A 225,094-nucleotide genomic window follows, 5' to 3' on the forward strand; every position below is an offset into this window, starting at 1 on the left:
GCAAACCAGTTGAAAGTCAAAGTCAGAATCTTCCACTAAAGCTATATTTGCAACATAAAGGCACTGTCACTAAGTAGATTTTTACTTTATGAGGAAATAAAAATAATGACTTTCTTAAAGATGCTTTTATTAATAGTGCATTAGGCTAAGGACACGTGAATCGTTTTTATTGGTACATACTTTCCTTTTAGTTGGGGACAATGGAGTGGAAAATAAGGTGGACTACGGGAGCATTCAAATCCCACAGCGAAACCCCACTGACACGACAGAGGTAGAGAATTTGACACTCACTTCCCTTTTCCCACTCCTGCTGTGTCCTAGGAAGGCTGACTTCTCCCCCTGTTTTGCTTCATGGTTTGTTCCAACCTAATTCCCCCTTCCGCTTTTCATCCAGTAGTATGAACCAAGAGACTGCTGCGGGTGCTCTTCTGACTTTCTAAGTGGCCATCAGCTTCTCGGAATGGTTCTCGGCTACGTAAGAATAAGTTTAAAGAAACTTCTCCAGTAAGCCTGTTCACAGACCTGTCTCCACCTCTGCCCCCAGTCTCCAGTGGGACACGTCTACACCCCTGCCTCTGCGTTTAGAGGCGTCCTTATTCTCAGTACGGAATGAACACTTTTCCAACATGGCGCATCCCATTGAAAAACGCAACCTAGGCGCGGCCATGTTCCCCGCCTAGCAACACTTCTGTAGGCATCCAAAGCCCCAAATCATCAACTCCATAACAGCTCCTAGTTGTCCGCTGAGAAGCCGCGAAGGTGACTTGCGCGTGCGCAGGACACTTTTGGCCCACCGAAGTGAAGCCCCTAAACACAAGGAGGGGCGGTGCTAGGGTGGTGACCGGAAGCGGCTCAGCGGCGGTTTGATAGTTGTCAAGCTGATTGAACTCGATGCTGGAAGGATGTGGAGGTGATGGGCGACTAGGGAGGGTGAGTGCTGGGGAACCTGTGTAATCAGCAATAGAATCGTTTGTCTAACTTGAGTTGGGTGATTCACCCATTATTTTACAGCCTTTTCTCTTTGCTGATATCAAGATTAAGCGTTTAAAGTTCACTTTAAGACCCGCTGGCTTGGTATTTTATGTTTTAAGTGCTTTTGGGGCGTTAGTAATTTGTCTTTAACCAAGAAGTTATTTAGAAGTGCGTTTTCAATTCTCCAAAGTTTATCTTTTTAACGGATTTCTAAGCTTAGTTTTCTGGGCCACAAAATGTCTTACGTGAAGCTTATTTTTGAAATATGAGGAGACTTAAGGCCTAGTCTGTGGTGAATTTTTAGCAATGTTATCTATATAACACGAAAATAATATTTAATTATTTAGATGTCAGTTATGTCATACAAAATTCGGCTTTTTGTGTGTGCTGCTTTTATTACTGAGAAAGGAGAGATGATGATTTGTTCATTTATCCTTGTCGCTGCTAATAATATGAGTTAATTTTTTATACTGTGAGATTCAGGTTGAGGCACATTTATTCGCTTATAAATGGTCCGGTTACTCAAGCACCATTTGTTGAAAAGATTATCCTGTATCTATTGACTTGTTTTGCAGCTTTGACCATAATTGTGTGAGAGCTCTTTCTGGGTTGTGTATTCTACCCCATTGAGCTTTGCGTCTGTTCCTCTGGCAGGACTTCCACACTGTCTTGCTTACTGTAGATGTATAGCAAGACTTTAAATCGGTTAGTGATTATTTCCACTTTGCTCTTTTTAAACATTATTTAGCTATTTTTCCTTTGCTTTTTCATATGCATCTCACAATAATCTTGTCTGTACCTATAAAACATCTTGCTGGGATTTTGATAGGAATAAAGTTAAAACTGTATGTCAACTTGATAGGAATATACATGTTAAGTATGTGAGGACTTCCGATCCATTTTCACAGTATATCTCTATTTATTTAGATCATCTTTGAGTTATTTAAGTGTATATTGTAATTTGCAGCATCCAAGTTGTGTATTTTGTTAAGTTTATACCGAAGTAGTTGTATATGGCATTGTTTTCTAAATTTTGTTTTTCACATATTTGCTGCTTGTATAGGAGAAAAGTTTTGTGTTGCTCTTGTATCAATTTTAGTTTTACATCTATTTTGGTAGATTTTTTTTTAATAAGTAATCATGTCATTTACAAACAGGAGCAGTTTTCTTTCTTTTCATGCTTTATTATTCTACCTAGAATTTCCAGGTTGAGTTATCCTTATCCAAAGTGCTGGGAATCAGAACTGTTTTCAGATTTTGGATTTATTTAAATTTTGGAATGTTTATATATGCAAAATGAGATATTTGGGGGATTAGACGCAAATCTAAAAATGAAAATTTTCTGTGCTTTCTATCCACTTTTTTGAAACTTTTTTTTTCAATACTAGAGTTTGACTCAGGGCCTTTTCTTGGACATGCTAAGCAATACCCTTTTTTATATTTTATTTGGAGACAGGATTTCTCTGAGTTTCCCAGGATGGCTTCAAACTTGTTATCCTTTTCTGTCCTACTAAGCTGGAATTACAGGCATATACCTAAATGCCGGCTCATATGCATCTTATACACATAACCTAGTTGTAATTTCAAAGAATATTCTCATTGATTTTTCTGTATTTTTTGTTTTCAGTTTCATTGATTTCTGCTCTTTATTACTTGTTTGCTTTAGGTTTACTTTGGTGTTATTTTCCTGGTTTTTTGAAGTTAGTGCTATGAATTTTTGTCAGTGCTGCTCTATCTGAATTCTACAAATTTTAATATATTGTATTTTCATTTTCATTTATTGTTTAATTTTTTTCAACACTTCTTTAATCCGTTGATTATATAGAAATATATTCATTTTCAAGTGTTTGGTGATTTTGTTTTGCAGTATTGATTTCTAGTTTGGTGTAATTACAATCAGAGAAAGTACACCATACAATCAATTTTGGGAGTGTTTTAGAATATTGTTTTAGAACATATGGTCTGTCTTGGAGAATGTTCAGTGGGTGCTTGCAAAGAAAGTGCATCCACTAGTGTTTCGCTGGAGTAGGCTGGTTATTTTTGAAAAAGTTTTTGTGTTCAATAAGATCACCTTTTTCCTGGTGCTTTGGTTAAGGAGAGTAGATTTTCTTGAAGCTTTTATTTTTGTAAGTGCCTGTTGGTTCTTAATTGTAAGCTTCTCCAATACATTTTGTTGATCTATGGAAAGAAAAAAGAAAACCCAGGGAATTCATCACAGTGTTGCTCTCCAGATCCTGAGGTCTTTAAGCTATCCACCTTTGCTTTCTACCTTGCAAAGTCTTCCTATTTGTGTTGTGTAGTATTTTTTCTTGTCTCTTCTACATTCACAGGTATCTTCTGTCTTCCTTTTTTTCTAGTATCAACTTTATTTATTACGTTGCTTAGGAAACATTTGTTTCACATCAGTATTAAAATATGTTACCATATATTATGCATAGTGTTGAATAATAACTGCTTTAAACACTTTCTTAACTGAAAAGGATTTCACATGTCTAATTTCAGTCTTTTACTCCTTTATCTGATTTGCTAAGGGGTTATCATATGACATCAGTCATTTTGAAGGGCTAGCTTTTTGTTTTCTTTAAATCCTATATTGTTATATTTATTCCATTTGTTTAATGTTTTTATTAATTACTGCTTCCTGGGTTTTGTTGTGTAATTTTTTTCCCTATTGATTATGTTTTAGGATAAACACATAAAATTAATTTTTATATTTATTTTTAATTAAAATAAAGCCATTTGAAGCCATAACTTTTGGGGTAAATGTAACTTTGTGTTCCATAGATCCTCCAATTTGATTCTATATTTTTGTCTCTGTGAATATGCCTATTCTGGACATTTGACATAAATGAAATTGTAAAATATGTGGTCTTTTGTGACTGATTTTTTTCACTTAGGATAACAGTTTCAAGGTTCATCCATTTTGTACAAGGTAGTAGGACTTGTTCTTTTTCTTGAGGCAAGGTCTCACTATGTAATTCAGGCTAGTCTGGACTCGCTGTGTAGCCCAGGCTGGCCTTAAACTCATGGCAGTCCTCCTGCCTCAGCCTTCTGAGTGCTGGGATTACAAGTATGTGCCACCACATCCAGCTGGGCTTCTTTTTTATTGCCAAGTAATAGTCCATTATATGAATATACAATTTTTTTTCTATCCAGTTGGTGGACATTTAGATTGTTTCTACTTTTTGGTTGCTATAAGTAATGTTGATGTGCATATTTGTGTACAAATTTTGGAGTGGATATTTTTTTCATTTCTTTTGGGTTGATACTATAATTAGGAGTGGAACTGCTGGGTAATATGATAACATATGGTTATTGTTTAAAGGAGCTACCAAACTTTTTCAGAGTAGCCATACCATTTTATAACCTCACTAACAATGTCTGAGAGCACAAATTCACATCTCACCACACTTTTCTTAGCCATTCTAATGGATGGGAAGTGATATCCTAACAAATTAGAAATTTTGGTTTTGATTTGCTTTCTGTAATGATTAATGATGTTAAATATCTTATGCTATGAATGGAGACTATGCATATATCCTGTCAATTCCCTGTTTAAAATATTTATCACAGCTGGATGAGTGACACTCTTCTGTAATCCCAGCTACTCGGGAGGCTGACCCCAAGGGATTACAAGTTCAAGTTTAACCTGGACACCTCTACAGAATCTGTCTCAAAACAAGAAAGACGGGGAATGTAGCTCAGTGATAGAACAACATTGGATTCAATCCCCAGTACTGCACAAAAGAATGGCTATTGTCAAGAAATCAACCAATAACAAATGATGGTAGGGCTTTGGGGAAAACAAGGAACCCTTCTTCACTGTTCTGTTTGTGGGAGTATAGACTGGTGCAACAACTGTGGAAATCAGTGTGGAGATTCCTCAAAAAAACTAAAACTAGAGGTTGCATTTGACCCAGCTATTCCTTTTACTGGTATCTTCCCAAAAGAGTTAGAAGCATCATACCACAGTGATATGTGCACACCCATGTTTATAATAGCACAGTTTATAATAGCTAAATCTTGGAAACAGCCCATATGCCCTCAATGGATGAATGGATAAGGGAAATGTGGTTTTTATATGTAATGGAGTAATACTCTGCCATAAAGAATGCTAAACTTGAGATATTTATTGATAAATGGATGGACTTTGAGACCATACTCTTAACTGAAATAAATCAGACACACGTGTAAATATTGCAGTGTCTCACTGGCATGAGAAACTGAAAGTGTAAATAAGAACAAAAGTGTATAACAGATAGGGTGAAATGGGAAAAAATTGCTCAAAATGAAATAGAAACTAGGGGGAGGAGGAAGGAAGGAAGGGAAAAGAAAAAAATATGAAAAGAAGGATAAAATGGAAACAAAGCTTTGTAAATAAAGAGAGGAAGAGGAGTTGAAGGGAGAGGAGGGGATTGGGAGGGAAAAATGCAAATCAAAGCATATAATGTACAGGTGTAAATTCCCTATGCTGAATGTGGTCATTGTGTAAACCTAAATTGTACCAATATACTTAATTTTTTTTAAAACCCAAAAATATAAATTAAAAAAAAAGATTCATGAACATAAGGGAGCATAGTCTCCCTTTGATATAATATCCTCTTTATGCTTTTTTTCTTTTTAAAAATTTTTTTTATTTTAAAGAGGGTAAAATGAAACATAATAAAATAGAACAAAACAGATAAAAAGAAAACAATTTAAGAAACACAGATTTCAAAGAAAGACCACCGGAGATCTAGACTGTCTATCATATTGTCTCTTGTTTTCTTCCAAATAGTTGTCCCCATCTTCACACACAGTGAATACGTAACAAACAATATAGTACTAAACTGATCAGAACAGGATGATGAAGGCATTGTAGGTCTTCAGGATGAGACAATAGGGAAGTCAACAATGGCTGCCATAATGCCTCTAGTTCTCTTCAAAATAGCTGTCCATATCTTTACATATGTTGAAATTAAAAGAAAAAAGACTAATGTCACTCTGGACACAGAATAATAGTATTGCTAGATTTTATATCATAACACTACAGAATTAGCACTGGGTATCTTAGTGTCTCTTCTTCAGAGTATCTGTTCATTACATCATGCATTATATAATCTATTCTTGTAAACTGTTTAGAAGTTCTACACATGTGTGAATCTCTACATGTATACCTATCCTTTCTGTTTTATAGGGAAAAACAGATCAAAATAAGACAATGAAACAAATTCCTAGAAAAACATGAAATGAAAAAGACATAAAAACACAATACTAGATGATCTACAGTAGTTACTATGATGTCTCTTGTTATTTTCAATAGAATTGTCTATATCATCAGGTATAATGGAACATAGCAGTACATAGCAATATTAATAAAAATACAACATTGGAGACATTGTAGGACTTCAAAAGCAGTTAATAATCAAACCAGAATGGGTATCCTATTGCATGTTGTCTTCAGAGTAGTTGCCTTTACTCTTAGACTTGATACAATCGAGCATACCAAATTCGAATAAAATCAGTCAAGACAAAACAGCGATCTAACAAACCAGATTTTTTTAAAAACCCAAAAATATAAATTTAAAAAAGATTCATGAACATAAGGGAGCATAGTCTCCCTTTGTTAAGATCAATCATAGTAAGATAGTGTAAGTAATACAGGGCTTCAGGTTAAGTTAATAGGAAATTAAGGATGGTTACCATAGTATATCCTGCTATCTTTGGGATAGCTGTCTGTGCCCTCAAATCTAGTACAAGTAGACAGACTGGAACAGAATAAAAACAAACTAAACAAGGTGATAAGACTAATGTGGATTTTAAATCATGATACACCATTAACAATGTCCTCTGCCTTCTTTTTTTAGACAATCCCTCCACTTTCCCTTTCTCAGAGTGCTTTGTACATTTTGGGTGCCGCTAACTTCTTTAGTTTTTAGATTAGGGGGGCAAACCGCTATCTACCTAATGATATGGGACCTTTTTACCCCAGAGCTTGACTGTGAGCTGTATTCCTTTTCCTATATTTTTGTTTGCTTTTTAATAATTTTATTTTTTTCTAATTTTGTTAATTTCCCATAGCACTTTGGCAATGTTGGAAACATACAAATACAAGGATGTACCCATTTTAACATCTTATGCATGAGCATATGTCATACCATTGGCAGGGCGGGGAACAGTTTTGAAACAGAAACAAACCTAAGCAATGGATAAAATAGAAATCAAATAACTGATTCTGATCCACCACACCCCAACATTTGAGAGGTGTCACTTGAGACACTTGATTCAGATTAAAAAAAAAAAAACAACCAAAACTGATGGTGATATTTTTTCCATATACTAATAAATGTCCTATTGCAAAACTGAAAATAAAACAATTTAATATGCTGCTAGAAATTGGCTAAGTTGTACTTTTAGGAACTATCTAAATTAAAGATTCATAAAAATTTCACCTGAAGTTATCAGGTGAATTTCCAAGGAGAATTTATTCTCAACTTAAAAACTCACTTCTTTAAAATGTCATTTAGCTAACAAAATGGAAATGTGTCTTCTTGAAAGCTCAGACCAGCTATATTAGCATATACCAAAAAGTTAAATTAATGGCCATCAAATTGCTAAGAATATATAAAAATTAGAAAATGTCCCATCATGTATTATATTTAAGAATTTATAAAAAATCCCTCAGAAGGAATACACTACTCTCATTCGAGTTTTATGTTTTCTATTAAAAACAACCTGGTACTTTAAAAAATACGATTGATGTATATTGCCAACACGAATATCAGAGACTTGACCCCAGTGTTGTAGTTTCAAGGTAAAACCGGTGGACATATAAGCCAAGAGACTAATTATTAAGGCATAACTAATGATAGTAAAATGTTCAGTAATTTTTAAATACTATTTTCTGTTTCAACAGTATTATTCTTGTTCTCCTTTACACTAGTGAAGATGCCAACATTCTATCACTAAGCCTTTTTAAAGCAAATCTGGTTATTTTAAAAGAAAAAGGAATGTGAAACATATCCAAACTAGCCTTATTTACCAAAAATAAATTAGGATTCTGCATGTCATTTGATCACCTGCAAATTAAGCATAAATGATGACAAACCCATTTCACTGAAAGATCTTATCTTTCTTCAAAATCCAGTTGAAAAAGAATTTAAATGGATCACAATTTTAAATGACTATATTTGGCAAAACTAAGATTATTAGATTGGAGAAAGATTCTAGATATTGTGAAAACCTTAAAGAAGTGGGGACAGGTTTTACAATGCCTTCTTCTATGTATTTTCTCTTTGAAGTGCAAGGTGATGAGACTGTGTGACTTTTCATGCAGCAATAACTATGGCAGGTCACCGTACCATATAATCAGTATCATTTCTATCTACTTTTAGGCTTCAAGAGCCCAAGAAAATGTTGAGTAGTAAGTGTGAAGAGAAAAATCTGACATTTAAATTCCACCATCTAAAGAATCAATAAAAAGTTGAACTAAAATGAACACTAACCCTGTGACAGTAATGCTGGAAAAGTCAGTAATTTCACATAACTCACAGGCATCTTTTGGATACAAACCTTAAATCTGCTATAATAAAATAAACACTAAATGCAGATTATAAATATATATATTTTACACACACACACACACACACACACACACACTCTTCCCTATATATCATCCCATCATATGGGAACTAAAACATATAATGAGGCAAGTTATATAAAAATACTAAAAGTTTGAACAAACTAAAAACTGGTCATGTATTTAAATTTCTACTTTCAGTAATGTCTAGAGAAAAAGTATATATTTACTTCCTTCACAAAGAAACTCCTTTCTTGTGTTTCAGTTATAATCTTTAGGACCAGGGGTATATATAGTTCACTGGTAGAGCCCTTGGCTAGCTAGCATGTGGTAAGGCCCTGGGTCTGTTTGATCCCGAGCACCACAAACAAAACAAAACCCAAACAGAATCTTTAGAAATTTAGAACTTGGTGGGCTAACAATAAATCACACAAGCATACAAGAAAGTTGAGCCTAACCTGTGATACACTGCAGAAAAAAATTTCATTTCAAATGCAATAATTAAGTTTATAATCTTTACGAGTGATTTTTACAAAAAGTTTATTCTCTTATATCCAATGCATTCACAAGGTGTTAACATTTTAAATGTTTATCATTTCTACCAACTGCAGTATTATCTAAGTAAACCAAAATTGCTTTTATCATAGATGTAGCCAATTATTATTGTTTTTTAAAGGCCTAAACTCCAAAATTTTAGCACAGATAGTTTTATTGTTTCATCTAGTAGACGATTTTTAAAAATAGTGTGTAGAAATGAAGATTTTTCAAACTATGTAAATATATTATGCCATGTTATCAATCCACTAAACCATAAGCAATTGCCAAGCTGAATAAGTTATAAATAACAATTCTGGCTTGAACAGAAATGTGCAGTGTTTTCAAAGCTTTTAACAGTTACCCACTAATAGAAATCTCCAAAGCTGAAACTAGAATTGGAAGATGAATTTCACAGTAATGTAATTTTAACCTCCTTTTACATTTGCTTTAATGTATTACTAAGATGTTTATATTCTATGTCACAATGGTGCTTTCCAGTGTTCACAATTTACAGTTTCAATTTGTACATATGTAAGTCACTAACATAAGGGACAGTTCTTACTATTACAAACTATCCCTAAAAGAAAAAATATAACCACACCCTACACAGAATTCTGAACATGGTATGACTTAAAATAGATTAATATAACATGATTTTTAATATTTTAGTCATTTTCTAAATACCAGCATGTAAACTTGCCTATTTGATATGACAGCTACAATTTTATTCACTGAAAAATTATGCATTAATTTTCTTCAATCATCTATCTTATCTCACAACTTTTTGATTTTTCAGATTCAGTGAATTACAAACTTTTTTTTGACAAGAAACTGAAGGAAGGCAATAAACTGTAAACAGAAAAAAGTTCTCTAATCCTTTAAAAATTTTCTCTTCAATTATTTTTAAGTATGACAACAGAAGGATAAAATACTTCATTCAATTCTGAAATTTACAACAGCTATGATTTGATTAGACTGGTCAAAGCAGTCAGAAATGTATAATCCAAAGGTGATTGGTGATTTTGCTTCTGGGAATGGGCAATCAAGGAATAGAATGACAAATGAAATAATTTTTTTCCCATTTTAAGAGGGGGGGGACGTGAATTTAAATTTATTCTGAGTAACTTTAGTCTTTCCTTGAGTATCAAACTGATTGATAGTCACATCTCCAAGTATAATCAGTGCTTTAACAGCCTGTTGAATGAAATATTAGTAAAGTCAGAAGGACAAATGAAATTTCAAACTAAAACCTACTCAAGTATTACATTCAGTTTTCAAATCATTTACTCTCACAACAGATTTGGCTGAAATCACTCTCCCACGCGCTCCAACCCACAACAGACACCGCAGTCACCCATCTGCTTGGTGACACAAGGCCATGTAGTTGGAGATGGCATTCTTGAAACCAAACTTTAAATAGATTAAAAAAAGTAATTTCTAATTTTTACAAAAATGCTTCTTCAAAAAATATTTTCTCTCATTCCCTCACCTCCTATACTGAAGGATGTACGGTTCTCCCCCAAGTTAAATCTGAACCCTCAAAATTGATTCCAGGCAGAAAAATCTCTGCAAATTAAAATCCAAAACAAAAATAGAAAAATTATATTTTTATGTGTGTATATATATATATATATATATATGTATATTTATACTGATTAGAATCCTCCAGCATTTAAAAATCACTTTAGAGATGAATTTTGGGACCCTACTGCTCATAACTCCAAAATTCATACTGATTTAAGGATACACTTTTCATGTCCTTCCTGGCTACTCCCTTCCCCTTCCAAAGCAGTTCAAACAGCCTTGGCTCAAGTTTAATGGGAAGAGAGAAAGTTTTTGAGTAGTTTTTTTGTTTGTTTGTTTTGTTTTTACTTTGGTGATCTGGGTGGCACGTATTGTTCTTTGCCATTACGTCGAGTCACTCCCTGAGGTAGAGCCCTATGGCTGAACTGGCGTCTCTGTTCCCTGATTTTCCCAGCAGCTCCCCTGGGAATGGTACTGCCTTGGAAGCCAGAATAATCCTTACTAGCTCTTGCTTCTGGCTTTTCCTGCGGTTTCTCAATGGACTTCTCAGGAGCTCCATTCTCTTGGTTCTTGGTGGGAGATACTGTGTTGGAGCGAAGTTCCTGTAGTGGCTGCACAAGAACTGGAGATGGCTCTTTAGGGGGTTTCTGGCATACTGCAGCATAACTTAACTTTCGGGGTTCCTGTAGGGGCACAGCTGTGGGTACATTTATGTTACTATTACACTGTAAAGCTGTATTTGCTCTTGATGGCTTTGTAATACTTGGGGAAGAGACTGGTGTAGTCATCTGAATGAGAATATCCTTCTGAACAGCTGAATCATCTGTTGTATCCTTTTCTTGCTGAGTTGTGCTTAATGCAGGAAGTTCAGCTGCACATGGAGGACTGGTACTCATCCTGAGTTGCTGGGCTGAAGTACAGTCTACCTGTGCATCTTCTTCAGGTACTGGGCCATTAGCTCTCAAATCTTCATTCTCCTTTTCTTTGCAGACACCTTTAATGACATCAGACATTCTGTTCTCCAAAAGGAGTTCCCCTGGCATTCTTGATGAACTCCCAGGTAGAGGAGGAAAATTTGAAGCTAGTAAGTCAAACTTTGGTGTTGGCGACTTTGCATCAGCTAAAGGATGGGGTCTTGGGATTCTTTCATCTTCTCGTCGTCTTCGACCTCTGAAAAGAGCTCTCCTGCCTCTACCATAGTCCCCATTTTGTTCCAGCTGTAAAGCGGAAGTCTCCTTTGGAAGGTAAGTTTGCTCTTGATGACCTGTTACTGTAGGGTTATGCCGTTCAGGTGCAAAATTCCTTGAATTAGATCTGTTCAATGGTCCATCCCCCAATGGCACAGAGCTCTCTGCAGTTTGTTCTGTACCACTGGATGACCTAAAATGAGGCTTCACACGATTTTTTTGGAATGGCCGACCCATATTCAAAGCAGCAGCAGTTGTTCTGTAAGATCCTGGTGAATTAAAGCCGTTCACAAAATTACCATTGGGGAAGGGAGCCAGTGGTGTTTCAAAGTAAGGTGTAGGACTTGGAGACCAAGACTGAGGCACAATACTATAAACTGAGTATTGTTGGTGAGGATTATACACAGGCTGCATAAAGACTGGTGAAGCATACTGTGCTTGCGTTTGAATGGGATGACTGTCCATACAAGAATCTACTAATCGATAACCATTCTTAGCAAAGAATGTATTGATGGCTTTTATCCTTGCCATGATTGGCTTGCCCTGAAATGTTTTAACTTCTTCTCGTAAGTATTTAAATGCCTGTTGTGCATCCGTATCTGACTGGAAAGTGATATACCAATTGCTATTGTGTGCAAACTCACAGCTTATCACTTTGGGGAAGTTTTCATTTTTGAACAAAGCTTTCACCTCCTCTACGGGTGTTGTTTCAGGAATCTCTCTGAGAATCACAATACAACGTTTATGACTCGGCCTCACTTTCTCACCTTTCTCATCAACTTGTACCATTGGAGATGATCTCAACACTTGAAGAATTAAATCAGGATCTGTGGTCAATTTTTTTATTTCTTCCATGTTGGCAACTGTCCATATTGGGACAAACTGGTCACTATCCATTTGAGATATCAAGTAAAGATCCTTTGATAAATTTTCTCATGAAAAACAGAATTCTAACTGTTTCTTCAGACATTCTTTTAGGTCTTCTGTAGAGATTGCCGCACTGTTTTCTCCAGAAATGTCATATATTTTTTTTTTTTGTCTTTTTCCTTTTTATCGGTACCAGGGATCGAACTCACGACTGCCTGCTTGCAAGGCAGGCACTTATGCCGCTGAGCTAAATCCCCAGCCCCTAGAAATGTCATATATTTGGTAACTCATATTTTCGGGTCCTAAAATCATTCCTTCAGTTGGTTCTTCAATGCCAGTAGTATTTCTTGTGGTATCACAAGATGAAGAATACATTATTTCATATTCTTTACACATGTCTTCTGAAAGCTCTGTACTGCCTCCACGAAGAGCAACATGTTTCCCTCCGCTCGGACCAATCGTTCCGCCGCCGTGATTCCAATTGGTTCACAGGCCCGAGCCACCTGTATTCCTTTACCTATTAAAGCCTCAAGGTTTTCCTTATAGCTGAATAGTTCTCCACTGCACAAAAGTGTCATGACTTTCCAACCTGTCTGTGGCTGCTGGATGAGCTATCCCTATTAATCTCTGGTTCCCTGTCACATAGAGCATCTTTGTCTCATCTTTGACTTTCGGTTCATTAACACTGTTTCAGGCTGAGTATATTTCCTATTCAGAGCATCTCGATGGATCCTCTTTCCTGATGTACTCTGCTTGTGTTTCTTTTGGTTAGTGTATTAAGGCCATCTATGTTAGAGATTATATCCAACCTTATCTGCTTCATCTCTGCTATGCTAATTTTCTGCTGTTAATTGTCTACTTTTCTCCTTCATTCCACTGTCTGCCCCATTCATTGAGGCCTCTCTGCCACGGTGCCTGATATCCTGGTGTTTTTTTTTTCTCTCTCTCTAGAATGTCCTGCATTATTTTTTGTAGGGTTGGATTGGTGGTCACGAACTCCCCCAGTTCCTCCTTGTCATGGAAACATCTTGCATCTCCATTAATTTTGAGAGACAGTTTTTCAGGGTACATCAGTCTGGATTGGAGGTTATTTTCTTTGAGGGCTTGGACTACTTCACTCCAAGCTTTTCTTGATTTGATAGTTTGTGTTGAGAAGTCTGCCATGATTTTGATGGGTCTTCCTTTATAGGTGATCTGTTTCTTTTCTCTAAAAGCTTTTAATATTCTGTTCTTCTGATGAATTTTTGGGATCTTGATTATTATATGTCTGGGTGTAGATCTGTTTTGGTTGTAGCTGGCTGGAGTTCTGTATGCCTCATTTATCTGGATATCATTACCTTTTCCTATGCTTGGGAAGTTTTCCTTCATTATGTCTATGAATAGCTTTGGTAATTCATTTGTGTTTGCTTCTGTCCTCTTGTCATCTTCTATCCTTTGTATTGTTACTTCCTGGTTCCATGTTATTTTTAAGAGATCTTGTCTTTCACGATCTTACAGCGCAAATCTATCTACAAGTTTTGAAAGTCTAACTTTAGTTTCTGTTAAGGCATTTTACCAGCTTTCCATGGAGTTTTTAATTTCCTGTTAATTTCCTTGAATGTGTTTCATGTATTCTAAATTTTGTTTGTATTCTTCATCAAGGGTTTCTCTTCTTCTTCTGGGTTCCTCCATTCTTCCATCTATGTCTTCTTGAGAGGTATTTAACATTTCTTTTATTAATCTTTTTATATCTTGCCTCACTTGAATTAGAATTTCAGTTTTTTAAAAAATTTTATTTAAAAGGAAAAAGAGAAAAAACAAAACAAAACAAAGTGGTGTAAGGGTACAAGTAACACAGAATTACAAAAAAAAAAAAAAAAAAAAAACGGTAAGAAATCACCAGTTAATAGATTACATATTATCATCTTAGAGAGACTTGTTCAAATCACAGTATCAAAGCATACAAAGTGGACATTCAAACAGTGAGACTGCAAACAGTTGTGTTCAATGATCCAACCAAAAACATTAATATGGTCAGCTATTAAACACCCCTAAACACACTTGCTGTTGTATCTTTTAGAGCACTTTTTTTCCTTCTCATTTTTACAACAAAATTTACACATTTTGGGTTTTATTACTCCTTAGTTCTTATTACTCTTTTTTTTTGGGAGAGAATGAAGTCAAATATGGCAAAACAAAGCTGTCAGTCAAAACCAAGGATAGACATAGCACATGATGTAAAAACAGTACAAGGTTGTCAACAGTGGTTACCATAATGCCTCTTGTTACCTTAAAAAGAATTGTCTATCTCATTAGGTATTATAAAGTTGAACAAAACAGTAGAGAACAAGACCAATAAAACTTAAGCATTGTAAACATTACAGGACTTCCAAAGGAGACAATAGTCAAACCAGAATGGGCATCTTAGTAAATCTTATTGCCTTCAAAGTAGTTGCCTATACCCTCAAACTTGATACTATCATACAGAATGGAACAGAGTCTAATCAGTCAAAACAAGATAGTGTGAGCATTACAGGACTTCAAAACAAGTTAATAGGAAATCAAAAAAAGTTACTATTATATGTCCTGCTAATTTTTAAAATTTTTCCCCTTAATTAAAAAAACCATAAAAAATAACTAAATAATTTTTTAATGAATAAGGGAGAGATTGAGATAAAAGAGGACATAACAATATAACAATAGAGGTCAAAGCATGACTGTTTCAGCAACCTAGTATTTCACCACCAAATAACCCGACATAATAGTAGTTCCATAGTGTCTGTCTTTTTTCTTGATATATTTGAATAAAACTATACTATAGCTTCAAATATTTCCATATCAAGAAGCCCAGAATAAAGCCTTTCTAATTAATAAGTGAAAACTTTATAAGGATTCAAGGCCACATAATGGGGAATCATGATACCACATATTTTTATATATCTGAACCATTATTTACACTAGGGAAACTATTCGGTATTCACTAATGCGAGATTGATTTATTTCACTTATGAGTATGGTCTCAAGCTGCGCCCATTTATTGATAAATATCTCAATGTGATCCTTCTTTATAGATGAGTAATACTCAATTATATAGAAGTACCACAACTTTTTTTATCCATTCCTCAGTTGATGGGCATGGGTTGTTTCCAAGATCTGGCGATTACAAATTGTGCTGCTATAAACATAGGTGCACATATATCACTGTGGTATGATGCTTTCAGTTCTTCTGGGAATATGCCTAGAAGTAGAATAGCTGGAATAAATGGGACTTCCAATCCCAGCTTTTTGAGAAATCTCCACACTGACCTTCACAAAGGTTGTACCAGTCTACACTCCCACCAACAGTGCAGGAAAGTTCCTTTTTCCCCACAGCCTCTCCAGCATTTGTTGTTGTTGGTTTTCTTGATCCTGGCCATTCTTTCAGGAGTGAGATGGAATCTCAGTGTGGTTTTAATTTGCATTTCTCTAATGACCAATGATGATGAACATTTTTTCATGTATTTATTTGTCATTTGTATTTCTTCATCTGAGAAGTGCATATTCATCTCAGATGCCCATTTTTGGATTGGATCTTTGAATTTTGGGGGTCTGAGTTTTTTTAATTCTTTATATATTTTACATAAGAGTCCCTTGTTGGAGAGAGAGTTCACTAAAATCCTTTCCCAGTTTGTGGGTTTTCTTTTCACTGTGCTGGAGATTTCTTTTGACATGCAGAAACTTTTTAATAAGAAGTGGTCCCAGTTATTGATTATGGGAAATATTTCCCATGCTGTTTGAGTCCTGTTCATGAATTCTCTACCTACTCCTATGTCTTCAAGGTTTCTACCCAGTTTGTCTTCCAATAGATTTAGTGTTTCTGTTTTAATATTCAGATCTTTGACCCATTTAGATTTTAATTTATTACATGGTGATAGACATGGGTCTAGCTTTAGTTTTCGGCAAATGGAGAGCCAGTTTTTTCAGCACCATTTATTAAAGAGACTGTCATTCTTCCAGTGAACCTGCTTGGCTCCTTTATCAAAGATAAGGTAGTTGAGTGTGTTTGTAGTTGTGGTTGTATCTTCTAATCTATTCCATTGATTCAGCTCTGTTTTGATTCCAATGCCATGTTGATTTTACTACTGTTGCTTTGTAGTGTAACTTCAAGTCAGGGATTGTGATGCCTCTTGCCTTGCCTTTGCTGCTTAGAATTGCCTTTGCTATTCTAGGTCTCTTCTGGTTCCGGATGAATTTTAGTAGTGATTTCTCTAGATCTATAAGGTATGTTGATGGTATTTTTATTGGGATTGCATTGAATCTGTATAACAGTTTTGGGAGAATGGCCATTTTCACAATGTTTGTTCTTCCTGTCCATGAGCAAGGGATGTTTTTCCATTTTCTGAGATCATCTTCAATTTCTTTTTCAGGGTATTATAATTTTCCTTGGATAGGTCTTTCACTTCTTTCATAATAGTAATTCCTAAATATTTCATTTTTTTGCTTGCTAATGTGAATAGTCCACTTTCTCTTATTTCCCTCTCTGTGATTTTGTTGTTTGTGTATAGGAATGCTATTGAGTTCTGAGCACTGATTTTGTATCCAGCTACATTACTGAATTTATTTATTGTATCTAAGAGTCTTTTAATAGAGTTTAGGGGGTCTTCTATGTAGAGTATCATGTCATCTGCAAACAATGATAATTTAACTTCTTCTTTTCCTATCTTTAGCCCTTTTGTTTCTCTCTCTTGCCTAATTGCTCTGGCTAGTACTTCCAGTACTATATTAAATAGGAGTGGTGATAAAGGACATCCTTGTCTTGTGCCTGATTTTAAAGTAAAGACTTTCAATTTTTGGCCATTTAGTATCATGCTGGCTATTGGTTTGTCATAAATGTCCTTTATTATATTGAGGTAAAGACTATCTATTCCAATTTTCTGTAAAGTTCTTATCATGAATGAATGTTGCACCTTATCGAAGGCTTTTTCTACATCTATAGAAATGATCATGTGATTCTTACTTTTGGCTTTATTGATATGGTGGATTACATTTATTGATTTACCTATGTTGCACCCTCCTTGCATTCCTGGGATGAATCCCACTTGGTCATGATGTATAATCTTCTTGATGATTTGCTGGATCCTATTTGCCAATATTTTATTGTGGATTTTTGCATCTGTGTTCATTAGGGAGATCGGTATATAGTTCTCTTTTTTAGTTGGGTCTTTCTCAGGTTTTGGTACTAGAGTAATATTTGCTTCCAGGAATGACTTAGGAAGGATTGCTTCCCTTTCAATTTCATTGAATAGTTTGAGGAGTGTCGGCATTAGGTTTTCTTTGTATTTCTTGTAGAATTCTGCAATGAATCCATCTGGGCCTGGCCTCTTCTTTGTAGGTAAGGCCTTAATTACATTTTCAATTTCATTAACAGAGATTGGGTTATTCAACAGTTTTACATCCTCGTGATCTAGCTTTAGTACTTCATATGTTTCTAAGAATCTGTCTATTTCTTCTGTGTTATCAGACCTTTGAGAGTAGAGGTTTTTGAAACAGGTGTTGATGATCTTCTGTATTTCTATTGGGTCTGTAGTGATTTCACCTTTTTCATTTCTTATTGCATGAATTTGAGCTTTTTCTTCCCTTTTTTAAATAAGGTTGGCTAGGGACTTATCGATTTGATTTATTCTTTCAAAGAACCAAACTCTTTGATTTGTTGAATTGTTTGGATTGTTTTCTTAGTCTCTATTGCATTGATTTCTGCTCTGATTTTTATAATTTCTTTCCTTCTTTTGGCTTTGGGCTTGACTTGCTCTTCTTTTTCTAGCTGTTTGAGGTGTAGCATCAAGTTATTTATTTGTATTCGTTCTGATTTCCTGATGTGGGAACTCAGTGCAATAAATTTTCCTCTGAGGATGGCTTTCATTGCATCCCACAAATTCCGGTAAGTTGTATCTGCATTTTCATTTTCCTTTAGGTATTGTTTAATTTCTTCTGTGACCCACTGATTACTCAAGAGTGTGTTATTCAGTTTCCATGTGTTTGAGGGATTTTTGCAGTATCTTTTATCATTAATTTCTAATTTCAGAGCGCTGTGATCCAATAACATGCAAGGGATAATTTCAACTCTTTTGCATTTGTTTAAATATGTTCTGTGAGCTAATATATGGTCTATTTTAGAGAATGATCCATGGACTGCTGAGAAGAATGTGTATTCTGATGCTGTTGGGTGGAACATTCTGTATATGTCTATTAAATCCATTTGTTTGCAGGTGTGATTCAGTTCTGTTATTTCTTTCATCATTTTCTGTCTGGTTGATCTGTCCCTTGGTGTCCATGGCGTATTAAGGTCTCCTGTTACAATTGTGTTACTGATAATTTGAGTTTTCATTTCTGTTAATAGTTGTTTTATATAACTGGGTGCTCTGGAGTTTGGTGCATATATATTTAAGATAGTTATCTCTTCCTCTTGGAGTTTTCCCCTAATGAGTATGTAGTGACCTTCTTTTTCCTTTATGGTCATTGTTGGTTTAAAGTTCACGTTGTCTGCAAACAGAATGGCTACTCCTGCTGTTTTTTTTGGATTCCTGCTGCATGAAGTATTGTTTTCCATCCTTTGACTTTCAGTCTGTGAGTATCTTTCTGGGTTAGATGGGTTTCCTTTAAACAGCATATGGTTGCATTTTATTTCTTGATCCATTCTGCTAGTCTGTTTCTTTTGATTGGTGCATTGAGACCATTTATATTAATGGTTATTACTGTTAAATGCTGGTTTATTGTTGACATATTATCTCTCTGATGTTGCATCTTTATCTTTCTGTTCTGTTTAATTATCTGCTTTGCTTAGTGGTTTTTTTCCTTTGTGTATGTAAACTGTTTTTCAATATTTTTTGCAGGGTTGGTTTGGTGTTCATGAAGTTCTTCAGCTGTTCTTTGTCATGGATGTATCGTGTTTCACCATCAATTTTGAATGATAGTTTTGCAGGATGCATCAGTCTAGGTTAGAAATCATTTTGCTTTAGAATCTGGAATGCTTCACTCCATGCTCTTCTTGACTTTATTGTTTATGCTGAGAAGTCTGCTGTGATTCTGATAGGTTTTCCTTTATAAGTGATCTGTCTTTTCTCTCTGACAGCTTTTAATAATCTATTCTTGTCTTGGATTTCTGGGATGGTGATTATTATATGTCTGGGTGTAGTTTTATTTTGGTCATGACTGTTTGGAGTTCTATATGCTTCACTGATCCTGGTGTCGGTTTCTGATCTCATGCTTGGGAAATTTTCAACTATTAGTTCTCTAAATATCCTCTTGACATCCTTTAGGTTGTCTCCTTCTTTTTCATTAATCCCTATCATTCTTATGTTATTTTTCTTTGCATCATCTTGCAGTTGTTGAATTGTTGTTTCCTGATTCCTTGTTATTTTTAAAAGATCTTTCCTGTCCTGTTCATTAGCTGCAATTCTGTCTTCAAGGTGTGAAATTCTATCTTCACTTTCATTGAGGCATTTTTTACAACTTTCAGTGGAGTTTTTTATTTCCTGTATATCTCTGTGCATCTGCATTATGTATTCTGTTTGTTTCTTATATTGCTCATCTAGGGATTGTATCTTTTTGTTTAGTTCCTCCAATTTTTTAATTGTGTTTTCTTTAGATATATTCAGAATCTCTTTAATTTCTTTTATTATTTCTTCTTTTACCTGGGAGATTATTTCAAGTTTGAAATTCTTTAAAGCTTCCTGGAGTTGCTTGTTAATTTCAGTAGCTATTGTGTCCGATATCTGAGGTGAATGGGATATATTGTCTTCTATATACATGGCTCCTAGGGTTTCTTGAGATGTGCTGGAGGTTTGAGATTGTAATTTGGTCTTTCGTTTTGTCATTTTCCTATATTTCTGTGGTTCAAATATTATTTGAAAGCTTCCTCAAGGTCTGTTGGAAATCCCCTTGTATGTTCGCAGCTCCTGAGCCTCTGGCACCCCGTTACCCCAAGCCACTGGGCCTGTAGAACCAATGGCCCTCTTCTGCCTGATTAGAACTCTGTAGTTCCAGATAAGCTGGGCTTCAGGGACACTGTGCGCCCCCCTGCTTGTTGGAAGCTCCACAGTTCTCCAAGCGCAGTCGGGATGGGGAGGCGGATGTAGATGCCTCAAACCCACCTCTCCATTTCACTGCACCCGTAAGCCCGGAGGGTCCCGAACAGTCTGGGCTTTGGGCAGAGTACGCTGAGCAGTTACCACAGGCTGCGGGGCCTCTGGAACCTGCGATGCTCCCCTGTTTGCTGAGATATCTTCAGTCCTCTAGACACACAAGGAGGCAGATGCAGGTGCCCCAGATCCGCCCAGTCCCTCCTGTCTAGAATTTCAGTTTTAAGTTTGTCTATGAGGTCATGAAAATATTTATTTCTGCTGATGCTGTGGCTGATATTGTGTGATTGCTGCCCTGGATCTCTTCTGTATTTACCTCTCCTGGACTTATTTTCCCTGGGTCATTGGCTGGAGGCTTTTTCTTGTTTCTTTCTCTTGTCATGTTTCTGGTTTCTTTCAGACAGGTGTATGGTGGAGGTCTCAGGCCCTTTCTGTATTGCTTATGATTTTTCTGAAGCATGCTGGCTAGGGGCTTGCTGCTTTCTCCAGTTTACTGTTATCTGAGGTGCAAGCTAGGGGCTAACTGCTCTTCTCTGAGCGCCTTCAAGTGCCTTCAGCACGTTAGTCTGTGCCGTGTGGACATCACAGGTTCGGGACAGTTTCGTCATTGGCTACTGGGTCCTGACCAGGGTCATGATCCAGCCCAAACATATCCCACTAGACCTCTTTGGGTCAGGGGAGGCCCGACTGATACCACTGTGGTTCTGTGTTCAGGCCTGTTCTGCCCAACTGTGATATGTTGTTCAGCCAGTCACCGCCTCAATGGGATCCAATTCTGAGTACTCACCATGCATTAATGAAGCTCTACACGTTGGTTCCGCTCTCCAATGCACTGCATCCTCTGCCCAAGGGCCCTGGGCTCACCTACTCATGATTTGAGTGGCTGAGACTTCAGCATGACCATGAGTCTTGACTCCAAGCCGCACCCAGCATAGCATGGGACTGGCCCCAGTGATAGCGTCTGGTTCCAGCCTTTTGTCCACATTTTTCCTTCAATCCTTTCTTTTTTCTTTCTTTTTCTTTTTCCTCAATTTCTTCTGAGTTGTGAGAATCCCTCTGCTTTTGTCTGGTCTTCTGCATGGTGTTAAATTCCAGCATCTGAGTTGTTTTTCTTGGAGAGGATCTCTACCCTGCTACCTCTCAAACCACCATCTTCAGACAACTCCCTCTCTTTTATTTTTTATTTTTTTTATTTTAAAGAGATTAAGACAAAACAGGACATAACAAAGCAGATCAGAACAGAGTAATGTAAGCAACACAGTATTTCACCAGAAGCCAACCCGTAATTAACAGTACCTACCATAATGTCTCTTTCTTTTAAATAGTTGAGCTTAACTTCATATACAATAGTATCAAACATAACAAAATATTATAAAACCACTAAAGAGAATGAAAGTATTACAGGGCATTCAGAAACAAATAACAGAAAACGAACAATGGCTACTATATTATCTCATATGTGTAGAAAATTTGTTTATCCTCTCACACATAATACAATCCAATAAGACACAATATGATAGAACCAATGGAAACAGAAGAACAAAAGCATGGTAGGACTTCAGAGTAAGATGATATTAAATCAGCACTGGCTATTATAGTGTCTTGTTTTCTTCAAAATAGCTGTTCATACTCTCACAGATAATAAAATCAAACAAATGAGGATAAACCCATTCCAGCTAATGAATGCAAACATTATAAGGCTTCATAGCAATTAATGGGTAATCATGATTACCATAAACTCTTATGTACTCTTACCATTTCTTACACTAGGAAAATTATATGGTATTTATACATGTAGTTTGATTCATTTCACTTATGAGTATGGTCTCAAGTTGCATCCGTTTATTTATAAATATCTCAATATGAGCATTCTTTATAGCTGAGTAGTATTCCATTGTATAAAAATACCACAACTTTTTTATCCATTTCTAAGTTGATGGACACTTAGGTTGTTTCCAAGATCTGGCTTTTACAAATTGTGCTAATATAAACATGGGTGCACATATATCAGTGGGTATGATGTTTTCAGTTCTTCTGGGAATATGCCCAGAGGTGGAATAGCTGGGTCGAATGGGACTTCCAATCCCAGCTTTCTGAGGAATTTTCAGACTGACCTCCACAGTGGTTGCAACAGTCTATACTCCCACCAACAGTGCAGGAGAGTTCCTTTTTCCCCACAGTCTCTCCAGCATTTGTTGTTGGTAGTTTTCTTGATCCTTGCCGTTTTTTCTGGAGTGAGATGGAATCTCAGAGTGGTTTTAATTTGCATTTCTATAATGAGTAATGATTATGAACATTTTTTCATGTATGTATTTGCCATTTGTATTTCTTCATCTGAGAACTGTGTGTTCATCTCAGATGCTCTTTTTGGATTGGGTCCTTGAATTTCGAGAATCTGATTTTTTAAAATTCTTTATGTTTTAGACCAAAGTCCTTTGTCTAAGGGACAGTTCACTAAGATTTTTTCCCAGTTTGTGGGTTTCACTATGCTGGAGTTTTCTTTTGACATGCAGAAACTTTTTAATAAGACATGATCCCATTTGTTGATTCTGGGAAGTATTTCCTGTGTGGTTTGATTCCTATTCATCAATTCTCTACCTACCCCTATCTCTTCAAGATTTTTACCTACTTTGTCTTCTAACACATTTAGTGTGTCTGTTTTCATCATTTGCAATGTTGGCTTGGTGGTCATGAAGTTCTTCAGCTGTTCTTTGTCATGGAAGTATCTTATTTCTCCATGCATTTTGAAGGACACTTTTGCAGGGTACATCAGTCTAGGTTGCAAATCATTTTCCTTTGGGATCTGAAATACTTCACTCCCTGCTCTTCTTGACTTCATTGTTTTTGTTGAGAAGTCTGCTGTGATTCTGATAGATTTTCCTTTATAGGTAATCTGTCCCTTTAACAGCTTTTAATATTCTATTTTTATGTTGGATTTCTGGAATGATGATTATTATATGTCTGGGTGTAGTTTTATTTTTGTTATGGCTATTTGGAGTTCTATATGCTTCACTAATCTGTATGTCAGTTTCCATTCTCATGTTTGGGAAATTTTCAGCTATTCTGTAAATAGTCTCTTGATATCATGTGTGTTATCCTCTTCTTTTTCATTTTTCCCTAACAATTTTATATTGTTTTTCTTTGCATAATCTTGCAGCTGTTGAATTATTTCCTGATTCCTTGTTATTTTTAAGAGATCTTTCCTGTCCACTAGCTGCAATCTTGTCTTCAATATCTGAAATTCTATCTTCACTTTCATTGAGGTGGTTTTGACAACTTTCAATGGAATTTTTGATTTCCTTTATATCTCTTTGAATCTGCATTATGTACTGTTTGTGTCTTATATTGCTCATCCAAGGATTCTATCTTTTTGTTTTGTTTCTCTAATTTTTTAACTGTGTCTTCTTTAGATGTGTTCGGTATCTCATTCATTCCTTTTATCATTTCTTCTTTTACTTGGGAGATTATTTCTAATTTGAATCCTTTAAAGCTTCCTGGAGTTGCTTCTTTATTTTAGTTACTATTATTTCCAGTATTTCAGGTGTATGGCACATATTTTATTCTAAGTACATGGCTCCTAGGCTTTCTTGGGTTGGGCTGGTCGTTTGAGATTGCATTTTGGTCTTTTGTTTTGTCATTTTCCTATATTTCTGTGTTTCAAGTGTTGTTCCAAGGCTTCCCCTGGGCATGTTCGAAATTGTCTCCTGTGTCCTGGGCTCCTGCGACTCCTGTGGCAGTGCAGCTCCCTCCTTGGGCAGCGAAGCCCCCAGATTAAAAGAAAGTTACTGGATGCGGCCCAGATAGGCCCAAAGCTTCCTCCAGCAGCGCAGCTCCCCCTCCAGCAGTGAAGCTCCCCAGACCGAAAGAAGGACATTGGGCACGGCCCAGGGAGGCCTGACATCTGCCTAGCCTAGTTCAGCATGGTTGCAAGCCGGGCGGGTCCCCAACCACCCAGAGCAAGAATCCTAAACTCTTCCAGGGCTCAGATGGTATGCAGGAACCCACCTCCTTGGGTAGGAAGCTCCCTGGACTGAAAGAAGGTCACCAGGTGCAGTCTAGGCAGGCCCTAAACCTTATCCGGCAGCGCAGCTCTCTCCGCCTGTGGCAGTGGAGGTGAAGCTCCCTGCACTGCCCTCTTTATGCTTTTAAAATTCAACTTAATGCCTTTTATTTTATTACTTATTTATTTTACTTTCTCATTTCTTTTTCATCCCATTTCTTAAATCTATTGTCATAACTATTTATCTCCATTTTAATTAGACATTTCCCCTTTCTAAGAAGTTCTAAATCTGTAGTGCCTCTAGTAGTTGATCAGTATAAAATTGTACTTATACTTTGACATAGAGACACTCTTTTTTTCCCTCGTTCACTCAATAGGAGAAATAGTATTACTTGTGCATATTTTTGCGATAATTAAACAATTTTAGTCTCAAGCTACTCATATTTTATGGCATTTCAAGAAACTTAAGTGTTTTTTAATCACAATTTCTGCCATATTTTCTTTTTTTTATTTAAAGAGAGAAAACAAAACAAAGCAGGAAAAGGGTACAAGTAATACAGAATTTCAAGAAAAAAATATACAGTAAGAAATCACTAGTTAATAGATTACATATTGTCATCTTAGAAACAGTTGTCCAAATTACAAAATTAAAGCATACAAAGTGGACATTCATACAGTGAGATTGCAGACGGTTCTGTTTAATGATTCAACAAAAACTCGGTAATATGGTCTTCTATCCTACACACTTAAATATGCATGCAGTTATATCCTTCAAATTACTTTCTTTTCCTCTCTTTTTTACAATAACAATTACACTTTTGGGTTTTATTACTCCCACAGTTCTTATAACTTTTTTTTTGAAGAGGAAAAAAAAAACCAAATGTGACAAAGCAAAACAGAGTCAGAACAGAAGGATGGATACAGTACATGATGCAAAAACAGAATACCAGGTGATCAACAATGGTTACCATAATGCCTCTTGCTATCTTAAAAAGAGTTGCCTATATCATCAGGTATAGTAGAACTGAACAAAACAGTACAGAACAAGACCAATACAACCTACATTGGAGACCTTACAGGACTTCAAAAGAAGATAATAGTCAAACCATAATGGGCATCATAGTAAATCTTATTGCCTTCAAAGTGGTTGCTTATACCCTCAAACTTGGTACTATCAAACAAAACAGAATATAATAAAATCAGTCAGAACAAGATGGGGAGAGCATTACAGGGGTTCAAATCAGGTTAATAGGAAAACAAAAAAATTACTATAATATATCCCACTATTTTTAAATTTAGTTTTCCCTTAGTTAAAAAAATAAGAAAAAATAATTTTTTTTAAAAAAAAAGGAAAAAAGGGAGAGATTGAGATGAAAGAGGACATAGCAACAGAACAACACAGGTCAGAACTGAACAATTTAAACATCATTGTGTTTCACCACCAGATAACCTGACATAACAGTAGTCACCATACTGTCTCTTTCCTTGAAATATTTGAGTATAACTTCGTATACTGTAGCATCAAACATATCAAGACATTGTGAAGCCATTCAAGAGAATGAAAGTATTACAGGGTATTTAGAACCAGCTAACAGAAGACGAACAATGGTTTCTATATTATCTCTTTGCCTATAAAAATTTTTGTTTATACTATGGCATATAGTAAAATATAAGAAGATACAACATGTTAAAACCAGTGGAAACAGATGAACAACAGCTTCATGGGACTTCAAAACAAGATGATATTAAATCAGCACTAGCAATTATGTCTTGTTTTCTTCAAAATAGCTATTTGTACTATCACAGACAATAAAATAGAACAACCCAGATTAAAACCATTCCAATTAATGAGTGAAAACATTATATGGCTTCAAACCAATATGTTTGGGAATCATGATTACCATTTACTTTTATGTATTCTTATCATTTCTTACACTAGGGAAACTGTTTGGTATTTATACATGTGAGTTTGATTTATTTCACTTATGAATATGGTCTCAAGCTGCATCCATTGATTTATAAATATCTCATTGTGATCATTCTTTATAGCTGAGTAGTACTCCATTGTATAAAAATACCACAACTTTTTTATCCATTCCTCAGATGATGGACATTTAGGTTGTTTCCAAGATCTGGCTATTACAAATTGTGCTGCTATAAACATGGGTGCACATATATCACTGTGGTATGATGCGTTCAGTTCTTCTGGGAATATGCCTATAAGTGGAATAGCTGGGTCAAATGGGGCTTCTAATCCCAGCTTTCTGAGAAATCTCCAGACTGACCTCCACAATGGTTGCACCAATCTACACTCCCACTGACAGTGCAGGAGAGTTTCTTTTTCCACACAGCCTTTCCAGCATTTGTTGTTGGCGGTTTTCCTGATCTTGATTCAGCCATATTTTCAACACCTGTTAAGCAGAACAACATTTATTTAGGGCCTACCTTGTAACTTTGAAGCCAGGTAAATTGGGTTTGACTATTAATACCCCATTCTTGTATGCACAAAATTAAATAATAATAATTACAGCAAGATATATGTCACAGGATTTTTGTGCAAATTGTATAAAGTACTTGCATCTGCACATTGTATAGTTCCTTTTACAGGTCATATATCCCTTATCTAAAATGCTTTAGAGTCGACATGTTTTAGATTTTGCATTTCTTGTGGAATTTTATATATATATATATATATATATGGAGAGAGAGAGACAGAGAGAGGGAGAGAGAGAGACAGAGAGAGACAGAGACAGAGATGGAGATCCTGGAATGGAATTCAAGCCTATATTCAATATTCGTATGTAATTCATATACAACTTATATGCACAGCCTGAAAGTAATTTTATATAATACTTTACTACACCTGTTTCCTCCCCGTATCTTCTCAATGTTTTATTTCATTTTACTTCTTAACACATTAATTGTACAAATCACTGGGATTCGCTGTGACATTTCCATACATGCATATATCATATACTGACCAGGTCTATCCCCCCAGTAGTCCAGCCTTTACTTTCAGGTCAGCATTTTTTATTTTCTACTTGTTTTTAGTTTCAACATATGAGAGAAAACACGCAATACTTATCTTGTTGTGTGTAGCTTATTTTGCTTAAGATGATGACCTTTAGTTCTATCCATTTTTCCTGCAAATGACAGGATTTAGTTGTTTATGACTGAAAACTATTTCATTATACAGGTACCATACTTTCTTTATTGGTTCATCTGTTGACCGCACCTAGGCTGATTCTATTTCTTGGCTATAATGAGTAGTGCAACAAGTAACACGGATGTGCAAATATCTCTTTTGTATACTGACGTAATTTCTTGCAGATACATATATAGGAGTGGGTTAGCTGGACTATACATTAGTTCTATTTTTAGTGTTTTGAGAAATCTCCATACTGTTATCCATAGTGGCTATATTAATTTACATTCCCACCAACAGTGTGTGAAGGTGCCTTTTTCTGCACTTCTGTCTGGTTTGTTGTTTTCAGTTTTGCACCTGCATTTTAACTGCTGTTTATTACATGATGTCAGATATACAAATTTCCATTTGTGGCATCTTGTCAGTACTCAAAAAGCTGTGGATTCTGGAGTTCAGGTTTTTGGATTTTGGATGCTCAACCTGTATAACAGTACTTGTTGATGTGTGTTAAGTGTTTATATTGTGCCAGTCTCATGCTGAGTCCCTTATAAACAGCATCTCATTTAATTTTCACAGCCAATTGAGATAGTTTCAATTCATTTTAAAAAATAAAACAGAAAAACATTTTTATAGTTTCACAGCTAAAAGATGAGACAGCTAGAACTTAAACCTTTATTAATTTTAGCCCAAATCTCATGCTTATATTCCATGTTGATTAATAAGTGTTATAGGTGTTTCTAGGACTCTGTCTATTATTTAGTATCCAGTGCAGTGAACTGTACTTTGCTGCTACCAGAAAAATATTTGTGTGGTGATGCCAATGCGTATGATTCTGACCATGAGAATACTGTCTTTCCAGATTTCTTGGAGTGTCTGCAGAATCCCTGGGCTGCACCCCTTAGTGAAAGCTGCAGGATCTTCTGTCTGACCCCAGCAGCTCCAGTTGAATACACAGACCCCACCAGATCTGGGAACCTGGGAAGAACAAGTCAGCAGGAAAGCACTAGATTTGAGATCAAGTGTGAATATGGCAGCCAGTAGGAACTCTGTCCAGCCAGAGGGATGTGGCAACACCTGTGAGGTAAGGAGGAAGCGATCTATTGGCTCAGGAATTCATCCAGAACTTCAGAGCCTGAAAAAGGAAGGATACTACTGTGTCTTGTTTTCATTTACAAGATTTTTTGCATGATCATATACCTACACATTTTTTTTTTACAATCTTGGGCTTATAAGCCTAGGACCTTCTGCATGCCAGGCAGGTGCTCTACTACTGAGCTGCGTTCTCAGTCTCTCCACATTTTTATTGGTCATTTATTTATTTATTTATTTATTTTATTGGTCATTTATTTACCTCTTGTGAATTTTCATGTTCATTGCTAATTAATTTACTGAAGTTCATGGGTTTAAAATTTTTTAATATTAAGGTTAATAACATTTACCATTCTTACACATTTTATTAATTTTTTGTACCAGGAATCAAACTCATGACCTTATGCTTGCCAAGCAGGCACTTGTGCCACAGAGCTATATCCTCGGCCCCTTTTTTTTTTTTTGTCTTTTTGAGACAGGGTCTCTCTATACAGTTCAGGCTGGCCTTGAGCTCACTTTGTATCCTAGGCTGGTCTTGAACTCTCAACAATCCTCCTACCTTAGCCTCCTGAGTGCTGAGGTTACAGGCATGAGCCACCACGCCCGGCACTGGCCCCTATTTTTGTTAATATTTTTACCATGGTATAATTCACAATTAACTTGTAGTTTTTAGTTACATGTGGTAAAAGTAGTTCTCTAATAGTTCTCTAGCACCTTGTTTGAAAAATGGCCATTTTCTGTTCCCCCAGATTCCATCTTCTAAAGGCAAATAGTTTTAATCTTTTCAATAAAATTTTTAAAGTTTAGGGCATCTTCTGTTAATTTCCTATCGTCTTCTATTAACTTCCTATTATGAAATATCGAGATTTAACTTTTCTGTACACCCTCCGCTCACATACTCATTTTCTGTAACAATTTCATTGTTTTGGTGAGGTCTACCATCATTGTTTATTATTGTGATAATTTATAGTTGAGTCATATAGTATATATCTTGTGATAACCATTTCTATACAACAACTGTTCCCTGAAGTTAACAATTCTCTAGTTTAGATATTTGTTCATTTTACTATGTATATATCACTAATTCAACTCCAGAGCTGAAAGTGTGGCTCAGTGATAGAATATTTTCCTAGAATGTGCAAGGCCTGGCTTTATCTGTAGGATAGCAAATAAGTAAATAAAATAAATAAAAATAAATAATTAAATTCAGAATTCTTCCAATTCATTTAAATCTCCACTGCATATATTGAAATGTGTAGGTACTAATCATAGTGATAATAATACTTTTCTATTTACTTATTGACAAGTCATAATTATATAAATTATGCATGGAGTATTTGATATATATTTGTGTGTATATGTAAAATATGGCATGACTAAATCAAGCTAATTAACATCTCCATCACCATAGTTGCCTATTATTTTTCCTTATGAAATCTTTGAAATTATTCTCACTTTGAAATACATTAATACATTATTATTGACCATAGTTACCCTGCTGTGCAATTCACAGTGATAGTAATTACAAGTACTTGTTCGGGTTTACCATATGTCCAATACTATTGTATGTACTCTATATATATTAACGCCTTATGAAATAGGAGCCATTTTTATCCTCATTTTATGTTTACTTTTAATTAATATTTATTGGTACATGTTTACATGCATAATGATCACATTCATCATAGGGAATTTGTACCTAAACATAATATATCTTAATTTTTTTTCTTCATATTCTCCTCCTCTCCCTTTAACCCTTCTTCCCCTATTTTCAAAACTTTTTTTCTATCCTTCAAATCAAAGATTGTGATGGCCCTGCCTTGACCTCATTCTCCAGAATTGCTTTTGCTATTCTAGATCTCTTTTGGTTCTGTATGAATTTTAGATGTTTTGATACAAATTATAAACCATGATGCTGCTATAAACATTCTTATTCATGTCTCCTTACAAATATGTGTGCACTGTCTCTTAAAACATACCTATATGGATGGACTTAATGAGTCATAGGCTAAATCTATTTTTTTAAATATATTTTTATTGTGAAGTACATATACCAGGCCATCACACAAAATATGTATGTACCTGAATGACTTACCATTCTATAGCTCTAGAAGGAGCATAGTCAGCTTTCCAGAATCCTCTCAAAAATAACTATACTCTGACTTTTCATTAAAAAGAAAATCACTGTCCACAAGGAGAAAGATAATACTAAAAATACAGAGGACTTGCCGAGTGTTGTGGCATACACTTGTCATCCCACCACTTGGTAGGCTAAGGCAGCAGGATTCCCTTGAATTCAAGGCCAGCCTGGGCTACATAGTGAGTTCAAGGCCAGCCTTGCATCAAGTGAGACCCTGTCTGAAAAAAAAAAAAATGAGTAACAGAGGACTTATATGCAAAATATATGAAGAGCAACAAAGCAGTAAGAAATATCAGACTTCCTGGTAGCTATAGGCCTGGTTTAGCAGTTGTTTAATAAGTAAAAGTACCCTAATAGTTAATAAACACCTAAGACAGTTCTCAGTCCTATCAGTCACCAAGGAAATGCAAGTTTAAACCACAGTGTGGTATCATTAGACACTCTCCACTACCAAAATGGCTAATATCAAGAAGAGTAACAAATGTCAGTACAACGAGAAATCATAGCAAAGTTGGAAAGCAGCATAAGCTCTCATATATACTGTTGATGGGAGTGTAAATTGGAACAATCTGTAAAACATTTAGCCTTACTTATCCAAGTGTATGTGTAACATATGAGGATGCAGTTCTATTCCTAGGAAAAGATCCAGCAGAACTCCTTTGCTCAGGTACCAGAGCACATGTATGTATGTTATACTGTAGCATGACTTGTTTGGTTTTTTGTTTATTTGTTTTTTTGTTTGGTTTTTTGAGACAGATCTCACTATATAGTTCAGGCAGGCCTTGAACTCCCAGCGATCCTCGTGCCTGAGCCTTCTGAGTACTGGGATTACAGGCATGTGCCACCATGTCCAGCTATAGCATTACCTGTAATAGCCAGTAACTGGAAGTGATAAAATGTATAAAAATAATAAAATGCATAAACCAATTGAACATAATATTGAGTGAAAGAAATCAGGCATGAAAAAATGTGTCATGTTTATTATTTCAATTTATATAAAGTTTTAATATAAAGGAAAAATAAAATCATATTGTACAGAGGTACCTGTGTCAGTGGTAAAACTGATTGCAAAGCAAGGAAGTGCTCACCACCCCTGACAGGGCAGCTGTTTCCTTGTTGAGTGGCAAGGTGGGGAAGAAAGCTCATAGAAGGCTTCTGAGCAAGGAGCTGGCAAGGTTCTGTTTCTAGATGAGGTAATAAGTAGGGAGATATTTGTCTGGAAGAATGTTTTGTATTGTTTTGTTTTTTGAGACAAGGTCAAGGCTGGCCTTGAACTCACAGTGTTCCTTTTGCTGGAATTACAGGTGTGGGTCACCATGCCCAGCATACCTTGAATAGTTAAACTAAATATTTATGTTTTAAGTATTTTTCTGCATGGATGTTCTATTTCATGACAAGTCTTTTATAAAATGAGAGAAAATTTTGACCCCACTGGCCCATATGTACTTTCCAAAACCTGCTGGCTTGTTTGAACAAACCCACATATGTGCACAGCCACACACACATATATACATACCTGTTACACCAAAATTTTAGCATACAAAACTTCCAGGCTGAGAGCATAGCTCAGTGGTAGAGTACTTGCTTGGCATATGCAAGGCTCTAGATTTAATCTTCAACAGCAAAAAGTAAAATAAAATATAACTTTCACACTTGTTTTTCTTAATAATAAATATTGGTGATAATTCAGGGCTAGTGTATTTAGTGTCTAATTCCTTTTAAAAGATGAGTCATATTGCATTATACAGCTATATCAAAATGTACCAACTACCCTCAATGAATGTAATCTTTTTTTTTGAGGCCAGGTCTCATTATGTAGTACAGGCTGGCTTTAAACTCACTAAGTAGCCCAGTCTGGCCTCAAACTCACAGCAGTCCTCCTGCCTCAGAATGTAATCTTTATATGGTACAAACATGGACTGATAATATAATAATAATGAAAATGGGAAAAGGAGATTTAAAGATAGAAGAAGGGAAATAGGAAAGGGGTGTAAAATAATCAAGATGTTAAGTACATATACCCATTCCCTAAGATGAATGTAAAGGTCATGTACTCCAAACATGTACTGATAAAATACACACACACAAGCACACTTATATTGGGCATGATGGTGCATACCGATAATCCCAGCACTTGGGAGACTGATGCAGGTGGATTGCTAGGAATTTGAGGCCAGTCTGGGCTATATTGTGAGTTTCAAGCCAGCCTGAATTACACAGTAAAACCTTGTATCAAGAAAAGGTGATGTATCAGTCAGGCCACCACGCCTATAATCCCAGCATTTGGGAAGCTGACGCAGGAGGATTGGATGTGAGTTCAAGGCCAGCCTGAACTTCATAGTGAAACCCTGTCTCACAAAGACAATAAATAAATAAATAAGGTGATGTATTGAAATGCATATATACTAATCTGTCCTCCACTAGTAAACATTTAATGTATTTCCAGTCATTTGCAATTATACACAATGTCACAGTGAATATAATTATACATATCTCAGTTCACACAAGGAAGAGTATGCTTCAAAAGAAATTTCTACAAGTGAAATCCCAGGACAAATTACATACACATTTTTAATTTTTTATTAGTACATGTTTGTAGTACATGCAGTTTACAGTCATCTTGGGGAGTGGATACAGGTACATAATACAACTGGTTTCTTCTTTTAATCCCCATCGCTCCTCCTCCATCTCTTCTCCTCTAATTCCTCTTTCCTCATTTTCATTCTTGTTGGTATTATTAATTAATCTTAGCTCATGTTATGGCATGTGATGTTTACATTAATGAGGTTATGAGGTTTCTGTACATGGTTTATCTTTATTCTTATCTCTCCCCCGCCACCAGCCTCATCCTTGGTCTGTTGGACCCCTTCCCATTTACCAGAGATCCATGTCCTTTATATCCTTCTATCTAACCTCTGTTGATCTCTTTGTTTGTACTTTGCCTCACTCAAATGAGACATACTTAATGATATTAAAGCTTGTGTGTCTAATTAGGTTTTTATTTTTGATAAATACAGTCACTTGCCTGCCTAATGGGTTGTATCAGTTTTATAAATGAGTGCCTGTTTTCACTGTATCCAGGACAACACAGTGTCTTGTCATACTTTTTCTTTAGCCAATCTGATACATTAGCACCTGGTATTTCAGTACAGGGTTTTTTTTGGGGGGGGGCTTTTTTGTTTTTATTGGTACCAGGAATCGAACTCACGACTGCCTGCTTGCAAGGCAGGCGCTTATGCCGCTGAGCTAAATCCCCAGCCCCTATTTCAGTACAGGTTTAACTTAAAGAACTTTTTATATTATTTTTTCTTAACTTGAAATTTTTATTTGCTGATTTTTTTGTTAGGTTATTGCTACTTATGTATTAAGGGCATTGTTCTTGGTTTTTGTGTGTGCATCCCAAGCATCTTTTCCCCCAGCCTCTCATTTGTCTTTTTCTGTTTGTTCTGGGGAGCCTTCACATGCTATACTGCTAAGCTATATACCCAGCCCCTCATTTATCTTTTAAATGAAGTTTTTGGTATTTTTTCATGCATTTCGTCTACTTGAGTTTATCAACCTTTTAATTAATTAATTAATTTTGTCTTTTTGAGACAAGATTTCACTGTGGAGTTCAGGCTGGCCTTGAACTCACATTGTAGCCCAGGCTTGCCTCATGGTGATCCTCCTGCCTCAGCCTCTTGAGTGCTGGGATTATAGGCATATGCCACTACACTGAACTATTAACCTTTTTAGAAAGGCACTCCTCATCACTTAGCTATATTTGGGGAAAAAACCCACTCTTGCAGTTTTGTTTGAGTACTTTTATGGTTTTATTAATCTTTATTGATTGTAATACTGGGGATTAAACCCAGGGCCTCATGTATAGTAGTCAAGTAGTCTACCACTGAATTACATTTCCAGTTGTTTATATGTCAAGATAAAAAATAACAATGACTGGAAATTTTGACAAGTTGCCATTAATTTTCCAAGGCTAGCTTCAAACTTGTAATTCTTTTGCCTCAGTCTCCTGAGTAGCTTGGATTGTAGGCATGCACCACTAACCCCAGGTAATTTTTTTTTTACTTTTTTACTTTTACTTCTGTGACTATCTGAATTTTGTTGTTGCTTTAGCCTTGATCTATTTTTTTAATGTTTTAATTTTATTTAAATTTATTTTAACTGACATATATGTGTCTGTGGGATACCATGGGATGCCATATGATATTTTGATACATATATACATTGTGTAATGTTGAAGTAAGGATAAAGCAATCCTCAAATATTTATCATTCCTTTATATTGAAAATATTCCATATTCTTTCCTTAGCTTTTTGCAATAATGGTACATTATCATTACTTCTAGACACCCTACTGTCTACTGTACTTCACACCGATTTGTTACTCCTAACCAACTAGTTTAGTACTTACTGATCGCTTTCTCTTTAGTTAAGTTACCATATTAATTATCATCAGAGAAGGGGGTGCTGGGATTTTTTTTGTTCTAATATTATGTCTTTGACCCAAGTTCTTGACACAAAGCTCCTAAGCAGTTGAAGTTTCCCGGGTGATAGGGATGCCTTTTGTTCTAAGGAGGTGACTCTGAATGGGCTGTTATATAGCTTCAGGTTGGGGACTGGTTACCAGCAAATGAAATTGTGATTGGAAGGTTGGAATTTTCTATCCTTTTGGGAGATGAGAGGAGGTGGAGACTTGAGTAAATAATTGTGTTTATGTGATAAAGCCTCCATAGACATCCCTGAAAGACAGGGCTCAGAGAGCTTCTGAGTTGGTACACAGGTGGAGGTTATGCCCCTTCCCGCGTATCTTGTTCTATAGATGTCTTCATTTGGCTGCTCATCAGTATCCTTTGTAATACCCTTTGTAATAAACCAATAAATATAAGTGTTTCCCTGAGTTCCATGAGCTCTTCTAACCAATTATTAAATCTGGTGAGGGGCTGTGGAAATTCCTAATTTATAGTCAACTTGTCAGAAGAATGGGAGGCCTGGACATGTGATTGGGAAGACAGCTTTGGGGGACTGAGCCTTAATATGTGAAGTTATGTACTAATTTTAGGTATGTGGTCAGAATTAAATTGCAGGGCAGCTGTTCAAGTCCACAGAAAATTGTTTTATGTGGAAAACCCACACATTTGGTGTCAAAAATGTTCTGAGTGGAATTAAAAACATTTATTTCTTTTTTAGACAGTTACTTCTTATACTTACAAGACACACAGAAATGTGGAAGACCTGTGGAAAATTGTCTCCCTAATATCCACGCTTGCTTCTCTAAGTGTGTTGGTTTCTGTACATTTTCTCATGAGAATACTACTTCATCTGTTTCTCTGGTGAATCTGACAGAAGCTATGACCAAATCTGTTCCATATGTCTCATGTAGTAGACACATGGAACATGTGGGCTGGAAGTATAGCTCAGCAGCACAGTGTTTGCCTGACAAGCGTGAGGTTGTGAGTTCAATTCCCAGTACAAAAAAAAAAAAAAAAAAAAAAAACCCAAAATAAAAACAAGAGTCATGTAGTACTTACTGTTACCACCAGTACTGTTAGTTGCAGAATAAGGACAATCCCTAGTACATGTTTTCTTCAACTATGGCTCTCAGGGTCCTGTACCCATTGAACAGTCCCTATGACCCATAGAGCCAGGTATTCTTTTCTTTATTTTCGATATTGACACTAATTCAATTATATCAATGTATTCGTAGATTTACAGATTTTGCTTTAGTCCCAAAGGGCAATTTCATCTGTAACAATTTTGGATAGTAAGTTGAGGCCAACTGAAAACCTTTCAAAGTGCCAAGGTAGTATCACTGATCACCTTAGCTGAAGTCAAGGATAAATTTCCTACCACCTTGTCTAATTGATTGATTCCTATCCTAGAAATAACTGCCTGTTGTGTGCACATAAATAAAGAGCCCGTTATCCCTCTAGAACGTTACTCCTAGAAGCCAAATATAGTTTTAAGACTCTGAGCAGGATCCATTCCCAACTTCAAAGCATAAGATTATAAACAGGAGTAGGATTAGTAATCCTTGCAATATACCTCAAGGTCAGCATCCTATATTTAAGGCTCTTCCATTTGTGATAGGGCTACATCCCACTAAATCTATTGTTAAGTTGAAAATACGAGAAATTGAAAATGCATTGAATATACCTAATTACTGAACATCATTGCTTAGCAACACAATACATTGGTGAGTATCTTGTTTGCCCTCATCGTTGTATGGTTAACAGGGAGCTGTAACTCACTGCTTCTGCTCAGCATCATCTCTAGCCCCCGACATGATCAAAATTCAAAATTTGATGTTTGTTACATGAATGTGTTTTCCCTTCACACCATTGTAAAGTCAAAAGATTCCTGTCAGAAACCATCTGTATTTCCAAATTTTAGCCAGGAGAACATTCTTTTTTTATTTTTAAAATTTATTTTAAAGAGGATTAAAACAGTATAAAATCCATCAAAACAAACAAGTGTAAGTGACACAGGACTTCAACATATTATGAAATCAACAATAGTTACCCTAATGCCTTTTATTGTCTTTAAAATAGCTATAGATACCTTCAGACATCATAAAAATTAAACAAAACAGAACAGAATAGAACCAGTAAAACAAAACAGTGAATGCAATAAAGGACTTCACAACAAGATAAGAGTAAATCCAAAATTGCTACCATAATATATTTTGCTGTCTTTGAAATAGCTGCTCATGACAACAGATTTACCATAAAACGAAAGAAAATAAAACCTAGCCCAACAAAACAATGGAAACTAGCACTTCAAAACAAGGCCATAGGGAATCAGCAATGGCTACAATGGGGTGGAGAGATTGGTACTTCTTGCTTGCCAGCCTGCATGCCTGTGTACCAGAAGGGGCTTGGATTTGGCTGTCCCCCATCCTGTGGTGGCCTATGCATGATGCTGGTTCCCAAGCAGGGCTTGCTTCCTGGAGTGACCTTGTTCTGTCTCACCCCAGTCCATGAATGGTGCTGACTCACAGCGAGAGGCTTGGGGCTAGCTGTCCCCTGTCCTTTGGTGGTCTGCACATGGTGCTGGTTCCCAGGTGGGGCTTGCTTCCTGGTGTGGCATTGTTTTCTCTCTCCTCAGTCCATGAATGGTGCTGACTCGGGGAGACACTTGGGTCTGGCTGTTCCCCATCCTGTGACGGCCCCCACACATGACACTGGTCCCCATAAGACATTCATATCAACCCTGGAGAGGAAAGAAGTCTTTCTGTTGAGTTTAGTGATTGTTCACATGGCCTGTGGTATTCAACCAAGTATATTCGCCCAGGTGTTTGCTATGATGCACGTTCCTCTGGTGAGGTAGGAGAAAGTTGAGAGCTACTGATTATACTAATTTGAGCCCTTGAATTTAAACTTACTTGCTGTTCTTCTAGGACAGGAGTGATATCATTTATTACTTATGCAAAGGTTCAGGAAAAATTCTGAACTTTTTCTTTCTTCCATTTTTTTTGAGACAAAGTCTTGCTAAATTGCCCAGATTGACCTTGAACAGGTGATCCTCCTGCCTCAGCTTCTCAAATAACTGGAATTACAGACGTATACCACTATGTATAAACCTGTTTTTCTGACTGTATAATTCCCTAATACGGTACCTAAAGTGAGGGCTGCTTATTCCTGTGAACATTTCTCCTGAATATGCTAGAGTTGCCTGGTTTTAGAGAGAACAGTAGTTTTCAATATTTGGAGGTACTAGACAACTACTCCCAAGGCATGGGAAAGGTTAAGGTGGGGAAGGCAGGTATAGGTTGGCTGGTGACATAAAAATAATATCATAGGGGCTGTAGACAGTGTTTGTGACATAAACATTATTCCCAATAAATGCAATTAAACATGAGGTAGACCTTTCAAGGGCCCAGAATTTGTGTGAAATTGGACAGTCTATGAAGCTGGCTAAAGAGTGCTGAAAGATGAAGTGATGATTATAAGGGATGAAGGCACTGCTGTGTTTTTCCCTATGCGTGGTCCAGAGGCAGTGGAGTAATAAAGTTTGGAGGTTTCAAACTTCATATGTCAGGAGATAGGGTCTCATTAGTATGTGCTGAAAGACTGGGGCTGCTAGCCCAGCCTGTTTAGCTGCCGCGCCTGGCCATAGGTCTGCAGAGGAGGAGCTGGGCAGATCTGGGGTGCCCTCACTGGCCTCTCTGCGTGTCTGGAGGACTCTGGATTTCTGCGCCCAGACTGCTGGAGTTCCCTCAGGCTTCCAGGTGCAGTGAAGGAGAGAGGTGGGTTTGAGGCTTCCACATCAGCCTCCCCATTCCCGGCTTCATTTGGAGACCTGCTGAGCTCCTGATAGGTGGGCTGGCCCACACTACCAGCCTAGCCCAGCCTGTTTAGCTGCCGCGCCTGGCCATAGGTCTGCAGAGGAGGAGCTGGGCAGATCTGGGGTGCCCTCACTGGCCTCTCTGCGTGTCTGGAGGACTCTGGATATCTCTGCAACCAGGGAGGGTCCACAGGTTCCTGAAGCACTGCGGCCTGTGGTGAGTACCCTAACCCGGCTGCGATTGAAGAACTGTGGAGCTTCCAAGGGGCAGGTGGGCGCACAGTGTCCCTGAGGCCCAGCTTGTCTGGAACTGCGGAGTTCTGAGCTGGCAGAGGAGGGCCACTGGTTCTGTAGGCCTAATGGCTTGGAGTAGCGCGGCGCCAGAGTCCCAGTAGCTCCAATAATAGAAGGGGATTTTCAACAGATCCTGAGGAAGCTTTCAAATAACACTTGAAACACAGAAATATAGGAAAATGACAAAACGAAAGACCAAATTACAACCTCAAACCTCCAGCCCATCTCAAGAAACCCTAGGAGCGATGTATATAGAAGAAAATATATCCCATCCACCTCATATATCGGACACAATAGCCACTGAAATTGACAAGCAACTCCAGGAAGCTTTAAAGAAATTCAAACTCGAAATAATCTCCCAGATAAAAGAAGAAATGATAAAAGAAATGAAAGAGATTCTAAATATATCTAAAGAAAACACAGATAAAAAATTGGAGGAACTAAACAAAAAGATAGAATCCCTAGACGAGCAATATAAGAAACAAACAGAATACATAATGCAGATGCACAGAGATATACAGGAAATAAAAAACTCCACTGAAAGTTGTAAAAACCGCCTTAATGAAAGTGAAGATAGAATTTCAGACCTTGAAGACAGGATTGCAGCTAGTGAACAGGAAAGGAAAGATCTTTTGAAAATAACAAGGAACCAGGAAACAACAATTCAACAACTGCAAGACGATGCAAAGAAGAATAACATAAGAATGATAGGGATTAATGAAAGAGAGGGAGACAACATGAAGGATGTCAGGAGGATATTTAGAGAAGTAATAGCTGAAAATTTCCCAAGCATGAGATCAGAAACTGACATCAGGATCAGTGAAGCATATAGAACTCCAAACAGTCATAACCAAAATAAAACTACACCCAGACATATAATAGTCACCATCCCAGAAATCCAACACAAGAATAGATTATTAAAAGCTGTCAGAGAGAAAAGACAAATCACTTATAAAGGAAAACCTATCAGAATCACAGCAGACTTCTCAGCACAAACGATAAAGTCAAGAAGAGCATGGAGTGAAGTATTCCAGATCCTAAAGCAAAATGATTTCCAACCAAGACTGATATATCCTGCAAAACTATCATTCAAAATAGATGGTGCAATACGATACTTCCATGACAAAGAACAGCTGAAGAACTTCATGAACACCAAACCAACCCTGCAAAAAATATTGAAAGACAGTTTAGATACACAAAGGAAAAAACCACTAAGCAAAGCAAATAATTAAACAGAACCGAAAGATAAAGATGCAACAGCAGAGAGATAACATTCCTACAATTAACCAGCATTTAACAGTAATAACCATTAATGTAAATGGTCTCAATGCACCAATCAAAAGAAACAGACTAGCAGAATGGATCAAGAAACAAAATCCAACCATATGCTGTTTACAGGAAACCCATCTAACCCAGAAAGATACTCACAGACTGAAAGTCAAAGGATGGAAAACAATTCTTCATGCAGCAGGAATCCAAAAAAAGGCAGGATAGCCATTCTGTTTGCAGACAACGTGAACTTTAAACCAACAATGACCATAAAGGACAAAGAAGGTCACTACATACTCGTAAGGGGAAAACTCCAAGAGGAAGAGATAACTATCTTAAATATATACGCACCAAACTCCAGAGCACCCAGTTATATAAAACAATTATTAACAGAAATGAAAACTCAAATTATCAGTAACACAATTGTAACAGGAGACCTTAATACACCACTGACACCAAGGGACAGATCAACCAGACAGAAAATGAGCAAAGAAATAACAGAACTGAATCACACCTGTGAACAAATGGGTTTGATAGACACATACAGAATGTTCCACCCAACAACATCAGAATACACATTCTTCTCAGCAGTACATGGATCATTTTATAAAATAGACCATATATTAGCTCACAGAACATATTTAAGCAAATGCAAAAGAGTTGAAATCATCCCTTGCATATTATTGGATCATAGCGCTCTGAAATTAGAAATTAATGACAAAGGATACTGCAAAAATTCCGCAAACACATGGAAACTAAATAACACACTCTTGAGTAATCAGTGGGTCACAGAAGAAATTAAAGAAGAAATTAAACAATACCTAAAAGAAAATGAAAATGCAGATACAACTTACCGGAATCTGTGGGATGCAATGAAAGCCGTTCTGAGAGGAAAATTTATTGCACTGAGTTCCCACATCAGGAAAACAGAACGAATACAAATAAATAACTTGATGCTACACCTCAAACAGCTAGAAAAAGAAGAGCAAGTCAAGCCCAAAGCCAAAAGAAGAGAGGAAATTATAAAAATCAGAGCAGAAATCAATGCAATAGAGACTAAGAAAACAATCCAAAGAATCAACGAATCAAAGAGTTTGGTTCTTTGAAAGAATAAATAAAATCAATAAGCCCCTAGCCAACCTTATTAAAAAAAGGAAAGAAAAAGCTCAAATTCATGCAATAAGAAATGAAAAAGGAGAAATCACTACAGACCCAATAGAAATACAGAGGATCATCAATACCTATTTCGAAAACCTCTACTCTCAAAAGTTTGATAACACAGAAGAAATAGACAGATTCTTAGAAGCATATGAAGTACCAAAGCTAGATCAAGAGGATATAAAACTGTTGAATAACCCAATCTCTGCTAATGAAATTGAGAATGTAATTGGGTCCTTGCCCACCAAGAAGAGCCCAGGCCCAGATGGATTCACTGCAGAATTCTACAAGAAATATAAAGAAGACCTAATGCCGACACTCCTCAAACTATTCAATGTAATTGAAAGGGAAGCAATCCTTCCTAAGTCATTCCTGGAAGCAAATATTACTCTAGTACCAAAACCTGAGAAAGACCCAACTATAAAAGAGAACTATAGACCGATCTCCCTAATGAACACAGATGCAAAAATCCTCAATAAAATATTGGCAAATAGGATCCAGCAAATCATCAAGAAGATTATACACCATGACCAGGTGGGATTCATCCCAGGAATGCAAGGATGGTTCAACATACGCAAATCAATAAATGTAATCCACCATATCAATAAAGCCAAAAATAAGAATCACATGATCATCTGTATAGATGCAGAAAAAGCCTTCGATAAGGTCCAACATTTATTCATGATAAGAACTTTACAGAAAATTGGAATAAATGGTCTTTACCTCAATATAATAAAGGCCATTTATGACAAACCAACAGCCAGCATCATACTAAATGGCCAAAAATTGAAAGCCTTTACTTTAAAATCGGGTACAAGACAAGGATGTCCTTTATCACCACTCCTATTTAATATAGTACTGGAAGTACTAGCCAGAGCAATTAGGCAAGAAAGAGAAATAAAAGGGGTAAAGATAGGAAAAGAAGAAGTTAAATTATCATTGTTTGCAGATGACATGATACTCTACATAGAAGACCCCCTAAACTCCATTGAAATACTCTTAGATACAATAAATAAATTCAGTAATGTGGCTGGATACAAAATCAATACTCAGAAATCAATAGCATTCCTATACACGAACAACAAAATTACAGAGAGGGAAATAAGAGAAACTGGACTATTCACATTAGCAAGCAAAAAAATGAAATATTTAGGAATTACTCTTACGAAAGAAGTGAAAGACTTATACAGTGAAAATTATATTACACTGAAAAAGGAAATTGAAGATGATCTCAGAAAATGGAAAGACATCCCTTGCTCATGGATAGGAAGAACAAACATTGTGAAAATGGCCATTCTCCCAAAACTGTTATACAGATTCAATGCAATCCCAATAGAAATACCATCAACATACCTTATAGATCTAGAGAAATCACTCCTAAATTTCATCTGGAACCAGAAGAGACCTAGAATCGCAAAGGCAATTCTAAGCAGCAAAGACAAAGCAGGAGGCATCACAATCCCTGACTTGAAGTTATACTACAAAGCAACAGTAGTAAAATCAACATGGTATTGGAATCAAAACAGAGCTGAAGATCAGTGGAATAGATTAGAAGATACAACCACAACTACGAACACACTCAGCCACCTTATTTTTGATAAAGGAGCCAAGCAGGTTCACTGGAAGAACGACAGTCTCTTTAATAAATGGTGCTGGAAAAACTGGCTCTCCATTTGCCGAAAACTAAAGCTAGACCCATGTCTATCACCATGTACTAAATTAAAATCTAAATGGGTCAAGGATCTGAATATTAAAACAGAAACACTAAATCTATTGGAAGACAAAATAGGTAGAAACCTTGGAGACATAGGAGTAGGTAAAGAATTCATGAACAGGACTCAAACCGCACGGGAAATACTTCCCAGAATCAATAACTGGGACCACTTCTTATTAAAAAGTTTCTGCATATCAAAAGAAATCTCCAGCATAGTGAAAAGAAAACCCACAAACTGGGAAAAGATTTTAATGAACTCTCTCTCAGACAAGGGCCTCTTGTCTAAAACATATAAAGAATTAAAGAAACTCAGACCTCCAAAATTCAAAGATCCAATCCAAAAATGGGCATCTGAGATGAATATGCAATTCTCAGATGAAGAAATGCAAATGGCAAATAAATACATGAAAAAATGCTCATCATCATTGGTCATTAGAGAAATGCAAATTAAAACCACACTGAGATACCATCTCACTCCTGAAAGAATGGCCAGGATCAAGAAAACCGACAACAAATGCTGGAGAGGCTGTGGGGAAAAAGGAACTCTCCTGCACTGCTGGTGGGAGTGTAGACTGGTACAGCCTTTGTGGAGATCTGTCTGGAGATTTCTCAAAAAGTTGGGACTGGAAATCCCATTTATTCCAGCTATTCCACTTCTAGGCATATTCCCAGAAGAACTGAAAGCATCATACCACAGTGATATATGTGCACCTATGTTTATAGCAGCACAATTTGTAATCGCCAGATCTTGGAAACAACCCAAGTGCCCATCAACTGAGGAATGGATAAAAAAGTTGTGGTATTTCTATACAATGGAGTATTATTCAGCTATAAAGAAGGATCACATTGAGATATTTATCAATAAATGGGCGCAGCTTGAGACCATACTCATAAGTGAAATAAATCAATCTCGCATGTGTGAATACCGAATAGTTTCCCTAATGTAAGTAATGATTCAAATATATAAAAATATGTGGTAATCATGATTCCCCATTAGGTGGCCTTGAAGCCTTATAAAGTTTTCACTCATTAATTAGAAAGGCTTTATTCTGGGCTTCTTGATATGAAAATATTTGAAGCTAGAGTATATGAAGTTTTACCCAAATATTTCAAGGAAAAAGACACTATGGTAACTACTATTAAGTCAGGTTATATAGTGGTGAAGTACTAGGTTATTGAAACAGTCATGCTGTGACCTCTATTGTTATATTGTTATGTCCTGTTTTATCTCAATCTCCCCCTTATTGTTTCAAAAAAAATTATTTAGTCATTTCTTATGTTTGTCTTAATTAAAGAAAAAATTCAAAAAAATTAGGATATATAAATAGTAACTCTTTTCGATTTCCTATTAACTTGTTTTGAAGTCCTGTAGTACTCCCACGATCTTGTTTTGACTGATTAGACTCTGTTCCATTCTATATGATAGTATCAAGTTTGAAGACATAGGCAACTACTTTGAAGACAATAAGATTCACTAAGATACCCATTCTGGTTTGACTATTGTCTCCTTTGGAAATCCTGTAATGTTTACAATGCCTAAGTTTTATTGGTCTTGTTCTCTACTGTTTTGTCCAACTTTATAATATCTAATAAGATAGACAATTCTTTTTAAGGAAACAAGGGACAACGTTGATAACCATTGTTGATAAACTTGTACTCTGTTCTACACCATGTGCTATGTCTATCCTTGGTACTGACTGACAGCTTTGTTTTGCCATATTTGACTGTATTCTTCCCCCCCCCCAAAGAAAGTAATAAGCACTAAGGAGTAATAAAATCCAAGATGTGTAAATTTTGTTGTAAAAAAGAGAGGGAAAAAAAAAAGAAAAAGAGCTCTAATGGATATAACAGCAAGTGTGTTTGGGGGTGTTAAATAGCTGACTTTATCAACGTTTTTGGAACATTGAACACAGCTGTTTGTAGTCTCCCTGTTTGAATGTCCACCTTGTGTTCTTTGATACTGTGATTTGAGGAACTATTTTCAAGAAAATAGTGTGTAATCTACTAGCAGGTAATTTCTTACTGTTATGGTTTTTTGTTTCGTTTTGTTTTGTTTTGTTTTGTAGTTCTGTATTGCGTGTACCCTTACGCCGCTTTGGTTTGTTTTGTGTTTTTCTCTTTTTCCTCTTAAATAAAAAAAAAAAAAGACTGGGGCTGATAATATGTAGTTGCTTAAATACTCATAAGGACCACAAAAGGGGAATTGCAGTTAGATGTCAGTTCTGGGAGTCAGGTAGAGGATGACACATCCAACAACCAGTTAGCTAGAGAATAGTAGCTGCAGTTGAACACTAAACAAGGGAATTTGGTATCGACTTTGTTTGTACAATGGGGATATGAAGGAAGAAAAAGAGCACTGTGAGGGGCAAATCCATCTCAGAATTCTGGTTTATAAGGAGATGGTTGGACCCCCAAGGGGTTCAAAGATCAATGACACAATTCCAACTAGGATAAGAATGTATGGTTCTATCCATTCTCAGTTTTTGAAGTAGAAAATCATCTGAAAGAGTATTCTTAGATCACTTCTACATTTCGTATTTTTTATCTGTAGTCATGTCCACTCCTACCAGGAATAATCACAAATTGGTTGGCCTGCTTGGGTAACCTAGTGATTGTTGCTAATTTGGAATGAAAAGGGAGGTGGTTATTTTGAAGCACTGATGTAGCATAATGCTCCCCCAATAAGGCAGCTTGATGGACAGATAAAGATGTTCACTTTGTAGGTTTCAACTAGATATTCTGGATTTTTCAAGCAAATATTTCATCAAATTAAAAATTAGAAACATTGCAGTAGTAGTTACTGAGTTCCACCACAGGTGTGACCTTGTATTCTGAGGGAGGGTGGTGGGATAATTAAAGGTGTTAATGACAGAAGTGTTAACATGTGTCTACTAGGAAGGTGGTGGGGTATTCATGGCTGAGGATAACTATTTTGCCAATTTATGTTGTATTTTTGAATAATGTCTCCAATTTGTTTATAAGCTATAGATGAACTTACTAACCAAGACAGATGTGCTTTGATCTTCAAGAGAAAATTGAAGTAGCCCATCCATTTTCTAATCTCTAGAGTTAGAGATCAATTGGTCTTGGTTGCTTACTCCTCTGCCCTATGGTTTTAAATTGATCATAAGCTTTGGGGTGTTCTAATTTCTTTGAATGTCCATGTCTGGGTCCCTACTAGCAGTTGTACAAGTTGATATAAATCAGGAAGCCCAGGTGAATATGCCCCAAGGACCAGTCTGAATCTATTACTAAATTCCTCTTCATTCTTACAGGGATTTGGGAAATCTTTAAGAATAGCATATAAATCTGAGCAAAGCGAAGGCATAAAGAATACTTGTTCTGACACTTGATCAGAGCATTGACCCTCTTTCCATTGCCAGTGGAGAAAGACCGACAATACAGGTTAGGATGGGGATTTGGGAGCAGGATAATTTAATGGACGCAGAGAATAGAAAACCAAAGAAGAATAGAGAATGAAGGAGTGAAAGGCCTAGGATAGCACACATGGAGGAGTCTATACGAGAAAAGGGCTATGTAGTTTAGTTGAGGGTTAAGGAAGAGATGGAAGAGTAAATTGGTAGTGGAAGAGTTTTTAAGGGGCGAGACAGATTGGAGACATTTTCTCAATTTTCCCCCTTGCACCAAAAACAACAGCAGCAACAACAACAGCAACAAGAATCCAAAATTGAGCAGTGACAAGAAGAGATCACAGTACCTCAGGCTTTAGAATGCTTCACAAATTAATATATTTAGGAAAATCTCAAGTGCTGCAAAAGGACCATTGTATTTCTAAGTGGTGCTTAGTAAAATTATGCCAATTTTGGAGTTAATCAACTGAAATGTCAGCGTAGCATATAGTGTAATTAGCAAGAATATTTTTGAAGGAATTGTGAATTGCATTGAGAGTTTCCAGTGAGTATCAAGGTTAAACAAAAGCCAGCAACAAAACCGAACCAAAAGAGTATTCAAAGAATGAAAATCATAGCCTTACTTTGCTATTTGAACAACATGTAGAGCAGTATTGGCAAACCTTTCAGAGCTTGCAGAGATACAACAAGCCTGTTGCAGTATTTGTGCCATAGGTTCGCCACCACTAATTTAGAGCATAGATATCAGAGATTGAATGCCCCAAATTACTGATCAGGGAGGAAACAAGATGGGCTGGAGAGCCTTCAGTAGCTGGGTAGAGAAAAGGGACCTGGAAATAGACTCCTTGTCCTATTCAAGGCATGGCAACAAGCTGTCCAAGATAAAACATGAACGAGTAAGGTAATGCTTTTGTTCAGGCAATAGAGTATTGCAGATTCAAACAGTGCAATCATGGCAGAGTGATTTTTTAAGATACTTTTTTTAGGAATGAGTAAGCAAGTTATAAGTGGAGGGATATACAAGGGAGAGTGTTTTTACAGTCAGTGGAAGGCTGAGTGAGCAGCGGACAAGGAAGTGTTTACCTCTTTGTCTAGCTAGTTTCAAGAGGACAACAGTTTGGTTATTATTCATGAGACCAAAAAAAAAAAGAATTGGGGGGCTGGGGATTTAGTTCAGTGGCAAAAGCACCTGCCTTGCAAGCAGGTGGTCATGAGTTCAATCCCCGGTACCGATAAAAAAAAAAAAAAAAGAATTGAAGGGTCTGTTTCAGGCATTGTCTGCAGTTTTTGGCAAAAAGGAAAAAGTCTATATCAACCCTTCTTACAGGTAGATGGTGGAGTCATCAAAGAGTCTTAGGGAAGTCAAGACAGAGGGCAGACAGGAAGCCTTAGCTAAGTACTGTGGAGAAAGTTGGTTCTTTGCAGTAAATCATTTCTCAAGAAGGATCACATATTTTTGTACAATGGGGTACTACTCAGCCATAAAGAAGGAAAAACTGGAGACATTTATAGGTAAATGGATGCAACTTGAGACCATACTCATTAGTGAAATAAATCAGACACACATGTAAACATAGTGTTGTCTCATTGAGAAGCTGCAAGAAACAGCATATGTATATAAAAAATAAAAGTAGTTATACTACAGATTTCTCTGAGTTCATTGAAGAGAAAGATTTGTGCTGGTTTTGTTCAGACAATTGAATGCGGATGTTTTGTGCTCTGGGTGAATGATTTGGGGAAGACAATGTGCAATGTATGTACCATTCTTGCCCCCAATTGACATGTTTTGATTTTTTTCTCTTTGAAATAAAATGAATTTGAATAAAATCCAAGGACCACAAAGTATGAGGATTTCTTAACTTACTATTTACAGGGTTCAGGTAAACCTCAGTATCATCAGTGGATTTCAGTTCTGCTTAAAAACTTGAGTCTAGTTCTTGTTATTGGAGAGACTGTTGAACAGCAGTCATCCCATCTGGCCATACGTGTCCACACCACCAACCACGTGGTTTTCTTCTGCCCCACAGAGTGGCTCACCAAGACAGAGAGAAGGTGTTGGAGAAACCATTTTGAAGTGTTAACAAGTGCTTCTGCATGTGAGATGCAGACTGGGATCTTCCTTAAGAAGGAAGAAACTTGGCAGAATTATGAGGGACTGTGTTTTGGTTTTTGCAGGCTCAGCCTTGTGGCTAAAAGAGAGGAGATTTTCACTCAGGACACACTGAGAAAATTTCTTATCTGTGCCTGGAGATGGAATGTTTCTTTCACAAGTTATTCAGAGAGGCTAAGACTAACCATCCAGCATAATTATATTTCCTATCTGCCAAAGATATTCAAAGTTTTCATGTACAGGGTCACTAAATTCTTGACACCTCACAAGTGGTAAATTAGGATAATCAAAGGAATCTGTGCAGTATATTAAACAGTTCACACCAAAGATTACCAGAGTACCCCACAGAAGTAGAAGGGGAGACCTTAGTGTCTTTAGGTCTCACCAAATTGTACAGCCAACTCTAGGAAACCTTAACGCTATTAAAAATGCCATTATTATAATTATTATAATCCAGGACCACTCCTGGCACCAAAATCTGTATTAGTCAGAGTTTTACTAGAGAAAACAGATACAATATGACATATACAAATGTATAAGAAATTACAAGAATGGTTACAATGGTCAGCCACAGAGTCAGATGAGGAAATGTGCGGAGGATGTTTGCACAATGGAAGCCGAAGTATTCAATCCAAGGTCTGGAGTTCACCTCAATGTCCCATGCAAGTTCACACCAGCAGGCTGATGGGTCTACATTGGAAAGCTGAAGAGTCTATACTAGAACGTTGAAGAGACTACACTGGAAGGTAGGAGACGGCATCTCAGCTAAAAGTGAAGGCTGGAGCCCCTCCAAAGAATGGAATTCATCTGTCCTTCCTCCTTCCCTTTTATACTGTCAGAGTGATGAGCCAGCCTAGGGTGGGTCTTCTACACCCTAGGGTGTAGAGTTGTTAAGCCCATTTAGTTTAGCTTCTAAATGTCTCAAGTTGACACAGTCAACCACTACATACTGTCTCCAGTACTCAAAGAGTCCAGTATGCTTATTTTGTGGATTTCTTTTGTGTGAAGTTCAAACAGATTTTTCCTTGATGGCAAGAAGAATAGAACGTTAGGGGCTGGGGATTTAGCTCAGCAGCATAAGCACCTGCCTTGCAAGCAGGCGGTCGAGAGTTCGATCCCTGGTACTGATAAAAAGTTAAAAAAAAAAGCTAAAAAAAAAAAAAAAAAAAAAAGAAGAAGAAGAGTAGAATGTTGATATTTCACCCGGAAGTTCCAGACACTACTTGGTGACCGGGCCCCTGTATTTTGTCAGGGTTTACCAACTGTGATAGCAAAGGCATATTAATGCCACAGACAGAGCCATTATGGATGTCACCTCTGACTTGCCAATTACTATGGTTTGAATATGGTTTATACCCATCAAAGTTCATGTTAATGCTTAATTCCTCAATGCAAGGGTGTTGGGAGGTGTTTGGGTCACAGGGGTGGGCCCCTCATGAATGGATTAATGTTTTCTTAAAGGAATGAGTTCTTACTTTCACTGGATCGTAATGAGTGTAAATGGTAGCAATATAAGGATGATAAGTATAAAGCCCTAAGAGGCCTTTTTGGGCCAAATCTAACCTCAAGGACCTTATTTGTTAGAAAGCCCATTAGGCAGAATCATTCATCAAGACAGACTGGTAGCTCAAAGGGTCATTTAGGCTTTGGGGCCCCAAGGTGGATAGCAGAGGATGTGCTATAGCTTTAACAATAGCATTTTACTGTCTTGTATGTTTGGGCCCCATTCAAACTTGGGCCAGTGCTAGTTGTTGTAAAGCAAGTTATCTGCTTTTTAGAATATTTTATTTTATTAGTACATGTTTCCAATTCATACAGTTTACAGTCATCTTGGAGAGTGACTATATGTACATATTACAACTTGTTTATTTTTTAAAGCCCTTTCTCCTTCCCTCCCCTTTTCTCTTGTCCTCTTCCCCTATCCACTTTTTTTTTGGACTTGATAATGTTGTCTTAGCTCATGTTATGGCATATAGTGTTTAAAATTAATTGGGGTTTTTAGGATTTTATGCAAGGCACATCTTTATTTCTCTTATTCTCCGCCCCCCCCTTCAAGCCTCATTGCTGCTCCCTTGGACCACTTCCCTATTGCAAGAGATCTGTCCCCTTGTCCCTTTCTATTCATACTTTATAATTTTCATTTGTACTTTGCCTCACTCAAATGAGAGATGATATTATATGATAAGTTAGGCTTATGTGTCTGGCTTATTTCATGCAACATTATATTTTCCAGATGCATATATTTTCCTACAAATGCCTCATTGTGTCATTCTTTATGGATACATAGTATTCTATTATATATAGATACCACATTTTATTTCTCCATTTGTCTATTGATGAGTATATAAACTGCTTTCAGAATTTAGCTATTACAAATTGTGCTGCTTTAACATTGGTATGTGTATATCACTGTAGTCTGATAACTTAAGCTCTTTGGGGAAAATTCTTTCTTGGTTACTTTTCTCTCATTGCTGAGAAAAAGTACCTGACACTCAAAATTAAGGAAGGAAGGGGCTGGGGCTTTAGCTCAGCGGCATAAGCTCCTGCCTTGCAAGTGTGCATTCGTGAGTTTGATCCCTGGTACCAAAAAAAAAAATTAAGGAAGGAAAGGTTTATTTAGCTCACAGTTTATGGTGATTTCAGTCCAAAATCAGCTGACTCCAAGGCAGGCTGGTGTGGCAGAGAGGCAACAGTTCATGATGGCAGAAATCAGCAAAAGCAACAAAAGACAAAAGGAAAGGAAAGACAGAGCAAGCCCTCTTTCCCTCCTTATATTGTGTGCAGGCTACTTGTCCCACAGTGGAATAATACACCCCTAATTCCAACATTGGACCATGAATCAATTCCAAACGGTAGAAGCCTGCATCCATGACTGCATGAGGCTTTTGGGGGACATCTAGACATAAATCATAATAGATATTAGCAGGGGGATACACAGGTTGTATTGAACTTCTAATTTCAGTTCTTTAAGAAGTTTCCATTCTACTTTCCATAATGGTTATACTAGTTCACATTCCCAGCAATGATGGAAGAGGGTTCTTTTTTCACCACAGCCACACCACTTCTTTTTCTTTCTTTTTTTTTTGTTTTTTATCTTTAAGAGAATAAAACCAAGCAAAATAAAATAGAATAAAGCTAATCAAAACAAAATAGTGAAAATAATACAGGATTTCAAAACAAGATAATCAAATATCAACATTGCCCTCGATAGTACCTCTTGTTATCTTCAAAGTAGCTGCCCAAACCATCAGACAAAAAAAAAAAAAAAAAAAAAAAAAAAACAAAGCAGACTAAAAGCAATCAAAACAAAACAAAGTGATACAGAACTTCAAAACAAAATAATAGAAAATCAATGATGGCTACCATAATATAGCTTGTTATCATTGAACTAGCTGCCCATACCATCAGATATAATAAAATCAAACAAGACAAAACAGAATAAAACCAAACAAAACAATGGAAACAATACAGACAATACAGGACATTAAAACAAGATAATGGGGAATTAACAGTGGCTGCCATCTTCAGAAGGAAATTCCTCATAGTTGCTATATTGAATATTGTTATCCTCTAAATAGATGCTCAGACTACTGGCTTAAGGCCTGCAGAGTCAAACACTAAACACTGCGATCATTAAGCTGTTTTTTTCTTAATTCACTAGCTATTATCTCTGCCTGTGTTTCTCCAGATCACCCAGTTGCTTGGGGCAGGGTGGGATGAGGGGGTGGACTCAACTCTTCTTGTCTCCCAGCCATCATACTGGATTACTTAAAGGAAGGGCATGGCTTCTTGTTTTTCCTCCTGGCAGCCCATGACTGCCACTGGCTTGCAGGAAGGAGGTGGCTTCTTGTTTCTCCTGCAAGCCCACAATTGCCACAGGCTCACAGGAAGGGGCTGGCTTCTTGTATTTCATCCTGGTGGCCCGCATGGCTGCTACTGGCTCATAGGAAGGGGCTGTTTTCTTGTTTCTCCTCCTGGTGGCCTTCATGTCTGCTTCTGGCTCACAGGAAGGAGATGACTTCTTGGTTCTGCTCCTGGAAGCCCAAGACTGCCACTGGCCCATAGGAAGGGGCTGACTTTTTGTTTTTCCTCCTTGTGATCCATGACTATACTGCTGCTGGCTCACAGGAAAGAGCTGGCTTTTTTTCTTACTAGAAGCCTGCATACACCACTTCATTTTTATTTCAAAGAGGAAAAAACAAAACCAAACAAATGGAAGAAGATCAAGAAACAAAAGAGATAAACATCAATAACAAAAAACTTAAAATAATAACAATACAAACTTTCAAAACAAGGTGGTAGGAACTTAACAAAGATTGTTATTTTGCATAGTTATCTTCAAAAGAGTTATTCATATTACCAGATACAGACATGTAAAATTAATCTAATCCTATGAATGTTAACTGTTTTGTTCCAACAACTAATAGAATTAGTAGTACAATCTTCTTAGCTATCTGAAATGTATATATTAAAATTTATATCCTTTTTCTTTTCCCTTCCTTCTTTTCTTCTTTTCCCTATGCAAGTTATTTTCCTCCTTGAGCAGTTTCTTACCCTTTCACACTATTTAGTGAAGATTTTAGAACTTATTTAGTCTTTCAGTTTCTTACACTAGGGAGACAATATGATATTTACACATGTGAGTTTGATTTATTTCATTTATGAGTATGGTCTCAAGTTGCATCCATTTATTTATAAAAGCCTCAATACAATTCTTCTTTATAGCTGAGTAGTACTCCGTTCTATAAAAATACCACATCTTTTTATCCATTCCTCATTTGATGGGCATTTGTGTTGTTTCCAAGATTTGGCTATTACAAATTGTGTTGCTGTAAACATGGGTACACCTATATCACTGTGGTATGATGTTTTAATTTTTCTGGGAATATGTCTAGAAGCAGGATAGCTGAGTCAAATGGCACCTCCAATCCCAGCTTTTTGAGGAACTTCCAGACTGACCTCCACAGTGGTTGCACAAGTCTGCACTCCCACCAAGAGTGCAGATAATTTCCTTTTTCCTTGCAGCCTCTCTGGCATTTGTTATTGGTTGTTTTCTTAATATTGACCATTCTCTGGAGTGAGATGGAATCTCAGTGTAGTTTCAATTTGCATTTCTCTAATGACCAGTGATGCTGAACATTTTTTCATATATTTATTTGTAATTTGTATTTCTTCATCTGAGAAGTGTATTTTTATCTCACATGCCCATTTTTGGATTCCGTCTTTGAATTTTGGGGGCCTGATTCTTTTGAATTCTTTATATATTCTAGATAGAAGTCCTTTGTCTAAGGAAGAATTGGTAAAGATTTTTTCTCAATTCATGGATTTTCTTTTCACTCTGTTGGAGGTTTTCTTGACGTGCAATAACTTTTCAATAAGACGAGAACCCAGTTATTGATTCTGGGAAGTATTTCCTGTGAAGTTTGATTTTTTTCATGAATTGTTTGCCTATCTCTATGTCTTCAATTTTTCTACCTATGTTGTCTTCCAGAAGATTTAGATGTTTGATCCATAATGACTTTAGTTTAGTGCTTGGTGATAGACATGGCTCTAGTTTTCATATTTGGCATATGGAAAGCCAGTTTTTCTAGCACCACTTATTAAAGAGGCTATCATTGTTCCAGTGAACATGTTTGGCCCATTTGTCAAAAACAAAGTAGCTGAGTATGTTTGTAGTTGTGGTTTTGTCTTCTAATTTATTTCATTGATCTTCAGGTCTATTTTTATTCAAGTATCATACTGATTTTATGACAGTAGCTTTCTAGTATAACTTCAAGTCAGGGGTTGGGATACTTCCTTCCTTGCCTTTGTTGCCCACAATTGCCTTTGCTATTTTAGGTCTCCTTCTAGTTCCAGATGAATTTTAGGAATGATTTTCTAGATCAGTGAGGTATGCTAATGGTATTTTAATTGGAATTGCATTAAATCTGTATAATAACAAATTTGGAAAAACAACCATTTTACAATGTTTGTTCTTCCTATCCATGAACAAGGAATGTCTTTCCATTTTTGGAGATCGTCTTTTCCTTTTTCAAAGTAATATAATTTTCACTACATAGAACCTTTACTTCCTTTGTGAGATTTATTCCTAAGTATTCCTTTTTTTTGAATGCTATTGTTAAGGATGTAGTTTCTCTTATTTTTCTGTCAGTGAGTTTGTAGTTTGTGTACAGGAATGCTATTGCTTTCCAAGTGTTGACTTTGTATCCAGTTACATTACTAAATTTGGTTATTATACCAAGAAGTCTTTCCATGGAGTTTTGGAGGTCTTCTATGTAGAGTATCATAGCATCTGCAAATAGTGATAATTTAGTTTCCTGTCCTATCTTTATTCTATTTCTTTCTCTCTCTTGTCTAATTGCTCTGGCTAATGTTTCCAGCACTATAGTGAATAGGAATGGTGGTGGTGGACAGCCTTGTGTTGTTCCTGATTTTAATGTGAAAGCTTTCAGTGTTTGACCATTTAATATGATGCTGGCTGTTGGTTTCTCTTAAATGGCTTTTATCAGATTAAGATAAAGACCATCTATCGCAGTTTCCTGTAAGGTTCTTATCATGAATGAGTGTTGTACTTTATCAAAAGCTTTTTCTGCACCCATTGAGGTGATCATGTCATTCTTATCTTTGGCTCTATCGATGCGGTGTATTATGTTTATTGATTTGTATATGTTGAAAAATCTCTGTATTCCTGGGATGAATCCCACTTGGTCATGGTGTATAATCTTCTTGATGACTTGCTGCATTCCTTTTGCTAGTATTTTGTTTATGATTTTACATCAATGTTCATTAGGGAGATTGGCCTGTAGTTCTCTTTTTTTGGTCGGGTATTTCTCTGTTTTTTTTTTTTTTTTATTATGGTAATACTTGCTTTCAGGAATGAGTTAGGGTGACTTGCTTCACTTTCAGTTTTGTTGAAGAGTTTGAGGGGTGTTGGCATTAAATCTTACTTGAATTTCTTGTAGAATTGAGCAGTGAATCCATCAGGACCTGGGCTTTTCTTTGTTGTCAAGTTTCTAATTATATTTTCAATTTCATTAACAGAAATTACGTTATTCAGCAGTTTTACATCTTTTTATTTTAAAGATAGAGAAATAGAACAAAACAAAACAGGACAAAGCCAATCAAAACAAAGCCGTAAAATTGGTACAGAACTTCAAAGCAGTATACTAAGAAAACAGCAATAGCTAACATAGTATATTTTTTTTGTTTACAATACTTTCCATCCCGTCAGCATTAGCAAAATCAAACCAAAACCAAAATAGTAAAACCAATTAAAACAGAATATTGAATAAAGCAAAACAATCAGAATAAAGCAAAACAGTGAGAACAATATTGGATTTCAAAGATAAGTTAGAAGGAAATCCTTCATATTTGCTATATTGCATACTGTCATTCTCCCAAGAGATATTCAGGCCACTGGTCTCAGGTCTTCAAAATCAACCAGAGAATACAAGCATTTAGTTACTTTTTGTACCATAGTTGCTATCAACTCAGCCTGTCCTCTGAACCAGCAGGTTGCTTACAGGGTGAAGGAACGTTGATTTTCAGCTGGTGTGCCATGTGCCAGTAAGCTCACGAGAGATTCTGAGTGTTCTCTTCCTGGAAGCTGCACAGCTTGCATGGCGTACCAAAAAGTCTGGCTAGTTTGGCTTCTTGCTGGGTCCTCTTAGTCTTGGCATGTCCAGTTGTTGGGATGCGCTGACTTTGTCTCCCTGGAAGCCATGCAGCTTGCACAGCTTATTAGAAAGGCTGGCTGGTTGACTTCTTGTTGGATCCTCCCAGTCCCAGCATCCAGTTTTACATCTTCTTGATCAAGCTTTGGTAATTTATATGTTTCCAGGAATCTGTCCACTTCTTCTGTGTTACTAAACCTAGAGAGTGTAGTTTTCAAAGTAGGTATTAATGATTTTATGTATTTTCACAGAGTCTGTAGTGATTTCACCCCTTGCATTCCTTATTGCATCAATTTTGAGTTTTTTCTTTCCTTTTTAAAATAAGGTTGCCTAGAGGCTTATCAATTTTATTTATTCTTCATAGAACCAAGTTTTTGATTTGTTAATTCTTTGTATTGTTTTCTTAGTCTCTATTGCATTCATTTCTGTTCTGATCTTTATAATTTCCTCCTTTCTTTTGGCTTTCGACTTGGCTTGCTCTTCTTTTTCTAGATGTTTGAGGTGTAGCATCAGGTTGTTTATTTGTATTCATTCTGCTTTCCTGATGTGGGAATTCACTGTAATAAACTTCCCTCTGATGACTGTTTCATTGCATCCTATAGGTTCTGATAAGTTGTATTTGTATTTTTGTTTGTGTATATTGTTTAATTTCTTCTTTAATTTCCTCTGTGACCTATTGATTGTTTAGGAGTGTATTATTTAATTTTCATGTGTTTATGGAGCTTTTGCAGTTTCTTTGGTCATTAATTTCTAGTTTCATGGCACTATGATCAGATACTATGTATAGGATAATCGACTTTTTTGCATTAACGTATGCATGTTCTATGGGCTAGTATATGGTTTATTTTAGAGAATGTCCCGTGTTCAGCTGAGAAGAAGGTATATTCTGATGTTGTTGGATGGAACACTCTGCACATGTTTACTAAATGTATTTTTTTACAAGTTTGATTGAGTTCTGTTATTTCTTTATTGAGTTTCTGTCTAGTTGATCTGTCTCTTTGTGTCAATGACGTATTAAGGTCTCCTGTTATAATTGTGTTATTGCTTATTTGAGTTTTCATTTGTATAAATATTTGTTTTATATAGCTGAGTGCTCCTGTGTTTGGTGCATATATATTTAAGATTGTTCTCTCTTTCTCTAGTGTGTAGTGTCCTTCTTTTTCTTTTTTGATTATTCTTCATTTGAAGTTCACATTGTCTGCAAGCAGAATAGCTACCTCTGCTTTTTTTGGTTCCTGTTGCATAAGGTATTGTTTTTCATCCTTTGGCTTTCGGTCTATGAATTTCCTTTTGAGTTAGATGGGTTTCTGATATACAGCATGTTGTTGGATCCTGTTTCTTGAACCATTCTGCCAGTCTGTTTCTTTTAATTGGTGAGTTGCAGTCATTTCCGTTAATGGTTATAAGTGACATATTAGCTTATTTTGTCATGTTATCTTTCTGCTGTTGGTTATTTACCTTTCATCTCTGTTTAATTGTTTGCCCTGCTTGGTGGTTTTTTTTCTTTTGGTGTTCTTCAAGTCATAGTTATTTTTATGTCTACCTAGAATGTCTTTCAGTGTTCTTTGTGGGGTTGGTTGGTAGTCTTGAAATGATCTTATTTCTCCATCTATTTTGGACAGTTTTTCAGAGTACTTTAATTTGGGTTGGAAATCATTATCCTTTAGTATTTGAAATACTTCATTCCATGCTCTTTTTGACTTGCCTGTTTGTGTTGAGAAGTCTCTTATGATTCTGATGGGCTTTCCTTTGTAGGTGATTTGTTTCTTTTCTCTAACAGCTTTTAATATTCTGTTGAATGTTTAATATTCTATTGAATGCTGAATTTCTGGGATGTTATTATTTGTGTGGGTATAGATTTATTTTGGTTATGGCTAATTGAAATTGTATATGCTTCACTTATCTGTATATCAGTTTCTTTTCCCATGTTTGGGAAGTTTTCTGCTATTCTCTCTGTAAATAATTTCTTTATCATTTGTGTTACCTTCTTTTTCGTTTACACCTATTATTATTATATTGTTTTTCTTTGCATTATCTTTCAACTGTTGAATTGTAATTTACTGATTCTTTCCTTTCCTGGTTACTAGATGCAATCTTGTTTTGGGGTCTGAAAGTCTATCTTCACATTCATTCAGGTGGTTTTGCCAGCTTTCAATGGAATTTTTGATTTCCTGGATATCTCTCTGAATTTGTTTCATGCATTCTGTTTCTTTCTTATATTGTTAATTGAAGGTTTTCATCCTTTTGCAGTGCTCTTCTTAAAAACTGTCTTCTTTATGTGGTGGAGTATGCTGTGCAGGCCTTAATGTGCTCAGCATTTCTTTCATTACATTTATCATTTCTTGTTTTACCTGGAAGATTTTTCTGATTTGCTTTCCTTTATAGCTTTGTGGAATTGTTTCTTTACTTCAGTTGCTATCATTTCAGAAGTTCCAGGTGTGCGACTTACACTTTGTTCTATGTCCATGTCTCCTATGTTTTTTTGCAATGAGCTGGAGGTCTGAGATCGCATTTTTTTCTTTCCTTTTGTCATTTCCCTGTATTCCCCTAGGGCTGCCTCATGCAAAGTCTCAGTTGCTTCCTGGGTTGAGGATTGCTGTCTGTACTGGAGAAGGTTTCCCTGGCTGAATGGGGGCCACTAGGCAGTCCTTACCATGTCCCAAGTGGCACTCAGTGTCTCCTCAAATGGGTAGGATATGCTTTGCAGACCTTCAGCATGCCCCACACAGTACGCTGAGGCTCCCTGGCTGATTGGGGTCTCTGAGTGGGGCCCTACAAGTTCCTGAGTGGCCACCAAGGCTGCATAGCTAGGTGTGGAATGCTGTGTAGGCCTTCAGTTTGTGCCTTGTGGCACTTGGGGTCACTGGACGAGGTCCTACCAGGACCTAAGTGGTGCACTGAAGCTCCCTGGCTGCTTAGGTTCCCTGAGCCCTACCAGGTCCAGAGTGGCACACCAAGGCTCCCTGGCTTCTTGGAGTCACTGGATTAGGCCCTACCAGGTTCTGAGTGACGCACCAAGGCTGCACGCCTAGGTGGAGTATGCTGTGCAGGCCTTAAGCTCATGCTACATTGCACACTGAAGTTCCCAGGCTGCTTGGGGTCACTGGGCAGGTCCTTACCAGGTTCCAAGCCACATGCCAAGGCTTCATGGCTATGTGGAATATGTGGTGCAGGGTTTCAGCTCATGCCAAGTGGTGTACTAATGCTCCCTGGCTGCTTGGGGCCACTGTGCAGGACCCTACCAGGTTCTGAGCTGCACACCAAGGCTGCACAGCTAGGTGGCGTATGCTGTGCAGGCCTTCAGCTCACACCATGCAGCACATCCCATACACTACTTCTTGCCATGCTTTCTAGTACAAGGTGAAATTTTAGTGTTGTTTTAAATGGCATTTGTTTATTGACCAGACATGTTGAACATTTTTTCATTCGTTGACCATGTGTATTTCTTCCTCTGTGAATTGTCTGTTCATTTCTGTAGCCCGTTTCTTGACTAGGTCATTAATTTCAGGTTGTTTAATTTCTTTGAGTTCTTTATATACTCTAGTTATTTGTTGTTTGAGGAGTAGCTGGTAAAAATTTTTTCCCATTCCTTAGGTTGTCTCTTCACTGTACAGATGGATTCATTTACTATACTGGTGTTTTAAAGTTAAGTCTGATATAATCTCATTTTTGATTCTCATTGTTATTTTTTGTGCAATTGAGATTTTGTTTAGAAAAGCCTTTCCTACACCCATGCTTTCAAGTACTTCACCTATTTTATCTTCCAGAAGGTATAATATTTCTGTTTTAATATTTAGATCTTTAATGTATTTGGATTTTAGGTGCATGGTAAGAGAAAGGTGTCCAGTTTCATTCTTCTGCAAACAGATAACCAGTTTTCCAAACACTAGTTGTTGAATAGGCTATTTTCCTCCAACCTATGCTTTTAGTCCCTTTGTCAAAGATCAAATAGTTGGGCAGTAGATTTAGCTCAGTGGCACAAGTGCCTGCCTGTCAAGCGCAGGGTCATGAGTTCAATCTCCAGCACCCCCCCCCATAAAAAAGAATCAAATAGTTGAATATCTCTGGGAAGGTTTCTTTATCCTCTGTTTTTGTTCTAGCTCCATGGTGTTTTTATCACTATTGCATTGTATTATAGTTTGAAGTCAGGAGTTACTGTGCACAACTTGAAGTCAGGTATTGCTGCCACCTGTTTTGCTTTTTATTACCCAAAATTACTTTTGCTAGTCTGGGTCTCTTCTAATTTGATAAAAAAAAAACCTTTGGACTGTTTTCTCTAGATCTGTAAATTATGCTGTTGGTATTTTGATTGGGACTGTATTGAATCAACATAACAGTTTCGGAAGTGTGGCTATTTTGACAATATTGGTTTCGCATATCTAGGAGCAAGGGATAGCTTTTCATTTTCTGATGTGCTTGCCAGTCTCTATCTTCAGAGTACTGTAGTTTTCTTTTAGAGGTCTTTCACTTCCTTGTCTAGGTTAATTCTGAGGTCTTTAATTTTTCTTGAAGCTACTGTGAATGGTATTGTTTTTCTAATTTCCTTCTCATCCCATTGTTGGTATACACAAATACTAATGATTTTCATGTGTTGTTCTTATATCCTGATGCTTTGTTGAAGTTGTTCATTAATTCTAAGAGCTTTTTGGTGGAGTTCTTTGAGTCCTCTATGTAGAGTATCATGTCATCTTCAAATAATGATAATTTGCATTTTTCTTTTCCTATGTGTATACCCTTTATTTCTTTTTTTGGCCCAATTGCTCTGGCTAATGTTTCAAGCACTATTTGAATAGAAGAGACGATAGTGGGCATCCTTGTCTTGTTCCTAATTTAGGGGAGGAATGCTTTTAGTTTTTTACCACTTAGTAGGATGCAGGTTATTTGTCATAAATAGTATTTATTACATTTAGGTATGGTCCTTTTATACTTGTTTTGTTCTTTTTTTTTTAATCATGAAACGGACTTGGCTTTTGTTGAAAGCCTTTCCTGAAACTGTTGGTATTATCGTGTGTTTTTGGTTTTATTTGATACAAGGTCTTGCTAAGTAGTGCAGGCTGGCTTTGAACTCATTTATGTATCCAGGCTGGCCTCGAGCTCATGACAGTCTTCCTGCCTCAGTTTCCTGTGTGCTGGGATTACGGACGTGTGCTACCATGCATGGAAATTGAGTAGTTTATGACCTTGCTCCTGTTTATGTGACTATTACATTTACTGACTTAAATATGTGGAACCATCCTTGCATCTTTGGAATGAAACCTACTTGATCATGATGTATGAGGTTTTTGATAACATGCTGCATTCTATTTGCTAATATCTTGTTGAGTATTTTTGCATCTGTGTTCATTAAGGAGATTGGCTGATAGTTTTCATTTTCAGTTGGGTCTTTTTTTCAGTTGTATCTGTCTGGTTTTGGGATCAGGTGATGCTGGCTTCTGTAAATGAATTTTAATTTCTTGGAAGAATTTGAGCAGTATTCATAATGTAGCATCCTTAAAAGTTTGTAGAATCTAGCAGCAGACCAGGTCTTGGGCTTTTTTAAATTGGTAAATTATTGTTTTTGTTTTTGTTGTTGTTGTTGAGACAGGGTCTCACTGTGTACTTCAGGAAGAACTTGTAGTACAGACTGGCCTCAAACTCACATGATCCTTCTGTCTTAGCCTCCCAAGTGCTAGGATTTCAGGCATGCACCACTATGCTCAGTTGGTAGATTCTTTATTAGTGTGTCAATTTCATTGTTTGTTATTGGGTTATTAAGCATATTTATGTCTTCTTAGGTTATTTTTGGTAGTTTGTATGGATCTAGGAATCTGTTTCTTCAAAATTTGTGAATTTGTTGGAATATAATTTTTTGGAATATAATTTTTCAGAGCAGTCACTATCTCTGGATTTCTACAGTGTCTGTTGTGATTTATCTTTTTCATTTCTAATTGCATTAATGTGAATCTTCTGTCTCTATCCATGAGTCTAGAGAAGGGCTTATCTATTTTATTTGTTCTTTCGAAGAACTGGCTTTTTGTTGATTTTTTTTACAGTTTTTTTTTTTTTTTTTTAGTTTCAATTCATTGATTTCCATTCTTTATAATTTCCCTCCTGAATTTTGGTTTGGGGTTGGTTTGTTGTTGTTTCTCAAGGGGTTTTTTTTGGTACTTAGAATTGAACTCATGACCTCACACTTGCCAGGAAGATGCTGTGCCACTGAGATATCTCCCTGGCCCCTCATATAACTGCCTTCATAGAGTTCCACATGTTATGTTGAGTTGTAACAGTCATTATCATTAACTTCCAGAAATTTTTAAATTTCTTCTTTCATTTCTTCTGTGACTCATTGATTATTTAGGAGTACATTAATTTTCTAGGAGCTGTTGCCTTTTCTGTTGTTGATTTCTATTTTCATTGCATAGTGGTCTTATAGTATGCATGGAATGATTTCAGTTCTTTCATAGTTCCTGGAGCAGGCTTTGTAGATTAGTGTTGTGTTGATACATTGTATCAACTTGAGAGGTTTAGAAGTTTAATTAAGAGAACTCAGTAGGGAGCCAGGATACTTACTTTGTAAATATCCTCATCCTGTGCAAGAGAAGGGCACAGAGATTTTGTGAGTGCTACACCCCTCCTGGAGGGGTGGTGGCCTGTGTACAACATAAAGGAGCAGAAGAGGCTTGCTCTTGCCCACTGTTATTCTGACTGCTGCCTTGAAATGTTGCCACCTAGCTATGGCACCCTGCCTTGGAGCCAGCTGATTATGGACCCAAACCTCCACAAACAGTGAGCTAAATAAACCTTTCCTTTCTTCATTTTGGGTATGAGGTATTTTGTCCCAGAAATAGAGAAAAGTAACCAAGACAACTAGTATGTGATCTGTTTGGGAAAAATTACCATGTGCTGCTGACAAGAACGTATACTCTGTTGTACAGGGGTAGAATACTCCGTGTATCTATGAGGTTCGTATTTTCAAGGGTGTGGTTCAGCTCTGAAATTTCTTTATTGGATCTTTGTGAAAGTGGGGTGTTAAAATCCCTACTAATGTTTATTTAATCTTTTAATTCCAGCAGTTTTTGTTTTATGAAACAAGTGTTCCTGTATTTGGTGCATATGTGTTTATCAATGTTATCTCTTCCTGTTGGATTGTTCCCTTAACTAGTATGTAGTGACCTTCTGTCTCCCCTAATAGGTTTTAACTTGAAGTTTACCATATCTAATACGAGAATTGCTACCCCTGCTTGTTTTTGGGTACCTGGTGCATGAAATGTTGTTTTTTTATCCTTTAATTTTTAGTTTATGAATATCTCTTAGGATTAGATGAGTTTCTTGAATGCAACAGATTGTTGGATTCTATTTTTTGATCCAGTCTGCCAGTCTGTCTTTTGATTAGAGAGTTGAGGCTGTTAACATTGAGAGATGTTACTGAGATGTGTTCGTTATTTATTGTCATTGCTTTCTTTATCTGTTGGTGTTATTTTTTTCTGATTTTTTTTATTGATGTTTATCCACTGACCTCACTGCTTTCCTCTGTACTTTTAGCTGGGTTGGTTTCATTGTTTCTGTTGAGAATATCCATGAGTATTTTTTCTAGACCTGGCTTAGCACTCATATATCTTCTGAGCTAGTCGTTTTTTTATTATTTCTCCATCTATCTGAAAGGATAGCTTTTCTGGGTAAATTAGTCTGGGTTAGAATTTATTTGCTTTTCAGGCTTGAAATACTTCAAGCTCTTCTGGCTTTAAGGGTTTGTGTTGAAAAGTTTACTGTGATTCTAATTGGTCTGCCTTTGTTTGTGGTTTTTTGTTTTTTCTGCCTGAAGTCCTTAAAGTCTTTTTTTTTTGGCTGAATATCTGAATTTAATGAGCATGTGCCATGATGAACTTCTCATCAAAATTGTTTGATGTCCTATAATCATTGCTTATTTGTATTTTAAATTCTTTTGTATTATTTGGGAAATTTCCATAATTTCTTTAAGCATGTTCATGAATCTATCTGTGCTATTCCTAGTTTTTTGCTAACTCTAGCAAACCTTTGATAACCTTAGATTGGTCTTCTTGTCATCTGTCAGTTACAGGAATCTCTTTTCTCTTGTTCTCTTATTTTCTTTTTGGATTCTTTGAGTGCTTTATTGTAATTCACTAGTTTTTTCTCAATATCGGGCACTCTGTCTTCACGTTAACCATGTCTTTAATATATGAATTCTAGACTGATTTTTTTATTTCCAGTATTTCTATCTGACATTTTTTGTGAATCCCAGATTTTTGTTGAATCTGTTCAAATTTTGAACTGTTTTAGTTAGCTCGTGTAGTTTTTACCTTCTTTCCAAAATTCACTGTGAGCATATTGAGTGTAATTGCTGTGAACTTTTGAGCTATTATCTTTATTCCAAGCACTTTTTATAGCTTTCTGCTACTGGCATTTCTTTTCTTCTCCCTTTGTGACCTATTGCTCTGCCTTGGGAGATTGGGAGAGGTTCAGAAATCTTGTATTTCCTTGTTTCCCCATTCTCTTAGTTTAATCTGTGTTTGCTTCTTTATATATACTTTATATATACTTTTTTGAAATTATATATGGCCCCTTCTTTTTTGTCTTTGTTTTTTGAGGGGGTGCTATAGATTTGAACTAGAGAAATGAGGAGTTTGTGGCTTATATGGAGATTTTTAGTAGGATGTTGCCTTCCCTTAAATAATTCTCAGCTTTGTATGTATTTAGTACTGAATTTAGTACCTCTGATATTTATTTCAAGTGATTTCATTTCCATCCCTATGTTTTGCTGAAAAATTGCTTCTATGTATAACAGTTTGCACAGATTCAGTCTTAGTAAATTTCCATATGATACTCCTTACATTTACGTCCCTCTTTGTCTATTCTCTATGCATACTGTGATAGTTTATTATTTGTGGTTACTCTGCAGTGAGGTAGGTGAGGTGAGGTGAGGAGAATGGGAGGTGGTTGAGTAGTGTTAGGTACTAAGTGGGAAGTTTGAAGGGGAAACTATTGATAGATGAGAAGTTTGATATGGGGTCTGATTTTATTAGAGTAGTTTTAGTTGAGTTGAAATTCAGAGTTTTCAGGATATTTTTGTGGGGACAAGGCTAAGATATGGGGAAAGGGTGATTCACTTTGTAAATGAGGTAAGCTATGTGATTACCAGGACTTATAAAGGAGGAAAATAAGGTACGTAAGATATGGAAGACCCAAAGGCTTAGGATGGGAAGGATTGAGGAATTATACTAGTGAAGATAAGAGCTACTGTGAGGGAGCTAAGTATGGTGAATTAAAAATCTTGGGAGAAGGAGTTTACATTTTTGGAAAAAGAATAAATAAATTTGTTAATAATATTGTCTTGGGGGTTTGAAGTGAAGAAACTAAATAAGAGCTGAGATGATTGAAAGAAGCTAAACACCTATTAAATCAGAACCAATGAAAGAATAAATATAGAAAATAAACACATGAAATCATAAAAATAAATTAATCCCATGTTACTCAATAATCAAGAAACATACAAACATTTAAATTAATAAGCTATCCAATGGGAATATGGATTAGATAGTCTGGATGAGAGATTGCACATGCGATTCCCAATAGCTTCTTTGCCAGAGAGTCTGAGTGCTCACACTCCAGTAATTCCTTTGATCCTCCTACTCCAATACTGAAGTTAACTCAGACTCAGGGTCTCTTGCTGCCAGGCAATCTTTCAGAGTCTGATCCAGTCAGGAACTCTTATTGTCCCTCTTTCTAGGTGGTGGATTTGGCAGACAAGTTTATTAGACTAACTTGTCAACTGAGTCTGTGTTATTCCTATGCAATCAACTCAACTACAGCAGTACCAGGCTAAACTATTATGGTGGTATGAGAGCTGGTTAAGAAATTACATACCAAAGACTCTGTTTTAGCAGTAGAAACATGATTCCACTCACATGACCCCAAAGTGAGTTTCAAATTCTGTGTAACTAAGGCTGAAACTGACTTCCGACCACAGGAACTGAGTCCATGATCACCTGTCCCTGACAGTGCGACTCCCTACAGTCTGCTTTTCAGTTGCCAGCAGTCTCCCGTCACTGTCCTTCCATCATCCGCTTGGGGAACTTGGCAATGTGAAGCAGCCAAGGGACTGTTCTGGAACTCAGGTTCAAACACCCAACCCTTCCCTACAGTGGCATCTTTGCCAGCTTCTGCTCTGTGTGACTGTGTCCTTGGGCACTTGTACCACAGTCCCTCACGAACTGTTGACTCTGGAGGACTGATCAGGAAGCAGTGTCTTGCTTTCTTCCTGTGGTCTCCAACTGTATAAGCTTCCCTTGGTCCAGGTGCAACTCTCTAGGTCTCTGTCAACAGAAAACTTAGCTACATTTCGCCCCCAAGCTGACAGTTAAACAGCCACCATTGTTGGTGCTGGGAATCTCCTCTGCTGCGTGGTCCACCTTTTCTGGATCAGTTAATCCTGTTTCCTTCTCATGGTTTCTGTGTATTCTCCTTTCACTTCAGTTCCTTTCCATTCTGTTGTTTCCCATACTACAGGTAGTTTGTGCTAGAGAAGCTGAGTTGTTGGTACTTGCTGCTCCACATTTTGTCTGGCCACCCCTTTGGTTTGTCTCTTCACATATATACCATTGGCCTTCTACTTTCAATCATGAAGTAGCATGAAGCTGGGCAGATGACAGCAGCGTACGTCTGTAATCTCAAATAAACCTCTTTCCTTTATAAATTACCTAGTCCCCAGGGTTCTGTTATAGCAGTAGAAAACGGGCTAAGATACTAACAAAGAAGACTGATTTATATAGTGACAATTCTGGCCATCAGAGGATAAAGCAAAATCCACTCACTGTTGTTAAATGACAAGAAACTGAACACCCTTGGGAGGGAGCTGAAAATCTATATTGCAGGCCTTGCCACATGAATACAAATTTGCCTTGGCCCTTGGTATAAAGAACTGTAAAGTCTGAGACTTGATCCTTGTTTAGATACTAACTGCCGGGCTTGCCACAATTTCAAGTGAGCTGGCAGAAGTCACAGGACTCTTGAGTCCGTAATGAAAGGCTTTTACAGAAAAAGGCAGTAGTCAGAGTCAGCTTGGTTGCATATTGGGGAAGAATTAAGAATGAGACCTATCAACTCCAAAAATTCTCGCCACGCAATAAAAATTGGAAGAAAAGTTTTATCCTTGAATAACCATTGAAACAGATTGCAGTGCTCATCCCAAGCAATCTGTTCATGAGAGTCTGTTTCCTTTCACTTAGAATGATGGCTTCAAGTTTTATTCATTTTCCTGCTAATGATTCAACCTTGTTTTTCTCTGATTGAATAATATTAAATTATATATGATGTGTGTAACTTTTCTTTATTCAACTGTCTACAGGCATTTAGGCTTTTCCAGAGATTAGCTATTGTGAATTGCACATTATAAACATGGTTATGTAGCACTATAATGTGATATCTTGAAGTTTTTTAGGAAAGGTATAGCTGGGTACTGAGATATAATTCTTGATGCTGATTTCCATAGCGGTTGTACTACTTTATGCTCCCAACAATGATGTATGGAAGTTTGTTTTTCCTGCATCAGGAGCACTGATTTTTTTCTGTTCTTCATGATAACCATTTTGACTGAGATAAAATAGAATCTCAAAGTTGTTTTGATTTTCACTTCCTTAATTGATAAATATATTGAACATTTTTCATATACTTGTAATTCTTTTGAGAAATGTCTATTCAGTTTACTTGCACACATTTCAGTTGGGGCATTTGTGCTTTTAAAATTTTTTTGTTCTTTATATATCATAGTTTCAAGTCCTCTATCAGATTCCCCATTCTGTATCTCTCTGTTGTTTACTTTGCTGTGCAGAAACCATTTGTTGATTCTTGGTATTATTTTCTGTGCTATTTGATTTCTATTCAGAAAGGCTTTGTCTGTGTTTATGGCTATATAATATTTCAAAGGGACAAAGGAAAGGTTTACATAGACAAAATTTTCAAGGTCGTGCTCCAAGACAAAGAAATGGTCTCCTTCCCTTTAGGCAACAGGAAAAATTCAGTTTTCCCCTTGTGAGAATCTCTTCTTTTATACTAACAGTGCAAATTTCTAATTTTCTTCATTCCCTATCATTTTCTACCTTACTCAGTGTAGTTTGAAGCCACCTAAAGATCAGCAAATTCAAAGCAAAGCAATTATGAAATTATCATGGGGGAATTTTAAAAGTCAGAATAACTTTTGCCATAGGGGATAAACCTTGAACTATATTTTTACCAGTGATGAATGATTAAAGCACATTCTTCATTAGCAGTGTGCAAAACCTCTCATTTTGTTGTACATTGCTTTGACAGATTCTCATATTGTCCTTATTCTTTACTCTTTCAAATGGTTACATGTTATTTTGTAGTTCCTTATAAAGTCTTACTCAATCTATGTCTAACAATAACTCTCCAGAGGCCTGATATTCTAATTTTAATTAAGAGATTTTTTTTCTTATGAGGCCTAAATTTTTCTCTTCAATTCCTTTCAATCAATATATAACATCACATTTCCAAAATTTAACCTTATATCTTTCCAAGTAATATTTCTACAATATAAAACACAAAGATACCGTGGTCATTGTATTAGTCTTGTTTTCTATTGCTATAGCAGAACATCTGAGAGTAGTGGATAGTTTATATAAAGAAAACAGGTTTATCTGAAGCTATGGTTTTGAAGACCAAGAGCGTGACACCAACATCTGCATAGCTTCTGGTGAGGGTGTTTCAGTGATGGAAAGTGAAAGGCAAGCAGGTGTGTGTAGAAGAGAAAAAGCATGAAGAGTCACCTTGCTTTATAACAACCTGTTCTCATAGTAACTAATCCAGTCCTGTAGGAAGGAGAACTCATTTACTCCCCCAAGATATCATTAATCTATCATAGAGGGTCTGCCCTCGTGACTCAAAAACCTTCCACTAGGCCTGACTCTCCAAAACTGCCACATTACGCTACTTGACAAAAATGTTGGTATAGATGAATCATGTTCAATTCATACCAATCATTGTCTGTTACATTATTATGTACTCTTTGAAGGTGTTATAGGTATTTTCTTGTTACTGGAACAAAATACCTTACTCCCACAAGTTAAAGTTTTTTCTGCTTAAATTTACAGAGTTTTCAGTTTATATTTGGCTGGCTCCAAGGCAGGGCAGCATGGCAGAGGAGAAACAGTCCATGACAAGGCAGGTCAGAAGCAGCAAGCAGAAGTAAGCAGCAGCAAGCCTGCCTTCTTTTTGTCCCTTTATAGTCCATCCAGCCTACATGTTTATTGATTGGTACCACCCAAATTCTTGTCTCCCAGCCCCTACACCAGCCAGCCCACAGCAAAGGTTGGCCCAGCCCACGACTGCTACTGGCTCACAGGAAGGGGTTGGCATGGCCCACTACTACTGCTGGCTCATAGGAAGGGATACTATCCTTTCCCAGGATGGGACTTCCCATTACCTGTACCCAGAACAATCCTAAACAAATCAATGGACTGATCCAATTATCACAATTTAATCCATATTCACACACCTTTAATTCCAGTATTGCATACCCTAGATCCAGCCACCTCAAAAGCCCCACACATGAGTGTATTAGGCCAGGCCTGAAAACACCATGAAAAACAGGCATCAGCTTTTGTTTAGCCATACTGGGACTGGCTAGCACTTAATCTCTAAATTAATCCAGTTACCATTAAACCTACTTTTGTAGTCTCTATCTATAAATGACAGATTTGTCTATTGTTTTTAAACACCATTCTTTTATCTGTTGTAATGTCATCACAATCCAATACCATATGCCCCTTAAATATGAACAGTCCTGTAATTCTGAACTAGTGATGGTGTCTTGGAACTAGTTCATAGGTAATGGTACTGCACTACAGAAGTGGATACATCTGACATTTTTCAGTGCCTTTTTGTTCCATCATTAAATTATTCCAATTCCAAATTTTTCTCCATTGTCATTCTAATTGAGCTCCCATTTCTTGCAAAAAATCTTTCATGATATAGTCATGAAAGTCACCCACTTTTCATTTTGTGGTTTTGTGATTGTCCCAAAAATTTATGTATGGTATTCTAAGTCTCAAAATCAAAAGAGTTAGATATGCCTGTGTCTGTTCCTATTCCTGCTAGGATTGTACTGTGGTATTTCTCTTTGCCCAAACAACCCACTGTGGCACACATGACATAGGTTTGCCTCATTGTGGAAGAATCAATCTCTCTGTTTGTATTTCTCTGCGTCTCTCTCAAATATTTCCAGTAGTTTGTATGCAATTTATCATCACTACCTTTACACAGTAGTCGTCAATAGTTTCATTAAAGCAAAGCACTGCCATAGGAAAGGTGAGAGAATAAATTACTAGTGGGCTTTGTCCACTAGTTGTCCATTTGTTAAATGATTTTATTTTATTATAGTTAACAGATTTCCATGTTCTCTAAGGATCATTCTAACCAAGCCTATTAAAACATTTTATATGAAATTTATGGCTTGGCTTATCTGGATGTGTCAATTATTTCAGTATTTTTAAAACATTACTAACAAAGGCGGTTTTACCACCACTGTGCCAATAATTGGACTGTTGGATTCAAAAGCTCAGATCATGTATATTGTGGTAATACAGTATAATGTGGAATTCATAGGATGTTTTAGTCATTTTCCTCATCCTTGGTATAAAATGCCCAATAACTGAAACTAAAAGGTGGAAAGGTTTCCTTTTTCTTTTTTCAAATTTTATTAGAGAATCCTGAATGTAGAATTGAAGTACCTTTCTTTCTGTCTGTCTGTCTTTCTTTCTTTCTTTTTACTTTTATTAGTATGCTTGTAATACTCAATGATTACATTCACTGTAGAAAATCGGTACATGTACATAACACGTTTCAATTCTGTTTTCCCTCTACTCCCCTGTTATTTTTGCAGCATTAGATTTATTTATTTATCTTAGGAGAGGATTATTTTGGATCACATTTCAGTCCATGTCAGCTAACTCCAAGGCAGTACAGCATGACAGAGGGGCGTGGCAGACAGCAAGCAGAGATCAACGGGAGGAGCTGAGAAGGGAGATACACCCTGCTGATCACACCCACCTTTTTGGATCAAACCCTTGCAGCAAGTCAGCTATATTGTCCTCATAATCCAGTCACTTTTTCAAACAGTTTCTCCCAATTTTACAATGTCTTTTATAAAGTTCGGTTCTCATTTACACTTTCAGTTTCTCACACCAGAGAGACAATGTGATATTTACAAATGTGTGCCCAATTTATTTCACTTAAGACTATTGTCTCAGGGTCCATCTATTTAGCTATCAAAGTCTCATTTATCCTTCTTTATGGATGAGTAGTACTACATTTTACAAAAAATTATTTTTTTTGAGACAGGGGCTTACTGTGAACTGCAGGCCAGCCTTATCATCACTTGTATAGGCCAGGCTAGCCTCAAACTCCTGATGATTCTCCTGCCTCAGCTTCCTGAGTGCTAGAATTACAGGTGTGCATTAACATACCTGGCCAAACCACATCTTTTTTAATTACTTCTTGGTTGATGAGCACTTGGGTTATTTCCAGGATTTAGCTATTATAAACTGGTGCTATAAACATGGATGCACATATCACTGTGGTTTGATGCTTTTAATTCTTTAGGGAAGACACCAAGAAGTTGAATTATTAGGTCAAATGGGACCTCTAGTCTCAGTTTTTTGTGGAATCTCCACACTGATTTCCTTGGTGGTTGTACCAGTCTACACTCACAACAATAGTGAAAAAGGCTTCCTTTTTCCCCACATCCCCACCAGCGTTTGTTATTGGTTGACTTCTTGATAATAGCCATTCTTTCTGGAGTGAGTGGGAATGTCACCCTTGCTTTCACTTGCATCTCTTGAATGACCAGGAAAGTTGAGTATTTTTTCACGTATTTATTTGCCATTTGTACTTCATCTGAAAAGTGTGTATTCATCTCCAATGCCCATTTTTTAATTGGGTCTTTAAATTTGAGAGGTCTGATTTTTTTCAATTCTTTATATGCCTTAGGTATTAGTCCTTTTTCTGAGGAACAGACGGCTAAAATTGTTTCCCACTCTATGGGTTGTCTTTTTCACACTGTTGGTGATTTATTTTGCTATGCAAAAGCTTTTTAATGAGTTCCCAGTTGTTGATTCTTCGTAGAATTTCCTGTGCAATTGAGGTATTTTTCATGAAGTCTTTGTCTATGTTATACCTATGTCTTCAAGAGGTCTACACAGATTTTTCCAGCAGATTTAGTGTTTCTGTTTTAATATTTCTATCTTTGATCCATTTTGACTTTAGTTTAGTGCATTATGATAGACATAAATCTAGTTTTTGTGTTCAGCATATGGAAAATCAGTTTTTATGGCACCATATATTAAAGAAGCTATCTTTCTTTTAGCGAACTTTTGACACCTTTGTCAAAGATCAAGTAGCTGGATGTGCATGAAGATATTTTTGCATCTTCTAATCTGTTACATTGAGTCTCATGTGTACTTTTGTATCAGTACCATGCTGAGGTGTTTTTTTTTCCAAAGTAGCTCTGTAGTATAATTTCAAATTGGGTATTGTGGTGCTTCCTGCTTCACCTTTATTGCCTAGGATTGCCTTTGCTATTCTAGGTCTCTTCTGCTTCCAGATGAATTTTAGGAATGTTTTCTCTAGTTCTGTGAGGTATGCTAATGGTATTTTGATTAGTATTACTTAAATCGGTAAAAATTTTGGAAATATGGCCATTTCACTATGTTGGTTCTTCCTATCCATGAGCAAAGGATATCTCTCCGTTTTCTGATATCCTTTTGATCTCCTTTTCCAGAGTACTGTAGTTTTCAATGTAGAGATGTTTTACTTCCTTTGTTAGATTGATTCCTATTTTATAGATGCTATTGTTAAAGTTGTTGTTTCCCTAACTTCTCTCCAACAGAGTTTATTTGTGTACAGGAATGCTATTGATTGTGGTGTTGACATTGTATTCAGCTATGCTACTGAATCTGGTTATTAAATCTAGATGTTTTCTGGTGGAGTTTTTGGGATTGCTGTGTAGAAGATAATTCCACAAATAATGATACTTTAATTTCTTTTTTTATTTTAAAGAGGGTAAAATTAAACAGAACAAAACAGATCATAAGGAAACAATTTTAAGAAACAGATTTTGAAGCAAGTCCACTGGAGATCTTCACTGTCTATCATATTGTCTTTTGTTTTCTTTCAAATAGTTGTCCACATCTTCACTCCCAGTGAATAAATACTGAACATTATAGTACTAAACTAATCAGAACAGGATGATGAAGGCTTTTTAGGTCTTCAAAACCAGACAATAGGGAAGTCAACGATGGCTGCCATAGTGTATCATGTTCTCTCCGAAATAGCTGTCCATATCTTTATGTATGTAGAAATTAAACAGAAGAGACTAGACTAGTATCACTCTGAACAGTGAATAATAGTATTGCTAGATTTTATATCATAATGCTACAGAATTAGCACTGGGTATCTTAGTGTCTCTTCTTCAGAGTATCTGTTCATTACATCATGCATTATATAATCTGTTTGCATAAACTGTTTAGAAATTCTACACATGTATGAATCTCTACATGTATACCTTTCTTTTCTGTAATATAGGGAAAAACAGATCAAAACAAGACAATGAAACAAATTCCTAGAAAAACATGAAACGAAAAAGACATACAAAGCCACAATACTAGGTGATCTACAGTAGTTACTATGATGTCTCTTGTTATTTTCAATAGAATTGTCTATGTCATCAGGCATAATATAATTGAACATAGCATTACATAGCAATTTTAATAACACAACTTTGGAGATATTGTAGGACTTCAAAAGCAGTTAATAATCAAACTGGAATGGGTATCTTATTGAATCTTGTCATCTTCAGAGTAGTTGCCTCTACTCTTAGACTTGATACTATCAAGCATAGCAAATTCGAATAAAATCAGTCAAGACAAAACAGTGGTTTAACAAACCAGATTCAAATAAGATCAGTCATAGTAAGACAATGTAAGTAATACAGGGCTTCAGTTTAAGTTAATAGGAAAAGGATAGTTACCATACTATATACTGCTATTTTGGGGATAATTGTCTGTGCCCTCAAATCTAGTATGAGTAGACAGACTGGAACAGAATAAAATCAAACTAAACAAAGCGATAAGACTAATGTGGCTTTTAAATCCTGATACACTATTAACAATGTCCTCTGCCTTCCTGTTTTAGACAGTTCCTCCCCTTTCCCTTTCTTAGGGTGCTTTGTATATTTTGGGTCCTACTAACTCCTTTAGTTTTTAGATTAGGGGGGCAACCTGTTATCTGTCTGAGTGGTTGTGAACCTTTTTACCCCTAAGGTTGATCTTGAGCTGTATTCCTTTACCTACTAAAGCCTCAGTGTTTTCCTTCATTATAGCTGAGTAGTTCTCCACTACACAAAAGTGTCATGACTTTCCAACCTATCTTCAGCTGCTGGACAAGTTGTCTCTATTTCTTTCTGGGTCCCTGTCACATTAAGCATTGTTTTCTCTTTTTTTTTTTTTATTTAAGAGGAAAAAGAGAAAAACACAAAACAAACCAAAGCGGCGTAAGGGTACACGCAATACAGAACTACAGAACAAAACAAAACAAAACAAAACAAAAAAACATAACAATAAGAAATTACCTGCTAGTAGATTACACACTATCTTCTTGAAAATAGTTCCTCAAATCACAGTATCAAAGAACACAAGGTGGACATTCAAACAGGGAGACTGCAAACAGCTGTGTTCAATGTTCCAAAAACATTGATAAAGTCAGCTATTTAACACCCCCAAACACGCTGTTATATCCGTTAGAGCTCTTTTTCTTTTTTTTCCCTCTCTTTTTTACAACAAAATTTACACATCTTGGATTTTATTACTCCTTAGTGCTTATTACTTTCTTTGGGGGGGGGGAGAATACAGTCAAATATGGCAAAACAAAGCTGTCAGTCAATACCAAGGATAGACATAGCACATGATGTAGAACAGAGTACAAGTTTATCAACAATGGTTATCAACGTTGTCCCTTGTTTCCTTAAAAAGAATTGTCTATCTTGTTAGATATTATAAAGTTGGACAAAACAGTAGAGAACAAGACCAATAAAACTTAGGCATTGTAAACATTACAGGACTTCCAAAGGAGACAATAGTCAAACCAGAATGGGTATCTTAGTGAATCTTATTGTCTTCAAAGTAGTTGCCTATGTCTTCAAACTTGATACTATCATATAGAATGGAACAGAGTCTAATCAGTCAAAACAAGATCGTGGGAGTACTACAGGACTTCAAAACAAGTTAATAGGAAATCGAAAAGAGTTACTATTTATATATCCTAATTTTTTTGAATTTTTTCTTTAATTAAGACAAACATAAGAAATGACTAAATAATTTTTTTTGAAACAATAAGGGGGAGATTGAGATAAAACAGGACATAACAATATAACAATAGAGGTCACAGCATGACTGTTTCAACAACCTAGTACTTCACCACCTTATAACCTGACTTAATAGTAGTTACCATAGTGTCTTTTTCCTTGAAATATTTGGATAAAACTTCATATACTCTAGCTTCAAATATTTTCATATCAAGAAGCCCAGAATAAAGCCTTTCTAATTAATGAGTGAAAACTTTATAAGGCTTCAAGGCCACCTAATGGGGAATCATGATTACCACATATTTTTATATATTTGAATCATTATTTACATTAGGGAAACTATTCGGTATTCACACATGCGAGATTGATTTATTTCACTAATGAGTATGGTCTCAAGCTGCGCCCATTTATTGATAAATATCTCAATGTGATCCTTCTTTATAGCTGAGTAATACTCCATTGTATAGAAATACCACAACTTTTTTATCCATTCCTCAGTTGATGGGCACTTGGGTTGTTTCCAAGATCTGGCGATTACAAACTGTGCTGCTATAAACATAGGTGCACATATATCACTGTGGTATGATGCTTTCAGTTCTTCTGGGAATATGCCTAGAAGTGGAATAGCTGGAATAAATGGGATTTCCAGTCCCAACTTTTTGAGAAATCTCCAGACAGATCTCCACAAAGGCTGTACCAGTCTACACTCCCACCAGCAGTGCAGGAGAGTTCCTTTTTCCCCACAGCCTCTCCAGCATTTGTTGTCGGTTTTCTTGATCCTGGCCATTCTTTCAGGAGTGAGATGGTATCTCAGTGTGGTTTTAATTTGCATTTCTCTAATGACCAATGATGATGAGCATTTTTTCATGTATTTATTTGCCATTTGCATTTCTTCATCTGAGAATTGCATATTCATCTCAGATGCCCATTTTTGGATTGGATCTTTGAATTTCGGAGGTCTGAGTTTCTTTAATTCTTTATATGTTTTAGACAAGAGTCCCTTGTCTGAGAGAGAGTTCACTAAAATCTTTTCCCAGTTTGTGGGTTTTCTTTTCACTATGCTGGAGATTTCTTTTGACATGCAGAAACTTTGTAATAAGAAGTGGTCCCAGTTATTGATTCTGGGAAGTATTTCCCGTGCGGTTTGAGTCCTGTTCATGAATTCTTTACCTACTCCTATGTCTCCAAGGTTTCTACCTATTTTGTCTTCCAATAGATTTAGTGTTTCTGTTTTAATATTCAGATCCTTGACCCATTTAGATTTTAATTTAGTACATGGTGATAGACATGGGTCTAGCTTTAGTTTTCGGCAAATGGAGAGCCAGTTTTTCCAGCACCATTTATTAAAGAGACTGTCGTTCTTCCAGTGAACCTGCTTGGCTCCTTTATCAAAAATAAGGTGGCTGAGTGTGTTCGTAGTTGTGGTTGTATCTTCTAATCTATTCCACTGATCTTCAGCTCTGTTTTGATTCCAATACCATGTTGATTTTACTACTGTTGCTTTGTAGTATAACTTCAAGTCAGGGATTGTGATGCCTCCTGCTTTGTCTTTGCTGCTTAGAATTGCCTTTGCGATTCTAGGTCTCTTCTGGTTCCAGATGAAATTTAGGAGTGATTTCTCTAGATCTATAAGGTATGTTGATGGTATTTCTATTGGGATTGCATTGAATCTGTATAACAGTTTTGGGAGAATGGCCATTTTCACAATGTTTGTTCTTCCTGTCCATGAGCAAGGGATGTTTTTCCATTTTCTGAGATCATCTTCAATTTCTTTTTCAGGGTATTATAATTTTCCTTGGATAGGTCTTTCACTTCTTTCATAATAGTAATTCCTAAATATTTCATTTTTTTGCTTGCTAATGTGAATAGTCCACTTTCTCTTATTTCCCTCTCTGTGATTTTGTTGTTCGTGTATAGGAATGCTATTGAGTTCTGAGCACTGATTTTGTATCCAGCTACATTACTGAATTTATTTATTGTATCTAAGAGTCTTTTAATAGAGTTTAGGGGGTCTTCTATGTAGAGTATCATGTCATCTGCAAACAATGATAATTTAACTTCTTCTTTTCCTATCTTTACCCCTTTTATTTCTCTTTCTTGCCTAATTGCTCTGGCTAGTACTTCCAGTACTATATTAAATAGGAGTGGTGATAAAGGACATCCTTGTCTTGTACCCGATTTTAAAGTAAAGGCTTTCAATTTTTGGCCATTTATTATGATGCTGGCTGATGGTTTGTCATAAATGGCCTTTATTATATTGAGGTAAAGACCATTTATTCCAATTTTCTGTAAAGTTCTTATCATGAATAAATGTTGGACCTTATCGAAGGCTTTTTCTGCATCTATAGAGATGATCATGTGATTCTTATTTTTGGCTTTATTGATATGGTGGATTACATTTATTGATTTGCGTATGTTGAACCATCCTTGCATTCCTGGGATGAATCCCACTTGGTCATGGTGTATAATCTTCTTGATGATTCGCTGGATCCTATTTGCCAATATTTTATTGAGGATTTTTGCATCTGTGTTCATTAGGGAGATCGGTCTATAGTTCTCTTTTATAGTTGGGTCTTTCTCAGGTTTTGGTACTAGAGTAATATTTGCTTCCAGGAATGACTTAGGAAGGATTGCTTCCCTTTCAATTTCATTGAATAGTTTGAGGAGTGTCGGCATTAGGTCGTCTTTATATTTCTTGTAGAATTCTGCAGTGAATCCATCTGGGCCTGGGCTCTTCTTGGTGGGCAAGGACCCAATTACATTCTCAATTTCATTAGCAGAGATTGGGTTATTCAACAGTTTTATATCCTCTTGATCTAGCTTTGGTACTTCATATGCTTCTAAGAATCTGTCTATTTCTTCTGTGTTATCAAACTTTTGAGAGTAGAGGTTTTCGAAATAGGTGTTGATGATCCTCTGTATTTCTATTGGGTCTGTAGTGATTTCTCCTTTTTCATTTCTTATTGCATGAATTTGAGCTTTTTCTTTCCTTTTTTTAATAAGGTTGGCTAGGGGCTTATCGATTTTATTTATTCTTTCAAAGAACCAACTCTTTGATTCGTTGATTCTTTGGATTGTTTTCTTAGTCTCTATTGCATTGATTTCTGCTCTGATTCTTATAATTTCCTCTCTTCTTTTGGCTTTGGGCTTGACTTGCTCTTCTTTTTCTAGCTGTTTGAGGTGTAGCATCAAGTTATTTATTTGTTTTTGTTCTGTTTTCCTGATGTGGGAACTCAGTGCAATAAATTTTCCTCTCAGAACGGCTTTCATTGCATCCCACAGATTCCGGTAAGTTGTATCTGCATTTTCATTCTCTTTTAGGTATTGTTTAATTTCTTCTTTAATTTCTTCTGTGACCCACTGATTACTCAAGAGTGTGTTATTTAGTTTCCATGTGTTTGCGGAATTTTTGCAGTATCCTTTGTCATTAATTTCTAATTTCAGAGCGCTATGATCCGATAATATGCAAGGGATGATTTCAACTCTTTTGCATTTGCTTAAATATGTTCTGTGAGCTAATATATGGTCTATTTTAGAAAATGATCCATGTACTGCTGAGAAGAATGTGTATTCTGATGTTGTTGGATGGAACATTCTGTATATGTCTATCAAACCCATTTGTTCACAGGTGTGATTCAGTTCTGTTATTTCTTTGCTCATTTTCTGTCTGGTTGATCTGTCCCTTGGTGTCAGTGGTGTATTAAGGTCTCCTGTTACAATTGTGTTACTGATAATTTGAGTTTTCATTTCTGTTAATAATTGTTTTATATAACTGGGTGCTCTGGAGTTTGGTGCGTATATATTTAAGATAGTTATCTCTTCCTCTTGGAGTTTTCCCCTTACGAGTATGTAGTGACCTTCTTTGTCCTTTATGGTCATTGTTGTTTTAAAGTTCACGTTGTCTGCAAACAGAATGGCTACTCCTGCCTTTTTTTGGATTCCTGCTGCATGAAGAATTGTTCTCCATCCTTTGACTTTCAGTCTGTGAGTATCTTTCTGGATTAGATGGGTTTCCTGTAAACAGCATATGGTTGGATTTTGTTTCTTGATCCATTCTGCTAGTCTGTTTCTTTTGATTGGTGCATTGAGACAAGCATTGTTTTCTCATCTTTGACTTTCGGTTTATTAACCCTCTTTCAGGCTGAGTATATTTCCTATTCAGAGCATCTTGATGGATCCTATCTCCTGATTTACTCTGCCTGTGTTTCTTTTGGTTAGTGTATCAAGGACATCTATATTAGAGATTATAGCCCACCTTTTCTGACTCATCTCTGTTATTCTATTTTTCTGCTATTATTTGTCCACCTTTCTCCTTCATTCCACTGTCTGCCCTGTACATTGAGGCCTCTCTGCCACTGTTTTCTATCTCTCTCTAGAATGTCCTGCAGTATTTTTTGTAGGGTAGGATTGGTGGTCATGAACTCCCACAGTTCCTTCTTGTCATGGAAACATCTTGTTTCTCCATTAATTTTGAGAGACAGTTGTGGTTGGAGGGTTTCGTTTAGGGCTTGGACTGGGTTTCTTTCAGGGCTTGGACTACTTCACTTCAAGCTCTTTTTGATTTGATAGTTTGTGTTGAGAAGTCTGTCGTTATTTTGATGGATTTCCTTTATAGATAAATCAGTTTTTTTTTCTCTGATCACTTTTAATATTCTGTTCTTTTGGTGAATTTCTGGCATCTTGATTATTATATGTATGGGTGTAGATCTGTTTTGGTTGTAGTTGGCTGGAGTTCTGTATGCCTCATTTATCTGGATACCATTTCTTTTTCCTATGCTTGGGAAGTTTTCCTTAATTATTTCTATGAATAGCCTTTGTAATTCATTTGTGCTTACTCCTACGTCTTCACTCACATTTTTTATTCTTAAGTTATAGATCCTCTTGTCACCTTCTAGCCTTTGTATTGTTACTTCCTGGTTCCTTGTTATTTTTAAGAAGTCTTTTCTTTCACAATCACACATTACATATCTATCTTCAAATTTTGAAAGGCTAACTTTAGTTTCTTTTTTTATTTAAGGAAAGAAAGAAAAACAGAAAAAGGGTACAATTTATATAGAATTTCAGAAAAAATAATAGGAAATCACTAGTTAATAGATTACATATTGTTATCTTAGGAATAGTTGTTCAGGTTACAAAGTTAAAGCATATAAAGTGGACTTTCAAACAGTGAGCCTGGAAACAGTTTTGTTCAATGATCCAACAAAACTCAGTAATATGGTTATCTATCTTATACACTTAAATATGTATGCAGTTATATTCTTTAGAACACTTCTTTTCCTTTCTTTTATACAATGACAATTGCACATTTTGGGTTTTATTACTACCACAATTCTTATTACTTTTTTTGAAGAGAGTAAAACCAAATGTGACATAACAAAACAGAGTCAGTCAAATCAAAAGGATGGACATAATATATACTGTAAAAACAAAATACTAGGTGATCAACAATGGTTACCATATTGCCTCTTGCTATCTTAAAAAGAATTGCCTATATCATCAGTTATAATAAAATTGAACAAAACAGTAAAGAATAAAACCAAAACATTGGAGACATTACAGGACTTTAAAAGAAGATAATAGTCAACTGGAATGGACGTCATAATGAATCTTATTGTCTTTACAGTTGTTGCCTATACTTTCGAACTTGATACTATCAAGCAAAGCAGAATAGAGGAAAATCAGTCAAAGCAAGATGGTGAGGGCTATACAGGGTTTCAAATCAAGTTAATAGGAAATCAAAGTGGGTTACTATAATGTATCCTGCTTTTTTTTATTTTTCCCTTAATTAAAAAGATAAAAATAAAAAGTTAATAAATTTAAAAAAGGAGATTGAGATAAAAGAGGGCATAATAACAAAACAGCGCAGGTCAAAACATAACCATTTAAGCAAAATAGTGTTTCACCACAAGATATCCTGACATAAAAGTAGTTACCATAGTGTCTCTTTCCTTGAAATCTTTGAGTATAACTTCGTATACTGTGGCATCAAACATATCCAGAAAATGTAAAACCATTCAAGGGAATGACAGTATTACAGGAAATTTAGAACCAACAGTTAGAAAATGAACAATGGTTTCTGTGTAATCTCCTTGTCTATAAAATTTTTTGCTTATATTATCACATATAATAAAATACCATAAGATACAACCTGTTAAGACTGATGGAGACAGAAGAATAAAAGCTTGATGGGACTTCAAAGCAAGATGATACTAAATCAGCACTAGCTATTATGATGTCTTGTTTTCTCCAAAATAGCTATTCCTACCATCCAATCTTCTCTGCCTCATTTCTGTTGAGCTCTTTTTCTGTCATTTGTTGTCAGTTTGTCTTCTTCATTTCGCTTTCTGCTCCATTCATTGTGGCCTTTCTGCCACTGTTTCTGAAGTCTTGATATTTTCCTTTTTTAGAATATCCTGCAGTATTCTCTGTAGAGTTGAATTGGTGGTTGCAAATTTCCCTAGTTCCTCTTTATCCTGGAATCACCTTGTTTTTCCATCAATTTCTAGGGACAGTTGTGCAGGATATATCAATCTTGGCTGGAGGTTGTTATCTTTCAAAGCTTGAATTATTTCCCCCCACGCTCTTCATGATTTGATTGTTTGTGCCAAGAAGTCTGCTGTAATTCTGATGGGTGTTCCCTTGTAAGTGATCTGTTTCTTGTCTCTGATGGCTTTTAATATTCTGTTCTTATATTGGATTTCTGGAATTTTGATTATTATATGCCTGGTTGTAGCTCTGTTTGGGTTGTAGGTGGCTAGAGTCCTGTATGCCTCATACATTTGAGTCCCTTTACCTTTTGCTAAATTAGGGAAATTCTCTTCGATTATTTCTGTGAATAGCTTTTGTAGTCCATTTGTTTGTGTCCCTACTTCTTCTTTTACGTTCTTAATTCTTAAGTTATAGATCCTGTTATCATCTTCTAGCCTTTGTATTATTGCTGTTTGTTTTCTTGTTATTTTTAAGAAGTTTTTCATTTCATGCTCCCATATTACAAATCTGCCCTTCAGTTCAGATAATCTATTCTTAGTTTCTTTCAAGCTGTTATGCCAGTTTTCAATAGAGTTTTTGGTTTCCTCGTAATGTCACGTATTCTATGTTTTCGCTATTTTCTCCATCAAACAATTCTCCCCTGTTTTTCTGTTCTTCCACTCTACCATCTGTTTTTTCTTGGGCAGTGCTTAGCATTTCTCTAACTATTCTACTTATATCTTGCTTTATTTCATTAAATACTTCATTTTTAAAGTCGTCTATGAGGCTCTGGAGATACCGCTTTATGTCTATTGGTCCCGTGTCTGATAATGCATGTTTTCTGTCTTCCTTTGTGTTTCCCTTTCCTGGATCAGTGTTCTCAGGATTGGGGGGGACTAAGGACCTTTTCTTGTTGCTTCCTCTTCCCATATTTTTTGTTCCTTCCATACAAGTGAATGTAGGAGGCCCAATTTTTTTCTCTTGGTTGGTTACAGTTTGTTTGAATTGCACCGGCTAGGTGTTCCCACCCACTGCAGCGTACTATGGAGACAGACCTGGGCAGTGTCTGCTGGGCCCACCCCTCTAGGTCAATCTACCGAAGGCTTCACCGCTAGGGTACACCTCCAGGTGCTGGGACCTGGTTTGGGCTAGCCTACTGGGTCTTAATCAGCGGCGTCACAGAGGCCAGGCACTCCCCACCAATCCCGCTTGAGAGGGGAGTATGTGACTAATGTCACTGCAGCGCCCTGTTCCAGCAAGTGTGCCTGGTCCCAGTATGTCCTTTGCTGGAGCCTCCTACTCTATGAAAGGGTCCCTGTTGTGCTCACTCACCACAAGTTGAAGTAGGGCTCCCTGCTAGTCCCGCTTTCAACTCCGTTTGCAGATTCCTGCTCTCAGAGCTTTTGCACATCTCTCTCCCTGCCCTGCAGATTTGGACGCAGCAGCGACAGCAAGAAGTGATAATCACAGCTTCCAGTGGCGTGGGTTCTAGCTTCCGCGCTGAGATTTTATCTGTTCCTGTTATAGCACCAGGATTGGATTTCCAGTTGGTTTCTCTTAGCTTAGTTCCTTCCTGGGTTGGCAGGGTGTATCTCCTCTTGCTTAGGACTCCTCGTACCGCACCATTCCTGGGTTTTAAGCAGGCTATCTCAGAGAGCCTCTGTATCTGCTGCTATCTTTCCACCATGTTCTGATCTCTAGCTCCATATGAGTTCAAGATTTAGCTATTATAAATTATGCTGCTATAAACATAGGTGTGGCCATTTATGGTGGCACATGCCTATAATCCCAGCACTTGGGAGGCTGAGGTAGGACAATTACTGTGAGTTTGAGGCCATCCTGGGAAACACAGTGAGTTCAAGGCCAGCCTGAATTAGGATGGGCCTAACTTTAGTTTCTGTCAAGGCATTTTGCCAGCTTTCAATGGAGTTTTTAATTTCCTGGTAATCTCTTTGGATCTGTTTCATGTATTCTAGATTTTATTTGTATTTTTCATCAAAGGTTTCTCTCCTTTTTCTATGTTCCTCCACTCTTCCATCTGTGTCTTCTTGAGAGGTGTTTAACATTTCTTTTTTAATCTTTTTATGTCTTGCTTCACTTGAATTAGAATTTCAGTTTTAAATTCATCTATGAGATCACAGCAATATTTGTTTATTTCTGCTGATGCTGTGGCTGATATTGCATGATTGCTGCTCTCAATCTCTTCTGTATTTACCTCTCCTGGACTTATTTTCCCTGGGTCATTGGCTGGAGGCTTTTTCTTGTTTCTTTCTCTTGTCATGTTTCTGGTTTCTTCCAGACAGGTGTATGGTGAAAATCTCAGGACCTTTCCATATTGTTTACAGTTTTTCTAAAGCGTGCTGGGTGGGAGCTTGCTGACTTCTCCAGTTTACTGTTATCTGAGGTGCACGCAGGGGCGATGTGAGCTGGCCCCTCTCCTCTGAGCCAGTCAACCAGTGAGTGTGTTTAACACATTAGTCTGTGCTGTGCGGACATCACAGGTTTGGGACAGTTTTGTCCCTGGCTATTGGGTCCTGACCAGGGTGATGAGCTAGCCCACGTGGGTCCCACCAGTCCTCTTTGGGCCAGGGGCAGCTGACTGACTGCAGTTCAGGGTCAGGGCTGTCCTGCCCAACTCCAATATGTCCTCCAGCCGGTCACATCTGCCTCGGGACCCAATTTTCAGCACTCACTGCAAATTAATGCAGCTCTCCACCTTGACTCCACTGTACGCTGTGCCGTGTCCTCCCATCAAGGGCCCCAGACTCACCAACTCCCAGTTTCGGCAGCCACGGCTTCAGTGCAACCATGAATCGTCCAACTCTACAGTGTGCCCAGCACAGTGTGGGACCAGTCCCAATGAGCACATCTGGTTCCAGCCTTTCATCCACATTTTTCCTTCCTTTATTTTTTTCTTTTTCCTCAGTTTCTTCCTGGGTCATGAGAATCCCTCTCCTTTCATCTAGTCTTCTCCATGGTGTTAAATTCTAGCATCTGTGTTGTTTTTCTCAGAGAAGCTCTCTATCCTGCTACCTATCAAGCTGCCATCTTCCTAGCTCCCTCAGATACTTTAATTTCTTCATTTCCTATGTTTATTCCTTTTATTTCTTTCTCTTGTCCAATTGGTCTGGCTAATGTTTCTAGAACCATATTTAATAGGAGTGGTGATAGTGGACATCCTTGTGTTGTTCATGATTTTAGAATGAAAGCTTTTAGTTTTTGACCATTTAGTATAATGTTGGCTATAGTTTTGTCATAGACGGTTTTTATCAGATTGAGATAAAGACACTCTATTCTGATTTTCTTTTGGGTGTTTCTCATGAGTGCATTTTGGGCTTTCTTAAATGCGTTTTCTGCATCTATGGAGATGATCCTAGTATTTTTGTCCTTGGTTCTGTTGATATAGTGTATTACACTTATTGATTTACATATATAAAAGAATCTCTGCATTCCGGGGATGAATCCTAGTTGGTCATGGTATTATAATCTTTTTGAGAATTTGCTGCATTCTGTTTGCCAGTTTCTTAATTGAGGATTTTTGCATCTCTGTTCATTAGGGAGATTGGCCTATAGTTCTGTTTTTTTTTTCTTGGTTGAGTCCTTCTCTGGTTTTGGTATCAGAGTAATACTTGCTTCCAAGATTTTCTTTATTGCTTCCCTTTCAATTTTATCAAGGAGTTTGAGGAGTAATGTTATTAGATCTTCTCTAAATTTCTTGTGGAATTCAGGAGTGAAGCCATCAGGACCTGGGATTTTCTTTGTTGGTAAGTTTTTATTATGTTTTCAATGTCATTAACTGATATTGGTTTATTTAGAATTTTTATATCTTCTTGTTCAGCTTTAGTGGTTTATATGTATCTTGGAAACTCCATTTTTTCTTTTTTTTATTATCGGTACCGGGGATCAAACTCACTACCGCCTATTTGCAAGGCAGGTGCTTATGCCGCTGAGCTAAATCCCCAGCCCCGGAAACTCCATTTTTTCTGTTTTCCATCTTCTTAGAATAAAGATTCTCAAAGTAAGTACCAGTGATCTTTTGGATTTCTGCAGTATCTGTTGTGATTTTACCCTTTTCATTCCTAATTGTATGAATTTGACTTTTATTTCTTTTTAAATAAGGTCAGCTAAGGTTTTGTCTGGTTTATTTAATCTTTCAAAGAATGAGCTCTTTGATTCATTGCTTCTCTATTGTTTTGTTTGTTTCAATTGCAGTAATTTCTACTGTGGTCCTTACATTTTCTTCCCTCATATGAGCTTTGGGCTTGACTTGTTCTTTTTTTTTTTTTTTTTTTTCTCGAAGTCTGAGGCTCAGCATTAATTTGAGCTCATTCTTTTTATCTGATAAGAGAATTCACCACTATAAATTTCACTCTTAGGACCACTTTTATTGTATTCCATAAGTTTCAGTATGTTGTATCAGAAATAGCACTTAATTGTAGATACTATTTAATTTCTCCTTTAATTTCATCTGTGACCCATTGATTGTTCAGGAGGATGTTATTCAATTTCCATGTCTTTATAGAATTTTTGTGATTTCATTAACCATTGATTTCTAATTTCATTGAACTTGATCTTCTATCAGTCTATTTCTTTTGATTGATAAATTGAGACCATTTACATTGATGGTTATAACTAATAAGTATTACCTGATACTTGTCATATTATTTTTTGAGTCTGTGATGCTATTTTCTCTTGAACCTCTTTCTTTCCATACTTTTCTGTTTGTTAAGTTATTTTGATTTATATTATAGTTGTTATGAAACATATGTAGTAGAGATGTTTAATTTTGTTTAATTCTTCTGAATATTTGCTAATTATTTATTTTGTTTTGTGTACTGAGTACTTAATTTGGACTCAAGTTAGAAACATTCTCCAGTATGGTATGCATAGCCTCAAATTTCACTTCATTTAAGTGACCAAGCAGAGATCTTGGCAAAGTTAATTCACAAAATTTAGGCACCCTTTTCATTCCTAGATTCTCCCTTAGTTTTCCCACTGTAGTGATAACTGTAAAACACTCCGTTGATTTTCTCAAGTCAGTAAGACTCATGCTTTTTTCCACTGGAATTTTAGTTACCCTAAAGTGGCACCAACTGGGCTTTTTTCACAAGCTAAGGTCCATCTCTTTGTTCAGTGTCAACTTCCCTCTAGGAGAGATGCCTGATATTGACAGATCTTCAGATTTTTTATGAGGTATTGGGGGTGGAGTTCAGGGTTACTCTACCACTGAGCTACATGCCTAGCCTTTGAAAAAAAATTTTAATTTTTATTTTGAAATAGAGTTTCACTAATTTCCCTAGACTGGTCTTGAACTTGTGATCTTTGTCCCTCGGGAGCCTCCTGAGTAGTTGGCATTACGGGCATATGCCACTGTGCCCAGCTCGTTTGAAGATTATTTTTTATATTTTATTCAGTTTATAATTGTTTTATCTATATGAGGATTGGTCTGATAAAAGCAGTGTAATAATCATACTGAAACATTTTTGTTTTTTTTTTGGGGGGGTGACGTTGTTTGTTGTTTTGAGATAGGGTCTCACTATGTAGTACAGGCTGGCCTTAAACTCATAGCAATCTTCTTGCCTTGGCCTCTAAATGCTGAAATTACAAGTGTGTATCACCATGCCCAGCCTTGAAACTTATTTTTGTTAATTTTTTGTTTGTTTGTTCAGGCTGTCCTTGAACTCACAGCAGTCTTCCTGCTTCAGCCTGCTGAGTGCCAGGAATATAGTCATGTGCTACCATGCCCCACTATTTTTTGTTAGTTTTTATATATGTTTTGAAGTATGGGTTCAAGATTTGTTTTTCTCCAATACTTTTATCCATTTCTTCCAGCATAATTTGTTGAAAAGATTTTCTTGTTTTTTATTTTAAAGATAGTAAAATACAACAAAACAAGACAGAACAAAGCCAATCAAGACAATGCAGTGAAATTGGTACAGAACTTCAGAGCAGGATACCGGGATAACAGTCATAGCTGCCATAGTATATATTGTTGTCTTCACAATAGTTGTGCATTCAATCAGGTATAGCAAAATGAAACCAAAAACAGAACACTGTAAAACCTATTAAAACAGAATATTGAATAGAGCAAAAACAATCAGAACAAAGCAAAACAAAAGAGTATTGGACTTCAAATACAAGACAGAAGGAAATCAATCCCCCATATTTGCTATACTGCATACTGTCATCCTCCCAAGAAATTCTCAGATCACTGGCTCCAGGTCTGCATAATCAACCAAACAATACAAGCATTTAGTTACTTTATTCACCTTAGTTGCTATCAACTCAGGTGCACCTCAAATCCATTTGCCAAGGAGAGGGGCATGGGGTGGGGGGCTTGATGGGACATTTCATTCCCTGCAGTAGGCTTATGGAAGATGCTGACTTTTAGCTCCCTGGTGCACCTATGACTCAATGCTGCTTACCAGGAAGGCTGGCTTGTTGCTTTCCTGGTTGGTCCCCCAAGTCCCAGCATGGATGAAAAAAAAAAGACTTTTCCCCCCCTAGAATCACATTGGCACCTTTCTCAAAAGACAGTTGCCCATATAGATGTGGGTCTGTTTCTGGACACTGTTCTGTTTCAATTATATATTTGTCTAACCTTACATCAGTATCATACTGCCAGAATTTCTGTAGCTTTATAGTAAGTCTTAACATTGGGTAATATAAATCTTCTGTACTTTTTTTCTTGCTTTGGCTATGCTAGGTTCTTTATATAGCCATATAAGCTTTAACATTTCCTGTCAATTTTGACCAAAATAGAAAAGTTATTGATTGAACAAGCAGAAGACAAATTAGTAAGATGATAGAGAATTTGAATAACATTTAATCAACTTGATTTATATGTGATAGAACCCCATAGCCATCAGTAGCTAAATATAACAGTTTTTTTGAGACAAAGTTTCACTATGTTGCTCAGACTGGCCTTGAACTAAGTATGCATTCCGGGCTGGCCTCAAACTCATGGCAAGCCTCCTATCTCTGCCTCATGAGTGCCTGTGCTACAGATATGTGCCACTACACCCAGTCTATGCATTCTTTTTTTAGGGAAGGATGGAACAGACTCTTAGGTAGACTATATATTGAGATTATACATAGCATATTTTCTGACTAAAATTGAATTATAATAGAAATGTATGATAAAAAGACATTAAGAGACAATGGTCATATTTTTGAAACATAAATAAAAGCAACTGTAGTAGGAGCTATGTCAAGTTAAAAAAATGAGGATGAGTGAAATACAGGCTTCCCCTAGGAGTTGTAGAATATAAATTCCCCATAAAAATGGGTAACAAAATAGAAGGTCAAATTCCTTAAAAATTGTTTTAAAAATAAAAGATTGACTTAATGTCATATATAATGAATATCAGAGATTTATGATTACATATATGTCTTCTGTACAATATTATATATGTGTGCTTAATAGCTATATCATATGGCATATTATGATGAAAAATAATTGAAAATAACTTCGTATCGTCTCCCCATCCCCTAGTGTTTTTTGCGTTGCCTTGAACAGCATTGTGTTTTACAGGTACTAGTGTCATTTGAGGATGTGACTGTGGACTTCAGTAGGGAGGAGTGGCAGCAACTGGACTCTACTCAAAGATGCCTATACCATGATGTAATGCTGGAGAACTACAGCCACCTGCTCTCTGTGGGTAAGCACAGCCATCCCCCGAAACTATGAGTTTATTTAATTTAAATTATGTCCCACAAGTAAAATTTGTTACAGTCCTAACTCTCACTACTATAGAATGTGAACTTTTTTGGAATAGAATATAGAAGTGATCAAGCTACACTGAGGCCATTATGGTGAGTCCTAATCCAGTATAACTGATGTCCTTGTAAAAGGGGAAATCTGGACTCAGAAACACACAGAGAGAGAGAGGGAGAGAGAGGACAATGTGAAGACACACAGGAATAAGATGGCTTGGGATTTGATGATCCATCCAGAAACCAAGAAACTCCTGAAGCTCCCAGAAGACATGAAGGAGGCATGGGGTGGTTCCTTTCCTAATGCCTTCAGTGAGAGCACAGTTGCACTGACACCTTGACTTTGGACTTCTAGTATTCACATTTGTGAGGTGATAAATTTCAGTTGTTTCAAGACCCCTCCCCAGGTTTTTGGTACTTTGTTACATCAGCCCTAGAAAAACTAATACTTATTTTTTATACTTGGAAATAGGATACTTTTGTGACAAATAGCTAAAAATAGAGATGTAGCTTTGAAATTGGGTAATGGATAGAGGCTGGAAAACTTTTGAGGTGTTTCAATTAAAAGTCTAGATTTTTTAAACTAAAAAATTGTTTAGTATGTGTTTGCAGTACATGGAATTTACAGTCATTTTGGGAAATGGGTGCATTGTACATAGTACAGCTTGTTTTTCATTCAGTCCTCTTCCTCTTCCGTCCCTCTCCCTCTAATCGCTTCATCTTGATTTTTATCCTGTTGGTATTATTAATCTTAACTCATGTTATGGTATATATTATTTATATTCATTTACATTACTAGGTTCTTACAAATAGTTAATATTTATTCTACTTATTTCTCTCTACCTTCCTCTTCACTCTTTGCCTTTGGACCACTTCCCTCTTGCAAGAGATTAATTCCCTGGCCCCTTCTAACCATGCTTTTTTTTTTTTTTTTTTGAGACATTTTTGCTGTGTAGTTTAGGCTGGCCTTGAACTCACTATATAGCCAAGGCTGGCCTCAAACTCATTGCAATTCTCCTGCCTTAGCCTCCCGAGTGCTGGGATTACCGGAGTGCACCACCACACCTGGCCTATCCATCCTTTATTATTCTCTTTGTGCTTTGCCTCACTCAAATAAGAGATAATACTATATGGTAGTTAAGCTTGTATGTCTGGCTTATTTTGCTCAATATGATATTTTCCAGATATATCCATTTTTCTATAGATGTCTAATATGTGTCATTCTTTATAGCTGTATACTATTCCATTATATACAGATACATTTTCGTTATTCGCTCTTCTATCGATGGATGTACAGGCTGCCTCTGGGATTTAGCTATTACAAATTGTGCTACATAAACATTGATATTCATGTATCTCTGTAGTATGAGGACTTAAACTCTTTGGGGAAGATAGCAAGGGGATAGCTGGATTGTATAGAATTTCTAATTTCAGTTCTTTGAGAAATCCCTATACTAGTTGACATTCCTAGCAACAATGGAGGAGGGTTCCTTTTTCACTACAGCCACACCAGCATTTGTTATTTTGATTTTCTAATTGTTATTCTTTCGGGAGTAAGATGGAACCTTAGTGTTGTTTTAATTTCTGTTTCTATAATGGGCACAGATGTTAAGGATTTTTCACTTTTGTTGAGCATTTGTATTTCTTCCTCTGTGAAGTGTCTGTTCATTTCTCTAGCCTATTCCTTCACTAGGTCTTTAATTTCACGTGTTTTAGTTTTTTAAAATTTTATATATGCTAAATATTAGTCCTCTGTCTGAGGAGTAGGGGACAAAATGTTTTTCCTATTTTGTAGATTGTCTCTTTACTCTACTTATGGATTCATTTGCTGTAAAGAAGCTTTTTAGTCTGATATAATCTCATTTGTTGATTCTTACCATTATTTCTTACAAAAGTATAGATTTTTTAGAAAATGAATTTCCTTGAAGAGACTATTGGTAGTACTATGTTAAAGGTGTTTTAGGTTAGACCTAAGAAGGAAGTGGGTAACAAGTTAAGGCAAACTTGAGGAAAGGCAATCTTTGTTGTAAAGTGGCAGAGATCTTGGAAGATTTATGTTTTCTTGGATGAAAAGGGAACTTAGAAGTGATGAACTTTAGTATTTAAATGAAATTTCTAAAGAAAGTATAGAAAGCGTAGCCTGGGGGCTGGGAATTTAGCTCAGTGGCATAAGCACCTGCCTTGTAAGCGTGTGGTTGTGAGTTCAATCCCTGGTACCGGTAAAAATACAAAAAAAAAAAAAAAAAAAAAAAAAAAAGCATAGCCTGGTTTCTCCTTGCTACTTATAGTAAGATATGAGATAAAAAAAAGATAAAATCAAAAAAGGATTTTTTAGGAAAAAGATAACAACTTAAAGATTCTGAAAATTCTCAGCCTAACCACATTACAAAATTTGAGAAAATATACCTGGAAAGAACACAAATGTTATGGCTGAAAAACCAGTTTCTAAAGAGTGTGATCAGTAGGTTCACTCAACCATGTCAGTAGAAATTCTGCATTCTTACAGAAACAGCCTAGATATCAACAGATGAATGGATGAAGAAATGTGGTATGTATGTGCACTGAAATATTATTTGGCTATGAAGAAAAATAAAATCATGCCATTTGCAGGAAAATGAATGGAAGTAAAGACTATCATGTTAAGTGAAATAAGCCAGACTCATACAGTTAATTTGTGCATGGTTTCCTTACATGAAAAATCTAATGAGTAAGTAAATAAAATAAAATAGAGGTGACAGAAACTAGGAAGTAGACTTTTGGACACAGGGATCAGAGGGAGGGGAGGAAATAGAACAGGTAAAGTTGTGTTAAATGCATGTACCAATTTATCAAAACCAACCTTATCATTCTGTATTACCAACATACACTAATACATAAATTAACAAACAAGAAATTCCACTGCTTGAGCTAAAGGGGACAAAGATGGTAGAAAATCAAGGAAAACTTGTCAGACTTCTGGGATTGTCCAGGCAGGAAATGGGGACCAGGCAGTAAAGCTGTTTGGATGTCAACATGTGTTATCCTTCACAAAAGGAAATAAATTCAACAGTGGTTCAGAAACCATCAGGACTGCAACTGCCATGACAGACCCTAGGTGTACAGGCTATGGAGATGTGAGGGCACCAGATCATTGGTATCACAGGGTAGGGTCAGCTACTTGCTTCCAGGGCTGAGGGAGCAGAGCCACTACCCATGGTCAAGGGTTGCCAAGTCTCATCTGAGGTCATACAACTCTTAACAATTTCACATGCTCTTGAACTCTTTCTTTAATGTTCTCTCCAGTTTTCCATTATGGTACTTGGCAAATACTGATTTTTGTGCTAGGTTTCAGTTTCTAGATGGAATTTACCATATACTTTGGACTACATTCTTAGGCAACATGTCTTAGTTACATTTCACTCCTCGCTGAGACAAAATACTTGACGCCCAAAATTAGGAAAGGAAAGGTTTATTTCTTACAGTTCTTGGGGGTTTCATTCCATAATCAGCTGACTGCAAGGTAGGATGGCATGGCAGGGAGTCCTTTATGGCCTCTGCAAACAGCAAAAGTGAATCAAAAGCATGAGAGGAAGACTCACCTTCTGCTCCACCCCTGGGCTGGTGAAACACTCACAATACCAATCTGAACGCTAGATGACAACGAACCCATCATAAATGCTAGATTCAGTCGCTCCATGACTGAATGAGGCTTTGGTGGGGGACATTTAAATAAACTACAACACAACACGAGCCCAATAATATCCAAGCCTAGTGCTCCAGAGGCTGCTACTGTACTCACACCATCCACAGGCCGAGCCTCAGTCAGAGGCGTTTGGGTCCTCTGTGAGCAATACTGGGGAATGGTTCTTCGGTATACCACATTTCCAGCATGCCACTGTGGAGCAGGAATTCTATACTGGGGCTTTTCTGTGTTCATTTGCCATTACTGATGGAATCTTTGCTAAATTTCTTCTCCACTAACTAATATGCTTAAATTAAATTGGTGAGTAAACTTAGGCCCAAAGCAAACAAAAAAAAGGTGTTTCTCAAAATGACAGTAGCTAGCCAGGATGTTGGCACATTCCTATAAGTGAGAGGCTGAGACAGAAGGATTACAAGTTAGAGCCCAATGTGGGCACTTTAGTTACTTAACAAGACACTCTCTCAAAAATAGTGGGAATATATCTCATTGTGAAGGCCCTGGTTATAGCCCAGTACCATGCATTTTAAAAAAAGTTGTTATCCACAGATGATGGCAGGCTTTACTACACAGTCCTAAGGCTTTGTGAAGTAATTTACCTGTAGGGGACCTACTAAAGGGTTGAAACAGCATTTCCATCTGTCACTGGTACATCAAGTACTATTGGATCTGCTGGATCATATGACTCAAGTGGTACAGCAGGCTGATCCTGCTGCAGAGCCTTCTGTTATTGTGAACCCCATTTAAAACATGAAGCTTTTTGAATTACTTGGGAAATGGGCCAGAGCAGTGCACGCAAATTAAGTGTTGTTGCTGCCAAAGTCCCAAGAAGCCTCTTAGTGTGATATGTCTTTTTTACTTTTAGGAGGGGCCAGAAACAACAAGGTATTACTCAAAAACAACCCTACATCACTAAACCCCTAGAATTTTCCATGAAGTGGAAGGTCCTTAAGTTTTTGTCAGCTTTACTTTCCTTCCCGTATGTTTTTTACCAGTTTATTTCCCATACTCTGATATACAAATGTCTTGCCTATAAGTCATTGCTGCTTCTTGCTCACTAGGTTCAATAAGCTTAATGTTACAGTACATTGGATCAGCATATTTATCTTGTGGAAGGAACAGGTGGACAAGATCCCTGTGACGTATATTATGACACATGAGTGGAGGAGAGATGATGTACCTCTGAGATAAAACACTAAAGTTTTATTGCTGGCCTTGCCAAAAGAAAACTACTTCTAGTAGTCTTTACTGACAGATTTTACATACACAAAAGCATTTGACACATTAGTAGCTGTATATTGGGTACCAAGGAATATGTTTATTTTTTCAAGTCATGAAACTACAACTGGAAGAACAGCTACAATTTGCGTTACCACTTGGTTGAGTTTATGATTATCTGCTGTCATTCTCCAATTTCCACTTGCTTTCTGCGTAGGCCAGATAAGTAAGTTGAATGGGGACATGATGGAAATCCCCATCCGTGCATGCTTCATTTCTCTGATGGTAGCACTAAACTCTGCGATACGTCCTAGAATGTGGCATTACTTATGATTTACTATTTTCCTAGGTTCAGTAGTTCTAGTGGTGTTCCTTTGGTCTTTTCCACTATTCTAGCCCTAACTCTACAGCTCAGGAAACCAGTATAGCAATTCTGCTGTGGGGATTCCAGTTGTCACTTTTTAACTGTGGAAATAGCCACAGGATCGGCTCAGGGGCCCAAAAAGCCCACTGCGAGAGGGACTTAAATTGAAAGTCCATTAATACCTTCACTTCTACTTTAGCCCATACTCTGATTGGGGGAGTACAGTGGTGTTTTGGGTCTCCTAGAATTAGTGTCAGCTCAGAACAAGTGTCCAGTAATCCTCAAAATGTCTAATTATTTCTTTTTCTTCAGTGCATGTACTGATAAAAGGCTATATGTCTCTTTGGGGAAGACTTCAAGAAAGATTAATAAAATAAGCTTTTCTGTAGTATACATTGGACTGCCCTCACTGAAGATTGGCCTCCGTTTCATTCAAGGGGTTCTAGGTCTGTACACAGACTCAAGACTGAGAATCGATTAACCATAACTCTCTTTATGATTCAAGTTAGACTTTTGTTCACTTGGCCTAGAGCTCTTGTTGTACAGACCACCTAAGATTTAATAGACTGCTTATCTAATTCTTTTCTAGGGCATATCATTATCAATTAGGTAATACCATAGGTCTCTGTGAATCATACTATTCTGATTATTGCTTTGATTCTCCTGTCCACAGTCATAATGGCTTGCTTTTGCCTTGCCTTTGGCAATTAAAGTACATCCATTTGACCAATGCCATGCTGGGATCCATTGCATTTAGGTTCTCCTGTCGAATGGCAGCAGTTTACACTGTGATTTAACACAGCTCTTCAAGGATGCTGGGGCTGCTCTTAACAAAGCTGTCACAGTTGTGGCGATGTGTGTCCTTTGCATCCCAGAGTGGAAGAATGTCTTGCATGATAAATCTGCTCTAGCATTCTGATTTCCCTAAGCCTTTGAATACCTTTCTCTCCAATAGACTAAGGTATTTCAACTTTATTTAGTAAGGCCATCTTTTGGACCCTGCTTCACCCAAACAACTAAACTGTTAGAAACTATTCTAACCCCTAAAACAGTGGTATTAAATTTACAATCTCCACTTAGTGGGTCTATATCAATCAATCAAATGTGGTCCAGTGTTTCATTCTTCTTTTCACCATTATACTACTTGATTTTTTTTTTTTTGGTCGTATCAAGGATTGAGCACAGAGCCTTTGGACTGAGCTACATCTCCAGCCTTTTCCACATTTTTAAAATTTTGAGACAGGTTCTTGTTCAATCACTAAATTGCCAAGGCTGGAATCAGACTCTCAATCCTAGGGTGTTAGCCTCCCAAGGTGTTGAGATTACAGGCATGCATTACCATACTTGGCTTGCCACTATCCCACTCTTGATATACACTGCCACATGCATCCCCAGATCTCCGTATATGTTGGATAGATTATTCAGTTACTTTGGTGTACATACATCCTCTTAGGCCATTCTGTGTAGTTGGTCTTTTGGGGCCTGCTTGGATTCGACTCTAGTTATAGGTGCAGAAGAAAAGAAGGACGGTAGATGTAGGTTCTTGGGGGAATCAGCAGGGACTGACAAGGCAAGTACTTCAGGGTATGTGGTAGTTGGCTTTCTGTTACAATAATGGAATACATGAGGCAATTCAAAAAGAGAAAAAGTTTATTTTGGTTCATAATTCTAGAGGTTCTATTCTAAGAATGGCCTGATTGCTTTGGGCCTCTGATGAAGGCAATACATCTTGGTAGGAATTAGTGGCACAGAAAATTGCCACATGAGCCAGGAGAAACGAGAAAGAAGAGACCAGAACCCAAGTTCACCCCAAAGTTATACCCTCATTAGCCTAAAGACCTCCCACTAGACCCAATTCCTAAAGATTCTACCACCTCCTAAGATTATTGGAGGATCATGCCTTGGGGGGAAGTACAGCTAAACCACAGCAGGAGAGGTCATTGTAAGTTCCTCAGGCCATTCTTCTCAGTTGCTATTGTTTGAATAAAGGCACCAAAATTCATGTTGAAATTCATGTTGAAATTTAATTGTTGTGATACTAAAAGGGACCTTTAAGAGGTGGTCAGGTCACAAGGTTTTTGCCCTCATGATTGGACTGATGTCCTTATGAGAGTGGGTTAGTTATCACGTCAGTGGGTTTGTTATGAATTTGGCCTCTCTTACCATCTCATTTTGTGTCTTACACAGGTTCACTTGCTCTTTCACCCTGTTAGGATGCACTGTGAAGGCCCTCACCAGATGCTTGGGCCATGCTCATGGACTTTTCAAGCTCCAGAATTGCAAGCCAAAGAAATACCTGTTGCATATAAATTATCCAGTCTGTGCTGTTCTATTATGGGCAGTAACAAGTTGACTAACACAGGGGTGGAAGAGTGGCTTCTTTTGGTAAAGGAGATTAATAAGAATTAAAAGATTCAGGGGCTGGTGATTTAGCTCAGTGGTGTAAGTGCCTGTCTGGCAAGCGTGAAGTTATGTGTTTGATGCCTGCTACCTCCCCTCTGTACCCCAATAAAGAATTAAAAGGTTCAGTTTTTCATTTCAATGGTCAAGATCTTATACCTTCCCAATAAATGCCTCTACTTTAACAGCAGGAATCCTGTGAGGTTGGAAATTCAACTTGTTTTGTAATTTAACCACTTGCAGAATAAGACTGCATTTAGTTTTCATCCATCTCAGCTATGTAACTCTGGGAATTAACTAAGGATTTATTGCATGGAATCTGTAAACATTTTCATGTCATTTATTTGGAACATGAGATGGGAAATTGAATCTGTGAGCACATCCTTTTCTTCCTCACTTTATCTGGTGTAATTTGTAGTAACAGGACTATTTTATTGTGCAGAAATGTATAATATCAAATCCATCATTGCCCAGAATATTGTCCCTTTTTTGAAAAGGGTAAAACTAAACAGAACAAAATAGAACAAAGCAGATGAGAAGAAAACAATGTAAGTAACACAGATTTCAAAGCAAGACAACAGGTGATCTACAGTTGCTACCATAATGTCTCTTGTTTTCTTCTAAATGGTGGCTATATCTTCACACATAATGAATTCATACAAAACAAAATAGTACAAAACTGATCAGTACAGAGTAATATAGGCATTACAGGCCTTCAAAACCAGACAATAGGGAAATTAACAATGGCTGCCATACTTTCTTTTGTTCTCTTCAAAATAGCTGTCTATACCTTCATGTATGTTGAAATTAAACAATGCAAAACAGACTAAAACCACTCTGAACAAAGAATAGAAACATTACTGGATTTCATAGCGTGATGATATGGATTGAGCAGTGGATACCATAATGTCTGTTTTTCTTCAAAGTAGCTGTTCATTTTGTCACACATAATAGATTCGCATAAACTGTTTAGGAGATGTTCTAGGCATGTATAAGCCTCTACATGTATACCTATCCTTTCTGCGTTAGAGGGAAAAACAAAACAAACAAGAGTACTAGAAAAATAAGATACAAAAAGACAAATAAATTCCCCGAAGAATTGAAAGCATCGTATCACAGTGATATATGTGCAGCCATGTTTATAGCAACACAATTTTTAATAGCCAGATCTTGGAAACAACCTAAAAGCCCATCAACTGAGGAGTGGATGAAAAAAGATGTGGTATTTTTATACAGTGGAGTACTACTCAGCTATAAAGAATGATCACATTGAGATATTTACAAGTAAGTGGATGCAACGTGGGACCATATTCATAAATGAAATAAATCAAACTCACATGAGTAAATACCATATATATAATCTCCCTAGGGTAAGAAATGGTGAGAGTACATAAGAAACAAAATGCTCAGGAAATACAGTGAAAGGGTAAGAATCTGTTCAAAGTGGAAAATAATATCTCAGGGAAAAGGAGGAAAAAGAAAAAGGAGGGGAAAAGAAAAACATATTCAAATTTATACAAACACACAGGATAGCTAAGATGATTGTACAAATTCTATAATTTCGTAGAACAAAGCAGTTAATATTCGTAGGATTGGAACTATTTTGCATGTTCATGTCAGGTGACCTGAGGAACTCTTGAAGATCACTATGTAAAATATCAGCCCTAGTTCTTCCTACCACCGTGTTTTGAAAGCTTATATCATTATTGTTTTGGGCTCCTTAGAAGTATTTGATTAGGAGTATTCAATGTTGATATTTTGCTTATCTGTGTCACCACATCATGCCATGAATTGTGTTTGTTTTGACTACTAGAAATAGTTATTATTGCCTTTAAATCTAGTCAGATTGGAGGACTAATTTCAGAAATCCCAGAACTAATTCAGAAAAACCCATCCTGAAGATTCTGTTCCTCTAGAAATACTGAGTACCTGTTATGGTTTGTGTCTAGATGTCCTCCCAAAGCCTCTTGTGATCATAGGTGGGGCTTCTTGGAAGTGGCTGGATCTAGGATGTGTGATGCTGGATCAAGGATATGATCCTGGGATTGATTCATAGTGCAATGCTAGGATTAAGGCTGCCACATTCTAAGTGTGAATGCTGCTTGCCCTAATGCTGGGTAGTCTGGATAAAATAAAAGGTACAGAAAGAGGGTTGTTACTTGTTGCTTGCTGCCTTGCTGCCTGCCATGAGTTGTTTCTCCTGTGTGATGCATGCCACTCTGTCTTGGAGCCAGTCAAATATGAGCTGAAACCTCTACAAACTGTGAGCCAAATAAACCTTTTCTCCTTTAATTTTGGGTGTTGAGTATTTTATCTCAAGATACTGCTTAACTGTTCAATACTGCTTAACTGAGATAAGCAGTTAAGACAGTACCAAAATGTGTAAAAGCTTTCTCCAGAGAAATGGAACGAGTAGCTCTGTGAGGGAAGGGACTGGCAAGTTTAAAATTCATAAAACAGGACTGAAGGCTGTAGATTTAGGTAAGAAATGATATTGTAGACCTAATTCCAACATCTACAAGGCAGGCCAGTAGATTAAAAACTGAGGCAACGTTTCTATAGTGCAGTCTTGAGGCAGAATTTCTTCTGCTACTGTCTTATATCTAATCCTTTGCCCTCAAGAATCCAAACCTTCATTCCCATGTTAGAGAAAACAAGAACTAGAAAGTAGTTAAAGCTGAACACAAAATCTTTCAGAACTGTTACAGTAAAGAAAAAGAACCTCAATATTGAACTGGGCTTGGCTCCAAATACAGTAGTAAGAAATGGAGATTTATAGCTCAGGAGGAAGGAGTGGGACCAATGGATAGAAAATTACTAACATGAAACATCTAAGGTGAGAAAGTATTCTGGCTAAAGCAACCTAACAGGATCTTTACTGAGGACAGGATACAGTGTTCAAGGATCACCTGGGAGATTTGATTAGATATCAAGGATGATTAGATATTAAGGTTGGGAGATTCTGGCTAAACTGACTTAACAGGATTCTTGTTAAAATCAGATAATGAAAAGATAGACATGAAAGTACAAAAGTCAGGGCCTACTTAAGAAGTTAATTCAGAATAGTCTGACTAAAATTTGGTGAAGGAGAGATTTGTCATCCCAAAGGTCTGCCCTATTAGCAGTGCTACTTTGAGCTATAGTTTTTCATTGACTTTAATCACTGGGTATAAATTCACTAAGAGATCTCCTGTATTCCAGACATGCTCTTCCTTACCTCCACAGCCTCCACAGTGGCTATCCAAATCTCCATGTTATTTGGAATCAGTCAACTGAGTCATAACCATAACACTTTTCTTTTACCTATTGATTTCAAGTGGCCAGGTGACAGCCTTAACTTCCTGTTTATAGATTTATTGTATCTCTTGGTGGAAGCATTTCTTCCTTGGAGATTAAGACATATCAAACAGTAGAGCATATAGTCACAGGCACAGGAGAAAAACTTTTCCTACTTTATTACTAGGAGTAACAATAAGGGATGTGATTCCTGGCCTACAGCTGAGAGGAAGGACTGCCACTCCAGTTGGCTTAGAGGATAGACCATGAAGCCAATGAGTATTATTTATAAGCCTAACAACCTATAATGGAATTTGCTTCACTGTTTTGAACTTACTTGAACCCATGATCCCTTTTTCCATTCCAATTTTTTTTTCCATTTTTGAATGCTAACATATATCCTATATCCTGTGTCACCATTCATTTGGAAGTTGGCTTTGTGAATTCAAATACGGACAGGAACTTTATCACAGGATAAATCATATCCCAAAGCTGACCCATAAGTGATTTGGATGGTTCAGTTTATGAGATTTAGAGTTAATGAGATCAAGATGAAATTTTTAATTTAAGAGTTAATGCTGGAATGATTAAGACTTCTGAGAATGTGGGGATGGGGTGACTATTTTGCACATGACAAGGACGTGAATTTTGGGGGGCTCTTCAGGTTTACATTATCACCTCTCAAAATATTATGTGGAAGTCATAAATCCCAACACTCAGAGAGTTACCTTCATTGAAAATAGTCTTTACAGTGATTGGCAAATTAAAGCCATTAGTGTCGACCCTAATCTAATATGACTGGTGTCCTTAAGGAGAAATTTGAGCACAGAGATGTGCAAGCAGGGAGAAAGCCATGTGAAGATGAAGGCAGAGTCCAGGGTCATTCTTCTACAAGCATATATAGAGGGAAGAAAGTGAGAAGACAGCCATGTCACTGGAGTAGTGTACTTAAAATTAAGGAACGCTAAGGTTTTCCAGAGAATATTGGAAGGAGAAGATGCAAGCAAGAGCTTTCTCCTAGATCCATCAGCAAAAGCATGACCCTAACTAGCAAGTTAATTTCAGACTCTAGCCTCTATAGACATGAGACAAAAATTTCTGTTACATTAAACACCATTGTTGATACTTTGTTACAGCAGCCCTAGACTGAGATGGAGCCTCTGTGAGGTATTTTATTTCTCAGCTGTTGAGACATCTGAAGTGTATGATGATGTCATCCTTGATGTATCTAATATTCTTCAGTCTTTTTTACCTCTGTTATTATTATTCTATTCCCAATGAAATGTGGTTTTCTGAAGAACATAAGGACAACAATTATCTGGATCCAATTCTCTATCATTGTCTGCTAACAGGGTTTGAAGTTCCCAAACCAGAGGTCATCTTCAAGTTAGAACATGGAGAAGAACCTTGGACGTGGGAGAAGGAAACCCCACATCATAGTTGTTCAGGTGAGTATGAATCAACCTGAAGAGAAATGCAGAAGTCATTTCTTCCCCAAGAAATGCCAATGCTTTTTTAAAAAAATTTATTTTCATTACTACATATTTATAGTACATAATGATTATATTCATTGTGGAGAGTTGGTGCATGAACATAACACATCTTTATTATTTTTATCTCCCCTTCCCTTTCCTCCACCCCTTTTTCAGCCAATGCTTTTAGAATGGTACCACTATTACTCTTCTTAAAGGTTCTAAATTTAGAAACTGCTTGAGGATAGATAGCTTTGTCTTCTTAGTTACCATTGTTCTCTCCCTTTGTTTTCATTACTCATACAAACTATCTTCTTTCCTAGGCTTTCCTGAATTGCCCCAATTCCTCTAAAACTCTGCATCCTATGGTAGGCTTCTCCACTATGTTCCTTACTTTCTTGGATATTCTTTCCTTCTATCACATTTTAATTCTATATTACTTAAACCACACCCACTATTTTATCTTTGTTTGTACATATTTGCCATGCATAATGATCACATTCATCATAGGGAATTTTCACCTATACATAATACATCGTAATTCTTCTTTTCCCATTTCCCTCCCCATTATTCAGTCTTCTTTCCCTTCCACTTACAAAGGATTGTTTGTAGTTTTTTAATTACATTCTCCTTATTTTAATCCCTTTTCCTTTCCTTCCTTCCCTTCTTATTATCCCCTCATTTCTTCCCTGTCTTAGTTACTTTTACTCCTTGCTGAGACAAAATACCTGAAGCCCAAGTTGGGAAAGGAAAGGTTTATTTCTTACAGTTTTTGGAGGTTTCAGTCCACACTAGGTTGGCTCCAAGGTAGGCGGGCATAGCTGGGCCGCAGTTCATGGCGGCCACAAAACAGCAAGCAGGAACCAGCAAAGAGCAAGACACACCTTCTTCCTGCCATTACATCACATCCTGGCTCCACTCCTTTGTGGGTGGAGCACTGACACCATCAATCCAAGCACTAGACAATGAACGAATAACAAATGCACAATTCAAACTCGTGAGGCCTGGGGGCCACAGACATAAACCATGACATTCCCCTTCTCTTTTTTTTGTTTGGTACCAGGGATTAAACTTAGAACCTTGTGCTTACCAGGCAAGCACTTGAGCCACTAAGCTAAATCCTCAGCCCTTTTCCCCTTCCCATTTGAACATGTTCTTCTTACTTCCAAGTATATATCCTCTAATTTGCTTCTTATTCACCATTTGACTATCTCACATAAGAGAAGCAATGCAATATTTAAACTTGTGTAACACTTAAATCAGTTCTTTATATATTCTGATCTATTTCACTTAAAATTTTGCGCTCGAGGTACATCCATTTCCCTAAAATTGACTCAAATGTATCATTCTTTATGGCACTTTACTACATCATATATAGAAACTCATTATTTATTCATTCATCTGTTGATAGGCATATGAGCTATTTCTAAGATTTAGCTATATTTGCTACTACAGACATAAATGTGCATATATCACTATTTGATGATTCTTTTAACTCAGGAAGATACCTAACAGGAGAACAGCTACGTCAAATCAAACCTCTAGTTTTAGATTTTTGAGGAGTCTCCATACTGATTTCCATAGTGGTTGTGCCCTTTTATACTCCCACAGCAATGAAGAAGGGTTCCTTTTTCCCTACAGCCTTGTCAGCATTTGTTAAGGGTTGATTTCTTTATAATAGCCATTCTATCTGGAATGAGATGCAATGTCAGTGTTGTTTTTATGTGTATTTATTGAATGACCAGTGATGTTGAATATTTTTTCATACATTTATTTGCAGTTTGTACTACTTCTTCTGAGAAGTGTGCAATTACCATTTTTGGACTGGGTCTTCGAGTTTTTTTCATTGCTCTACGTATTCTAGATATTAATCCTTTGTCTGAGGAGTAGCTGGCTAAAATTTTTTCCCACTCTATGGGTTGTCTCTGCATTGCTATGCAAAAGCTTTTTAATAAGATGAGATCCCACTTGTTGATTCTTTTTGATAAATCCTGTGTGATCAGGGTTTGTTCATAAAGTCTTTGCCTACACATATGACTCTCTGTTCTATCTTCCAACAGATTTAACATTTCTGTTTCAGTATTTAAATCTTTGATCCATTTTGATTTTCATTTACTGCATGACAATAAACATGAGTCAGCATGTAGAAAGCCAGTTTTTCCAGCACCATTTATTAAAGAGGCTATCTTTCTTCCAGGGAATGAGTTTCGCCCATTTGTCAAATATAAAGTGACTAAGTATGTCTGGAGTTATTATGTGTCTTCTGGTTTGTTCCACTGATCCTCAGGTCTGTGTTTTTGAGACTACCATGCTGAATTTACAATAGCTCTGTAGTAAAATTTCAAGTCAGGGTTTGTGATGCTGCCTGCCCTGCCTTTGTTGCCCAGAATTGTTTTTGCTATTCTAGGTTTCTACTGACTCCAAGTGAATTTTAGGACTGTTTTCTCTAGTTTTGAGATATATGTTAATGGTATTTTGATTGGAATTGAATTAATTTGTATAGAAATTGTGGGAGTATGGCCATTTTTACTATGTTTGGGTCTTCCTGCCCAAGAGCAAGGGATATCTTTCCATTTTCTGATATCCTTTTGATCTCCTTTTCCAGAGTACTGTAGTTTTTAATGTAGAGATGTTGTACTTCCTTTGTTAGATTGATTCCTAAGTATTCCATATTTTTGTGCTATTGTAAAAGGTGTTATTTCCCTAATTTCTCTTGTTAGTGAGGTTTTTTGTACACAACAATACTGTGGTGCTGACTTTGTGCTCAGCTATGCTACTGAATCTGGTTATTAAATCTAGAAGTCTTCTGGTAGAGTTTTTGGGATCTTCTGTGTAGAAGATAATTCCATAAATAATGATACTTTAATTTCTTTATTTCCTATGTTTATTCCTTTTATTTCTTTCTCTTGTCCAATTGGTCTGGCTAATGTTTCCAGAACTGTATTGAATATTAGTGGTGATAGTGGACATCCTTGTCTTGTTCCTGATTTTAGAGTAAAAGGTTTTAGTTTTTGACCATTTAGTATGATGTTAGCTATTGTTTTGTTATAGATGGCTTTATCAGATTGAGATAAAGATCATCTCTTCCAATTTTCTGTACAGTTTTTACCATGAATGGATGTTGGACTTTGTCAGAACCTTTATCCACATATATGAGATGATCATGTGATTTTTGTCTTTGTCTTTGTTGATATGGTGTATTACACTCATTGATTTGCATATATTGAGTCATCTATGCATCCCTGAGATGAATCCTATATAACCATGGTGTATAATATTTTTGAGAAATTGCTGCATTCTGTTTGTCAGTATCTTATTGAGGAGTTTTGCATCCATATTCATTAGGGAGACTGGCCTGTAGTTCTGTTTTTTGCTTGGGTCTTTCTCTGGTTTTTGTATCAGGGTAATACTTGCTTCAAGGAATGACTTTGGGAATAGTGATTCCCTTTCAATTTCATTAAAGAGTTTGAGAATAATAGTATTAGATCTCTAAATTTCTTGTAGAATTCAGCAGTTAATCCATTAGGACCTGGAGTTTTCTTCATTGGTGGGTTTTTATTACATTTTCAATGTCATTGACTGATATTGGTTTACTTAAAATTTTTATGTCTTCTTGATATCAGTGGTATGTAGTTCATATGTATCTAGGAATCTGTCAATTTCTTCTTTGTTTTCCATATTATGAGAATAAACATTCTCAAAGTAGAGATTGGATTTGATGATCCTCTGGATTTTTTTTCCCTAAGACTGGGTTTCACAACCATTCAACCTGGCCTTGTATCCCAGGCTGGCCTCCAGCTCACAGCAATCTTCCTGCCTCAATCTCCTGAATGCTGGGATTACAGGCGTGGTTGATTGTCTGGATTTCTGCAGTATCTCTTGTGATTTCATCCTTTTCATTCCTAATTGTATGAATTTGACTTTTATTTTCCTTTTTTGCTAAGGTTGGTTAAAGGTTTGTCTGGTTTATTTAATCTTTCAAGAAATGAACTCTTCAGTTCATTGATTCATTGTATTGTTTTCTTAGTTTCAATTGCAGTAACTTCTACTGTGATCCTTATAATTTCTTCCTTCTTACAAGCTTTAGGCTTGACTTGATCTTCTTTTTTAGAAGTTTAAGATTTAATATTAGCTTGTTTGTTTGAGCTCATTCTGGTTTCCTAATATGAGAATCCACCACTATAAATTTCACTCTTAGGATTGTTTCATTGTATCCCGTAAGTTACAGTTTATTGTATCAGGATTATCATTTAGTTGTAGATACTGTGTAATTTCTTCCTTTATTTCATCTATGACCCTTCCAGTAGGGCGTTTTTCAATTTCCATGTATTTATAATTTTGTGGTTCCGTTTGTCATTGAGTTCCAGTTTTCAATTTCATTACACTGTGTTCAGATAATATGCGTGAGATAATTTCAAATCCTTTGCAAAAACTTAAGCATGTTCTGTGGGCTAGTATGTGATCTATTTTTGAGAATGTCCTCAGTTGTCCCACAACTGAGAAGAATTTGCATTCTGATGTTGTGGAGTGGAACATTCTATAGACATCTACTAAGTTCATGTTTTCACAAGTCTGTTTCAGTTCTGATATTGCTTTGTTGATTTTTATTGTCTAGTTGATCTATTTGTCACAGTGGAATGTTAAGGTCCTCCGTTACAATTGTGGTAGTTCTTGGTTGATTTTCATGTCCATTAATATTTGTTTTATATAGCTAGGTGCTCCTGTATTTGGTGCATATATATTTATGAGTATTATCTATTCCTCTTGGAGTTTTCCCTTAAGAATATAGTGACCTTCTGTATCTCTTTTGATCAGTCTTGACTTGATGTTCACACTGTCTGCAAATAGAATAGTTACTCCTGTGTTTTTTCAGGTTCCTGTTGCATAAAGTATTGTCTTACATCCTTTCACTTTCAGTCTATGAATTTCTTTTTGAGTGAAATGTGTTACTTGTACACAAAATTGTTGGATCTTGCTTCTTGATCCGTTTTACCAGTCTGTTTCTTTTGATTGGTAAATTGAGACCATTTACATTGTTGGTTATAAGTGATACATATTGCCTTATCCTTGTCATATTATTTTCTGCTGTTGTTTCTTTGTATTTCCCTTCTGTTTAATTTCTTGCCCTCCCTGGTGACTTCTTTCTGTTGGTGTTCTTGAATTGTGCACATCATTATCTCTTTCTAAAATATCTTCAGAACACTCTGTAGAGCTTATTTGGTGGTCATGAATTTTTTCAGTTTTCCTTTTCATGGAAATATCTTATTTCTCCATTAATTGTGAAAGATAATTTTAAAAAAATTTTTTTATTATTTTGAAGATAGTAAAATACAACAGAACAAGATGGAACAAGGCCAGTTGAGACAGTGTAGTGAAATTGGTACAAAACTTCACAGCAGATTACTGGGATAACAATATTAGGTACCATAGTGTATCTTGTTATCTTCACAATAGTTGTTTCAATCAGGCACAGAAAAACCAAACAAAATACAGAACATTGTAGAACTTACCAAAACAGAATATTGAATAGAGCAGTACCATTAATCAGAACAAAGCAAAACAATGATAAAAATATTTGCCTTCAAAGAGATGGTAGAGGGGCTGGGGATTTAGCTCAGCGGCATAAGCGCCTGCCTTGCAAGCAGGCAGTCGTGAGTTCGATCCTCGGTACCGGTAAAAAGGAAAAAGACAAAAAAAAAAAAGTTATTTCTATCAAAGAGATGGTAGAATGAGATCCCCTTTATTTGCTATATAAGTGATGCTTAGATCTCTGACTCCCTTTTGCTAATGGGGACTGGGAGGGAAATGGGATATTTCATTCTCAGCCCATGTACTGGTAGGCCCACAGCCGCTTACCTGGGAGGCAAGCTGGTTGCTTGGTTTCCCAGCGCCCTAAGTTCCAACATGGCACAGATCTCGGGAGATGATGGTGGTTCTGGCCCTGGGGCAGCGGCAGCTTGCCCTAGCCACAGCCACGTGCCAGGGAGGCGAGATGGTTGCTTGGTTTCCCAGCACCCTAAGTTCCAACATGGCACGGATCTCTGGAGATGCTAGTGATTCTCCCCATGAAAGATAGTTTTGCAGGATACATTGTAATGTAGAGATGGGAAGTTACTTTCTTTCATGATTTGGAATACTTCACTAGAAGCTGCCCTTAACGTATGGATTTGTGTTGAGAAGTTTGCTGTGATTCTGATGGGCTTTCCTTTTTAGGTGATTTGTTTCTTTTCTCTAAGAGCTTTTAATATTCTGTTCTTTTGCTGAATCTCTGGAATCTTGATTATTATATGCCTTAGTGTAGATTTATTTTGGTCAAGGCTAATTGGAGTTCTATATGTTTCACTCATTTGTATGTCAAATTTCTTTTCCATGCTTGGGAAGTTTTCTACCATTACTTCTTTGAACAGAATTTTTATGTTATTTATTCTGACTCCTGCTTTGTCATTGAGTCTGATCAACATTATTATGTTGTTCTTCTTTGTATCATCTTGCAGCTGTTGGATTTTTTTATGCTTCCTTGCTATCTTTAAGAAACCATTCTTTTCATGATTGCTAGCCACAATCCTGTCTTCTGGGTCTGATATTGTGTCTTCACTTTCATTTATGTAGTTTTTGAGACTTAAAATGAAATTTTTAATTTCCTGCATTTCTGTTTGAATCTGTTTCATGGATTTCATTCCTTTCCTGTGTTGGACATTGTGGTTTCCATCATTTTCCTATGGTCCTCCATTTTTTGAAATCTGTGTCTACTCCACTTTTGGTAAGTCCTTCATTATGGTCATCATCTCTTTTTTTACCTGGGAGATTATTTCTGATCTGACTTCCTCTATAATCCCATGCACCTGTTTGTGAACTTTTGCTGTTGTCATTTCAGATATTTCAAATGGGCTTCTCCTTCATTGTCTCCTGGTTTTGTGCTAGGTGGGCGGGAGGTCTGGGGTTGGATTTTGCTTCTTCATCTTTCCATTTGCTGTTTTTTTTTTCATTTGATTTTGTTTTCTGTATTAATGCTTGAAAATTCCTCATAGGAGATAGTTTTGTCACTAGTACCAAGACCTCCCTAGGAAATATCTGTTCTTTAGAGATGTGGTCTAGGTGTAGGAGGTTTTTGGTTTTTGTATGTGTCCGAAGATCCTACCTTCCCAATTTATTAAGGATGAAATGTTGCTGTTTGACTCAGCACCCTGTATTTTGGTATTGGATTCTAGTGATATTTGTGACCCCACACAATCAGTGTTTTTATAGAAGGAAGAACAACTGATTATAATAAGTATGACATCCTGGATAAACTAGTATAAATAGCATCAACAAGAGCATCAAACATAGCTTAGGAACTGTCACATTGTGGTAACTATTAATTTGGGCCCTTGAACTGTGGTGGGAAGATCTACAGTTATATAACAAAATCCAGTAGTAATCAGGAACTTGTATGCAAAGTTTCCCCTTAGTAGAATGCCTTTACCCTGTAGTGTGTAAATTTAAGATGGATAAAGAACAAAACAGATAGATAAATGAAAATAAATATATTAGAAACAATTCTAGAGAACAAAAGATAATCATACAAGCTATGGCAAACTAGAGCAAAGGCAAGATAGAAAGATTGCAGGAGTAAGCAAAGGATTATCAAAGTGAACCAGGAAGACTAGAGACAATGTTCACTCACATGAAAATATAAAATCAAGAGAGACAGTTGAGAAAAGGGAGAAAGAAAATAAATAGAACAAAAATAAAGATAACAACCTAACAAAACAAAGTAAAATGAAAGAAAGAAAAAAAAAAAGAAAGAAAGAAAATTCCTCTGATATCCACAGTTCTATGACAGCATCCAAATCAGAGAATGCAAAACTGCAGGCTGTAGTAGAATTAGTGCTTGGTACAAGGATGATCTTGGACTCTGAATGTGGAATACTAGGGCCAGGTTCTTCAGCCAGTAAATATCTGTATGTGCCTTGGCATCCTGCACACTCTTTATCCTTTTTGTCTCTCCCTCTCTCCTAGTTGCTGTGGTACTCTCAGATTGAGGCAGATCAAGACTGCTCCCAGTCCTATGTATATTTGGCTCCTCCTGGTCCTTCTACAGTTTCCCCTTTTTCATTTCCACTGGCATATCTGTTGCTTGTTGCAGGGCGTTATGGAGTAGGGTGCTAAGGGCTGACTTTCTCTTCCTGCCATGGTCACCCAAGGCTGGTTGGTCCCACTTTGATGCCCCCTCCTATGAGAGAAATGCCAACTATCGACTCTCTGCTGTTCTGTGATGCAAGGCTGCTTAAATCGCTCGTCTCTCAAGGCAGTGGTGGTGGGATGGGAAGGTGCTGTTTCCTCAACCACCACCATGTCCTCCACTGACTCCTTGCTTCTGCCCACTGCTTGTTGCATGGAGGAGTGGGATATGGTGCTGTGGGCTGACTCTGTTCCTGTTGCTTCCAGGGAGACAGCCCAGGGCTGCTTGGTCCCACTTTGATCTTGAGTAGAGTTCCAGTCTTCCCACTCACCAAAGCTTAGAACTGCTTAAATCCCCTATAGTTCCAGCCACTGGTCTCAGGGAAGGAGGAATAATGCTCTTTGTTCATTTCATGCCCCTGAAGTCACTTTGTTATCCCTAGACAGTCCAGTTAGCCGTAAACAACCCAAAACACCAACAACAAAAACAAACCCTGGTGGCTCATTGAGGAGGGAGCAGTTCACTTACTCGCTTTGTGTGTCAGTGGAATTTGCTGCCAAGCTGAAGCTTCCTTTGTTTGGAGGAAGTCAAATGAGGTAGAGGAGTTTATTTCCAAAGTCTATCCCATGTGGCTTGAGTTAGCTGCACTGTTTTAGTCTATCCATTTTTTTTCTTCTTTTAAACTTCCTAGTATGACAGTCCATTCTTCCCACTGCTGGGTGACCCACAGGCAGCCTTGTGAGCTGGGTCAGTCCTATATCCATGTTTGTTTGATCTACAAGTCTCTTATTTCAAATTTATTTTGGTAACAGGATGTATGTCTCTCCCTTCCTTCCAATTACCTGTGCTTTTAGTTCATCTACTATGAGTAGTTCCAATGTAGCTCCTCCTCTATTCAGCCATTTTGAGTCCTCTAAGAATGGATTTAATTAATATCACATTAATTTCCATGTGTTTGTATAGATTTTTACTGTTTCTTTTGCCATTTATATCCAATTTCACTGTACTAAGATGTGATAAAATGCATGGGATAATTTCAGTTCCTTTGCATTTACTTAATCATGATTTATGAGCAATTATGTGGTCTATACTGATAAAGTTACATGTGCCACTGAGAAAAATATGTATTCTGTTGTCATTGTGTGGAACATGGTAAATGTCTACTAAGTCCATTTGTTCAAAGTTTTGATTCAGCTCTGCTATTTCTCTGTTGATTTTTTTCTAGTTGGTCTATTTGTGACCATGGGCTATTGAGGTCCTCCATTACAATTCTAGTAGTATGTATCTGATTTTTCATCTCCATTAGCACTTGTTATAGTTGGGTGCACCAGTGTTTGGGGAATATATATTTGTGATTGTTATCTATTGCTCTTGGGTCATTCCCTTAACAAGTATATAGTGATCTTATCTCTTCTCATCAGTCTAGGCATGAAATTGATGTTGTCTGCCAGTAGTCTAGCTACCCCTGCATTTTTCTGAGTCCCTGTTGCATGTAATATTGTTTTCCATCCTTTGACTTTCCATCTATGCATCTCCTTTTGGGTTTAATGTTTTTCATGTATGCACCATAGTTGGATCTTGTTTCTTTTTTTTAAATTTTATTTTGAAAGTAGTAAAAATGCAACAGCACAAGACAGAACAAAGCCAATTGAGACAGAGTGAAATTGGTACAGGATTTCACAGTAGGATACTGGGATAGTAGTAATAGGTTCTATGGTATATCTCTTTAACTTCACAATAGTTGTCCAGTCAATTAGGTATAGAAAAATCAAACCAAAAATAGAACATTATAAAACCAATAGAGAATACTGAATAGAGCAAAAGAAACATATCAAAACAAGACAGTGAAAACAACCTTTGCCTTCAAACAAGGGATAGAAGGAAATCCCCCATATTTGCTATATTGCATATGGTTATCCTCCCAAGAGATGCTGAGACATCTATCTCCAGTAGCTATGGGGAGAAGGGGCGGGCAGGGGAAGGGTGCTTGATTTTCAGCCCATGTGGCAGTAGGCTCACAAGTAATGGTTCTCCTGCTGGCCCTCACTGGGGCGCTTACCAAGAGGGCAGGTGAATAAGCTGCTTGAATCCCACCATGTCCAGATCTCAGGATCACTGGTTCTTCTCCTGGCCCTCACCGTAGACACTTACCAAGAAGGCGGGTGAATAAGCTGCCTGAGTCCCATTGTGGCTGGGTCTCAAGAGTTCTGGTTCTCCTCCTAGCCCATACTGCAGGCTCTTACCAAGAGGGTGCGTGAATAAGCTGCCTGAGTCCCACCATGGCCAAATCTCGGGAGTTCTGGTTCTCCTCCTGGTCCATGCCAGAGGCGCTTACCAAGAGGGTGGTTGAATAAGCTGCCTGAGTTGCACGATGGCCAGATCTTGGGAGTTCTGGTTCTCCTCCTGGCCCTCACCACAGGTGCTTACCAAGAGGGCGGGTGAATAAGCTGCCTGAGTCCCACCATGGCCGAATCTCAGGAGTTCTGGTTTCCTCCTGGCCCTCGCCACAGGCACTTACCAAGAGGGCGGGTGAATAAGCTGCCTGAGTTACACAATGGCCGCATCTCGGGAGTTCTAGTTCTCCTCCTGGCCCATGCCGCAGGCGCTTACCAAGAGGGCAAGTGAATGAACTGCTTGAGTCCCACCATGGCCGGATCTCGGGAATTCTCTGGATCTGGTTTCTTGATTCACTCTGCCAGTCTGTTTCTTTTGATTGGTGAATTAAGACAATTCATGGTGCTTCCTCCCGAGAAAATGGCGGCGTGCTAGGGGATCGAGCGAAGAATCTCTCCAGAGAATTCAAACTCAAAGCTAAAAAAAAAAAAAAAAAAAAAGACAGCATGGAGAGGACCAGACAAATCCATAGCGATTCTTATCAACCAAGACAGTACAGCTGGAGGATTTAAAGTCGTGCTGAGACCGGAGGCTGCAAATCCCGCGCCCTTAAATCAACGAACAGACTCGTGGACCCAACACGAAAAGCTGAGTTGCTTTTGGGGACTGCGGAAACTGAGACCCAGATCGAGACTCCAGGCGGCAGCCAGTTCTGCACTGCTGTACCAGAGCAGATGTACAGAGCTCTGGCGTTTCGAATCTAAACGGTGCACAGAAATCTGACCAGTCAGCGCTGAGCCGCGAGGTGGGGAAAAGTGGACGGCTTGGTGTGTGGCGGTCCCGGAGCTGGGACTTGCACCGGACTCTGGTGAGTATAGAAAACCCCGCGGCAGCTGGGTTTGGCCAGAGAACAGCTGGCCCGCCACCACGGGGAAATCAATAACACAGAATCTGGTGCAGACATATTAGCCTGGCGGCTGAAACCGCAGCTTGGTGACATCACCAGGACCCCCTGTAGGGAGGGCTGGTGGAAGACATCTTGAGTCCTGGCAGAGTCTGATTGCTTGCTGGCTTCAGCTCCGCACGGAGAACTTAGTGGGAGCCATCTTGGTTTTGGGCAGATCTGCTTTTCTAGAGCTCCTATCACAGAGAGGTTTGGAAGAGAACGGCTGGGACCTGGGCAGAATCCTGTGCCATTACCCAGCTGCTTCTGATTCAGGGAGAACTGGCAGGAGCTGTTGGGGCTAGATCAGGCCTCTGCTTGGGGCCCAATGGGCGGATGCAGAATGGTCACAACTCAGTGACAACCAGAAAGTACAGCCTAATTTATGAACTAACTGACACAGAGGCTAGAGACTAGACTGTACCGCCCCTGCATCCCAGCCTACCCCAGATAACAGCAAATTGGGGAGGACAGCAAAAACTCAAGCCAGCACGCTTCTGAAAGGCCCTAAGCAATTCGGAGAGGGCCAGAGAACTCCAGGACAGTCTGAAAGAAACCAGAAACATGACAAGAGATAAAAATAAAAAAAAATCTCCAGCTGTTCAACAGGAGAAATTAAACCCAAGAGAACTAAACACTGAAGAGAACAAGCACAGTAACCATCCATTGCTCGACTCAGCATCAGCCGAAATTAAAAAGTATTTACATGATCTCATAGAGGAATTTAAAGATGTACTCCTGATCCAAGTGAGGCAAGATATAAAGAGATTAATTAAAGAAATGACAAGCCCTGCCCAAGAGAACACAGATGGAAGAACTGAGGAAATCAGAAAAGAAAGAGAAGCATCTGAAGAATTTAAGCATAACTTAGAATACATGAAACAGATCCAAAGAGAAAATCAGGAAACTAAAAACTCCATTGAATATTGGCAAAATGCCTTGACAGAAACTAAAGACAACCTTCTGAAACTTGAAGAGAGATTTAGGGCTTATGAACGTGAAAGAAAAAGCCTCTTAAAAATAACAAGGAACCAGAAAGAAGCAATTCTAAAACTGGAAGATGATAAAAAGATGCATAACCTAAGAATAAAGAATGTGAGTGAGGAAGCAGGAACATCCAAAAATGAAATACAAAAAATATTCACAGAGATATTAAAGCAAAATTTCCCATGTATAGCAAAAAGAAATGATATCCAGATAAAAGAAGCATACAGAACGCCAGCTACCTACAACCAAAACAGATCTACGCCTAGGCATATAATAATCGAGATCCCAGAAATCCACCAAAAAAACAGAATATTAAAAGCAGCCAGAGAAAAGATGCAGGTTACCTATAATGGGAAATCTATCAAAATAACGGCAGACTTATCAACACAAACTCTTAAGTCAAGAAGGGAGTGGGGAGAAATATTCCAAGTCCTGAAGGAAAAAAATATGCAACCTAAGTTCATATATCCATCAAAACTCTCTCTAAAAATTAATGAAGAAATAAGATACTTTCAAGACAAGGAGGAACTGTGGGAGTTCGTGGCCACCAATCCAACCCTACAGAGAGCGCTGAAGGACATTACAGAGAAAGAGAGGAAGAGATATCAGGATTACAGCTACAGTGGCAGAGAGGCCTCAGTGTACGGGGCAGACCATGGAATGAGGGAATAAGGTGGACAAATTATAGCAGAAAAGTGGAGTAGCAGACATGAGGCAGAGACGGTAAGCTAGTCTTTGGTAGAGACAGCTCTGAAACTATATTTAAAAAAAAAAGCAGAGGTCATTGCTAATGGTGTATAACGATTTAAAAGACACAGTAGTCCTAGTGCCATATTTAGATTGAATTAAATTTGTTCTGGTCTGTCCACTCATATCAGATTTGAGGACACAGACCTCTAGAACCAAAAATAGCAGGTTATACCATGGTAACCATCCTTACTTTCCTATTGACTTAAGCTGAAATCCTGTATTACTTACATTGTCTTACTATGACTGATCTTAATTGTATCTGAATCATAAGACTATTGGTTGGCCTTGACTGATCCTATTTGAAATCCGTATGCGTGTTAGAATCAACCCTAAAAGTAGAGGAAACTACTCTGAGCATGACAGGATGTAAAGGATATCCATACTGGTATGAATCAGTAACAGCTCTCAAATACTACAATGCAGTCAAAGATAAGTTTTTATAAAAATAGGTGATAGTATATTTAACTATAATAAGCCAGTGTTGTCGACAAATCTATTGAAAATAACAAGAGAAAACATAGTAGCTACGGAAGATCATTTATATTATAGTTTTGTAAGTCTTATCCATTGCATGTTTATCTAGGAAATTGTTTCGCTGTCTTGTTATGACTTGGTTTTCCCTATAATACAGAGAGGATAGGAACAAATACTCTGAGGAAGAGACCTGAAAAACCCGAGGCTTATTTTGTAGCATTATAATATAAATTCTAGCAATCTATTGCTTGCTGATTAAAATGACTCTGGACTGGTTTCTTCAGCTCAACTTCAGCATATGCAGAGATGGGGACGGCTATCACAAAGAGAATGAGAGATGCGATGGTAGTTGGAAATGTCTTCCCTAATTTGGAACTTGAGGACCCAAAGAGACTCCATCATCCTGTAATGATTTGATTAGTTCTATAATATGCAATAAGTATAGAAAGTGGGTGAAGTTAGGGACAACTATTTGTAAGAAGCTAGAGACAGTTGGATAAGGTAGATCTCCAGTGGACTTGCTTTGAAATCTGTGTTTCTTTAAATTGTTTTTTATTTTTTTTTAAATGTTCTGTTCTGTTTTGATATGGTTAACCTTATCCTCTTAGAGATGTAAAACAAATAGGTGGGACTGGTAATCATATTACGGAGCTTTTGTTCGGCCATAGAGCAGAATGGTTTGTAGGGTCACTTTTTTGAATGTCATTCTAAATACTTTAATTCTATAACCTAAACAGCCATTTCGAAGAAGACAATTTGTAACTTATCAACTGGCAATTTCTTACCTTTTGTTTGTCTGTAATTTAGTATTATTTTTCTACCCTTTTTTTCTTTAATCTCCATGTATTTTTTTTTTCGTTTCCTTTTCTTTAAATAAAAAAAAAAAAAGACAATTCACGGTGATAGCGGTGAATTCACGGTTATAAAGGATAGGCATTTAGCCAGATATGATGGCACATATCTGTAATCCTGACACTCAGGAAGCTGAGGCAGGAACATTTCCTTGAATTTGAGGCCAGCCTGTCCTACACAGTGAGTTGAAGACCAGCCTCAACTATATTATAAGACCCTTTTTCAAAAAACCTAAATAAATAGGGAAACTGGGGCTGCCCAAGGTGAGTTCCAGCACACGGGCTCTGGCCCTGGGGGAGTTTAAGATCATTGCTCCGGCAGGTTAAGGACCTGCCCAGCTTCCAGCCATGGCCATACTAGAGTGGGCTCTGCAGGTTTCCAGCCTGGGTAGGCCACGCCCAGTGACCTTCTATCAATCCTGGGAACTGGGGCTTCGAGACATGAGTTCCAGCACACCAGTGCACACCCAGAGAGAGTATAAGATCATCGCTCCAAGGGGTTAAGTGCCCACCCAGCTTCCAGCCACACTAAACTAGGCTTGGGAGGTTTCTAGGACTGGACTAGACCATGCCCAGTGACTTTCAATCAGGGGAGCTGAGGGCAAGTGAGCTGAGTTCCACAACATCAGTGGTATCCCAGAGAGAGCTTTGGACCATCACCCACAGTGGTTAGAGGGCCCGGCCAGCTTCTTGGAACACCAGAGGTGGCACAGGAGGTCCTGTGGGTCTGGCTGGACCATGCTCAGCAACCTCCATTCAGTCCCAGGAGCCAAGGGCTTAGGAGGCAATTTCTGACACGCCCAGGGGAAGCTTTGGAACATCACTTGAAACACGGAAATATAGAAAAATGACAAGACGAAAGACCAACATGCAACCTTAAACCTCCAGCCCTTCCCAAGAAAGCCTAGGAACCATGTACATAGAAGAAAATATATGAAATACACCTGAAATACCTGAAATAATAGCAACTGAAATAAAGAAGCAAATCTGGGAAACTTTAAGGGAATTCAAATTAAAATAATCTCCCAGGTATAAGAAGAAACGATAAAATAAATGAAAGAAATGCTAAGTACATCTAAAGAAGACACAGGTAAAAAATTAGAGGAACAAAGCAAAAAGAAAGAATCCATGAATGAACAATATAAGAAACAAACAGAATACATGAAACGGATTCAAAGAAATATACAAGAAATCAAAAATTCCATTGAAAGTTGTCAAAAACACATCAACAAAAGTGAAGATAGAATTTCAGACCTCAAAGAAAAGATTGCAGCTAGTGAACAGGAAAGGAAAGATCTCTTAAAAATAACAAGGAATTAGGAAATAACAATTCAACAGCTGCAAGGTGATGCAAAGAAAAACAACATAAGATTGATAGGGATAAATGAAAAAGAAGGGGACAACATAAAGGACGTCAAGAGGATATTTAGAGAAGTAATAGCTGAAAATTTCCCAAACATGAGAATGAAAACTGACCTATGGATTAGTGAAGCATGTAGAACTCCCAATAGTCATAACCAAAACAAAAATACACCCAGACATATACTAGTCACCATCCCAGAAATCTAACATAAGAACAGAATATTCAAATTTATTAGAGAGAAAAGACAAATCACCTATAAAGGGAAATCATCAGAATTACAGCAGACTTCCAAACACAAACAGTGAAGTCAAGAAGAGCATGGAGTGAAGTATTTCATATCCTAAAGGAAAACAACTTCCAACCTAGACTGATTGCCCTTCAAAATGGATGGAGAAATAAGATACTTCCATGACAAAGAACACCTCAAGAACTTCATGATCACCAAACCACCCCTGCAAAGAATATTGAAAGACATTCTAGATAGACATAGGAAAAAAACCACTAAGCAGGGCAGACGATTAAACAGAATGGAAAGGTAAAGATGCAACAGTAGCAAGATAACATGTCAATAATAAATCAGTATATAACAGTTTTATCCATTAATATAAGTGGACTCATTTCACCAATTAAAAGAAACAGATTGGCAGAATGGATCAAGAAACAACATCCAACTATATGCTCTCTACACGAAACCCATCTAACCCAAAGGGAAACTTATAGACTGAAAGTCAAACAATGATAAACAATACTTCATGCAACAGGAACCAAAAAAAAAAGGAGGGGTAGCTATTCTGTGTACAGACAATGTGAACTTCAAACCAAGAATGATCTGAAGAGATAAAGAAAGTCACTACATACTAGTTAGGGGAAAACTTCAACAGAAAGAGATAACAACCTTAAATATATATGCACAAATTCCATAGCAACTAGCTATACAAAGCAAGTATTAACAGAAATGAAAAATCAAATCAGCAATAGCGCAGTTATAACAGGAGACCTTAACACACCATTGACAGGAAGGGACAGATCAACCAGACAGAAAATCAGCAAAGAATAAACAGAACTGAATCACACCTGTGAACAAATGGACTTGATAGACATATACAGAGTGTTCCATCCAACAACATCAGAATATACATTCTTCTCAGCAGTACATGGTACATTCTCTAAAGTAGACCATATACTAGTCCACAGAACATATTTAAATAAATACAAAAACATCCCATGCATGTTATCAGATCACAGTGCCCTGAACCTCAAAATTAAAAATAAAAGAAACTGCAAAAAACCCACAAACACATGGAAATTGAATAAAACACTCTTGGGCAATCAGTGGGTCACAGGGGAAATTAACGAAGAAATTAAAATATACCTACAAGCAAACTAAAATACAAATACAGCTTACCAGAATATGTGGGATGCAATGAAAGTAGTCCTCAGAGGAAAATTCGCTGCACTGAGTTCGCGCATTGGGAAAACAGAACAAACACAAATAAACAACCTGATGCTATACCTCAAACACATAAAAAAAGAAGAGCAAATCAAGCCCAAAGCCAAAAGAAGAGAGGAAATTATAAAAATAAGGGCAGAAATTAATGCCAGAGACTAAAAAATAATCCAATGAATCAAAGAGTTGGTTCTTTGAAAGAATAAATAAAGTTGATAAGCCCCTAGCCAACCTTATTTTAAAAAGGAAAGAAGATGCTCAAATTCATGCAAAAAGGAATGAAAAAGATGAAATCACTACAGAATCTGTAGAAATACAGAAAATCATCATGTATTTCAAAAACCTCTATTCTCATAGCTTCGATAACAGAGGAAATGGAAAGATCCCTAGAAACATATGAAGTGCCAAAGCTGGATCAATAAGGTGTAAAACTGTGGAATAACCCAATTTCTATTAATGAAATTGAAAATGTAATTAAGTCCTTACCTACGAAGAAGAGCCCAGGCCCAGACAGATTCACTGCAGATTTCTACAAGAAATACAAAGAAGAATTAATGCGGACACTCCTCAAACTCTTTAATGAAATTTAAAGGGAAGCAATCCTTCCTAAGTCATTCCTGGAAGCAAATATTACTCTAGTACCAAAACCTGAGAAAGACCCAACTAAAAAAGAGAACTACAGGCCAATCTCCCTAATGAACACAGATGCAAAAATCCTCCATAAAATATTGTCAAACATGATGCAGCAAATCATCAATAATTTTATACACCATTACCAAGGGGGATCTATCCCAGGCATGCATGGATGGCTCAATATGTGTAAATCAATAAATGTAATCCACCAAGTAAGAATCACATGATCATTTCTATAGATGCAGAAAAAGCTTTTGATAAGGTCCAAAACTCATTCATGATAAGAACCCTACAGAGAATTGGAATAGAATGGTCTTTACCTCAATATGATAAAGGCCATCTATGACAGCCAACATCATATTAAATGGTCGCAAACTGAAGGCCTTTACCTTAAAATCATGCACAAGAAATGGATTTCCCTTATCACCATTCCTATTTAATATAGTACTGGAAATACTAGCCAGAGCAATTAGAGAAGAGAGAGAAAACAAAGGGGTAAAGATAGGAAAAGAGGAAGTTAAATTATCATTATTTGCAGATGACATGATACTCTACATAGAAGACCCCCAAAACTCCATTGAAAGACACCTAGATATAATAAATAAATATAATAAATAAATTCAGCAATGTAGACTTTGTATCCACAAAGTCAGTACTCAAAAATCAATAGCATTTCTATACACTAACAACAAAATTGAGAGAGAAATAAGAGAAGCCACACCCTTCACACTGGCATCCCAAAAATGAAATACTTAGGAATTAATCTCACGAAAGAAGTAAAAGTTCTGTACAGGGAAAATTGTAATACCCTGAAAAAGAAATTGAAGAGGATCTCAGAAAATGGAAAGACATTACTTTTTAATGGATAGGAAGAATAAATATTGTGAAAATGGCCATTCTCCCAAAACTTATACAGATTCAATGCAATCCCAATGAAAATACCATCAACATACCTCATAGTTTTAGAGAAAACACTCCTAAAATTCATCTGGAACCAGAAGAGATCTAGAATAGCAAAGGCAATTCTAAGAAGCAAAGGCAAGGCAGGAAGCATTACAATTCCTGACTTGAAGTTATACTACAAAGCTACTGTAATAACATTGACATGGTACTGGAATAAAAACAGAGCTGGAGATCAGTGGAGTAGATTAGAAGTTACAACCACAACTACAAACACACTCAACAACCTTATCTTTGATAAAGGGGCCAAACATGTCACTGGAAGAATGACAGTCTCTTTAATAAGTGGTGCTGGAAAAACTGGCTTTCCACATGCCAAAAACTAAAAATTGACCCATGCCTATCACCATGTACTACTCAAATCTAAATGAATCAACAATCTGAATATTAAAACAGAAACACTAAATATGTTGTAAGATAAATTAGGTAAAAATCTTGAAGACATAGGGGTAGGTAGAGAATTCATGAACAGGAATCAAACTGCATGGGAAATACTTCCCAGAATCAATAACTGGGATCACATCTTGTTAAAAAGTTTCAGTATGTCAGAAGATATCTCCAGCAAAGTGAAAAGAAAACCCACAAACTGAGAAAAAAATCTAAGTGAACTGTCCCTCACACAAAGAACTTCTGTCTAAAACATGTAAATAATTTTAAAAAATCAGACCCTTGAAATTCAAACACTCAATCCAAAAATGGGCATCTGAGATGAATACCCAGTTCTCAGTTGAAAAAATATAAATGGGAAATAAATACATTAAAAAATGTTCACCATCATTAGTCATTAGAGAAATCCAAATTAAAACAACACTGAGATTCCATCTCCAGAAAGAATGGCCAGGAACAAGAAAACTACCAACAACAAATGCTGGAGAGGCTGTGGGGAAAAAGGAACTCTCCTGCACTGTTGGTGGGAGTGTAGACTGGTGCAACCACTGTAGAGGTCAGTCTAGAGATTCCTCAAAAAGCTGGGATTGGAAGTCCCATTTGACCCAGGTATTTCACTTCTAGGCATATTCCCAGAAATGAGAACATCATACCACAGTGATATATGTGCACCCATATTTGCAGCAGCACAATTTGTAATAGACAGATCTTGGAAAAAACTAAGTGTCCATCAACTGAGGAATGGATAAAAAGCTGTGGTATTTTTATACAATGAGTACTACTCAGTTATAAAGAATGATCACATTGAGATATTTATAAATAAATGAACACAGCTTGAGACCATACTCATAAGTGAAATAAACTCACATGTTTAAATACCGAATAGTTTCCCTAGTATAAGAATTGGTTAGAATGCATAAGGTTTTATGGTAATCATGATTCCTTATTACATTGCTTTGAAGCCTTATAATGTTTTCATTCATTAGTTGGGATGCTTTTACTCTTGTTTTGTTTAATTTTTTAATCTGTGATGGTATGAACAGCTATTTTGAAGAAAACAAGACATTATGATAGCCATTGATGATTTAATATCATCTTGCTTTGAAGTCTTACCAGGCTTTTGTTCAGTTTCCTGTGGTTCTATCATGTTGTGTCTTATTGGATTTTACTATGTGTGAAAATATAAGCAAATTTTTATGGAAAATGAGATAATATAGTAGTCATTGTTCATTTTCTGTTATTTGCTTCTGAATGAGCTATAGTACTTTCATTCTCTTGAGTAGTTTTATACTATTTTGCTATGTTTGATACTATTGTATGTGAAGGTATGCTCAACTATTTCAAACAAAGAGACATTATGGTAGCTACTGTTAATATTGGGTTGTCTTGTGGTGAAATACTGTGTTGCTTACATTGTTTTGTTCTAATCTGCTTTTTTCTGTCCTCATTTGTCTTAATTTCTTTAAAATAAAATAAAACGAAAAACCTAAATAAACAAAAAACCTCAGAAGTATTGTCTTATCTTTATCATTGTATTAGGTTCTTATTGTTAATTCCCTTTCTTTTCCTTCTGTTTGGATGCTTGGCTCTCCTGCTGGCTCATTCTTCTGAGATTCTTGGAAGTGTTGTCTTCATTGTATCTTTATAGAATATCCATCAGAACTTTTTGTGTGCCAGTTTGTTTTTGTTTGTTTGTTTTTTTAATTAAGCAGTGCTTTATTTAAAGTGTTGGACTGTTGTAGCACTCTCTGAATTCACACAAAAATTAAAATAGGTACATTGTAAGAAGTTTTTAAAAAACAAGTGAAAATAAAGTTTGAGATTCAAAATGATGTAACACATACGTCACTGTCCTCTTCCATCTTATAGCACTTGGATCTAGGAGTATTATGTTTTTGTCATGTAACACAGTATAATCTTGTGAGCCACCCACCACCAAATCTATCCCCATAAAAACAGTTGTTAGCAGTTCTACAGAAGAGTGAGGTAGCTGAGGGTTCCTAAATGTTTTATCTATTTAAAATATAATAGTGTTACCAATTTTAAAACATATTCTCCCCCATTTTTGTGTGTGCACGAGTATACACACACATACACACGTACCCAGAGATTAAGTTCCCAAGGGTGTGCCGGTCACTCTGCCGTAGTGAAGCCTGCGTTTTAGCCACACTCTGAGGGTACACTTGTTCTCTGAGTGCAGGGGGATGTTACAACTAGCGGTATCTCGCTTGTACCTGGCTTCAGTGGGGGGTGGCATTTGGCAGACCATACAGAACCCTGGCCCAGGAGATCAGGGGACCAGGAGGGCAAGTCATTGCAGCCTAGGCAGTGAGAGTGGGTTGTGGTCTGAGGGTATCATCTACCAGCCATCTCTCTCGACTCAGCCTGTACCCAGAAACCCTAACATCACTAGGATACTTCTGAATTTGGCTCTTTGGTTGTGGGAGGCCAGCTCCAATCTTGGGGAACACTCACTCTACCTGGTGCTGTGAAAGCGACTGGGTGCAGACGCACATTGGGGATACTACCTCTCTTTTGAATCTGATTTCCAACATGCAACTTTTCCCTCTAGCCCAAGGGAGGTCCAAAGCACAGGGAAATAAAATAATTTATCTTTATTTTGGAAGCAATTGTTCAAAATGCGTAACTGATATATGCATGTTTAGATACAGTGTTTATAAAAAGTTGACTGTTAATGAAAACCAAGTTTACACTGGCTGAAAAAGCCTGGTTTGACTTTATGCCAAAAAATGACAGCACTACTTGTAGAAACACTGCCCCCTAGTGTTAAAATTATTTCATTAGTTTTATAAAGCTGACAGTTCCCGTTCTTAACAATTTAAAACGACACAAAAAGACCACGTTCTTATCATATGGTCTCTTAAATTTTAGTTTGATAGCAATTCAATAGAAATCATGCAATGAAATATCACTGAATTCACAGATTAACTCCGCTTATAGTAAAATGGCAGCCAACATTACCTATGTGCAGTTTAGTAGGACCTAAATTAAAAACAAAACCTAATAGACATCAGTATTTTATATCCTGCAAGGATACTGCAGAGACAATAAGACATGATTGCTTAACAACTTGGTAGTTACTGAATCAGTATTTCTCACTCAGTAATAATAATGAGACAACTTTTCATTAGATACTTTGGCACAGATAATCCAAAATCATAGATAATAAAATAAATTTATTTGGTTATGGAATATTATATTAAATAAAATGTGACTGCCTGCTATTCTGTAAATTACAACTTTAAACAAAATAATACACAGTGAATTAGAAACTCATCAAGCTTTCTCAATATGTGAAATTATTTCTTAATCTTTATTGTTACCATTAAACAAAACAGTATTTTGCATGAATCTGAAATTTCTGTATTATATGTGATCAATGCCATCCCTGAATTGTAAGAAATGAAGTATTTTACTTATTTCAAATTTCTCACTGGGCTATCAGATGCACAGAGGAATTAAATTAAACAAGACACCAAGCTATGGCAAATTCACAACACATACTACAATATTCTGGCTTATTAACTTTCACTTTACTAAACATCTTGATGTCTATAAATCTGTTTAACCTATCCCAGTACCTCAACAAAAATTTTAAATGATTTATGAAGAAAGAATATTAAAGTTATAAATAAAATTTAGGTAGCCTTAACAGTAAAACCTGAGAATTTTTTTTTGTGTGTCTTTTTCATTTTTATCGTGCTCGAACTCACGGGATCGAACTCACAACTGCCTGCTTGCAAGGTAGGCACTTATGCCGCTGAGCTAAATCCCCAGCCCCAATCTGAGAAATTTAAATCAGAAAATATATGTTCCAGTCTTATCACAAATTACATGACTTTAAACTTCACCTGTAGGAGGCTCAGTTTCTCAGCTAAGTATAAAGGACAACACCCAACCTATATATTTCATATAGTACAAAGGTAATCTTGGTAACTACCTAAGCAGAAATTATGGAATCATCAATGACTTGCCTAATCTTCCTCACCTCTCAATTCTATTATCTGTTGATTCCATCTCTCCAATAGTCTCTCTAATCCATCTACTCTCCATTTTATTTTCTACTGCTTTAAAGAGTAGAGACTTCATCCTTTTCTGAAATATTTTTACTGACTCCTATTTAATCTCTCTGCTTTGTCTCACAATATAAATTCATCATATTAGATAACAAGGAAATAAAAACACTCCTCTGCTTTTGATGCCTACCAATTGCCTGGAAAAGAAACTCCAGACTTTTGAAATGGCATTTGAGACTCTTACCAATCTATTTCTAACCTGTTTGTCCAGTCTTCATTCTGCCCACACTGTTCTGTGTCTAGGACATGGTGTAAATTTCCAGAGTTCCATTCTCTGGTTCATGATGTTCCTTCACTGTTATGGTTGTTCTTAATTTGTTAAAAATCTGTATATACTCTGGCCCGCGTGTCATTTTTGCTATAATACATTTTCTATCCTGCCTCTTGGGTAAAATTAACCCTTCTTCTTTCTGTACTGTCTATTGTTATTAAAATTAAACTTTAGTTGTAAGACTTGTTTTCTGCAGTGCATTGGACTCAAAGGAAAAAAGTCTTAGCCATTTTAGTTAATTTATGCATATCTGACAAATAAATGTTCAAAAAAATCTATTCCTGATTTATATAATAATGAGAACATTTTATAATCATCTTCATCTATAAATCATATATTTGTAGTCAATTATCATTAAATAAAAATCATTTGGATTTGGTAATAATAGTGAAAATATACCCTAAAAATGAATTGTCCATTGTAGTCCTCTAAGTCTTACACAAATCAATCAATTGTTCCCTTGCCATCAGTTTGGAAGGAGGATGAAAAGTTATATAAAAATCCAGTCAAGTATCTCAGTCTCTAATTGATATGAAGCCAATCTGTGTACCAAAGTTAAGACCATCTCACACGAAGGAGAAAAGATTTTCAGGATGGCAGGATGTACAGAGGTCGAGATCTTGGTTCTGGTCCTGAATATTCTGTGGTAGAATTCTTTCTTGTTCTAGAAGAATCCTAGCAGCTTTACGGAGGTCGATGTAGGGATCTGGTGAGTCAAACAGTCGTACACATGCAGGATGAAGATTATGAAATGCATCTGCTGATTCTTTGGGAAAAGTAAAACAGCAAGGTCCTACTGAAGGTCCCAATACAGCAATAATGTCTTCCAAACGACAGTCATATTCTGATATCATTGCCTTTACTGTTGCCATAGCAACACCTAACAAAGTACCTTTCCATCCAGAATGAGCAACTCCACATGCTTTTTTAACAGGATCTGCAAAAACTGTAGGTATACAGTCAGCACCAAGAGCTGCTATTGTGACTCCTTTCTGATTTGTGGTTATTCCATCATAAAATTCAGGCTCTTTTTTCCCCATAATCCAGACTTCATTGGCGTGATCAGTCTTTACTCGGTAAAATTTCTCTGCGTTAAATCCTGCAGTACTTGCCAACCTACGCAGGTTTTCTTGAACAACCATTTTGGGATCTCTCCGTTTGGAACTACTGAAGAGATTTAATGAGCTAAGAGTTGATATGTAAGATATCCCACCTGCTCTTGTAGTAAATCCATGTATGAAAATGTCTGGGATCAGAGAAGATGTAATAACAGTTAATTTTCCATTCAGGGATGGCAGACTTCTCAAATACATTTTTATTTCATCTTGGATTTTTCTAGTTCAGGAGCTGCGATCACTTCAGTGGACTGCTTCAAAGGGCCATCCTTTACCTGTAAATCTTCAAACTCAAAACTGTAAACCTCAGTAAAGTGTTGATCAATAAAAGCTTTCATTAGTGTTGTCCTGTGTACCGGTACAATCACCTTAATACTGCTCACATTTTTTTCATTAATTTTTTGCTTAACGGTGTACAAAGAGGCAGCCAGGCTTGGATTACTAACAATCTCAAAGTCATTCAAGAAGGCTGAAAATTCATTGCTTGTTTCCAGTTCACAATTATTATGTTCACTATCCCACTCGCAGCTCATGTTACTGCAACATATTATACACAGGAACTGAGCCTTGCCAGCATGGTGGTATTGGACTGTATTTAGTGTCTTCAGTAATGTCTGATGGCAGTTTTCCTGAGAGTCCAATTCCAGGCCAAACAGATCAATGAAAACTGCTTCTGCCATCTTCCACAGTTCTTCAAAGAATACTTCAGTGACAAACAAATAATTTCCAAACAAAAATAACCACAAGCAAGAATTCACTTCCTTCACTTTCGCAGAGTGCGTTGTACCATTTTGGGTCCCACTAAGTCCTTTAGTTTTTAGGTTAAGGGGGCAACTTGCTATTTACCTAAGTGGTTCTGAACCATTTTACCCCCGGGCTTGATCTTAATTTGTATTCTTTTACCTACAAAAGTCTCCAGGTTTTCCTTCATTATAGCTGGGTTGTTCTCCACTACACAAAAGTGCCGTCTTTCCAATCTTTCTGCAGCTCCTGGATGAGCTGCACCTATTTCTTTCTGGTTCCCTGCCACATAGAGCATTGCTTTCTCATATTTGACTTTCAGTCCATAAACCCTCTTTCAGGTTAATTATATTTCCTATACAGACCTTCTCGATGGCCTCTATCTCCTGATCTACTCTGCCTGTGTTTCTTTTTGTTAGTGTATCAAGGCCATCTATGTTAAGAGATTATAGCCAACGTTCTCTGCCTCATTTCTGCTATGTTATTTTTCTGACATTGGTTTTCTACTTTTCTCCTGCATTCCACTTCCTGCCCCATTCATTGAGACCTCTCTGCCACTGTTCCTGAAACCATGGTATTTTTCTCTATCTCTAGAATATCCTTCAGTATTTTTTATAGGGTCCGATATTGTATGTTTGCTTCCCTTGATCTGTTCTGTATTTACCTCTCCTGGACCCATTTTCTCTGGGTTGGTGGCTAGTGGCTTTTTTATTTCTTTCTCTTGTCATATTTCTGGTTTCTTCCCCCTCCTCTCCCAGCCAGTGAACTAGCAAGGGCCTTCACCACGTTAGTGTGTGCCATGCAGACAGAACCAGTTAGGGACAACTTCCAGGACAATTTCATTCTTGGCTATTAGGATAATGGCCAGGGGCATAATCCAGCCCAAGCATATTCCACCAATCTGCTCTGGGCAGGTGCCTGCCCACTGAAGTCACTGCTGTTCCTTGTTCAGGCCTATCCTGCCCAATTCCAATATGTTGTCCAGTCAGTCACCCCTTTCTCCCAGGAGGACCAAATTCTGAGCACTTGCTGCAGATTAGTGCAGGTCTCCACACCAGCTCTGTTCTTCGTTGGGCTTGCCAACCCCTGACTTCAGTGCAGTTGCAGCTCTAGTGAGAGCTCTGCAATTCTGATCCACTCCAATGATAGCACCATGACCGTGAATCTGACCAGCTCCAGTGAGAGTGCTGTGACCACAAGTTGGACCTGCCCTGGTCAGAGCACGTCTGGTTCCAGCCTTGAGTCCACATTTTTCTTTTCTTTCCTTTTTCCTTTCTGTTGTTTTTTTTTTCCCTTAGTTTCTTCCTGGGTTGTGAGAATCCTGCTCCCTTCATCCAGTATTCTCCATGGTCGTAAATTCTGGCATCTGAGCTGTTTCTGTCAGAGAGGTTCCCTACCTTGCTACTTTTCAATCTGCCATCTTCTCCAATCTCAAAAATCAGTAAATTTCTAGACATGTTTATGGTAAGTGAAGAGCCTTCGTAAGTAGTTTATATTGTCGAGACCCAAGATAAGCTGCAAACACACTCACTCACTGCAGGAATGAATCTCCTGAATTTCTATTTGAGTTTGTTTTATGGAATCCAGTTCATTGCAGTTCTCTTGTATGTTGGGCATTCATGGTTTTCATTTCTTACCTAAAACTCCTATATTTTTTATCTGCATCTACATAGATTAACCATTTCCTTCCCATTTCCTATGGTCTTCATCTCTTTAATTATCTGTGTATTTATTTATGTTTTGGCTTTGTTAACAGACTTACTTTTGTTACTTCTGCTGCTACTATTTCAGAAAGTTCAGCTGGGTGGCATTTGATTTTTTTTCCACCTCAGTGCCTTCCTTGGATCCGTTGAGTTTCTTGGGTTGCATCTTGCCTGCATGTTTTCTCATTTTCTTTTCTTTGCTTGTTTTCTGCATTTATGCTTGTAAATTGCTTATGAAAAGTAGCTTTATTATGAATCTCAAGACTTCTTTAGAAAATAACCATTTTTAGAGATGTCTTCTAGGTATAGCTGACTTTTGGTCTTTGAGTCTGTCTCAGGATCCTGCCTCTTCTGTTTATTAGGAATGAAAGGCTGCATCTTGTTTGATATAGCACCTAAATTTTTTGGTACTGAACCATAGTATTTGTTATAACCCCCAGACAGTCTGGATATTGGCAAAAAAGAAAGATTAATTGATCACAACAACTATGTCACCTTGGCTAAAGTTGTATAATCAGTAATAACAGTAGCGTCAAGCACAGACTGGAAAACAACAAACTTAGATAACTAATAATTTGTTACCTTTATAGGTTCAAGATTTATAGTTATATAATTAAATCTAAGACAAATCAAAAGATTATATACAGTAAATATCCACTTAATAGAATGGTTTTACCCTAAGTGGAGAAAATTTAAAAAGTACAAGAGGAAAAAATGGAGAAATAAAGGAAGTAAAGGTAATTATAAACAAAGCTTAAGGACATAAGATGATGGCCCAAGCCTCAGGAAACTGATGAAGAAGATGAAAAGGAAAGAAAGAAGGAAAAATTAAAAGAACAAAATAAAACAAAACAATGTTCACATACCACACACGCGCAAGAGCACACACACATACCAACTAACTGAAAGAAAAAAAAAACAGAAGCAGAGAGAAAAGCATTATCTGTGATATCAAGCCTATTGTTATCTTCTGGGGTTTACAGTTTTGTGATTGTGTCTAATTCAAGGTATAACTCCCCTTACTGGTCGACAACAGAGGGTATCAAAGCCCAGATCCATGCTGAGTAGTCACTAGCAAGTTAACAGTAGGATAAAAGCAGGTTTCCAGTTCTGGAACTTTAAAATCCACAGAAATTCAGGTTGTATCTGATCTTTGGTTATGGGAATGGGGTCTCAGTCACTTAATAGTCTGGATGTTTCTTGCTGGCTTGACACTTGCTTCCTGACCATAGACGTTTCCTTTGGCTGTCCCTCACCCTGTCCATGTGTATTTTTAATAGAGTGAGCCCTGAGATGAAGACATCCTGTGGCTACTCTGGGTCCTACGATCAGTTGGCCTTTCCCTAAAATGGTATCTGACCAACCACTCTCTCCACTGGATAGGGTAAACACTTGATCTGGAGTCACTCACTAGCTGTTGTAGCACACAGCATCCACTGCTCTATTTCACTGGTGTGTTTTTCCTAAAAGCTTCTGGAGTCACTTGCTTTCACAGTGTCTCTGTAGATTCAATCTTCCTTAACTCACTCACCAGCCACACACCAGGAGCCAGGGAAAAAGTGCAGATTGCCCCTTCCTCCCTCTCCATTGATGTCTGTCTCTTCAATTTCTCTATAGGCGCCAATTTTCCCTTCAGATCCTTCCTGGGTCCCAGGGACCCACGTCCCTCCTTCTTTTCTTCACCAAATTGCTGTTTTCCAATATCCAATTTCTGAATCTTAAGAGAGGCAGATTTGTTGCTGCTTATCACTCTATCATCTTTCCAGAATTTCCAGTACTTTATATAGTTTAGATATTAGTCCTCTGTCAATGGGATAGCTGACAAAATATTTTCTCATTTTGTAATTGTCTTCTCACTCTGTTTGTTGTTTCCTTTGCAGAAACTTTTAAATTGATATAATCCCATTTGATGATTCTTGATGTTATTTCTGGTGCAATTAGTGTTCTGTTCAGAAAGTCCTTGTCTTTGCCTGTGTCTTTAAGAGTATAACTCATTTTATTTTCTAACAAGTTAAGCATTTTTGTTTTAAAATTTAAGTCTTTGATCTATTTTCTTTTAATTTTATTACATGTTAATTGATGTGGGTCTAGAGTCAGTCTTCTGCATGTGCATTGCCAATTTTCCCAGCACCATTTGATAAAGAGGGTCTTTCCTCTAATATATGTTTTGGGCCCTTCTGTCAAAGATTAGATTGCTCAATTGCCTGAGGTTGTTTCTGCTTCCTATTTACTGTCCCGCTGTTCCATATATCTGTTTTTGTTCTAGTACCCTACTGTTTTTATTACTGTAGCTTTGTAACATAACTTAAAATCTAGGATTGTGATGCTCTTGCTGCCCAGGATTGTTTTAGCTATGCTAGTTCTATGTTCTGTTTCCATATGAATTTTAGAATTGGTTTTTCTAATTCTGTGAGGAATGCTATTAATATTTGATTGCAATGGTATTAAATTTATCTATCAGTTTTCAGAGCATAACTATTTTTACAATATTCATTCTACCTATCTAGGAACAAGGAATATCTTTCCATTTTTGGATATACTTTTGATCTCCTTTTTCTTCTTGCTTTTTTTTTGTTGTTGTTGTTGTCTTTTTGAGATGGGGTCTCGCTATGCAGTTTAGGCTGGCCTTGATCTCACTTTGTAGCCCAGACTGGTCTCGAACTCACAACGATCCTCCTGCCTCAGCCGCCTGAGTGCTGGGATTACAGGTGTGAGCACACAGCAAACAACTGTGACAGTGTCCAGCAGACTTGTGGAACTGCTGTGATTTATTTGCATCTATGAATGTTCATAATGCAACGTCTGTTTGTATATGTGAAAGTTTGCAACTAAAATGTTCATAAGTCAGGGACTTAGTATTTCTTAGAACAGTGCCTAGAATATTATAAGTATCATGTAAGAATTTGGCATGTAATAAGTGCTACATATATTTTTCATTCTTAGTGTTCACAATATATAACAGTTATATTTGTATCAGGAAATGGGCAAGTGTATATATAAGCATATCATGATTATTTTCTGTCATTTTACCCACAAATATATATATTCCATGTCATCATCATGAGATTTACTAATTTACATGTGTTCAATTTGGATTAGTTTATGTTTGCCTTTTAATTTGCTATTTATTCTTTATGTCAATTTCACTTTCTTTTTCCATTTAGGTTGGACATTTGGGATGAGGAACTCGGAAGCAAGATTTTCTGGAAAAACTACATTTCATAGGGAATTTGAGGGTGATGATACAAGGGACAATTCATTGTATTCCATTTTAGAAGAACTGAGCCCACATGCCGAGCAGATAAAAAAATGTCAACAAAAACAGGACAACTCTCTGAGTCGCGCTGCTTTTGTTAATAAGAAATTATTGAATACAGAATGGGATTATGACTCTACAGACATTGATAAATGCACTTATCCAAGCTCAAATCTTATTCCTTCACAGAAAAGACTCCATATATATGAATCATTTGGAAAGCATTTTAAGCATCATTTAGATTTACATATTCATAATAAAAACAATGCAGTGAAAAACTTTGACAAAAGTGTTAGCCATGGTCAAGGTTTTGCCCAGAGTTCTTCTTATACTTCCCATGAAAATGTGTACAGGGAAGCAAACTCCTGCAAGAGTGATCAGTGTGGAGAAGTCCTCAGCTTCAAACATGAACTCAGTCAAAATCTGAAATTTCCTGTCAGAGAAAAAGCAAACACATGTACTGAATTTGGGAAGATCTTGACTCAAAAGTCACACCTCTTTGCACCTCCAAGAATTCATCCTGTGGAAAAACCTCATGAGATTAACAAATGTGTAAATGTTTTAACACAGAAACCACTACTCAGTATATATCTACGAGTTCATAGAGAAGAAAAACTATATGTATGTACTAAATGTGGGAAGGCCTTCATTCAGAATTCAGAGTTATTGACTCATGAGAAAACTCATACTAGAGAGAAACCATATAAATGCAGTGAATGTGGAAAATCATTTTTCCAGCTGTCATCTCTACTTAGGCATCAAACAACTCATAATGGAGAAAAACTCTATGAATGCAGTGAATGTGGGAAAGCCTTCTCCTTGAACTCAGCTCTCAATATACATCAGAAAATCCATACTGGAGAGAGACATCACAAATGTAATGAGTGTGGGAAAGCCTTTACCCAAAAGTCAACACTCAGGATGCATCAGCGAATTCACACAGGAGAGAGATCCTATATATGTACTGAATGTGGGCAGGCCTTCATCCAAAAGGCACATCTGATTGCCCATCAAAGAATTCATACTGGAGAGAAGCCTTATGAATGCAGTGACTGTGGGAAATCTTTTCCTTCTAAGTCCCAACTCCAGATGCATAAGCGAATTCACACAGGGGAGAAACCCTATATATGCACTGAATGTGGGAAGGCCTTCACTAACAGGTCAAATCTCAATACTCACCAGAAGTCTCATACTGGAGAGAAGTCTTATATCTGTGCTGAATGTGGGAAGGCCTTCACCGACAGATCAAATTTCAATAAACACCAGACCATTCATACTGGAGAGAAACCCTATGTCTGTACAGATTGTGGCAGGGCCTTCATCCAGAAGTCAGAGTTAATTACACATCAGAGAATTCATACTACAGAGAAGCCTTACAAATGTCCTGACTGTGATAAATCCTTCTCTAAGAAACCACATCTCAAAGTACATCAGCGAATTCACACAGGAGAAAAGCCATATATATGTGCAGAGTGTGGGAAGGCCTTCACTGACAGGTCAAATTTCAATAAACACCAAACCATTCATACTGGAGATAAACCCTATAAATGCAGTGACTGTGGGAAGGGCTTCACCCAGAAATCAGTTCTTAGTATGCATCGTAATATTCATACATGAAAGAACCCTGTTTCTTAGAAATGAGAGAATTTTATCACAAAAGTCAAGTCTAAGTGTGTATTACACAATCTATCCAAGACAGATACTAGATGAATACAGTATATGAGAAGAAGCAATAATCAGGCTGTATTATCTGAGATGAGAACATTTATTTAGAAAAGACCCTCTTAATAATGCATTGAAGGAGACAGAATCTCCATATTTATACAGTCTCATAAAATATAGTAGAACTCATACTTGAAAAAAATGTCATTTTGATGCATTGAAATAGGCCTTTCTTTATGAAGTGTAGTAAAGCAAGTTGTTACCAAATTTTTTATAGGAAGGAGGGTGCAAAATTATGTAAGTGACAGTCATGTTTACTATGTTATAATAAATATTTCAAAGTAATAAAATGAAAAGTTAGACAAGAAAATATATCTGATGCATACCCCTACTGTGAGTTCTATAGGGTGTCTGTGGCAGAACACATTGCATAGCAGGAGGAATAATTGAATTGAAAGGTTTTCTTCAAATCTAGAATGCTTGGGCCCATCAAATATGTCTATTACATGTTTCTATTGCGTGATTCTTCAAATTAAGTCAGTTTTATATATGCACACATCTGCAAGTATAATTACACATGAATATGTAAATATCCTTTCATTCATACTAATGTCTATGACATAGTATTTCTGTCTTCTTTCATTGTACAAAGCAAAATGGCCACAGGATCCTTCCATAATTTTATGCATGCCCCTTTGCAATGTTCCTTTGCTTTTATGAAGAGTAGCATCTCTTTCTCTACTCTTTGGCTTTAAACTTGACCATATCATTTGTTTTGGCCAATGGACAATAGCAAAGATATTGAAGAAGAGGCTTGAGAAGTGTGAAAGCCTGCCTTGAGACTTACCTTTTCTTGCTGCTCTTTGGAATCCTGAAACCTCTGTGTGATGAAGCTCAGAATGCCCTACTAGGGGGAAAAAACAGGATACAGAATAGAGGCAAGCCAGACCATCCAAGGCCTCAGAAACCCCCAAGTAGCCTCCAACTATCAGACATGGGAGTGAGGCCTTCTTAGACCTCTAGCCCTAGCAAAGCCAGCTTAGCCCAGAATAGTTATTCTAGTTATCCCAATCACTGTGAAAAATTACGACAAATAAAATGATCACTGTTGTAAGCAGGAAGTTTTGGGGATAGTTTGTCACATACAAATTCTAAATATATTTAAAAGTATGTATGTGTGGAGTATATTATACCCAAACATGTGTGATTGGCTTTGGGCCTGGGCAGCAGGTAAAGACTTGAAAATCAGGAAAACTGTTGGCAAAGGCTGGAAAAGATGGCAGCCCACATCATTTAGTAAGAAAAAATTGCAAAACAGTTACCATTCTCTGTAGGAAGATAGAGAGTGAGTCATATGACCTTCTGGATCTGATTAAGAAGATTTTCAGAAGAATATGGGAAGTGTCAGTTTGCTTCTTTTTAACTCTATATAACGGGACAAGAAAGACAGAAATAACAAAGTAACTGTCCTACTGGCAAGTAGAATCAGAAGAAATACAGAAAAAGCCAGAGCTGAATTGGGAAATAGTTGTTTCACATAGTTTGTTTCTCCAGCCATCAAAATAGTCTCAAAGTAGAAAATGGCCTCGGTAAATATCAAATCATGGATGTGTCTATAAGACCCTGTATTGCCGTGTGAAAGACATTGTATTGTATTGGTGCTTGTGAGAGTCTCTCAGCTAAACTAATGGGCATCTAAAAATCTTTGTGACATTATCTTACTATAGCTTGACCTACTGCTCTGAGAAAAGCATATCTTAAGAATTGGTGTGGCATTTGGGTTATGATGTTGATCCAATCAGATCCATAGGAAACCAATAAAGCTTGTGGTAGAGTTTTATGAGTGAAACTACCTCTAGATTGAACTGAAAGGGTCTGAACCAATTAAAAATGAAAAACGGGCTCTCGACTTCCCTTCTAAGTTCTACAAAAGGATATAAGCCGAGAAAGTTACTCATCTGCAAACATGGACTGTTTTTCATGAGAAACGAAAGATTTTTCAGAGGGAAGACCCAAGGACGATGTATTAAAATGGACTGTGGAGCCATCGCCAGGGACACCTGTGCCGTGATCAAGAAGCCCTATCTGCCTTTGGAGCAAGGGGTCCTACTAGCATCTGCTCTATGGGATTTCAAAACTGCTATGAAAAGGTGACTGATAACGTGCCTCTTGCTCCTCCTCTTTTTTAATGGGAGTATTTCAGTTATTCTGTCACTATACAACCATTTATATATGGGAGGTGATGTCATATAGCTCACAGGTGTCTGGACCAAGAAACTGAAAAACTCTGGCCAAAGAGCCTCAGTCCCAGTTCAACCTAGGACAAAAGACCAAAACCCTAGATGGGAGCCTGATACCATAATCTTAGATATTTGAAGGTCCTGGAATAGAAGTAAACATACTTTGCATGGGATGGTATTGTGAATAATCTGTAACCAAAAGAGGTACTGTGTTAGAAAAATGCTACAAAATTTTCTGTGTATGTAGCTTTTAGCCTTTATCTTTGTATTTCTGTTGGTTATCTTCAAGTGCACTGATCTCTACTCCTACCCTGGCTCTTTCAGAACTACTGACCCATTGACATCATTTTCATCTCAGCTGTTTTATCTTTTACTTTAGTATTTCCATTTGATTTTTACAGTTTGTATTTTTCTGCCAAATTTCCCATCTGTTTATGTATGTTGTTCCTGTTTTCTATTATTTCCTTTGACTTAATTTGGACTGTGCTAAGAAAACACCATAGAGTGGATGGCTTACAAACAATAGAAATGTATTTCTCATAGTTCTGGAGGCTGGAAGTCTGAAATCATGGTGTCAGTATAATTTTGGTTCTGCCAAGGATCCACTTCTGGCTTGCAAAGTACCAGTTTCTCAATGTATCCTCCTTTGGCAGAAAGAGGTAGAGAGCCTTCCGAGGTCCCTTTTATAAGGGCATTAGTCGCATTGATAAGGGTTTTATCCTCACAACATAACTACTTCCCAAAGACCTACCTCCTGATGCCATCCCAATGGGGACTACATTTCAGCCTACAAAATTTGAGAGGACACAAACATCTAGTCTATAGTAACTTTTACATATTAATCATAGTTATCTTAAGTTCCACGTATGATAGTTCCAGTAATTGGCCCATAGTCTGGGTCTTTTGATTGCTTTATCTCTTGATAGTGGATTGCTTTCTATTGCTGTTTTACATATAATAATTTGTGACTGAATGCTGGACATTGTATATAGGCTAGTATAAATTGAGGTAAATAATATTTATTCCTGGAAATAGGCATGATTACTCTTATAATAGGCCATTGACATGGTGGGATTGAGTCCATCTGGTCAGCAGTTGGGCTGGTTTTCTGTTTTGTTAGTATTGTGACCTTCAGTGTATCATAGACTTCTAACTCCTCTAATGTTACCCTGTGTATATAACAGACACTAGTTTCTCAGAGAATTTTCTCAATGATCCTAGACCACACTTGCCTTAAGGCTTTTCCTGTGTGTCTGCATTTCAGGGAGGGTCTCTTTCCATACTCTTGTCTCATCCTTAGCAGTAATTGGCTGTTCTTACTTGGTTCTTGCTGACCTGGTGTGGAAGGAGGAGCAAGAGTTGCTCTATATCCCTGGGTCTTCAAGAGTAGGTTTTTTCCATTGATCCTGCCCCTTGTGGTCTGAGCCGAGGATAGTTTCCTCCCATTCCATCATGGGTAGATTTATTTTTGTTTTCCGTTCCTCCCATCACAGTGAAACTTCACCTGTGATCTAAGGGCAACAGTTTGATGTACTGTCCCCTGTGCTTAAGGATTTTGTTCCATAGGAAAGTAGGGTCCCATTGGGGCTTTGGGTCATTTCTATATCGACAGCTTTCCCCTTGTAGGTCTATACCATTGGAGAGAGGCTTTCTCCTGTTTCTCATCCTCCTCCCAGTGTTTGTAAGCACCCAGCAGAGGTTTGTGGGGGGGAAAAGCCTGCAAGTATGTAGACCTTTAGGTCTAAAGTCCTTAGGGAGTCTGTATCCACACTCCCTCCCACATTCAACCTTTAAGTCATAAAAATTCTTGAGTTTTACTGTTCATATGGTGGCCCCCATCATCCTGCTCTGCCACAGGCAATCCTGTGATAATTGCCTGCCTCCTGCAAAGCACTTATCTTTTCTTATATTTTGAGCTAGTTGGTTCCTCTGTGACATTAGCTTTCTGGTGGGTTCACGAAAACTTCTGAGTTTGTAGACTCAGCTTTTTTTCTTATTATAAGGATAGAATGATGCTGTTTCCAGATATCTACATCCTAGGCAGAAGCTAGAAGCATAGAGTCTCCTTTGACCACCGTGATTGAATTAAGTTTCTTTTTAATATGACTTTGCCATTTCACCCATCAAAATATAGTCTGTTTCTGAAACCCTTGAAACTGGGCTTGGTTGTCTCTTTGGCCAATAGGACATTAGCAGATATGAAACAAGCAGAGGCTTGAGAAGTACATGTACATTGAGTTTTCCCCAATCTTGCTGCTTTTTGGAACCCTGGGCCCATGTGTAAAGAGGCCTGGATTGGACTGTTGGAAGATGAGAGACCTCATGGAACAGTGATGGAGCAGACACAAACTGTCCGAGATGAGGCACTGTAGACCAGCTGGATTGTTAACTGCCCGACAGCCTAGCTATCCAATCCTGGATAAGGCAGGTGGGCAGCTGTCTCAATTCAGAATCCTCTGAATTTACCATGAGTGACTGCTCCCTCCTAGTATTCCTGCTCTTCCCCTTGAATTTGGACTGGATCTAGAACTTTGGTTCTAGTGAACAGAAATGAGACACAACTAAGATCAGGTTACAAAAAGACTGGCTTGTATTTTCAATGTTGATTTCTCAGAGAATTCTGAGGAGAACCCTAGGGGAAGTAGCCTGTCATCTCAGCCCTGTGGAAGGACACTTTGGAGTGAACATATGTCCTCTCCTAGTCCAGTCTTCAGATAAAACCATAGCTAGGTAGCTTGACTATAACGTTAGACCTTCAGCCAGGGTCACCCTTCTGAGCCATACCTGAATTCTGGACCCACAGAAAATGTGAGATGATAAATGTTTGTTTTAAGCTGCTAAGTTTTAGAGTAATTCCACAATAAGAGATTTATAATATGCTGGCCCAAATTAGGAAAGCTCTGCTGTACAATCTACTCATCCCAGAAAACAGAATCATGGATTAAAATGTTTATTGTTTCAAGTCTAAGTTTTGGTAGACTTACTACCCAGGAAAAACTGATAAATGCATTATTTACTGAATTTCCTCCATTATTCTCCAACAGATAATCAGCACTATTCAACTTCTATGGGCACTTTTATGTTTTAATCTGTGCTTATAAATAAATATATATGTATATATGTCATGCTTGTAATCAGAAGTTTTATTCAGATTGTTTGATTTTCAAAAATAGCATCATCACATACAACCATCTCTATATCTTGCTTTATTATTCAGCAATAACTTAATGGTTGCATATATGTAGTAACTTCAGTCATTTACATATTAAAATTTATTCATCAACATTTTCACCTTTTTTGGTCACTGGGAACAATGCAGTTAAAACTGTTAGGAGATAAGCTGTGCAAGAGGATGCATACTTATAGTCCTAGCTACTTGAGAGGCTGAGATGGAAAGAACACTTGAGCCCATGAGTACAAAGCAGCATAGCGAGACCTTATCTCAAAAATGTTAAGAGGTAGTGTGCATAACGGTTAGGCAGGTAGACCCATTAACTGGAGGTAGACCCATTAACTGGCCTACTAGATAGAGTTCTGTCCTGGCTCTACCAGTTACTATGGATGTAACATTAGGCAGGTTAGTTACATCTCTGTCCTGACATTTGTAGCTATAAAAGATGCTCACACTAGTACCTATCTCAGATTTGACTGAGATGTGTGTTTATTTCTCAGGAGTGCTTTATAAAGTACCACTCATTAGGTGATTTAAAGCTACATAAATTTATTTTTTAATTTTTTTTATTTTTTGAGGCAGGGTCTCACTATGCAGTTCAGGCTAGCCTTGAACTACAGTGATTTTCCTGTGTCATCCTCCTGAGTGCTGGGATTATAGGTGTGTGCCACCACGTCCAGCAAAGATACAGAAACTTATTGTCTCATAGTTCTGGAGGTTACAATTTCAAAATCAAAGTGTTATTCAGGACTCCCTCTCAAGATGCTGGTGGAGGAAATATTTCATGCCCTTCTTTGGGTTTTGGTAGACTGGGGTGTTACTTGGCTAGGAGATGCAACACTCCAGTGACATGGGCATTTTTTCTGAGTTTTCACATTGTGTTCCTCTGTGTGTCTGTCTGATGTTTAAATTTCCCCTTTTGTAAGGTTATATCACATTCACAGCCGCCTAATGACTTCATTTTAACTTGCTAACTTCTGCAAAGATTCTAAATAAGGTTACATTTGGAGGTCTTGAGGTTAAAATGTCCACACACCTTTTTAAGAGGATACGATTCAACCCCTATCAAGAAGTTCATGCACTTATGTGTGAAGCTCATAGTTCTTCATGAAAATAAGATACATACGACTTACTGAAGCTCTTTAGGTCCCGCTGTGATTCTCTGTTTGAGATGAGGTGAGATTTGAGAGCTTATCTGTGGCATATAAGTCTTATCAGACTGACACCGCAAGAATTAACAGAAAAAGCAAGTCCAGGACTTGGAGTTTGTGCTACCAGCATTTGAAGACAGTGTCAAGGATTCATTTAGAGAGGACATGAAAAGGAGCAGCTAGAAAAGTAAAAGCAAGAAGAGGGCTCACTGATGTATATTTCCAAGGGATGTTTCAGTGGAAAACCTGTTTCAAACTGAAGTTCCATTCATATGCAAATGGAAACATTCTTGAATTTGTGACCAGGAGGTTATTGTTGACTTTGATACATGTTATTTTGGAAATGGATTTAAAAACAACTGAGCATATCTAAAGAAATTTCTGAATTCAAATGATGTTATTTAACCATAAAGTAAATTTTCTGTCAGAAAAATATTAGGTCATGAGGCTGGATTGCTTTGTTGTTAACTGGTTTAAACTGAAAAATGAGAGTTGGTCAAGGGTAGAAATTATGCCTGTCATGGTGGCACATGCCTGTAATCCCAGCACTCAGAAGGCTGAGGCAGGAGGATAACCGTGAATTTGAGGCCAGCCTGGTCTACATCTTAAGTTCAAGGCCAGTTTGAACTATGTAGAAAAACCATGTCTCAAAAAGAAGGGGGAGAAATTATATGAGATTTGGGAGGTCAAAGGGAAGGAACAAACTTCCTTCTTAAGTTCTTTGAGACTAGAGACAGTGAAGGACAGAGACAGAGTTACTGAGCAGATACCATTTTTTCTGCACTTTCTACTCTCTATACGCAGACTGTCTGTCCACTCCCAGCCTTGCTGACAAGCACTGGCCCCAGGCTGACAGAGGGAATGGCTTTTCATAGACTTGGTTAGCTCCCCTTCAGAGTTCCACTTTAGCAGCTGGATTTTCCTGGTTTAGATTTTCTTGAAAGGTCTGATTAATCTACCAATACCAATGACTTCTCTAATCTTTCAGCTCTTCCTTTTATACCTTTATGTCCCCATATCTTACTATAAATTATGCATGGTTTTATTAATATTTAAAATCCCTTATTTTATAATATGCAGTGATTATGCTTTCCTGATTTATACTGAGATCTTGATAAATATCCTAATGGTAATGTTGAGTGATGCCACTGAGAAATCTTAAACTTGTTCTCTTTTATTCTTGTATATAATGTGCCTTTCTGCCATATGATTCAGTTTTATTCTTGAAATTTAAGGATCTAATAGAAGCATATGACTTGGTCCTGATCTTTGTGCATTATTTTATCTTAGGTATAGTGAGTCATTCGAATCATTCATTTCAGGGAAGTTTTATTTTAACTGTTTTCAGATCCATTCCTTCTTCTTCAGGGACATCACTTATGTAAGATATTTTTGTCTTCTACGTTCATTTCGTATCATTTTTGTTTTGTGTTATGCCTATTAAGCCAATTTAAGCTTCCTATTAACTCAATTTCCTTGAAACTGTCATGTTTATTCATTAACAACTCATTTTCTCAGATTTTTTTATATTCCAGAATAGTAAAGATAGAGAATGTCTCCCTCTCTGGAGACATTCCCAAAGGAGATTTGGTTGCACTCTAGGGTAATAAAATATCTGAAAAGGAGAATGGGCAATAAAACAGTTTTCCTCCACATTTTAATGACTATATTTTCTTTTTCACTGGTATATGTTTATAGTACATAATGATTACTTTCATTGTGGGAAGTTGGTACATTATGTAACATTTCTTAATTCATTTTAACCCCCTCCCTCTTGCTCCCTTCCTCTCCCTGTATCCCTTGGACCCTTTCATATATGTAATTTTTACATAAGTAATTCTTTTTATGTTTGTACTACATAATGATCACATTTCTCGTATGTACTTGGTGCATGATAATTAGTACATTTTCAATCATAGGCAGAGGGATCACTGGAAATTTGAGGCCAGCCTGGACTACACAGTTCAAGAGCAGCCTGAACTACATACGAGACCCTGTCTCCTAACGTGTTGAAAGAACCATAGAGTACACATATGTTTCATTTTTGCCTTGATTTAACACTGTATTTTTAAAGTTTTCCCCGAAATAGTGACAGTAAGTTACAGACACTATATCATGATATCCTAAAATAATTGAGCATCTTGTTTCCCCACATAATTGGAATGTCATTATCAATCTAACTCATATGCAGACCACTTTCAAATTTCTCCCATTGTCCTCAAAACATATTTTACAAGTTTATTGTATAATTCACATGTGATAAGCGGAACTTGTTTGTAAGTGTATCATTTGATGAGTTTTGACCTGAGTATACAGCTTTCAAACCACAGAACAGTGAACATATCCATCACCCCTGGAAAGTTCCCTTATGCCTCCTCGTCATCCAGTCCTCCTTCCCTACACTTTCCATGATTCACAGTCAACCACTAATGTGTTTTCTGCTGTTGTAGATTGGTTTGCATTTTCAAAAACTTTATATAAATGGAATGACCCCAGGGGCACCTGTTTGGCTTTTTTCATTAGGTATAATTATTTTGAAATCCATTTGTGTTATTACATGTATTTTCATTTCTTTTTGTTGCTAAATGGTATTTCATTGTATGGATACACCAAAATTTATCATTTCGTGTATTAATGGACATTTGTGTTTCTAATTTTTGACTATTACAAATAAAACTGATAAAAACATTGGTATACAAGTCTTTGTGTGGACACAGTTTTCATTTGTCTTTGATAAATGCCTAGGAACAAATGTGATAGGTATATACTTAAGATACTGCCAAACTGCATCTCAAAATGGATGTAGCATTTTACATTTCTACCAGCAGTGTGTAAGTTCTGCTGTTATTTCCTGTCTTTACTCTCACTGCACATGATATTCTTAACTTTTGACATTTTAGTGGGAGTATAGTATATCTAACTGGTTTTAATTTATTTATTCTCCAATAACTAATGCTGTTGAGCATCTTTTCACGTGCTTGACATCTATATATCATCTTTGTTAATGTATTTTTTGGCATATTTGGCCTTTTTTTTTGAAATGGGGTCTATGTTACCCAGGCTGGTTCTGAACTAGTGGGCTCCAGTGATTTTCCTGCCTCATCCTCCTGAGTACCTGAGACTACAGGTATGAACCATCATGCCCAGCTGTCTTTCCATTTTTAAGGTGGGTTATCTTACAAGCATTTTTGTAAACCCTACATTTAATTTCTTTGTTGGATGTATTTTACAAATATTTTCTCCCAGGTTTTCTATTCATGTAAATAACAAAATTATTTTAATTTTAGTCTGATTTATTTTTGACAGATAATAACTATACAGTACATCTTTATGGGTGCAGTGTGATGTTTTGGTATATTTACATCTTTCGGTATTGATCAAGATATTTGGGTTTTTCATCATCTCAATCATCATTTCTTTCTAAGTACATTCAAAACCTTCTCTTCTAGGTTTTTGAAGCTATATGATACACTGTTGTTAACTTTAATTACCCTTCTGTGTAATACAACACCAGAATTTATTCTTACCTATAACTTTTACCCATCATTACCAATCTCTCCCCATTGTCGCTTCTCCCATAGACTCTCAAATCTCTGTTAAACGCTATTCTGCTTTTTTTAAAATTTTGAAACCAGGTGTCTTTAAATCGCTAAATCCTCCAGGCTGGGTGGGAAAACCTCCTACCTGAACCTCCCAGGGTGCTGGGATTACAGGCTTGTGCCACCATGGCCCAGCTTATAGTTTTCTAGTGTCAAAGACTTAGACCTAAATAGCAGCTAGCATTTATTGACCACCTCTTATATGCCAAGCCCTGGGCTTGGTAGGCTTCAAATTTCATAATAGTCCTGCGGGTAAGTATTTTATCTCCATTTTATAGGCATGAAAATGGATTTGGAGAGAAATATTCCTTCCCAAGGCAATATAGCTAGTAAGTGGTAGAGTCAGGATTCATAGTGCAGCCCCACACAGCCATGTCTAACCTGTGGCCCACAGGCATGATAGACTAAAAAAGCTAAAAAAAAAAAAGACTTAGACCTATTTTGCCAAATCAATCTCGAAACATTTTGTATGTCAATGCTATGTTAAATGGTATTACTTTTTATTTCAATTTCCACTACTTTATTAATAGAGCTATATCTAACTTCTGTATATTGACTATCCCATAACCTTGCAAAACTCATTTGTTACTTCCACTAGCTTTTGATAGATTTTATAAGCATTTCTATAAACCATGTTATCTGTGAAACATGATAGTTTCACTTATTTTTTGCCAATATACGTACATTTCTTTCTTGTCTTATTGCTCCAACTAAAACCTATAATACAATGTTGAACAGAAATGGTCAGAATAGTTACCATTGTATTTTAATATTTTAATGTTGAACTACATTGGTTACACCGATTTCTGATATTTAAATCTAACATTACTAGAATCAAAATTCTCTTAGTTATGATGTGTTTCCATATCTATATGGCGCAGAATTCAATTTGTTTAAAATTTGGTTAAGAATTTGTATATCTGGGTATGGTGCCCTGTAATCCCAGCATATGAGAGGCTGACACACGAGAATCACCATGAGTTTGAGGCCAGCCTGGGCTATACAGTGAGTTCAAGTTCAGCCCAAACTACATAATGAGACACTCAAAAAAATGTGTATATTTATTATTTCCTTTTCTGCTTATTTTGTGTTAAAATTTCTCTTTTGATAGTCTTATGGTTGCAGTTAAGGATATTGATTTGAGATTTTTCTTTCTTTGCAGTGTAAAGTTTTAATGATATAAATAATCCTCTAAATAATCAATATCATTTCATATATTTTGCTATGTTGTTTTTACATTTTCATCTGGTTCAAAATACTTTTAAACTTACCTTGGGATTTCTCTTTTGTCCCATACATTATTTACATGTGTCTTATTCAAGATCCAAATAGTTTATTTCACACATTTATTGCTTTATGGTTTATAATTTAATTCCATCATGGTCAGAAAACATACTTTGTGTGACTTCAAAACTTATAAAATGAGAATTCCTTTATATTCCAAAATATGGTCTATACTGATAGCTTCAAGCATACCTGTAAATAGTGTATATTCTGCTATTGTTTTCTGGCATAATGTATAAATGCAAATTAAGATTTTTGACAATGTGTTTCAGTCTTTTATAGACATTGATTTTATGTCTATTCATTTTATTCATCACTGGGGATATACTAAAATCTCTAAAATTGTGTTTTTTCTATTTTTCCTTTCAATTATGCAAGTTTATCCTTTTCTGTTTTGAAGTTCTTTTAGTGACTACAAGAGCAATAGGACTGCTATGTCCTCTTGTTGAGTAGATACTTTTATCAATATGGAATGATTCTCTTCTAGAATTCTATTATTATATTCACTTCATTTTTCTTTTGTTTTAGCAAATATATATTTCTTCACTATATAAGTATTTATATAAAGTGATTTTACACTTATGAAATAATTATAAAGATAATACCGTTCCTATACACCTATCACTCATCTTCCCCTGATGTTAATACTACATATAATCCTAGTAGGCTTTATAAAAATTAACAATAGGGTTGGGGGATATAGCTCAGTGGCACAGTACCTGCCTGACAAGCATGAGGTCCCGAGTTTGATTCTTGGTACAAAACAAAATTAACAATATTAATGATGCTAAAGGATTTATTCTGGTTTATAGGGGGGTGCTTGCTCCTTGGTGAATCCTTGTTATCTCCCCCCACAATCCATGAATGGCACTGATTCATGGGGAAAGGCTAGGATCTGGCTGTCCCCCCACCAGTGGCAGCCTACACATGTGCTGGTTTCCAGGGAGGGCTTGCTTTTTGGTGAATCAAATGTGTTTCTTGTATAAAGAATATTGATGGATCTTCTTGATCCACTCTCCTTGTGTTTCTTTTTATTGGTGAATTGAGGCCTTCTATATTAATAGTTACAATCCACATGCATCAGCTCATCTCTACCATGCTATCCTCCTACTGTTGCCCCCCACCATTTTTCCCTTTTATTCAATTGCCTGTCCTGCTCAGCAACCCCCCTCTGCTGCTGTTCCAGGGTTCTCTCTCTCTCTCTCTCTCTCTCTCTCTCTCTCTCTCTCTCTCTCTCTCTTTCCTTTCAGCACTCGTTGCAGGATTGGTCTGATGGTCATGAATTCTTTCAGTTGTTCTTTATCATGGAAGTATTTTATTTTTCCATTAATTATGAAAGATACTTTTCATGGTACATCAATCTGGTTTGGAAGCTGTTTTCTTTCAGGATTTGAAACACTTCAACCTCTTCTTGACTTGATGGTTTGTGTTGAGAAGTCTGCTGCAATTCTAATGTGTTTTCCTTTATAGATGATCTGTTTCTTTTCTCTCACAGCTTTTAATATCCTGTTCTTGTGCTGAATTTCTGTCATATTATTATATGTCTAGATGTAGATTTATTTTGGTTATGGCTAGTTGGAGTCCTATATGCCTTGCTTATCTGTATGTCAGGTTGTTTTCCAATGTTTGGGAAGTTTTCTGCTATTTATTTTACCTGAGATATAATTTATGATCTGATTACTTTTACAACCTCATGAAGTTGTTTCTTTACTTCAGTTGCTATCCTCTCAGAGATTTCAGGTGTGTGATTTGCATTTTTTTCCCATGTCTATATCTCCCGGGCTTATTCTGTGTGGGCTGGAGGCTTGAGATTGCCTTTTGCTCTTTCATACGGACATTTTCCTGGGTTCCTCCTGACAAGCCAGTTGCAGGGTCCCAGGCACTTCCTGCATTGGCTGTGCTTCCATGGTGTAGAGCAATGGGATGGGCACCTGGGATTATCTTAATCCAGGTTCCTGGGGAGACAGTGGGATATGGAGTGGGCTTCTCCAGATCTGTGTGGCTACACCAAGGCACTGATGGCCATGGGCGCAAGGTGGTGGGGTTGCTTCTTCTCTTGGTCTGTGTGGCTACACCAGGACTCCCCCAATGGTGGTAGGCACACAGAGGCATGTTTTTCAGGTTCTCTTGGCCAGTGCTGGCTGCCCACAGGAAGTAAACATCTCCAATGGCTCCCTGCAGGCACATGGGGCATATCTGGCTGTTTTTCCCTGCCCAGGCTGGTTGCATGAGGGAAGCAAGCACCCCAACGATGGCAGGCATGCAAGGGCCACTCTGGCTATTTCTCCTTGTCCTTGCTGGTTACCTGAAGAAGGCAAACACTTGGATGGCAACAGGCATTCAGGGGAAGGTCTGGCTGTTTGTCCTTGTGCATGCTGGTTGCCTGTAGGAGGTAAGCATCCTGATGGCAGCATGCACACAAGGGCGGGTCTGGCTGTTTCTCCTTGCCTGCACTGGCTGCCCACAGGAGGCAAGTACCCTGGTGGCCTTTATTTTTATTTTCTGTAGTGCTAGCCAGGATTTTGCAAATGCTGAGATATAGCCCAGCTCTTCTTTCCATACTTTTCATGGGAAATAAGTACTATTCATACCCAAAAGAAAAAGAAGATTCAGCTTTTAGATGAAAAGGTATCAAACAGTTTATAATCATATGTTAAAACTACCACAGGGGAGCTGTGTGAAGTGGCATGTCTTTATAGTCTCAGCTACTCAGGAGGCTGAGGCAAGAGGATTGACAGAGTGCATGAATTTGAAGTCAGCCTGGACAACATAGCAAGATCCTTTCTCAAAAAACTATAATACGGAAATTACTTTGAATTTGTGCAGGTAAACTGTTCCTCCTTAAAGATTTTCACAGTAGTTCTAACATTCTTCAGTGGAGCTTGCCTTCAGCAACTATTGTTGTTTTATTCAAATACTGATTTTTTAAATTTTACTTATTGGTTTCACATTTGTTAATTGTAATTATTCTGTAAGGAATATTTGTCTCTTTCACATGTCTCCATCATTTTACTGGAAAAAGAAATGCTTCCTTAGCTTCTGGAACTATAAAGTAGTCCAGGCTTATCTTGCATTCCCCTGTCCCAGACCTACAATCAACTATTTCCCCAAAGGGCTACCATTCCCTTTGCTGGAAAATGGCTTAAAGCCTAGTTTCTAAATGCCAAGTGTGGGGGTGTAATGTCTGTAACCCCACCTCTCTGGGAGGCTGAGACGAAAGATTCCAAGTTCAAATCCAGCTTGGGCAGTTTGGTGACTTAGCAAGACCCTGTCTCAAAATAAAAAAATAAAAGAAGGCCTGGAGATGTGGCTCAGTGAAAAACAAACAACAATAACAAAAACCAACCTGTTCAATCCTCAGTGAAAAAAACCCCAACAAACTGTGGCATTAAATGTGTTCATTGCTAATGGGGTATCACTGTTACAAATGTCACACAGCTAGGAAATGCATGCACATACGCTAACCCATGTGAACATTATTTTTATTTTTTTAGGTAGCAATCTGCATCGATTTAAAAGTGAACATGTGTCAATATTAATATCTCTGACTCAAATCCAGCACCACAGGATTCCTTTGAGCCAGCTCCCTGCCTTTTCTTACTGTACTTTGACAATTAGGGAAGAAAAATCAAATATATTGCTCACAGTTGTGTTGACCTACTTGGAGTTCTCTATTCTGTTCCACTGACCTATGTCTTTAGGTCTTAGTCATAACCATGTTGTCCTGATTACTTTTACTCTACAGTGAGTCTTAAAATTGAGTAATATGAATTTTATCTTTCAGAGTTGTTTTGACTACTTACTTCTTTACTGTATCAATTTTAGAATCATCTTGGTGTATCTGTTAGGGATACCTAGAGAGACAGAACTAATATGATAGATATAGTTATATAGAAGTTTGACAAGAGTCTTATTAGGGGAGTTAGTTCATATAATTTTGGAGGCTGAGAGGACCATAAGAAACTATCTGAAAGCTGGAGACTCTTGGGAGCTGCTAGCATGCCTCAATCCAAATTTAGAGAACTGAGAACCCAAGATGAGAGGCAAAGTTTAAAGTCCCAGAATCCACAATCCAGGGAACTGGGGTTGTTGGAGGCAAGTTCCAGCACACCAGAATGGGCCTGGGGAGAGTTTAAGATCATCGCTCCTGAACTGGGCAACTGGAAGTGATTGTCTGTGCAGCATCCTGAGCCCCGGGAGTTTAAGATCATCACTCCCAGTGGTCAAGGAACCTCCCGGCTTTCCACCACACTCAACCAGCTCGAGCTCCGGCTCCATAAGTTTTCAGCCTATCTGGGCCACCCCCAGTGAATCTCTCTCAATCTGGGAAACTGGGCGGCCAGAGGTGAGTGTCTGTGCATCATCCTGAGCCCTGAGAGTTTAAGATCATTGCTCCCAGTGGTCAAGGGGCCTCCCAGCTTCCCACCACACTGGACCAGCTCCACAGCTCTTGGGCCTGCTTGGGCCAACCCCAGTGACCCTCTCTCAATCCGGGGAACTAGGAGGCCAGAGGTGAGTGTCTGTGCACCATCCTGAGGCCCAGGACTTTAAGATCATCACTCCCAGTGGTCAAGGAATCTTCCAGCTTCCCACCATACTCTACTGGCTCTGGCTCCATAGGTTTTCAGGCTGCCTGGGCCATCCCCAGTGACCCTCACTCAATCTGGGGAACTGGGCAGCCAGAGTCCCAGGACCCGAAGTCATAGAAGATCATTTCCAACAGGGCCAGGGGAAGCCTTGGAACAACACTTGAAACAGGGAAATACAGGAAAATGACAAAAGGAAAGACCAAAATGCAATTTCAAACCTCTAGCCCATCCCAAGAAAACTAAGGAGTTATGCACATAGAAGAAAATATATGCCATACACCTGAAATAAAGAAGCAACTCTGTGAAGCTTTAAAGGAATTCAAACTAGAAATAATGTCCCAGGTAAAAGAAGAAATAATAAAAGTAATGAAAGAGATGCCCAACACATCAAAGAAGACACAGTTAAAAAATTAGAGGAACAAAACAAAAAAGAAAGAGTCCCTGAATGAGCAATATAAAAAAACAAACAGAATATATGAAGCAGATTCAAAGAGATATACAGGAAATCAAAAATTCCATTGAAAGTTGTCAAAACCACCTTAACAAAAGGGAAGACAGAATTTCAGATCTCCAAGACAAGATGGTAGCTAGTGAACAGGAAAGGAAAGATCTCTTAAAAATAACAAGGAATCAGGAAATAACAATTCAACAGGTGCAAGATGATGCAAAGAAAAACAACATAAGATTGATAGGGATAAATGAAAAAGAAAGGGACAACATAAATGATATCAAGAGACTATTTACAGAAGTAATAGCTGAAAATTTCCCAAACATGAGAATGGAAACTGACATTAGGATCAGTGAAGCATATAGAACTCCAAATAGCCATAACCAAAACAAAACTACACCCAGACATACAATAATCACCATCCCAGAAATCCAAAATAAGAATAGAATATTAAAAGCTGTCAGAGAGAAAAGACAGATCACATATAAAGGAAAACCTATCAGAATTACAGCAGACTTCTCAGCACAAACAATGAAGTCAAGAAGAGCATGGAGTAAAGTATTTCAGATTCCAAAAGAAAATGATTTCCAACCTAGACTGACGTAAACTGTAAAACTGTTCTTCAAATTGGAATGAGAAATAAGATACTTCCATGACAAAGAACAGCTGAAGAACTTCATGCTCACCAAGCCAACCCTGCAAAGAATACTGAAAGACAGTTTATATACACTTGGGAAAAAAACCACTAAGCAAAGCAGACAATTAAACAGAATGGAAAGATAAAGATGCAACAGCAGAAAGATAACATGTCAACAACAAACCAATATGTAAAAGTTATAACCATTAATGTAAATGGTCTCAATTCGCCAATTGAAAGAAACAGACTGGTAGAATGGCTCAATAAACAACATCCAACCATACGCTATCTACAAGATACTCATCTAAACTCACAGACTGAAACTCACAGACTGAAAGTCAAAGATGGAATACAATACTTCATGCAATAGGAACGCTAAAAAGAAGAAGGAGTAGCTATTCTGTGTACAGACAATGTGAACTTCAAACCAAGAATGACCTAAAGAGATAAAGAAGGTCACTACATACTAGTTAGGGGAAAACTTCAACAGAAGGAGATAACAATCTTAAATATATATGCACCAGATTCCACAGTGCCCAGCTATACAAAGCAAGTATTAACAGAAATGAAAAATCAAATCAGCAATAGCACAGTTATAACAGGAGACCTTAACATACCATTGACAGCAAGGGACAGATCAACCAGACAGAAAATCAGCAAAGAAAAACAGAACTGAATCACACCTGTGAACAAATGGACTTGAAAGACGTATAAAGAGTGTTCCATCCAACAACATCAGAATATACATTCTTCTCAGCAGTACATGGGAAATTCTGTAAAAAAAAAGACCATATACTAGTCCACAGAACATATTTAAATAAATGCAAAAGAGTTGAAATTATCCCATGCATGTTATCAGATCACAGTGCCATGAACCTAGAAATTAAAGATAAAAGAAACTGCAAAAACCCCACAAACACATGGAAATTGACTTTTGAGTAATCAACGAGTCACAGCGGTAATTAAAGAAGAAATTAAAAAATACCTACAAGCAAACCAAAATAGAAATACAAATTTCCAGAATCTATGGGATGCAATGCAAGCAGTCCTCAGAGGAAAATTTATTGCACTGAGTTCCCACATCAGGAAAACAGAACAAATACAAATAAATAACCGGATGCTACACCTAAAACATCTAGAAAAAGAAGAGCAAGTCAAGCCCAAAGCCAAAAGAAGAGAGGAAATTATAAAAATCACAGCAGAAATTAATGCAATAGTAAGAAAACAATACAAATAATCAATGAATCAAAGAATTGGTTCTTTGAAAGGATAAATAAAATTGATAAGCCCCTATCCAACCTTATTTTAAAAAGGGAAGAAAAGGGGCTGGGGATTTAGCTCAGCGGCATAAACACCTGCCTTGCAAGCAGGCAGTCGTGGGTTCGATCCCTGGTACCGATAAAAACGAAAAAGACAAAAAAAAAAAAAAAAAAAAGGGGAAGAAAAAGCTCAAATTCACGCAGTAAGAATGAAAAGGCAAAATCACTACAGACTCTTTAGAAATACAGAAGATCATCAATACCTATTTTGAAAATCTCTACTCTCATAGGTTCGATAACACAGAAGAAATGGACAGATTCCTGGAAGCATATGAAGTACCAAAGCTAGGTCAAGAAGATGTAAAACTGCTGAATAACCCAATCTCTATTAATGAAATTAAAAATGTAATTAAGTCCTTACCTACAAAGAAGAGCCTGGGCCCAGACAGATTCACTATGGAATTCTACCAAAAATACAAAGAATACTTAATGCGGACATTCCTCAAACTCTTCAATGAAATTGAAAGGGAAGCAATCCTTCCTAAGTCATTCCTGGAAGCAAATATTACCCTAGCACCAAAACCTGGAAAAGACCCAACTAAAAAAGAGAACTACAGGCCAATCTCCCTAATGAACACAGATGCAAAAATCCTCAATAAAATATTGGCAAATAGGATGCAGCAAATCATCAGGAAGATTATACACCATGGCCACATGTGATTCATCCCAGGTATGCAGGGATGGTTCAACATACGTAAATAAATAAATGTAATACATCATATCAGTAGAGCCAAAAGGAAGAATCACATGATCATTTCAATAGATGCAGCAAAAGATTTTGATAAGGTCCAACACTCATGATAAGAACCTTACAGAAAATTGGAGTAGATGGTCTTTACCTCAATCTGATAAAAGACCATTTGTGACAAACCAAAAGCCAGCATCATATTAAATGGCCAAAAACTGAAGGCCTTTACCTGAAAATCAGGCACAAGACAAGGATATCCCTTATCACGGCTCCTATTCAATATAGTACTGGAAATAGTAGCCAGAGCAATTAGACAAGAGAGAGAAACAAAAAGGGTAAAGATAGGAAAAGAGGAAGTTAAATTATCATTATTTGCAGATGACATGATACATAGAAGACCCCCAAAACTCCATTGAAAACTCCTAGATATAATAAATAAATTCAGCAGTGTAGCTGGATACCAAATCAGTACTCAAAAATCAATAACATTCCTATATACTAACAACAAAATCACTGAGATAGAAATAAGAGAAACCACACCCTTCACATTAGCATCCAGAAAAATGAAATACTTAGGAATTATTCTCATGAAAGAAATGAAAGATCTCTATAGGAAAACTATAATACACTGAAAAAAGAAATTGAAGAGTACCTCAGAAAATAGAAAGTCATCCCTTGCTCATGGATAGGAAGAATAAATATTGTGAAAATGACCATTCTCCCAAAATTGTTATACAGATTCAATGCAATCTCAATAAAAATAACTTCAACATACCTCATAGATCTAGAGAAATCACTCCTAAAATTCATCTGGAACCAGAAGATACCTAGAATAGCAAAGACAATTCTAAGCAGCAAAGGCAAGACAGGAGACATCACAATCCCTGACTTGAAGTTATACTACAAAGCTGCTGTAATAAAATCAACATGGTACTGTAATAAAAACAGAGCTGAAGATCAATGCAATAGATTATAAGATACAACCACAACTACAAACACACTCAACCACCTTATTTTTGATAAAGGGACCAAACATGTTCACTGGAAGAATGACAGTCTCTTTAATAAATGGTGTTGGAAAAACTGGCTCTCCATATGCCGAAAACTAAAACTAGACCCATGCCTATCATGATACACTAAAATAAAATCTAAATGGATCAAAGATCTGAATATTAAAACAGAAACACTAAATCTTTTGGAAGACAAAGTAGGTAAAAATCTTAAAGACATAGGGGTAGGTAGAGAATTCATAAACAGGAATCAAAGCACACAGCAAATACTTCCCAGAATCAATAACTGGAATCACGTCTTATTAAAAAGTTTCTGCATGTCAAAAGAAATCTCCAGCATAGTGAAAAGAAAACCCACAAACTGGGAAAAAATCTTAGTGAACTGTCCCTCAGACAAAGTACTTCTGTCTAAAACACATAAAGAATTTTAAAAAATCAGACCCCGAAATTCAAGGACCCAATCCAAAAATGGGCATCTGAGATGAGTACACAGTTCTCAGATGAAGAAATACAAATGGCAAATAGATGCATGAAAAAATGTTCATCATCATTACTCATTAGAGAAATGCAAATTAAAACCACACTGAGATTTCATCTCACTCCTGAAAGAATGGCCAGGATCAAGAAAACCAACAACAACAAATGCTGGAGAGGCTGTGGGGAAAAAAGAACTCTCCTGCACTGTAAGTGGGAGTGTAGACTGCTACAACCACTGTGGAAGTTAGTCTGCAGATTCCTCAAAAACCTGGGATTGGAAGTCCCATTTGACCCAGCTATTCCACTTCTAGGCATATTCCCAGAATAACTGAAGTAATCATACCACAGTGATATATATGCACCCATGTTTATAGCACCACAATTTGTAGACACAGTCAAAATAAAGCTTTACCAGTTCCCTAGGTATTCCTTATTCTAGTCAAGTTGACACCTGAAATTAACCATCAAACTACAAATTTAAAAAAAAGAGAAAAAACTTCCTGGGAATTTGATCTAAATTACATTGTATCTATATATAAAACTTGGGGGAACTGATATCTTAACTATATTGTATCCTATGATCCATGAGCATAATATGTCTTTCTGTTACATCATCTTTGATTTCCTTCAACAGGTTTTACTTTTCAGCATACAAATCTTGTGTGTGTTAAACATTCATTTTTCATGACACTATATTTTTAATTTTAAATCTCATTTTTCACAGATGGAACTTAATGTATAATTGGCATTTCATATGACAGTGTATGCTGAAAACTTGCTAGTTCTAGGAAATATTTTATAGTTTTTAAAAAATATTTTTACATAGACTATAATATTGTCTAGAAATATTTTTTCCTTTCTGGTTTGGTTGTCTTTTATTTCTTGTTGTCTTACTTCCTTGTCTAGGATTTCCAATGTAATGTTGAATAGGACTGGACAGAGAGCACATCCTGACCTGTTTCTGATCATAGGAACAAAGCCTGCAATTCCTCGCCATTTAGTATGATGCAACCTGTGGGGGTTTTGTAGATGCCATTTATTAGCTTAAGGGATCTCCATTCTATTTCTAGTTTAGAGAGGGGTATTTTAAAACCATAAACATATATTTGGTTTTGTCAAATATTTTCTTTATAAATATTGAGAAAATTATAGTTAGAGTCCACCAAAAATATGTACACACTTCAGGAAAATAAAATTGTATGATGTTTTTTCAACAGATTGTGTTACCCTTGTATGGGGGACCCCAGAGGATGTTGTATATTGCAGAAAACCTACTACACTGCTGGCCCTTAGAGAAGAAATTGAAAATGCACATATAGCAATTTTCATGACCGAGGTGACCCAAGCAGCAGTTCTCCATACTAATAAATGTCTGGAAGCTAATGGCTACCATTTTTAGAACCTCTTGTAACTGTATAGGCCAAAGGTAATTTGTATTAATTTCATGATGTCTCAATAAATTTAGTATTATTTATAAAATTTTTCTTCTCCTGAAGTGTGTACACATTTGTTTTTTACTTTGAAGGTAGTGAAATACAACAGAACAAGACAGAACAAAGCCAGTTGAGACAATACAGTGAAATTGGTACAGAACGTCACAGCAGGTTACCAGGATAACAGTAATAGGTACCATAGTATATCTCATTATCTTCACGGTAGTTGTTCTTTCTGTCAGGTATAGCAAAATCAAACCAAATATAGAACATTTAGAACTTATTAAAACAGATTATTGGAATAGAGCAATACAATTAATAAGAACAAATCAAAACAGTGATAACAATATTTGCCTTCAAAGAGATGGTAGAAGGAAATGCCCCCTATTTGCTATATTGCATATGATCAGCCTCCCAAGAGATGCTCAGACCTCTGGCTCCCATTTGCTAATGGTGGGGGGAATGGGATGTTTGATTGTCAGCCTGCACACTGGTAGGTTCACAGCTGCTTACCAGGGAGGCGAGCTGGTTGCTGGATTTCCCAGTACCCTAAGTTCCAACATGGCGTGGATCTCAGGAGATGTTGGTTGGTTATTTCCCTTGGGCACCCACTGCTCACTCAAGCCATGGCTGCTTACCAGGGAGGTGAGCTGGTTGCCTGGTTTCCCAGTGCTCTAAGTTGCAACATGGTGCATATCTTGGGAGATGATGGCTGGTTCTTTCCCTGGGGAGGCCATCGCTTGCCTGAGCCACAGTTGCTTACTAGGGAGGCGAGTGGGTTGCTTTGTTTCCCAGTGCCCAAAGTTCCAACATGGCGTGGATTTCCGTGATGCTGGCTGGTTCTCTCCCTGGGGCATCCGCTGCTTGCTGGAGTCATGGCTGCTTACCCAGGAGGCAAGCAGTTTGCTTTGTTTCCCCTTATTTTTCTTTTCTGTGTTTTTTTCTCTTAACGATTAAAAAGTAAGAACTCTCCTCCTTTAAGTTGTAGAAAGTCAAGCATTGTGTCCAAACTACAGGAAAGCTGACAAATACAGATGGTGTTAGGAGGTTCGATCTTGGAGGTGATTAAGTCATGAGGGCACAACTTTCATAAGCAGAACTAGTGGACTTATAATAGAAGCCTCATAGAGGCCCACACCCCTTTCACCATGTGAGAATGCAGCTAGAATGCATCGTGAGTCAGAAAGCAGCCCTTCACCAAACACAGACTCTGCCGGCACCTTGATCTTAGGATTTCTCAATCTTTAGGACTCTGAGCAGTGAATTTCTATTGCGTATGAGACTATGATGTTTTGTTTTTCACATTTCTAGACCAAGATTCTGGATTCCAAAGTAGCTAAACCATTTGACACCCATACTAGAAAGACAATAAATTTCCAGTCATTCCACAACCTCTCCGGCACTCAGCAGTAGACCATTTCTTTTTTGTCCCAATGTTAGACCTCTTTAACATGTGCTTTAGGCCTAACTCTGCATTTAAAATTCTTTTATTTTTATTAGCACATACTAATTGCACATTTTAATGGAGTTCAGTGTGGTATTTCCACACATGCATACATCATACACTGATCAAATCCAAACCCCCTGTTATTCACACCACCACCCCACATACCTTTCCCAGTCTCTAGCAATTAGTACTACACTTTCTTTTTTTAAATTTATTTTAAAGAGAGTAAAATTAAACAGAACAAAAATAAACATAACAAAGCAATGTAAGAGACATAAATTTCAAAACAAGACAATCAGAGATCTTCACTATCTATTATATTATCTCTTGTTTTTTTTTCAAATAGTTGTCCATATCTTCATATACAGAGAATTCACATGAAACAACATAGTATAGAACTGATCTGATCAAGATGAGGAAGGTATTTTAGGTCTTCAAGATCAGACAGTAGAGACATCAACAATGGCTGTCATAGTGTCTCTCATTTTCTTCAAAATAGCTGTCCATACTTTCATGTATGTTGAAATTAAACAAAACCAAATAGGCTAAAATCACTCTGAACAAAGAATAATAGTATTGCTGGACTTCACATCATGATGCTACGGAATCAGCACTGGGTTCCTTAGTGTCTCTTTTTCTTTAAAGTAGTTGTTCATGTCATCATGCATTATATAGTCAGTTCTCATAAATTGTTTATAGGTTCTATGGATGCATGAGTCTTTACATGTATTTGTATCCTTTCTGTATTAGAGGAAAAAAACAAAGCAAGACAAAACAAAACAAATTCCTATAAAAACATGAAACAAAAAAGTCATATAAAACCACAGTACAGGGTGATCTACAATGGTTACTGTGTTGTCTCTTGTTATCTTTGATAGAATTGTCTATACCATCAAGCATAGTATAATTGAATATAGCAGTACATAACAATATTGATAAAAACAAAACATTGTAGACAGTGTAAAACTTCAAAGGCAGGTAACAATCAAACCAGAGTGGGTATCCTAGTTAATCTTGTCATCTTCAGTGTAGTTGCCTATACTCTCAGACTTGGTACTATCAATCATAACAGATTTGAATAAAATCTGTCAGTACAAAACAAATCTAACAAACCAGATTCAAATAAGATCAGTCATGATAAGACAGTGTAAGTTATACAGGGCTTCAGATTAAGTTACTAGTAAATTAAGAATGATTACTGTACTATATCCTGCTATTTTCAGGATAGCTGTCTGTGCCGTCAAATCTAGTACAAGTAGACAAACTGGAACAGAATATAATCCATCTAAACAGAGCAGTGTGAGTAGTATGGATTTTAAATCCTGATACACTATTAACAATATCCTCTGCCTTCTTGTTTTAGACTATTCCTTCCCTTTTAATCCCACAGGGTGCACTGTGCATTTTGGGTCCCACCAACTCCCTCCGTTTTTAGATTTGGGGGGCAACCTGCTATTTACCTAAGTGGTTCCGAACTTTCTCACTCCTGGACTTGATCTCAAGTTGTATTCCTTTGCCTGCAAAAGCATCAAGGTGTTCCTTCGTTATAGCTAAGTAGTTCTCTATTGCACCTAAGTATCCTGTCTTTCCAAACTACTTGCAGGTGCTGGTCGAGTTGACCCTATTTCTCTCTTGTTCCCTGTCACATAGAGCATTGTTTTTCTCATATTTGATTTTCGGTTCATAAACCCTTTTTTGGGTTAATTATATTTCCTATACAGAGCATTTTGGTGGACCCTACCTCCTGATCTACTCTGCCTGTTTCTTTTTTTCTTTTTTTTGTTAGTGTATCAAGGCCATCTATATTAGAGATTATAGCCAACCTTCTCTGCCTAAATTCTGCTATGCTATTTTTCTGCCATTGGTTGTCTACTTTTGTCCTTCATTCCACTTTCTGCCCCATTCATTGAGGCCTCTCTGCCACTGTTCCTGATATCCTGGTATTTTTTTTCTCTCTCTAGAATGTCCTTCAGTATTCTGTGTAGGGTTGGATTGGTGGTCATGAATTCCCCCAGTTCCTCTTTGTCATGATAGCATTTTGTTTCTCCATTAATTTCGAGAGACAGTTTTTCAGGGTACATCAATCTGGGTTAGAGGTTATTTTCTTTCAGGGCTTGGAATACTTTGCTTCAAGCTCTTCTTGATTTGATGGTATGTGTCAAGAAGTCCGCTGTGGTTTTGATGGGATTTCGTTTGTAGATGATCTGTTTCTTTTCTATAATGGCTTTTAATATTCTGTTCTTATATTGAATTTCTGGGATCTTGAGTATTATATGTCTGGGTGTAGCTCTGTTTTGGTTGTGGGTGGCTGGAGTTCTGTATGCCTCATACATCTGAATATCTTTTCCTTTTCCTATATTTGGGAAGTTTTCCTCAAGTATTTCTGTGAATAGCCTTTGTATTTCCTTTGTTTTTACCCCTGCTTTTTCATTCACATTCTTTATTCTCAAGTTTTAGATCCTCCTGTCATCTTCTAGCCTTTGTATTATTACTGCCTGTTTCCTTCTTATTTTTAAGAGCTCTTTCCTTTCATGATCCCACATTGCAAACCTGTCCTCCAGTTTGGATAATCTATCCTTAGTTTCTTTCAAGCAGTTTTGACAGCTTTCAATGGAGTTCTTAATTTCCTGGTACTCTCTTTGAATCTGCTTTGTGTATTCTAGGTTTCCTTTGTGTTCTTCATCAAATGTTTCATTTTTTTGTGTTCCTCCATTCTTCCATCTGTGTTTTCTTGAGAGGTGCATAGAATTTCTTTTATTAATCTACTTATATCTTGCTTTACTTGATTAAATATTACGCTTTTGAGCTCATCTGTGAGGTTCCAAAGATAACTCTTTATGTCCACTGATGCCATGTCTGATATTGCATGTTTGCTGCCCTCAATCTCTTTTGTATTTACCTCTTCTTGATCATTATTCTCAGGGTTGGGGGCTGGAGGCTTTTCTTATTTCTTTCTCTTGTTGTGTTTTTGGTTTCTTCCATATAGGTGTATAGAGGAGGTCCCAGCCCCTTTCCTTGTTGGTTATGGTTCTTCTGAAGTGCTCTGGCTAGGGATTTCTGCCCTCTCCAGTTTGTTTTTGGTCACTGAGGTGCAAGCAGAGACAGCATATGCTGGCCCCTCCCCTCCAGGCCAGTCAACCTGCTGGGGCCTTCACCACATTAGTGTGTGCCACATATCAGAATTTGTTTGAATGTCTAATTGGGTCCCAGCCAGGGGCATGACCCAGGCCAAGCAGATCCCACCAATCTGCTCTGGGAAAAGGGCAACCAACTGAAGTTACTGCTGTTCCTTGTTCCTGCCCCTCCTACCTGATTCCAATATTTCATCCAGTTGGTTGCCCCTTTCCTGTGGGAAGGTCGTATTCCCTGCACTCACCACAGGTTAATGCAGGTCTCCATGCTGGCTCTGTTCTCCATTGGGCTCACCAACCTCTGACTTCAGTGTGACCACAGATCTGGTGGGTCATAGCAGTGCAAGTTTGGGCAGCTCTGGCAAGTCGCAGTGGCATGAGTGCTGGTGGCTCCAGCAAGAGGGCTCTGGCTGCTAATCTTAGCTGCTCCAATGATCCAGCCCGCGGACCAGTCCGTGGATCTTGCCTAGAGAGAGAACGGGGATGGGGGGCAGGGCAAGAGGAAAGAGAGATGGAGACAAGATGAGATTCCAATCAAGTCTCATTTATTCAGGAAGTGTACATGGCTTATATAAAGTCCAAGGGAATGTGGCTTTATAGGATAGGTTAGTTTAGATCTCACATGACATGGACTTATCAGATTAGCAGGAAACCATGTGTAAGCAACTAGGTAAGCGGAAGTGAAAGTATGTGAGCAGGAGAGAATTATGGGTAATGTAAGCAGACGTGAAGATCATGGGAAGTGTAGGCGGACGCATCAGAGGCCCACAGGAGGGCGAGATAAGGTGGCAGCAGTGAGATATGCTGCTCCCTACACTCCAATGGTAGCCCTGGGACTGCAAGTTTGACCAGCTCTTTTCCCTTTAGTTTCTTCCTGGGTCAAGAAGATCCATCGCCCTTTGTCCAGACCTCTCCAAGATGTTTTATTCCAGTATCTGAGTTATTTCACTCAGGGAACCTCTGTATCTAGTACTCTACTTTCAAGTCAGCTTTCCCCCCACATATAAGAGTGAACATGCAAGTCTTGTCTTTCTGTGTCTGGCTTACTCCACTTAACATTATAGCCTCCAGTTTCATCCATTTTCCTGCAGATGACAGGACTGTTGAGTGTTTCATTATGGCTGAGTAATACTGTTATGTATAAATGCCACATTTGCTTTATCCTTTCATCTGCTGAAGAATACCTAAGCTAGTTCGGTACCTTGGCTATTGTGAGTAGTGCTGAAATAAACATGGGTGTGCAGTTATCTCTTTAACATGACTATTTCATTATATATATATATATATATATATATATATATATATATCCAAGTGGAATTGCTGGGTTATGTGGTAGACCTGGTTTTAGATTTTTGAGGAACATCTACAACTGTTTCCTTAGTGGCCATACTGATTTACTTACCTACCGACAATATATATAATATGTCCTTTCTCCACATCCTTACCAGCATTTGTTATTTTTTGGTTTTGGTTTGTACTAGCCATTGTAACTATAGTGAGATGATATCTCACTGTGCTTTTGATTTGCATCTCCCTGATGCCTAAAGACATTGGCATATTTTTATGTTTCCTGGCTATTTGCATTTCCTTTGTAAGAAATGTCTGTTGAGATATTTGCCCATTTTTCTATTGGATTACTTTGGTTCTGTTAAATTTTTTTGAGTTACTTATATTTTCTAGATATTAACCCTTTATCAGACGATTAGATGGAACATATATCCTCCTACTCTGTAGGTTGTCTCCACTCCGTTATTGATTGTTTCTTTTACAGTGGAACCTTGGATCATGAACTAAATTCTTTCCATGAATCTATCAGAGTTGTGGAAAGTATTAAGTGACACAAGGTATCACTGTAGGAATTTCTGGTTGTGTGTAATTCTACTTGTCAGGTTTTGCTTTTGTTTCCTGTGCTTTGGGATTCTATCTAGAGAATAATTCCCTGTACCAATGTCTTCATTCTCTTTCTTTTCCATTCATTTTGCTCTTTAAATTCTAAAGTCTTGATATTTTCTATTGTCTTCCTATTGGCTAATCTAGTTCTCACCTTTTTCCAATTGCTACTAAAGTAGTGTTGATTCCTTGCTTTTAGTTACTTGGGGGAGCCTTTATTTTAAATTTTTTATTTTAAAGAGATTAAGACAAAAGAGGACATAACAAAGCAGATCAGATCAGAACAATGCAAGTAACACAGCATTTTACCACAAGACAACCCATAATTAACAGTAACTACCATAATGTCTCTTTCTTTGAAATAGTTGAGCATAACTTCATATACGATAGTATCAAACATAACAAAACAGTATAAAACCATTCAAGAGAATGAATGCATGACAGAGCTGTCAGAACCAAATAGCAGAGAACAAACAGTGGCTACTGTATTATCTCATTTTCCATAGAAAATTTGTTTATAGTATCGCATATAATAATATCCAATAAGATATAACAGGATAGAACCAAAGGAAACAGAAAAACAAAAGCATAGTAGGACTTCAGAGTAAGATGATACTAAATCAGCTCTGGCTATTCTAATGTTTTCTTTAAGATAGCTGTGTATACTATCACAGATAATAAAATAAAACAAACTAGAATAAAACCATTCCAACTAATGAATGCAGATATTATAAGGTTTCAGAGCAATGTAATGGGGAATCATGATTACTATAAACTCTTATGTACTCTTACCATTTCTTACACTAGGGAGGCTATACAGTATTTATACATGTGAGTTTATTTCACTTATGTGTATGGTCTCAAGTTGTGTCCATTTATTTATAAATATCTCAATGTGATCATTCTTTATAGCTGAGTAGTACTCCATTGTATAAAAATACCACAGCTTTTATCCATTTTTCAGTTGATGGACACTTAAGTTGTTTCCAAGATCTGGCAATTACAAATTGTGCTGCTATAAACCTGGGTGCACATATATCACTGTGGTATGATTTTTTCAGTTCTTCTGGGGGGGGGGCCTTTTTTTTGAGAGTGTATCTCGCTGTATTGCTCATGCTGCCCTGAAACATGGACTTCTCCTACCTTAGCCTCCCAAGCAGCTAGTATTACAGGAACATGCCACCACAGGCTTATTTTCTGTCTGATTTTTTTAAAATACAGATTTCTATTGTCTAGTGACACTCTCCATTTTCCATATATTAACTTGAACATACTAACTTCCTATTATCATAAATTCAATGTCTAATAATAGAAAATCTTGGCCAGTAGTGAGAACTGATATCTATTGGGCTTATTTCTTATGGCCCAGGATTTTGATTTGCATGGTGTTGTTGTTGTTGTTGATGATGATGATGATTTTGGTACTAGGGATTAAACCCAGAGCCTTCACGCAGAGCTACATTTTCAGCCCTTTTTTGTAATTTTTATTTTGAGGCAGGATTGCACTAAGTCACTAAATTGCTTAGGCTGGGTTCAAACTTGCAGTCCTCCTGCTTCAGCCTCCCAGAGTGCAGTGGTTAGAGGCATTTGCCTGGCTATGCATAGTATTTCTAATTAAATGTTGGAGATTATATCTGGTAAATTTTAGAGGTTTTGAAAGTTAGGCTCTTTCTGCATAGAGGACTGACTCTAATCTCTGTCAGGCAACCAAAATAGGAACAGATTATGTCAAGTAGTATGTTAGATTTCTGTTAGTCTAAGAAGTCTGAGGACTACCTAAGATAAGCAACTTACAAGGAGCAAAAGTTTGTTTTGGCTCATGATTTTGGAGTTTTCGGTTGATGTTTCTTTTGGGAGAAGCAGCACATCATGGTGGGAGCACACAGTAGAAAAAAACCACTCACCTCAGGAGCCAGGGAGCAGAGGCAGAGGAAGAGACAAGAGTCCCACAGTAATCTGGAGGGCACAATTAGAGACCCACAACTGCCCACAGTTCCCTACTCCTACAGCTCTGGCACTGTCTAGTAGCGCCACCCTGCGGCCAAGCTTTGGACACTTGTCCCAACACTAGTAGCCAGTCAGGGACTGAGCCAGTTCAAGGTGCTTATAGGGTCTTGGAGGTGTGTTCAGTTTCTGAATTGACTTTGTCCCAGGATGAAGTCTTCCAAGGGACCCAGTTTGAACTTGCAGATGTTTAACTTAGCGACTGTGAATTCCCTGGTGAATTCCTCTTAAAGTTGCCGTATTTTGTACAGTAGTACTTTGTACCATATTTTGTTCAGTGACAGTACTGTGCCTCATGTCATAGGAAGTGGTTTATCTGGTCAGTGGAATATTCTGGTTACAGAATGGGTAGGTAGTGTCGTGGCATAGAGTATTATAAAACATAGACAGGAGAGATGGCGCTTACCTGCAGTCCTGGCTAGCACTGGAAAGAATGAAGCAGGAGGACTGCTGTGAGTTCAGTCTCACTCTGAGTTACATAGAAAGTTCCTGTTTCAGAATGCCAACAAGAAAAGTGTTGAAATGTGTACCTCACAATGGACCTGTCTGGTGGATGCTGTTGTATTATGGAATTAGAAGTTTGTGGGTGACTGTGAGAGCTAGTTCGCTGTTTTGTTATTTTTTTGAGGTAATGCACTTTGAAAATGTCACAGTGTACTAGTGTTTGTTTTGAGTGATGCTCACTGTGATCCCATAAACACTTAGAAATGTTATTTTCTACCCTTTTGTTATAAAATCTTTCATCCCTATAGTTCTGTGTGTTTACATTTTCCATCTGCAGACATCAAAGTGCCGAAGTGTATGTTGAAAGGAAATTCACCTCATAAATACCTCATTCATGGCCTGGAAAGCAGCTGCTCAGCAAATGTTGCTTCTCTCCCTTCTGGTTCTTTTGTGGGTGAGCATTATTCCAGACCCACGTCACAAAGGTCCACTGAGCCACCACTACATGTGAGGGACTCCGGGGAACTGTGGGGATCTGGAGATCAGTAGGACTCCTGGTTTCCAGGCTGTTTGGAGTTGCATGCAGCAGGAAGTGCAGCAGAAATCGAGGAGGGCACAGATTTCCCCTGAAGGCCTGGTGCCCTCTGCCCAAGGTGGAGAGCATGAGGCTGGCAAGTCACCGTGTGAAAGCACAGTGGGCTCTTGGAAGCTGCAGTCGCAGGGATAAGAGGCAGCCAGTGTGAGGACGGAGGGCTGCTGATCAGGTGCTGGGCAGGGAAGGGGAGGCATGCTTGGAGGTCAAGCTTAGAAGCTGTGCAGTGAGGCCATGAGCAGTGGTGATGGAACAGGCTGCTTAGGTAGTGATCTCAAGCTTCAGCGTGGTTGCACTTCAAATTCCCTTGAGTTCTTTGAGCTGGAGTTTGATTCAGTGTCATCTGCAGAGAAGAGATGCAGATACTGTGCAGGCCATCTCACACTGAAGTGCTCAGAGTGAAGGACAGAGGTGGTGCCATTTCTCTCCTCCTTGCACACAGTGCCCATTGCTTTCTCAATGCTTGTGTGTGAACACACATGTACACACACACTTATAAAAGTGCTTATTGTAGCCCAGCATGGTGGCGCATGACCGTGATCTCAACACACTAGAAGGGCAGAGGCAGGAGGACTACAAATTCAAGCCTAGCCTGGACAACTCGGTGAAACCCTGTCTCAAAATAAAAACAATGTTTTTCAATTTTTATTTTTTATTAGTACATTTTTATAATACATAAGAGCTGCATGTCTCATGGGACTTGGTACATGTGTATAATAAGTGTTAATTCTTTTTCACCCCGTTCCTCTTCTTTACTTTTCTTGATCTCACTTCCTTTGCAGCTCAGTGTGTAGGCTTTGGTTTCAAGCTCTGACACAAGAAAGAAAGGAGAGAGGGAGAAAAAGAAATAAGGAAGGAGGGAGACAGGAAGAAATAGAGAGAAAGAAGCTTATTGTACTAGACTCAGTATCCCTTCACAGAGTCTACTCTGCTTTGTCAGCCAGAATTCTCTTAGGGTGCCAGTGGGCATTGGGGTGGCTAACTTTGAGCTCTATTTGCTTTGAGACATGACACACTCCAGTTATTTCTATGGTATTAGAAAGGGGGTAATTTCAAAGTTAACTGGATTTTCTCACCCTCATTGATTCAAACTGACCTGCGCAGCTCCAATGAAACAGGAGACAGGAGACGCTTTTGTGGACGACAGTTAACTGCTAGTTTATTTACGCGGGCTCTGGTTTATATATTTGGCCGTGACCAATCACAGGCTGCCACAAGGAAGCAGGGCGGGAATGGGATGCAGGCTCTGGCTACTATATCCAGCTGTGGCCAATCAGGAGTTGCCACAGAGTACGGAGTGAGCGCGGGGTGCGCACGGGTTGGCTAATTTAAAGAGGGACGTAGCGCGTTGCAGAAGCTGGCGTGGTCCTTAGTCCCGGCTGGGGTATGGTATGTTGAGCGCCTGCGCCCAACATCTCCCCCTTTCTTTATAACTGACGCAGGGTCTCCAGAGGTCGGTGCCCCTCGTGAGGCGTCATGCTGCGCAGTCATGACAGTGCCTCACTACTTGTTGGTGCTCTTTTGGAGGGGGCGGGAGTATTGTTTTATGAGCCCAACCCGCATGCTCACCAACATGGGGACCGGGGTGTCTCCTGGCCAAGGACAACACCCCCTGCGATGCTTTGCTCCACACCTGTGTCACAGCATGGCGAGCCATGCTGCCGGGCTTTGACCAGATTCCATGATCAGCAATGCTTGTTTGATACTTTGTCCCTATTCCTTTGTCTGCGAATCCGACAGAGCAGAAGTAGACTGCCGAATGCGGCAAGTGTAGTCATGGTAGCCAGAGCCCCTGTTCTTGCCCATTCCTTTATGAAAGCCAATTGGAGAGTTGGCCCGAGCTGGATCACAGGAAACTCGTCTGAGACCGCCATAACTGGAACCGGTGCGAACTGGAGTACCTGCATAACAACAGCTGAAAGTGCACTGTTATCCCAACATTGTAACATATAACAGGTTGCGGTGGAGTAATTTAGAAAAGTCATTGGCTGCAAGGACCGTACGAGATGCAAGAAGGAAGGGAAAAGGAGGCTACTAACCAGGGGAGTTGGCCAAGGTGCCATGGTTAATGGGAGTTGTGGGTGTACTTGCTTGGTCTGGCTTGTGAGGCTCCTGTTGGCTCCCCTGTTCTGTGGTTGACGTTTCCTCTGGGTCGGGGTCTGGTGGTTTGCAGGGACGTATCAGGCGTTCTGGGACCCAGACAGGTTTGCTGCCTTCTTTCTGCGGGAAGATACAGACCGCCCCTCTCGCCCAACTAAGTACTGGGCTGGGGCCTCTCCACACCCCATGCAGGAGGTCTTTCCAGCGTACCCAACCATGTTTGGGTGCAACAGGGTTGGCATGTAGCTGTGCTGGCGTGGATCCTTGTGGGTTGATGTTTACAAAATTGTAAGTGAAGAGGGCGAGATTTAGTCTGGCCCTAGATGTCATGCCCTGGGCAATACCCTCCTTTTGTTTAAACAGAATAGACTTGAGGGTTTGATATGGCCTAACTTTAATTGCTCTTGAATAAGTTTGGATGTGGCTTTTGCTTTGTCTTGTGGTAGGGCCGTCAACAATGGCAAGCCCCGACTCCTGCCAAGTTAACCAACTACACCTGGTGCTGACCCAGAGCAGCTGTGAGCTGCTTAATGAGCAGCATGGCTGTCTCAGCGTCCCTAAAAATTCTCCCTGCCGCCTCCAGCATGTGGGCCACAAAATCTGAAAAAGGCTCGCTCGGGCCCTGCAAAATTTTTGTCAAGTGGCCTGAGACTTCTCCCCTAGCCGAGACCCATTTCCATACTTGTATGGCTATTTTATTTATCTGTGCATATACCTCTTGTGGAAATATCAGCTGGTTATTGAGATACTGTCCTTGTCCTAATAACATAGCCGCGTTCCAGGTGGCCTGATTGTTCTGGGCATTAGCTTGGGCCTGTTCTGTGGCAAGTTCAACATTCCAAGCTTTCCAATCAAGATATTGGCCTGGGCTGAGCACTGCCTTGCACAAACTGGCCCAATCAGCAGGTGTCATGGAGTTTCCTGCCATGGCTTCTACTAGGGACAGGGTATATGCCCCGTTAACACCGTACATGGTGCTGGCCTCTTTAAGATGCTTTATCACCTTTATATCTATAGGCAGGTGGGCTCTGTTTTCCTGAGCATCTACAGCAACCGGAAAAGCCTGGAGAAAACGGCCCAGGCCTCCTGGGTCCTCTCTTTTGACTTGATGCCAAAGGTCTTCCTGGAATGTCCCAGGGGACGTCTGGACCCGTTGTGGACAGCTACATAGCTGATGGCAGGGTCTCTGGTGGGCATGATAATCTGGATGGGTCGGGAGGTAGAGCCATAGGTCTTATATGGGGTGGCCCTGGGATCTCATACTCGCTTTTATTGACCCATTTACTCTGAGAAATCCTGCGTTGCAGCTCATTTATGGCCTCAGAGTAGGGCCCTCTCGAATGCGTGTGTGTGAGACTTCCCCTCTTTCGGTGGTGTCTGCATCCGCCATTTTGTATACTTCTCCTTCCTCCCCCTCATTATCTGACGAGTCTGGGTTGGGTGGGGTCACCTCGCCTGCGGCACTGGACTCGCGAGATTGCTCGCGGGAGGATTCTGCCTGATGGTAATCAAGCGCCATGGCGCCAGCCCTTATATGGTCACGACAAGAGGTGTCTGTGAGGCAGCTTCTCACTACGGCCCAAAGGGGTCTGACTCCTGGCTCCAAGAGGCCATTTTTTGCTGCAAAGTCAAGATCTCTCCCTAATTTATCCCAGCTGGGGATGGTAACGGACCCCGTGGGACCAAACCAAGGTGTTACCTTATTGACCTGATTGAGGAAGTTTTGAATTTGTTCTCGTTTCATTTGTAATCCCTTTTCTCTCAGTAAGTCGCTTACGGCGACTGACAGTGGCTGAGTAGCTGTGTTACCCATGTTAACCGGAATTTCAAGAGTTTCTTTTTATTTTTTTTCTTTTTCTTTTTCTTTCTTTCTTTTTTTTTTTTTTTATACAGGGACAGCTTAGTCCCCGCGCCCCTTTACGGCGCCCCCAAAACCAGCCTCTTTACGGCCCCCGGAACTCTCTTTACGAGTTCCTGACCCTTGTGATGCATCCGCCCAAGGTTGCCCGATAGCCCCCGCTATCCGGCCCTGTTGCGTAGCACCCGCTACCAACGTTGAGCAGTTTAACCTGTCAGCCCCGCCCGCCAAGTAGCCCCCGCTATTGGCGCTTGACGGTTTTACCTGTTAACGTCTCTGTTCCGTCGGAGAGAGAGGTTCGTTCCCCGTACTGTCGGAGAGAGGGTCTCAGCGTTCCGGGCTCCCCGTACGGGCCACCAGTTGACCGGCACAGCTCCAATGAAACAGGAGACAGGAGACGCTTTTGTGGACGACAGTTAACTGCTAGTTTATTTACGCGGGCTCTGGTTTATATATTTGGCCGTGACCAATCACAGGCTGCCACAAGGAAGCAGGGCGGGAATGGGATGCAGGCTCTGGCTACTATATCCAGCTGTGGCCAATCAGGAGTTGCCACAGAGTACGGAGTGAGCGCGGGGTGCGCACGGGTTGGCTAATTTAAAGAGGGACGTAGCGCATTGCAGAAGTTGGCGTGGTCCTTAGTCCCAGCTGGGGTATGGTATGTTGAGCGCCTGCGCCCAACACAAACAATATTTCTTGGTTTGGTTTTGTTTTGTTTGAAACAAAGTCTCACTATGTTGTTCAAGTTGGCCTTGAACTCACTGTGTAACCCAGGCTGTCCTTGAAGTCAATTCTCCTGCTTCTGTGTCTTACATACTGAGATTGCAGGCCTGTGGCACCACACACAACCACAGATAGTATTTCTTAAGTAATTTTTATATACCAAGTGCTAATCTGTGGCTAAGGATACAGATTTAGTAGGGGAAAAAACCCTGTTCACATGACGTGCTACTGGGGCTTGCATGGGGCAGGAACAGGCCACAATCAACAATTCAAATACATACATAGGGCCTAAAGAGTTGGTGATTGTTATGGAGATAAGCAGGCATAGGAGCCACATAAATGCTAGGTGTAGGCCTCATGGGAAATGACACATTAGGTAACACAGAAGGAGAGGGATGAGTAGGCAGATATCTGAGCGACAAGATACTGGGCAGTGGCAAGAGCAAGTGCAGAGTCCCCAAGGTAGGAATTTGGTTATCCAAGGGCAGCGAAGCTAGAGCAGATAGCAGAAAGGGGAATTCAGGCTTTCTGACATCTATACACATATACCCTATTTTATCACATACATACACATATACCTGTACACACAGACCCTTGAAGAGATGAAAACCATAGCAGAGTTGTGCTGATTTTAGGCTGGTTTCCAGGAAGCAGAGTCATTAGCAAGCACAAACAGTTGGAAAGAGGAATGGAGGAGTCAGGGCAGTGTGGGGACACAACAGGGAACCTAGCAAGTTTGTACTTTTGGGGCAGATGTGGTCTTAGCCTGATCCATGTGACACCTTGAGCATGAAGGATGCCATGGGATGGATGCAGCCTAGGGCTAGGGGGTGGGCCTGTTGTCCCCACTATTAGTCCTTATGCCATTAATATCCTTGCCCCTGGGATAAAGGTAGAGGGGCGGCCTTCTTGTCCAGGAAACTCCTGTTTACCAAGAGCAGCCCTCGGGAGAAAGGAGAGTGGGCCAAGTGCAGTCTTCAGGAGGGAGAGGGTGGTTGCTTCATAGCAACGCTCAAGAGGAAGGACAGATGACCAAGAACAGTCTTTAGGAGGAAAGGCAGTTGGCCAAGGGCAGCCCTTGAGCAAAGGACAGTTAGCTAGGGCAGACTTCAGGTGGAAGACCAGAGGCCGAGGACAGGCCTCAGGAGGAGGACAGTTGTCCTAGGTAGTCTTTAGGAGTAAGGACAGTTGGCCAGGGAAGCCCTCCAGAGGAAAGAAAGTTGGCTAAGGGCAATCACCAGAAAAAAAGGCAGTTGGCCAAGGGCACTCTTCAGGAGAAGAGAGTTGGCCAAGGGCAGCCTTCAGGAGGAAAGACAATCCCCAGGATCAAGGGCACTTGGCCGAAGGCAGTCTCAGGAAGGAGAGTTGGCCAAGTGTAGCCCTAAAACAAGGACAGCTGCCTGAGGGTAGACCTAACAAGAAAGGGCAGTTGGCTAAGGGTGGCACTCAGGAGGAAGGTCAGATGACTGACAGTAGTTCTCAGGGGGAAGGGCAGCTGGCCAAGATCAGCCCACAGGAGGACAGCTGGGCAAGCGGAACCCTCAGGAGAAAGGACAGTTGGATGAGGGCCAACCTTGGAATGAAGGAGAGTTGGCTGGGGGCATCCTCTGGAAAAGGACGGCTAGCCAAGGGCAGCCTTCAGGAGGAAAGACAGTTGGCTGAGGGCAGTCCTCTAGAGCAAGGACAGTTAGAGGCAGTCCTTAGGAGAGAGACAGTTGGCCATGGACAGTCCCTAGGAGGAAGGACAGTTGGCTAAAGGCAGTACACAGGGAAGGGACATGTGGCCAAGGGAAGGCTTCAAGAGAAAAACAGTTGATGATAGACCATCCTCAGGAGGAAGGACATTTGACTGAGGACAGTGCTCAGGAGGAAAAACTGTTGTCCTGGATCATCTTCAGGAAAAAGGACAGTTGGCTGGTGGCAGCCATCAGGAGGAAGGACAGTGGGCTACCTGCAGGCCTTAGGAAGAAATGCAGTTAGCCAGTGGCAGCCCTCAGAGGAAGGGCAGTTTGCAAAGGGCAGTCCTCAGGAGGAAAGACATTGTCCCAGGGTAGCCCTCTGGAAGGAGGACAGTTGACTAAGGGCAGCCCTCAACAGGAAGGACAGTTGCCCAAGGGCTGTCCTCAGAAAGAAAGACAATTAGGCAATGGCAGTCTTCTCATACAGAAGGACACTTAGCCAAGGGTAGTCCCTAAGAACAACGACAGTTAGCCAAGACCCAACTTTGAAGGAAACATATCTGACCAAGCACAGCCCATATGGCTTGTGTATAGCTGTGGTAATCTGTGGCGCTTTTTTGGAGGTGGCTGGATCTAGACTGTGTGATTGATTCATGGTTCAATGTTAGGATTAAGGGTGGGTGATTCCTAATCAGTCTCCTGATTGGTTTGGCACCCCCTAATCCCAGTAACCTGCATACATTATAGAGGACAGGAAGATGCTGTTAAACTCCCTTGTTGGTTTGCTATCTTCTGTTCACCATGAATGGTTGCTCCTCCGCCATGGAGCCAGCCAATTATGGACTGAAGCCTCCACAAATTGGGCTAAATAAACTTTCCCTCCCGTAACTTTGGATGTCAGATATTTTGTCTCAGCAACAAGAGAAAAGTAGCTAAGACATGGCCCTTAAGAACAAGGACAGCTCTGGGACCTGAGCAGGCTACATTAGTCATAGGTGTGGGTAGGGCACTGACCTATAAAGGAGACCTGAGCAGAGCTTCAGTGATGACCACTTCACTTACAGAAGGAAGTATAGAAGAGAAGAAAAACTAAATTTTTAAAAAAATTTTTTTTCCAAATCCATTTTGTTTCAAGGAGAAAAAGAAAAAAAAAAGAAAACTAAAACAAAATTTCAAAACATGTTAATTGGGAGCAACAATGGTACATACCTTGCTCACTGTAATCTCCAAGTCATTTGCCCAGAGCTCAAGACATCTACATTCAATTGTCTGAACAATACCAGCACAAATCTTTCTCTTCAGTGAAAGACAAATCAGTAGTCTAGCTATTTTTTATATACGTATACATACAGATATATTGTTTCTTTCAGATTCTCACACTAATGAGACAATACAATGTTTACACATGTGTCTTATTTCACTAATGATTACGGTCTCAAGTTGCATCTATTTACCTATAAAAGTCTCCACTTTATCCTTATTTATGGCTGAGTAGTACTCCATTGTATAAAAATACTACATCTTTTTATCCATTCCTCAGTTGATGGGCATTTAGGTTGTTTCCAAGATCTGTAAAGCCAGGTTCTTGAACTACACATGAGAACTTTTCATATTCCACAAGGAGCATGTTTTGTCTCTTTCCAGACCAGAAAGTTCCACACTTCCTTTTATGGTTTGGAGCCTGGTATTGCCCACTTTCTGTCATGTGCCCCTGGCACAGTAGTGGGAGAAGACAGGGACCATATCATTCCCATGATTTGAATGTGTGTCCCTCCAAAATTTTTTTCTTTTTCTTTTGAGACACAGTGTCATGAAGTTGCGATCCTTCTGCCCCAACTTCTTAAACAGCTGGGCTTTCAGGCATGTGCCACGATTCCTCGCTCCAGAATTTATTTTGCTGGTTTGTTGGTTTGTGTTTTGTTTTGTTTTATTTGCTGGTACTGGGGAATGAACCCAAGGCCTTGTCACCAAACTACATCAGCAGCTATTTTTTTTAATTTTTTATTTTGAGACAAGGTCTTGCTAAGTCACTAAGTTGTCCTTATTTGGCTCAAACTTACAATCTTCCAGATTTCGCCTCCCACAAAATTCTTACATTTGAATCTTAATCTCCCAATGATGCTTTTAGAAGATGAAACCTAGAGAAGTGATTAATGCCCTTATAAAAAGGATTAAGGAGAAAAATGTGTCTATCCCTTTTGCTGTTTTTGTCCCTTTGCCCATGAAAGGACATAGCATTTGCAAGTTGTATTCTTATGTGCATCTCTTCTTGGACTTTCCATCCTCCAGAGCTGTGAGCAGAAGCTTTCTCCTATTTTTATTTATTTTCAATTTGGTAATTTTTTTATAGACAGGGACGCACTATGTAGTTCAAGCTGCTCTGGACTCACTGTGTAGCCCAAACTGGCCTAAAAATCACAGTGATATTCTTGACTCAGCCTCAAGAGTGCTGGGATTGTAGGTGTGAGCTACCATGCCCAGCTTTTTCTTCTATTTTAAAAGAGCCAGTCTGTAATTGTGTTATAGCAGCTTGAACGGATTTAAAATGCCTCCCTCCCTCTTCTTCACATAGGCCAGTCTTCCATCTAGGTTGTCATTTGGGAAGGGAAATTCCTGGGTGAGGCCACATGGTCAAGGAAGAGCCTTGAAGCCTTCGCTAGTGGCCCCTGTCTGATGTGCTTGTGCAGTTAGCACTGCAAGGGACGTGGAGCAGCCCCTGGCTCCTTCATTCTCCAGTCATGTTGCCCTCTGGGCAGACTCATGGGCCTGCTGCCAGCCTGACACAAGGAGCAGCGAGCGCTAAACGATAGAAAGCAGGTGCTGGACTTCTTAGCTGCTGTGTGTGCACTAGTAGACACTGGCTGTTCTTTTTTGCTTGTTTTTGGCAGTGCTTGGATAGAACCCAGGGCCTTGGACATGCTGGGCAAGCCCTTTGCCACTAAGCTACAGCCCCAGCCCCACTGGCTTTTCTCCATGCAAGTCACTTGAGAACAGCAGACAAACCATTGGGCAGATCCCTGAGAGATGAGTCCATAGTGTCATCTCAGCCCTCAGACCTTGGTCTTAGGAGAGAGACGGCAGGAGAGAAAAGGGCAAAAAAAAAAAAAAAAAAAAACAACAACAACAAAAAAAAAAACCAAAGGAAGAAATATGTTGTTACAAAGTGGGATATGGCCAGTGCATGATGGAGGTTAGCATAATATTGGGGCAGCTCAGGCCATGTGATTTTGAGCTTATTTTTAAAGAGTGGGAAGCCTCCAGGAGACTGACCCCAGAGAGGAGGACATTCCTGGATGAGGTTCTAGATGTGGACAAGGTCCAGGGCATGGGAAAGTGTGGGATGTTTGGAGAGGAGAGGCCCATGGACGCTGACTCATGAGAGGTAAGGCAGGAAACCCCATGCAGGGCTCCTTCACGTGCAGAGATTGGACCTTGGAACATGCTGGAGAGTCGTTGAAGGTGGAGTGTACGTGCAGCTGTTCCACTTGAGGGATGGAAAGTAGCCACAGATACAAGAAGTGACCAGAAAATTCTGAGACCCTGATAAGAAATTCCCTTCCTCTTCTGCACATTCTGAAACACAAATTTCTGGAACCCTGCTGTGTTATGCTAAGTGTAGGGATGCCAGCAAGTATAAAGTAGTCAGCTCTCAAGGTGCTTTCAGGTCTGAGGGACAGGACATCCCCTTGAAAAGGCAGACTCAGCAAGCCAGACTTCATGGAGACGATGCACTTGTCAGGCAGGCCATGCAACCTGGGCTGCTCGCACTGGGCCAAAACGAAAAGCCCTCAATGTACTTTGGCCCAAACAAGATGGAAAATCCCTCTCCTTCCAGGACCCGTGGCTGCTGGTTGTGGAAGGGGGATGATATAGGATATGCTTGGCAAATCTGGCTGGGGAAATAAGTAGAACCTGTCAATTACAAGATAGTATCAGATAATTCCCAGGGCCTCATATGTGGAACTTCTCTTGAGATCCCACAAAGTGTGGGTGACATATAAGGACACAGTGCCATGAGGAGCCCACTATTGTGTCTTCAAAATAGCTCACTCTCTCTTCTAGACCAGGAGGTACTTTTATTTTTGCTTTTACTCTCTTATTTGGCCCAAGCTTGTTCTCCAGAGTCAGTTTTCCCCTTACACCTTTACCCCTTTTTAAATAAACTTTTGGTACCATTTTTGGCTTGTCTCTTCCAATTCTTAGTTCAAGGCAAGAAAGACCTGGAATAAGTTTAATTGATGAGCCATAAGGGAACTACCCAATAAGGATGGGACAGTGTTGCTTTCCCCCAGTGTCACCCTCATCTGCATGGTGAACCTATACCACCATGGTTCCAGACTACTAGGGGAAGAGCGGAGGACCCACAGGCCAGGGAATGGCTGGACTGATGCCTGAGCAGTCCGAGGGAAGTGTGTCATCCAGGCCCTCACCCAGTGTAAACCCTCAGTGCACTGACGGCTGAGTCTGAACCCCACTCCCCAAAGAACAAAACAGGAGACAGCACTTGGCAGGCTGATGACTGACTCTTAAGAACAAATATACAACGTTTCCCCCAATGGAATGTGTGCCTTTACTGCATTGTTTTGTTTTTATTGGTTCTATTCTGTTCTGTTTAGTTTTATTTTTACTGTGTCTGAATGTATGGGAAACTATTTTGAAGACAACAAGAGGCATTATGATAACCATTGTTGATTTCCTATCATCTTGTTTTGAAGTCCTACGTCACACTGTTTTGTGTTGATTGGCTTTATTCTGTTTTATTTTGCTTGGTTTTATTCTCTTGAAAATAAAAATTACCAAAAAATGTGTGCCTACCCCTTGGTATTGCAGGGATGTGGTCCTAAGGCTGTAAGTCACTGAGAAAAGGAGGCAGGGGGCAGGGAAGGGCTCAGGGGATGGGAATCTCAGCCACAATCTGAGGGTATGAATATCACTACAGAAGGACAGAAATGACAGTGAACAGGAAGGGCCACAGCAGGTCTGCTCTAGGGCTGGTTGGGGGTCACTTTTGAAAAGAGATTTGGAGTGATAGGAGATGGCCACAGGGCTGGATGAGCCCTTGAGCAGTGGCCTCAGGGAACAGAACACGGTGCTCCTCTGGTTTTTCTGATAACATGCAGGCCAGGGACATGCAGCTAACCTCACTGAGACAAGTCCCAAGGGTGCCCCATGTCCCTAGCCAACTCTGCTAGGCAGCCACAAAAAGGACAGAGTATGACACGTAGGGGCTGAGGAGGGTTTTGAACTTTGTGTGTGGGTGGAACGGAGGGAAGAGGTGATAGAAAGAAGTGTTCTGAGTCGTTGTCATGTTCAGGGTGAGTGTTTCTCCGGCTTTGCTCTCTATCACATAAAGAAGAGAGGCATCATTCAGTTCTTCAGGAAAGAGAGAAGTCATTTCAAGCACCTTGGATGCAGCTGCACTCCTCATAGTCTGGGTGGTGAAGATGCCTCTCAGGATGTTGAAGAACTGAAAGACTGCAGAGAGTGAAGGGAGATGGGAACCACAGTGCTACGGAAACAAGGGACCAGTGTTGTGCTTGTGTAAAGACACAGCCTTTGACACCACAAGCCTAATCACAGATAGAAATGGGTCCATACATATTGGTGTAAAATACTTTTCTAGTGCCTAACATCAATTTCATAGCCTGAAGGAACAAACAAGATGAGGAAATTATATAAACCTTTTTCTTAAAAGTAATTTCAAACTTAGAGGTAATTTTCATGAACAATACAGAGATTATTTATACCCTTCAATTTGACTTAACTTTTTGGATTTTTTGAGACAAGGTTTTGTCATGTAGTTCAGACTGGCCTTGAATTCACTATGTAGCCCAGACTGGCCTCAAATTTACAGCTATCTTCTTGCCTAAGCCTCCCAAGTGCTGGAATTAAGGTGTGTGTCACTATACTTGGCCTCAATTTGATTTAGCAATTAATGTTTTGCCACATTTGCTTGTGATTCTGCTTCCCTCTTCTCTCTGCATAGTACATTTATAAAAAATTTACACTGAGCATGGTGGCACATGTTTATAGTCCCAGCACTTGGAAGGCTGAGGCAGGAGGTTCTCCATAGGTTTGAGAGCAGCCTGGCTACATAATGAATTCAAGGCTAGCCTGAGCTGCATAGTGTGACTGTCTTAAACAAATAAATTTTATATGTATTTGTATTATATCACATATTATAGGTTGAGGAGCCCTTATGCAAAATATTTGAGATGCAGATGTTTCAAGTTCAAGTTATTTTGGATTTTGGAATGTTTGTGTAGACTCCATTGATTGAGAATTCTTAATCTGAAAATTTAAAATCAAAATATTCCAAAGTCTGCAACCTTTTTTTTTTTTGGTGCTGGGGATCAAATGCAGAGTCTAACATATGCGAAGCACATACTCTCTACCATTGAATTATACCTCCAAATTCTAAACTTTTGAGTGTTAAATTGGTGCTCAAAGAGTTACAGATTTTGGGTTATTTTACATTTGAGTTGCTCAACCTGTATTCTTTTTTTTTGAACCCTATGAGAATTGGTTGCAAACATGTGCTCTCTTTGCTCCTAGGCATTTCAGTATGCATTTCCAAAGGACAAAGCATTCTCCCACATAACCACTATCTGGCCTGTTCAGGCCACCATAACAAGATGCAGTAGACTGGTGACTTAAGGAACACTTTTTTTTCATGCTTTCCTTATTTGCTCTTGAAGTTTACAGGCCTTTAGACCAGCCCTGAGTTTGGGGCTCTCTGATGTGCTCTCATGATCAGGTTCAGATCAGATATCCATGGCAGGAATCCCATAGCAGTGACTTTCTATCAAGTGATTTGTTTCTCCCACAAGGAGTGACACTATAAGGGGGAGAGGAATTGTACAAAACGCACCACAGAGAACTGTGAGTGAGAAAGGAATATGGTGTCCTGCTTGTGTTTTCCATGTCACCCAGTTGTGATCTCCTCGGTAGTAGCAGAATGTGCTGTTCTAAGGCTTGTCATCTGAGGCTGTGGCCAAGGACTTCATCAGCGCATGCTCAGTGGTGGACAGGCGCAGCCACCTGGTCCCCATGGGGAGAGACAGCCACTCTGTATATTGGGTGTTTGAGGTTAGGCTATGAAAGCTAGGAGACCTCTTAGGCAACCCATATATTTGACCTATAAAATAGGAGTGATGTAAATATTTACCTGCTAGAGTTCTGGGGAGGATTAGATGAGTGTATTGACAGAAACCCCTACTCACCTAGTGCTGAACATAATGAAAGCTCTGTATTAGCTCTTATTGTTTCTGTTCTCACAGACTCATCACATTCTATTCCTAATCTGAATTCACTGATTTCTGTCTTGGAAGCCAGAACCCCACAGGATATTCACACCCTAGCTCTCAACCCACTCACCACTATGTTATAGTCATTATCTTCCCAAGAGTGTGGTCACCCTTTCCTTCCCTTCTTATGAAGTGAAAACTGAGTCACAGGCCTAGGGATAAGGATTCTTAAGTTTCTGTATGCCTCACATCTGAGGCAGGGTTCATACTGAGTCACTGTTCCACGAGAACATGGCAGATAGATAACAGCAGCTATGGAGGCTCTCTGAGTTAGCCAGCTTAGAATTCAGGAATGGTGCGGTGTGAGGAGTCCTAAGCAAGGGGAGATATACCCTGCCAACCCAGGAATGAACTAAGCAGAGAGAAATCAACTGGAAATGTAATCCCAGTGCTATAACTGGAACAGATAAAATCTCAGCACAGAACCTGGAACCTGCACCTCTGGAAGCCATGATTTGAATTTCCTGCCTTGCTGCGTCTGAATCTGCACAGCAGGGACAGAGAGGCGAAACCTCTGAGAGCGGGAATCGGCAAATGGAGTTGAGAGTGGGACTGGTGGGGAGCCCTGCATCGACCTGTGGTGAATGAGAGGAACGAGGACTCTTCCATAGACTAGGAGGCTCCAGGAGAGGATATTCTGGGACCGGGCAGACTAGCCAGAACAGGATGCTGCAGTGACTTCAGTCACATATTCCCCTCTCAAGCAGGATTGGTGGGGAGCACTTGGCCTGGATGAAGCTGCGGACTAAGACCCAGTAGGCTAGCCCAAACCAGGTCCCAGTGCCTGGCAGTGCACCCTAGTAGTGAAGCCTTCAGCAGGTTGACTGACCTGGAGGGGCAGGTCCAGCAGAGGCTGCCCAGGTCTGTGTCTCCCTAGTACACTGCAGTGGATGGGAACACCTAGCCAGTGCAATTCAAACTGTAACCGACAAAGAAAGAAACTGAGCCTCCTATATATGCTTGTATGGAAGGAACAAAAAGTATGGGAAGAGGTACCAACAAGAAAGGGTCCTCGGCCCCCAATCCTGAGAACACTGATCCAGGAAAGGTAAATGCAAAGGAGAATGAGGACAGAAAACATGCAATATCAGACACAGTGCCAGTGGACATAAAAAGATATCTTTGGGACCTCATAGACAAGTTCAAAACTGAAATATTTAACCAAGTAAAGCAAGATATAAGAAGAATAGTTAGAGAAATGCTAAGCACCGCCCAAGAAAAAACAGATGGTGGAATGGAAGAACAGAAAAAAGGGGAGAATTGTTTGATGGAGAAAATAGGGAAAACATAGAATACATGAAGCAGGTTCAAAGAGATTACCAGGAAACTAAAAACTCTATTGAAATCTGGCAAAACAGCTTGAAAGAAACTAAGGATAGATTATCTGAACTGGAGGACAGATTTGTAATGTGGGAGCATGAAATGAAAAACTTCTTAAAAATAACAAGAAAACAAACAGCAATAATAACAAAGGCTAGAAGATGATAAGAGGATCTATAACTTAAGAATTAAGAACATAAAACAAGAAATAGGGACACAAACAAATGAACTACAAAAGCTATTCACAGAAATAATCCAGGAGAATTTCCCTAATTTAGTAAAAGGTAAAGATACTCAGATGTATGAGGCATACAGGACCCCAGCCACCTACAACCCAAACAGAACAACACCCAGGCATATAATAATCAAAATTTCAGAAATCCAATATAAGAACAGAATATTAAAAGCCATCAGAGACAAGAAACAGATCACTTACAAGGGAACACCCATCAAAATTACAGCAGACTTCTCGGCACAAACCATCAAATCATAAAGAGCATGGGGGGAATAATTCAAGCTTTGAAAGATAATAACCTCCAGCCAAGATTGATATATCCTGCACAACTGTCCCTAGAAATTGATGGAAAAATAAGGTGCTTCCCGGATAAAGAGGAACTAGAGGAATTTGCAACCACCAATTCAACTCTACAGGGAGTACTGCAGGATATTCTAAAAAAGGAAAATATCAAGATTTCAGAAACAGTAGCAGAGAGGCCACAATGAATGGAGCAGAAAGCAAGATGAAGAAGACAAACTGACAACTAATGACAGAAAAAGAGCTCAACAGAAATGAGGCAGAGAAGGTTGGATGGTAGGAACAGCTATTTTAGAGAAAACAAGACATCATAATAGCTAGTGCTGATTTAGTATCATCTTGTTTTGAAGTCCCATCAAGCTTTTATTCTTCTGTCTCCATCGGTCTTAACAGGTTGTATCTTATTGGATTTTATTATATGTGATAATATAAGCAAAAAGTTTTATAGACAAGGAGATTACACAGAAACCATTGTTCATTTTCTTTTAGTTGGTTCTAAATACCCTGTAATAATGTCATTCTCTTGAATGGTTTTACATTGTCTGGATATGTTTGGTGCTACAGTATACGAAGTTATACTCAAAGATTTCATGGAAAAAGACACTGTGGTAACTACTTTTATGTCAGGATATCTGGTGGTGAAACACTATTTTGCTTAAATGGTTATGTTTTGACCTGTGCTGTTTTGTTGTTATTCCCTCTTTTATCTCAATCTCCTTTTTTATTATTTACTTTTTTAATTTTTATCAAGGGAAAAATAAAAAAAATAGCAGGATATATTATAGTAACCCACTTTGATTTCCTATTAACTTGATTTGAAACCCTGTATTGCACTCACCATCTTGTTTTGACTGATTTTCCTCTGTTCTGTCTTGCTTGATACTACCAAGTTCGAGAATATAGGCAACAACTGTGAAGACAGTAAGATTCATTATGAGGCCCATTCTGGTTTGACTATTATCTTCTTTTGAAGTCCTGTAATGTCTCCAATGTTTTGGTTTTATATTGTTTTGTTCTTTACTCTTTTGTTCAATTTTATTATAACTGATGATATAGGCAATTCTTTTTAAGATAGCAAGAGGCATTATGGTAACGATTGTTGATCACCTTGTATTTTGTTTTTACAGTATGTATTATGTCCATCCTTTTGATTTGACTGACTCTGTTTTGTTATGTCACATTTGGTTTTATTTCCTTCAAAAAAAGTAATAAGAACTGTGGGAGTAATAAAACCCAAAATGTGTAATTGTCATTGTACAAATGAGAGGAAAAGAAAGTGCTCTAAAGAATATAACTGCATGTATATTTAAGTGTATGAGATAGATAACCATATTACTGAGTTTTTTTGGATCATTGAACAGAACTGTTTGCAGTCTCACTGTTTGAATGTCCACTTTATATGCTTTAATTTTGTAACTTGAACAACTATTTCTAAGATGACAATATGTAATCTATTGTCTAGTGATTTCCTATTGTTTATTTTTTCTGAAATTCTGTATAACTTGTACCCTTTTTCTGTTTTTTTTCTTTTCCTCCTTAAATAAAATAAAAAAGGAAAACATACTGAGTCACTGATCCCCAAAGCCAGACCTCTTGGTAGCCCATAGTGTGGCCTCACCCTTTCTGTGAGTTAATCTCATCTTGTCAAGCTTTCAGCTTTGGTTTTCTGAATGGAGAGCAGAATGACAGAAGTGGGCAGTTCTCCAAATACTCTATCCTCAAGTCAGCTTGCACAAGAACATAATATCCCCTAGGACAAAGGTTGGGGGTAAGCTGGGCATGATAATACACACCAGTGATCCCAACACTCTGGGAGGCTGAGGCAGGAGGATTGCAAGTTCAAGCATAGCCTGGGCAACATAGTGAATTAACAAGACCCTGTCTCAAAATAAAAAAGGGCTGGATATATAGCTCAGTGGAAAGACCACAAGTTTGATTTCCAGTAGTGCAAAAAAGGTGAAAAAATCAGGTAGCACACACCTGTAATCTCAGTGCTCAGGAGGCTGAGGCAGGAGGGGTGTCGTGTCGTGAGTTCAAGGCCAGCCTGGACTAAATAGCAGGATGCTGTTTTAAAAAAAATTAGGAGTGATTCAGTCTAGATGGTGTGATGGACAGCCCTGAGAATGGGATCATTGCTGAGACCCTCCTGGCCTGAGCCCAGCAAATGATGCTGTCTTTCTCAGTTTGGCTGCTGTTACAAATTACCACAGACTTGGTGACTTAAACAGCAAGTATTTATTTCTAGTAGTTCTGGAGGCTGGAAAGCCCAAGATTCACTTTCCAAGCAATTTGGTTCCTGGTGGGAACTTTCTGGGTTGCCACAGCCACCATGCTGTGTCCTTACATGGCAGCTGAGAGGGGTAGCAAGTGCCTATCTCTTCTTCCAAGGACACTCAACCCATTTTTGAAGGCTCTGTCTTCATGTCCTAGAGACCTCCGGAGCTCTGCCTTCACACACCAATACATTAATGGTTAGGGATTCAATATCTGAGTTGCCAGGAGCAGGGAACGAACATTAAGTCCATTACAGATGGAGAAGCAGGACAGCTGACCGGCCTGGGCTAAGCAGAGGCAGCCTGACTCAGGTGTGATAGGTAGGGTGAGGCACTATGAAGTCAGGTGGTCACACAAGAATGCAGTGCTGGGGATCAGGGAGGACAGGTATGGTGGGCTGTCAGAGACAAGGATGTGAGGACATGTAGAACCCAGGGGAGCATGCAGTGCTCAGTGCAGCAAGTGCTGTGCAGGGTGGGATATGCACAAGGGTGTTGGTAAGGGCAGGATGGGATATTCACCTCATTCAGGACAGGGCCTTGGTGCCTGACCCCAGGATTTCTCCATCTTGGCTATGTTGACATCTAGACTAGGTCATTCTTTGTCTGAGGTGCTGACCTGATCTTTGCAGGATGCTTCTCAGCAGTGCCCCTGGCCACAGCCCCCTAGGTACAGGATCACCCTGCCTAGCTTAGGCCCCCAGAGTCTCAGCTGAGAACTGCCAAGCCATTGCAGGGGGAAAGCAGTCATGGATGATTTATAAACAAATGAGTCATTGTGAGAAACCAAAAGGTTAAATAAGGACTACAATGGATAATAAATACTGGAAAATGGGAAGAAAATGTTCAAATGAGAAAAGGAACAAGGGAGGGGAGAGGAGGAAAGGACAGACAGGGCAAGAAAAAAGTAGAAGGAAAAATATAAGCAAAGCCTTTGTAAATAAGGAGGGAAAGAGGGTTGAAGTAGGAGAGGGGATTGATATATTATGCGTGATAGGATTATTTCCAAAAGATGAAAAGTGCTAGGATTATTTCTAAAAGATGAAAAATATTTCCAAAAGATGAGAAGTATAAAATAAAAAGCAGCCTTTATTCTGAGAACACGGAGAGAGATGACTGGCACCCCCACCGCTGGCGTCCAGCGATCTCTCCGGCGGACACGTGGCATGGGGGCATGTAAATAGCCTCGGTTTGGGGTGGAACCTAAGGCGGGCATTAGGGATGTACTAGTAGCCCATTGGTCCTAGATTTGGCGCCATATGCAAATTTCCTAAGGGCAGGAAGATGGTGTCACAGGTAACTTCCTAGGGGCAGAGGAGATAGGGGCTTCCTGCTTCCAGTTGAGGTTTTCCTGGCTACAGTGTCCTGTCTGGGCCAAAACCCTTTCATATCCCGTCTTATGATTATTATTATGAAAAGGGGCGAAGATTTCTCTCTTTAACTACTTCCTGCTGGCAGAGGGTGCTGTACTGGAGCCTAGGGGAGTCGACGGGATGAAGATTGATGCCCAGGTAAATGCTGGTGCCAGGGGTTTTGGCCAGGACAACTTCACTGGTGAATGCATGTATGTTAGACTGGAAAAACAAAGAGACAAGATGTTATGAGGAGACATGGCACTGTCATATTTAAGGACCCAGGTGAGGTAGAAGGAAAGGTGCCTTTGATTTAGACATGTCATTCTATCAGGACCATGTTGAGGTAAAAACATTTCCACAGTAAGGCAGAATTCTGAAAATTAAACGTGGGGTTAGGAGGAGTGGAGTTATGAGAGGTGATTACTCCCCCATCTGAAAGCATAAAAGTTAAGAGGGTAGGTGTATAATACTTGTCTCCGGTCCAGGAGTTGAACTGTAAAAAATAGGGGGAGCAGGGAAGGTGGTGGCTGTACCAGTATAGGGAAGGTAAGGGCTTAGGCTTTCAGGGATGTCACATTTAACGAGACAGCTGAGGGTAGAAAGAACTGCAACTGTTATCATATAGAACATTATGAAGATTATCTTATGCATGATGTGGGAGTCTTTAGGAAAGACTGTCAAGAGTCCTGCTGTAAAAATGATCATTAATAGAATGTAAGAAATTAGGAACCCAAGTGGATAACAAAACATGACTTAGCCTGTTAACTGTGGCTGTGAGGCCTTTGTGAGACGGAGACAGGTAGGCGACAGAAGATGAGATGACCACTCAGAATGATCAGATTTAGGGCTGGGAGGGCACCTCTTAGCCTGAGTGATGTGAAACCAGGATGGGAGTCCAGCAATTTTGATTTAGGCATGGGTCGCTGTAACCTGGGTATATTAGCAGTTTACCTGGTTGTGGGAAAGGCTTTTATGTATCCTGAAAAAGTGTAAACAAAGTGAGAAGACAAAAATGTATCCATCAGTCTTGACCAGGGTTGTCTGACAAATTGGTGAACAAGAAAGGAAAGGGGTGGCCTTATATCACTGAGGAAGGGTCCACCAGCAACACCAGGTGGAAGCTGTTGAGGCCTCAGTGTGTCTAAGTCAGCCTGTATAAAAGGCATTTTAAGATTTAGGACTGGGACCTGCACAAAATAGGCCCTGTTTGTAAATGGCATAGGTTGACCATCAATACCCTGTCATAAAGATTGAGGACTTAATATAGCAGCCTGAATACTCAGGAAGAACTATGTATATATGGCCTCTATGTCCACAAATATAAAGAATGTCTTACCTGAGACTTTAGTGTGACTTGGAATCTGAGACGGACACCTTAAAGGGGGCTGTTGTTGCCCTGAACCCCCTCAGTCTTCAGCAGCAATTTTCTGTCAGTGACGAATCTGGCAGTGTCAACATTTCCTGTGAGGGCTAGAACTTAGGATGACTTACCCACTCTCTGGTGGCTAGGACAGTCCAGCAGCCCTGAAGTAAGGTCTCAAAGAATGCCAGGATGGGGCATTTTGTGGTCCAATGTCTTCTGCTGCATTTGAGCGTGGTCCATGGGGGGTCAGGCAGCTCCACCTTGTGTAGGTTTACCTGCCTCAGAACTCCAAGTGTCACAAGTGTTAAAAATATAAAAAACCATATTAAGATCTCTCTAAGGTTTGAGGTCAAGTTTTGCCTTTTTGTTTGGGATTTGGACTATAGTAGAATTAAGTAAGTATGCAGGAATTTAATATTGGCATTTTAGATCAGAGAGCAGGCTTTATCTGGATAGCATATCGCTTTTTTATAGGGTGACATGTAGAATTAACAAAAAAGCTTTAGTCTGCCCAAAAAGGCTTTAATGGAAACGTTTTGCAGTAAAGGTTTAGCAATATTATGAATAAATCTATCAAAACTGATCTAATACTGTCAAATTCTGAACACATTTACTTTTAAAGTTGTTATTTGCAGTAGTATGAACCAAGACAAATAAAATAAAACTTTGAAGAAAACCCTTGTCTTGAAATAGAGCTAGTGGTTCCCAGCAAAAAGGAATTTATAACCTTAATTGTTAAACAAGAGATTGGTGAAGGCTTTGATTGATAAAGAAGGCTGGTAAAATTATCAGGTGGCCAATAACCTTGATTAAATGGTTTGAGAATTGTGATTTAAAAAATAGCATCTCTTGAGTGGAGCCGAATTGTAAAAAAAGCATGCCTGAGCACAGCCACTGAGCTGCTGTTTTGCAGCACGCTGGCAGAGCATGCCCAGCATGGGGGTGGGGCAAGTGCCGGACGTAGCGTGCAGGGGTGGGCTGGGACTGCCCCCAGAAACACGTAAGGTGGCAGCGACGACGGCGCATGGGGGAGGGAGGGGCTGGGATGGCGTATGGGGTAGGGGCTGGGAGGCGGCCCAACACAGCACGCAAAGCTGGAACTGCTTGCGGGGCACGAGGATTAGAAAGCCAATTTAGGAACACAGCTGGGTTTTGATTAGCCTCCTGGACCTGTTTTAAAAGTTTGTTATAGTTAGTATGCTTGTCCTGCTCTGGCACAGTTATAGGCCCAGAGTCATTATCAGTGGTGTTTACCTTATGTCTGTGATCAGCTTTTTCTCGAACTGCTTGCCACAGCTGATTCTGCTCTTGTGAGCTAAGGGTAGTATTTAAAATCACATAAACATCCTTAAAATGTAAATCATAACAATTATTAATGAATTCAAATTGCCTGATATAATTCTGTGGGTCAACAGAGAGGCTACCTAATTTATGGGTAATCTGAGATAGATCAGAAAGGGAAAAAGGCACATGGATGTTAACAAGTTCCTTGGGTCCAGCTTGCTCCCGAAGCGGTAGCAGAGCCTGAGGAGAAGATTCCGGAGCAGAGGGCCATTGGGCAGCCATCTGTCCAGTAGGCGCTTGTGAGCAATCATCTGTAGAGGGCCTACAGAGCTGCTGCTGGTCACCCTGGGAAACACAGGCAGATAGCGCCTCACTGTGTGCCTTGCAGTGAGAGGATTGCTGTCGGCAGCACAATGAAGCATCATGTGCACTGCAACAGGGCGGCTGTTGCAGTTCACAAGAGGAGCCACAAGGGGGCGCCTGTTGACAGTGAGGGTCCTGGGAACATGGCAGCACCCTGTTGCCATGTGACCCTCCTGAACATGGTGGCGCCATGCCACGTGGCAGAGGGTTGCAACATGGCGACTGTTCCCAGCACAAGCTGGAACAATCACGCGGCCTGCTGGCAGGACATAGCGACTAAGACCTAGTATGGTGGGCAGGCGGTGAGAATGCTGTAGGGGATAGAGAACTCTCAGGAGAAGTCGCAGACTACGAGGAAGCGCTAACAGAGGGATTAGAGCTGCTGGGAGAGTTATGGGTCCCGGAAGGCAGAGAGGGAGACGATCGCACAGCGGGAGGTATCTGCGATGGAGAAGAATTAGAGCTGCTGAGAGAATCAGGCATAGGGGGAGGGGAGAGCGGTCTGGCAGGAGGTAATGACAGGGAATGAGTTTGGTGGTAGGCAGGTGGCGGCCGTGAAAACACCGGAGGAATGTCCTCAAGCGAATCCTGAGGGCAGGATGGAAAAGTTTATGGCACGGTAGAGTTAGCTAAAAGTATCTCAGCAAGAGCACAAGACTTAATGAGAGACTGGCATGTTCTCAGAACAAGAAAGGCCTGGACATAAGGGAGTTCTAATAACTTGTTGCCAGCTTGACAAAAATCATACAAGTTTCTGAGAATTCAGGGGTCAAATGTTCCTTGTTTGTGCCAACACTTGCCAATAAGTGGGTAGGTTGGCCAGACCTCCCGGCAGTAAAAAGTTAGTTGTTTAGTTTTTATGGTAGTTTTCATTTTTAGAGTATGTAAATTGGAAATTAGGCATTGTAAAGGCATCTTTTGGGAGTTAGAAAATACGTTCCCCATGACTGATTCAGGCAAGAAAAAAGCCGGAGGTCCAGAACAAGTTGTCACTTGTTTATGGCACCACATGGCGGCTACGGTTCCAAAAACTCGTAAATTCCAGTTGTCACTGAGAGATTTACGAGTGGAGCCCACGTGGGGTCAGTAATAGTTTTGCCCGTGAAAGCGCAAGGCTTTAAGGGAAGTGAGGTGTTCTTTCAGTGTGGGTGGTCCCAAAAATCTCTGCTTTGGGCTATCTGAACCCAAAGAACGTGAGAGATTTTGTGGACACAGGTTTGCCCAGAAAGAACCCTGCCCAAAATGCACAGACCCACGCAGACAGGGAGAACAGTCGACTGAGGCTGCCCAGTGCCAAAAGTTCCCCAGGGAGTGCTCACCTGAAATCAATCTGGCCGATGCTGAGTGCAGGCGGCTGGTGACAGGGACATCTCAGGAGAGGAAAGAGCTCGGGATTAATCCAGGATGTTATCTGGTTATTGGCTAGGGGACTCAACTGGGTGTGTCCCAGGAATCAATTGCCTGTCGATTGAGTCACGGATTATTTCCAAAAGATGAAAAATATTTCCAAAAGATGAGAAGTATAAAATAAAAAGCGGCCTTTATTCTGAGAACACGGAGAGAGATGACCGGCACCCCTACCGCTGGCGTCTGGCGATCTCTCCAGTGGACACGTGGCATGGGGGCATGTAAATAGCCTCGCTTTGGGGTGGAACCTAAGGCGGGCATTAGGGATGTACTGGTAGCCCATTGGTCCTAGGTTTGGCGCCATATGTAAATTTCCTAAGGGCAGGAAGATGGTGTCACAGGTAACTTCCTAGGGGCAGGGGAGATAGGGGCTTCCTGCTTCCAGTTGAGGTTTTCCTGGCTACAGTGTCCTGTCTGGGCCAAAACCCTTTCAAAAAGTATTTGCAAAAGGTGAGAAATATAAAATAAAAAGAGGCCTTTATTCTGAGAACACGGAGAGAGATGAACGGCACCCCCCCCCCACTGCTGGAGTACAGTGATCTCTCTGGCGGACACGTGGCGTGGGGGGTATGTAAGTAGCCTTGATTTGGGGTGGAACCTAAGGGGGCATCCGGGATGCACGGGTAGCCCATTGGTCCTAGGTTTGGCACCATAGGCAAATTCCCAGGAACAGGGAAGACAGCGTCACAGGTAAATTCCTAGGGGTGGGGGAGATAGGAGCTTTCTAGTTCCAGTTGAGGCTTTCCTGGCTACAGAGTCCTGTCTAGGCCAAAACCCTTTCAATGTGCAGGTACAAATTCCCATGATGAATGTTATCATTATGTATACCTAAAATGTACCAATAAAATTAATTTTAAAACAAATTAAGTGAAGCTGTGTAATAATTTTTAAAAGTATGTATCTTATTGATAGACACTGAAATTTGACTCCCATGTAATTGTCATGTGTCATAAGATATTCTCTTGACATTTTTTCAATCATTTGACAATGAAATGAGTTCTTAACTTGCAAACCATATAAAAATAGGCAGGATTGGACTGAGAGACCAGGGTTTTCCTACTGTGGGGGGCAATTTCTGTTTCTTCACACGAGCTTCCCTGGATCAGGTCCTCATATGGAATCTGTGAGGACTTACATACAATGATTTTTGGGGTAGAGGGGTTGATTTTTTGTGCAGGGGGAGGCAGCAGCACGAATGTCATGGAGTCTTGCTATGTTGTCCAGGTTTCCCTGTCCTGCCTCAGCCTCCTAAGTATTTGGGATTACCGGTGTGCACCACCCACCCTTCTTTCATAAACTGATTTATCAAGGTGGGTTTCTAAAATTTATCTTTGCTATATCTCTTCTGTTTTGTGTCATTAACTTGGGTCAAAGCATACATTAAGCACAATCTGATTTCCTGAATTCTGATTCAATAGATGAAGTAACTGTGGGTTGTAAAAAGCTTCCACACAAAATAAAAGATTTTCAAATAGTTTTCTTAAAATTTATTTCAATGCTACAGAAAAAAAAGAAATAATAGCGCAGAAAAGTCCCACAGAACCTTTTTTGGGAGCCGTGGAAGCTGGAAATTGACCTAGGGCATGACCCAGACATGACCTTACCAGAAAACATACAGTGCCAGGGTCAGCCACGTTGAGAAGTTGCTACAGCCCAGAAAAACACCAAGCTCCTGGACAAGCAAGCATGGGATTGCTAGGCAGAGGGGCTGAAATTGATAACATCTTTCCCAGTATATAAATAAACATGCTGCATTAGTTGAGCGGTAACCTTTTCTCCCATCAGGAGGATAAGGACTCCATTTGACCCTAGCTTTGTCTTTTCTTTATTTTTCTCATCCTCTCGCAATCCTTAACCTCAAGAACTTCAGGAGCCTCTGGGTCATGGCAAACCTTTATCCACATTCACCAATTTTGAACTTTTTGTCCTATTTGCTTTATTCTGTCTCCCTCACAATCTCCAGATGAATATTTTTTAACCTTAAAGAGTAACTTGCAGACATTGTGAACCTTTATCTTTAAAAACTTACTGTGAATCTCTTAAATTTTTAAAAAACATTTACTAGCATCTGTCTGTGATATGTATTAAATGCATTTGTTTTGGGGTAATCCTCCCCTCCCCTCACTCCAATCTCTTCCCATTCCCAAATCTCCTTTCCCAGCTCCACAAAGTCTATCTCCCTGTTTCCTATTATCGTTCATTATGCTTTTAAAATTATTTATACTTTGTGTTTCTCATATAAAATAAAGCAAATGATATTTAACATTCTGTGTCTGATTTATTTCATTTTGCATTATGAACTCAAGGTGCATCCATTTTCCCAAAAATGATTCAAATTTATCCTTTTACGGTTGAGTAATACTCCACATACACCACATTTTCTTTATCCATTCATGTAGTGTGAATCTCTTTAGAGTTGGGTCATCTACTTGCACAACCATAGTGCAGTTTTGAAAATCAAAAAAAGTGTTCGATCTTCTTGAATATAAAGTTCGTATACTACACAATTCACCCATTGTAAGGAAGTGGAACTCCAAGTGGACGAGCACAAAGGAAGTTCCAGAGTGAGGATGAAGAGAGGACTTCATTCTCTTTGACAGTGGAATGTATTCTTAGCAGCAGGGTAGAGAATCTCCATATCAGAGATCTCCAAAGGGCAACATTGGTTTAGGATGATATATAGACCAGTTTATCTTACCTGTGGTTAACAAATATTACATGTGGTTTTCACGGGGTATATACAAATCAGGCAGGCTCTAATGGGCTAAAAATTAACTTACTTGGGCCATACTTAAAATACCTTGATGTGTTAGTTAATAAATTTGAATTTGGTAAGATAACTTTGGAACTAACAATCATAGTATGCTATGAGAAGTCGAAAGATGTATGTTCGTTATACAGGGACAACCATCTTTAGCTTCAGCTCAGTTTAAACCCTACATTGCCCATCACTTTTTAATGCCCAAGTATGGAGCCAGCAATAATTCTCAAGACCCAGAATCCAGGCTGAGGGTATAACTAAGTAGTAAAGCACATGCTTAGCAGGTCTAAAGGACTGAGCTCAATCACCTGAAAGTTGAAAAGAAAAATAATCCTATAAAGGCATGAACTAGGGTTGCAAAGTCCCTAGGTAAGCCATCTACCAAGTTAGTGGGAAAAGGCAGAAGAATGGATCACAAAGGGGGATTTTGATTTGTTCAGAGCGTTCGGTCAGTACAGTGACATGATAGCCTCTATGATGCATGTCCTTGGCTATCTGAAAACCTTGATGACTGTTAAGCTACCCTCATCCACCAAGATGTGTTGGCAGGCACACAGCATTCCCCAGACATAGCCTGGAAGTAATTGAGGGCTACATGGTGACTGGATACCATGGCCCCCCAAATACAGTGATATTTGGTCACAAGTTCCAGTCATTGCACTGTGTAATTTGAATGGTTATGATAACGTTTCTTTTCATTGTTATATGACATCTGGCCTATACACTGTTCCTATATTATCCTCCCAAATTAGTGACTGTATAGTGGTTGGTATAGGGAAAGATCATATGTGGTAGAGGAGATTGTGGCTAGTATGGTTGTAGGGGCCAATTCTTGGGAGGCAGGGATCTGTTGCTAAGTAACAATCAGTAGATTGGCTAAACTCAAGGACAGGAAGTAATGCAGGATGAGATGACACTAATGCTTGGAGGAAGCCCTTACAGTCTCACCAATCACCTCTATGCTCCTGCTGTCTGAGGTCCAAGGAAGTAAACTGGTGTGGTTAAGTGCAATCCCAGGTGATGTGAATAAGGAAGTTAGAAGGTTGTAATGCAACAAGCTGTGTATATTGCACCTTGCGTTCAGCGCTTGGGTCAACACAGTTTATTACAGTCTCAGCTCACCAACTGGCCACACATTTGTGTTAGCCCAGTTATTGAGAACCTTTTAGAGCTTTCAGTGGTACAAACAGCTCACTGAAGCATGTGTGTCATAGGTTCGCCACCACTGCATTAGCCTCTGCATATAGGTAGTTGTTGGATGTCAGCAATTACAAGATATGCTCATCTTGATAAGTGAGGTTTATAGAGAACTTGGACAAAGGGAAAGAGATATGATGCTATGTCCATTAAAATCAAGTTGGCAGAAGCCACCGGAGCATGTAGTGAAGTTTGTCATTTGCATGAGGCTGTGGTTAAGGCTGTATCAGGTCAGTTAGACAATTGTACATTCCTCCTTTTCAGTAACTGTGCATTGATGTTTTAGTTTCCTGCCAATTGTCAATAGCTAATTGCTAATAACATGAGATGAGCTTTGCAGGTTTTTTTCTGCAAAGAAACAATAGATTGTGAACTACGGGATACTTCAATATGGGATACATGTGAGATTCTGTGAGAGTTAATTGAGTGTGTTAACTCGAGTCATAAATGCCCAACTAAATTTGCTTAGCAGAGTTTTGGGTGTGGGAGACCCACCCTAAGGAGTTATGTCTCCAGGATGGCATACAAAGGAAATGAAGAAGAGAGGCTCATTCCTGTTTCTTTGGAGGAGCTCATCTTTGCCTTCACCTTGCACATCATCTCTTAGCATTCAGCACTGATACTTCAGTCCTCTGGCACAGACCCTTCAGACTCATGGGACACTGCAGTGGGCTCCAGGCGTTTGACTGGATCCTTTGGGTTCCCAGAGCACAGAAAAGCTTTTTGCACTATTCCACACCTGACCTTGTGACCATTGTAAGCCAATTTTGTACATTCTTATATATTGGTATATCTTGTATTAAATTTGTTTCTCCAGGAAGCACTGACTAATACAGATTTTAGTACTCTAAGAGAAACAGAATTGTAAAGTGACCGGAGCCGCGGGAGACAGGAGACCAAACTCGAGCAGGATCAGCTCTCAAACTTTATTGCGTACAGCGAACCGGACCTAACAAGGTCCGCCACCCTCAGTGTTGGTTCCTCTTCTGCCCGTTGGGGGCAGGAACAACCTCTTATAAGGGGAAGCAGTATCCAATCACAGAGAAGCGCGTCTAACAAGCTGATAGGCTAGCGTCACGGGTAACTGGGCAGACATGACAATTTGGCGGGCTTGTTCAGGCCGGGAAGAACCCGGAAGCAGGAAATGGGCGCCATCATAGGCGGCTTCCCACATCTCCCCCTTTTTTATTTATTAAAATAGGATGGTCTGTGGGTCCCTCCAAGGTGTCTATGACCTTGTTGCTGTTAGACACCTAGGAGTGGGCCTACCTTGTAGGCCGAGGCATGAGAGAATGTAGAGGTCTATACCCTGCTGTGCATCACCCTGTTTTGTGCATATCCTTGCGCCAGGACCATGCTCAAGGTGAGTGGTTCATTTTTTCGCAGGGCCAGGCTTTTGTGAACTGAACCTGGATGCATATAGACATTCATTCCTGCCTTCCCCCCAACCTTTGGGGCGGATGGCACTGCAGTACCCTTGGTCTCGCATCTCAATGCCAATAATTTGACTCCGGGAGGGACCCCTGGCCTTATAGGCCATGTATATCTGAGTGGAGCCTGTCTTAGGTTGACCGGGAGGGCTTTTCCCGTCTTACCCGTCATTGGCTTGCCCACTCAGCTTTTATAACTGATGTTCTGCGACATGAAGGAGATATGCGGCGGCCTGTCGACCCGATGGGCCGCCCGCTGCCATTTGCATGGCTGCCATAGCCGTGACCTTGACCTGTTGCTGGGTTTGCATAAGGCGGTCTAACAAGCATTTGATAACCACAAGCCCCACTAGGATGGCCACGGCAATCAGGATCCAAGTAGTCAGGTTGGGCCAGGAGAACCAGGAGGTGACGCGTTCCCACAAACTGGCTATAACACTGCCTAAAGTTGATAAATCGAACCTGACTGGACCTAGTTGGATACCGTCCATATTGTCAAGTTCCTGACCGACTATGAGGGACAAATTGTGAAACTTAGGTAGGTAGGTGTCTTGCAGCCAAGCTGTCATATTTTTAACAGTGTTGGTCAAATTTGTAAAAGGCTCCAAACCAGACATTTTAGTTTGTAGATGGTCTTGGGCGCTGAGCGTCGGTCCCAGAAGGGTCGAGTTGACTTGTGTCCGCGGGCTTATCCTCCTGTGCTTTATCAGGAACTGGTGGGGAGTTTACTGCTCGCGTCAATCTTTCCGGGACCCACAGCGGCTCGCGACCTGGTTCCTGTGGGAAGACACAAACCGCACCTCGGGTCCAACTAACCACTGGATCCGGGCCCATCCATTGTCCTGTAAGGACATCTTTCCATCTAACCAGCCCTTTGTCGGTTGGGGACGGATTGCTATGTTCCATGGCAGGGGAATGATTATTGTGGTTTAAATTGAGAAAATTTATGGTAAAGAGTGCCAATGATATTCTTCCTTTGGGCGTTAGGCCATGGCCTATTCCCTCCTTTTGTTTTTGTAAGACACCCTTGAGTGTCTGATGGGATTGCTCAATGATGCCTTGTCCTTGGGGGTTGTAAGGAATGCCATGTTTAAGAGTGACCTCCATTTGTTGACAAAATGTCATAAAAATTTTGCTGGTATAGGCAGGACCATTGTCTGTTTTTAGTATATTGGGCTTTCCCCACGCAGCCCAGGCTGCCAGGCAATGATTAATAGCGTGGGTGGCCCTTTCTCCGGGTTCTGCTGAGGCAAACATAACCTGGGAGGCGGTATCTACCGAAACATGAACATATTTAAGTTTTCCGAATTCTGGGATGTGTGTAACATCCATTTGCCAAATATGATTTGGGCGAAGTCCTCTTGGGTTAATGCCAATAGATTGTTGGGGTGAAGAGATCACACAAGCTGGGCAATACCGTACAATCTCTCGTGCTTGTGCTCTCGTGATGTTGAAGCGCGCCGTGAGGGTGCGGGCATTAACATGGAACTGAGAGTGGAATTTTTGGGCTGCTTCCAGAGGGTTGGGAAAGGTGAAGACCCATATCGGGCGCGTGGCCGAGTCTGCCAAGGCATTGCCCTCCGCCAAGGGCCCAGGTAAATTAGTATGGGCTCTGATATGTGAGATGAACACTTTTGAGGTTCTATTCCATAACTGATGTTGAATACCTAGGAACATGGAGGCTACCGTTGAAGAGGGTTTAATGGGACCCGCCGTCTCCAGAACTTGGAGAGCATTTACCACATACGGAAGGAACGTCCTCCTCCTCCCCCAGAAGGGGGCGCAGGAGGTAATCCGGGAAGTAGCTCTCCCTCTAACCAGGGCGGTGCCATAGGTTGTGGGCGCCCTCTGGCGGCCACGGGTGGAGGTGGCAGCCCAGGGAGCAACTCCTCTTCCGGCCACGGCGGTGCAGTAGGGCCTGGCGCCCTGAAGGGGGCGACCATGGGTTGCGAGCTTCGGAGCCCTTGTGTTTCTCTGGAGGCCCAAAGTCAGGTGTGACTTCGGGCTCCTCCGAGCACTCGGATCGAGCTTTGTCAAGAGCCTGTCGGGCTGAGCAAAGCCCGGGGGTTTGTTCGTCCGTCAGACAAGCCCTAATCAGTTCCCACAGGGGTAAAACCATGGGATCCAAGCGTCCCTCTTCTCGGGCGCATCTAAGATCCCCTCCTAACTTCTCCCATGACGGGAGGGTTAGAGAGCCCGTGGGCCAAAACCAGGGGGCAATTTCATTAACACGATCCAGAAATCTCGAAAGGGTGACCCGGTTTATGTAGATGCCTCGGGTCCGCAGCAGGACTCTTAGGGAGTCAGCGAGGGGTTTGCGAGCAGCATTGCCCACAATGGCGAAACGAAAGCGAAACAAATGCAAGGGAAAAAAAAAAAAGACCGGTGTCCACCCGTGTGGCGCTCAAAATCTGTTAGGTGCGTCCACCCAACCCAGGCGATCCAGTACTCACCTGTCCCGGGAACCGCTGTATCTCACGTAGCTGATCAGGGTGAAGAGAAGAGGTGCTCGGGGCCTTCCATTGTTATTGAGCCAGGTCCTCCGTCGTACCGCAGGCGACAGCAATCGCACCTCCCGGCCGAAGAGGCACGTCGCTGAGTCTTTTACCTTTTTCCCCGTACGGGCCACCAGATGACCGGAGCCGCGGGAGACAGGAGACCAAACTCGAGCAGAATCAGCTCTCAAACTTTATTGCGTACAGCGAACCGGACCTAACAAGGTCTGCCACCCTCAGTGTTGGTTCCTCTTCTGCCCGTTGGGGGCAGGAACAACCTCTTATAAGGGGAAGCAGTATCCAATCACAGAGAAGCGCGTCTAACAAGCTGATAGGCTAGCGTCACGGGTAACTGGGCAGACATGACAATTTGGCGGGCTTGTTCAGGCCGGGAAGAACCCGGAAGCAGGAAATGGGCGCCATCATAGGCGGCTTCCCACAGTAAAGATAAATTCTTTAGAGGTTTTAGGGATTCCTGGAGTTAACTCTCTAATTTGATGAGCTATGGTACCTTTAGATACCATAGTCTTTGTTGGCACTGGGGGGAATACTGATAGGCATTGGCATGAACTATGTAAAATAATACATGATGTGGATGTATTTGATTATCCTAATTCACCATTTGTGAGCTGTAAGGAATTTATTGACTCCATATATGAAACTTGTGGATATGTTTGGCAGAGTGGGAAGCATAATGATGCTGGCTAGCTGCTCTTAGCATTTTTGGGCAAACTAGTGAAGGAAAATAAGGAGCTCAAAGATTCATATTTCCAGCTCTAGACCCACATAAAATATTTTTAAAAGTTTCTAAGTGTGTCCTGAAAGAAAATATCTTTTCCTTTACCTGAAGGCTAAGATTTCAGAAACCCAAACACAGTCTCATAATTTGATTGACTGAAGTGCTGTGTAAATTTAATGCTCAGCCTCGAAGAGTATCTGAAGTAAAGGTGAGGTGCTGGTCAGAAAAGAATGGGATCCCATAAACTGGATGGAGATGTTTAGGAGGACCCTGATAAGTCTGAGGGTGTTGAGCTCCTAAACTCTAATGAGATTATTTTGCCAGAGGAAGAGATTTCCCCACCCATGGTGGCAGAAGCAACCCCACACCCACCATCTTCAGTGTTGGCCTGTCCTGGTATACCTGAAGAAACTAATCCTGTGTTGACCAAGCAAGATGATACTCCTCAGGACCCACCCTCAACACCTACTTTTTCCTTCTGGCTTATGACCAGGCTCAAATCACAGAAGACTCCTGAAGGTGAGGTACATGTGACTCACAAGAAGGTCTGCTATTCTCCCAAGAACTTCTTGAGCTTTCCCTTTTAAGCAGAAGCCTGATGAGCAGGTGTGGGAATGGATTTTATAAGTGTGGGATAATGGTGGCAAAAATATACACCTGGATCAGGGTGAATTTGTTGACATAGGCCCATTAATAAGGGATTCTGAATTTAATGTTGCAGCTCATGGAGTAAAAAAAAAGTGTTAATTTGATTGGTTGGCAGAAGTATGGCTCAAAAGACAGCCCATTGGGAATGAGTTAGAGATGCCTGATATTCCATAGTTTACTGCTAATGAGAGGATTCAGAGGTTTAGGGAAATAGGGATGCTGAAGTCGATTTGTCATGTTAAACGTAATGTGCCATACTGGGATTATCCAGAAAATTAACTAACACCTTGAGAAACAGAGCATCAGCATCCCTGAAGAGCCCTGTCATTGCTCATCTCTGTATGCCAGACCTTACATTGGGGACTGTGATTATTCATGTGGGGAACTTAAGGGAAAGGGGTTTGATTGGATCCTGGAGTGGTAGAGGTCAAGTAGCAGCACTGAATCACCAAAGGCAGGGTCCCCTTATTTATCGTAATGGACAGCCCAAGCAGAACGGTGATCAGAATCGTCTGACACATGTAGAATGGGTGTCAGACCATTCTGACAAATTTTTTTGGCTAATGAGCCATGGTATTCCTCAAAGTGAAATAGGAAGCCTGCAAAATTTTTACTAGATTTATATGATCAAAAAAATTTAAGGGCAAATGAATAGAAATCTACTTCAAATCATAATATAACAGGGAATCATGGCTCCTCAATCAATTCCTGTATTTGAACCAGTTTACAGACCCAGGCACCCTTGTATGAAGAGGAAGCCCCCCCCCCCTTTGGGGAAGGGCCCTGGTGCACCAACAATTTATATGGTCAATCTTTATCTGACCCAAGGCCTTTTGCCCAAGTGACTATAAATTGGGAGAAGGGAAACAATAGGATATTTTGGGCACTACTGGACACTGGCCCTGAATTAACACTGATTCCAGGGCATATACAATATAACTGTGGCCCTTTGGTATGAGTAAGGGCCTGTGGAGTTAGAGGATCAATGGAGTTTCAGCAAAGGTACAACTCACAATGAGTCTAATAGTTCCTCGAATCGATCCTGCAGTCATCTCTCTTGTTCCAAGTGCATAATTGGGATAGATCTACTTAGCACTTGGCACAATCCTCATATTGGTTACCTAACCTGTAGTGCAAGGGCTATTATGGCTGGAAATACCAAATGGAAGCCATTAGATTTATCTTTACCTGGTAAATTAGCAAACCAAAACCAGTAGTCCATCCCTGAAAGTATTACAGAGATGAGTGCCATTATCAAGGACTTGAAGGATGTGGGTGGTGGTCCCCACCATATCTCCGTTTAATTGCCCCACTTAGCCTATGCAGAAATGGATAGGTCTTGGAGAATTATGGTAGATTACTGTAAACTGAATCAAGTGGTTACTTTGATTGCAGTTACTATATAAGATGTGGTTTCCTTGCTTGAGCAGAGTAACACAAATCCTGGTAATTGGTACACAATATTGATTTGGTAAATGCCTTCTTCTCCATATCTATCCCATAGGCACATCAGAAACAATTTTCTTTCTGCTGGCAAGGCCAACAATACAACTTCACTGTCCTAACTTCAGGTTGTCACAACTTAGTTCATAGGAATATTGATTGCCTTTTTCCTCTCACAAAATATCACACTGGTCCATTATATTGATGATAGTATGCTGACTGGCTTAAGTGAGCAGGAGGTAACAACCACTGTGGATTTCTTAGTAGAGTACTCGAGAGCCAGAGGTGGGAAATAAATCCAACTAAAATTCAAGGTCCTTCTACCTCAGTGAAGTTTCTAGGAGTCCAGGGGTGTAGGGCAAGTAGAGAAAAGATAAATTGTTGTATCTGGATCCTAAAACAAAAAAAGGCACAGTGCCTAGTGGTCCTATTTGGATTTTGGAGGCAACACATTCCTCACTTAGTTGTTTTATTCTGGTCCATTTACCAAGTGACTCAGAGAGTTGCAAGTTTTGAGTGGGGCCCAGAACAAGAGGACGCTCTGCAACAGTTCCAGGCTGCTGTGCAGGCTGCTCTGCCACTAGAGCCATATGATCTAGCAGATCCAGTGGTATTTGAAGTGTTGGTGTCAAGTAGGAATGCTGTTTGGAGTCTCTGGCAGACCCCCGTAGGTGAATTGCAGCAGAGGCCTGTAGGCTTTTGGAACAAGGCTCTGCCGTCATCAATAGACTACTACCCTCCCTTTGAAAAATAGCTCGTGGCCTACTACTGGGGCTTAGTAAATATAGAACGTTTGACTGTGGAAGACCATTTACCATGTGACCTGAATTGCTTATCATGATCTGGGTATCATCTGATCCATGGAGTCATAAGGTTGGGCATGCACAGCAACAGTCTATCATATATACCATGGAAATGGTATATATGTGATCAAGCTAGAACAAGTCTAGATGGTACAACTAAGTTATATGAAGAAGTGGCCCAGATGACTATGGCTCCTACTCCTGCTCCATTGTCTTCTGTTTCCCAGCAAGCATCGATGGCCTCATGAGGTGTACCATATGACTAAGTCTCAGAGGAACAGAAGGGTAGGGCCTCATTTACCAATGGTTCTATACATTATGCAGGCACCATTTTCAAGTGGACAGCTACAGCATTTCAACCCCTTTCCAGGAAATATCTAAAGGGAAATCTTCACAGTAGGAAGAACTTCAGGCAGTACACCTGGTAGTACATTTTGCCTGGAAGGAGAAAGGAGATGTGTGACTATATATTGATTCATAGGCTGCAGCAAGTGGTCTGGATGGATGATAGGAACTTGGAAGGAACATGACTGGAAAATTGGTGACAAAGATATTTGGGAAGGAGGTGTATGGATAGACCTCTCCATATGGGTGAAGGATGTAAAAATATTTGTATCCCATGTAAACACTCACCAAAAAATGACCTCAGCAGAAGACTTTCACAATCAAATGGAGAAGATGACCTGTTCTGTAGATAGCTGTCAAGCTATTTTTGTCAGCCACCCTTGTCATTGCCCAATGGGCTCATGAACAGAGTGCCAAGGTGGCAGGGATGGAGGTTATGCATGGGCTCAGCAACATGTACTCACACTCACCAAGGCTGATCTGGTTGCAGCCACTGCTGAATGCCCAATATGACAACAGCAGAGACTAACACTGATACCCTGTTACCCCAGTAACACACCATTCCCCAGAGTGATTGTTGTACTCAGGAGTTTCACAGAAAACAATTACATACAGGACACATAATTTATAGTATTATTTATACTAGTCACCCAGGAAATCTGTACATAACACTAAAGATCTAGAAAATCCAATCAAGGGCCTGGATCCCATGGTAATAACCTTCGTGAGTTCAGGTGAAAACCTAGAGCCCATAACAATGACTCATGCAAGTCTGTTTCTTGAATCTGCACTGGGTAGGCCCAAAGGTCAGGGGTGAAAGCTAGAAAGTCTATGCCAGTGGAATAAGGATCTGTGCCAGTAGGTTGAGGGTTCTGCAGTAGAGTCAAGAAGTGACACTCAAAATAAGGTCCAGGGTTCCCCTAAAAAGTACCACAATTATCCTTAGTGACAATGAGGTCCTGAGCTCCTCTGACGATGGGGACAGCCAGCTACATATCAGGAAGCCAGCACGACAAACTTCTCCTGAAGATTAAACAGCACACGTCTTCCCCTTCAGAGCCTGGAAGTGATGCTTAAAGTAAGGACCAGAGCTCTCCCAAAGTGAACTGCAGCTGTCTTCAGCAGCAAGGTCCTGAGCTCCTTCAATGATAATAGCTGAGTTTATATCAGGGAAGCCAGCATGACAAGCCTCCAGGAGAACCAATAGCTCCAAACAACAACAACAACACTTAGAAGTACCCACAATACTACTCTTCCTCTCCAGGTCTCCTTTTTTATGCTGGCAACTGTCCTCAGGTGGGCCATCCATGCTCAGCACCACACTGATCCAGTTCAGCTGATGTTTAAGTTGACCACCAGTTACCAATACACTACAGTGATCAACATGTGACTTGCTGGCAGATTGATTAGATTGGACCACTTCCATCATGGAAAGGACAGCACTTTGTCCTTACTGGCATAGACACGTTCTGCGTATGGATTTGCCTTCCCTGCATGTACTGCTTCTGCTAAAACTACCATCCATGGACTCACAGAATACCTTATCCACCATCATGGAATTCCACATAACATTACCTCTGGTCAAGGAGCACATTTAATGTCCAAAGAAGTGAGGCAATGGGTTCATGCTCATGGAATTCTCTAGTTTTACCATGTTCCTCATCATCCAGAAGTGACTGGATTGATAGAAAGGTGGAATGGCTTTTATGGACAATAGTTACAGTGCCAACTAGATGGCAATAGTTTGTAGGACTGGGACAAGGTTCTTCAAATGGCTGTATATTCTTTGGATTAGGATCCACTATATGGTACTATGTCTTCCATAGCCAGAATTCACAGGTTGAGAAATCCAGGGGTAGAAGTGAGAATGGTACCACTCACTGTTATCCCTGGTGGTTCACTAGCAAAATTTTTGCTTCCTGTTCCTTTGACTTGTGCTCTGCTGCCTTAGAAGTCTCCTCCAGAAAGGGAAAGGCTTATACCAGGAAGCACAACAATGATAGCACTGAACTGGAATCTAAGACTTCCCTTACTCATTTTGAACTTTCATTCTTCTGAGGAAACAAGCAAAAATGGGAGTAACAATGTTGGCAGGGGTAATTGATCCAGACTGTCACAGGAAAAATAGACTATTATTCCACAGTGGAGGAAAGAAAGAATAAACTTGGAGTGCAAAGAGATCTCTCGAATTGCCTTGCTGCATTATTAAAGTCAATGGGAAACTATAACAGCCCAACCCAAGGAGAATGACAAATGGTCTAGAACTTTTAGGGTGTGGCAGACTCATTTTAGGGATGATTATTATCAGGGTAGTATAAAAGGGAAATGAAAAAAGAAGGCTTGCTTCTGTTTCTTCAGAGAAACTCAGTCTCCACCTCCACCTTGGACAGTATCTCCTGGATTCCAGTGTACACTCCTTGGCCTCCTGCTATAGATTTGCACTGGACACTACCTTCAGCTGGATCCAGCAGGCCCCCAGAGCACAGACAGTTTTGCACTCTCTCACACCTGACCTTGTGGCTACTGTAAGCCAATCTTGTGAATTCTTATATGTTTGTGTATCTTGCATTAAATCTGTTTCTCTAAGTACTGACCGACTCAGAGCCTCATGGGAAAGTGCAAGTTATTTCAAAAATAGATAGCAGTTGTTTCATGTCCGAGCTATTTCTGCTTTTGATAAGGACATATCTGGGTTTCAGTGGGACCCAACTGCTCATTGCTTCTGATCTATGGCAGCCATTTGTATACTCTGAGTAGTTTCAGGGCTGGCCTCACAGGAGCAAGTAGCATAAGGAAGTAGATGTCTATTTGAGTACAGAAACTCCCATGCAGAGCATGGTTGGGCTTCTCCATGAGATCAAACATTGTTTAGATAAAAGTTGTTTTTGTAGTATCACCTAAAATCTTCGCTACCAGGGAGCACACAGTATTGTAGAGCTCACTTCCAGGGAGTGTGATGTAAAAGTTGCTCTTGATATGTGTTATGATTTAGACATAAAATGTCCCTGAAAAGTCTCATGTGTTCAGAGATGGGGCCTTGTGGGAAGATGTAAGTCACTGGGGGTGTAACCTAAAAGGGTATATTCTTGTCCCTGGCTTCTTCCTGGGGTCTCTGTTTCCTGATGGCCATGGGATAAGTTTCTGGCTTCCACCAAACCCTCCATCATGCTATTTTTGCACTGGAACTACCAACTATGCATAGACTAAACCCTCTGTTACCACTTATATCTAGATGTCCTCCCCAAAGCCTAAGTGAGATTTGTACTAGAAGGACGGCAGTGCAATAAATAAGAATACAATCATTTTACAGGTGTACATGGTTGGCAAGGTGCACACTGATCACCACTGTTGGCATTTGTAAGAGCTAGACTGTGACCTTTAATGTTTGTTGGAATGGGTTTAGGCTTATAGAGGTTTTAATGTGATTGTTTCAGCCACAGGATCACGGTTGTAATGCTGGGTGCATACTACCTGTAGGTATGTCTTACATGGTTCTGCATAGGTACATCCCATTGCTCAGTTTGATGGCACTAGTGAATAGTTTCATCTGATTTTTGGTTATACTTGGTCCACATTTGGAAGGTATCTGTGAATTGTGGAGTATATCTTAGAGATAGAGGGAGCTGGGATGAGTGCTGGCTGCGGGAACAGAGGCAGGAAGAAGAGGGCAGGGCTTTATGTGGGTCTCTAGTCACATTAGTAGGAATGACCATCATGTTTCTCATTGTCCCCAGCCCGCTCCATGCAGTGTGTGTCCCCACATTGTATGCAAATGGTGTTCCCAGAGAGACTCTGTAAGCAGTTGGATGTAGATCACCAGGGTTGAATGGCCACCAATGAATGTACAGTTGCCACTGGCAAGGGAAGGAACTTCTCAAGTGCATAACCACAGAGAAAGAATTAAAATTCACAGGTTGTCTGCACTGGGCAATAGGGGATCTGAATGTTCCTGGGGTATCATCCAAACGGTATCTCCTGGTCAAGGGGTGATAGGACTACCTGCTAGTGTTGGGAACAAGTTCAGCTTTGTTTCACCAAGCCTTTAGTGGAGCACAGTCCATGGGTGCCAGGGAGGATGCCTCTCTGCCGATGAGAGTATGTGGTTTGCTTGGCCTACATGGAATGACATATGGACACAAGCAGGGTATAGTCTCAGGGCTGGTGGCCCACGTCAGGTCTAGACCAGGATCAAGGGGAAGTGGCTAGGCTCTAGATCCTCTGCGAGGGAGGAGGGAACTGTGTGAATCACAGGTTCTTTCCCATAGATGGTAATGTCAAGGTTCCCGTGAGTGTGAAAAGTGCTAATTATGTGTGCCTGGTATGGGTGTGCAAACCACCAGGTCACATCATCTCCATCCATCCTCCCCATTTGTTGAGAATTTCAGCATGGTATACTCATGGTACCATGCTGTGAATTACCATAGTCAGGATCATGAAAAGTATTTTTTTCCACTTGGGAGACCATTGCTCTACAAATTTCTCAGTGGTCCTTATTTTGGAAATCTATTACTGTAAGACACCTACATGGCTGGAGGACAACCGAGTAAGGGGAAACCCAAGCACAGAGTTTTTAATGTCCACTACTATTTTTGCTTGCGGTGAAGTGGGTGCTTGGATCTGATGATCCCTTGTTGTACATGCAAAGACCATAAAAGCTGCCACGGGAATCCTTGGTAACACTGGCAGAGGGTAAGTTGCCTGCATGGGAATCTACCACAACTAAGGCATGTTTAGTATTACTGTGGCTGCAGGGAAAGACCCAGTAAAACTGACTTGCCATTTTTAAGGTAGTCCTTTTTCCACTGTCTTCTTCCTGTGTAGTACCCTGGTGTCTAAATGTCTGGTACCTGATGCAGTCTTCTAATGGCTTTGCTTAAATGTCTCTCTTCTGGATCTGCTCCTCCAACAACAATCCATTTTAATGCATCCCAATAATGCCCAAATGCCCTGACCTCTTATACGCCCATTAATAGAAGGGATAGAGTAGCTTGTTCCGAGGGTCTAGTGACTCCCTCACTCTCAGACGTTTACCTGTTTTGGTGATTTGCTTAGCTCTTCTTTAGCACTGCAGTGTTCCTGCTCTGTGTTTTGCTTGATCTGTGTGGAGGAACAGTGTACCAGGAAAGGCAGAGAAGAGGTTAGTTTGGCAGCTCCCCCTGCCACATCTCTTTGTTCCAAATGTCTCAGCCTTGTATTTCCAGCCCTTACCTGACCCAATCCTTGGCTTAACCAATAGTAGCAGGAGTCAAGAAAATCCATACCAGTATGACGACTACTTTCTTTTCCTATTTATTATACTGTACAAACTCCACTTAGTGAGGAAGAAATAAATGAATGTCACAAACATACTACCTTGCTAGGAGGATTGCACACAGTTGGGTCCATTGGGCACTTTAGTCTGTCCTCCATATGGACATGGGAACATTCAAATAGGGGTTACAGGCTACATGGTCCAGGCTATCTGGCTTCCTTGGGCCCCATGGTCATTCTGCAAAGAAAGACCATGGCTTTGCTGGCATGGAGGAAGCCAGAGCATCTTCCCTTTGTTTCCATTGCCCGAGGATAAAAGAATTTCTGAAGTTCTTGATGAGTTTGTACCACACAGGGTATTTGCATATTTCATTGTAAATTTGTGGCACCCCAGTAGAGCCAATTGGAGCTGGATCCTGTGGGTACCATTTCTTTCTTTTTTTTTTTTAAATTTTATTTAAGGAGAAAAGAAAAAAAAGCAGAGAAAGGGTACAAGTTATACAGATTTACAGAAAAAAACAGTAGGAAATCACTAGTTAATGGATTACATATTGTCATCTTAGAAATAATTGTTCAAGTCACAAAATTAAAGCTTGTAAAGTGGACATTCCAATAATGATACTGCAAACAGATCTGTTCAATGATCTAATAAAACTCTGTGATATCATTTCCTATCTTATACACTTAAATATACATGCAGTTATATAGTTTAGAGCATTTTCTTTTCCTCTCTTTTGTACAATGACTGTTACACATTTTGGGTTTCATTGCTCCCACGGTTCTTATTACTTTTTTGGAAGATAGTAGAGCCAAATGTGGCATAACAGAACAGAATCGGTCAAGTCAAAAGGGTGGACATAATAGATAATGTAAAAACATAATATAAGGTGATCAACAGTGGTTACCATAATGCCTCCCACTATCTCTAATAGAATTGCCTATATCATTAGTTATAATACGATTGAACAAAACAGTAAAGAATAAAACCGACAAAACCAAAGCATTGGAGACATTGTAGGTCTTCAAAAGTAGATAAAAGTCAATGAGAATGGGCGTTATAATGAATCTCATTATCTTCACAGCTGTTGCTTAAACTTTCAAACCTGATACTATCCAGCAAAACAGAATAGGGGAACATCAGTCAAAAATAAGATGGTGAGAGTAATACAGGGCTTTAAATTGAGATAATGAAAGTCAAAGTGGGTTACTATAATATATCCTGCTATTTTTTTCCTTTAATTAAAAGGATAAAAATAAAAAAGTAAATAATGGAGTGGAGATTGAGATAAAAGAGGGCATAACAGCGAAACAGTGCAGATCAAAACATAACCATTTAAGCAGAATAGTGTTTCACCACCAGATAATCCTGACCTAAAAGTAGTTACCATATTGTCTCTTTCCTTGAAATCCTTGAGTACAACTTTGTATACTGTAGCATTAAGTATATCAAAACAATGTAAAACCATTTAAGAGATTGAAAGCATTACAGAGTATTTAGAATCGACTAACAGAAAATGAACAATGGTTTCTGTATAATCTCCTTGTCTTTAAAAGGTTTTTGCTTATACTATCGTACATAATAAAATCCAATAAGATACAACCTATTTAGACCATTGGAGACAGAAGAACAAAAGCTAGATGAGACTTCAAAACAAGATGATACTAAATCAGTTTTACCTATTAAGATGTCATTTTCTCCAAATTAGTTGTTCCTATCATCCAATCTTCTCTGCCTCATTTCTGTTGAGCTCTTTTTCTGTCAGTGGCTATCAGTTTGTCTTCTTCATTTTGTTCTCTGCTCCATTCATTGTGGCTTCCCCGCCACTATTTCTGGATTCTTTGTATTTTTCTTTTTTTAGAACATCCTGCAAAACTCTCTGTAGAGTTGAATTGGTGGTTGCAAATTCCCTCAGTTCCTCTTTATCCTGGAAGCACCTTGTTTTTCCATCAATTTCCAGGGACAGTTGTGCAGGATATCTCACTCTTGGCTGGAGGTTATTATCTTTCAAAGCTTGAATTATTTCCCCCCACGCTCTTTGTGATTTGATGGTTTGTGCAGAGAAATCTGCTGTAATTCTGATGGGTGTTCCCTTGTAAGTGGTCTGTTTCTTGTCTCTGACAGCTTTCAATATTCTGTTCTTGTATTGAATTTCTATTATTATATGCCTGGGTGTTTCTCTGTTAGGGTTGTAGGTAGCTGGAGTCCTGTATGCCTCATACATCTGAGTATCTTTACCTTTTGCTAAATTAGGAAAATTCTCCTGGATTATTTCTGTGAATAGCTTTTGTAGTTCACTTGTTTGTTTCCCTACTTCTTCTTTTATGTTCTTAATCCTTAAGTTATGGATCCTCTTATCATCTTCTTGTCTTTGTATTATTGCTGTTTGTTTCTTTGTTATTTTTAAGAAATTTTTCTTTTCATTCTTCCATATTGCAAATCTGCCCTCCAGTTCAGATAGTCTGCCCTTAGTTTCTTTCAAGCTGTTATGCCAGCCTTCGATAGACTTCTTAGTTTCTTGGTAGTCCCTTTGAACCTGCTTCACGTATTCTATGCATTCTCTGTTTTCTCCATCAAACAATTCTCCCCTCTTTTTCTGTTCTTCCATTCCACCATCTGTTTTTTCTTGGGTGGTGCTTAGCTTTCTCTAACTATTCTGCATACTTCTAGCTTCAGGTCATTGATAACTTCATTCCTGCCACCAATAGCAGATGCCTCATGTTTGTTCCACAAGGCAACCTGCTGACTGAGAGGGTCCAAAAGGATGGTTTGGGGCAACAACTAGGGTAGAAGTACCTCTTTATCAGCACTGGGGCAATTTTATAGTTAGGTCAAGAGTTCTCAATTAATCCTCCTTAGATGCCAGTCACCTGCTGAGTCACCATTAATACAAGGATATTTCCTGGGTAAGGAAATTTGTGCACCCATGACCAACAGAACCAAACCACCTCTAAAATGGAAAAGGATGGCTGTCTGCAGACGGACTGGCTTATGTGACTTCTGGACCTTTCTATGCGGCTGATCCCTGTCACTAAGAGAGGGCAGGAGCAGGAGCTAGAGATGAGAGTACCTGCCAGGGTGAGATTAGCCCCAGGAAGTACTGTCATCCCAGTGAGTCAGTGGAGAGACTCCAGTCTGGGATTCTCTTGTCCTCAGGTTCTGTGTAACCCTCAAGGGTTAATTTTATGAGCCAGATGGACTGGAACCAGGACACCCAGACACTTGCCAGACCTTTTTGGGGGTGTGCCTGCAAGGGTGTTTCTGCATGACAGGGGCATGTGAATGGAAAGACTGAGTAAAGCAGGGGGACCTCCCCAGTGTGGGTGCCCCATGGGTCAGTTGAAGATCTGACCCTGCCTTGAGCAGAGGGTTTCCCTCTTGTGTGACCACCTGGGCTGCGACTTTGCTGTTTTCTGGCCTGGGAACTTGGCCAGGAGCTCTTCCTGGGGCCCAGGCCTGCTGTCTTTCAGATTGGAGTGGTGCCACCTGCTGTCCTGGTCTCCAGCTTGCCCCTTACATGACTTGGAAATTGCCAGCCTCTGTGTCCAGGTGAGCCAGTTTTCTGTGGGAACTTACACACACCCGTGTGTCCATGCATGTTTCCTGTTGGCCTTTTCTCTGGAGAGCGCTGCCTACGCCATAATCTCCCCTGTTCCTCCCAGGGCTCCCGCTGAAGCAGGGCCAGGCCATGGTGCTTTGTTGGGACAGGAGATGGTGGTCCCTCTGTTGATAGCGATTTTGATATGGGTCCCAGAGAGAGTTATTGGGACCTTGGGCTGTGTGTTTGTCTTTCTGACTTTCTGGGATACCAGGGCAGCTCTGGCCTCTTAGGTACCTGAACATCAGCTGCTATGGACAAATACCAAGTCCCATGCTGGCAGGCACCCTCAAGAAGTCACTGTGTGGACTCTGCACTCAGACTGGCCAAGTCATCTTGCCCTGAGCCATCTGTGCCCTTCGAAGCCCACTCTGCCATCCCCACTGAGGCAGGCCATCAATGATGTCATCTGGCCTTTTCTGTTGACAGTGTGCCCTGGAGGTGTATGGCCTCCTGTAATGCAGGCAGCGATCCATACCAGGGTGTCCATGCCAACCAGGTAGCTGGAAACTGTGGTGAAAAGTTCTCTCTCTCTCTCTCTCTCTCTCTCTCTGTCTGTGTGTGTGTGTGTGTGTGTGTGTGTGTGTGTGTGTGTGTGATTCTCAGCTTCCAGGCTGATTGTCACAGCACTTGAGTAGGGATGCCACTGTCCCTTCCCGTGCTGTGACAGCCAAGTGTGTAACTTCTACCCTGTTTTTGGTGTCCAGGGAGGTTAGGATGCTTCTCCTCCAGCAGCTTCCTGGTCAAACACCTTCCTACATAGAGCCCAGAATAAGGCTAGATTCAACAGGACAGCCACCACTTCCAGAGTCCCCTAGTGGGTAAGGATAGCAACTTTGCTATCTTCAAGTAACTTTTTAACTATATTATCCTGTGTAAATATCTCAATTCTCCTTTGGGGAAGAGCTAAAACAATGACATCTGTAACAGCATCACTGAATGTCACAACACATGTGTCAGGCTAGCTGCTTGTAAAGGCATCTTTTCCAACAGTGTGTAGGCCTTACCCTAACCTTCCTGTCTTTTCAGCTTGTTTAGATGCCATAGTAGTCACCAATGATAGGGATGTCCTCTCTTCTCCTCTCAGAGTACCCAAAATCAGCAGCCCATAGATGGAGCTTCTCCCCCTTAACCCATTGTGGGGTCAGGGTTGCTCACCCTTAGTCCAGAGAAGCACACTGTTCTGCTCTTTGTGTTTAGTCCCACAGGCCTCATTTGCCTAAGGGGGACCCTGGTAGACAGCTGGCTTCTTTTCCAGGTAACTCGGACTCCCAAAAGTCAGTTCTAGTGAAGCAGATTTACTCAGAGACTCATGTTACTGTTTGACCAGGCAAGTGAGTCTCTTGGTTGACCACAAGAAATAAGATGTTGCACAGTATAGAGCAGTGCTATTTCAACACGTCACAATGGTATTCCAAGTTCTAAGGCCCTATGGCTTGGGGTCTTCCCAGATTGATTTTCCAATTGTCCTACTGACTATATAGACATGATACCAGTCCCTGATCATCACCAAAATCCTTCATTTATCAGACTGCATAGGGACCATGAAGGCTTGTGATTGATCAAAGAAAAGACAAGGAAAATGTGCCCTGGTACCCAGGAAGCACTAAGAGAAGGGAAGAGCCGGGGACAAGATTCAGCAGATTGCTTGACAGGGTAAGCACTTAAGCCTTCATGGTAGAGGCATCCTAGGACGGGGTTGTGGTGCTGTCACCCATTAAGGGAAGGGATAATGGAACTCCCAGTAAAGAGTGGAATTGGTAAAGGAATCACATTCTAGGAAATGTGATGATGGCCAATCTCTGGCAGCTGGTTGGGGTCTTGTATTTGGCAGCACTGGAGCTTGAATATAGGACTTTCACACTGTGCTCCATCCCCAGCCCTTTTTATTTTTTGAGACCGGGTCTTACTAAATTGCCTAGTCTGGGCTTGAACTTGTAGCTCTCCTGCACTGCAAGACTGCACTCATCTTGCACTGAGTTATAGTCTCCAGTCCATTTTTATTTTTGAGACAAGATCTCATTAATTTACCCAGGTTGGGCTCCAACTTGCAATCCTCCTTGCAATCTCAGAGTTCTGGGATTACAGGTGTGTACCACAGTGGTTGGGTGCATATTCCTTTCAGCTGCTTTGGCCATATCCTATGAATTTTGATATTTAATATGTACTCATTGTTCATGATTTGATTGTTTTCTTTAATGCAAAGAATAATTTTGTGGGGTATGGTGGCATACACTTGTAATCCCAGCATGTCAGGGGCAGAGGCAGGAGGATCACTGTGAGTTCGAGGCCAGCCTAGGCTACATAATGAGTTCAAGACCAACTTGAACTACACAGTGAGACCCTGTCTCAAAAAATATAATAATAAGCTATGAGGGCACAGTTTTTCCATTTCTAATTTGATTGAGTTGCATCTACATAAAATGTCTCTAGGTGTTCCTATTTTCTTTGTGATCTTCTATTTAGTCATCATTTTTCCCCCTCACTACTGGGGATGGAAACCTGGGTGTTCACACTAGGCAATACACATATTTTTAAATGTTTTGCCTATGTATTCACCAATGGATTTAAAAATGTGGGTTTACTCCTCTGTGTATCATTTATACAGCAAGCTTAATAACTGTGTTATTCAAGTATATGCCAAAGCATCACTGAAAGCTCTAAAAGGCTCGCCATCACTGCTCTAAGAGATGTTCATTAATATCTCTCTGTAATTGAAGATATACTGCTATTATTTATTTTTTAACAGCTATGTAGACTTTAAAGCCATAGTGTTAGGTACATAAATATGCATTACCATCATGTCCTTGGATTACTATCTTTTATTAATATATAATTTGGAAAAAATATCATTTGACTGCTTAATATTTTTCTCAAAACTTTGCTACCTTTTGCCTAATTTATTTTTGAAATGATTTTTTCAATACTGTGAAATATTTTGAATCAAAAGGTACAGAGAGAAATACTTGGGTATTTCTGTGGACTGCATGCTTATGTCCCCACTCATTTAACCCTGAACCTATTGTGGGTTGGGACTCTTTTATTTATTTATTTTTATTTATTTATTTACCTTTTGTTTTTTGAGACAGAGTCTTGCTATGTAGTTCAGGTTGGCCTCATTATATAGCTCAGGCTGGCCTCAAACTCCAGGCAATCCTCTTGTCTCAACCTCCTGAGTGTTGGGATTATAGGCTTGTGGCACCACGCCTGGCTGAGGGTTGGGAATCTTAACCCCCAATTGATGTTAGTAAGAATAGGTCATGATGAGGGAACTCCCATGGTGATACAGTATTGATTTCATTATAAGAAAGGAGATATTAGAGCTGGTTCTCTCAGCTATGTGAAGACACAGCACGAAGAGATCATCTGCAAACCAAGAAGGTAGCCCTCACCAGCTATTAAATGCTTCTGTGTCTTGAGCTTGGCCTTGCCAGTCCCCATGACTAGAAGCAACATATGTTTGTTGGTTAAATTACCCAATCTGTGATATGGTAAAACCTCTTATCTGCTAATGGACAAGTCTAAGATCCCTAGTGCATGCCTAAAACCACAGAAAGTATTTAACCTTATAATTTAATACCTTTTTCATCATAACTAAACAGCACACATCATGGCCATTAACTTTTGCTGAGTTTGAGGTATGATAGCAAAACTGGTGCATAGCCGTTTTGCTTTTCACAATTTCAGAGAGAAGATTCCTGCTTACTATTGATCTCAGCAACCTCTGCACATGATTTGTTTTTATTAAAGGAAATGTTTCTGTCACTTCAGATAGAGCCATCATATGTGCTGCAGGATCAGTGGTGTTGGAGGATGAGGAAGGAAGGTGGCTTTCCAAACCTAGGCACAGGAATCAGAAATCCCCGATTCCCTGGATGACCCTGCCTTGGCTCAAGACCAGATGGTTGTGGTCTCCACCACACCTCACACTCAGTTCAGCAGGGTCCAAGTGCTGCCACTCTTCCAAGTCAAGTCCTCAGTCTCATCCTCCAGCATCACTCATCCCTACATGTGATGCAGCCACCTGCTATAGTCAGGATGGGTGCTGAGGAAAGGGCACATGAGAATCACTTGCCTGCAAAGTGCTGGCAGTACTCAGGGGTAAGATGCTTCTCTGTAGACTGAGGGAAAGGCATTTACTCTCTCGCATCCCCAGCACAATGGCTAGGTGTAGCCAACACCTATGTTGTAATACAACAGCTATATTGTAATACCGCAGTCTCAGCCATGAGAGGCCCCCAAAAGGCTACACTGGTGGTCAGGAATTCTGGCCTCTTACAGAAAGTCAAGTTTCCCAACCAGAGAAAGGAGGACCTTTGGTGGCAGGAGCAAAATCTCAAGTTGCACATGCAAGTGAACACTAGGAAAACTGGGAGTGGCAGCAGTGCATGGAAGGAAGGTCAACCTCATTGCCATGATGTCTTCCTTAAATGACATGGGTCTCTGATGGTCACAGCACATGGATGCAACCTACTCCAGTAAAGGGGCATTTTCATAGGTTCCCCCAATTCTTTGGTTTGAAGACAAGCCCTGATTACCTTCCTCATCCTCAGGGTTTGATTACTGCCTTCTTCAACTGTAATGAGCCTTTCTAGGACATTTTCTCCCTCTGTGGCCTTTTTACCCTGTCCCCCAGTTGTCATCAGCTCCTTCCCTAACACATTTAGATATTTATTGATTCACCCTTTTTAACCACTGTAGTTTTTGTTTCTTTTAGGTCCTCTTATCCTTGAGAAAAGCCTCAAGGTGGTTTCTCCTTGTCTTTTTCAATCCCATTCCATCCTACCCGAATTTCAGTTCTTCCTTTCAAAGGCCACCATTAAACGGCACACATCATTTGTTTCTTTCTGTTCTCCCAATTCGATTGATGGGGTCTACTTGTTTTGGTTATTGCTGGTACAAGACAAAACAATTTCTGTGGTCTGATCTTATAGTTATCAACCTTGCTAAATTCACTTACTACCTCCAATAATTTGTGTATAGTAGATTTTCTATGTATGTATGTGTTATCTTCAGAAATTCAAAGTTTTGTTTATTCATTGCCAGTCATTCTTCCCTTTCCTTTTATTGCTTCATCAATGCTGCCTCACATTCCCAGTCTGGTGCTGAGCAGACCTGGGCACATCAGGCATCCTTACCTCATTCTTGATCTCAGGAGGAAAGTTTCCCCTGTCACCACTAAATGGACTACTTTTTTTTGTACCAGGGGTTGAACTCACAACCTAACACTTGCCAAGCTGGTGCTTATGCCACTGAGCTAAATTCCCAGGAGATTATGTTTTTTAAAAACATCCCCTTTGACTTCCGGGAGAACATGGCGGACATATAACAGCAGCCACAGAGGCTCTCTGAGATTACCAGCTTAGAATCCAGGAGCGGTGCCACGTGAGGAGGCCTAAGTGAGGGGAGATGTACCCTGCCGACCCAGGAATGAACTAAACTGACAGAAACCAACTGGAAATGCAATCCTGATGCTATAACAGGAACAGATAAAATCTCAGCACGGAAGCTGGAGCCCGCCCCACTGGAAGCTGCGATTTGAATTTCCTGCTGCCACTACTGCGTCCCAATCGGCACGGCAGGGAGAGAGCCGTGCGAAAGCTCTGAGAGTGGGAATTGGCGAACCAAACGGCATTGAGAGTGGGACTGGCAGGGAGCCCTGCATCGACCTGCAGTGGGTGAGAGAAATGGGGACCCTTTCATAGACTAGGAGGCTCCAACAGAGGACATTCTGGGAACAGGCAGACTAGCTGGAACAGGGCCCTGCAGTGACTTTAGTCGCATATTCCAATCTCAAGCAGGATTGGTGGGGAGTGCTTGGCCTGGTGACACCTCGGACTAAGATCCAGTAGGCTAGCCCAAATCAGGTCCCTGCGCCTGGCAGTGCACCCTAGCAGTGAAGCCTTCACTAGGTTGATCTGGAGGGACGGGCCCAGCAGAGGCTTCCCAGGTCTGTGTCTCCCTAGTACACTGCAGTGGGTGGGAACACCTAGCTGGCGAATTCAAACAAACTGTAACAGACAAAGAGAAAAAAAAAACTGGGCCTCCTACATATGCTTGTACGGAAGGAACAAAAAGTATGGGGGAAGGGAGCAACAAGAAAGGGTCTTCAGTCCCCAATCCTGAGAACACTGATCCAGGAAAGAAAGGTAAATGCAAAAGAGAATGAAGACAGAAAACATGCAATATCAGACACGGCACCTATAGATATAAAGCGGTATCTCCGGAGCCTCATAGACGAGTTCAGAAATGAAGTATTTAATGAAATAAAGCAAGAAATAAGTAGAATAGCTAGAGAAATGCTAAGCACCACCCAAGAAAAAACAGATGGTGGACTAGAAGAACAGAAAAAAAGGGGAGAATTGTTTGATGGAGAAAATAGGGAAAACATAGAATACGTGAAGCAGGTTCAAAGAGATTACCAGAAAACTAAAAACTCTATTGAAAGCTGGCATAACAGCTTGAAAGAAACTAAGGATAGATTATCTGAACTGGAGGAAAGATGTGTAAGGTGGGAGCATGAAATGAAAAACTTCTTTAAAATAACAAGAAAACAAACAGCAATAATACAAAGGCTAGAAGATGATAACAGGATCTACAACTTAAGAATTAAGAATATAAAAGAAGTAGGGACTTACCCAAATGAACTACAAAAGCTATTTACAGAAATAATCCAGGAAAATTTCCCTAATTTAGCAAAAGGTAAAGAGACTCAGATGTATGAGGCATACAGGACCCCAGCCACCTACAACCCCAACAGAGCTACACCCAGGCATATAATAATCAAAATTCCAGAAATCCAATATAAAAACAGAATATTAAAAGCCATCAGAGACAAGAAACAGATCACTTTCAAGGGAACACCCATCAGAATTACAGCAGACTTCTCAGCACAAACCATCAAATCACGAAGAGCGTGGGGGAAATAATTCAAGCTTTGAAAGATAATAACCTCCAGCCAAGATTGATATATCCTGTACAACTGTCCCTAGAAATTGATGGAAAAACAAGGTGCTTCCAGGATAAAGAGGAACTAGGGGAATTTACAACCACCAATTCAACTCTAAAGAGATTACTGCAGGATATTCTAAAAATGAAAAATACCAAGATTCCAGAAACAGTGGCAGAGAGGCCACAATGAATGGAGCAGAATGCAAAATGAAGAAGACAAACTGACAACTAATGACAGAAAAAGAGCTCAACAGAAATGAGGCATAGAAGGTTGGATGGTAGGAACAGCCATTTTGGAGAAAACAAGACATCATAATAGCTAGTGCTGATTTAGTATCATCTTGTTTTGAAGTCCCATCAAGCTTTTGTTCTTCTGTCTCCATCGGTTTTAACCTTTTGTATCTTATTGGATTTTATTATATGTGATAATATAAAAAAACTTTTATAGACAAGGAGATTATACAGAAACCATTGTTCATTTTCTGTTAGTTGATTCTAAATATCCTGTAACACTGTCATTCTCTTGAATGGTTTTACATTGTCTTGATATGTTTGATGCTATAGCATACGAAGTTATACCCAAAGATTTCAAGGAAAAAGACACTGTGATAACTACTTTTATGTCAGGATATCTGGTGGTGAAACACTATTTTGCTTAAATGGCTATGTTTTGACCTGCACTGTTTTGTTGTTATACCCTCTTTTTTATCTCAATCTCCTTTTTATCATCTACTTTTTCATTTTTATCCTTTTAGTTAAGGGAAACATAAATAAAAATAGGATATATTATAGTAACCCACTTTGATTTCCTACTAACTTGATTTGAAGCCCTGTATTACCCTAACCATCTTGTTTTGACTGATTTTCCTCTATTCTGTTATGCTTGATAGTACCCAGTTCGAAAGTATAGGCAACAACTATGAAGACAATAGGATTCATTATGATGCCCATTCTGGTTGACTATTGTCTTCTTTTGAAGTCCTCTAATGTCTCCAATGTTTTGGTTTTATTGGTCTTATTCTTTACTGTTTTGTTCAATTTTATTATAAATGATGATATAGGCAATTCTTCTTAAGATAACAAGAGGCATTATGGTAACCATTGTTGATCACCTTGTATTTTGTTTTTACTTTATGTATTATGTCCATCCTTTTGATTTGACTGACTCTGTCCTGTTATGTCACATTTGGTTTTACTTTCTTCAAAAAAAGTAAGAACTGTGAGAGTAATAAAACCCAAAATTGTAATTGTCATTGTACAAAAGAAAGGAAAACAAAGTGCTCTAAAGGATATAACTGCATATATATTTAAGTGTATAAGATAGATAACCATATTACTGAGTTTTGTTGGATCACTGAACAAAACTGTTTGCAGTCTCACTGTTTGAAAGTCCCCTCTATATGCTTTAATTTTGTAACTTGAACAACTATTTCTAAGATGACAATATGTAATTAACTAGTGATTTCCTGTTTATTTTTTCTGAAATTCTGTATAACTTGTACCCTTTTTCTGTTTTGTTTCTTTTCTCCTTAAATAAAATTTTTTAAAAATCCCCTTTATTACTACTTTTCTAAGAATTTATATTGTGAACAAGCATCAAGTTTTAGCAAATCTTTTTCCTGTATCAGAGATTACATGATTTTCCTCCTTTATTACAATGACTACATTGTCAAATCTGTTGACATAAATTTTTCCATAATTTCTTTACTATTCACTATCATTTAAATGTTTAGTCTGCACTGAAACCCACTTTATCAAGGACATTTGAAAATTTGCTTTTTCTTGATCAGTCTAGAATTTCTGGTTTTCATTCATCTTTTTAAAGAACTAGGTTTGATTTTCTCTACTGATTGTCCTTTTAAGGTCATGAAAATAAGCCTTATGGCAGAAACTCAGATGATATGCTAAACAGTGTTTATTCTAGTTGGGCACTTATGAGACGTAAACAAATCTCAGTGTATAAATACAGATCCCAAGTAATCAAGTAGCTTTTGACACAAGCAGAATTTATGTGTTAAATACAGTAACAAGTAAGTTAGTAATTTGCAAGGTATGCTAAAGATACAAGGAAGAAATTGAATGTATGATATAACAAATAATATAGACAAAGGGACAGTAAGACTCATGCATAAAATATCCTACCACTTGAGCTACGTTATACCTAAACTTGCCATCAATGGGTAATAGACACCATTGTTCCACTAAACACAGAAGAGACACATCGCTGTTGAAATAAATTGATAAGATGCAGCTGAGGGCAGTGGGGGCTCTGAGCATCTTGCATTCTGGTGGGGACCCTGGTTCCAACCTTAACTCTCATCTTCATATGGGACCAGTGTGACAGACAGGCAGAGCTGGAGATAGAGTCAGGGTCTGACCACCAAATAGTATACTCAGGACATGTAGTTCTCCCCCTGTCCTAAGTGTGCCAACTTATGCCTTTTTCTTTGCTGCTTTAAAAAAATTGTTTTTAAATTGATTTAATGAAACATGTGACTCAAGCATTTTAATTTGTCTGAGCCATTCTGAGCTGAGACCTCTTGGGTAGTCTACCTGGTAGCATATCAGATACTATCATTGTATCAAGGGAATTTCTCATACTAACAGGCTCCAAAGGATGAAGTGAAATGGGATCATAACTCATAGTTTAGCCAACTGTCCCTAAAGAAGTAAGGCAATAATATGAAGTAACTGGTTAAAATATTGGAGGCCAGTGCTGATCTGAGTAGTTGTAGGCCAGAAGTATGATATCAGGGATCTTGAGCACCATGACTAGAGCAAGGCTGCTCCCATCCACACACCTATGGTCCCAGTGGGGACTTTTGGGGAACTCTCCTTGGTGCAGAAACCCAGGTGCTCACCTGCCTCACTTAGTCCCTATAGTCCCCAACTCTATGACTCAAAATTCCTGCATCATTGACCCTGGCACTCTGTAACCCCTGATGCCATAGATCTCTGCCATGCCATAGAGCATCCACCATTCCCCATTTGAGCAAAAAGCACCACCCTGAAGATCCATCCCTAATGACAGGACCTGGATCACCCCACCCCTCCTGCTTTTCACTCAAGCACATCCACCACCATCTTTCACATTGTACCTCACCTCACTCCTGCTGTCTCCACCACTACCCATGCTTAATTACACTCCATTGGATATTTCTCTCTTGTTCTCCTCCATTCTTCCCCTCATCTCCCCACTCAATCCCTCATCAACCTCTTCTTACCCTGAACTTCAGTACAATTATTCACATTCTGCAGTTTCCCCTGTAGGTCTGTGCCTTACCTCCATTTGCCAACGTGTAGCCCATCTGGTTGTCATTGGCATCCCAGGAAGTTGCAGTCCTAATCCATAAGAAACGGTGATATCTGACTTCCTACCCCTATTGCAGAATGGCCTTTAATAAACCTGATGCCCTAGGAAGATTCTCTAAGAGTAGAAAGAAGTGATGTCTTTGTGTGCCTTTATACCTTGTCACAGTAGATTGCACCAGGAGCGAGCCATCTCAATTTACATCCTGGAAAGGCACTTTGTGGGACCTGCCTGACTCATTTTTAAAAGTGAGTCAGGCTCATTTTCTTGCAGATTAATTTAGAGGGGAAAAATGGCCTAGGAGGGCACAGGGTCTTAGGTAGGTTGTGGGAAGCCGCCTATGATGGCGCCCATTTCCTGCTTCCGGGTTCTTCCCGGCCTGAACAAGCCCGCCAAATTGTCATATCTGCCCAGTTACCCGTGATGCTAGCCTATCAGCTTGTTAGACGCGCTTCTCTGTGATTGGATACTGCTTCCCCTTATAAGAGGTTGTTCCTGCCCCCAACGGGCGGAAGAGGAACCAACGTTGAGGGTGGCGGACCTTGTTAGGTCCGGTTCGCTGTACGTAATAAAGTTTGAGAGCTGATCCTGCTCGAGTTTGGTCTCCTGTCTTCCGCGGCTCCGGTCATCTGGTGGCCCGTACGGGGAAAAAGGTAAAAGACTCAGTGACATGCCTCTTCGGCCGGGAGGTGCGATTGCTGTCGCCTGCGGTACGACGGAGGACCTGGCCCAATAACAACGGAAGGCCCCGAGCGCCTCTTCTCTTCACCCTGATCAGCTACGTGAGATACAGCGGTTCCCGGGACAGGTGAGTACTGGGTCACCTGGGTTGGGTGGACGCACCTAACAGATTTTGAGCGCCACATGGGTGGACGCCGGTCTTTTTTTTTTTTTCTTTGCATTTGTTTCGCTTTCGCTTCACCATTGTGGGCAACGCTGCTCGCAAACCCCTCGCTGACTCCCTAAGAGTCCTGCTGCGGACCCGAGGCATCTACATAAACCGGGTCACCCTTTTGAGATTTCTGGATCGTGTTAATGAAATTGCCCCCTGGTTTTGGCCCACGGGCTCTCTAACCCTCCCGTCATGGGAGAAGTTAGGAGGGGATCTTAGATGCGCCCGAGAAGAGGGACGCTTGGTTCCCATGGTTTTACCCCTGTGGGAACTGATTAGGGCTTGTCTGACGGACGAACAAACCCCCGGGCTTTGCTCAGCCCGACAGGCTCTTGACAAAGCTCGATCCGAGTGCTCGGAGGAGCCCAAAGTCACACCTGACTTTGGGCCTCCAGAGAAACACAAGGGCTCCGAAGCTCGCGACCCATGGTCGCCCCCTTCAGGGCACCAGGCCCTACTGCACCGCCGTGGCCGGAAGAGGAGTTGCTCCCTGGGCTGCCACCTCCACCCGTGGCCGCCAGAGGGCGCCCACAACATATGGCACCGCCCTGGTTAAAGGGAGAGCTACTTCCTGGGTTGCCTTCTGCGCCCCCATCTGGGGAGGGAGGAGGACGTTCCTTCCACCAGAGGGTATGGTCGCGGCTTCCCTTTGAGTGTTCCGGTCTCCATGCATTCCCGGTAGCCCTTAGAAATTAAACAACTTAAAGCTATCAAGGACGCAGTTTCAGCTTATGGGCCCAATGCACCATTTACCATGGCGCTTTTAGAGGCATTGGCAGGTCTGTGTGATCTCTTCACCTCAACAATCTATTGGTGTTAACCCGAGAGGACTGCGCCCCAATCATATTTGGCAAACACACATCCCAGAATTCGGAAAAATATGTACATGTTTCGGTTGACACCGCTTCTCAGGTTATGTTTGCTTCGGCAGAACCTGGAGAAAGGGCCACCCATGCTATTAATCATTGTCTTGCAGCCTGGGCTGCTTGGGGAAAGCCCAATATATTAAAAACAGACAATGGTCCTGCTTACACCAGCAAAACTTTTGTAACATTCTGTCAACAAATGGATGTTGTCCTTAAGCATGGCATTCCATATAACCCTCAAGGACAAGGCATCATTGAACGGGCACATCGGACACTCAAGGGTGTCTTACAAAAGCAAAAAGAGGGGATAGGCCACGGCCTAACGCCCAAAGGAAGAATATCATTGGCACTCTTTACCATAAATTTTCTCAATTTAAACCACAATAATCATTCCCCTGCCATGGAACATAGCAATCCGTCCCCAACCGACAAAGGGCTGGTTAGATGGAAAGATGTCCTTACAGGACAATGGATGGGCCCGGATCCAGTGGTTAGCTGGACCCGAGGTGCGGTTTGTGTCTTCCCACAGGAACCAGGCTGCGAACCGCTGTGGGTCCCAGAAAGATTGACGCGAGCAGTAAACTCCCCACCAGTTCCTGAAGCACAGGAGGATAAGCCCGCAGACACAAGTCAACTCGACCCTTCTGGGACCGACGCTCAGCGCCCGAGACCATCTACAAACTAAAATGTCTGGTTTGGAGCTTTTTCTATTCTGTAGGTTCCTATTAATCACCCCTGTTCGCACAAATTTGACCAACACTGTTAAAAATATGACAGCTTGGCTGCAAGACACCTACCTACCTAAGTTTCACAATTTGTCCCTCATAGTCGGTCAGGAACTTGACAATATGGACGGTATCCAACTAGGTCCAGTCAGGTTCGATTTATCAACTTTAGGCAGTGTTATAGCCAGTTTGTGGGAACGCGTCACCTCCTGGTTCTCCTGGCCCAACCTGACTACTTGGATCCTGATTGCCGTGGCCATCCTAGTGGGGCTTGTGGTTATCAAATGCTTGTTAGACCGCCTTATGCAAACCCAGTAACAGGTCAAGGTCACGGCTATGGCAGCCATGCAAATGGCAGCGGGCGGCCCATCGGGTCGACAGGCCGCCGCATATCTCCTTCATGTCGCAGAACATCAGTTATAAAAGCTGAGTGGGCAAGCCAATGACGGGTAAGACGGGAAAAGCCCTCCCGGTCAACCTAAGACAGGCTCCACTCAGATATACATGGCCTATAAGGCCAGGGGTCCCTCCCGGAGTCAAATTATTGGCATTGAGATGCGAGACCAAGGGTACTGCAGTGCCATCCGCCCCAAAGGTTGGGGGGAAGGCAGGAATGAATGTCTATATGCATCCAGGTTCGGTTCACAAAAGCCTGGCCCTGCGAAAAAATGAATCACTCACCTTGAGCATGGTCCTGGCGCAAGGATATGCACAAAACAGGGTGATGCACAGCAGGGTATAGACCTCTACATTCTCTCATGCCTCGGCCTACAAGGTAGGCCCACTCCTAGGTGTCTAACAGCAACAAGGTCATAGACACCTTGGAGGGACCCACAGACCATCCTATTTTAATAAATAAAAAAGGGGGAGATGTGGGAAGCCGCCTATGATGGCGCCCATTTCCTGCTTCCGGGTTCTTCCCGGCCTGAACAAGCCCGCCAAATTGTCATATCTGCCCAGTTACCCGTGACGCTAGCCTATCAGCTTGTTAGACGCGCTTCTCTGTGATTGGATACTGCTTCCCCTTATAAGAGGTTGTTCCTGCCCCCAACGGGCGGAAGAGGAACCAACGTTGAGGGTGGCGGACCTTGTTAGGTCCGGTTCGCTGTACGCAATAAAGTTTGAGAGCTGATCCTGCTCGAGTTTGGCCTCCTGTCTTCCGCGGCTCCGGTCAGTAGGTATTGATAGATTTCCAGGTTTTATACAGCTTGAGCTGCCCACTTCCATAGCCATCGCCCCAGTGAATAACCACATTAGCAATAGTGTCACAAATACAGTGGTTCACAAGCATGACTGCTTGTCCTGAAGCAAGCATCCTGTTACGTGTTTTTTGGCTGTGGCCATTCAGATCATTGGGGTCTCAATCTGTCTCTCGCCTTGGAAACTTTGTCACCAGCAATAATGTGTCCCTCTCTGTGGACTGTTTTATACCTCTTGT

The 225,094-nt window shown here is 39.2% G+C and overlaps 3 protein-coding genes across 4 annotated transcripts; 1 reads left to right on the forward strand and 2 right to left on the reverse strand.

The window, feature by feature from the left end:
* Positions 1–408: 408 nt before the first annotated feature.
* Znf81 (zinc finger protein 81) lies at positions 409–144,345 on the forward strand. Of its 2 annotated transcripts, none has more exons than XM_013144300.2 (5): positions 409–930; positions 28,746–28,967; positions 90,358–90,484; positions 102,829–102,924; positions 133,330–144,345. In XM_013144300.2, exons 2-5 carry the CDS (start codon positions 28,914–28,916, stop codon positions 135,036–135,038), a joined length of 1,986 nt encoding a protein of 661 aa, XP_012999754.1. In that variant the 5' UTR covers positions 409–930; positions 28,746–28,913; the 3' UTR covers positions 135,039–144,345. The 2 variants fall into 2 exon arrangements, with proteins under 2 accessions (XP_012999754.1, XP_012999753.1); XM_013144299.2 differs by lacking the exon at positions 409–930 and adding an exon at positions 11,646–11,835.
* LOC101787768 (la-related protein 4-like) lies at positions 10,711–13,115 on the reverse strand. The gene is given in 2 exon segments (XM_063245787.1): positions 10,711–12,795; positions 12,916–13,115. Coding segments are annotated over 2 exon segments (1,986 nt in total). The 5' UTR covers positions 13,042–13,115; the 3' UTR covers positions 10,711–10,935.
* On the reverse strand, positions 127,173–128,401 carry LOC100728478 (purine nucleoside phosphorylase LACC1-like). Its single transcript, XM_063245786.1, is given in 2 exon segments — positions 127,173–127,939; positions 127,942–128,401. Coding segments are annotated over 2 exon segments (1,227 nt in total).
* Positions 144,346–225,094: the final 80,749 nt, after the last annotated feature.

The sequence above is a fragment of the Cavia porcellus genome, unplaced genomic scaffold, assembly GCF_034190915.1.
Source record: "Cavia porcellus strain 051 isolate PalLab524CR breed Dunkin Hartley unplaced genomic scaffold, mCavPor4.1 scaffold_3, whole genome shotgun sequence".
NCBI lineage: Eukaryota > Metazoa > Chordata > Mammalia > Rodentia > Caviidae > Cavia > Cavia porcellus.

What these genes read in the sequence shown, in the direction of transcription:
- Znf81 (XM_013144300.2), top strand. Translation starts at nt 28,914, where the DNA reads ATGGCAGCCAGTAGGAACTCTGTCCAGCCAGAGGGATGTGGCAACACC. An exon ending in GATGTGGCAACACCTGTGAG is followed by an intron (nt 28,968 to 90,357) that starts GTAAGGAGGAAG and finishes TGTGTTTTACAG; the next exon opens with GTACTAGTGTCATTTGAGGA. An exon ending in CCCACATCATAGTTGTTCAG is followed by an intron (nt 102,925 to 133,329) that starts GTGAGTATGAAT and finishes TTTTCCATTTAG; the next exon opens with GTTGGACATTTGGGATGAGG.